At 40.9% G+C, this 254,570-nt stretch overlaps 11 protein-coding genes, 1 long non-coding RNA gene and 1 other non-coding gene across 25 annotated transcripts; 9 read left to right on the top strand and 4 right to left on the bottom strand.

Moving 5' to 3' along the window:
- Positions 1-1,838: 1,838 nt before the first annotated feature.
- LOC146645555 (deoxynucleoside triphosphate triphosphohydrolase SAMHD1-like) lies at positions 1,839-14,065 on the top strand. Its single transcript, XM_085392583.1, has 17 exons — positions 1,839-1,844; positions 1,935-2,102; positions 2,245-2,439; positions 9,340-9,500; positions 9,592-9,728; positions 9,999-10,072; positions 10,815-10,982; positions 11,081-11,181; positions 11,382-11,490; positions 11,585-11,676; positions 11,769-11,890; positions 11,995-12,134; positions 12,787-12,816; positions 12,899-13,009; positions 13,165-13,272; positions 13,351-13,464; positions 13,550-14,065. The coding sequence occupies exons 1-17, from the start codon at positions 1,839-1,841 to the stop codon at positions 13,565-13,567; spliced, it is 1,854 nt and encodes a 617-aa protein (XP_085248709.1). The 3' UTR covers positions 13,568-14,065.
- Positions 14,066-19,855: 5,790 nt separating this feature from the next.
- On the top strand, positions 19,856-32,331 carry LOC146645554 (deoxynucleoside triphosphate triphosphohydrolase SAMHD1-like). The gene is made up of 16 exons (XM_085393572.1): positions 19,856-20,214; positions 20,339-20,405; positions 21,402-21,474; positions 22,740-22,900; positions 23,369-23,484; positions 23,719-23,789; positions 24,977-25,135; positions 25,900-26,000; positions 26,114-26,222; positions 26,319-26,410; positions 26,522-26,637; positions 27,373-27,512; positions 28,706-28,801; positions 28,990-29,094; positions 29,239-29,376; positions 31,463-32,331. The coding sequence occupies exons 1-16, from the start codon at positions 20,034-20,036 to the stop codon at positions 31,604-31,606; spliced, it is 1,869 nt and encodes a 622-aa protein (XP_085249698.1). The 5' UTR covers positions 19,856-20,033; the 3' UTR covers positions 31,607-32,331.
- A 15,441-nt stretch (positions 32,332-47,772) lies between these two features.
- Positions 47,773-50,246, bottom strand: snai1b (snail family zinc finger 1b). Its single transcript, XM_085394733.1, has 3 exons — positions 49,964-50,246; positions 49,105-49,641; positions 47,773-48,780 (listed from the first exon to the last, which is right to left on the bottom strand). The coding sequence occupies exons 1-3, from the start codon at positions 50,043-50,045 to the stop codon at positions 48,599-48,601; spliced, it is 801 nt and encodes a 266-aa protein (XP_085250859.1). The 5' UTR covers positions 50,046-50,246; the 3' UTR covers positions 47,773-48,598.
- A 9,996-nt stretch (positions 50,247-60,242) lies between these two features.
- Positions 60,243-60,314, bottom strand: trnaa-ugc (transfer RNA alanine (anticodon UGC)). The gene has a single exon. It is a non-coding gene; the product is annotated as a tRNA-Ala (tRNA).
- A 5,659-nt stretch (positions 60,315-65,973) lies between these two features.
- Positions 65,974-77,652, top strand: tp53inp2b (tumor protein p53 inducible nuclear protein 2b). Of its 3 annotated transcripts, none has more exons than XM_085393525.1 (4): positions 65,974-67,328; positions 74,083-74,419; positions 75,130-75,700; positions 75,795-77,652. In XM_085393525.1, the coding sequence occupies exons 2-4, from the start codon at positions 74,296-74,298 to the stop codon at positions 76,057-76,059; spliced, it is 960 nt and encodes a 319-aa protein (XP_085249651.1). In that variant the 5' UTR covers positions 65,974-67,328; positions 74,083-74,295; the 3' UTR covers positions 76,060-77,652. The 3 variants fall into 3 exon arrangements, with proteins under 3 accessions (XP_085249651.1, XP_085249650.1, XP_085249652.1); XM_085393524.1 differs by having other exon boundaries at positions 65,980-67,328; positions 75,127-75,700; XM_085393526.1 differs by having other exon boundaries at positions 66,031-67,328; positions 75,544-75,700.
- LOC146645550 (uncharacterized) lies at positions 69,457-81,231 on the bottom strand. Of its 2 annotated transcripts, none has more exons than XR_014909023.1 (4): positions 80,360-81,231; positions 71,947-72,033; positions 71,173-71,243; positions 69,457-69,602 (listed from the first exon to the last, which is right to left on the bottom strand). It is a non-coding gene; the product is annotated as an uncharacterized LOC146645550 (long non-coding RNA). The 2 variants fall into 2 exon arrangements; XR_014909022.1 differs by lacking the exon at positions 80,360-81,231 and adding an exon at positions 72,238-72,522.
- Positions 81,232-84,486: 3,255 nt separating this feature from the next.
- ggt7 (gamma-glutamyltransferase 7) lies at positions 84,487-96,585 on the top strand. Of its 6 annotated transcripts, none has more exons than XM_085394032.1 (17): positions 84,487-84,640; positions 85,322-85,460; positions 85,618-85,911; positions 86,028-86,254; positions 86,437-86,588; positions 86,678-86,795; positions 86,906-86,973; positions 87,474-87,547; positions 87,649-87,842; positions 90,309-90,396; positions 90,816-90,943; positions 91,051-91,139; positions 91,239-91,391; positions 91,513-91,627; positions 91,723-91,860; positions 91,966-92,065; positions 94,924-96,585. In XM_085394032.1, exons 3-17 carry the CDS (start codon positions 85,695-85,697, stop codon positions 95,094-95,096), a joined length of 2,034 nt encoding a protein of 677 aa, XP_085250158.1. In that variant the 5' UTR covers positions 84,487-84,640; positions 85,322-85,460; positions 85,618-85,694; the 3' UTR covers positions 95,097-96,585. The 6 variants fall into 6 exon arrangements, with proteins under 6 accessions (XP_085250158.1, XP_085250157.1, XP_085250155.1 ...); XM_085394031.1 differs by having other exon boundaries at positions 85,322-85,548; positions 85,661-85,911; XM_085394029.1 differs by having other exon boundaries at positions 85,322-85,911.
- Positions 96,586-99,092: 2,507 nt separating this feature from the next.
- Positions 99,093-113,845, top strand: ncoa6 (nuclear receptor coactivator 6). 3 transcript variants are annotated; one of them, XM_085393036.1, is made up of 17 exons: positions 99,093-99,204; positions 102,356-102,693; positions 103,132-103,287; positions 103,433-103,555; positions 103,809-103,931; positions 104,028-104,834; positions 104,951-105,082; positions 106,196-107,492; positions 107,599-107,714; positions 107,947-108,452; positions 108,546-108,782; positions 108,916-111,943; positions 112,302-112,358; positions 112,472-112,502; positions 112,956-112,997; positions 113,246-113,379; positions 113,470-113,845. In XM_085393036.1, exons 2-17 carry the CDS (start codon positions 102,396-102,398, stop codon positions 113,514-113,516), a joined length of 7,134 nt encoding a protein of 2,377 aa, XP_085249162.1. In that variant the 5' UTR covers positions 99,093-99,204; positions 102,356-102,395; the 3' UTR covers positions 113,517-113,845. The 3 variants fall into 3 exon arrangements, with proteins under 3 accessions (XP_085249162.1, XP_085249161.1, XP_085249163.1); XM_085393035.1 differs by having other exon boundaries at positions 107,596-107,714; XM_085393037.1 differs by lacking the exon at positions 112,956-112,997 and having other exon boundaries at positions 107,596-107,714.
- A 3,553-nt stretch (positions 113,846-117,398) lies between these two features.
- top1b (DNA topoisomerase Ib) lies at positions 117,399-133,169 on the top strand. Its single transcript, XM_085393827.1, has 21 exons — positions 117,399-117,559; positions 117,872-117,896; positions 119,915-120,011; positions 120,562-120,694; positions 120,989-121,044; positions 121,926-122,030; positions 122,114-122,204; positions 122,308-122,393; positions 122,514-122,629; positions 122,716-122,837; positions 122,923-123,045; positions 123,120-123,307; positions 124,189-124,333; positions 124,472-124,615; positions 125,831-126,016; positions 126,574-126,642; positions 126,764-126,878; positions 128,573-128,700; positions 128,865-128,959; positions 129,203-129,352; positions 131,954-133,169. The coding sequence occupies exons 1-21, from the start codon at positions 117,527-117,529 to the stop codon at positions 132,054-132,056; spliced, it is 2,310 nt and encodes a 769-aa protein (XP_085249953.1). The 5' UTR covers positions 117,399-117,526; the 3' UTR covers positions 132,057-133,169.
- A 2,267-nt stretch (positions 133,170-135,436) lies between these two features.
- On the top strand, positions 135,437-166,173 carry plcg1 (phospholipase C, gamma 1). The gene is made up of 33 exons (XM_085392883.1): positions 135,437-135,707; positions 136,846-137,133; positions 145,463-145,615; positions 145,795-145,888; positions 145,987-146,034; positions 146,573-146,657; positions 146,817-146,900; positions 147,243-147,265; positions 147,354-147,423; positions 147,514-147,615; positions 149,252-149,370; positions 149,874-149,959; positions 150,410-150,530; positions 150,793-150,961; positions 151,059-151,181; positions 151,535-151,636; positions 151,810-151,997; positions 152,462-152,662; positions 152,754-152,873; positions 152,987-153,167; positions 153,319-153,396; positions 153,495-153,598; positions 153,818-153,911; positions 154,063-154,132; positions 155,317-155,480; positions 155,603-155,699; positions 155,807-156,031; positions 156,146-156,294; positions 156,924-157,038; positions 158,032-158,193; positions 161,303-161,391; positions 162,661-162,926; positions 163,035-166,173. Exons 2-33 carry the CDS (start codon positions 136,917-136,919, stop codon positions 163,069-163,071), a joined length of 3,936 nt encoding a protein of 1,311 aa, XP_085249009.1. The 5' UTR covers positions 135,437-135,707; positions 136,846-136,916; the 3' UTR covers positions 163,072-166,173.
- Positions 166,174-169,134: 2,961 nt separating this feature from the next.
- On the bottom strand, positions 169,135-182,245 carry zhx3b (zinc fingers and homeoboxes 3b). Of its 2 annotated transcripts, none has more exons than XM_085393495.1 (7): positions 181,923-182,245; positions 175,240-176,154; positions 175,015-175,122; positions 173,374-174,939; positions 172,052-172,768; positions 169,953-170,238; positions 169,135-169,477 (listed from the first exon to the last, which is right to left on the bottom strand). In XM_085393495.1, exons 2-7 carry the CDS (start codon positions 175,978-175,980, stop codon positions 169,467-169,469), a joined length of 3,429 nt encoding a protein of 1,142 aa, XP_085249621.1. In that variant the 5' UTR covers positions 175,981-176,154; positions 181,923-182,245; the 3' UTR covers positions 169,135-169,466. The 2 variants fall into 2 exon arrangements, with proteins under 2 accessions (XP_085249621.1, XP_085249622.1); XM_085393496.1 differs by lacking the exon at positions 181,923-182,245 and adding an exon at positions 176,308-176,542.
- Positions 182,246-186,925: 4,680 nt separating this feature from the next.
- Positions 186,926-193,362, top strand: rab5if (RAB5 interacting factor). Its single transcript, XM_085394525.1, has 4 exons — positions 186,926-187,232; positions 188,306-188,409; positions 188,530-188,659; positions 191,923-193,362. Exons 1-4 carry the CDS (start codon positions 187,125-187,127, stop codon positions 191,962-191,964), a joined length of 384 nt encoding a protein of 127 aa, XP_085250651.1. The 5' UTR covers positions 186,926-187,124; the 3' UTR covers positions 191,965-193,362.
- A 1,529-nt stretch (positions 193,363-194,891) lies between these two features.
- dhx35 (DEAH-box helicase 35) lies at positions 194,892-203,600 on the top strand. Of its 2 annotated transcripts, XR_014909089.1 has the most exons (22): positions 194,892-194,951; positions 195,349-195,476; positions 195,588-195,680; positions 196,021-196,098; positions 196,245-196,349; positions 196,752-196,813; positions 197,054-197,123; positions 197,253-197,312; positions 197,840-197,952; positions 198,059-198,155; positions 198,279-198,437; positions 198,677-198,887; positions 199,028-199,152; positions 199,388-199,442; positions 199,606-199,796; positions 199,908-199,985; positions 200,095-200,224; positions 200,360-200,441; positions 200,575-200,646; positions 200,799-200,910; positions 201,948-203,324; positions 203,479-203,585. XR_014909089.1 is itself a non-coding variant. In XM_085394139.1 (21 exons), exons 1-21 carry the CDS (start codon positions 194,912-194,914, stop codon positions 201,984-201,986), a joined length of 2,100 nt encoding a protein of 699 aa, XP_085250265.1. In that variant the 5' UTR covers positions 194,892-194,911; the 3' UTR covers positions 201,987-203,600. The 2 variants fall into 2 exon arrangements, 1 of the variants encoding a protein (XP_085250265.1); XM_085394139.1 differs by having other exon boundaries at positions 201,948-203,600.
- Positions 203,601-254,570: the final 50,970 nt, after the last annotated feature.

Raw genomic sequence — 254,570 nt, 5'->3', positions numbered from 1 at the left:
CGTGTCGGAGCCCTAGAGTTTCGCCTGGGGGGGGGGCCACGATCACCTCCGGTTTCACGGCGCAGCCCTGCAGGAAGGGGACTACAGATGTTTGTACTGTCATTAACTTGGTCACCTCATTGGTTTTTGTCCAGAGCTAAGGAACAAGGAGGTATTGTAGAGTAAAAACACATCTGGAGTGGGGCCAGTACAGTGTTGTTCTACTGTGGACCACCCTGGGCCAGTGCCAGATGGGGTGTTACCAGTGGAGATAGATGAAATGTTCAAACCTTTTGTCTCTGTAGGTTCTTTTTCACTTTCTGGTGATGCAGCGGAACGGGTTCCAAACTGCATAATAAGGGATCCGAGCGCAAAGCATTCTGTAGCACAGCATGGAATTGTGCCTTACTCTAAGCAGTCGTATTGTGGCTCCGATTTGTTGGTGTGGGGAATTAAGATGAGTATTTTGCACATGCCCCTTCATAGTGTTACCTTGACCTCCCCCTTTGTATCTGGCACGGTGCGGGTGGGGGTGCAAGATCAGCTGCCAATTGAAGGCATTGGCTGGGGGAAAGGTGTTTCCCGCCACTCCTGAAGTCACTGAATGCCCTACTCTGGATGTTTTGTGTCATACCTCTTCTGGAGCCTGCGACTCCACAGTTTTCCTGGCATGTGTGGTTACATGTGCTCAAGCTCGTCTCCTTGGTGATGTGGTGGACATATCTGAGACGTTCTTGGATGGCTCTGAATCACATACTAGCCCTTCCCTGGAGGTAAACGGTGAAAAATCTAGGGTTTTTAGTGTGGCATCAGATGACTTGTGTTTGGCGGTGAAGAGGGAGCAGCTCATTGAGGCTCAACAGTCTGATGATACTTTGTCTGTCTGCTGATCTGCTGCCCTGCAGCAGGTGGCTGTAACCAGTTCTGTGTCCTACCAATTTGACCGGGGGTTCTGTTGCGCAAGTGGACTCCGGTGTCTGGGTTAGAGGGTGATGTGGTCAGTCAGGTTGTTGTGCCGATGGAGTACCGACCCCAGATTTTGAGTCTTGCCCATGAGCATCATCTGTTGGGCCACTTAGTGATTAGAAAAAACATATGACAGAGTGCTCTGCTATTTTTTATTTTATTTTTTTTGGCCAGGGCTTAAATCTGATGTGGCTCATTATTGTCGGTCCTGTCATGTCTGTCAGGTGACTGGCAAGCCCTACCAGGTCATCCCTCCTGCACCATTACATCCCACCCCTATAATAGGTGAACCCTTCGAACATGTCATAGTAGACTGTGTAGGGCCCTTGCCGAAGACCAGGGCAGGTTTCCAGTATGTACTTACCATAATGTGTGCGGCCACATGATTTCCAGAGGCCATTCCCCTGCGATCACTCAGGGCGAAGGCCATTGTGAAAGCACTAGTTTTTTTCTATATTTGGGTTACCAAAACACATTCAAACCGACCAGGGGTTCAATTTCCTGTCTAGGGTTTTTGCTCAAGTTATGTCGGAACTGTCTGTTAAGTACCGGGTGTCTAGTGCTTATCACCCAGAAACTCAGGGGGCATTGGAGCGATTCCACCAGACTCTAAAGGCCATGTTGCGGATGTACTGTGTTGAGACTGGGATGTGGGCCTGCCGTTGTTGCTGTTTGCCATTCGAGAAGCCACACAAGAGTCCCTGGGTTTTAGCCCGGCAGAGTTGGTTTTTGGACACACTGTGCGTGGACCCCTGCGTCTGCTCCAGGAGAGGTGGCTTGCAGACCAGCCCAGACCCGCGCACAATGTACTTGATTATGTGAGTTCGTTTAGGAAGAGGTTGCATGCTGCGTGTGAGCTGGCACGTAACTCGCTTTCTAATGCCCAGAGTAAAATGAAGGTGAGGTATGATAGGAAAACCCTCAAGCGTACCTTTCTGCCTGGTGAGCATGTTTTGGTTTTCCTACCCATCGTGGATTCTTGTCTTCAGCCTCGCTTCAGTGGTCCTTATGAGGTTGAGCGCCAAATCAGTGACATAGATTATCTGATTAAAACCCCAGGTGGGCGGAAAAAGTCCCAGGTCTGTCACATCAACATGTTGAAGAAATATGTGGTCCATGAAAGGAGTCATAGCAACATGGGCTCCCCTGTTGTGACGGTGGGATCACCCACTTACCAACCTGAGGTGGATGGGTTGCATGAGCACCAGGGACCAAGCTCTGGGGCACGCTTGGAAAATTCTAAAATCCTGGAGGATCTTGAGGCTCATTTGTTTTACTTGTTTTATCTTGCTCCTCAAGCTGATGAATACGGTGCTATTGGGTGTCCATGGCTGTGAAGTTTACTTAGACGATATTGTAGTTTATTCACCAACATGGCCAGAGCACATGGACACGCTGCGGGAAGTTTTTGCCCGGTTTAAGGATGCCTGCCTGACAGTGAACCTTGCCAAGTGCGAGTCCAGCAATGCTGTGGTTACCTATCTGGGGGAACAGGTGGGACAGGGGCAGGTACTCCCTCTAACGGACAAGGTCCAGGCCATTTTGGATTTCCCAGTACCAACAACACAGCGTCAGCTGCCATAATGGTTATTCCTTTAACTGCCTTGTCAAGTCCGCCATGCCTCTTTTTGTGGAACTCAGACTGTCAGAAAGCGTTTGACTCAGCCAAAGCCCTGTTGTGCAGTGCCCCATTGTTAGGTGCCCCTGATTTTACTCGCACTTTCAAATTAGCAGTGGATGCCAGTGCTTATGGTGCAGATGCTGTACTTTTGCAGGAGTATCATCGGGGAATTGATTACCCAGTGCGCTACTTCTCAAAAAAGTTCAATAAGCATCAGATAAATTATAGCACAATTGAGAAGGAGACTCTAGCATTACTCTTGGCCCTCCAACATTTCCAGAATTACAAGCCTTGGTGGGGTCGTTCTCATATTGTTTGCCTACCTCCGAGCGTACACCTTGGATCATTCAGTGGAAAACGTCTGGTTTATTTTCCTGATGGTGTATTTCATGGTTATTCCTTCTAGAAACCTGATTGCTAGCCTAGCTAGATGACAAAAACCAGGTGTAGGTAATACTAGTTAACATGTTTTATTAACATTAGTTGTCACTATTTTCCACAGTAGAAAGGCTGCAGAAGATTGTCACCTTAAATCAGACAACAATTGTATAGTTATTCTACTACCTATTGTTTTTTTTTTCATACTGTGGGTGATGAAAAATCTCCTGAATCTGTTGGAATAAACAAAATCAGAATATAGTTTTCATACATACTTGAATTATATGCACTAACAGGGCCAAATTGAGTTGCTGAACAGTCCTCAGAAAACCGTATCACAAAAAATTGGCGCTTTCAAGAGTACGTTTGCTAATCTTAACGCCATGTGATTCAGCTAATAACACAAGGATTTCATCATTTGTGAAGCCACGCTGAAAATACTCAGCAATTTGTGCATTCATGACTGGCTGTAATACTGGTAGCTTAGCTGTAGCATTTGTAGCTGAGGGCTTCAGCTTCCAGGTAACAAGGAAATGGCGTCAGTCACGTAGATTACTGATCGGCAGTAACTCTTAATTTCGAGTTACTTTTCTTAAAATTTTGAGTTAATAAATTAAAATTTCGAGTTAATAAGTTGAAATTTCAAGAAAGATAGGATACCTTTTTTTTAGTGGCGGAAATGGGCTTCCACAGCTCCCGCTTCCTCGTCATCATCAACAACACACAAGCATACAAGTGTGCGTATTTAAAAATAAAGCAGGAGCAAAACAAAGTTTGGTACTCACATTTTTATCATCAATCAAACCCATCGAAATCCTCATCCTCTGTGTCTGAATTGAACAGCTGCGCTAAATCTCCATCAAACATGCCAGGTTCACTTTCTTTACTGTCAGAGTCACTTTCCTTACATACACCTCCCTCAGCCACTCTTTCATCATTTCCTCATCCATCCAGCCCTTTTCATTTGCCTTAATGATGATTCCTGCTGGAAACTTCTCTTTAGGCAAAGTCTTTCGCTTAAAAATCACCATAGGCGGCAGTTTCTGTCCATTAGCATGGCAGCCAAGCACAACAGTAAAAGAAGACTTTTCATACCCCGTTGTGCGTATCGCTACCGTGCTGGTCCCCTTCTTCTCCACAGTGTGACTCACCGGGATGTCAAAAGTGAGCGGGACCTCGTCCATGTTTGTGATGTGGCTGGGCTGGATGTGTTTGTCGCCGATGTGTTTGCTGCAGTAGGAGCGGAAGATGGCCAGCTTTTCCTTATAATCCGCTGGAAGTTGCTGCGCTACCGTAGTCCTGGTCCGGATGGAAAAATGGCACCGTTTCATAAAACAAAAGCACCAAGACGGACCTCCTTGGAAATGTTCATCTCTTCAGCTAGTGAAACTGCTTTTAGCCGAATGGTGACCGTCGAAACGCTTCTCCCGCTCGTTCTTTGCTCGATGATCCACCGCTCGAGTCTTTCCTCCAACTCGGGCCACCTCGCCTTATGTCCGCGGAAACTCAGCTGCGTTTTCTTGACCTGCCGGAGCTTGTTTTCTAGCTTCCTCCATTTGCGAACCATCAATTCATTAATCTTAAATTCTCTCGCCGCTGCTCGATTTCCATGTTCCTCCGCGTAGCTGATGGCCTTCAGTTTAAACTGTGCTTCGTAAGCGTGTCTCTTTGCCATTTTCAGGGTTGTTAAAACAACGATGTCCTGCATAACGCACATACCTGTTCTTTTATACAGGTATGTGCGATAAAGTCAACGCACACACTTCACCCTTTAGCGTTCTCATGGTGTTCTCTACTACGTCCTCATTACAACACACAGGGCGCACTGCGCTATAGGGCGCGCTGTACTTTTTGAAGAAAATCTAAGACTTTTAAGTGCGCCTTATGGTTGTGAAAATACGGTACTCACTTGTGAGTGAGTTAGTGTTAGAATTTCTGCATTTGATTTTGTTACTTTCTTAATTTTTCTTATTTTGTCTTTTGTTAAATTTTAGATTTGATACATTGTCAACCATTGTTTTAAAAAAATTAAAAAAAATTGTTCATATTTTTAAAAAGCAGAGTACCAAAAAGATGAATTTTCTTGCCATGAACAAATCATCTTCGTTTTTTTGTTTTTTTTTTTTTCAACTTTATTATGAAACAAAATCAACTTTAAACAATCGGCCATTATAAGACAAATAAGTCAAAGTCAACAGAAACAGCAACAATTCACAAAGTCTTCACATTTAGCAAGAATATGAATTTATACTGTCATGGTCCTGCGGCCATGACTCAGTGACTTTGTGTTTATGTTCTTTATTGTTATTACTTTCATTATTATTCGTGGCTGTTTTGGGATGGTTTGTGTTTGGGATTTTAGATACTGGGTTCTGGGTTTGTGCTCCCTCTATTGGTCCCTGGTGTTAGTGTTCCCCTGTCTCGTCAGGTTAATCAGGTCCAGCTGTTTCCCCCACCTGTGTGTGATTTCCCAGTGTCTCTCTGTGTACTTATAGTGTGTGTTTTCCTCTGCTCCTCGTCGCGTCGTCTGTGTTCATACCCGGTGAATTTCCCTGCGTGCTCTCCCTGCTGTTCTCCCTTCATGTTCAGGTTTGCCACTCCTTTGTGTAGTTTCTCCCAGTTTAGTTCATCCTTAGTTCTGTTTGCCATCTCCACTTTATGTTCAGTATTGTCAATAAATCACCCTTCACATCTGAAATAGTGCTGCGTTTGAGTCCTCCTTCCACTCTTCACACGGCCGCTGCCCCGAGCCGTGACATTTCTAATAATCACAGTTATTTCTAGTAACATAATTAGGAATACTTTATTGAAAATAAATAATGTTCCTACGCACAGGTTTCACAGCAGTGATGTGAAAATGTGAAGGTGTGTAATCGGGAGGAGAGAAAGTGCCACATCCATAAACAGAGAGACAGAAAAACAGGATGGGAGCAAAGGGTGGAGAAGAATCATAAAACACTAAACAAATATATCTGTATATAGAGAGAGGAACTTGCAGTACATAGCAATCAGAACTTCATGTTGCTGACAGAGACATCCTTCTTGTGCAGACTGAAGTTCAATCGCCATGGCCAAGGTAATTAAAACAGACTTTAAAATATTACATTTTAGAGTTTTAAATGGCAGTTTTAATGTCTGAAAATTGTTGGTCTTATACCTTATACCTGATTAGAAGTGCTCAGTGTAAGGATCATTATTATCTGTGTCCTTCAATAAACAGTGATGATGTTTTTATTTTATTTTATTTTTTTAAATCCATAGTCAATCTTAAATAAGATCCCTAAAAAGTTATTACTAGTCATTACTAAAAACAGGTCCTATGTCAGCACATCTATGCATACACTGAATTTTGTTCTGTGTTGAAGAAAGATTTGAATTTTTATTGATTTTTAATGCACAACAGTCCAAAGGTCTCGTAGCTTCCATCAGATTAGTGTCAGTTTCTTTTTGTGTTTAGAGGAAGGCCAATAACACTGAGGTTTATATACTCAAATGTATCCCTGGAGTTGAATTTGCTTTCCAAGCACATGTTTAAATACCTTCCAGTAAAAATGAGCCTGCACTGCACTTGCTCCATTTTCGAACCAAAATGTTTTTTGAAATATTCGTAACTTCATCCTAAAATTTTAACTACTTTGTACCTGAACTGTACCTGAACAAACATCATCAAGATGTTTGTCTACATGCTTGCAAAAAGTGAGGGGTATAAAAAGTCTTCTTTTTTTCACTGAATATCCTTTTTTTATATTGAGCTATATTTGGTTAGGGCAAACTAATCTAGTGATTACTATTCTGTCCTTGCAATGAGATCTCATTTTCAAAGCTCATTGTTTCTGCTTCAAAGCAGAAGTGAGCTCATAATTAATAAATCAGTTAAAATGTCCTTACCTCACCTACAAAAGAAGTGCACACTCAAACTTATCACTGGATTCATGAAGCATGTGCAGTGACCAGTTTTGCTCACAATAACTGCATAAGAGGAGACAAATACCCCAGTCTCAAGAAACAGAGGAGCATCATGTCATGATGCCATCACCTCAGTGCTACTGTTTTGTTTTTTTTTTTATTTCAATAAAGGTAATACATACTATTAGTGATATTGTAAAAGTGAGTGAGATTTTTTGTTTTTTTATTTCTTGATTGGCTCCATCAGTCTTGTGTTGTGGCTGCCTGTGGAGTTCTGAAAGTGAAATTCCTAGAAATATATGTGTAATGATGTCACAGCAAAAATGACAGAGCAGGTGGGGTCATATCTACCAACTATCTTCACCAGACATTAGTGTAAACTAGCTACTGATCAAGAGGCACAGTATCAGTTTGGAACTGAAAGGCATTGACAGTGAAGGTATTTTAGTGGTTGACTTTATCAGAGATGTATTTGTAGGAGCTTCCATTAAAGAACACAAAACAATTTCAGGATTACATGGTAGAATAGTTTGGAATACTGCAGCTCTTGCCTCTGGATAGGTCTACCTGATACTCCCATGTTAGTTTTCTTCCTATATCATCATAATAATAACATTGGCCCAGGATCGTGATTTTCACAGGATAACCGATGCCCTCTAGAGGACTACATATATCCCACAACATGCTAGAATGGCAATTTATAACATCTAGCCCACAAAATACAGTTTTTGTTTTAGTTGTGAGTGTGATGCTATTCCTTCAATAGTTTGTTTGAAGTCCTAAGTAGGTGAAATAAAATACGTACTTCCCCTAATTCTCCTAAGCATTGTACTAATACCATTTCATACCATAAAATAGTCACACAGTGGGCCCATCTATTCAGAGCCATTTATTGCAAAGTTGATTTAACAGTATTGCCAGAATGTTCAAGGTTCCTTTATTACATGTTGCCACCATTTGGAGGTACGAGGACTGCGAACAGGAAATAGTAACTTCCAAACCTCTTTATAGTAGGGAGGAATTGGGCTCTTACTAAGCAGTAAGAAACAGAGGGCAGTTTGTCAGTCTTTTGTTTAAATAGCCTTTTAGTCATTGTGAATAAACTTCTGTATTTGTGATTTTTGTGTCGAAGCCTCAGAAGTGATAAACAGAATATCGTCATATTTTGGTTATGAGTATCGAGTATAAACTAATTAATTACTTGTATGGTTTGTTCTTAGGGGAGGGGCTTAAGCTTTATGAGGCTGAGTTCCTGAGGGTGGAGTTCACGGTGGCTCTGTAAGAATAAAGGCTGGTCGGCCTTTGAAATTATCTGTAGTTGATTTATAAGTCTCCTTCATTTTTTTTTAACAGTTTGTTTGTACAAATTTCTTTTTGGTTGTTCATACCACCAACCTGTGCCGCCTGACTATCAGTATTTCTTCTTTTTTTTGTAAACAAATTGCACCTCGGGTGAAGAGAATCCCTGGTTCCACTGCATCTGTGACCCCCTTAATGCGCCCTCTGGATTTGTGCTCCACTTGAGTCTAAGTCCTAAAGAGCTCACACAGTCACAGAAATTTTTAATATTTTACTTTTATATCAAAACCACATTTATTCTTCTTCAGCATCCCCTAATTTATCTGCTCATGATGCTTTTAGGAAAAAAAAACATGCATTAAACCTGCACTTTCACATTACCCACAGTATTATTATTATTTAAGACATTGTTGCCTCACTGGGAGGGTGTGCTTGTTTTTAAGGCACTAATTTGTGCTACTTGATAGTAATAATTATTGAGATAAACTGAGTAGCTACATCTTGGTATAGAAATCAGTGCACTGTTAGTAGAACAGTAAAAAACTTTCCACTCCCATGTTTACATATTTGCAAATGTGTCATCAGGCTAAATGCCCCCCAAAATACTGGCACTGTGCCTCTTTAGTAAAATCCAACAGAAGTGACTGCCCCTTGTGCAAAGCACTAGTAAATGTACACCTAAACATCACATCACAGCTTTGACCAATTTTTTTTTTTTGTCTCTATGGGCTTTCTTGCATCACATATGCTTAAAGTGTTTGTTTGGTAGCATTTTGCAGTAAAATATTAAACAGAAAAAAGGTAAGTTGTAGATTATGGTTTTTAGGAAATACTTTATGTTGTTCATGTTTAATTCCTTAACATTATTTGTTTAATTCTATGACTCTTTTCCCTCTTGCTTTGGAAAATAAATGGGTGTGTGGGTGCAGTCCTGAGCAGCACACAGCATTACATGCTTTACTGTTACCTTTTGGTTTTTCAACAGCTGTTATTAATCCATCCACATGTACCTTTTTAATGGTTATGGTATATTGAGCCTGTTGGCAGTCTATGACAAATAAGAAGTGAAATATAGTAACAAATCAAATTAAGGGAGAATAAATTTAAAATAAAAAAAAAGACTCAGCACTACTACTCATCTTTAGATAGACACAGTTTATCAAAAAAATTCCTTTCTTTTTTTCACTCAGGTGTTTAATGATCCCATCCATGGCCACATCGAGTTACCTCCACTTCTTGTCAAGATCATAGACACACCCCAGTTTCAGAGACTACGAAAAATCAAGCAACTTGGGGGCGGTTATTATGTTTTTCCAGGAGCGTCACACAACCGCTTTGAGCACTCAGTTGGGTATGTCAACATGTTTGGAGTTACACATTTTTTGATAAATTGTTTGTTTTTTCAGTTTGCTTCATGGTGAACTGTGTGTTTTGTGATACAGAGTGGGGCATTTGGCAGGAGAGCTTGTAAAAGCTTTGAGGGCAAAACAGTTAGAGGAGCCGTCACTGAACTCAGAATCCCTCATCAATGACCGAGATGTCCTTTGTGTGCAGATTGCAGGCCTTTGCCATGACCTGGGTAAATCATACAGTTTTTCAGTATTACATGCATTATATTGAAGATGTGAGGTGGCTCCATCATGTAGTCCATGCACCCCTCCTTCAAACAAGTTGTTCTGTTTGAAAGTTGGAGGAGACTGTTTTTTCCTGGAAATTTACAAAAGTATTAATAACCAAATATAATCAAATAGGTTTTTATTTGATTTTTGTCAGTGCCTGACAGGAATTTATCACAAGTCACCCAATCTGAAGTTCACACATTCACCTTTTTTTCCCCCTTCAATTCAAGGTCACGGGCCCTTTTCTCATGTCTTTGATGGAATGTTCAACCCTCAAGCAGACCCAAATGGTGAAAAATGGGAGGTAAGAAAGAAAAATATTAGTTTCAGTTTGTGTGAAATGGGTCGTAGCAGTCATTCCAAAAACTGAAACATATATAAAAATACAGAAAAAAATAGAAATGGACCAGCAATTATTTTTGCTGTTTTTCTGGTCTCACTGACCACTTGAAGCACTACAAAACTTTATTTCCACACACTTTGAGCACTTTCTCTACTTTGAGAAGTACCTGGAGGAAATCCAAAGTCCATACAGAATAAATACAGGTTCACTGAGTTAGCTCCACTGTGACTGAAGACTGAAAACTTAAAACAAACTGTCTCTGTCCAAAGTTAGGAAAATTTGAGCCTCTGTAAAAGAAACTGAAGAATACTAATTTAGATGGATGTAAAAGCAAAAAACAAAAAACAAAATCATATTGGTGCAGGCAGGTGGTGAAAAGAAGAACAGTAAATCTCTCCTTTTGTTACTGCTGTCAATATTTTGCATCTATTATCATGGGGCTTTTATTTGTTTAAATAAAATTTAATTAATAAATTTGCCAAGTAACATTAGCTACAGCAGTTCCACTAAATGGTAAATTAACAATGAACATGCATTTCACAGGTTAGAATTGTGACTGTTACATTTGAAATTTGAAATGCATATAAATATTGTTTGATTACTTATTACCTGAGAAGTTAACCTGTGTTTTTGTTTGTTTGTTTTGGGGGGGGTCCACTTTGAATCTGTGATCATTAAAATGCTTGCCTTTGTGTTCTTGCAGCATGAGGATGCCTCTATATTAATGTTTGATCACCTAGTGGATGACAATAAACTGACGCCAGTGATGAATGAGTACGGATTGATAACAGAAGGTGACAATGAGAATGACCTGGTGTTTATCAAGGAGATGATTAAAGGATCTGTGAAGAACGATCCACCTCTGAATGAGGTATTCATCGTTTTTTTGTGTGAATGTTTTGAAATCAGTCAGGATTATTCCTGGAAAAAACTGTGCCTAATGTTATTATTCTGGCTTCATCTCCACAGCAGTTGTATAAAGGTCGAAACAATGAAAAATCCTTTCTCTATGAAATTGTGGCAAACAAACAAAATGGAATAGATGTGGACAAGTTTGACTACTTCGCAAGGTGAAGCTTGCTATCCAGTAAAACTGTCCTCTTTTAACTTGTATTGCTAAATTTCTCTGTATCAGTTCCTGTTGAACATCAACAATATTCAATAATGTTTGTTTTACTACACAATATGAAGAATCTCAGGAATACTTTGAACCTCTTTGTGGGGGGAATGGTTGTTTTTTGAAATCCACATCTTCTCACTCCTATTTCAGGGATTGCCACCACCTGGGCATCCAGAACAACTTTGACCATCGACGCTTTATCGTATTTGCCAGAGTGTGTAATGTGGACGGGCAGTTACACATTTGTTCTAGAGACAAGGTGCTGACCTGTTTTTTTTTTTTTAATTAATTTTGAAAAGAGCGAGCTATTTATCTCATTATCTGTGACTAAACTATAGGCATGCTTTCAACAGGAAATGGCAAATCTGTATGACATGTTCCACACAAGAAACTCTCTCCACAGAAGAGTCTACCAGCACAGAGTAAAAATGGCAGTAGAGATTATGTGAGTACCTGTAGTTCAGGTGTCAGTACTACACAACATTTAATTTGTCTACTGTCTCACCTAAAACTGACATGTTGGCCATTTTTATTCAGGATTAAAGACGCTCTCTTAAAAGCAGATCAGGATCAACACTTCCAAATTAAATGGGCAAAAGGGAAGGCGTGCTGTCTCTCCAAAGCTAAAAAGCACATGGAGGCATACACCAACCTGACAGGTAGAGGATTTGAAGTGTGGTGTTTAAAATTAACTACTCATTTAACTTTTAAAACATCTGAAGTTGTCTATACACGCATTTTATTTGTTCTGTTTGCTCTGTAGATGAAGTGATTGAACAAATACTCCACCATGGTGCTTGTGCTTGTTCAAATGAATCCACCTCTTCCTCTCTGGAGGAGGCAGCACAGATTATACAGAGGATAATGTATCGAGATTTGTACCAGCTTGTGGGTGAAATAAAGGTCTGCAGTTAGATTTTCATGTGTTTGTATTACAAGTTCACTATTGACAGCTGAAGATGTTTTCTTATCTACAATTTCTAAACCTGACATTATGAATATGCAGTCATGGCCAAAAAGTTTTGACAATGGAACAAGTTTTTCATGTGCATGGCTGCAAAAAACGTTTAGCAACAATAAATTTTTGTTGCTAATGTTGCTTGATGAAAGGGATTTCAATACATAGTCTTTAATAGTTATTCCGTAAACCTCTCTTATTAGCCCAGTTTAATCTCCATGTTTATTCCCTGTTGTTGTTAATAAAATCAACCTAATATAAAGCCTGGTGTCAGCACGTGATATGTGACTGGCTTTTCTGACATTGCCTTTACACACATGCCCTAACAGGAGCTAGACAGGTATACACTACTACTACTTTCTGAGTATTTTTTCTATGTGTGAACTAAAACACCAAGCTGTAGATTTAAATATTTTAAAGTCTTGGAAGACCTAAGAAAGTCTTGAATTTAGGAATCTAAGAAAAGTCCAGTTTCAAACAGAAAAAAAATTGAAAATTGAGAAACACATGGAAGGAGTGTAATGTAAAGGTTCTCTTACTGTTACCAATACTGAACAAATCTCTGTCTTCTCACTCCATTTTTTCTGACTTTCTCAGCTCAAGACAAAAGACCAAGAGAAAGCAGAGGTAAGAATGAGGATTCATTATAAAACAAGATTAACAAATCAATAATAAGATAAAGGCTCATGTTCTCTCTTCCTTACTTCAGGACGTGACTAAACGTTTAAAAACAGAACTGGCTAAAGTCATTCCTAAGGATGGAAAACAGGATGGAAAACAGGATGGAAAACAGGTTGAAAACGACAACTTTGAAGTTAAAGTGAGTTTTTAATTTAATTGCCTTCAATAAGTCTTTTCTTAATATCTTGGATTTTGTTAATAATCATTTGTTTCAAAAGATGTTGCGAACCTCCAATGAGCCATTATTTACATGTGAATATAAACACCAGCTTCTCTGTCACACTTCTCTTTTAGGTTGCCAAATTTGACTATGGAAAGAACAACGAAGACCCGATCCGTAACTATACATATTTCTACAGGAAGTTTAACCCTACCATTGGATTCAAGATCAAGCCAGAAGAGGTCAGAATCACAGTGCATATATAGGGCAACTTTCTGCTGCACATTTTGTCATTTTTATGTCACTGTCCTTGTTGTCAGGTATCCAATCTTCTCCCAGAATGCTTTTCTGAGAAGCATATTAGGGTTTACTGGAAGAGACGTAATGATAAGCGTCTGGAAGATGCAAAGAAGTGCTTCGAGGCTGTGAAAAAGGTATTAATATTAGAGTCCTAATTACAAATTACAGATTTATAACTTTGCCTTTTTGGTTGTACTAATGAACTTTATATAAATACAGGAGGTGGAGGAGAATTAGAGTGACGTCAAAAAAGCAACACCAGGAGACGCCCAGTGAATCTGAAGATGTTAAACATTCAGACACTAAGTTTTAGCGATACTGCAGAGATTCTGAAACAGGAATTTAAATCATAAAAGTTAAGTACTTTGTCTATTTTACAATATCTTCTTTTTGTTTTTTGTCTTTTATTTTAACTAAGTGGTTTAGTTTGGAAATTAAATATAACCAATATATTTACATAGTGAATGATTTGTAAATCTTCCACATCTCCAGTTGATATGGTTTTGTGGTTAGCAAGGCTTTTTTACTTTCTTCAATATGTATCAATGTGAAGTAAGAACCTAAAATCTAAAACAAGTCATGTATTGAATAAACTATATATCACGCAATTTTCACTATTATATTATATCATATAGCTCAGCTCTGATCAATATATGGTTAAGACAAGCATTGGGTATTCTTGTGAGTTTTGACTGTGTGAAAATTTATTCTTTATTATGTAATGGGTCTCTAAATGAAAACCTACCAAAGGTTAATTGAAACTTTTAGCTGTTTTACTGTTTAGATGTGTTTGTTGATTTCTGGTCTATTCAAAATAAAAGCTCCTTTTCTCTTTCTGTTGTATCATTTTGAAGTTACACCAAAAGAAGAAATTTTGATATAATGCTATATTTATAAAAGTGTATATTGACTTCCCATACATACAACGATGGAAAAAAGGTAAACATTTTAGTTTACCTTACTTTCCTAATTTAAAGGCCATTTATTTCCCATTTTATGGGGCATTTTCTCCTATCAATAACAGATGATAAACTGGTATTAAAAAGATCATCCAAGGCTGAGCCAAAGGAGGGAGGTTGCAGGAATTAGGCTGGGGAAGAAGCACTGATGCTATCAGGCTAGAAATGCACCTATTCTTAACAGCTACATATTCAGCTAAGTGTTTTAACATCAGTCTACAATGTGGCAGGGTGTTGGAGTGGGCACCAGGTATTTATGACAACAGCTGATTAACAACAGCTGGTGACTTGAAGGTCCACACCTTACTACTGCAAACAAGCATCTACAGGCAGAACATACAGGAAGTAAAAGGTGAGGGACAGAGTGCACAGCCAGATACTAGAAAACTGAGGTAGAGCTTTAAGACATGTCCAAGCATGTGGTTTATATTTATGATTTTTGAGAAAATAACACTAAATCAAATTACTGATGGTGAATAGGAACAAGTTCAAGGTATAATGGATGACTAAAAATCCAGCAGCAGGTTTACAGTTTACATTTATGAGAGTGAATTGTAAGCACCAAAACTGATGGTAGAATTGATTCAAATGGGGTTATCATTAGTACATTAGTATCATTAGATATAGTTATAAGAAATTAGAGAAAAAAATTATAACTATGCAAATATTTATTTTACTTGTTTTATAAACCATTCAATTAATTAATCAAAGTAAATAGAATAAAATTGCTACACTTGTATTTTAAATATTTAAAGAACAGAGCAGACTACTATACAGTGTTGTTTGATCCGTGTGCTTTACCGCATAGCGTCCATGATAATGACCGTCTCTCCTTGACAGCTCCGACGTTTTTAATCGATATGAAGTTACTGTACATAACACCGCCTTTTTTACGCGTTTACGTCACCGAGTCACTTTATGTCAAGCCTATTCAAATGGCGGCCCGCGGGCCAAATGCGGCCCAGAAGCAACCTGCGAGTGGCCCTGCCTGTTGTCCTGGCAGAAACACAGAGAAAACCAGGGGCGGAGCGTGGGGGTGGCTTACGGGGCTTAAGCCCGGGTTGTTTTGTCAGAAGCCCGGGGTATTTTGGAGTGTAATTTTTTCATAGTTAGATGCCTGGCTGACAACTGTATAAAACAAAAAGTACACACAATATTCGAAGCACATAGTGCACACTGTGGGAATTTACGACTGTGCGTGAATCCCCCCCTGATATTGGTATGATCCAAGCTCAGGCACTAAGCGACTGAGCGAGGGGGCGGGGGGAGCTGCTGCCCGTGAGTGCGCTGTTGGAGAAACAGAGCCAGCCATACTAAGGAGAGCTTAAGTTTGACCAGTTACCAAAGCAAATCATTCGTACCGTACAAATAATGTAAATATGACGGTGCATCACGAAAGATTGATATGAAACTGATCACTTGACCAATATTATTTTACTTGCTCTTCAAGTGAATCAACAAATGGCGAAATGAAAAGCCGAACAAATGCTATTTTTTAGAGAGTCTTAGCTTACGTGTGTTTATTTCATATTTTCAGTTCTTACCCTCCCCGACTAATTCGGTTTCAGTTATGTACTGAAACATAAGAATGGACATTAGAGGCTTCTTTCAAAGAAAAAACTCAGGTAAATGTTATTTTATATATTATGCTTTGTATGTTGTTCAGTATATTTCTATGCAAAACAAGAGGGATTTCAGTACACAGCAGGATATTCACATTTGTAACCAGATATTTACATACACTTTAGGGAGAAAACATAAAACATTTTTACTGCACAACATCAATTTAGAGTAAACTTTTGTTTTAGATAAATATTGAAATATCTTTTGAATTAGTTAAATGTCAGAATAAAGAGAGACAGAGCTGTCTATTTTTTATTACTTTCATTAAATTTAGGAGTACATATACACTAAGTTTATTGTTAATTAATAAGAAAACTCCAGACGATTCCATTCTGAGCTGAAGAAGCTTCTGATAGGTTAGTAGAGTCCATGTGAGTAAATTGGTGGCACAGCTGTGGATGCATATAAGGCAAAACACAAAGCCTGTTTCTGTGACATGGGAAAATCAAGAGATGTCAACCAAAACACCAGGAAAAGAACTGTGGAGCTCCATAAGTGTGGCTCAGTTTGAATACAATTTGGTGCCATTTGCAATTAAAAAACACAGACAGTTTCTCTCTTTACTCTTAAAGTTAACAAATATGTTTTTATATTTATCAATCTAAAAAAATAAACATTTAGTCTGATTTGATGTTACAATTAAAAAAGTGTTTGTGTTTTGATCTGAAGAGTTTGTAAATATCTGGTTTCAACTGTATATTTGATGATTGTCAGCACAAAGAGAGAGAGAGAGGAGAATGAGGACAGAACAGAGATGAACAAGAGCAGGTGAGACACACATGTTAGTCAAATGGTTGCTTACTAAAAGTATCACTGTATCATAGGTACTCATGTATCTCGTACCTAGTGTTTCTTTTTAGGTTTGCTATTTTTCAAATTCTATATTTATTAAGTTCTGCAGGCTTGTTTGCACAACAAGGCTAAATAATTATATAAACTTTTCTCAATCTAAATATTGTACTTTGGTAGAATTAAATAAATAAGTGTAGTGCAGGTCTATGATGATTTTTAGTGCTACTATCATCTAGTTCTGATTGTGGTTATGTCTTGGTTAAGTCCTCAGTAGTCCTGCTTTTGAACTGTTGTAGTCCTGTTTTAATTCTGGATCAGTTCTGCGTCTGGTTGAATTGGGGTTTAGTCCCCGTGTCTTGATACAGCCCCGACTTCGTTCTGTCTTGCTGCTTAATTAAAAAACTAGTTTAAGGTGTCCTGCATGTGTGATGTATATATTTCCCTATATGAAGTCATTCTTTTTTGAACAAAACTCAAAACAGAGCCTATTAATCTTTCAGTCATTTCTACACCCCCCCCCCCTCAAAAAAAAAAAAAAAATCCCACATGCATACTACCCTTTAGGGCTAAGCCCCGGGTGTTTCAAATGTCTGGCTCCTCCTCTGGAGAAAACGCAAAAAATTTATTCATTAATTAATTTAAAAAATTTTAAAAATTCCTACAGCGTAGTGTAGACTGTGAATGCAACACTCCTAGCAGCCTAGCAATATTTAACCCACAATGCACCGTGATGTAAACATATTAAACAATCATTGTAATATATGATGCGACAACAGCATGTCTTTCTCACTCCTAAAGCGCAAAATGAAACTGACAATGAAAACTGTCGGTTTAACCCTGCCTGGACTGACAAATGCTTATTCATTTTACCGAGTTTAATAATCTTACAACCGGAGTTGTACTACCATGGTGAGGGTCCTGTACAGCCCAAGAGAGAGCTGCAGCATCTTCCCTTCCTGCTTCTTGGCGAAGAAAAAAAGACCTTTCACAGATTCTGAAACGGTGAAATACTGCATGCTGGCCGTGGTGGATGCGGTGAAAAGTGATGAATAAATTAAAGTAAGTGTGACATCTGCTATTAAAAACGTACCCCTGTAGGACAGTTCAAATATTCGTAGAGTTGAAGTTCTGGCGTCAGACGAGTTTGAAATGCTGTTAGATGACCTGAAGAAAACTGATGTAATGTCTATAGCAGGAGGTCACAGACAGAACTGATAATGCACAGTTGTGCGTATATGTCCGTTTTTTGGATGGGAAATTGCTCGGCTTACTACCGTTAGAGGGACACACAGCTGGCGAAATAATGTTTGAGAAGATTTCAGCTCTTTTTGAGGAAAATGGTTTGGATATGAAGCGTGTCTGTATACTTGTGACGGATGGGACTCCATCCATGGCAGGAAAAGTGAGTGGTCAGCGAAATATTTATTTTAATTTGAAAGGGAATTATCAAAATGTTTTTTTTGTTATTATTATTATTATTTCAAATGTGCAAAAAATAGTTTAGTTATGGCCCCCTTTTTTAAATGGACCTTTTGGTGTGCATTTGTGAGAGGTCACCAGATTTACAGGGGAAAAGGAATAAAAAAATTACTTGTTTTTCAATACAGTTGTGTGGGTTTGAAATTGATCATGATCTGCTGCTTACTGGCTTCAAAAAAAATATCTGGCCCAGATAAATTCCTCGGTTTGAAAATCTGGCCCAACTAACTTCGTAGTTGAATAGCCATGCTCGCTTCATCGCAATTTGCTCCGCCCCCTACTTGTCATCCAAGTACTTGGCACGTGCATCAAGCTGTCTGCAAGTAGCGAGTTATAGACCGGAAGCAGAATGTGTTGCATATTTTTTAAATTCGTATCAAGATCTTCATTTATTTAATTATTAACCAATACTTTAGCAGTACTCTTTATAAGGGATTATTGATCTATAAAATTTAACAGGGAATTAGTGAGCGTATCAGAAAAACAGGAATAAAATTGTTGTTGTTTTTTCAGTCATCTTTAGTCATTGGATACTTTTATAATTCAACATCATAATCTTTGGTGTATAAGTGTCTGAGTTACGGGCTTCTGGTTTTGTTTTGTATTCAGAGTCTGCTGTCATAAAGACCCAGAACTTTATGGAAATACTTTTTGAGGTAAACACAGATATGTCAGGCTCAAAAGTGGCCCAAATGTGCCATTCCTATAAGTCAAACCTGACCCTGAGTGATATTCTCGATTCGGGTCAATATTAGGTCAGCTACAAGTCTGCCGTACAGTACAAGCCAGATGTCAGAGATATCAGGTGTTTTATAACATTTATCTCCGAAAGTTGATTCTGTTCATCTGGACGTAGCGTTTTGTGGGAGAAACGTTTCGTCACTCATCCAAGTGACTTCTTCAGTCTCAGCTGACTGCAGGTTTCCCCAATCTCAGTGGTTGTTGATCAATGGTCATGAGAATTTGCATAATTAAGATTAAGGAACTGACCTCCCAGCCCATTGTTCCTTCAGTGTGCTGGTTTCAGTCATTATGCAAATGTACTGTTTATAAGATTGGGGAAACCTACAGTCAGTTGAGACTGAAGAAGTCACTTGGATGAGTGATGAAACGCTACGTCCAGATGAACAGAATCAACTTTTGGAGATTTACTTACGTGGATGATTGAGCATACATCAAGACCTTCTAACATTTGGTTATAGCAGACCCAGATGGCACTTGCCATCACATATACCAAACCCAGTTCATAACTTCTGGGCCTCATGTGGAGAACACCATAGACTTTTAGCCCAAATAATAATTTAGCAGTGCCAATACTGATCAGTCAGTAATAAAAAATAGCCCAGATTAGATGGGGAATGGAAATGTGGAACGATAATAGTTTTGGGGGGATCTTTGCTTTTGCTTTTTGGTTATGCCACCCAAAAAGCAGGGCGTTAAGATGGGTTTTATGCTGCAATATCCCATTAAAATGGCATACTGAAAACATTATTTGGACACACAAATTTTGTTTTCACATGAAGAGCAATTTAAAAAAAATCACTATAGCTGAGCATAATATAATTTACCTTTAAGAGAAAACAATGAGTCATAACGTCTTGGTCGGTCAGCCATGTGAACAAAACAGTCTTATTTTGAAAGGAATCCCCGGAAGCGCTGTTAGTGTTTCGCTATGTTTTGTGGCTCCCTGGGGAAAGTCAAAACCCCGGCATTTTTCACTTCTCTCGTGTCTTCTCTGCACAGTTGTCAGATCAGCTGCAGTAGTCGACGGGAGAACGGCTATCGGCTATAATTTGTCGTGCTTTAACTTGCGCATCTAAAGCGAAAAGGTGCCAGTTTGTTAGCTCACCATGGAGAACCGAAAGCGACCATTAGCAGCGGTTTCAAGCCCAGACGATAGCTTCAAAACGCCGGAAAAGAAAGTGTCAGTGGTCCGGGTGTCGGATTCGGACTACACGCAGTGGGGAGTGGAGGAAATGTGCCGGTACCTGCGAAGAGAAGGTCTTGGAGAATGGGTGGACACATTCAAGGGTTGGTTTTCTGCTTTTGCTATCTTAAATTAGGCGCTCGAAGCTAAATGTTATTAGCGCTAATCTGCGGACTTCTGTTTTTATTGTAACATCTAAGCTAACATTGAAACTGTTGTGTTATACAGCACAAAAAATCACAGGTGTCGGGCTTCGGGATCTCAGGGATGCTGACCTGGAGAAGATTGGCGTAAAGTAAGTGCGTCCTCTGTAAAACTTGGGTTGGGCGTGTGGACTGGGGGAAGTCTGGTGTCCTGCCAAAAAGCAATTTCCGGTTTCTTTGCCAGAAAACGATTACCAATATTTAAACCACTGTAAACGACACGCTGAACTGTAAGCTGTCACATACATACGTACATAAATACATTTTGACTCAGAGAGAGCATCCCTGTCACAGGGTACAAGCTGACTTTTACATATCTTTCATGTCATTGAGATTTAAAATGTCTCTTTCAAAAGCGATCTGGCTGACAGGGCTGTATAAATTGCAAGAAATAAAACAAAGCACGTATATTAATATATTTAAAAGTACTGGGTTGGATTACCGTGTGGAACTTAAAGTAGGTACAGTAATTCAGTCATAACAAAACTTGCAAAAATGGTAATTTCAATATTTTCATATAACCCTTCGTAAATCTTCTTACTACAGCTATTTATCAATATAGTCAAAGTTATTGGACCTAAAACAAATGCATAGAAACATCAGCAATCAGTTTGTGTCACAGGTGGTTAACCCATTAAAGAGAGCAGCGCACACCTGTAGTGTCAAAGAAGGGCAATTTGGTGTGTATGTACAGCACCCATTTAAAAAAAACACCAGAGCCAGGCTCAGGGAGGAGCAGCCATTTGCTGCGGTATAACTAAGGTATGATTCAGGATCACCTGATCCAGGCAGAACTATGAGCTTTATCAAGTCTCATCTTAAAAGAAGAGACTGAGAAGAGTGTCTGTTTCCTGAACCCAAAGTGGAACTGGTTCCACAGGTGAGAACTCAAAAACTGAATTCCTAGCCTCCCGTTCTGCTTCTGTTTTCACAGCAACCTGGTGGACTAGTTTTTCAGCATCACTCTGACACAGAACGTTTCTAATTTTATCAATATTACGCAAGACATTTTATGCATCTCACCAGATATTCCTGCAACTTTTTCACTTTTATTTCTACCTCTTCTTTTTCTATTTTATTCTTCCAAGGTGTCTGGGTGACCGTCTGCGGATCCTAAACAGCCTCAGGAAGCTGTGGCAGATTGAAACTGAGCCAAGCAAGGTAACAGTTGTTTCACTGTTTTGTGCGCTTTCATCGCTGTGGAGATAAGTAACACACAATTTGGGAAACGGAAACGTGGAGCACTGCAACCCTGATTTGGATAAGCTGTTAGGAAATGTGGCATAACACCACAGTCTCTGAATGAAAGACATTCTCTGTCCTCACTGGCAGAAGGACCTACCTGATAGTTCTACTAAGAAAAATTTAGAACTTTTTAAATTAACCAAATTCCTGTCACTCTGCAGCCATATTGATAACACCTCTTTTGCCATTTTTTTCAGGCAGGAAATGTTAAGAATTAATTGCTGTATTTCAGTCATACCATAAAAGATTAAAATTGAAGATGTGTGCTGAAAACAGGGTTTCAGAAAGTCTTTTTGGTTCTGGAAATCATCTACATTTGGACTATATAAATATATCCATTGGTAATCATAAGGTTTTTTGTCTGATTGTTCACACTACAAATAAAATGTGACAGCAAACGCGCTCTAGTGTGAACCGTTCACGACCCTCAAAGCGGCCCGCATGCACAAAAGAAGACGTCACACACAACGTGTTCTGTTTACACCCAGACCAACAGTATTGTTTGACTGATGGCCCTTAATATAAAGACTTGTTTCAGACTTTACGTTTCCCAATTTTGCTTTAAGTTATAAAGTTATTTTGTTATTTACATATGGCCTAATAATCATCCTTATTGCTGTTTTAGAGGAGCGGTGCTTCAAAGGATAGTTGCAGATTTCTGTCAGAATCTGCAGATTATACAGTACAAATAAAATGTTCACGTTTCTCCAACGTTGTCTTCCCAACAGTTTCACTGACATCTACACTGGATGGCCAGGAAGCGTTCACAATGTCTTCTCCAGCGCTGATAATTGGCGTCTGTCTTGTGTCAGTGACGTAAAAGACGGATTTAATGGGACATGACAGTTCAAACAGCAGTCGCTTTCTAAAACATCAGATATGTATCAGATTCAGCACCACATACGAAAGTGACCCAGATCGGATTTGAAAATATCGGATTTGTGCTGTTCACACTGTCATACCATGATCGGATATGGGTCGCATAGGGTCAAAAAAAGTCGAATTTGATGCGCTTTCACCTGCAGTGTGAACGTAGCCAAAGAAATGTTTGCCAACATTTCCACTGAAGTGTAAACTGAGCATATTTGCACACTGCTGTGTTGAATATACTGTATGTACGGCCACATAAATGTCTTTTGTGGTGGTATACTCATACTGTCTGTTATTGTTTGTGCTTCCAGGTGTTTAACGATCCTATCCACGGGCATGTGGCGTTACACCCGCTTCTCATCAAAATCATCGACACACCTCAGTTCCAAAGATTGCGAAACATCAAGCAGCTAGGAGGGACCTACTTTGTCTTTCCCGGAGCGTCCCACAACCGATTTGAACATTCGCTTGGGTATGTTTTTAGTTCAACAGACTGTTTATTGAGAAGTGTTAAACTGATCTTGTTTTGCTGTTAACTACACATAAAGCTGTAAAATCATACCGAAGAGCATATCCTTCTCGCTAATATAATAGTATTAGAGTTTTATCACAGGTCACACAGAAAAATTAGCTCCAAGTTTATTTTACAGTGACAAACAACCTATTCAGCCCTGCCTGCCTCATGGCTAATAACAGCTTTCTGTTATACTGGCAAATATGGGTATGGCAGAAAATAAGTGGAATAACAACACACAAAGTCAACATTTCAATGACTGTGAAACATAGATGTGTCACACATTTTTAAACCTTGCCAACCTTCCAGATAAACTCATTGCTTGAAACACCTGAAATTGCTAAACTAAAAGTGAAATTTATCACATAATCAAGTTTCACTGTGTATGTTGTTTGAAATAAGCGATTTTGTTTTGTCCTGGCACAGTGTGGGTTACTTGGCTGGACGGCTTGTAAAAGCTCTAAACGAGAGGCAGCCGGAGCTCCTTATCTCTCGCAGAGACATCTTGTGCGTGCAGATCGCTGGGCTGTGCCACGACCTGGGTAAGTGGTGTTATAAACGAAACTTATTAAAACGTGTCACATGATACTGATGTAAATTAAAATGGACCAAAGGCAATTTGCTCAACCAATGCTGCGTTTACCGTGATTACTTACTGGGTCTCAGCACAAGTTAAAATAAAAGTGAAGCTGTGTTATTTTATTCTTATCATCTGTTTACCAGACCGCAGTGGAGCAAAGTTAACACAAACACATTATGTACTTTTCCCTTCCTAGGACATGGACCATTTTCCCACATGTTCGATGGTGTGTTCATCCCCAAAGCACGTCCTGGTATAACCTGGAAGGTACTGAACTCTGTGGCACAAATGTTAAATGAAAACAGCAGTTAAGGAGAACACACAAGGTCGCATACAGGGCAGTATCAGCCACACAGGGAGTCGCAGTAGTTCAGCACCACTTTATTCTGAGTAACCCAAAATAAAAATATATAATTACATATTTTTGTAGCTCCACTTTTTCTCAGTAGCAGCGTGGAGCCTCTCAATGTCCTCAGTTTCATTTTCCCTGAAACTACTCTTGCATTGTTGACATGTTGTTTTCTTGAGGTTTTAGCTGCTGCAGTGAGTCTTAATAAAACTGTTTGGCAAACAAAGAAATGAGAATCAGCACCAATGAGTCACATCTACAACCTACTTGCCAGAACTTGCATTTAAGCATGCAAGAAAAAATACTTTTTTTTTTTTTTTTCAAAAGCCATCATACTTGACCTGAAGTCCTGAAGCTAGTTATAATTTCTAAAGGAAATAATGTTTCTGTTTCTGAGTTGTTTAAAATTAGGAAGTTACTGCTTTAACAAGATGTTTTTAAAAATAAAACCACACTGGATCTGACTTTTTCCAGACAGATGATGACTACTGTCTGGAAAACAGGCAATCTTTGTTGTGGCTCTTTTGGGAAGTTACAGGAAAAGCCTCGAGTTGTCTAAGTCATCTCACTTTGGAGGATAATGAAGCTTGAGTGCTATTGTGTAAATAATTTCACTGCTACCTAAAGACATCCAGCTAATGTTAACATTTAATTGGTGATGTAGGCTTTTAAAATGCCTACCTGCTCAACTCCCTTCATTCTATCGATAGTTGAAACTGTTTTTTAAAATCAAATCATAGTTCTGAAAATTATTTCCACTTGACTTTACAGTGAAGATCAATTTGCAGCAGTTGCTGGCGATTTTTGTTTACAGAAGCTCTTTATTGGCAATTATAACAACTGCGGGTCAAGACCTAAGCACAAAGCATTATTTGATTTGAAACTTTCTCAGTTAATGGCAAAGATAGCGATTGTAGTGTTCAGACTGATAAGGAGAGCTGATAAGAACACTAAGCACACGGTCATTGTGTACGTTATGACCACAGGCATGCTGTCTGGCAAACGTGAGAGATAAGACGAGCTTTCACGGTTGTTTCCTGTCATGTTTATTCTGAAGTCAGCACTTTCAAGTCACTGATAGTTCAATCTACTGTGTATCTCCCAGCATGAGACTGCCTCTCTCTCCATGTTTGACTACCTGGTGGAGGCCAACGGGCTGAGGCCTGTGATGGAGGAGCACGGGCTGGTGCTGCCTGAGGACCTGGACTTCATTAAGGAGCAGATTGCTGGACCATTAGACAAAACAGCAGCTAAGGGCAAAAAGGTACCTATCAGTTATTCCTGAATGGAACATGTCAGTAACTTCAACGCTCCACTGTCGGATATGTGATTTCTGTATGAAGTAAACCAGGATTTAGAGCCCTGCTTTAAATCTACACTTTAGTCTGTATGTATATTTACACGCTGGTGTGTGTGTCTGCAATGCATTGTTATACCATCACAGGTGAAACTGTGTCTTTATGTTGAGACTTCTGTTAGAGTTTCTCTATATTGGGCACATCAGACTACAGTGTAGGCTGAAGGTTTAGACTAATCCAAAATCTTCAGGTTCAAAAAAACCTTGTTGAAGTTTAGTTTTTTATATTTAACCTTAACTTTTTTTTCTTAGATTCTTTAGATGAATTTACTTTGAAAATGTAATTATTGAAAGACAATTGGAAAGTCTCCTTTAGCATAAAGTGCAAGTTTATTAGGTTAACCATTAACCTGATTTGGTGCCATCACATTAATTGTGAACTTAAACAACTTTTATACTGTGTGTGTGTGTGTGTGTGTGTGTGTGTGTGTGTGTGTGTGTGTGTGTGTGTGTGTGTGTGTGTGTGTGTGTGTGTGTGTGTGTGTGTGTGTGTGTGTGTTTTTTTGTTTTCTTTCCCCTAATGTTTTCCTTTGGTTGTTTGTTGTTTTTTTTGTCTGCTTGTATATTTTTTTGCATTTGTTTTTGACACTATAAAAACCCAGCAGCTGGAAATTGAGGCAGATAACTGCCCTGTTTAATCACACTTCTGATATTATCAATCATCTCCACAGTGGCCGTATAAAGGCCGTCAAAAAGACAAGTCCTTCCTCTACGAAATCGTGGCCAACAAAAGGAATGGCATTGACGTAGATAAGTGGGACTATTTTGCAAGGTGGGGCTTATTGAGTTAGTGTTTTGTTTTAAAATGATTTCTTAGTTTGTATATTTTCTATTAGATTTAATTACCTATCTCCCTTATGTTTCTCTTTCTCCATCTTAACTCAGGGACTGTTACCACCTGGGCATCAATAACAACTTTGATTATAGCCGCTTCCTAAACTTTGCCAGGGTGTGTGAGGTAGACGGGCAGAAGCACATCTGCACTCGAGACAAGGTGCTAGATTTTGTTGCATCTGTTTGCTTACTTTAAGCAGCAGTTTGAGTTTTAAAAGATATTTGGTCACTAAAATACATCCACTCCCTTCAACAGGAAGTGGGAAATCTATATGACATGTTCCACACCAGGAACTGTCTTCACAGAAGAGCCTACCAGCACAAAGTGTGCAACATCATAGAGACTATGTGAGTAGCTGATCCCTCTAATAGTTTTGCTTTGCTTCATGCTTTATATTCTCTAACTGTACACAGCAAAATGTCCTCACATGTAAAAATCTGTTGGACATGTTTCTCCAGGATCACAGAGGCTTTTTTAAAAGCAGACCCACACCTTCAGTTTGAAGGTAAAGAAGGGAAGATGTTCACGCTCTCCACAGCCATTGATGACATGGTGGCCTACACCAAGCTGACAGGTGTGTATGAAGGGGTGTTGTTGGCTTATATTTGTAGTGCATCAGGACAAAAAACAAGGCGAGGTCAAGACTTCATCCCATCAAAAACTATCTGTATAAAAGAAAATTTAATTTCTTTTTCAGTCAAAACCTGTAACTTTCAAACTTGTGTTTCAAGTGACAGTATAGTAAAGGTGTTTATCGATATTGATAATCCAAGAAAATTCTGCTAAATTAAACATGATCAGTATTTATTACTTGTGCTTGTCATTACTTGTTAATAATCTGCAGAACTAGCTGGCTTCTTTTAAGTGTGCACCTGCAGGTTTAGTGACTACCAAGTTTTGGCAAACCCTCAGTAAATATTTTTATTCTCTCAGACAACCTTGATCTGTTTGTGCACTGTGTTAACTGCCTCTGTGATTAATGGTGAACTTGTGGAAATACCAGTTTGGTTTAAAGAACCTCGCTTTTAATATATGGAGAAAAAAAGAAACATTATGATTGGTGTTAAGGTACAATTTCTAATCAACTAATTAACTAACTAATAAACTCCAGCCACTTATGCACTAAAATACAGTTTGTGTTGTGCTTGTCAAGTAACTCAGATGAGTAGAAAAAGACTAATTTGTGTTTCTGTGATAATCGTGTGCATGAGAGATTGAACCGTAAAGCCACATTTTTATTGAAGGATCTTTTTAAATACTGACATTTTTGGTTCTTTATTTACCTGTACCCTCTTTGTTTGCCTGGTAGATAATGTGTTTGAACAAATACTCAACTCCTCCTCCCCCGAGCTTGCAGAGGCGAAACAGATCCTGCACAACATCGTCTGCCGGCGCCTCTACAAGTGTCTGGGCCAAACTACCTCAGAAACTTCCATACATGTCACCCAGGTATTTTTTTTTCTTAGAGGATTTCTTATAAAAGCAAAAGAATTAGCAACAAAGCATGCAAAAAATTAAAACAACTTTGCTCAATAAAATAATACATAACAAAATAGCTCAGAAAGGTTAAAGAATTGCCTTCAAAATTGAAAGTAAAATGCAAAAGATGGCAGGGGTGTTTGAGTAAATCAGAATCCCAGTAAAAAGGAGCAGGTTTAGCACGTTTATTGGCCCGACGAGGTTCTCCCACCTTTGTTTTCTCTCAACAAACAAATTTTATAATAGAAAAAAATATTGAAAATGACGCACTTGCTTTCAGTGTTATTTGTGATTGAGCTCCAGCCTCTACTCTACACACACGCAGAGGGATGAAAAGAGGCTGCATCCAAGTGAAGTAAAAGATGAGCTGAAGTTAGTAATTAATTAAACTCCTTGTGGTTAAAAAAGCCAAAAGACTTAATTTTAAGTTCAGACTGAGCTTAAATGTGGAGGAAGGTGATCTTTTCACTTGTTTCCATTGATAATGAGCATGTTCTGCAAAGCAACAGCACAAATGATGTAAGAAGACACTAAAACAACAACCGTGTATGCAGTTTGTAACAATCTTCCTACTTTGCAGACTAACAGCAGCCGTCTTTCTGTCTTATCACTGCAGCATGCAGGGAGAAAGCATGAACTCCTCCTAATTTAACTTCCTAATTATCTTTGCACTTTGAGATGATGATGATGGTGGTGATGAGGGGACATTATGTGTCCTGAAAGTAAAGACATAATGTTTCAGTTAATACTGAAATGAACGTAATCTGACAGCTGATAACGTGAGTTGCAGTCCGAGCTTTCCCGGTTGCTTGTTTTGTGCAATCAAGAAATAAAACAAAACAACAAAACACAGAGAGATTCTCTGTTCGCCAACGCATACAGAAAAGAAAATGATCAGTACTGAAGTTTCAGCCAAATGTTGACATTTTGCAGTTCGCTAATTAAAAAATGAAACGGAAAACTCTGCCTGTTATGTTTCTGCTGTTTTGCCAAATGGATTTGATATGAGAAATTGCTCATTCTGTGGTTCTATGTTTGTTAGTTGTTGTTTGTTTTTTTATTTACATGCTATATATAGAATTTCAGTTATTTATAATATGTAACAAAAAAAATATGATACAATGATATATCTGTTAACTCTGCAATTTCTTGTTGTTTACAAGGAGACGATCAAGAGCTTGGAAGCTGACCTGGCCCGATCCATCCCTCAGAGCGGCACCCAGGACGTCAATCTACAGCCAGAGGACTTCGTAGTTAGTGTGAGTTTTTAATTAATGTAAATATATTCATCATATAATTTGCTCATGGCCTTAAAACTGGGAGATTCTTTTTAATATGGATATGCTTTTGTTGCTTGTCATTGGATTTAGTTATATTTGGAGTCAGGGTGTTGCCTGTACTTTTGGGGCTTTAGGCTCTTCTCGATGTAATACTTTGTCTGTTTTAGGTTATTGTCATGGATTATGGGATGAAGGAGAAGAACCCCATCAACAATGTGCGTTTCTATTGCAAGAACGACATGACTAAAGCCATCCAGATACGCAAGAATCAGGTCAGAAGTAAAGCAAGATGCGAAAAATTCAATTTTTGAATATATGAGCACGTTTCCTTTGGTTTTTCATTTATTCTTCTTTTAAAAAAACAGTGTCTCTTTCCCTCTGCCTCTGTAATTTGTGGCTGCTGTTGTTCTTGTCAGGTGTCTAAACTTCTTCCAGAGCAGTTTGTTGAGCAGCTGATCAGGGTCTACTGTAAGAAGACAGATGATAAGACTTTGGAGGCTGCCAAGAAGCACTTTGTTCAGTGGTGCATGGACAGGAACTTCTCAAAGCCTCAGGTACTGTTTATCTGCTGCACTGTAAAGAATTGCAGTTGAATGCAGCGGCAGTGGTTAAAATATTGAATGGAGTCACATAATGAATAGGTCTGTGTTGTTACCTCTCTGCCACGCCTTGCAGCCTTGCAGTGGTAATGCAAGAGTCTATGTGGATTGCATGGGCTTAAGTGCTAATTGCTTTTATCCATATGTTATTATGTGTGGATAAAGGCATGTGTAACAGTTGTCCTCTCCTTGCTGCAGTCATACAGTTTATCTCCAAGTTTCAGCTGCAATTATCTGGTGCTTTAAATTCTAAAAAGAGGCCATTAGTAGCATGTTATATCTGCAGAGTGTGCAGGTAAGTTATGTTAGATTATTAGCTGATTCAGTCAAGCTATAATAGATGTTTTTAACATTTGTATCAAGTGTTTACATTCACAGAGCTTTATACGTCCCACATAACTGTTTAGCTGCAACAGTGTGCTTTTTGTTTTCTGGCTTTGGGACACTGATCCAGCTCTGCACCCTCTCCAGGAAACTTGGAGAGGCATGTTCTTTGTGGACTTGGAAAAGGCTTGGTGTATCCTCCCACAGTGTGCCCTGTGGGAGTGTATATCGGGCCCATAAGGGCACAAGACTTGTTCACTGAGGGCGTAGAACTCTGTCAGACCTTCTTTTTGTCACATATTCTGTTCATCGCTCTTATGGACAGAATTTCTTGGCTGTGCCTAGAAAGTGTGTCCATAAAACACTGGAAAGCTTTCCAGTGTGGTGGCCTCAGGATGGAAGTCAGAGAGCTGCTTCTCTACTCCTCCATGACAAAAGGAGCCAATTAAAAAATAAAATTGTACACAGAACTTTTAAAAGACTGTGTGGTTTGCTTTTAGGTTAGATATAATGCCACTTCTGTTTTTTAACATAATGAACATACAGCTCATTGGCATTCGTGTTTACGAAGTATTATGTATGAATTTGAAACCGATATGCTGTTAAATCCGGAATAAGTAGCATCACTTAACAGTCGAACTCCCTCTCGTGACTTGCATATCGTTCCTTCCACTGCAGCTGGCAGCTCCTCATACACTGTACCAATAGCAAACAAAAGCCCTTTTCATGAAGGATTATTATTTCCAGGGTTGGTCATGTGACTTAGAAATGTTTTGTCACATATTTGAGCTTGTGATTCCTGTAAAAAAACAAAAACAAAAAAAGTCTCCATGCTTTGAAAGGACCAAAACCTCAATTTGCATCCTGAATATTTTCCAAAAACCAATATATTCTAAAACAAACTCCCTAATTTTGTTATTCAATATACTCAAAATGGTGATAAAGACAATCTGAAACCTTGTGGAGGGAAAACAAAGAGCACAAATAGCTGAGATGCCATCTGTGAGTTATATGGTTGGGAATTTGTGGTGCAGTTTGTACAGAAGAAGTAACAAACATGTAAATAAGGCTAAACCTGGTGACGAAATGATGAAGAGCTTGGATTTAGCAGCTAAAAAGCCAAATATACAGACAAAAAAAATCGAGTAGAAATGTAAATACTGAGTTTACACTTGCCACGTGGCCAGAAACTGCACTATAGAGGATCTATAAAACTGCTCTGTGACTGCTAGATGATTTAGTAATCAGCTGTTTTCTAAGCAGCAGGCTGAAGTAAATAAAAGGTGCTCACAGCTGGCTCAGACCCTGAACAACCAGGCAAACATCTCCCCATATTAGAAAGGACATAGAGGGTAAACACTAATCTTTTGTTGCTGAAGAGAAAGCAACTGTTTGACAGCACTTCCACTGACTAACAGCAGAGAGACATTTTCTCTGTGCATTAAAGGAAGTGACAGATCGAGATATTTTAGTTTTACTTTACATCTAGTATCAGTACTAATCATATAGAACATGCTCTGAGGCCTTGTTACTTTAGCATTTTTGCATAATTTAAAAAGGCATAAGTTGCTTGCTGCTCCTGTCTTTTGCTTAAAGACTGTAAGTCAATGTCCTAGAAAGGAAGAATTGTCTTCCAGATCCTTCAATTCCTGCAATCACTTGTTTATTTCCACCACTTGTCTCAACATCAGTATCTTTTGTTTCTGTTCTCACGCAGGATGGAGACATAATAGCCCCAGAGCTGACTCCTCTGAAACCCAGCTGGTCGAACATCAACGAGGATAGTGAAGAGGGCGCATCCACAGAAGCAAACTGTGTCAATTTAAATGGAAAAAAGACGGCCAAAACGAAGCTTTTCTAGTGAGAGAGGGAGATTTTACATATGGAGAAAGATCAGATGAAACAGTGTGCTATATTTTTCTGTGAGGAGTGTGCTGATGAACACAGCAAGTTGTTTTATATCAAAAAGGTTTAAAATATTCAAAAAGAGAAGAAGCATAGATGTCTTTCAGAACTTCTCAGGGTTTTTTGTTTGTTTGTTTTTTGGTTCGGTTTTGTTTGTGAATATGGTTTTAATTTAGACTTCTCTGGGGGGGAAATGTCTTATCATGTCATTAGATACCAAATGATGAATCAGGTCAGTTCAAATGTTACACAGACTACATTTCAGGGCAGTATATCTTATAGCTGGGATTTAGGTATTTTATTCAGCTTCAGCTAAAGTTTGAGGCTGTTTTCAGAACTCAGGCTTTCACGCACAAAATGTTACATATGAATCTGTGATGATATTTAAAGTGAGCATTTGCTTTTACTCTTGGGGTGGTTTGGAGAGTTGGTTTGACTTTTGTTTTGTGGTGTTTTATTTATTCTCCTTATTGTATCTCAGATTGCTCACTGTCATCTTCACCTCAAAGTTCAGTGAGACATTTTATTGGTAATGTGTTTGGGACGCCTTTTAAAATGATTCTTCTCTTGCCACGATATGGGGCATCATCATCAGATTTTTGCTGTGTTTAAAAATACATGTATTTTTAAAACAATCAAAATGATGGAGATAATCCTGTCAGAATAAATACTTTCATTCAACCATGTCCTTCTGTATGAAATTTTTATTGAACAGTAGAGGGCAGCATGCTCCCAGTCATGGCAAGGCAAGGAGTTTAATAAGTAAATGGCAATTTTGTGGTGTGATGGATCCAGCTCAGTGTATGAGCATGCAAATCACATGTCAGATGGCTGGAGTGCAGCACCTGGGTTCAACTTCTCTCTCTATCCACACCCGTCTGTTTATTGACTAAAATTAAAGAAATAATAATTATATTTCCATACACATAGAAGCTTTATATTGTATTGAATTGAGTGCTGACTTGTGGATGTGGCAAAAATTTTTTGCAATACATATGTAAATGTCAGGTGTGTTGTTTTTTTTTGTTTTTTTAAAAAAACTTAGCCCAAACTGCAAAACATTTTAAGCCAAGAGTAACAAGTTAATATTTACCAATAAAAGCAGAATAAATGTTTAAGGAAGTCTAATGTTCCCATAACTAAACTAGGTTTTGTTTGCTGTCATATCTTCCTATCTCACAATAATTTAAAAAAATGTCTTTTATACATAAATTTAGTAGTCTAAAGCAGTGTAAGCATGGTAACTTAAGGAGGAACTTTATACATGTAGAACACCTTTGTGAGGAGCACGCTACAAACACTTTAGACATCATCAGTACTCCCAAGATCAGTACACACCTGTGTTTTTGTTTTTGTATTTTAAATTATACAGTAGACCAAATATGACAGAATTTTTCATTCATTTACAGAATTATAGTTTTTCAGATATTTCATTGCAAGCACAGCAAGGTCTGCAGTTTTTCAGTGTCGCTAAACAGATTTTGTTCTGAATAAAACAAACATGGTAAGACAGCTGTATCAATAGATAGCTAGATAGACCAACTTAATACTTTGCTGAATAGTGAAAAAGTGGACTTTCTCAAAATAAATGTTGTATACATCCAACAAGTTTAAACATGATTCTTGAAAATTATTGGCACATAGTTCTAAAATGTATTTACAAACGTTTTAAATGGATTTTTTGCAAAGTTTATCTGAGTCTTGTCAAAAATGTACATTTAATGTTATAGTGTGGGTTGTTTTAGGGTTTTTTTAATCCACTGAGTCGTTTTATTTCTTTCTGATAGCGGATCATATCCCGTCCATGGTCCTCCGAAGAATAATAGTAAAAATAGAAGAAGAAAAGTGCTTGACTCGTGCATTCAGTAACGGGTCACTGACTGTTTTGATTACACAGCCAATAATATTGCAGTCATATGATCTTTGTGGTGGCCTCAGGGTCGGCAGCACATCATGGGTTGTGATATTTGCGGCTTCAAGATGAACCCATTTTATCGCCGTCTTCTATAAATCACGAGATAATCTAAGATTATCCGCCTTTAAGCAGGTGACTGTTTTGACCCAAATTTAAGAATGGTTCATCGTCTGAGTTATCCAAACGTTTTTTGATGTAACAAAAGTTTTTCACTGATGTAACAAAGAATGTTCCAGGTTTATTGTTGTATTTATAATAGTCATGTTTCAGTTGTTTTCATAAGAATTCTTTTTAAAATAATGAATCTGAAAATTATTTAAAATTAAATTAAAGTAGTTGTTTTGACGTGTCATTAGTTTCTGTGAAAGATTCTCTTTAAAAAGAAGAGAAGTATTATAGCGCCATCTGGTGGGTTGTTTATGGACCCATCTGCTGTTGAGAGTAATCGAAATAGAGAAGTGAATGAATTGAGGTATTCATTATATTCTAAAACAAAGTGACTGATTTATTATTGAGGAAAAATATCTGCAAAAGAATGAATCAATCATGAAAAGTCTTTCTTTGCGTGCTGTCAAATATGAAGTTCAAAATCTTCTGTCTTTCTTTTTTATCTCTTTAGATTGACATTTTGTTCTTCATATGATAATTTTGGAATTTGATCAGTTGTTTTGTTTCTTAAATAATTTTTGTTTGCTATGGTACAGTTAGTGCCAATAATGCAGCGGTCCCCAACCTTTTTTGCACCACGGACCGGTTTATGCCCAACAATATTTTCACGGACCGGCCTTTAAGGTGTCGCGGATAAATACAACAAAATAAAACTAGTACCGGTACCGAAAAAAAGAAGATTTATTCATAACACACGTGAAAAGACCCAGGAAAACCGAGTTAACGATAAAAACGATAAAAAAAAAAAAAAATGGCGCTGAAAACCGATAAAAACCCTGAAAATCATACATTTCACACCTGAGCCTCAACTCTCGCGACCCGGTACCAAACGACTCACGGACAGGTACCGGTCCGAGGCCCGGGGGTTGGGGACCGCTGCAATAATGGATGTATTTAAACTGATAAATCTACCTTATGAGTCAGGATTAGTTTAGGTTTCAGTCAGTGTAATCTTCTGATCGATCTGTACAGATATACCTCTTTGCCTTAAGTTATAGCAGGAAGGAAACTATTAATAATACACTGTGGAGTCTATTGTTTAATCTATTGTCACTGGGGTTTGGTAAATGACTTTGTAGTGGATATTTATTAGAATTGAACTGGTTTAGGTAAATAAATATTTTGTAAGATTTTAACCAGGAAGCCCAGTCCTCCTCATGAAATAACAGCTACTAATATCAGCTGCTAAATAAGATGTTAAGCATGGAGAAAGACTTGGATTTATTAAAGAGTTCTAAAAAGGGTTTATGAAATAAGTTGTCTGACAATAACTGAGGAAAAAAAATTCTTGCAAATTTATTAAAAGTAAAAAGCAAAAATATAACATATTTATAAGCTTAGCAAACCTAATTTCAGACAGTTTCTCCCATTTGTCTTTGCACAACCTTTCGGTTCAATGCTCACTGCATCCACTTGTATTAAACTGTGTTGAACACAAGAGGGAATCATACACTCATCTTTGGCGGCTGATCAGGAAATGCTGCTGAACTTCTTTCAATATAAACAATAATCATTTGATACAAAATACACAACACTTACCAAAACTCTGTGTTTGTTTGTTTTTCACATTTTAGAAATATGGGGACTAAATGTCTCTAAATATTTGTATTTCATGTAGGAAAGAAGCACTTTTGTTCTTTGTGCCAGAAAAAAGTAAACGATTGATTTGAATTCAAAACTTTACTGATTCACTAAATATCATTTCAGTCATAGTCAGTCTGGGGTCTGACTGTGATTGACTAAAACATCATTTTTGTAATCTTTTTCTTTTTTTAACTACCTGAACAACTGGTGCAACAGTAATTGATTAAAAAACAACAACAAGGGATGAGCCCCTGTTACTCAACCAGGAAGGTTATCTCACAGGATGTATGCAGAAACACCCGCCCTGATGCACCATGGGCACTCTTCCACATCCTGTGGCACTGCGGCAGGCAAAGAGTATCTGCCACACACACTCACACTGTGCACCGGCAGGACCAAGGCCAACTGCCTGCTAGTATTTTTATAATCTTCATCCTCTCTGACCTGTTGCACCCCTCCTGGCGCCACTGGTCTCAGCCCTTCCCCTGTGATGCCTCAGCTTTACACACATGCACACACATACACACACATGCTCCTGTACACTCAGCAGTCACTCCATGTATAATTGAGAACAGCTGTTGCAAGGTGCCTCTTCCCTTGACCCTATACCCTTCCCTCACCCTGCTGCTGCTGCTGCACTTGCCTTTCTGACTTAAAGCTATTCCAAAGCCCTCCTCCCCTCCCTTTCCTTTCTCTTGCCTTACTCACCCTCCTCCTATCCCCCCCCCCCACATGCCTCCGAGTGTGTTTACTATCAGTTGTTGTGCTGATTGATAAATTGGTGTGATTTTGTTTTTGTTCTGCTCTTTTGTTTTTGTCTTCTCTCATTGATGATGCCTCTCAAGGAAAAAAATGTTGTTGTTTTTTTTAGCTGAAGTTGAATCCCGAAACAGATTTTTTAAAAATTTAAGAGAAGACATTCAATCCACACATTGTAATAGCCGTTTAGAGTCACGGCAGATGATCTCTCAAAGCAAACTTTTCTGAGGCTCATCTGCAAGGTGGATCTATAACCCTCAGCTTCTCTTTGATTTTTTACTAATTTCAGCCCAGTTTAAGTTTAAATTGGTGAAAAGGCTAGCACACAAACAGCAACACTGTACAGACATTAAATATAATCTGTAGCTTTTTTTAATAACAAGTAATTTAACTTAATTTTTAAGCACTTTTTTTTTTTTTTAAAAATTCATCTCGTGGCAGATTTAGATTATTTTTTAAGGTTTTGGCAATTCTTTGATTAAATGATAACTAAATAATTACTTTTAATTTCTGGACATTTCTGAGGACTATGCAAAACATAATCAGAAGTAACTTTTTCTTATGAAGATGTAAAGATTTTTCTTTACTTTTTGACAACTTCACATGAAACAGTCACTTTATTTACAAAGTTTTGGCAAACAAAACTCCAGTTAAAGTAATCCTTCCTGTTTGATAGATATCCACTGGATTGAGGTATGTTAGGGAGGTGAGATGTAACTGGCCCACTGGTGACGGCGAACTGCTGCACTGGGTCTGGAATGTGTGGATTTTTGGCAGAGGAATGAAAGAGGCAAGTGGAGGAAGGAGGGTGAGGAGAGGGCAGTAGGAACAGACATGTCAGACTCTCTTTTCCAGCTGGTCGTGAGGGGTCAAACTGTGCGAGGATGTGTGCATGTCATGGCCTCTCATTAGGGGGTGAGACGCTGCGGCTCCAGACCCCCATGGTAGGATTGCTGGGTGAGTCTGCGGTGATCCTGCCACTTTGATGCCCCTGACCCCCACACCCCCCGCCAGGAGGTTAATGAGCCTCAGTGAGCTCCTAAACTATGCTGTTATTGTGTGTAGCTGTGGGTGTCTGTGTTGTTAGATTTGAGCTGCAAAGACCCTCCATAGTTTGCAGTGGTTAGATCACATGACCGGGTTGCATATGTTTGGTTGTGAAGCAGGATGTTAGAATCATTTCCAAACAGCTAAAGTAGCACCTGCTCCCCGTGGCGGCGCCATCCGAAGTATCGCATTCTCGTATCGCATTCTCGTATCGCATTCTCGTATCGCATTCTCGTATCGCATTCTCGTATCGCCCATTTAGTTGTATTTGTTGTCTGTAAGCTGCTGTATGTGTCACTGCAATCAATAATCACCATCTTCTAATTTGTTTTTCATCAGCATTTTGGCCATCATTGGACTTGAACACATGGAGTATGCATGGTTAACAAGCATTAGAAATAAAAAGTATAAAAAACTCAAATCATTTTTTTCTCTTTTGTGCTGCCAGTTTAAAGTAAAAGGCTTTTTCTCATATCTTTTGACACAAACATGTTCCAAACCAGTCATATAGAAAGTGAAATCATTTCCTGATGAGAGCACAATGGTAAGTATGGCAGTGTTATCACACCTGCAGTGTGTGCACAGATCACTCTTTTTTCACCTGCAGATGGTTGAACCTTTTTCAGAGCCACAAAATGCACCTGTTTGGTTTTCAAGCTAAAATAAAACAAACCTGCAGTTTGCCGTTTGTCTTCTCCCCTGTTCACGTTGCCTCACCATTAGGCTGCTCAACAGAATGAAGTCTGCTGTTTTGTGTACTGCCTCAACATTGGTGATTACTGACCATAATTGCCGGTCTTACTTGACTATTTTCCCATTTGTGTTTTCCTCTAACCCCTTGAAAATTGACCCCGGCATTACTTCACATTGCTGAGCAGGCACTGAGACGTAAATGTGTTGTTAAGGGCGGGGCAGAGCGAGCCCCAGCCTGCAGAGGGAAGGCACGGGAGTCCAAAACAGGTGCTCATGTTCCCTTTTTCTTTTTTTTCTCTCCTTTCTTTTCATCGTTCGTTCTCTTTCCTTCTTTCTTCTCTCCACACCTGTTGAAGTGTGAAGAATCATGCTGTTTTATCCAAGCAGCTTCAGCCAAGCAAAGCTATGCCAAAAACAGTGGGAGTCTGTGGGTAATTACTTAACTAGTATGTTTTATCTCCTCTGCCTCCTCCCCCCTTGTCTTCCTACCTAATTCCCACATTTTATATCAGGTGTTACTTCTGGGCTGATGAGTTGTGTGTCTTTTAGCAGGTCATGCCAAAAAGGGGGAGGGATGGGGCAACATGTTTGTGAGAGTGCAAATGGGAAACCCCCAATAAGTAAGAAAGGTTACATGGATAAGAACGAAACAGAACGCAACCTGTTACGTTACACCTGTGCCATCTGCTCAGAGCTCAGCACTGTGCACTCTTACTGCAGTAGAAACCAAAGTGGCAGCAGAGACCTTCAGTGATTTGATTGTAATGTGACTGATGTCTCCAGAGGCAGTGGCGGGGGGGGGGGTCTCTCAGGTGGAGCACCTTATGGGGCCCACAGAAAGCCCTCTGGCTTCTGTCTGTTGTCCCACAACAGGGGATCAAGATTTACCCAGCTGTTTGGGATCTGTGGTTATGCTTGACGAATGAAAGTTGACTCTAGGTGCAAAGCCCAACTGATGAACACTACTGTCTGCTGAAAACTATATAAATGTCTTGAGATTATTGGGGGTTTTATCAGGAGCGTGTGTGAGGAGATCTGTTAAAGAAGAATAAGATAACACCACATAAATAAATGATCAGCAGCCCTCACCAAACAAAGAAGGTCCAAGAAGAGTACAAGAGATGCACGATAACTTTTTTTGTGTAACATATGTGTATGATGTACACACCTGTTCATTAGAGTGTCTGGAGATCAGCAGCTGGTTTTCGTACCTGCAAGTGTAACCTGTGGATGTGTTAGAGAAAGAGGTCAGGAAAGGTAAAGACTTTGACAAGACAAAAGATTCAGCTCAGACAGAAAAATACAAGTGAACTTTGACAGAAGGTTTAGTCTAAATGTGTCTAATTTTCACTGACAATACATCTGTCTGCAGAGTTTTCTGCAGTCTGAACCTGATATCAAAGCTTTGCCCTGAACCAAATGAACAACAAAAGAATAAAGAAAAATTAAATGGGAAGAAAAATTATTAAGGTTGTTTTTGTTTTCATTTTCTATAATCATCAAGTGACGTGTGACACACATTTTAATTAAATTGCACACCTCTGGTTCTCAGCTTAGAAAACGAGAACATCTTTATTGTCACACAAGATGACAATAAAGACCAAGGTGAGCACATTATCTACCCCGTTGACTCTCGTTGACTGTGCTACGCACATTGTTTATTGGATGACCATGGACGTTTATTTCAGCGACCTCTTATTTGATTATAAATTAGACATTTCCTGCAGACACAACCATTTTGCATTGTTTTGTTTTTTCCCTTGCAGTTTCCTTGCACATGTTCTCATTGTTTTCCTTCACGCTGGCTTGAACAGACCAGTGAAATCAGGTGGAAGCTGACGTTGTTGCTGTAAGTAAATAGCACAGTTAAATTAGAAGTTAGAAGAATTAGTGTGACAATATCACTCACTTTTAATGTCTCTATATTAATATGGCCACTCTTCAGGAAATGATTGTGATGGAAAAAGAAGGTATGTATTTATACTTGATGACTAATCGTGAATACATGAAATAAAATATTGACAGTGCTATCAGTTTTATACTTTTATTTTAAGAATGATTTCCTTAAGGATGCTTCGGCAGTACTAATGTTTAAAACCAATGAGTTCTGCAGCCTGAAGACTGCAGCTAACCAGTATGTGGGAGCTAAATAATGTGGTACCAGGACGTGTTTATTGTGCTGCATGGACTCACAGCGGAGCAAATTACATATTGTACACTGAAATAAAGCTTTACAAATAAAATCAAATTATCCAACCACAAGTCACCCAAAGTCAATCATTAAATGAAACACGAACTCACACTACTGAGGGCTAAATACAACAACTTTTTGCATATAATGAAAAGTTTCAGTTTCTATAATAATACCTGAATGTAACTGCACATTCAACTATAAGTTATAAGTTAATTTTTACAATATGGCGATTCAGATGAGACAATGTGTAATTTAAGTTTGTAGAAACCGTTTGAAATAAATATGTTTACTGTAACTCTACAACCAAATTGACATTTATGCTTTCTGCGCTGATTTTCTTCTACAGGTGAGAAAAATAACTGCACCTAGTATTTGTTTCACTGATTAAATAACTGTGTTAAATCTAACGGTGGATGTTAAAGTGGCGTCATTGCAGTGAAAACTGACTTGGTCACATCTGGAAAGGCTTTGTGTGGAGCCTCTAGTTTCAAATGCTGCATTTTGTGTGTGTTTGGGTGGCACTGGGAGGCTGTCATGTGTGAATCCTTTCAGCATTCTCCACAGGGGTGTTGTTTTCTTTGGGTTTCAAAAAAACAAGCTCTCGGGTAATGATTTCAGCGTGGGGTTTTTTTTCTTTGTGCTACCAAAAGTTCTGCCTCATTCAGTGCAACGTATCAGGTGCAAATCTTCCATTAAAGTGCTGCGGCATCCAGCAATGTGGCGTGTTCAATCGATAAACCGACGGTGCGTGTCAGATGATGTGCTGTATGTGTGTGTTCGGGCACATGTGCGTGCATGCATGCCACCCTGTGCTCCTGTCATCTGTTTGGCCCCTCTAGCTGGTAATCTGAGCATAGAGATTAGAAAGAAAAACACCACAGAAGAATGTCTTTGGTTGAGCCAACGAAGAATTTACAATGGCCTTCAGGCTGCTTTGACCTGTCCCTGCCTTTCTCTTGCTGACTCTTTCTCTCACACACACAAACACACATAAAAATAACAGAAGAAAATATCAACCTGCACCCTTTTTCAGTTTATCAATTATTAAAACATTTATTTCACCAACTTCAAATTAGGCCAAACAACACATTCGTTTGAAAAATAAAAAAATATTAGAAACATTATCTCATTTATCTGGCAGCAAACCAAATGTTAGCTCTCAGGGTAAACTCTAATTATCCTTTAAAAATATAATAATATGCACTTGTATTGAAGCTGTAATATCAATTAACAATCTGGGTAATCATTTCATTAAATTGCCTGTCTTTTCTCTTTTGATGCTGACGATTATTTACAGTTTATATGAACTTAACAGTGCTATCATTCCTTTTCCCTTCTCTATTGTTCACAGGGGCTGAAGCATCTTAAGGAATAGGTTGCAGTAATGTCACCATGTGGGTAGACATGACAACATGTAACATGTTGTAGGGCAGAAAGGGAGCTTGAGGTCGATGCGTTGGTGGAGTTCTAGTTTCAGTGGGACAGCTGCTTCAGTGCCCAGGTCAAACTGGACACCAGACCGTCTGACCTGATTCCTCTCACTCCGTCACAGCCCAGCAACCTGCCTTCCTCATAGACAAGCCACAGCCGGTGTGTGTGTGTGTGTGTGTGTGTGTGTGTGTGTGTGTGTGTGTGTGTGTGTGTGTGTGTGTGTGTGTGTGTGTAACACAGGCAAAAAGGAGGTCTTTGCCCCGACGAAGGGGACAGGTGTTAGGGACAGGAGGTGCCGTGTGGCCCGGGGGTGTGGTCAGGTGGTGACACACCTGTCCCCCCTTGCACAGGCGGGTCTAGTTACACACAAATACACGCTGACTCGCATGCAGACGACTCACATCAGCCAGACCATGTGTTCTGACATGCACCATTAGACCATCTACCCGCTGATGCCATCTGGGATTGATGACAAACCTGGTGCGCCATAGAAAGCAGTAGATATGTTACGCAAAGCTTTGCGTGGATATTTGGTTACCATGAAAAATGTGCATGACAAAGAGAGAGAGACAGCTTATAGAAAGTTTGTCTGGATGTGATAGATAATTTTTCCAAATATACTGTGGCTTAAGTTCCCCTGTGTAATGTGGCTCAGAAAATCAGTGTTGACTCTGTTGATGAACTTAGGAAGATGGCAAACCAGTGAAATGAGGAGGTTAACTCCCTACATCCAAAATGTTTAACGGCTAGTACTTGACTAACTAAGAATATCATCACAGCAGAGGCTGATTTATTCTCCTCTGAGTTCGTCTGAGAGCTAATGTAGCCTCAAGCCCTTGTGATTTTTTTTTTTTTTTTGCTTTTGCAGACTTGTCATCTTAAGCTGAAATGTACGCTGACTCAAGTTACAAAGTTGAAGCAATTTATTGGATTTCACTCAGCTTCCCCTGGAGCCATTAAATGTGTTATACAGCTTCTTTTTACATACACTATTGTCATCCTTAAAAGCTGTAAACAGACTTCAATTCCAGATTTTGGACCCTTAAGGTGCACCGTTGCTACATGTCCCTCTGTGCTTTCCATTTAAAAGAGTGTAAGTGGACACCAGTGTGTGTGGCACATGCGGCATTTCTGTAAAACCTTGGAGATGGGGAGATAGGCGTCTGGCCCTGGGGTGTGGATTTCAGGCAGGTGCATGTGCCTGCCCTGCGGCTCCTCAAGGGACAGGACAGGACGGGACAAAACGAAGAGGAGGAGGAGGAGAAGAGGGGAGGCAATCTGCAGTAACACACACAAACCCCAGATCCTCACTCAAAGGCTGTCCCCCACCCATCTTGTCCTCCCTGCCCAGAGCCCCTCCTTCCTTCGCTCCCCACCATATCCTTCATTGACTGGAATGTGCTTGGACAATAGAACTGTCCTGGTCCTTCGGCTGGTGCCCACCCACTCCACGCCGGGCCCACACAGGCCCTGACAAGAGGACAAAAGTGCACCTTGCACTTCTCAGCACTACCAGCAGCACCCTGGGGGCGAATACCTGAATACCTGAGGTAAAGAAAAGGAGACAGGCGGGCAAGAAAGAATGAAACAACATGAGGAGAGAGAGGGGAGAAGGATGAATTTTTAAAAAACAAAAACAAAATAATACTCAGCGCAAGATAATTTTCACTCTCAGCTGCCAAATGAAACACAGACTCCTGGAGAGATCCAAGCAAAACACAAGAGAGGTATTGCAGTTTTAATATCCTCCCCCTCATTAGTCATTATGTTGCTCATGCTTATATATTATATCCATTTTGATACCTGCTTTCTTGGCAATATCTCACCCAGAAAGTGTTTGATCCTGCTCTTCCTCCAGTACTCCTTTATTCCCTCATGTCACGACTTGCTGGCCCCTGCCTAGCTTGTCCTGCGTGTGGTTTGCTCACAATCAACCCTTACACTCCTTTTCTTGCATCACAGTTAGTCCTAACTGGCTCACAGCTGAAATACACACCAATGCCACTGGCAGAGCAGCAGATTGGTGATTTAACTGTTGAGCTTCGAACAACTTTTCTCACCAAATTGAAGCTTCACAGCCTCTCCTTTCATTCCCTCCTCCTGTCTCTGGGCGAAGGCGTGCTAATCAGTGAAGTGAAGTGTGCTAAGCCTCAGTCACATTACCGCTGATGAAACCGTAATCACTTTTCCACCGCACGGCAAATGTATGTGAGGTCATGATACTGAAAAAGTAAAGCAACTTTTAATAGAATACGCAGTCGCTTCACCTCTGGCAATACTTCATCAGTGCTTCTGCTCTTTGCCCAAGTAAGAACTTCATGAAGCATACTGTATGCAAAACCTCTCCTCCACCATTTCCTAAACCATGCTGCTCCCTTTGCACATGCATTACAATACCTACAGGTAGTGTGCAGTTGCAAAAGGTTAACAGATAAAATAACGTCAAATAAAGGTGCACATAAGACAACTTCAACATGAATATCTGTTGGTAGACACTGAGCATCTGCAGCCAAAACTACTCTGATCCACTGGGGCAAAGACACAGGATCTCAGGGGGTTTCCTGTGGTTGCACTGGGATGTTGGCAGCAAGCTCTTTGGGATAGAGCCTCCGTGAATCGGGAATATTCCACCATCTTGAGGGATTGTTGATCAGATTTTGATGTGGGGAGTCTGGGCTCTTTTTTTCCCCCCTCCAGCTGTTCTTGAGCACTCTTTATGTGTGGCAGGGAGTCTTGTCCTGCTGTTGACTACAGGGTTTTGCATGGCGGTCTTTAACAATGTTAACGTGGGTGGTACATGTCACGTACACGTGAATTCTGAAGATCACTGCAGATCATTGCACTGTGACGAGATGAAGAATGTCTCTCATTTCACCAGCCATGTTGTGGCTCATTAACAGACCTGTTTGAATCTAAATCTAACTTGAATCTAAGTTGAATCTAAAGGAATTTTGTCCTAACATATTGGTATGTTTTAACAATTACATAATCATCTATTTATTTTTGTTTATTCTGACGAGAGATATTTGCATCCATACTACCCCTGTATTCTCTTGCCCCATATTCCCATGTAACTAAAGATTAGTAGTTCTTTAACTGTTTATGAGCAGTAGAAACATTCATGTAGAGAGCTCTGCAGGACACAAAGTTGGAAACTTCTGTTAAGCACAAAGTATCTCATTTGTTTACGCTCTTGTTTCTTTATGGCTCATCCTCTACCCTCTGACCCTGTGGGACAGAGTGTCTGTGTTTAGGAGGAAAGCACTGGCCACATAACACTGATACACTCACACACTCACACACACACACACACACACACCACTGAAAGGGGACAGCAGGAGTGCGGAGGTGGGCAGGAAATGGCGTGTACCCCCTCCTGCAGGCCATATCCTGTCCTTGGGTAAAACTGGTTTATTTGTGCAGAGATCTGAGCTCTGCGTGCGCATGTCTCACATAGTTGAATGTGGATGTCTTCGGAGAGGTAATGAAAAACAAGAATTTAAAACAAACAGAGTTGGAACAAGAAATTATTTCTTTGGACTCGGCACAGGAATAAAAAATAAATTTAAAAAAAAGATCTGCACGTGATTTGCACATTGATTGTGTGTTTGTGGGAAACTCTCACTTGAAAACCTTCCATAGTCAGCATATCTCACACAGCATGTCATTGATCAAGTCTGCATTGCAACATGTAGCATTCCTCTGTAAATTCTACTCCCTAGTGATTTGATTAATGGCCCACAAACAGAAACAGTCATTCTTCTCCAGACACCCACCAAGCCACCCCACCCCCACGCTCCTCCACTGTCCAGTCTCCTCTCCCTCGTTCTGTTCCTCCTCCCGTTATTATCTTCTTATCCTTACTTCACCCTCCCATGCAAACCTCAAGCCATTACTTTCCCCATCCTGCATTATTTTCTGGAGTAGAGAGGTGGAGATTTGTCAGCCCTCTGAAAAAATTGAGCTTTTTTAATGGCTTTTTAAGGACAAAGGTAGACAAGAGTCCATTGGGACAGCTCCAGGAGAAGAGCGGTGGCATTGTGTAAGAGCCACTTGCAAAAAAAAAAGTTTGAAACTTTAACCCAGTGACTTAACCCTCCTGGCTTGAATCTGATCCTCTAGTGAATTGGTTTTGCAACCCCTGCCAATTCTGATTTCAGCAACATACCTTCTTCAATATGGACCACTGTAAAATCCCAGCAGAGACACATCAGCCCCTCACAGAGACTCACAAATGCTCTCATGCAGTATGTGCACAGAAACAGCCGTAGCCGCACCCAGATGCTTTATATCAGCACTTTTTGGGGCAGGCTGTGTTTGTACAAGACCGACAGGCCACTTCCCGTGTCCTAAACATTACCCGAAACCTTTCAACATATCGGGTCCCAAAAATGTTCATGCTACACATTTGAAAAAAGTTTATTTCATTGTTGATATCCTCTGCTGCTTACCATTTCTCAAATCCAGAGACCCGGCTTAATCCAGCCTTGTGATCTGTTCTTTTACACTCATGCAAAGCCCCACTTATGAGTCAGGGTGATTGTTTAGAGAAAGCCATATATTTTGTGTTTCCAGGATGATGCCATCCTAACAAAATAAAACTCATCCCGCTGCGTATTGTCAAACATCAGCTTTTGCATACACAAAACCAAAAGCAGGGTTTGCTCTTCACTGGACACCGTCCAGCTTTTAAAATCACAGAGTTATCAGTGAATACATTTTCACTGTTTCATTTGTTGGAGCAAACTAATAACACTTCAGACATTCTTTCCATGACAGTAACACATGTGGTATATTTAAATGATCGGCAATCCCCTTTTCTTCGTAATCATCTCAGCATTACATTATTTCCTGTTACTGGAAAATCTAATTATTACTTTAATTCAGGAGCAAACTGCAATGACAGTAGACAGAGCAGCCCTCTCTGTGTTAGGCTGTGGTATTGTATGTCTGTCACTAATGGCTCAGGAATGTTAAATTAGTCAGGGGCTACATGCGTGACGATGTGAACATTAAAGCACTTTGAGGAGACCAATATGATATTACACACACACCGAAAAAGAAAGGTGACAGGTCCAGTGATCTCATTGCCTCAAAGCTACAGAGTGATAGACTGCCTCCCACACACTGCAAACCAGGAAAAATGCCCCCTGAGCAAGATGTCAGAGTTAAATTTCAAAACGGCCGAAACACATAAGAAATGACAGTCTGTTTGGTGGCATTGTTTTGGATAAATTTGGTTTGGCCAAGCTTCAGTGTCCCAAGGAGAAAATGCAATATCTTTCTTTTCTATCTTTCTTTTTTCTTTTTTGCATTATTTGACATGTTTTGCATCTATCTAACACATAAAAGTGACAAGTTCAAGCTCAGTTCAGTCCCTTGTGGCGTGCTTCTCTGCTTTTCTGACTCACTGCCTGCGTAGGTGTGCAATGACTAAATGACTCTCACCTCACAATTAACAGGAGCCCAGGACAGACAAATGTTTAAAAAAAAATCCCCCTTGATCACCTCTTTATTCAGCCGGTGTGTGTTTGAATGTGTGCACACACGTGTGTAGTCTTTCGGGTGCTGTTTACATTGGACAAGCTAAGTCATGCAATCTGATCTCAAGCTTTTTGAGTGCCCCCGCAAACCCCTGTCACACACACACACATGCATCCACCTCTCAACACCGTGAGCTATTGGAGGAAACACTTTGTTACCTCACTAAGACATGCTGGCGTCAGTGTGTGTGGGTCAGGAGGGCAGTAGGGATTGGAGACACATTGCTGCCATGTGTTCACCCTGAATGTTCACATTCAGGTTGTGGAAGACTGCACTTTCACCAGAACTTCCTACCAGGTAACCCAGAGATTAACCATTCCTGCACAAGCTGCAAGTTATTTCTGCATTTGCTCATCTTGACCCCAGAGCGCTCCTTCCTCTCCCAAAGCTGGACGTGGGTCAGTGGGACTCTTCTCAGCTGATTTCACACAAATTTTCTTCTGAAAAATAAAATCACATCCTTACCATCTTCTTTGACGCCAGTTTACTTGCCTGCCTTTTTCCCCCGCACCTGCAACCGCAGTGTTCCCCGCCTCTTGGGCATGTGTCCTCCATCTGTGCATGCTGACAGCCTGGCAGGTGTGCGCAGGTGTTCCCCTCATCACTCAGCATCACACAAACCCATCACCGCTCCCCCTTAACACACATGAACCCATATACAACAACGCACAGCTCTATCTTCCCATTCAGAAACTGTCATGTCTGTCCTGATGAACTCATTTGTATTTAAATAAGAAGCCTGCTGACACACTTCTTTAAAGAACAAGAAGCAGACGAGAACGAGCTGTTATTTTAAAACAATGCTTTTATTTACAAATGACAGAAAAATTCACAACCTTTAAAAAAGGCACATTCAGTTCAATGTTTCATAAAAACTGTATGTCAACACTTATCCTAAATACAAATGTCATTTAGATTGTAAAATAGCCCTGAGCAGTTAGTCCCTGGTTCAATTCCTGGCTGACTGAACCATTTGTTGCACGTCATGAGTGTCTGTTGTATATTTCCACTATTTCCTGTGACTCTCCACTTAAAAATGACAACTTTTTTCTTTTCAAATGAGACATTTGTAAAAAGGCAAGGTGTATTTTTGGTCCTATAACACACATATATTGGAGTGCCTATTGAAAGTGTTTCTGGCTTGCAGAGAGGCACACCAGGCGGGGGGTGTCACCTGTTGTCGAGGTCACAGCTAACACATCCCTCGGCGCCCTGCCTCCACAGTGCACCATGCAGACAGCTGTCTCAACACTCACATTTGCTCAGATACACACATGTCATGTATGCATAGTATAGTGAGGAAGGACATCCCCACATACACACACACAAACACAAGCAGCTGCAACATTGCCAAAGTCCCGGACTGGCGGGCACCAATGGGCTCCCCTGGGAATTAATTGAATGTCCACCTGCTCTCAAATCACAATGGATGAGACAAAATTGTGCCACAGATAGGACCTCAATCTGATCCTCTAATTGATTAAGGCACATTTCATAAAAGTATAACTGCATTTTTTTTTTCATGTGTGTGTGTGTGTGTGCGCAGCTAATAGCATTGGCTCCCATCACAACAGGTAGCTTCAACTGAAAGGACAACAGGAGGAATGTGACTTTTACGAGGAAGGACAGCATCCGGAGGCGCTGTGTTTGTTCAGAAGAGACATGCGACTGAAGGTCCTGGAGCAGGAGCCACACTGGTACTTCTTCACCTCAGAGTGGGTCTGCATGTGGGCGCGCAGATTGGAGCGATCGGCAAAGGCCCGGCTACAGTGCTGACAAGCAAAGGGGCGCTCACCTGGTTAAAAAGAAAAGAAAGAAAGAGAGAGACAATCAGTGCCAGCCCAACATTCCCAACACATTAACAAAAGTTTACCCCCGAGTCATTGTTTTTTCAGATACTCTAGAGATAACAGAAAACAGTGGTAGGACACACTAACTTCATTAATGCAGAGTGCCTTTTAACATGCAAAGCACCTGTGAGGAAGATTAGATTATGTCCCCCCCCCCAGCATTTGCTCACACATCAGGAAACATCAATGAATATCAATGAGAACAAGGTGCAACCAGCTGTTAAGTTAACAAGCCTACAGATCTTGGAAAAATCAATTGTCTGACATACCTGTGTGTGTGCGAATGTGTCCTCTGAGGAGCCACGGTCTGGAGAAAGCCTTGCCACACGTGGTGCACACGCAGGGCAACGTGTGTGATCGAATGTGCATTTTCAGGGCACCCAGGCTGTTGTACTCCTTGGGGCAGTGTTTGCAGTGGAAGACCGGGCGTGCTGAAGCCTCTGTGGTCATAGGAGTCTCGGGAGCACAGGGGGGGAGCTGGTGGGACATCTGATGCTGGGAAAATGCAGAGAGGCTGGTGTAGCTCTTGGTGCAGTGCAAACAGTGATAGATTGGCTGAATTGTATCTGGGCTTGGTGGATCTGAAGTACGTCCGCCGTCCTCCTCTTCCTCACCGCTGCTGCAGGAGGGAGAGCTGCTGAGGTCCAAAGGGCCCATGGGTGAAGGGGGGAGAGATTCTGGGGAAATCAGGGGGTGAGGTCGAGGCAGGATGTCCACGCTGAATATTAGCGTGGCGGGTTGGCAGGTCAGTGCAGAGCTGTTCTCTGATGGAAGCTCAGCCAGTGGAAAATTTTCTGGCACAAAAGCTGGAGATGCAAAGGAAATGAGGTCAGGTTAGTTAAATGGGACAGACGATCTAATAAACCACTAAACCTGTTTTCATTCTTCGGGTTCACGTTACAGCCTATTTTAATCACAAGCTTTCTTATCATGAGTTTTTCCAGGTGACAGGGACAAGAATTAGGAATGCCCAAGCTGCTACATGACAGGTATACACCTTATCACGTCTGCCACATGACTGTTATGTGTCTGCAGGTAACTTGATGGGGAGCTCATGACTGTGATTCCCTATGTGTCTAATGCACTCGCAAATATCTTGCATACAATCACGGACAATAGCAAACTTACCTGTGTGGCTCTCCGGGTAGCTTTCCCTATTATGCTGCTTCTTGTAGGGAAAATACTTCTTGACAAGGAACGACCGAGGCATCTTGAGCTCTAGCTTCACCGATGGAATAACAATACAAAATAAAAAACGGGGGGAAAAATACAGTCCAAGGCGTTGTGCGCTCTAATCACAGCTTGAGCAAACAGCAGATTCCTGTCGGGGTGGAGAGAAAACTCTTGGAAGATTGACAAGACGACTACCAAAGTTGAATCTGTCTGGGGGATCCCAAACTTGCCTCCTCATATAGTAAGCAGAGGAGAGAAGCAGCGGAGTGGGTGGGCACGTCTCCGCCCACATACACACCCCCGTGTGTCCGGGCTGGGCGCCACCGGCTCCATTCATCACAGGTGACCAATGTGCCAAAAGCTGTTGCAGCGCCCTGATCTAATTATGCATTTCACGCCTCTAATGGCTGACTTTCAAACATCGGGCATACGCGTATTGTCATGTGAACGGCCGAGTGTTCAATTCAATGTGCCGAACTGTTTTCATACCCTACCTGAACTGAAATGTGCATATCAATGCTTTTCATTGTGAGGAAGACCCGGAGGGAGAAGTGAATATGTAAAACAGACGGAGGGGGAGAAGTTTGCCTTCAGGGCCAAAAAATTACTTTTATATTGTGTTCAGTCGAAGATCCTGATATGAGTTCAAATATGTCCACGGTAATCCTAACGGGGCGTCCTGCAGGAAAAGCACCAAAACCAAAGCATTTCCCATTTTTGCAATAATTTTGCAAAGAAATAAATCATACACCTTACCAAAAAGTCGCAGCCCTTTAAAAAAAAAAAGGGCCAGCAATAACTTGAGCGTCCTCTGTTGGTCCATACTGCAATGCAGTCAGTGGTTTGTGGTGGAAGAATATGTTTTGCACAATATATATATTCACAAATACCCGAAAAGCAGTGTTAAAAAATAAGATTTGTGGCACTGATTTGCACAAAATATTGTTATTTCTACGTACAACCCGCACAATAATGTGCAAAAATGTCAGAAGTAATCGCATAAGCAGTTTGAGAATTTCACCATTATCATTGCATTGCAAAACAAGTGACACTACATGACTTTTACAAGCAAATGAGAATAAGCTGAGGTTTTGTCCTCACTGACTACCCCTCTCATTCTCTCTCTGCGGGGGACACGTCCGTTTGAATAAAGGCGCCGCTGTTCTCCAGATTGCTCACAGCGTGATATAAGGTAAAAAATTAACAGAGCCGACAGGAGCACATGATGATGTAAACTGAGACCTATTAAATCCACTTTAGGCGCTTCTCTCGAATGAGCATCACATGATGTTTTAGACTTCACCCCAAGGTTTTCCAATCAAAAGTCATGTCTTTGTCTCCGTTGTGTTTGTGACTAAAGTGAGCATGGGTTACAGGGACCGTTGGAAAGATCAGCAGGCAAAGGTTTATTGTTGTTATTATTATTATTATATTTTTTTATTACATACCAGAAAGTTATTTTACCTTGATCACTTTAGAAAGCTGTGTTTTTCTCTAATATCCTTGCTTAGATTGGTTATAGTGGTAAATATTGTCTAGTCTTAAAGATTTATGTATATATATAAAAAAGAAATTACCTCTTTTTGTAAATATCCTTATTACTTGTACCCATTCTGTGTTTTACGTAATAATCAATCCCAAAAGAAGTGTAATTTATGGACAGATAAAATACCTTTATGGTACTGTTGTGTTCTATTTGTTGCTGTTTCTGCTGCTCTCTTGACCAGATATCGCAGTGACACTTTTTACCTGGATAAATAAAGGATAAAAGTCACCTTGCCAAAAACTGTTTTGAAGCATCCTCCTGAAATGACAGATGTATATTTAAAAGACTCTATGTCGACGGGTTATCTACAAAATGTTAAAAACCCACAATCTTTTTTTTTTCTTTTGCAAATGCCAGCAGTCACCGTGCACCCTCTAAGTGTGAATATCACGTGAATGCCATTCACTAGACAAGACCATCACAGTCTTCACTGGTCCTATTTAGCACTGCAAAAGAGAGTGTGTAAAGGGTGTATATACACCTGTCTCAAGGCGCCATTGTCATGGCAGGCCCGATAGTTCACACATCGTTAGAGCGCTCCTTGACTCCGACGCCACGTAGGCTGGAGGGTCATGAGGGCAGGTCGGCAGTAAAAACAAAAGCAAATAGCAAAGACACACGTGAAAGTGATCTGAGCGGTGCTTCTGTGCATGTTTAACCTGACTCTTAAAAGTCAGTTGAAATAATTGACATTAAAGGTATGCGCAGTGATATGATTACGTGTGTGTCTAACCCTGACACACTTTCATAAGATTTTCTCTTTTGAAGAAGTAAGAGTGAAAACAGCTGATTATACACTGCTGAATCTGCCCCTCCGTGCAGAGCAGTGTGTCTGCGGACAATTTGTGACACAACAGGGTTGGAGTGACCTCATGACACAGTGGGGACACGAAGACATGAAAAGTTTTCTGCTTGGAACAGATGTTATTCTTTTTTCTGGCCTCCAGAATAAAGCAGCCAGTGTTCTCAAAGCCTCCTCAAAAGGAAACTGTTGTGGAGGACGAGTCTTAATTCAGAATCATCTTAGACGGGCTTTACTGGTGGAGAACCACAAAACTAAAACGAGACGCTGTCTGTCTAACGTTAACTGGGTTCTTTAGAAAACTGAATAAAGATATGGATGAAACCAAAGGGTAAAAGAAAAGGTGTCACACAGTCCAGGATAAACTGTAGTACAGAGCAGGTTACAAAAACTAAACTCTGGGCGTTTATCAATAAACTCAGAGTACAAAGAACAACTTACTGTTTTTCTATGACATTATAAAGCATCATAAATTGTCTTCTGTATGAGGATAGACCGTTTTATAATGACAGGAATAGGTCATTTCATTGAATTGTACATTGCTAAACTAGTAAATATTTCATCACCAGTGTACTGTAGATAAAATGTGTTTCTTGTATGCACACATAAATGAATGCATTCATTCATTTATAAATTCTAACTTTTTTCTGGCATTGAATGGAACATTTCAAAGCAAGCCTTACCTGTGCAGCTGCATGTAAACAAAGCATATATCAAGTATTATAAACGTGAGTTGTGAAAGTGATACAATATAAAATCAGTGGGAGTCAAACTGACATTTTAAACCTCTGTAGCTGCTGACCACTGCTGACCGCCCCCATTTCATTCTCATTAGATTCTGTGTCCTTGTGTGGGGACATCACATTGTGGCTTTTCTGCACCTTTATCCCCTGTTCTTCTCAAGAAATTATTAGCAGTCTGTTCTAATGTCATACACAAACCTTTACTTCAGGATTCATTTTTTGAGCACTTAATCCTGAAATTGAAGATCCAGAGTTTTGTACAGGGTCAAAAATTATTCATTATTTATATAAGTGATATATGTCAGGTATGTGATATTTTTAAATCAGTATTTATTGCAAATCACACAAAAAAAATTTTTCTCTGGGGCTAATCTAAAGGAGCCACTGTGATCACTTCATAAATGTGCAAAATAAAAAAAAAGAAGCTTGACAGGAACAAACTGTCATTAAATCTAAAGAAAGTTAAATAAGGTCATTTGGGAATTTTAAAAGAAATTAACAAGTGCATATAGATGGGCTCGACATGGAAGAAGTTCATGAAAATAGGTTTGTTGGTGTGATAATAAATGATAAAATAAGCTGTAAATCTCATATAAAACATACAGTATTAACTAAAGCAAAACATATACTGGATCTCAAATCACTTCACATTCTCTACTGCTGACTGATATCACTGTATTCAAATTACTGTGCAGAGGGTTTCATTAGTGCTTATAAATGTTCCATATTGCAGAGAAGAAGGGTGTGTGTGTGGGGGGGGGGGGCTCCTTAATACTGGATATAAATCTTAAAGGAGCACAAATTATGTACGAAGCTTTAAACAATCTACTTACTCACAGTATGCTCAAATTGTTTTCTAGAGAATAAGTTAAATTTAAAACATTCATGTATCCGTACGACATAAAAAAGGAGTGAAGCTGTGGAACACACTGAGTGATGAACCGTCCCAGCATGACTCTATTAAAAAGCAGCACAAAAATATGTTTTTGCAAGGTACAGAGTGTGCACTATTTAAACACTATGTGTGTTTATACATGTATGTGTGTGTACATTTATGTGTATATATACATCTGTAAATATCTAAATCTCTTTTCATGTTACTGAGGTTATAAAACCTAATTCATGTAACAAATTATAAGAAAGGATTTATGATAGGACAGGGCAAAAACAGGGGGAAACTTGTGGTTATAAGTTACTAAATAGTTTCAAAGTAGAGGGAATAAATAAGATTGTCTCCTCGTACTCATTTTAAACAGTTGTAAAGTTATTTATTAAGATTTGTAAATTTACCCTGGGGGGGGGTCTGTGTTGTTGTTGTTTTATTATTTTCAACATGTTCAAAATAAAGGCACACATCCCATCTCATAATACAATAAGGATAAACATTATAAGCTCCTAAATCTTTTATTTAGCCAACTTTTACTGGAGCTGAGCATATTTATTTAGAATGTTTTGATATGTTTTTTGTTTTTGTTTTCTGAGCAAGTCACCATTTCATTATCTTGACATCACACATCAGATCAACATCCAAACACTTGCTTGGACATGTGTTTCTTTTGCTCAAGTGCAGCTTAAAACCCTTTTTTTGCATTTTAAAACCACCTTGATCACCTTTGGTCAGCCAGGTGCATTGTTACCATTCAGTCTATTCAAGCAGCAGGTAACAGCCACTCAAGCACATTAGCATTTGTTTATGCATATTGACTTCCAGGCTGAAAACAGGTCAAGTCTTCTTTGAACAACAATTGATGATAGGCAGGAATACTGTAGCCCTCCTGGTGTGCCTCTAATTTAATCTGGAAGAAAGGTGATAAGTCTTTAATTTACTAAGTGATGCATTTTCACATATTAAACTGAGCAGTTATATCTTCAACTCACAGGATGGAAAATATTTGTTCCTTGAACAAAATGCTCCATCCTTTCACCACCACAAGTTTGCTTTGTTTGTGCTTGTGCATGTGAGAATGTTGCCCTACAGTTCAGAGGTCTTTAAGCCCATCAGCAGGGAGATAAGATTATCCCAGAGGAATGCAGAGGTGGACTCCGACACATATGTTCTGTGGATTGCACATGTTTCTGTTCCAGTCTCTTTCTCCAAGACACAATCACTGGTGGTTAAACTCCGGCCCATTCAAGCACATTTTGATGTGGGGAGGCAAACCGACATATCATGCAGATTAAAGCTGGTCTACCAGGAGTTTATGCAATCGACTGGATATTGTCTGTTTTTGTAATCAGCCAAGTGAATTGCACACTCACTTACATTTACAGTGGCTCTTTCAATCATCACTAACAATTTCAAAGGCTCGGTTCAATTAGTTTTCATTTAAATGGCGCCAGTTCACAATAACAGTCTGCCACTGAAACTGTGGAGCAAAAGCGTCGTTAGATTTATAGTAAGGATAAGGTCAAGTTACATATTTAAAGACATTTTGTGCTTTACTTTAGTGGTAAATATTGTACTTTGTACTCAACTAAATGTAACTAAAAGTTGCATTACTTCAGCTACAACTATATACAAAACCTACGAGTCTTACAATAAACCATGCAACACATGCATCATGATAAATAAAGCCTGAGCTTCGGGAATTAGCTCATTTAAATGGTTAAACATCTGTAGTGAAAGGGTTACTAGACTTTATTTCATTTTTTTTATGTCACCTTTATTTATTGTGATACTGACATTGTATCCTCTGTATGCTTTAACCACGGGTTTTGTCTTAAACAGAGACAATAACTACATTTTGGTTCTAAAATCTTTTTGTGCTTTTCTACCAGACTCAGACTGTTCAAATCTCACGTGTGCCATCTCCATCCTAAACTTGCAATGTCTTTCTGAACTCCACCCCTGCCATGAAAATATGATAGGAAGATAAGCTGCTACTTTATAAAGGCAGTTTTTCTTGGATTTGATGCTTTGTGTTCCTTATATTACATTTTGACAGTGCACTATGAAACATACAGACATATACAGGATAAGAAAACAAAACATACATGCAAACAAAAAACACATCATCATAACACAATTTACACTTCATGTCAGGATAAATACTAATAACATAGGATTTGCATAACATAACTTTAAATAAACTATTAATGCTACAGCACAAAAATGACGATGTCGAACTGAAGTGGCCAAATCAGGCGGTCAGATTTGACTTTGATTTTCTCATCAGTTATAATTCATTTACTGTGTTTTATATGCTACAAATGTGGAGTTTGTTGTGCTGAATGCCAGATATCATAATGACAGTTGTTTCTTTACAATCAGCACGTAGCAGAAGTCTAAAGAGTTGAAATAATAATTTGACAAACTGTCAGTGATTACCATGAAAATACAAATTAACAGTGTTTTTATGTTAAATATGAAGAGCTAAGTTGGTCAGATGAACAAATAAAAGTGAGATTGTTTACTCTTTACTATTATATTAAACACCGATTTTCGGGAACTACTAAAATGCTGAATAATAAGTATCATCGCTATTCTTATTCTCATCAATGTGTGTATGCTGCACAAGCGTATTGCATTATGTACAGTTTTCATACACCTGTCACCACCAGATAATAACTCTGGTGATAATAGACTTCTGCTGCTGCACGGCGGTCGTCTAAACAAACATTTGACAAGACAACAGACTTGGTAATGAGAAAACACATAGATGGAAACATTTTCTTTCTTTAAATGAGGCGATGAAGGCTGATGTTTGTTTAAAACAACTTCTGGAAATTTGAAGCACAGAGTTAGTTTCTGTGCCTTTACATTTGCTTTTCTTTCCTTCAATCCTAAAACTCGGATCAATTCCCATCTCCAGATGCTGACAGAGATGGAATTTGCCCAGATGCATTCAAGCGTCTGTTTCTGTGCGTCTGTTTGCAAGCTTCTGTTCTACCCTTATCTGGATAACATGCAGACACCACAGTCCAATCACAGGCAACCTTTGATGTAATATATGCTACAAGCAAAGGTCAGTTGATGGCCAGTTTTTTTCTAGGCAAAATTAAAGCTCTTGCAAAGAGCACATAAGGAAAGTGCATGCTTTTTTTTTCTTTTTTGCTTTGTTTTTACAGCATAGTGTGATCTAATCTAAATTACTCCTTTGAAAGCCTTTTATTTTTCTTTTCATCCAAAGCTCATGTCTCACGTAAAGCTTTGTTAAATATGTTTGCAGAAAATGTGTTAATTAGAAAGAAAGAAAGAAAGAAAGAAAGAAAGAAAGAAAGAAAGAAAGAAAGAAAGAAAGAAAGAAAGAAAGAAAGAAAGAAAGAAAGAAAGAAAGAAAGAAAGAAAGTTAACAACTTTATAAAAACATATGCAAATTTGGGGGATTAAATCAATAAAAAATTCAATACAATTTTTATTTAAAACATGTAAGTGACAAGCATTGATAAGCATAAAAAACGGAACATGAAACCTGGGAAAACCTTCATATTCACATTTTAAACATCTGTTTTGATCATACGGTCTGATATCTACACGAACTCTATAAATAATACCCTACAAATAGTTTACACTGGCAATACTAACCTGTACCTTTGCAACTGTGCACACAATATATTAATCATTGTTATAAACATTAAACAGTTTTATATAACACTCATACACTCTGAATGTTTTAACATGCATAACTCAATGCACATTATATTCTGACCATTATTTTCACACGCAACATAATAATTTCGTTCCCCAGGGTAACCAGTGTGTTTCACAGTGTTTAAGACAATACATTTTTTGAGTCTTGATAAATATACCTTCCCCATACACAGCCTTCACAATCACTAATTCTCTGATATCTCTTTCCACTTTAATTTAGTGATTTTTCAGGAGAGGAATTGGCGCCCCCTACTCTTCATAAACTGAACTGATATACAGAAGGGATATTCTAGGATTAATCACAGGGGGGCGACTGTAGACCAGAAATAACACTGCTGTTCACGAATCAATTATCAGGTCAGAAACAACCAAATAATCTGGCCAATAATCTGGCTGCTCCGCATTAACCTGTTATGTGTGATTAGTAGGTGAGAAAACAGGTTGGATCATAACAGCACTTAAGCTGATGACAGGGTGAAGTACAAGAATCCTACCTGCCCAGAAACACACACCAAACACACTGTTGGTGGGTTGTTGTTTTTTTCTTTAGTGGTTATCAATGAAAATCTTTATGCAAACCGACACTTGCATGCGTTCTGTAGAAAACATGTTATGTAACACTTTGATAAATAAAACACTGACCTTTTTGATAAGACGTTTTTGATAAGATTCTGATCTCTGTAGGCAATATGGTTCCTCTACAAATCCTTTATTAACTTGTTTCGCTGATGAGCTTGTGGCTCCTGCGTTTCTGTTTTTTGTTTTTGTTGTGTGTTTTTTTAAAGGTACACTTTTTGCACGCGTCTAAACGTGCATTTCAAATGGGACAAACACGTGGTGCAGCAGGCAGCTGGGGTGTTAAAAGTGACTGACGTTTCTCCTCCTTTCCCACCTTCAGCAATATTTGCATGACACTTTGTATGCATGTATCACACTTTGGAAATGTAAAGGTTCTTGTGATACAACATTTTCAGTTCGTAATGTGCTGTATTATGTGGGTCAGGCTGGATCTAGATTATTTTCTAGGAAGCATTTTGAAAGGAATATGGGTCATTTTTAAAGTGTTGCTTCAAAATTGTAAAAAATAAGACAAATATACACCAATAGAAATCATATGTAAATATCTGTGTTTGCAGTGGGTGTAAAATAAACATAGTTTTTTGTTTGGTTGTTTTTAATGATTAAGCTACGTTAGATTAACGTACAAAGTTTTCTCTTAGGTAAGAGAACTGTAGACTCTATGCCTCTTAATAATTAAGACTTGCAAGAACTAAGAGACAAACACGACCTGATGACATACTGCGAGAAAATGCAGGTGATTAGGTGTGGCTGTTGCGCTTTTGTCTGAAAACTCAGCACAACTTACTCATGTACATGAAAATCACCATGTGTACCACACCTTTATATTTATTCATTTATAGTTAAAGGCATCTGAAAAGATGGACCTGACTGTCCAAACCGGCCCTTCAGTTTCTCAGAAAAATGTCTTGGAAGTATTTTGCATAATGATTGTTAACACACAAATGTAACAAAGAGGCTCTGGTGCTCACGTCCCTGGGTTCACCCTTTCCTCAAACTGAATAAAAACTACAAACAAGATAATAAGATTAAGTTCAAGACCCCTCAATACAAAAATGTAAAGGACATTAAGTAAAACATAAAGATGTAGACGTGCAGAACCTGATGATGGTGTGAAGAATGTAATAATCTGGATTAGCAAAACATTACTGTGTAATATAAAGATATAAATACAGGTGCATAAATTAGAGCATGTAAGCATATTTTATAAGGTTATCTAATGAATTAAAATAGCAATTAAAACTTAAGCTTATATCAAATAGCCAATATTCACGTTTAATGGCGTAGAGCACAGACTTGTCAAGTTTTTATTTGTACAAAAAATAAAGTACCCTATATTTCATTACTCCGTATGTTAAAGTTTTGCTCCTCTGCTCCATTTTTCATAAATCTCAACGTTTTAGTGACTAGATACAGTAACATTCTTTGTTAGGCTGAAGAATAAAATGTGATTCAGCGCCTCCTGGCGGTTGAAAGAAGGGCCTGCCAATCAAAAACACGCTAAAAGTGTATCGTTTAATTTTTATAACAACATTTTATTTAATTATGTTTTACTGTGGATCTTAGGTTGCTAAAGGCCGCGTGTTTTTTAATATAAATGCACAACCCCCCCCCCCCCCCCCCACACACACACACACACACACACACACACACACACACCAAAAAAAGAAAAACACACACATACACCCTCCTCTTGAAATTCTAAGTAAAGCAAACGCGATTTAATCAATGTAAGCAAAATAAACAGGCGTACATTTGATTAGCTGCTAGGCTTCTACTCAGAAAATAAATTCAGATAAAAGCTAACAGTTTATCTCAACCTGATTTAACCTGAGTGCTAGATCCAAATCAGATCACTGCTAAAATAAACGTTATCGTTCAATAATAGCTTCGTAAAAAGAGAAGGTATCGCAGTATTTGCTCGCCTTCCCCCACTCACAACACACACAAAATATAAACCCTGGTAAAACAAGTGGAGATGCCGGGGATTGAACCCGGGGCCTCATACATGCAAAGCATGCGCTCTACCACTGAGCTACATCCCCTGTTGGAAATCATGGCGCATTATTACGTATATAACAGTACGCATTCATGAACCGGAAGTTGATATTCCTTCTGTAAAATGAGTCGACGTTGAGCAGGTTATTTTTGCTCTCCTTGAGACCAGGTTATATAATTTCAGATCACAGCTTTAGCCTTTGACCCTTGCAGTATTTCTCTGGGTACAAGTACATTACTGTAAGTTACCTTTTTGAATGGATGAAGAAAAGTCCCGAGGTACTCCAGCTCAAAGGGTTTTTTTTTTTTTAGTAGTGGTTTTGTAAACACAGGAACTCAACTGACGTCAGGATGGATGAATGGGAAATGTATCTGCTTTTTTGTATCCTTGTTTTGTGCTATTTTTAGCCTGCACATCTGAGCAATCTGCTCCTCATTTTCCATGCTATCTGTAAAGCAGATAAACTGATGGTGGTGATGAGGGCTAAAACTATACTGAAAGACACAGGCACAAAGCCTGATTATAATAATTCTGAAATTAAGTGAGTTTGACACGAGTGGCTGAAAAGCAGGTCCTTCTCACCATCCTAGGTACCCTAATCCTTCAGAGAATTTAAAATAGCTCCCCTCATTAAGTTTCATAATATTCTCCAGGGGAGCACGAGCGAGGGGCTGTCGGCCCCCTCTGGAGAGCACAGTCTGTCCTCATTCATTCTGTGTTTATCTGCACACCCTTGCCAAGGACACCACTTACAGGCCCTGTTTGCTCTGCCCATGTAGGGACAGACCCGACCCATGGGATGCACGCATGGCCTGAGGGTTGAAGGAGGGCTGAAGGAAGGAGAAGAGAAAGGGTGAGAGCCTTTGTCTACACAGGGTGAGGAGGGATGGGCACCCACTGATGCTGTTATTGTGTAAATTGTGTAAATTTGGACTGGTGACAGAACGCCACCATGCTGAGTCTGTGCTGAGTAATAAGGAAAGGCTGACAACCGTTATGTGGTGAGGGTTATCTGGGGACTGTAGAGTGTTGCATGTACAGACAGGCTGTATGCAATATGAGATCCAAAAAGGAATTCTTTATCTAAGGCCACAGACCTCCAGACGTTACACTGGACAGTGTCAAAGAGGAAGACCCCAACTTTGGAGTTTCAAGTGTTTCATACAGTTAGTGTGGATTAGTTATAGTGTGGATTTTTAAAAGAATGGTTTGATATTTATGTTTTGACAATGTTCTTGTAGTCTTAACACTTGCAAAGTTAGATGACCTGTGCATGAGCTTTGGTGGTAGAGCTACCATATCCAAGTAAAACAGAGCTGATCAGTAAGTCTAGCTCTTACCAGATTTCAAAAATATACTTAAAAGCCTTAAAAATAAATACATTTATTAGCAAGTCTTCTCTTCACAATCAAATTGTGGTTTTGCATCTGGGTGTCATTACTACCCTCCACTGGCTGCATTGCAAACCTCATTGAGGCAGGATTATGCAACCTTTTTCTCCCCCATATGATCAAACTGATGTAGACAAAGTATTCATAATGCCACATATTCAACAACTCATGAAAACAGGGCTACAAGCTACTATGAAATTCACTTACTTACGACAGCTCTTCGACTGCATAGGACACGGATGAATCACACTAAACATTACAGTCACCTGCCTCGAGCTTCTTTGGCACGATGATACCACTTATAGATTTTTGTGGGTTTTCTTTTGTTTTTCTGGATAGAGATGTGCAGCCAGTTTTGTACCTCTGCCTGTGTTTGTTTTACCTAAAGGTGTTCGAGGAAGTAGGAAGTAATGAATTGTTTCAACATATAACGTACTGTTAAACCCTACAAACTGCGATGTCAGTCAGTCTGTCATTTTTATACAGATTAAAATATCTTTTGTACAGAGGCTCATAATTCCTAGAGTATAAATCCTAATGATTGGTGCTCTAGTACCTACTAAATTAGCATTATCACTTCTTTTAGTGACCTATATCAGAAAGATGACTTCCAAAGAGTGTGGCACCTCAGATTCCCCTGTGAACTGTAATAGTATTGGTAAGCTTTTTAAGCCATTAACACCTCCATCCATCCATTTGCTTCCGCTTATCCTTTTCAGGGGCGCGGGAGCCTATCCCAGCTGTCATAGGGCGAAAGGCGGGGTACACCCTGGACAGGTCGCCAGTCTGTCGCAGTGCTAACACATAGGGACAGACAACCATTCACACTCACTAACACATTCACACCTAGTGGCAATTTGGATTATCCAATTAACCTATCCCCACAAGCTGCATGTCTTTGGATGGTGGGAGGAAGCCGGAGTACCCGGAGGGAACCCACGCAAACACGGGGAGAACATGCAAACTCCACACAGAAAGACCCCAGCCTGATGGTGGAATTGAACTCAGGACCTTCTTGCTGTGCGGCAACAGTGCTAACCACCGTGCCACCGTGCTGCCGCCATTAACACCTTTTTTATACAAATATCAGAAGAAACTCGCAGATTATCCAACTAGTCCTTTAAGTTCTCCACCCCTTGTAATGTGTGTCATTTACTTTACTTCTGGTACTGTTAAGTTGTCTGACCTCCTATCTCCTGGGGCTGCTGTCTTATCATCAGCTGACAGCCAGCAGAAGCAGAAAGGCCCGAAAGAAGAGAGGGGCACCAAAAATAAAGCCTTCATAACAGGGTGAAGAAGAGGTGAATAAGGTAATGCTGGGAGTCGACTCAAAACAAAGTGACATACTTTTGAAAGTATGTCAGATCAGTCGATTTGATTTATGAGCCAAAATACAAAAAGATTTTATGCAAACCACGAAGAAAATAAATTCTCTGAAGATCAAACTGAAAATGTTGTTTAGAAGTAAAACACAAATTGTCATGGTCTGGAGTCTGCGACTCCGTGTTTATGTTTAGTTTATTAGTATTCTGTGGTTTTGGTTGCCTTGGGTGTTTGTACTCCTCTGTTTCATGGTTCATGTTCCTATGTTCTGTGTCCCCCAGTCTGTGTTACGTTGGTGGGTTATGTCATTGCGTGTATGTGTTTCCTGTTTTATTGTGAAGGTCTGCGTCTTATGTGAGTGTTTTCAGTTTGCCTCCCTAGTCTCGTCACGTTAATCACTCCCAGCTGTGTTCCCCACCTGTGTGTAATCTCCCTGTGTTCTCTGAGTGTATTTAAGTTGTGTCTTCTGTCATAGTAGTTGCTGGTTCGTCTGTGTTGTTTCCCCTCGGTCTCCCTGCATCTCTCCATGTGTATTTCCCCGGATCTCCCTGCATCTTCGTTTCTGGTTTGTGTTGTTAGTTTACCCAGTTTAGGTTTCCGGTTTCATGTTTTCCCACCATTGCTGTTTGTACCCACCCTTGTAAATAAATACCCACCTGCACCAGAGCTGCCGTCTTTTGGGTCCTTTCTTCAACTCCACACGGCTTGCCCCGGCAAACCGTGACACAAATTTCTGTTAACACTAAGTCCTAATCGTCTCTCCTGCTCCCAGCAAGTCCCATCAGTATTTGTTTTGTTCCAGTCAGGAACTCACTTTATTGTCTGATTCAAGCTTCAACAGGCAACAAGCTGGACTTCCGAGTGAGCTGAATCATTGCTGCGCCTCGGTGTTTCACCACAGTGTTATCCTTCTCTTGCTGGGAACCTGGGTTAGCTGTGTTGGCCAGGAAAAGAACAGGTTTGCTGTGAAATAGGAACATGACCATGAACGTGAACCCAAACAGGGAGGGGGAATAAGGGAGCTAGAGAGGGAAATACTGCCCTGACCTTTCGCCTATATTTTTTCCAGCTGGTAGTGCAAACTGTGGGAATCCACGAATGCAGGAAAAAGCTCTATAGCCTTAGGCAGAAAATGGAAAACCGGAGCCTCTCTTCTCTGTGAGCAAGCTGGTGTGGCTGTGCTGCTATTCATTGCAGCATATTGCTAACACCTTAAAAAGCATCTGAAGCACGTCATAGCGACTGACAAAGTGTTTTACAAGGACGTACACAGGAGCGAGCCAGTGACATGTACTGATTAGTTTGAGAACACAGACATTACACAAACACAAGCACAGATAGCTCTTCCTGAATGTTTGTGTTCACTGTGTTACTGGGGTTGAGATATCATCATCACTGCAGGGTGAATGAGTCTGTGTCTTCAAGAGTTGCCAAGCACCTGGTAACCATATAGGCCGATACCTTATCAACCTGACGTTAGAAAGCTCGTGCTGAACTCATTGTCTGTGACCAGGCAGCAATTACATACCAAATGTCTAAAGCAGAAAAAACTAGCTCTCAAAGAATGTGTGTGAAACATGAGAGGTGTGGCACATTTGTTTGTTTGCATTTGAGACATCCAGTCAAAGATGCTTCAAAATATAAGACAGCATTTCCAGCTAAATCAACTATGGAGAAATTTCAAGATCATGCTCTTGTCATTGTGTAAAAGCTTCTTAACTTAAAAACATAAGCATAGGCCTTTAATAACACGTTTATTATAATCTATTCTTAAGAAATACACCAACAGATTTACAATTAAAAACTCTCACACTCAGCTGCCGGTATGCCTGTTCGCCAGCTTTTTAGTGCAAATATCTAGTCAGCGATCACATAGCAGCAGCTCAGTGCATATCTACATTTTGGTCTAGAAGAGCTCCTGAAGTTCAAACTAAGCATCAGAAATTGAAAGCAAGTGTCAGTGTCAGCTATCTCTGGAGTTTTACAGAGAATGGCCCAAAAAAGGGAAAATATCCAGTGAGCAGCAGTTCTCTGGGTGAAAATACCTTATTGATGTTAGAGGTCAGAGGAGAATGGCGAGACTGCTTTGAGCTAGTAACTCAAATAATAACCACATATTTATCTAAGGTAAGCAGAAAAGCAGCTGCACAAAACAGCAAACCTTGAATCAGATATAGCAGCAGACTGCGTGGCCTCACCTACGTTGGCTGGTCTGAGTCTCGATTTCTGCTGTGGAAAATCAGACACTAGTCTGTTGGATTTGTTGTAAACAACATGAAAGCTTGAATCTGTCCTGTTTTTTATCAACGGTTTGGGCTGCTGCTGGTAGTTTAATTGTGTGGGGATATTTTCTTGGCACACTTTGGTTCCCTTAGCACCAGTGAAGCCTTGTTTAAATGCCATAGCCTACCTGACTATTCTTGCTAACCAGGCCTAACACTTTATGACTACAGCATACCCATCATTTTGTTAACACACCATGTCACAAAGCTCAGATGAACTCAAAGTAGTCTTTTGAACATGGCAATGAGTTTGATGTATTCAGGTGGTCTGCACAGTCGCAGAACCTCAATCAAATAGACGACTTTTGGGATGTGGTGGAACCGAAGATTGATCTTAGATGTACAGCTGACAAATCTGCAGCATGGTATCATTTTAATATGGACTGTGTGGAACCTTTAGCACCTTGTTGGATCAGTGCCATGAACTATTAAAGCAGCTCTGGGGGCAAAAGGAGCTCCAATCCAGTACTAGCAAGTTGCATCTGATAAGGTGTGAATACATACAGTTATCCACTTATTTAAAGAGGACCAGCTGCTACTGAATAATTCCCAAATTTATTGCATCCATGTTATAAAATTTAAATAAGTCATTATGTGTTTGGCTGAGTTTCAGCTAGAAGAACAGAGGTATGTTTCACCCTGAATGGTGACTGCGAAGCATGCAGGTACACACCCATGGAGACATAAACATGCGTGTTGCGAACAAGAACCATTTCTATTAATCATTATACAATATGTATTTTATAAAAAACACAACACCTAAAGAAACACACATGTATAAAACACACACAGTAATGGCAACAGTCACAATGTGGTAACACAAAGAGCAGTGGATAATCTCATTGCTTTACAAACTGCTGGGTACAAAAGTGACCACAAGGGGTATTTCAAACATCTAAAAATCCCATTGGTTACACAAAAGCTGCATTCAAAATAGCAAATATGATTGGCCGATATAGGCTGAAAAGCAAAAGTCGTCCCCACCAGTGGAATGAAAAAAAAAAAAAGGTGAAGGGGAAGAGAATGAGGTTTATTTACTATTGAAATGTAAAGTAAAACCACCAGCATCACCTGACAAGAAAAAATTAACATGATGTAAACTGCGGCTATTAAATGATTTGAATATTTGAGGTTTTAGTAAATAAGTCACCCTCAGGGAAAAACATGCAAATGAGATTGCTGTTGTCAGTGTTGTCCAGCATCCAGCATATGAGTAGAAGTAAAAACTACACCGGAAATGATACTGTTTCATATTTTAAATATCTTGTTTATAGGATTTCACCTCATATCACATTTGGGCCCCTAATATGTTAAAAATTAACTGCAAAGGCCTCACTAAAACTGGATCACACAAAGTTATTGCAAACATGTTGTGTCTGTGGTTCAAATTCCATTCAGATGGCGACATAACCGGTTTGTTGCATCAGATTCCTCTTTCTCATTCTCTTGATAGTTTAAATACTTTCATTTCTACATCCTACTTTTTCCTAGTCCTATATTAAAGACGTGTGAAAACAGACCCAGAGTCAGTTTACCTCCCCCCAGCCAAGCTTTCAAAAACCACGGATGCTGTTCGTGGAAGCTGATTAGAGTTCAGATTCCCAGTGAAGTCACCCTTTCCATCTGGGTGCAGGTTTACGGCTCATCTTGCCCAGCCCCCACCCTGTCACCAAGTAGACCGGCTTGCATCGGGTGTAATATTCTGATTGGCCGCTTTCTTTGGCGTGGGCGGGGTGATAGGCGTGGCTCTGAGTGATCTCACAATCAGCTGTTTTGTACGCTCTACATTCTGATCCGAGGATCAGCTGGAGGCAGCAATAAACAGGAAAATCTGCAGCGTAAAAACTAGAGGAAAGGAGGGGAAAGCTGCAGATGTTATGATCTGAAAACGTCCGTGTAAACATTTTTACACGAAGCCCTTCTTCTAAGAAGAAAGCCTTTTATTTTTATATAATGGTGTTCTAACTACCTCACATAAAGGCTATCTAAAGCTATGCTTTAAGAGTTGTCGTTTCTACTGTGTGTGAGATCTCGTTTACAACTTGAATAACACTGCAAGGGCAGGTAAGCTATTTCATTTTCTGTATTTTTTTATCTCTATTTCTTTTTCCAGATTAAACGCTCGGTGTGTTTTGTGTCTAACTGTGCTTATAAAGAGGCATCAGACTAACCTACATCTTTGCAATTGAACCTGCTGCTTTCCTTTTAAGGTTATTCATAAAAAAATACCCATTACATATCAGCTGTCGTGAATCATAGAGATTCTTATTATTGAATTGCATCCCTTTGTCTTGGCCTGCCTTTGAGTGTGTGTTTTTTCTTATACTATGAAATGACCTGTTAATAGGACATGAATAGATGGGGAAGCAGTATGTTATAGGCCCAAATAAACAGCCTTAGTTGGGTCGATTCGACGTCCTGCATCTGCAGAAATGACACCAGCCTGCATAGATTAATCCTATAGGACGCCAGCAGTCGTTGTTTTGCAAACTGCACCAAATGCTGGTGTGGAGTCGATGGCGGATGTTGATGTATTTGTTGCAGGTCGACCTTTTTAGGTTTTGATTTCCACTAAAAATACACCAGGCCTAACCTGAGCTGCTCTGTCAAATAACCGACTCGCTGTGTATTCAGGAGCCTCTTTTCTCCTGTCTTTCGTGCAGTGTTGCTGAGCCACAACTGTCATTGCTTTGACCCCTCAGCTGTAGCCAGAGCTTATACGGATAATTCATGTTTAACCTGGATACCCTGCGCAGAAAGTCGCGTCTTCTCTGGGCTCGTCGATGCTCTGGCATCGAGGTCGATGTTTTATTTTACATGAAGAGCCTATTCTTTGTGTTGGAAACGTAAACACCGCTGCATATTTTTTTCATAAGCGTTTCAAGTCCAGACGACAGCCGTCGACAACAGCAGCCGCTCTCACACGGATGGTTTTTCGGTACCGTGTTGCAAAATGCAGATCAAACACGAAAACCATGTCGACTGCAAACACGCGATCAGAAAATCTTGATATTTTTCCCCTGTTTGTTATTCTGACCGATTTTCTTTTTTCCTCCGGTCGCAAAATAGGCTGGAGCCTCTCCGTCAGTGGCGTGACGTCAGACGCAGCTTGTTTTTACTTCTCGGGAGCCCCGCCCACTCCTCTTATGAAATAAATAAAATAAAAAACCTCAATCAATAGAGCTGCCTATACATCCGGAACATATTAAATATATACTGTTGTGTTACTGCCACATTTTAACAAATCCACAAAACTTCTTGTTCAACATGTAAGAAGGCTTTCTTCTGCATTATTCATGCATATATATATATATATATATATATATATATATATATATATATATATATATATATATATATATATATATATATATATATATATATATGTGTATATATATATATATATATATATATATATATATATATATATATATATATATATATATATATATATATATATATATATATATATATATATATATATATATATATATATAGTTCCCTGGGCTCTCTGTCCTGGTCGTTGTGTCCTTGGGTAAGACACTTTACCCTACTTGCCTACTGGTGTTGGCCAGAGGGGCCGATGGCGCGATATAGCAGCCTCGCTTCTGTCAGTCTGCCCCAGGGCAGCTGTGGCTACAACTGTAGCTTGCCTCCTCCAGTGTGTGAATGTGAGAGTGAATGAATAGTGGCATTGTAAAGTGCTTTGGGTGCCTTGAAAAGCGCTATATAAATCCAATCCATTATTATTATTATTATTTTGACCTGTAAGGTCTCCTTATTATCTAACAGCATCAGTGATCATATAAACTATAAATGGGCTACAGTTACCCTAGAGGGCCAAATGTCACCTGCTGTCCCTGGCCAGATAAGGTATCCTAAAATAGAAAAAACAAAATGTGTTATGAAAATATTATTTACCTCACAAGAAATATTCAATCAGCTCTATTTCCTACTGTACTGTACATATGCTCAGCTACAAGCAGTGATAATAAAGAAAAAGAAAGGGAAAATGTAATGAGTGAGAGTCACTTTTATTGCTTTTAACTTTCAGATAACGCATATCTTTCTGCTTTTTTACAAAACAGTCAGCATCATGAATCTTTGTCATTGTGTTAATGGGTGGATTTGACAAGGTTTCCACAAAACATACATCATCTGGTCATTAGCTATCATTGTTTCTTTGGGCCCTTTTGGCAGTGTCAGTACCTATAAGGCCAATCAGTAGCTCTCAGTTGGCAAGCTAACAAAATGGTCAGGGAAGTGCTTCTTACGAGTCCATGTTGGGTGTTTATTGTGCGGATCTCCTCTCCACCTTATGCAAAGCAGCACTGAGGCCTGAAAAACATTGTTTATCAGAATTTACTTGTCATAGTCCCATGACTTAATGCTTTATTAGTCAAGGAATGCATTAATCTTTGTGCTGAGGTATGCACTGCACCGCATCAGCTGAAAGACAGTTCCTCAAAAACATTTCATAGTCATTGTTTAGTGACTGAATGTTTTTTTTCTCACAAGATCTAAAATACAGGTCATGCAACCCAGATCTTTTTTTAATTAAGAGATAAGAGATAAGAAAGATAAGTCTTTATTGTCATTGCACAGTCATACCTAGTACAATAGTACAACAACATTGGAAACTGTCCTGCATCGGCACTATGCACAACAAAACACAACACAAATAAGACAACACAACACAAGACAATAACTTAACTGAATAAATTTAAAAGAGAATGAGTGTATGACAGTAACTTAATTATATATATAACAAGTTAAATAGCTTTCATCATTTAAAGAAAAGGCTTATAAGGTTTAGCTTTTTTTCTTTTTGCACCAGTTACTGCTTCACTTGATTTATCTCATATCTTATCGTATCACTTCAAGCACCTGACATCAGCAATCCCACAAGCATGCTCTGTATGACTGCAATTAGGATGTGTCTTCCCTTTTTTGCTCCGTTATCATGGTGATTCTCCAAATAAGGACAGAAACCCATCATGCATCCATGCATATCTGCTCCCATGACTCTTTGCTCTATAAATCCTTGTCTTTCACCTTATTTTTACTAACCTTCTCATTTATTTAGTGAGAAAGTTCAGCTTCATACACTTTACATTATAGTCAATGAGATTTCTGGGGCAAATGAGACTGTGGTTGAATGTGATGATTACTTAAATAGGTTATGGCCTGATATCGAACCTCTCCTTTAGTAAATAAACACTAACCTTGAATTCACAAACAAAAATAACTGTGTCAGACAGTTGCAGAGCGTGTTGAACAGAGGCGGAGCCAGACATTTGAAACACCCAGGGCTTAGCCCAAAAGGATAGTATGCATGTGGGATTTTTTTTTCCCTTGGGGGGGGGGGGGGGGGGGTAGAAATGACTGAAAGATTAATTGGCTCTGTTTTGAGTTTTGTTCAAAAAAGAATGACTTCATATAGGGAAAAATATATATCACATGTGCAGAACACCTTAAACTAGTTTTTTAATTAAGCAGCAAGGCAGAACAAAATCAGGGCTGTATCAAGACACGAGGACTAAACCCCAATTCAACCAGACCCAGAACTGATCCAGAATTAAAACAGGACTACAACAGTTCAAAATCAGGACTACTTGGGACTTAACCAAGACAGAACCAGAATCAGAACTAGATGATAGTAGCACTAAAAATCATCATAGACCTGCACTACATTTATTTTTTAATTTTACCAAAGTACAATATTTAGATTGAGAAAGGTTTATATAATTATTTAGCCTTGTTGTGCAAACAAGCCTGCATAACTTAATAAATATAGAATTTGAAAAATAACAAACCTAAAAAGAAACACTAGGTATGAGATACATGAGTACCTATGATACGGTGATACTTTTGGTAAACAACCATTTGACTAACATGTGTGTCTCACCTGCTCTTGTTCATCTCTGTTCTGTCCTCATTCTCCATCTCCCTCTCTGTTCCTCTCTCTCCCTCTTTGTGCTGACAATCATCAAATATACAGATATTTACAAACTCTTCAGATAAAAACACAAACACTTTTTAATTGTAACATCAAATCAGACTAAATGTTTATTTTTTTAGATTGATAAATATAAAAAACATATTTGTTAACTTTAAGAGTAAAGAGAGAAATCGTCTGTATTTCTTAATTGCAAATGGCACCAAATTGTATTCAAAATTGAGCCACACTTATGGAGCTCCACAGTTCTTTTCCTGGTGTTTTGGTTGACATCTCTTGATTTTCCCATGTCACAGAAACAGGCTCTGTGTTTTGCCTTATATGCATCCACAGCTGTGCCACCTGTTTACTCACATGGACTCTACTAACCTATCAGAAGCTTCTTCAGCTCAGAATGGAATCGTCTGGAGTTTTCTTATTAATTAACAATAAACTTAGTGTACATGTACTCCTAAATTTGATGAAAGTGATAAAAAACAGAAAGCTCTGTCTCTCTTTATTCTGACATTTAACTAATTCAAAAGATATTTCAATATTTATCTAAAACAAAAGTTTACTCTAAATTGATGTTGTGCAGTAAAAATGTTTTATGTTTTCTCCCTAAAGTGTATGTAAATATCTGGTTACAAATGTGAATATCCTGCTGTGTACTGAAATTCCTCTTGTTTTGCATAGAAATATACTGAACAACATACAAAGCATAATATATAAAATAACATTTACCTGAGTTTTTCTTTGAAAGAACCCTCTAATGTCCATTCTTATATTTCAGTACATAACTGAAACCGATTTAGTCGGGGAGGGTAAGAACTGAAAATATGAAATAAACACACGTAAGCTAAGAATCTCTAAAAAAAAAAATAGCATTTGTTCGGCTTTTCATTTCGCCATTTGTTGATTCACTTGAAGAGCAAGTAACGTAATATTGGTCAAGTGATCAGTTTGATATCAATCTTTCGTGATGCACCGTCATATTTACATTATTTGTACGGTACGAATGATTTGCTTTGGTACCTGGTCAAACTTAAGCTCTCCTTAGTATGGCTGGCTCCGTCTCTCCAACAGCGCACTGACGGGCAGCAGCTGCCCCGCCCCCTCGCTCAGTCGCTTAGTGCCTGAGCTTGGATCATACCAATATCAGGGGGGGATTCACGCACAGTCGTAAATTCCCACAGTGTGCACTATGTGCTTCGAATATTGTGTGTACTTTTTGTTTTATACAGTTGTCAGCCAGGCATCTAACTATGAAAAAATTGCACTCCAAAATACCCCGGGCTTCTGACAAAACAACCCGGGCTTAAGCCCAGTAAGCCACCCCCACGCTCCGCCCCTGGTGTTGAACTCTGTGATCTCTTGGGTCTCTTTGCCCTATATACTCAGTTTAAATAAAACTCAACCTTCGAACATGCAGAGCGTTGTCACATAAGCTAAACTTCAGGTTAACATTACACCAGTGTGTTCACGTGTAGTTCACATCCTCGTCCTTTGGCCTCAGCACCTGCTGTCACAATGTTTCTGGTTTTCTTTGCATCTTTCACATGTGTGCACACACATTACTTGGTTTTGTAAGAGTGTGGCTCTTTGTAAATATACCTTTTTTAGTTTTGCCTACCTTTTTCTAGAGGTGGATACCAACACTGGACAGATACTTTGTTTCACTATGTTGCCTTCTTAATTGTGTTAAATAATGAATTATTTCAAAATTAATAATTTCTAAATACACGAAAAGCCGAAAGGTGTGTTTTGTTTTATTAGCTAATAATTAATCACAACCACAATAAATTACAATGAAAAGTCTTCATTCAAATTTGCACAGAAATGCAAATGAATGTTGATTCAACTCACAAACCATGACACACTGCTCTCCCCTACATAAGCTGCCTTTATAGGTTAAAAGTATCAGTATTGATACTGATATCAGTAATACTGGCCCTATATTTACTTGGTATTAGATGAATACCAAAATCTTCTTCTTCTTCTTCTTCTTCTTCTGTGCTCTGCCCATCTGCCTAGAAACTGAGAGTTGATTGGTTTTCTTGACCTAATAGGGGAGGGCAGTGTAGTTATTACACACTGGCTTGCTGATTAACTCATTAACTCCTGTTTCTTATGTAACTTCGCAGTACCTTCATAGTCCACTAGGGGGGCCCGACCCACATTTTGGAAATCACTGCACGAGATTGCTTGTAGTAACAAACCTGTAATTATTATTCGATCGTTCTCAGCTCTAAAAAATATTTCAGCATCTTTCAAGTATTTGTCCTTTTGTTTAGTTTCATCTACTATTACTGCAGTAACTGTTAAAAAAAAACGCATTCCTTACCACATTTACCTGGACAGGCAGGCAAAATTAGCAACTATCTTGGAAATATGAGGAGATGTTTAGCTGCTAAGGCCAAATATTCCCTCAGGGGTGCATGGCAACCAAAAACACAGCAGCCAGAAGTAAGATGCCAAATGAATGACAGGCACAGTGTTGATGTGCAGCCCCCAAGTGGTCAAAACATTTTTTTTCAGTTTTCTGTGACCTTTCAGAAGTGTTAAGATATAAAGTGTTTAAAGTGAGTGGTGTTGAAGTTTGTTTGTTTTTTCAAAAAAGCCCTGTTGTTTTATAAACTCATTATAAGATTCCCACCTCTTCTAATTAACACGTTAATGTTCAAAATAATAATAGTAATTTTTTTAAAAAGAGCAACACTTTTAATGCCACTAAGGTTTGAGTTCACGCTAAAAACAATGACTGCATTGCATTTTTAAATAATCCTGACCTCTTTTGTTTCTTACTCTCTTTATCTAATGTATGTTTCATCTTTTCATTGCAACTAATTATCCCCTTTTTCCTCTCTCCCTCTCCCTCAGGCCTTTGCTCCAAACCAAGTGAAACCTTATATTTGCACTACAGAAGCCTGTCCACACCTGTTTGTCAAAACAAGGTCCAGCAAGAGGCTTCAAGTTGGGGAAAAAAATAATCAAAGAACAGCGTAAAATAGCAACCGACAAGAAATTCAAAAAGGCAGCTACAGCTTTTTCTTTGTGCACCACAACAAAAGCACCAGTCGTCAACACTTGACAATGTTTCAGCGTCTTAGCAACCTGCTGTTTGGGGAGGTGGAAGAGGTGGTAGCTGAGCTGAAGGGACCCAACCCATGTGTGACTGAGGCCGACGAGGAGGGATGGATGATTGTCAATCTGCCTGGTGAGTCAGAGAGAGCATTGTGCTGGGCTTGTGTTGAAGGGATGGTTATTTTAAAAGCTACATCAAAAGTGAGGAAATAGTCAAATTATGCTTTGTGTGCTGCTGTGCATGTTTATGATACTGACTAATATATGAAGTGTAGTGATAACAACAGTGGGATGATGAGATGGGGTGAAGTATTATGATAAGGGCGTGGCTCAGCTACACTGCCGCTCATCCATATGGCTGCCATGCCAAAGGTTGTGTTGTCCGTCAAATGGCGGAAACACATAGCTACCTGTGAACATGCATCTCCTTCCACTTTGTTTATGATCTTGATCATGACAAAGACTATTTTAAAGTATGAGAATGTGCTTTAATGCCTGCTCAGAAGAAGCCAAGCAAACAACATAACATAAAAGTACCTCTCAGCAGAGTCAAGGCAGAAATTATGTCAATGACATAATCACAGCTTTAGAGGGTCAACACAACTAATGATGTGACTCTTTTATGTTTCCTTACCCCTCCTCCCCCCTCTTCCTTTCCTCCAATTTTTTTAAATACCCTTACATTCCTCACACTGGTATGTGTGTGCGTGCGTATGTGATCCCTTCTTTGACCTGCATGGCTTTTTGAAAAATCTGCCACATTTGCATAACTTGTGCAACATCTTCCCCCACCCTGACCCCCCTCTCATCTGAACCATCTCATCGCTGCCATGTGCTCAGAAGAGTCTGACTGCATGATGCAGGTTGATGATGAGTCAGGAATCCCACTGATCGCACAATCATTCCCAGAGAATAACTTGTCAAATCGTCAAGACGCACGTACAAGGACTGAATGCCCGGCCCCTGTCCCCCACCCCCCTCACAAGCGTCGTAGGACACATAAAGGCCGGCCACAAGGTGCAGTAGCATTAGTAGACCCTGTGTCCTGTCCCAGCCCCAGCCCATCAGACATGGGTGCTACTACACCCGTAACCCTGCCAAGACGGGTCAGACTGTCCACGCCCTCCTCCACGCCGTCAATGTCCCCAGGCTCTGGGAGTGAGTGTGGGGGCAGTGGGTGTAGCAGTAGGGCAGGCTCAGAGAGAGGCTGCATGGATGAGAGCTGGTTTGTCACCCCTCCCCCCTGTTTCACTGCAGAGGGAGCCACTGCAGAGGCCAGCCCGATGGAAGACTTGCTAATAGAGCACCCCAGCATGTCTGTGTACGTCTCCCCGAGCAACCTGTCCATGGTGTCCAACAGCAACCTGTCTGCAGTGGCAGAGGAAAGCATGGTTAGCCTGGGGGGCAGCGTGAGGTGAGAGCGATTGGCTAAAAATATACCTGCTCTTTATCCACTTTTTTCCCCAGCATCAGCATAACTATGTTATCTTTTCTCTCTTTTCCATCAGAGCGGCTGAACCAGCTTCGGTCCCCGCCACTCACGGCACTATGCCCACCAGGGTGAGCCGTGGAGCAGCTGCCCAGGCCGGTGCTCTGGCCAAGGTCACCCAAGTGGCCAGGGTCCAGCGTAGCAAAGCCCGAGTGGAACGCCGCCATCTGGGGCGCAACCGCATCCAACGCCAAAACCGCACCAGGGAGCAGATCCCTCGCCACACAGCCCACAGCAGAAACACCTTCCTTCACCAGCCCAGCAAGCGTAACTTCTGCCACTAAACTCCCCAGCGCACATGGGGCATTGTTTACTCTGAGGGCATTAGTAGTCACACATGAATAAACGCAGTCAACCACAGCATTTTTAATTTCCGTTGCACTTAAGATAACAGTAGTGTTTTGTTGTTTAGACATAATCTGACTTCACCTGGTAGCTCAATTCCCATTCTGGTGTTATGAAACCGAACCCTCTGAGTAGATATTGTTGACCTTTTTACTACTTATTGTCCGACGCAGTATCCAAACCACAAAAAAAGTCTTTAAAATCTTAAAAGAAGCTATTCGTAGTAATAATAATGCTTGAAAAGCACGAAAAACTTGATTTCTATAAAGTTTCTGTCCAATCTTGCCTCCCCAAGTTCATTCCTCCGCAGTGCATTTTATTTTAGAGAGATTAATTCAGCTAATACACCTCCGTTAAATGTATTTAATTATTTTGGAGACAATAAATTCAAATTGAAGTTTATTTTTCTCTGGCTGGAATAACAGTTTTCTGACTTTTCCAGTGGAAACAATGCAAGACAGATTTTGTCTTTATAACACCAAAAACAAGTCATCATGTCTTCAAAGCTTTATGTTAAAGAGATAAAAGAATTCAATCAAAATATGATTTTTTTTTAATAGTTCAGAAGAGGTGGAAGGATATACCGTGTGTGACGAGGGGGAGAGGAAATTCACTAGACATTTGTTTCTCTCCAATTTGGTGCGCTAATGAGCAAAGTACACGACAAAGCCCAGGAAACATGAAGCAACCGATTTCATCAGAGGAAACCAAATGTTGTGAGATTTTCTCTCTTCTTACTTTGTGAAGGATAACAGCAAGTTGATGATGGCGAGAGCAAAACAGATTAAAGAGTAAAGCAAAAAGACATGATGAATTGGAACATAACTGAATGAAGACTGAGGTGGTTTAACGAGAAAGGTTCACAGGAAAGTGTAACGTAACCCTCTGAGCAGCCTGAGTCCTTAAAATGTAACATCACATTTTATTGGAGAGCTTTTAGAGTACAGCTGCTGCTTTTGCATATTCAAATAGTTGTCGTTGGCACTTCTATAGTCATTAAAGGTGAGGATTATAAATGCAGTGGAAATATCCAAGGCTAGCCTTTGGGTTACAGGGTATGGCAGGTCATAGTAAGTGCAGAGCGGTATCGGTGGTAACTCATTATTTTGTTTTGTCATGTGTTTTTCTGCTTACTTTGTCTCGTAAACAGTAATTTTATTGGACTGTTTCTGTTTGCATGATTCCATCCGGAGAGAAAATCTAAACTGTTCCCTGCCAGATAAACAGAAAGTAGACATTTGGGCTTTTTAAAGTCAACACATTATAATCGTTTCTCCCCCCGCAGATCATAAAACAGCACGATTATCATTATTTGTGTCCTCTGTAAACTAAAGCAATGTGCCCAGCACACACATCAGTCATTCTTTTACACAGTGTGTGCTGTGATCTTATGTTATCCATGTGAACACCAACACAGAGAGCATTTTTACGTCTGTCCCTTTTATGGATAAAAGCACTGTCTTCACGGGACTTTTTTTTTTTTTTTTTTTTTAAAGCCTAACACAAGCATCTTCACCCCAGATTCAACACTTTCAACAAATATCATCTTCCTCATGGACACGCAGCGCATTGCTGATATCTCCTTCATGGTTCTCATATTTCATATTAGCACATGCAGCTCTAACAGTGTCCACTTAAAAATCTAGCTTACTGATATGTATTCAACAACAATAGTAAACAATGGTGCTGAAGTGTATACTGATGTTTGTAAATTATTTGAGAAATGGATGTACGTTTGCACTGTCATACATTTTGTGAGTCAAAAAGTTTTAGCGGTGTGCCGTGTGCTTGTTTTGTTTTTTCCTTTTGTGATCATTTTTTTTTTCTTCTTTTCATTTTGACCCGGACTGTGTGTGAGGTGCCCCGATCCGTTGAATCCTACGAAAAAGACACAAATATCTGTCATCTTTTTCTTCTTGTAAATATTACAGAACAATTTATAATGCTTTGCTAGATGTCATAGCCTCTCAGAACTCGTGTCCAACGGGACTGATGAGAATCCAGTCTCTGCCGCATCTCTGTGCTCGCTTTTTAAACCAGGAGGGCCACAAGTGGTGTCATTGCTCCATTTTCAGTGTCACCTTGTTGAGATGCACCATTTAAAAAAGAAAAAAAAAGATATAGGCTCAGAGTTGACGTGCCATAGGCAAACACTGCCCTCCAGAGGGCCCACTCGACACAGCACCAGCTGCTGTGTAAATGCTGTTGAGGGTCCAGTCTTATGACCGTACTGAAGTGTTAAAAGGACAGACTGAGATACATCGAGAAAATAGATGTCCTGTGTGGTTCTTGAGTCACATGCTAAACCTTTTTTTCTGTCAATAATCCTACAAATTACTTAATTTTATTAAATTACAAATGTTTCTGCTTTAAGGGTGGCTATAATGTATCCTGTCAGTCTCTCAAGTGCAGCGGGTGTATCTGAGGTGATGAGCCTGCACACATACACATCAAGATATCTCTGTTTAGGCTTTCACACTCTCTCCAAGGGGCTTTTACTATTCTCACTGTGCCTCAGAGGAAGCATCTTGTTTGAGGGGAAAACAGTAAAAACAGGTTAATGATGAGAGATCACAGGTGGATTATGGGTGCATGCCAAATCGCCGCAGATACCTCTGATGCTGCAAATTTCATTTACTTTTATTTTCTGTCCTTTATCAGCAATGAAATGTAAAAAGGAAACATGTTTAGGTATGTTGTGTGTGATTATTGCAATGTGTGGTTTTAGGAGGCAAGGTCATTCAAAACTTGCAGGGGAGGGAGTGGGCACCCACTGTGTTGAGCCTATAGCAGATGTGGGATGTGGATAGTGACAAAATGAGGCAGTAGACATATAGTTTATATATTTAAAAAAAAAAAAAGAAATGTACTATAAAAATACAATAGAACATGCTTGTATTTTCCCATATAGTTATTAGAAGAATTGTTCGACAATATAATCTTTTAAATGAAAGCGTTGAATGTCTGGGGAGTTTCACATGTTTTACGTCGTGCCCTAATATGACGGCAGCTTCAAAACACTTGGGGTTTCCCCCCCATGTTACATCTCAGTTAGTACACCCTCCCTCCCCTCCATGAAAATGAAAGATATAGACATATAAAATTTGATGTATCTGATATCTATGGTGATTGTGCCTTTCACTATTTCTGCATGGTTTTTGTGATGTACTGATTTTTTTTTTTTCCACACCCAAAGTGGACAGTTGTCCACTGACAGGCAAGACCTATGCAAAAATCAACGGATGGGTTGTCCAACATCCATTCAGAAAACACAGGTACCCGCCAAAAATACCCCCCACGACAATAACAACAATAAATGCTCAGGTTAACACCTGAATCTCGTGTCATTATTTTCATGTGGGACCGCAAAAAGAGGTGTTGGAATGCAGTCTTATATAGGAAAGCTTAAAAAGGCCGTAGTACTTATTATTATAACACTCAGTGTTATTATTTTATAGCCTAACATTTAGAATAATGCATAAGCACCTGGTTGAAAGCGCAATAATTGTGAATATTAAACTATATATGGTAAATGGCCTGCATTTGTATAGCGCTTTTACTCAGTCCCTAAGGACCCCCAAAGCGCTTTACACTACATTCAGTCATTCACCCATTCACACACTGGCAATGGCAAGCTACATTGTAGCAGCTGCCCTGGGGCGCACTGACACACTGACAGAGGCGAGGCTGCCGGACACTGGCCCTCTGACCACCACCAGTAGGCAAACATGGGGTTAATATCTTGCCCAATGCCATATTTGGCATGCAGCCAGGAGGCAGCCTTCTGATTAGTGGCTGACCTGCTCTGCCACCTGAGCTACAGCCACCCGCTATATGGCTTATGACTTGGCATTATAAATATCCAAATTGGTTGGATTATAAAATTTTATAGCTGAAGTATTTAACCAAATAATTGTACAGTGTAGGGTTAAGGTGACCAGATGTCCCTCTTTAGCATGTTTATTCCTTGTCCCCCTGTCCCACATCTGGAGACAATGTCCCACATTTTGACTTGTTCTACACTCCTTCTAAAGTCTTTCTTTTACCAGACGTGTGTGAAGGGAAGACTTTTTATGATATTCAAAACACAGAGGGTCAGTTTGTTTAATGCCTGTTTAATGATTTTGTCTTTTTTTCCCTTAAGTATATTTTTCTGTTTCATGCAGTGGCAGTGACACTCAAAAAGGTATGCTAATGTTACGGGTCCCAAGGATGAAGACCACGATGACAATATGTTACCTGTAAAAGCAGGTGAAGAGCGGAGTAAGGAAGACACGATGCGTCTCTGCTTTCCTCCAGAACGTGTCTGAGTCTGATTTATTTCACACAAATAAATGCTATAAAACACTAAACATGAGCTTTCAATATACTGTTCAGCTGGTTCCTCATTCACATCAATTACATTTACTTATTTCACAACATCAGTGAAATATACTCTTTTTAACTGGTTCAGTTTCTTAAGTTCACACTTCTTTCCATAACAACTACATTCTTTTATCATATCAATAAACACATCACATTGTCTTCTGCAGTGTCTTACTGGCTAAACAGTTATATTCAATAACAGCATTGGTAAATACATTACATTTGTTCCCTCCAGTAATTTACTGGCAAAATCACTATTTAGTGCATCATGAAACACAGCTTGTTTAATTAACCCGTGAATGCCTCTGTTAGCTACACAGAGTTGCTCAGAGTGCTTGTGTTACACTAGCTAATCTACTCAGTCACTTTCAACATAACTATTAACATTCACATCTCAGAGAACTGATTCGATTGGAGCATTACAACACGTTTGCACCGAGCATAGGAGCGCACTGACTCTGCTTCACGAGCGCTCCACCCAACGAGCGGGCTCGCGGCGCGGTCGCACGGGACACTCTTCTGGCTTTCTCCCGCGTCCACATGTAACCAACTCGGGCGGACCGCCCTAACTCTCTCATTCACGTTAACGTGGGTAACCATGGTAACAATAAACAACATTTTCGGTGCGAGCACCATTTACCGACCTGTAAAAGCAGGTGAAGAGCGGAGTAAGGAAGACACGATGCGTCTCTGCTTTCCTCCAGAACGTGTCTGAGGAAGCAGCGGAAGGTGGGCTCGACTTACTGCACCCCCAAACCCCGGAGCAAGCACCAAAGTTCCGCCCTCACTGCTTTCTAACATAAAATGAATCCCTATTACATGAATTTTCTATCCTCTTAAAGAACTGAAAATAAATACATATAGCAACGAAAAATGTCCCGTTACATGAGTGTTTTACACAAAATAACATTAATGTGGTCATTCCCTCACAGGGGTGCCACACAAATCTAGTGATAAATATGAACTGAAAGTAAGAACGTGTTAGCATAGAGAAGAGCAGCTGAAATAACACTTAATATATAAAGTGGAATTTATAAAGATTGTCGTATGAGAGCATGGACACATTGTATTTGTTTGGAGAGAGAGCAGGGGATATATTTGGCATGTGCTTGCTGTTAACAATATAAAACCATACACATTTTATCAAATTTCTATTTGCAAGCTAGACGTGAAAATTTCATTGGTGGCATTGATGATGTTTTCCTCTCTGCCCACCAAAAACACAGTGTTTGTTTTGCATTAGTTTGCTGAGACCTGGCTACCAAGTAGCAAGTACCTTTAAGTACACCTATTTGAATATAGGCAGTTCTTTAAGTGTCTTAACTGCTGATGAAAGTAGGGTTTTTTTTGTAGGCAGATGTAACTGTTTGCAAAAAGGGAACAAGCAAATAGACAGGTGTGGTTAAAGAGAGTACTGTCTGTGGACTGAAACTGGGTGAAGTCCTGTTATGCTTAGCTTTGAGTACATTAGTCCAAGCTGAGCAGGAAACTTAAAAGGCTGACGAGGATTTAAAAAATAAAATAAAATAATTATGTCACACAGCAGGGTTTTTCATTGTTTTAAACAAACCAAAATACTTTTTATTATTTGGATTTCTCAAAGCTGCCACTAGTGTTTGTCCTGATCCAGCACAGACTGCTGCTGTCTGGTAAAAATGCAAACTAATGTGCAAAATACAAGTGAACAAAAGAATCTAAATGAAGCTTAATTTGGATAGCGCCTCACGTACCTTAAAATGTTCTTGTTTCAAAACCTAACCCAATGACCCTGAATGTTCTAACAAGGACAGCGCCTGCAATGTTTTAACCTCTGAGGGGTTTGCTGCCAGTCAACATCGGGCCCATTACTCCCCCCTAGCGGCCAGGAGTACTTCCGGTTTCTTTCTCGCGGTCATTCACTGTTTATGATATGTATGGAGCGCATTTCTCTTAATGTGTGTGCCTTACTCATACATCTGTTGACTTTACAGTTCTCCGCTATTACTCAGCTCTATGATATGGCAAGTTAGAGCCTGCCCCCCAAAGCTTCCTCCAAATATTTTTAATCATTAACAACAAAAGAGGATCCAAGTTAGAATGTAGAGACATAAAGGTCACCATGATAACATTTGCAAACACTTCTTTGTTTACTTTTTCCTGTTTAAATCGTGCTAACAAGACTCTTATCAAGTTAGTTACTACTTCTCCACAGTCCAGCCCTTTAGTTGGTGCAAGAAGTTTTCAGGAACTTTAAAAATGTCTTTGAGTGCAAGAAAGTAAGATTAATCACTACAGAGGATGTATTCATTAGACACTGGGGACTGACAGTTAAAAAAGTCAAACTAATGGTTTTTGAAGTATAGGGAAACAAAAAAATGCAAAGCTCAGGGTTCACATAATGCAAATAAAACACGACATTATGCTTCGATATAGAGAACAGAAATTAAACTATGTGGTGATTTTTAATATATCATTCCTCCATTCACAGAGAATATACAGTGATTCTTGAATTTGCAAAGCATGCCCCAAGCATCTTAATCTGAACGTTAGAAGATGTACTGTATGAGATTAGATCATATATACAATACGTCAACACTTCACAGTTCAGATACATATCTCAGCAGGAAGCTGCATGAACCAGATCTTCAGACTAGAAACTACAAGGCTGAATGAGACAAGTGAACACAGATAAAATGTAACTCGAGAAAGGGGACTTCAGTTAGTGGAAAATTAGGTCAGGATGACTTTAAATGTATGTGTTTGCTGGGCACAGAGAATGTGCACTGATTGTACATGCATATGGATTCTCTGTTGTGAAGCCTGAAGCTAGGGGCGTGATGGTATAATGAGTGCTTTGCATTTGACACTGTTTTTTTCTTTTTTTTTTTAAATATCAGGTTTCAAGGCAACACTTTATAAGCAATGGTAGTCCCAGAGTAGCAGCTACACAAAATCCCATTTCATTTGTGGTCATGGGATTCATTTATCATCAGGAAATGACGCAAAAACACACAGACTTACACCACAGACTAAGAGGAATAAACTGAAGTAGCGACCTGACCTCCATAATCTCCTGGCGTGCAGCTTACATGCTTGGTGAATATAATTTATTTGGTTTTGTTTGTTTTCCTCTGCACCTTGTTTCTGAAATCTGTCAGATTTTTCAAGGTAAGTTCTTTACCCCTTTGCCTCTACCACTATTGGATTTGGTATATTCCTACTGATCTACCACAGTAAAACTTTGGTTCTTCAATCAGTCAACCAAAACTTTATTTCAAACATATAAGTAACAAATGTTCATACATGTAAAATAATAACTGAAAGCATCATATTCACATGAAAAAGAAAATGTTGACCATTTCCAGTTCAAAAGAAGCAGGAGGAAGCAAATCCTTTTTAATTCATACCCCTGTCTAGCTCATCTTCTATACTGGTTTCAGTTAATAACAGTACCACTTTTAAATATGCCCATTTAACACACTGATTCATGCTATGTTGATACATAGATCTTTACACATTGATCTATAACTATTTAACTACACTTATGCAAAAGTATTGCTTTTTAAAATAAATCATTATATGTAAATATCAATTTTGTAATGCACAGTACAAAAGTATAAACATATAACACATACCTCATCCATAAACTGCGTTATAAATGTTTTTTTTTACACAATTTCAACACTGATTCATATCCTTAGTGTCCTTGTTTTAACATATGTATTAAATATGGATTATTTTAGCCCTTAATTGGACTACTTTTCTTTTAATCAGGCTTATTGTTGTTGTTTTTAATATGAAGCATAAGATCCCCCCCCCCCCCCCCCCCCCCCAATCACAGTCAATCTAGCCCCAGACGCTTTGCTTTGAAAGAAATAAACAGAGGAATTTCCCCTTAAGAGATGGCATAAGCAGGCCACTATTGCAACTCTATCACTGAAGTAATTTCATGTCTCTTGCCTCCTATTTCACAGACGGAGGAACAAGAATAGAATAAGGCTTCATGGGAGGGACCGAAGTTTTGTGAGTAGAACAGGTTTTTGTGCACCTGCTGTGACCTGTTTGTCCAGCTCACAAACACACAGGGTGGAGGTGGACGGTGTGCTATGGTCGACCCTTGTGAAAACAGAACTGGATTAATGGTCTTCAGCTGTTCGAGGCCCCAACGCTATCTAAGTAAGTTTAATATTGGTAGGGGGACTGTCGACGAATAATTTAATAATTGTTTAATAATGTTTATTTACAGTATAATTTATTTAAATTATTAGCTTCCCTCGGTTATTAGTTCGCACTCACATGTATATTTAAAACACCCTTATCCCGAACAAGTCCAGCCGGTTATCCTGAGCTGTGGGGCTTTGGTGTGGGCTGTAACACGAAGCTAGCTTCCCAGAGCTGCGCGGTGGTGATTCAGCTTTGGCGACGGAGCTGCGTTCACCTCAGCTCACCTGCTGCTTTTAAAAATCCAAAACAACCCAGTCGGGAACGACTTTTTATTTTAGTATCACTGGTATTATTTGACTGGAGGTACCTTACAACGACGGTAAGTGACGTTAGCCGAGCTCCGAGCGCTTTGTAGCTGAATTTAAAAAAGGAGATGTGCTAGCTTGTGGCATCGCGGTGGTGGAGGCGCCGCGGAGGGAGGAAGGTCCGTGTTTAACCGGCAATAACGCTGTTATTCTGCAATAGTAATAGTTTATGTGTCTGTGTGTGTTATAGGCAAGCATGAAAATATTTAGATTAAGCCATATTTCGCGAGGGTTTAGATACATAATAAGCATGGTTATGAACATGTGCGTCTTTAAGGAAATTCATCCTCAAAAACTAGTTATTCTGCGTGGTTTCTCGTCTTTGCAGGTTGTAGAAAATGCACTATCACTGGAGCTACACATCCGCGTCTTGGCCTATTAATAACATTCCCCTAAGGAGGACAAATGAGGCTGCTGTGATCTTTTTGTAAGGGTGCCAATGTCACACTAGAGATTTACAGATCACGGTAAGAAAACTGTGATTTATTGGGACATTAAAGATAAAGCAGATGAGGTCATTCTCCAGCGCCACAGCAACACTAGCGGTCCATAAAGGTATATTTTAGTGATTTATTTGTGTTTTAGTGTGGATAATAGTAGCATGTGTGTGGCTTACTATCCCAGACAAGGAACAAGTGGGACAGTGAATATGGATATCCTGCATTAGGTCCTCAAAGATAAAGATACAGTACGTAGAAGTCATGCACAACGCTGCTCCAGAAATTGTGGCCGGATACCCGAGTGGAAGCGTGGTGGATAAAGATGCCAATCCAGAGACAACCTTGGGGAGCGCTTACTCTCCAGTGGACTACATGAGCATCACCAGCTTCCCCAGGTTGCCAGAAGATGACGTGTCTGGGGAAAATACCCTGAAATCCCGCAAGGATGATGACAACGTCCTGAGTGAGCAAGATACAGGTCAGACAGAAGTTATCAAAGAAAATCGTTTATCTCACACACAGTCATGGTTACAAGGGAGCTTTTTTTGTGATTTGCTGACTAATAGCATTTGGTATGGTGGTGCTGTGTCTCAGACCCAGATCTGTTTCTGAAGTCGGCTCGCCTCCAGCGCCTCCCCTCCTCGGCTTCAGACCTAGCTAGCCATGATGCTGTGTCGCTGCAGGAGACCAACAGAGACCCTTTTACAGAAGAATGTGCCTGCCAGCGAGATGGCTTGACAGTCATCATCACGGCCTGTCTCACCTTTGCTACAGGAGTCACTGTGGCTCTCATCATGCAGATCTACTTTGGAGATCCACAGGTAGGGTTGCATGTCATTTTTCTGTAGTCGTGTTGCAATGCTGTTGCTTCACTCAAATAAGTATGGGTTATTATAGGATTATGGGTGACTCCACATGCTTCTTAGCCTCCTTACATGCAAGCCTCTGTCATTCTGAATGTTTTTTAACTGCCTCTCTCCCTTTCTGCTTTGTCTACTGCAAGGTCTTTAACCAAGGAGCAGTGGTGACAGATGTGGCTCAGTGTACATCTCTGGGCTTTGACGTTCTTGAAAAGCAGGGCTCCAGCGTTGACGCCGCCATCACCGCTGCTCTCTGTTTGGGAATTGTGCACCCTCACACGTCTGGTATTGGAGGGTGAGTTATAGGAACAGATCAATCTCTGCTAAGCAGAACCACCATTAAGTATGAATTTGAAGACCACTTTTTGCTCTTTTGATGATCAGTGGAGGCGTTATGTTGGTGCACGACATCCGTAAGAATGAGACAAGGGTCATTGACTTCAGAGAGACAGCACCATCGGCAATCGACGAGAAGATGCTGCTGACAGACCTTCAAGATAATGTAAGGAATTACTCTGGAGGACTCTTTATTATACCTATATGGGGTTGCTCAGAGAGCCTTGTCACTCTTTTGATTATTTATGCACTGTTTACTTTGCATTGGCATTTCAGAATGGCTTGCTGGTAGGAGTTCCTGGCATGCTCAGTGGGCTGCATCAGGCACACCAGCTCTATGGCAGGTAAACAGCATATCATGCAGTCCTTTCTTCTTATGCCATAAATAGTTGTGGCTTTCTGGATTATCTGCATTCCTTTCTTCTTGGTTATTGTTTAATTCACTTTGTTTGTGACACTCCTCAATGAAACAAATCATTTTCTTTCATTGTTCTTTTAAGGCAAGAATAGCAAAAACTGATATTTTGAGCTGTTGACAATGACTGTGCTTCTCTCATTGTTCAGAACTTAAGCAGTGACTCATTGTGAATGTACACCAGCTGTGTTTAAAGAAAAGCCAGTAGCTTATTTTTGTCAGATTGTTAAGCCGCAGTTACTCTAATGCTGTGTAATTATCCTGATCCAGAGGCCTCAGCTGTTAAGAGCTAACCTGTTTGATCCGTTTAGGGAGAAAATGTGGCTTCTCAATTTGGCAAAATATACTCTTTGAAAATGAGGAGTGTCTGTATGAAACATATCATATTTGTAAAAGAAGGCAGACTTGTATGACCTTTGATTTCAACAGGATCCCCTGGAAAGATGTCGTTGCCATGGCAGCAGATGTGGCCAGAAATGGATTTAACGTTACTCATGACTTTGGTAAGTATAGGGTAATATATAGAACAAATTGCTTGGTGTGAAATCAGTGGGGGTGTTTATTTTTTTTTATCTCATCTGCCTCCCTTTTGTTCTCTCCACAGCTGAAGCTTTGGCTAATGTTAAGAGCCAAAACATGTCGGCTGCATTTCGGGATTTATTCCTACCCAAAGACCAGGTTCCCCTCACCGGACAGTTCACCAGACGCCTCGATTTAGCAGCTGTTCTCGATGCTGTCGCTGTTAAAGGGATATCAGAGTTCTATAGTGGAAATGTGGCTCAGAAAATGGCATCTGCAGTAAGGATAAACATTTTTTTCACCAAGCTACAGATGTGATTATGTAAGTGGTCATGAATCCTGCATAGTCTCAGTGGCGAGTCGTTTTCCCTCTCCTATGCTAAGTCACTGTTATACTTGCCCTCTTGTTCCCTGTACGACTCGGGGAAATAAGGCTTCAGAGAAATTCAACTTCACTGTGACTCTCGACTACCTATCTTCAGATTAAAATAAACACATTTTATAAACTAGAAGTATTGTTTCTTTTTGGAAGTACTTTCATGTCTACAAAATTAAAACATATAAGAAAAAGCTTACATAAATACAAAAATATTTAGTGCAGTATTCAATATTCATAGCAGTTCATGAGATAGCCATGACCTCTAATCTACTTCTTCCTGTTCCTGGGCAATAATTTCTATTACTTTTAGGCCCCTGAACATAATTTTTCATTAGTCTTGCCTCATATGTCCTGAAACGTGTCCATCACTGTTGGGTGTAACAGTTTTCAGTAAAGGTCTAGGTTCAGTAATAACATTACAGTTATTTGTACAGTTAGTCCAGTAATTACTTACAGGTATCGCTGCGCTAATAACTGTAAGTAATTACAAAAAATATATGCCTTTTTCTTCCTGTACACTTGCGCTGCAATCAGCTGATTTCAGTTTGTCAGAAGGGAAATGATGGAGCGGTCTCCACTCTTTGAGGAGTGGAGATGTTGAGACGACTTTTATCTTTACTGCACGTTTTTTTCTGAGAAGAGCAAAATGCAAACCACAGCATTTGCTCTTTGCAAGCATCTGGTAGGTAGTAATAGGTGTGTCCTCATTAATAATAACTAGAAAGCAATGCAACAAGTAGTGTAACAAATTACTTTCTCCGGTGAGTAACTGTGTGAGTAAAATACTGCATTACATTTCAGTAAAATAATGAACATTGTGTAAAAGAGTACTTTTTGGTGTGTGTAAATCTACACAAAATCAACATGAACTGGATTAGACATTTTAAAGAACTTGTTTAGAGCTGGGGATTAAAAACTAGTGGATTAGGTTTAACAAAAATAAGATGCAACAGTTGCTACTTCTTTTACAGCGCAGATTTCTTGGTTGCCAAGGTGATCCATCCCCACTTTGTCTGAACAATATAAGTGATGTCATGATTCAGGTCAACAAAGATGGATGATGACAGAAATTGCTTTTTTGTGATTGTTTCACATTTTGCTCTGAGACTGGACTAAAAATTACAGATCTCACAACAGAAAATCATTACACGCAATTATTGTGACAGTGACTGGTGTAGATTTAATGATATTCCAAGCAGCACTAGCTTAATAAAATAATTCATTGCAATGAAATTTGAATATGAGTTCTCTAATTAAGCATAAGTTGTTGGGGGGTTTTTTTGTTTGTTTTTTTAACATGTGGGGTAGCAGGCATCACAGCAGGTTATACCAGACCTGATATTTTCAGTCTTCAAATGTTTGTTTGTTTTTTTTACTTTTTTCTGTAAACAAAATCATAAATTACACAATCTTAAATTAATCCTGAGATTCTAAATAATAGGGCTGTGCGATATTACCAAATATAAGATATTTCTCATCCCAATAACGATATATATATATATATATATATATATATATATATATATATATATATATATATATATATATATATATATATATATATATATATATGTATAGATATATATATATATATATAGATATAGATATAGATATAAAAATAGTGCTTTTTCTGTAAATTCTGTGAATCTCTGGCAAATCGACTTATGTGAAGTGTTTTCAGCTGGGCGTCATGTACCTGGAGTCGAGTGTTTTGACCGATGCATGAAGTGATATATTTTTAGACATAAGTTGTAACAGCTACCATTTTCTTTGTGAGTATTTATTACATGGCGTGCTGCAGAGGAAAGCCTGTTCTAACGTTTGAGTCTAGGGTTTATTTTGAGCACCTGATGCCTCTTTTTTGTTTCTTATCCGTAAACTCTCTCCATTCTCTTTCATGTGATTCTTGCATAGGTGGTTGACGAGGTTTGTCGTGTTTGAGTCCGTGTTGGGATCGGTTTGTGGCATAATTTGCATAGTTTTCTGGTCCGTGTCAGACTTTTCATAACCAAACCATGTCCATGCTACAGAGGTAGCCTCTTGTTTAGGAATAATGTCCTCGATTTGTTTTGACTGATCTCTCTGTTTGGAGCTATCTGGTTCTGCCTCATCTTCACGGGCTATGCTGGTATTAACAGTGTATTTTGCGACAACATGAAACAACGATAGCGTATAATTTCAAAAGATAGATGTTTTCATTTCGTCATCCAATATATTTCTTCATATCGCACAGCCCTACTAAATAAGCATAAGAGTAAGGTAAATGAAATGTTCCTGACTCTTAAAATGTCCAGTTAGTAACAGTAACACACAGGATAAAGAATACTCGCCTCTAAATTTCAGTTTATCCTTTCATTTTTTAATAGGTGAAAGCGAGAGGCGGAGTGCTTACAGAGGATGACATTCGAAACTACAGCTCAATCATACAGAAGCCAGCAGAAATCACCTATCAGGGTAAATACCAGTTCAGCTATTTTCAAGAACACAGCACTGATCTGAAGCAGTTCTGTGAACACAGCTTGTCCTTCCAGTATTTATTTAGTAACAGCCAGTTACATTTGAAGTTGACAAGGTTAAAGGGTTAAAGCTGGGTTGGGCAACATGTTTTTGGTATCATCAGACCGAAATCCGTAACAGCCTTTCAGCATATTGTTATTTAACCAATCTGTAAATGAACTGCACCGCCTCCGGGCTTCAGGCTCTGTTTTGCAGCTAGATAAAATCCAGCCCCTGACCAGACTTTGGCCTGTTTTTTGATCAGATCAGGTGTATAGAGTGAAGAAGTCCATGGCAGAAATGAGAGTTGGTGCCCTTGGCGAACACATTTCCGATGTATATCTATTCTGTCTAATGATCTGTTGGTGTTTCTGAAGGACACCACGTGATGGCAGCCCCAGCCCCACATGCAGGCGTTGCTTTGATCACTGCACTCAACATCCTTGAAGGGTACAACATCACCAGCCAGATGCCGAGGACCACTACCTACCACTGGATTGCAGAGGTAATGCAAAACAGTTTAGCAAAATTTACAAAGCCTATTAAATGTGTGTAAAGTAAATTAATTGACAGGATTAAAAAAAATATGTTAATTATGCGTTAATCTTCCAGGCTGTGAAAATATCTCTGGGCCTGGCTAGTAAGCTGGGAGATCCCATGTATGACTCCACCGTTCCAGAGATTGTTGATAAGATGCTGAGGTAGATATCAGCTCCCACTGCCTTTTATATTTTATAAATACAGCCTAATTAAGTAAGATATTTTATTTGAACCCTGCCCTTTCTTTTGCAACCTTCAAGTAAATCCCAGGCTTCCCAACTTCGCGAGATGATCAGTGACTCTCAGGCATTCCCTGTCCAGCATTACACAACAACCTTTACCTTGGAGGATGGTGCAGCAGCGGCCCAAGTCATGGTCATGGGCCCAGACGACCTCATTGTGTCTGTAATGAGGTATGCAACCCTTTAAAAGGACTGTAGGGGATTTAAACAATCCCAAAGATGTTTAAGCGTTGATTAAAATTCATGAATAATACAAGTTAAGACTTTTTTTCCTCACTTCTGCTTGTTTTAGCTCGCTAAACAAGCCCTTTGGCAGTGGGATTGTGACTCCTTCAGGAATCCTTTTGAATAGCCAGATTCTGGACTTCTCATGGACTAATAAAACACAGAGCTCATCACCCAACCCAGTAACTACGACTTTTTTCTTTCAGTGTTAACGGATTTGTTCTTAACACATTTGCAGCATTTCTTATGGATTTTGTTTTCTTTTGGTTGGCTGTAGCATAACAACCTCCACCCTGGGAAAAGACCCATGTCCTTCTTGATGCCCACAGCAGTGAGGCCAGCCGTGGGGTTATGTGGCACATATGTGGCCGTTGGATCATCCAATGGAGAGAAGGCTCTCAGCGGCATAACACAGGTTGCTTGATTTCTGGAGGAATTTGTAACATTCATAGTTATTCTTATAAATGTGGAAATACACGTTGACAGAAGTTTACTTTGATGTTATTCTGATCCTTCGTAGGTGCTGATGAATGTTTTGTCTTCACGTAAAAACATGAGTGACAGTTTAGCATATGGAAGACTCCACCCACAGCTGCAGCCCAACACCCTCCTAGTGGACTGTGAGTTTTTCTTACTGATAACCTCTTTTATCAGGTTTGATCCAAGCATAACAGTGTTGGCTCACCATTACTGCTATGACATGCAGTATACACCATGCAGAGAGTCCTGTAGTACCCTTGCACCTCTATGGCGTTATTTTTGTTCCACTCTTCTGAGCGCACGCAAAAAAAATTTGAGCACACGTAAAAAAAAGTTTGCAGGTGCAAGTGTTGCATTTTGAGGAGAAATTTATTTTGAGTGAAGAAAAGCTGAATTTGAGTGAACAAAATTCATTGCTGCTTGCAAAAAATGTATTTCTGTGTTTGCTATTATCCACACACACACAATAGCAGCCCCTCTCGCTCAGTTTTTGCATTTGCGCTTGCTCACATTGTGTTGCTCGCGCTCTCAACATTTCTGCCTGTGCGCGCTCAATTCTTTCCGTTATATTTGTGCCACAAAACCAGCCAATCACAGACTTGGATGCAAAAAAATAAACTTATATTTTGAGAGCACTTGTGCAAATATGTGATGCCTTGATAAATCGAGCAGGTATTTGAAGTTTACACAGCACCATTCTCGCATGAAAATATCTTAAAAGTTTATTTTGTGACCCAGTAAGAGTAATATTTCAAACTCCGCCACTGCCTCGTTTGAGTTTTGGACGAAATGGATTTTGGGATATTGCATTTCGTCATTTCGAGCTGATTGGAGACCAGAACAGCCAATCAGATTTTTTGCATCCAAGTCTGTGATTGGCTGGTTTTGTGGCACAAATATAACGGTGTATACAGAAAGAGCTGAGTGCGCACGGGCAGAAATGTTGAGAGCGCGAGCAAAACATTGCGAGCAAGTGCAAATGCAAAAACTGAGCGAGAGGGGCTGCTACTGTGTGTGTGTGTGTGTGGATAATAGCAAACACTGAAATACATTTTTTGCACGCAGCAATGAATTTTGTTCGCTCTAATTCAGCTTTTCTTTGCTCAAAATAAATTTCTCCTCAAAATACAACACTTGCACCTGCAAACTTTTTTTTTACGTGCGCTCAGAATAGTGGCACAAAAATAACGCCATACACCTCTGCTTACGTTGTCTTTAGGTTGTGTTTTCTGTGTACACTATGCAAAGTAGAGGAGGAGCAGGAAAAGCAGCAGGTACTTCTGCTGTAATGGGAAGCAGATGCTGAGGTTTAGTGTTTCCATGGAACAGCGAAGTGTCTTGATTAAAAGATCAGTCTTCTGTAGTTTTAGTAGGATGTAGCATAAATGGACTGGAGTGGTACTTTGTATAGCACTTCTCTGACTGAGCACTCAAAGTGGTTTTTACTACAAGCCTAATTCTTTCAGTCACACACATTCACACAGCGCTTCCATTCTATACCTTAAAGCACTATGTCTTACATTCGCACACACCCTCATACTCAGACTGATCCATCGAGAGCAACTTGGCCGATGATCAAACCACCAACCTTCCAATCAGTGGACGACCTGAGCCACACCCACCCCCTAAATCTTAAGGTCATATGTGGAAATTCCATGAGAATTTTGTTTATGAATAATAATATAGAATCAGTAGCCAATTCATTAGTTATACATAGACTAACCGATATTGGACTACAGAAGAAAAGCATTGCCTGCTCTGATGGGTCTTGATTTGCGCTGCAGCATTTAGATTCATACTTTGGCAACATGAAGACATGGATCCAGCCTGACTTTCCTCAACAGTTCAGGCTGTTGCTGGTGGTGTAATGATGGGGATGATATTTTCTTGCCACACTTTGGGCCACTTAGTAAGAATTAAGCCTCATTTAAATGTCACAGCTTAACTGAGTATTGTTGGTAACTGTTATGACCAAAGTGTACACACCTTCTGATGGCTGCTAACTGAAGCCAGCCATTGATCTGGCTAATAATGAACCCACAGTTAACATGTCCACGTAATCTAGCAACTTGGTGCACGGGCTCTTAAAAAAGAATGAAGCTTGGCAGTTTGATATCTATTATTGCCTGGGAAAATTGTGAGGATGAATACTGTGTTACAAAAAAAAATTATCTGGTTTATACACTTTAATTCTTGTCCTCTGGCTCCATTTTTATAGCAAGAGGGACAAACTACTAACTGAAAGCTTCTAGATAGATCTAACCAATCTACAGCATTTGGCTCCAATCAGTTCACTAAAGAACAAAAGAAAAATGTGACCAGCTAATCTAGGTAGCCTGAATCTATTGGTATTAATTCAAAGGGATCCTAATGTAGAATCACGAATTATCATCTTGGTTGAATTAATAATGGATTGGATTTATATAGCACTTTTCAAGGCACCCAAAGGGCTTTACAATGCCACTATTCATTCACACACTGGTGGAGGTAGCTACGGTTGTAGCCACAGCTGCCCTGGGGCAGACTGACAGAAGCGAGGCTGCCATATTGTGCCAGCCTCCTGGCCAACACCAGTAGGTGGTAGGGTAAAGTGTCTTGCCCAAGGACACAACGACCAGGACAGAGAGCCCAGGGATCGAACCGGCGACCTTCCGGTTACAGATACGGTTCCCAACCCCCTGAGCCACGGTCGCCCATGGATCAGGGGCAATAGTCCATCTCTCACCTACCAGAGCTTATTGACTGGTATATGAGCAGCAGAGTGATGATCATTGGCTCAATCAGAGCCTCTGCTAACTTCTCACTTGTCTTAATCTTGCCCTTGAATCCATTCATAAGTCAAAAGCCAAAAAACACGTGCTTGGTTACAAACATGATATACTAGGTCCTTGTAGAATTAGAGTTTAACCTAATTGTGATCCCACAGCTACTGTGTTTATTAGCTCAACATTATGTTAGTACCGTCTTCTGTCTCACACTTTCTCTTTCTCTCTTGCAGCCAAGTTTTTAGAAGAGGATGTGGAGGGGCTGGAAGCTAAAGGTCACAAAGTTCAGAAAAGAGATATTTTGTCATTGGTGGAGGGCACACGGAGAACTAATGACCTCATCATTGGAGTGAAGGACCCCCGTAGTGCAGATGCCTCTGCCCTTACTATGTCCAATATGCCTTAGTGCATCCGTCCAATTTTACAAACATATAATGCCAAGATAGTAAGACTTACTCTGTATGATGCCTAAAGAGGGAGTAAGAAGGCTGCTGATCAGATAAAAGTAGATAGGCAAAAGATTCTGAAAGGGATCCTCTGATACTAATTTGTTTTGCTCACAAGAATACTAAACTGGTCACCATCTTGCATATCAGTCACTCTGCCACATCCTCACATAACGTCCAGTCACGGTGTACATAGTGTTGAAAATGTGTGTTCAGTACCTTTACCCTTAGTGGCATCAGTCTGCAGCCTGCATTATGCACAGCAGGGTAAAGAAATGTTAGGTGTGCTCATTAATTATTATCCAACACACTCGAGGTCGGTGATGAAAACAGTAATTTTTAAAGGTTAGAAATTATTGGGAGTAGCAGCTAGTTGAGACCTGAGTGAGCGGTTTTATATAAATTAATGAAAGAAATGATGCCACACCATTTAAACGACACATGCATGGTGCAAAGTGCATATGAGCCATCGGATTGCTTTTCATCCTTTGCACTACATTTCACCATTAAACCAGATTGCGCGTGAGATCAAGTGGAGTGGTGAAAGTGATTAAGACGTGTATTGTCACGCATGAACAAGACTGTCCTGAACTGAAACACAGAGGCTAAAGCTTTTACTTTCCTGTTCGTTATATGGTGTGTAACTGTGATTTGATGTTGTTTGGTACAGCTGCTGCAGCTTTAACTGTTGCAAACAATCAGTGGCTCTCTGGACCATTTTTAAGACTAGCATTATATGTTGTACACAAATGTGATGAGACCGTCCTATCTCAATCGATTTCCTTCATCAAGTGGATTTGATTCAGTTTAAAGGGTTTTAAATATCAGTAGAGTGAACGTATTTAAATACATAATTTAAGAAATTTGAGTTGTTGCATCATTTTGTTCTCACTTTGAACCTGTGAAGGCTTTTTTTTTTCTAGAGCTGGGTGCACTTGTTCGTAAATTTGGATTGATCAAATTCTTTAGAGATGGAATGAATGTAATGACTATTTTTATATGAACATTTGTTGTGCTGTACACATTATTTTTACTGTTGGAGCAATACATTCACTCGGCACATATTTAGGAAGGGATGTTCTGTTTACTTTTTGCCTACTTTTGTTGTTATATTAGCCAGAATATTTGAGAAGCCAGCAACTTTTGTAAAGCATTGCACTTGTACACAAAATGGGTTTGATCTTTGCGTCCAGAACGGCCAGTGCTGACTAATCAAATTGGGGTTTTCACCTTGTTTTCTCCCTCACCAGTGCAATATGACTGTTGATACTTGTTTCCTGTACTGTAGAGTGCCATGCCTTAAGGCACACATTTGCACAGTCTGATGTTGCACCTGTCTGGTTTTTTGTTTGTTTGTTTTTTTATGTTTGCATTTGTTGCTGATTTTAACAAAGATCGGCACTGTTCAGACCCAACAAATAAAAAGCTTGCACACATCCTAAACAGTAATGATTGTTTATCTGTTTTTTGAGTCTTCATACACTGAGCAAAACATTTGAGCCACCACCTATTTCCAGCAGATTTTCTTGTAATTTTTACAAATTGGTCTTGAGCAGTAGCTCTCCAGGCTTTTTGGAGACTTTTCAAAGTGTTTCTCTGGACGTTACCACTCATTTTCATTCCTATCTGTTTAACTGAGGAATCTGTTTTTGTCAGTTAAACCATTTGACACTGACCTCTCAATCATTCAAACAACAAAAACCTTAGCAAAGGATTTTTAATTGTATCTTTACATGACTATGAAAAATGCAAAATATAGAAGTTTAATTGGCATAAAATTTTCTTTTAACATTTAACTAGGTGATTCCCAAAGTGCTGAAAATTTTGGTTATCTTGGTCCTGTGTGCAATGTGTCCCTAAAAAAAATTTGAGTAAACTGGATAAGTGGAGGACAGAAGAAGTGCCAGGCTGAGAAAACTACCAGATAAAGATTACCTTTAACAAAAAGAAAAAAAGGGCAGCACGATGGCACGGTGGTTAGCACTGTTGCCGCACAGCAAGAAGGTCCTGAGTTCAATTCCACCATCAGGCCGGGGTCTTTCTGTGTGGAGTTTGCATGTTCTCCCCGTGTTTGCGTGGGTTCTCTCCGGGTACTCCGGCTTCCTCCCACCGTCCAAAGACATGCAGCTTGTGGGGATAGGTTAATTGGATAATCCAAATTGCCACTAGGTGTGAACGTGCGAGTGAATGTGAGTGTGAATGGTTGTCTGTCCCTGTGTGTTAGCCCTGCGACAGACTGGCGACCTGTCCAGGGTGTACCCCGCCTCTCGCTCTATGACAGCTGGGATAGGCTCCAGCACCCCCCGCGACCCTGAAAAGGATGAGCGGAAGTGAATGGATGGATGGGTGGAAAAAGAAAAAAAATCCCTGCAGTTAATACATCTACTGAAGCCTGATCGCAAATGATCTTAGTGGAAGGGTGTCATCAAGGAATCATTGAGAAGGGAAATGGGGAGAAAATGCTGAGGGATGTCAAATTATGCAAGACCTGAACTGAAAATCAGTGGCAAAGAGTTATATGGATGCATGAAAGCAAACATTTTCCAAGCAAAGTATAAAGAAATGAGGGGTGGGTCAAGGCTTTTGTACTGTACTGTACTGTATTTGACCAAAAACTGAAGGAATAAGGTAGACCCTGGTAGACCAGGGTTGGTTGTCACATGCTTTTCTCTTGCACAAACTGCTCTTTCAGTACTCCTTCAGTAACCATTCCTTTGTTCAATCAAAATGTGTGTCCTTCTCATTTTTGCAATTAATTGCAACAAAACGTAATTAACCATCACCAGCACTGACACTTTGTGACAACCAACCCCATAGCAGGTTTGGTTGTACCTATAGTTATTAATTGGGTTTCAATAAAAATTGTGATTAAAAAAAGAATGTGTAATGTTGTGAGGGGGTTTTCTGCCTTTCAGATAGAGCCATCAATAAGTTTGAACACCACCTAGTGTTCTGTGTATTTAAACTGTGAATTTGAAGCAGTGATAATTATTGTGACTTATTCTACATATGAGCAGTTAAAATTAGGAATTTGCAGTGTTTTGACAATGTAACCTTTATTAAAGCCACAAAAACACATGAGAACAGATTCCACATTCATGAGTGTATTCTGAAGTTTTGTATCACTGATATCATTAAAACAGCCAGAATCTTTTTAAAATCTTTTTGTGCAGGATTTTTACCACAGGTAATCTACGCAATAGTAAACAAGTCAGTGTAAACATGTCAGAAGAAGAATGAAAGTCTGGATGGATGCTCAGTTATACATGTAAGGAAAGAGATGTATTTTAAAGTTCTAAAGATCTAGCAACCCTGTAACTTACCCAGGTCAATTATGACAAATGTACACCCCTGGACTGGTACAATATTTGTGAGATTATTTTTTTCAGACAACAAATTGGTCTGGCTATTTGTGCATGACTTAACACAAACCATTCTGCCAACCAACAAACAAAAAGATTTGTCATACCTGTGAGAACCAACCCTAAGACCAGTGAGACAACCATCCCCAACTGACCTCTTGTTAAACATTTTAACTTTTCTACCACCACGGCTTGTGAAAAACTGTTTCAAAGCAAAGCTACTGCTTTGAGCTTTTTAATAAGTGTCTATTTTTAATTACTAATATTATGGGATCTTTTAATACCAAAACAAAACAAAAAATAGTCGCACCAATTAAAATTACAAGATACAAGTGCAAATGTGTGATACTGACAGAATTCCATAGTGCTTTCTAATGTGGTAGTAACAAGTAGTGACAACCCCACTACTCTATTTGACAGAAAATGCCCATTTAAAATTATTCAGCTGGTATTTTACAAAACCGAATTATAAAATAATAATATTTATTATTATTATTACAATTTTAGAATGATGTAAATTATTTTTATTTACTTCAGTTACCTTTATTACAAAAAAACGTTGTTACTTCCTCTGTTTTTATTTTGAAAATCATCGCCGGAAGTTGTAACTTGCTGTAAATTTACACTGTATTTGATTCATGTTTTGTTAGCTAATCTAGCAAGCAGATGCCGACTGCTTCAACTTATTTTCAGATGAATATATGTGGTAAGGCTTTTGCTTTTCTTACGCCTATTTTACTTATCATATGTTGTAAGCTAAACTTAGGGAATTGGAAAGCTAATGCATTGCGTTTCAATGCATTCATGCTGAATTACCTTCTGTGCTAACCAGCTAACGTAGCTAACGATCGCTAACTGGAGCCTATGGAGAAGCCAGGGGGAACAGCCTTGACGTTAATTTTGACGTCTTTCACAGTGTGGTGAAAGCCGTGTTACTTTCGGCTATTAAATGTGCTCAAGAGGCCAAGAAAATGCATAGCAGCATAGGATATGGGCAATCTGTGGTCGCCCTGCGGATTTTGATCGCTTTACGTTAGCTTATGTTTGCGCTAAGGCCTGTGCCACGGCTGGGCCGTTGATGTAAAGCAAGTTACGGTTCATGGCAGTAAATTTATGTGTTGTAACACTTTAATTGGCAGTGATGGAAATTAACCTATACTTCAAATAACTGTACCTCTTACAGAACAATCTTCTGTTATTTGACATGTCTTCGATAATAACTTCACCATCACCGGTCAAAGTGACGTCATTGTATTACAGGTGTGTTAACGTATGATTTGCAATGATGGCCATTTACATACTTGACGGGAATTTATAGGTCTGTGCTGTACTGTGCTATTGTCTTGAGCCACTACTCATTTCTGTTCAGTTTGCTTGAGAAATGGTGCAGAGATTTAGTTAAACATGTGGAAAAATACAGTATATGAGGTGAAAGCAGAGTTTGTACAATTCTAAAAAGCTTGAAAGTCAACATCTGATATGACCACGTTTATTCTTCAACACAGCCTGAACTCTTAGGCAAGCTTTCTTTTAGGCAAGTAATTTCCTTAAGTAGCCTTTAGGAATAGGTCTATGGAACAGAGCTAACAACCATGCCACCATGCTATTGTATAGTGGATCAAAATCTGACGGTGCTTTTCCTCAATGCAGCCCTAAACCAAGACAGAGTGGTCCACCGTGTTTGACAGATGGTTGTAGATACTTTTTTCTCTCCTGACTTCTCCCATACATTATCTGCCATTTGACACAGAACAGGGCTGTAGACTAGCCTTTTGCCAGGTTGCACTGGTGCGTCTAACTTTTTTTTTTTTAGGTGGATCAGCACAAAAGAACAGCTTGATAGCTTATGGACTATCCTCCATTGCAGTGCATCATGTTGTTAGCTTTACTGTATCTTATCAGGGAAACTGGTCAAGCCACTCTCTTCGAAATGTATACACTTTCCCCCTTTTACTTTCAGTAGGCTCTGGCCCGGAGTTGATCGTATGTGGCTCATTATCTCCAGACCAGTATTAGACATAACCTGAGAGGATGATGGGTCCGTGTCAGAACACTGGCTATGAATTTCGGACGGATCGGGCCTTAACTTAACGAAGAAGTTATCAAGCGTTCTTTTCATCTTTTCTCATTACCCACAGCTACATCCACTTCTATCGGGCCTAGGCTACTTACCCCTTTCTATCCACCTGCACTTTCAAATGTACACACACACACGTAGGCCTACAGGAATATCTGGACCACGGCCAATCAGAGAGGTCCTGCACCCTTGACTATCTCTGATTGGTTTAGACCACGATATGGGCATAATGTGTGTCTGTTGCTGACCACGCAGAGACTTTTTTTTATTTACTCGAATGGTTGGTCGCACTGGTGCAACCTAGCCTAACCCAATTTTTTTTTAGTCACACCATTAAGAAATTAGGTCGCATGTGCGACCAAATTGGTTGCACTCTAGAGCCCTGCAGAACTTTCAAATTTCGGTTCATCAATCTGTAAGTTCATCACTCTAATTTTTGGTCCATTTCAGGCGTAATTTGGCATACCACTGCCTTTTTTCCTCTTTTCCCTTTCCTTAAGAATGGTACTGTTTTTTTGCAATATGTAGTTCAGTTTAGCCCTGTCACTTCTGTTGTACCCCAGATTTTTAAGGACAGTTTTTTTGTTTCACCTCAAACAAAACAAGATGTCTCCTGGGAACAAATTATGTTTTTGCAACAGGCTGCTTGCAACAAAGTGCCTTAAGATACATTTTAGACAGGTTCTTTGCTGTTTGTTATGTGTAGACACAACACGGGTCATTCCTTTAGTTAGGTGCCTTTTTATGTTTGAATGATTCATAGGTCAGTGTTAATTGACTTCACAAATAAAACTACATTCTTCTGAAATGGTCATGGACAGTGAATGAAAAAGCCAAAGACCAGTGAAAATCTTTGAAAGACCTTCAGAAAGCCTGGAGAACTATTGCTGGAGACCACTTAAAAAAATAAAAGCAAGTGTAGCTCCATCCTTCTATTTTCGTCCACTTAGCAGGGTTGTTGGGGGTTCTGGAGCCTATCCCAACCTGCGATAGGGCTACAGACTGAGTACGCCTTGGATAGGTTGCCAGTCTGTCGCAGGACAGACAGAGAGACAGACAATCATTCACACTCAAATTCACACTATGGACAATTTAGAATTACCATATTACTAGTTAACCAAACCTAACTGCATGTCTTTGGACTGTAGGGGGAAGCCAGAGTACCCAGAAAGAACTCACACAGATGTGGGGAGAACATGTAAACTCCACTCAGAAACTGCTCACTGTGACAGCGGTTAGCATTTGTTACCTCACAGCAAGAAGGGCCTGAGTTTAAATCTACCATCAGGCCAGGGCCTTTTTGTGTAGTGTTTCCAAAGAAAATATAAACAAATGAGGGGTCACGCAACTCTTTTTCATAGAACTTTGTGTCCTTACCTTGTTTCCCTTTAAGATTGGTGCCTACCACCTACAGCTGAGCCATCAAGCATATATATTATACTAATATATAATACATATTTAAAAAAATTCAATTATAACTCACATTTTCAGTTATTTGTCACAAACACTGATGCTGTCCAGTTTATTTTATTTTTTCAACTGAGACATTTTGGATTATAAAATGAATTTGGGATTATTTATGTATTTAATCTTTTTTCTGAACCAGTGTAGTTAGTTTGGTTTGGGTTTCAACAGAGGTCACATATCAGTTAAAATAGTTAAAATGTAAAATAAAATAATTGGCTGTATACTGTCTATCAGGCATCATGTGGCTTAACATAAACTTTGTGTCAGGCCTACCCTATTATACTCTTAATCTATGTCTAATGTGTGATTGCAGCATAAAACAGCTCATACGCCACTCCTACTAAGAAGGGAGGATGGCACACCACCGCACCCCACCTGAGACATCCCAGAGGACGGAGTACCTAGAGGCTGATAATGAATCCGACAGGGACTCTGGTGTTGGGGATGATGCAGGAGAGGATGCTGACAGTTGCCATGAAAGCACAGTAACAGAAGAAGAGAAACTTGAGAACCACGATGGCGGGGAAGGAAAAAGTGGGGAGGGAGAAGATTTTACAGTCTTTGTTGCCTTTCAAGGAAATATGGATGATGAAGACTTCATTCAGAAACTTGAGACAATCCTCAGAGGGATACCAAACGTGCTTGATATGGGTTAGTTCTATTTCCTTTAATGCTTTTATTTTGAAAAAGTTATTTGTGTTTGACAATTTGCATTTTAAAAAGCTGCTCATTAATAGATGAACAAATGCAAACTTTCAAGTGCTACTGAAAGTTGTTTCTACTGATGTCTGCATTTATATCAGTCTTGAGCAGAATCCACTTGGATCTTTCCATGTTTCTGATTGTAATGTTGACTCTTAGGGGTCTGTTGAAACTTGACAATATAAAATGGCATTCTAATGTGATGAATCTTTAACGATCTATGGTACACTGACTTTGATTCTGTCTTGTAAAACAAGTTTTACAAGGATTGCAAATGCAGACATGTTACCATTTGTGTCCTGGTCTTTCCCCCCCAATAACCAGAAAAAAAATTCCCTTCTGTGCACTGTAATTGCAAGACCACCTCATTAATTATTGCTCCTCTAGGCCCTGAGCGGCTTCAACCACAGCATGTGGAGCCGTGGAACAGTGTGCGGGTTACCTTCAACATTCCTCGGGATGCTGCTGAGCGTCTCCGTCTGTTGGCCCAGAACAACCAGCAGCAGCTCAGAGACCTGGGGATTCTCTCTGTCCAGATAGAAGGTAACGGCACAGTCCTCACGGTTCACTGCACGTCAAAGCAGGATGCATGAGACCATTTTTGTCGATGGCACTTCAATATAAAGCATGCAAACAGGACTTTCTGTACAGATTAAGTTACTTATTGTTTCTGTCCATTGATGTTCAGGGGAAGGTGCCATCAATGTGGCTATGGGACCAAATCGAGGACAAGAAGTCAGGGTGAATGGACCAATGGGTGCACCTGGTCAGATAAGAATGGATGCTGGTTTTCCTGGTCAGCCTGGTCCAGGTATTACTTTACTCAAATTAACACACAGAGTAGCCATAGGAAGTTCTTGAAAATTTGTTTAATATTTCTTTTACTAGTTTTTTGAATAAATTACAATTTGTATTGGATACTTCGTTTTTGGTTCTTGTTATCCCTAATGTGGTCTTGTTAGTAATTGTGAATTTGTTTTGTTTTCAAAGAAGTATTTACACATTTTTGTATTATTTTTATTTTTGTATTTCATAATGAATAAATATGCTTATATTTCCTCTAGGAGGGGTTCGAATGGCTAATCCATCAATGGTTCCTCCAGGGCCTGGCATGGTAGGGCAGACTATGTTACCAAGTAGTAGTGGACAGATCCACCCTCGACTTCAGAGACCACCTTCACAAACAGGTTCAGGTTTCTTATTTCTCTACATGTTGCATTTTAGGATATGTTGCATTTTATACTGTACTGTAACAGGAAAAATTGCACCTTCCTGACTCACAGATGCGATGGATCCAATGATGTCAGTCCAACAGCAGCAACAGCTTCAGCACCAACAGGCTGGTCCCCATGGCTCAGGCCCCATGCCTCCTCAAGCTGCACATCACATGCAGGCTCTACAGGCTGGGAGACCGCTCAATCCTGCTGCACTGCAGCAGCTACAACATCAGCATCACCAGCAGCAACAGGCTCAGCTCTCCCAACTTGGACCTAGACCTCCATTCAACCAATCAGGCCAGATGGCTGCGCCCTCTGGCTGGAATCAGTTGCCTCCTGGTGTCCTCCAACCACCCACAGCCCAAGGAGGCCCTGCCTGGAGAAAGCCCCCACCCCAAGCACAGATGGTTCAACGCCCACCTTCCCTTGCTACAGTTCAGACCCCCAGTCATCCTCCGCCCCCCTACCCAGTTGGCAGCCAGCAGGCTGGGCAGGTATTCGGTGCGATGGGACAGGGACAATTACAGCAACAACAACAACAGGCTGGAATGGGTCAGTTTGCTGCTCCCCAGCCTAAAGGTCAACAGCCTGCCACTGGTGTTGCAGGGCCACCAAGACCCCCTCCACCCCTACCACCAACTACTGGACCACAGGGTAACCTCACTGCCAAATCCCCTGGTTCGTCCTCATCTCCTTTTCAGCAGGGTTCACCAGGGACACCACCTATGATGGCTCAGAGACCTACAACTCCACAGGGCTTCCCCCAGGGTATAGGTTCACCAGGAAGGGCAGCCCTCAGTCAACAGGGTAACATGCAACAGGCATTCATGGGAATGCCCCAGCATGGACAGCCTGGGGCCCAAGTTCACCCAGGTGAGATGCTTCATAATTATTTATTGTCACACTAAAAACACGTTTTTGGTTATCAGAAAAACATTACGTATTTGGTTCTAAGATGTCTAAAATATCAAAATGTTTTATATATGCAGGTATGCCAAAGCGACCCATAGGCTTTCCAACCCCAAACTTTGTTCAAGGTCAGGTGAGTGCTAGCACTCCAGGAACCCCTGTTGGAGGCCCCGGCCAGCAGCTACAGAGCAGCCAAGCAATGGCTCACACAGGTAAAATGTCTACAACACTGCACACATGTGGGATTTATGTCTTAGGTGCAACACAGTTATCTGCTTTTCTAATACATGGGCGTCTTTTATATAGTTATTTATTTTCTTTTGGCCATTAAACTGTTAAGACAATCAGAATTTTTTACATTTAATAAATATATTTGTATTGTTAGAGCGTATAGTTGCAGAGTTTGTAGTTTAGCATTATTAGATCACTGAGAAACAGCTTAAAATAGTTAATAATGTATAATAATGCAATAATGTATAATAAATAGCAATAAATTCATTATAGGCCTTAACTTTGATTTTGACAAACTTAATAGCGGTCGGCAGGCCATACAGTGCCATTTGTACTAAAATAAAAGGGTTCATTAAAAAAATGGCATCAGTAAGTAGCTTAATCTATTTTCCTTTTTGTTAAGAGTAATGTATTCTGTTTACCCTTGTTAAGACCAAGTCACAATTTGGCTTTTTTTTTTTTTATCAAGTTTTTCATTAAAATATTAGAGTAATGTATTTTAAATTATTTATGCTATGGATCCACCTGTGCCGTTTCTGATAAAGATGAGAATGTATTTGTCAGTGTCAGTGCAACATGCATAAGACTGACACATTGAATAAGAGCACGATCTTAACTCTGCAAAAAGCCAGTGCTCCATTTTGTCAAGCAGGCCTAGAGACCCATCAGCAAGCCCGTAGCAACTCAGCAACCTAGGTGGTTGGCATAAGCGATAACACATTTTCCCTAGTAATCAGTGGTTGCCGATTCGTCGCAGACCGAATCGGCAACTGGGGCTTTAAAGAAAGTGATGAGAATTCACACCAAAATTTAATCGACTCTTCCTTTGGACATGTTTCACTTCTCCAGCAATTCAGATGAAAGATATGGTAGTTTTTGTGTGAACTTCATGTCAAACAAATTAACTACACCTTTCACATAATAGTAGGTGACTTATAGTAGACTAATAGTAACTTATCTCTGGACACTTTATAATCTAATTTAACAAAGCATGGCTCTGTGTGCAGTTAGCAGAAGGCATAATAGCTGATTACCTCACATGAAATCCATTAAGTTATTGTCTTTATGTCCCTCCCCAACCCATTTTGCATTAGGAGCTCAACCATCATCCTCTACACCAAACTCAATGCAGGGACCACCCCATGCTCCACCTAATGTTATGGGTGTTCAAAGTAGCATGGCAGGTTCAGCACCTGGTACAACTGCTGGGCCTAGTATGGGCCAGCAACAGCCTGGCCTCCAGACCCAGATGATGGGCCTCCAGCATCAGGCCCAGCCTGTGTCCTCCTCCCCCAGCCAGATGGTTCAAGGCCAGGGTGCAGGTCAGACTGTCCTCTCAAGGCCCATCAATCAAGGGCAGAGAGGAGGGATGACCCCACCCAAGCAGATGATGCCTCAGCAAGGCCAGGGGGTGATGCATGGGCAGGGTCAGATGGTTGGAGGCCAAGGGCACCAGGCCATGCTCCTGCAGCAGCAGCAGCAACAACAACAGCAGCAACAAAACTCAATGATGGAACAAATGGTTGCCAACCAGATGCAAGGCAACAAGCAGGCTTTCGGGGGCAAGATGCCAGCCGGGGTTATGCCTGGGCAGATGATGCGTGGCCCTTCTCCAAATGTACCAGGTAACATGGCTCAGTTCCAGGGTCAGGTTGGCCCACAGCAGATGACTCCACAGCAACAACAACAAATGGCTCAACTTCAGCAGCAGCAAATGCAACAACACCAGCTGCAACAGCAGCTGCAACAGCAACAGCAGCACCAGCAGATGAATCAGCAACAGTCTCAGCAGGTTCCTGTTGCTGGAAATCCTAATCAAGTTATGGGCATGCATGGGCAACAGATGAGACTGCCTTCAGGGCACCCTCTCATTCAACAACAGTTGCAACAGCAGCAGTTACAACAGCAGCAGAAGCAACAACAAGCCATGATTCAACAGCAGCAGCAGCAACAACAACAACAGGCAGCTCAGCAACATCCACATGCCATGGGGGATCCAAACAGTGGGACAGGAGATTTGGGAGTACAACAAATGGTTCCTGATATGCAGGCACAGCAACAGCAAAGCATGATGGGAGGCCCCCAGCACATGCAGATGGGAAATGGGCACTTTCCAGGTCATGGCATGAATTTCAACTCACAGTTTCCAGGTCAGATGCAGATTGCAGGACCTTGTGGACAGCCAGGTGGCTTTCCTGTTAGCAAAGATGTTACACTGACTAGCCCACTGCTGGTCAATCTGCTGCAGAGTGATATTTCAGCCAGCCAATTTGGACCAGGAGGAAAACAAGGAGCAGGTGGGGGAAATCCAGCCAAACCCAAAAAGAAGAAGCCAGCACGCAAGAAGAAGCCCAAAGAGGGAGAAGGTCAACAGCAAGTAGAGGGACTTGGGTAATAATTTGTACTTGTAACAGTTTTTGCCATGGGATGCAATTTATTTTCATCACTCATTGGTTAATTGTCTAATTGTTCAACAATTTCTTTCTCTTCTTAGTAGTCTTGAAGTGGCTGCTGGCATGGAGGATGCTGAACTGCCAAATCTTGGTGGTGAACATGGTATGGGCTTAGACAACGCAGGCCAGAAACACCCTGAATTTGCTAACAGGCCTGGAGGTAAATAGCAACATACATTTCTAGTTATTTTGTGCACATTTAAGTTGCATTCAGTCCAGGGTAAATACCCTAACTTTATTTATTTGCAGTAAACTTTTTTACTGCATCTTTAAAAAAATATATATATATATATATATATATATATATATATATATATATATATATATATATATATATATATATAATATATATTTGTTTGTTTGTTTGTGAATCTTTTTATGCTTTTACTTAGGCTTTCCTGGCCAGCCTGGAGATCAAAGAGTATTGCAGCAAGTACCCATGCAATTTATGCAGCAACAACAACAACCACCATCGCAACAACAACAGCAGCAGCAGCAACAACAACCACCATCACAGCAACAACAACAGCAGATGCAGCAGCAGCAACAACAACCACCATCACAGCAACAACAACAACAGATGCAGCACATACAACAACAGCAGATGCAGCAACAACAAATGCAGCATCAGCAGCAGCAAATGCAACAGCAAATACAGCAACAGCAGCAACAGTTGCAGCAGCAGCAACAGTTACAGCAACAGCAGCAACAGTTGCAGCAGCAGCAACAGTTGCAGCAGCAGCAGCAGATGCAACACATGCAACAGATACAAGGTCTCCAGAATGCACAAGGACAGCAGGGAATGACAGGACAGCAGACTACAGGTCAAGGCCAGCCCCAAATGCACCCTCATCAGCTACAGCAGCAACCACAACAGCAACCACACCTGCAACAGCAGGTAATAAAGTTATGTACATTGGTGATAATTTTTGGTATTAGCATAACAATATGTCAGTTCATACTTAGCAGTGAGCCTCATGTTTCTTTCTAGCAACAACAGCAGATGATGATGATGCTGAAGATGCAGCAGGAGCAGGCGAAGAATCGTATGCCCATCCCTCCAGGAGGGCAGCTACCTCCCCGAGGAATGGGCAATCAAACTGAGGTGCAAAGACATCCTGTCTCACAGCAAGGCAACATGCCTGTGATGATCAGCCTTCAAGGACCTGGAGGGGTGCCACCATCACCTGACAAAGCCAGAGGAATGCCCCTGATAGTGAACCCACAGGTGAGGGCCCTGTTGGGACATACATTAACATAGTGCTGAAATTCTCATCTATTTTTTTTTTTTAGCATTTAAGTTTGGAGTGCAAAGATGTAATATGAACAATTTGCCTTTGTTTTTCCTCTCTACTTTTTAGCTTGCAGGGGCTGCACGACGAATGTCCCATTCTGATGCAGGACAGGCTCCCCAAGGAACTGGATCTGAAGAAGCCCCTTCAGGTGCCCACTCAAAGCAGGACAGACCTGGTGGCCCAGAAATGGGGGGACAACCAGGAAATGGCACTCAACAGATTGTGGGCAATCAGGCCTCCAACACTCACATGATGAAGCAAGTCCCTGGTTCAGCGCAAATGCCCCAGCATACTGGAGCTAGTCCTCAGCAGCAGTTACCCACTCAACCTCAACAAGGAGGTCCCATGCCTGGTCTTCATTTCCCCAATGTCCCCACAACCTCACAGAGTTCAAGACCTAAAACCCCCAACAGAGCCAGCCCCAGACCATACCACCATCCCCTCACCCCAACCAATCGTCCACCCAGTACTGAACCCTCAGAAATTAACCTTTCACCCGAGAGGCTAAATGCCTCTATTGCAGGGCTTTTTCCTCCCAAAATTAACATTCCTTTGCCTCCAAGGCAGCCAAACCTAAACAGGGGATTTGATCAGCAAGGTCTTAATCCAACAACTCTGAAAGCCATTGGACAGGCACCTCCTAACCTAACTTTACCAGGAAACAACAATGGCAGTGCTGGTGGAAATAACACTAACAACAATCAGCAGGCATTTTCTGCTGGTTCTGGTACTGGGATGGTAGGTGCTAAACAGGACAAACCAGCTGGAGTGCAGGGTAAGAGGGCAAGTCCCAGCAATAGTAGGAGGTCAAGCCCAGCCTCTAGTCGTAAGTCAGCCACCCCGAGTCCAGGAAGACAGAAAGGGGCAAAAATGGCTGTCACTGGCCCTCCACACCAGCAGCAGTTGGTCAGTCCTCAGGGGCAAACAATGATGCTAAGCCCTACCTCAGTACTTCCAAGTCCAGTATCTATGGCTTCACAAGTGACTGGTTCCATGGAGGCGCAGCAGACCCAGAGCAACCTTCATGGAATTCAAGGTAACCCTGCTGATGGAGTCAGGGATAGTCAGGGAATGATAACAGCAGAGCAGCGACAGATACCACAGTCTCAGTCACAGCCACAGCCTTTAAGGGAGTTATCAGCACCCAGAATGACTAGCCCTCGTCTGCCTGCACCTCAGCAGCCTAAAACTGACTTGGAACTGCAGGCTTGCACTGTTGATAGGCAGCTGACGCATTCAGCGCCTGTACAGGAGTCCGAGGTCTCACCTGCTATCAGAGCAGCCCCGACTTCCCTAAACCAGTTACTGGATAACACAGGTGTTCCAAATATGTCCCTGAGAACCGTACAGAGTAGTACTGTTAGGGATGTAATGGGAAAGGACAGTCCTAAGTCTGCTTTTGATCCAGAAAGACCACTTCACAGTAATTCCCAAAGCACAGATGTGGCAGTGTCTGTTGCTAATACTGCAGAAACCGAAGCTAAACTCAAACCTGCTGTCCCAGTCCCTACCAGCAGTCCTAACTTACTGCCTGTTTCAGTTCCTGGTTCACATCCTCCCAATAGCATGAACTCCAATACCACTCCCAGCCTTAATCAAAACCCAGTTTCCAGTCTTGGTGTCATTCCTAGTTCAAATGTAAATGCAACACCTACACACACAGTCAGTACCAACACTAATGCCACCACAAGTGTAAACCCCAGTACAATTGCTTCCAGTCAGATTAGTTCTGCGTCCACAGTTAGTAGTAGTTCGAACTCTAGCTCTGCTGTAAACCCAATTGGTTCGGCTACTAAACCAAGCCCTAGTCCTAAAACTGTGACAAGTGTACACTCAGTCATACAGATCCCTGCCTCTTCTAGCACCATTTCCCCCAACCAGATCACTGTGTTTGTGGCCTCAAACCCTATCACTTCTGCCCCTGCTTCACAGCCGCCCACATCTATGGTTTCAACTATGGTGGCTGTCCCTCACAGGAACATTAGACCTCAGGACATCCGGCAGCAGAGCTCAGCATCCCGACCTCCTCAGTTCATCACAACCACCCCTGTATTTATCAACCCAATTTTCCAGGTCCCAAGTTCATCTGTGGCTCCCAATACTACAGTGGTATCTCAGTCAGTCACCATGGTGGGGTCTATCCAAGTGTCAAATGCAAATATCCAGCTTTCTGCTGCTCCAAGCTCTACCCAGTCCTCAGGGACTAACATGACCAGCAGTCAGCCCACTAGAAATGCTGTTGGACAGCTTCAGATTGCCACTAGTATGTCATCACCGGCCCCAGCACCTCCCCTAGGTCTTCAAAGTAACCCAGCAGCTAACAAAACAGAAAGCCCCGGTGAGGCTATTTCTACTCCAAAATCTCACCCAGTTCCACAGCCATCTCCTCATCCCAACCCTTCAGCATCTCCCTTTCAGCCACCTCTGGCTTCTCCTCTTCCCTGCTCTAGTCCTGGGGCTGTTAACACCGTCCGGAAAAGCCCTGTTTCTTCATCTCCAACTGCCCAGTTAAGAAGTAAGCCTGCACAGGTTGCTGTAGCTGTTTCTGTTACAGCGGACTCCCAGCAAAGTCCTGTGGAAAGGCCTGCACAGGGGCACACAGGGGCTGTGCCACCACAGGTCTTTCATCCTCCTGCTAGTCCAGCCATTCAGATTGAAGCACAAGCCCCCCATACTACTGCTGTTTCCCAAAACACCCTTGCTATATCTGCAGTTTCATCTCCAGTCCCAGTTCCTGGTCAAGTCACTGCTCCTACTCAGATTATAAGCCAGACTCAAGCACATGCACCAGCTTCAGTCTCAACCCCAATGCAAGCTGTAACATCTCAAGCTCCTGTTGTGGCTGTAGTTGGTACTCCCACTGGTGTTTCTTCTTCAGCTGTGCTCTCCACAGTTCCTCTTGTGCAAAGTCCAGTACCGTCCATTATTCCAACCCTTGCCACACCTGGACCTGTTCGCGAGGGTTCCCAGACCACATCCTCTCCAGCTGCTAACCCAAGCGGAGTTCCAGCAGGCCAGTCTGACCCTGCAACAGCTGTGGAGCCCTCCATCCCAACAGCTGGAGCAGCTGCTGAAACCACTCAGACCACAGCAGGTAAACGTGCAGCCGTGAGCTACATTAATTTTTGAAGCTGATGAGCACCTTAATGCACTACATGTCAGTCATGTGCTTAGGTCCACTTATTGTATGTTACAAAAAACGTGTATAATGCTAGCTTATGTATGAAGTATTGTTTAATGTTTATGTCTTTTTCGATAGAAAAAGGCTGTTTCTCTGTGCAAATATTCTGGCAACTGATTCCCATAGTGGGAAGAACCCACTGCTTAGCTCCCTATATACAATTACATAGCTATATCATATGTGCCCATATGTGAACAGTTAGTGGTGTGTATTTTAATGTGTTATTTATTTAGATATGTCAATTGAACTGTTTTATTCTTTCACCTCCCAGCACCTATTCAACAAGAAGCTCCACAGTCACAGGAACCTACTGCTACCGAGAAGACCGGTTAGTGTTGTCATCCTTGTTTTTGAGCTGTTAAAATACTTCTCTCTAAAATAGAATATAAGCAATTGGAATTTAAATTGCACGTGAATAATTCCTGTTTTTGTTTTGTTCAGGTGAAGAGGCTTCGACCGGTTCTGAACAGGGGTAAGATCATGTTCTTTGTTATGGTTTGTTAATTGCTGTGTAATGTGTCACGGGCTAGGGTTTTTAAGGTGTCCCTTACTGCTGATCTTTGAAAAAGCTGGCCTAATCTTAAGATTGATGCTTTTGAAGAAGAAATGCTTAGACATTTCAAGCTTCACTGAAACTCAGGGAGTTCATTTGCTTGGCCACGGAGGGATACATGGTGAAATCAATGAGCCATATGGCCCCAGCAATGGGTACGTATGATAAGCATGCAACAATATAATTATATTAATGCATGTCAAAAGGTTGAACAATGAGCAGCCCATCACAGAACAAATTGCAGCTCTCCCACTGACCTTTATGGCCATGTTTCTTTTCCTGGGGATTGTCGTGTTGTGGTGGGGGGAAGTGAAGCCATGTTTTGTTCAGCACAGTGTATAGTTTACCGCTGTTTTTCCACTTCTATCACAGATGGGCAAAGAAAAGAAAGGCGCCCATCAACTTAGTCTCAAGGTATGTATTTTAACACGTTTGTGCTGAAAAGACACAAGCAGTGATCATGTCAGCGTAGTGGATGCTGTCGGGATGAAGATGGACAGTATCTGTGGTAGACGAGGAAAAACAGCAGAGTCCTGATTGGTATTATATCTTTCTCTGACTAGAGCAGAGTTAACTCACACCGTTGTCTGTTTGGTAACACTTTCTTGTGTTGTTCTCCTTTTCTTTTCCATTTTTTCCCCTTTTCTATCTTGTTCTCCCAGAGCTGCTGTGGAGAAGCCCAAAGGGCCAAGCAGGCGCAGCTCCCGGGCTGAGAAAGAGGTGGAGGAGGAGCCAGTAGCAGACAGCAGCCTTAGGAAGAGATCGGCCAGGCCTGCAACCAGTGCTGCTGTGAAAGGTAATTAAAAAAGACACCGTATCAATCACTATATCCAAGCTGTGCCTGCTACCATTTCCCCGACACAAATGCATGTCTTCTCTTTGACAGAAGCTGGAGCGAGCCCCACGCAGGCCAAGAGAAGGAAGTCTAAGTAGGCACGACTACAGTTGTGTTTACCTGTGAAATGTACTGTAAATGTTTTTGTTTCCCCGCTGTGAATCACTTGATAATGGTTTCTCTGAGCAGGATTATAAATTTTTACTAGAGGAAGAGACCTGTGTACAGATTGTTTTAAAAGGAATCATGCTATTGTCGTGTCCACGTGAGATTGTAGTTAGGTGTGCATACAGTTTGTGTGAATGTGCTTTTTATATGAAATGCTGGATTAATCATGTGAAGATAGATGGTGCAGCTTGTCATGACGGTATAATGTAAAACAAATAAAATTTTCTACCGCTTTTTTTCTGTGGAAATGAGTCATTTGATCTGTGTGTTGCCCTTAATTCACTCTTTAGTTGCTTTAAACAGGAATGTCAGACTTTGAGTTTAAGCGGGCCAGACCAGTAAAACTATATAGAGATTGACAGACCACGTGACTTTCGCGCATTGTTTTGTGGGTACCTGTGGCAGAAATTTAAAAAAAACACTGCATCAAGCGCTAGTATTTCCAGCATCGGTAATCATTAATTCTGCGGTTTTAATCCCTACTTGCATTTTATTCGCCCCAAAAACAGTTATGTACAAAACGACGGAGAACACGGCAGGTCCAAACAAAGACAGACTTGACGAAATGGCAAAAAAAGGACGAGGAAAAAAATCAAAGGAGTGAAATGGTCAGACCCATACGAGCATACAGAGTGGAGTAAGGACGTTAGCGTGGTGCCCAACTTTCATCACGCACCTATTTATTATTATATGGTCCTAAGTGTGAGTGCATACACTCACAATATGTTTAGTAACTTCAGATCCCTGCAACAAGCCCAGGTCCAGTTTACTTTTGTGATTTGGACTATTCCATTTAACAGCTGCTGTTTTTTTCCCCTTTATCTCCTGTACAGGCCAACGTCTTTTCAGGTTGTAGTATTACACAACATTTTCAGATCTAATATAAATAAAATGAGTGTTTCGTAATTCATTCAATTTATTGTTTTTATTTATAACTGGCATTATTGTTTCATTCTATTATAGAATCTTACAAGAAAGAGGCAAAATTGTATTCCATTATGCTTTATTAGCTGCTTCGGTAAAAAAACAAAAACAAAACTATTGCAAAACAACATACTGGAAAATCGTTATTCATCACTTGATTGCTTCAATACAACACTTGGGCACATATATGCGGGACGCTTCGTGGCTGTTTTGATATCGCTCTCTGTCTTAACCGATCAAATCCCGCTGTGGTAGCAGCTTTCCAATCGGTATGACCCCGGTTGACAGAGGGTGGATCGCATTCCAGCATTTTGTAGGCTGGTTTTCCTACAAAACACAACAAACATTAGCCCGCAAAGCCACAGTGAACAAAGCAGCATAGCGCAACAAATTCAGTTCAAATCAATATAAGACTTCTTTGTAACCTACATCAACAATTATATTAAGATAAATTACACAATCACAACTACAACAGAAGACGTACCTTTGTGGAAATGCTTGGAGCAGACTAACATGTGAGCTGGAGTGTTCTGAAACGTTATATTTGCTCTGCAATCCAGGCCATCCGTCGGCTCTTTGTTACTTCAGAAACATGGCTTAACCCTTGTGTGGTGTTCATAGTTTTGTTACTCAGCCAGTGTTCATGGGTCTGGTGGACCCGCCAGAGTTTTGGCTTTCCAAATTAACACTATCAAACAATTTTATGTTAAATTACTCAACAGATGTTTACTTCATCCCAATTACAAGCCATATGAACAGCAAACATGGTTATTTTTTTCCCTTTACCTTTGTTAGATCACATTTATGAATTAATGTGCTTCTCGTTTTTTGTTTTTTTTTTATAAAATGTTATAAAAAAATAAATCAGTTATAATCAAGTGGAGTGAGTGGAAAGACACAACACATTTACACGTGAAGCAATATGTTTCACAACTAAATGGGATCAGCTGCTCATCAATGGTGACATTAGGCCCAGGTTTGTAAAACAGGGGGAGGTGGTGCACACACTTATCCCACACTGTCCTGATGGCAGCTAGCTTGTCTCTCTGCCGTCGAGCTGGTCTGTCGTCTCGGTTAAAAACAGATAATCCTGGAAATTTTGTGGAAGTTTTCCAGAGACATTGATGCACGGAAAGGTTCGTGCCGGTTTCTGCATCCCACAGGGATTCGGTGGATTCCCCTTTGGACCTGAAAACTCCTGCAAGGATAAGAACCCCAAAGTAGGCCTTTGGGGTTCTTAGATGAATTTGGTCCATCTCCTTCCACCTCTCTCCAAAAAAACACCTTCCTTCTAGATTACTGCAATCCAGAATAATTTTCTGGATGGGATCTGGGATGAAAAGCTCAAATGAAGACTTGATGTCCTGCACATGAGTAACTGTCAGCCGTGTTGGCCCTGGCTTATCACAGTAACAGCTCTGCAGGGTGGCTCATTTCTTGGGCAAGAAGACCATTCAATTTCACCAGTTATTGACATCCATATTTCTTCACTTGCTGTCTGGTGGGCTTGTTCTGGTCCTGGAGCTGGCTGCAGATGGGGTGCTCGTCTTCGTTTTGTTACTAAATGGTGATCAACCTCGTCCTCTTCTTCAAAGTCACTGTCAGACTCTGAATTTTCAGAAATGTGAAATATTCTGAAACCTCTTTGTCAACATCATCATCCGAAGCCTCTCTCTTTTCCAAAATCAATTGGATGGCCCTCGCAGCAGATAATCTTTTGCCATCTTGATCAGTTGTGATAAAGAACCACACTGGCAAAGTCTTATTTATAGTATTATGCCCCTAATTTGCAGGTGGGACAGGGTATGAGAAAATAAAATTTGGATCCCTCAAGAAAGAGGGTAAAATGTGTGGGAATGTCAGAGCAGACGGTGTTGATAGTTGAATTTTCAACAATGTTGCAACTTTGTGCGGGAGCAGGAGGGGAAGAAAACACTATCAGCAGCACCAGAAAGGAGGAGGACAGAGTGTGGGAACACAGGACCTGCACTTTCAACACTTTTATTAGACCTGGGTCCAGTGGACCCGAACACCTTGTATGTAATGTAAATGCGTGGGGGGAGGTACAGTATGAGGTCATTGAAAATTAGTCCAGATTTATGTTCTTCACAGAAAATAAGCCAAAGCCAATGAATTTCAGGTTGAAAAAATAATTAATTGTTTAATTTTTCTTTTGAAAAAAACTGAAAACGGGTCTCACAGACCCGAACACCATACAAGGGTTAAGCAATTTCTCTTCCACGACGTAATCCGATAAAAACCGATCTCTTTACCGTCGGCTTCCCGTGGCTGTCATGCGACCGGCTATTGCAGTTAATAATACAACAAATTCTTGCCATTTTTTGTGTTTCTTTTTATCGCTGTGTGACTGTTTTCATGTGAAAGCCTGCGTGCGCTAGTACCACTTGCCACTCGTTCCCAGAATCCTTTGCGCTTTTACCCCTGAATGACGTCACATTTTCAATGTTTGTTCATAGATGTCAAACATGGGGCCCGAGGATCAAAAGACTTCAATGTGGCCACTGGACATGACATCAATTTTGGACTTAACATAACAAAGTGTGGGGTTTTTTGTTGTTGTTTTGGTTTTTCCAATATGTACTATAGAAATATGCTATAAAATAACAACAAATGTTCACACTGAGCTAACATAACTTTTTTCCGTAAGTTTACACACATATTTATCAAATTGAAGCCCAACAGGAAAAGCTGTAAAAACTTGTGAAACAGCTAAAAGTTCAAAATCTTTGGGCTCCAACACAATTTCCAGTTTTCCGATCTTTTATGTCCAGTGTCCTCACCAACCCGGTAAAAATGGTGTTATGATAGCGGTTCAGGTAAGGACCATGCACAGCCTTCTTCCAGGTTGGGTTGCGCATGCGCAGTCGGTAAACATCGGGACTCCATTCCAGGCTGTCAGTGAGGGTTCCCCGAGCCTCGCATCCTGTGCGGCTGCATCCTTTAACAGCTGTCTACTCTTAACTTTACCTGCGTAACAAACAAAAACAACTTGACCATGAGCGGAGACCACGGACGCGGAGACTCCCAGGTAGCTTTTGGCCGATAATTAGTGTCTTCTGTACAGTTTTGGATCAATTCTCTCAGCAATAACAGACATAACACAAGTATTAACCATCAGGATATGAAATGAGCGCAAATTAACGTTAGCTGTCGCTGCAAGTTAGGCTGCTCTGTTTATTTTAGGAGAAAACTTTTACATTTTTGTGCTCTCTCGGCTCTTTGTTGTGCAGAAATACGCACATTCCTAGGCTCAGCGTATATTCCTATTGAAACTTGAATAAGCGAGCTTACCGGCGTTTTTAAAATTGAAATATTAAAAACATTTTTTCACAATTTTCAGGTCAATTCCGGATCTAAAGGAAGCGGTAGGACCTCTAATGAGGATTTTCTTGTTCATTCTGACTCTTGATTTCCAGCTGGAATCTGTCTACTGTTAGTTTTTTTAAAGGACAGAAATGGCGTCCCAGAGACTAAGTCCCTTCTCCTCCACTCTCTTGCGGCTATTGTTCAAAAAGAGGGTCTGAAATGCACCCTTGCCAGTCTCGTTTTTTTAATCTGACGGGGTATTCCGAAAGGGCCTGGCGTCGTGTAAATTTTGCATGCTTTAGACTGGCGATACGTGCGTGGAATCGCAGCGAATTTTGGAGCCGAAAGTGGCCGAATTGGGGCTGAGGACTTAGTCTCTGCGCCATTTTCTTTTTCTGTATGAAGCAGGCAGGGCGCCGAGCACAGAGCCAACTGTCTGCCGTGATATGGAGGCGAGAGCTGGGAGCTTATCGCCTCTCCCTGCCCCTATCTCACCACCACCTGTGCTCTGCCTCCATCCTTCCTTAAGAGATATTTATCTGCACTGTTAACGAGGAATACTCACACCAAACTTCAAGCCCTCTCACACACTGAAAAAAGTTGCACGGCATTATTAAAAACATCCACATTTTTTTATTTTTTTGGCACAAATTATACTTAAATTACACTTAAGTTGGGAGCAGCCTTTTTTGTTTAAATGCTTTATTTGATGCAAAGCAAAGCTGTCTGAGGGAAATTAGTTTCTTATTAAAATGTGGTATATATTACAAAAGCTGATTATGTGGTTATTAAACTGCCATGACAACAGAGAGTCACAAGGTGATGATCAGACTGTTTCAGGTCTACCTTTGGGGGGATTTTACTCAGCAGGAAGCATTTTAATATTAGGAGAACATGCAGAATCATTACGGGCTAGTCGTTTGGCTGGCAGCAGGAGTGTATGAAAACAAAATTGATCTATGTGGAAAATACCCGTGGAGGAATGATGTTTTGCTGGGTGGGTATGAAACATACTTAGCCCCCCCCCCCAGTCCTCACCAGCCAAGTTCTTCTTTTGGAGATTTGTGTCTCTTATTGTCTCATTGCAATTATCTCTGCATGCATTAAGAGATTTTTGTTTTGTGTGTTTGCATGTTTGTTGACAAAGTGTTTCTCCGAGATTTGGAACCAGAAGTAAGGGAACGGACGTTTGTTGCACAGTTCGTCCTTAAGATGTCACTTCTCAGTAGATTTGTTGCAGCTTTACCAAGGCATGTACATTCAGCTGCCGCTTTATTAGGTACACTTTGTGCAGGCTGTGGCCTGCCTTCAGAGCTACTTTAATTTCTAGTGGTATAGATTCAACGACGTGCTGGAAACGTTCCTCAGAGAGTTTGGCCCATGTCGACATGATGGCATCATAGATGCTGGAGATTTGTAAGTTGCATATCCATCCAGCCATGCATCCCATAGTGTGCTCTTTTGACTTGTGATCTGGTGATTGTGGTGAGCCTGTGCAAATTTTAGCCTGTTCTTAGCTGACAGGAGTGGCACCCAGTGTGGTCTTCTGCTGCTGAGAGATGCTCTTCTGCACATTTTGGTTGTAACAATTGGTTATTTGACTTACTGTTCCTTTCCTATAGGCACTTTGGCCATTCTACTCTGATCTGTGGCATCAACAAGACGATTTCTCCCAGATAACTGCCGCTCTCTGTAAATATTTTTGGACCATTCTCTGTAAACCTAGAGATGGTTGTATGGGAAGATCCCAGTAAATCAGCAGTTTCTGAAATGTCTGGGATATCTGGCACCATCAACCACACCACATCAAAAATCACTTCACCTTTCCTCACCTTTTTGATGCTGCCTGAATACATAATAAATGCTTTCATGTGAATGGCTGATTGGATATTTGCATTAACAAGCAATTGAATAAGTGTACCTAATAAAGTGTTGGTAAGTGAATGTTGCCTTGGAGGTGACACATCCTGACAAATCATGCAAATTGCAAACAGCTAATTGTGAAAGAATCATTTAAAAAGTTTTTGTTCTGATATCTTTAAATGCTTCTCAAGTTGATTTCTCCCTTGTACTGTAGACACACACAAACATAAAGACAAGCACAAAGACAAGGAACACAGACACAAAGATCACAAAAAAGACAAGGAGCGAGAGAAATTCAAGCACAGCAACAGGTAAGATGTCTGTTTCTTTGTCTCAGTTATTTGGTGATCTGCTAAACATCATTCACACCTGCCTTTATGTTTGGCTGTTCCCTTACTCTCTTGAAATAATCGGTTTTCAGAGTTAAGTCTTTGTAATGGTATGTATTCACTTTTGCGGTGTTATGGGAACATTTTAAATGAGGAGGATCCTGACAAAATCCAAATTTCATTTTGTCAGTATCAAACACAGTAATATGAAAGACTCAATAAGTGACTGCTGATTTAACTAAAATAAATACAGCAACGTCAAATTAAGTTTCTTAATGAAATCTTTCAATCTTGGAACCATTGTGGATTTGTTATGGTTTCTTTTTGTGTGTCATAAGTAGCTGTCATTACTTTGTCCGTTATTGTTGACAGCCCGCGTCTCTGTCTTTGTGTGATTAAAAACGATAAGCGTACGTTGCCGGTGGTTGTTTTTTTTGTTTTTTTTTGTGATGGCATCTTCTGTGTCTGCACATCCAGACCTCGTCTGACCTTTTACGCTTGATCTCTGCCTTTTGTGTCTTCTGTGTTCTAGTGAGCATAAGGAGCACTCTGAGAAGAAACACAGAGACAAAGACAAAGAGCGACTGAAGCACAGCGACAGCAGCTCAGACAAACACAGACAAAAACACAAAGACAGGGACAAAGACAAGAGGAGAGAAGAGAAGGTTTGTTTATGGGTCGTCGGTATGCTTTTAAATGAAAAGCTTTATATGTGTTTGGAGTAAAGATTGTGAGTCGTTATTTTTTGTGACAAATTGTTTTTGGTCCTGTTTTTTTTAACGTTTCTAAAATCCTCCAGAGAGATTGGCCTCATTAGAAACAAACACTGACAAGCAACCAGAGCCCCTCTGGTTTTCAGTTAACTCTGACTATATGCTAAAGTTTAAAATTAGTTTTTAAAGTTGGCAAAGGTGTGGCATACGTTTTAACATGGTTTTCTATATTTTCTCATTTCTCAGATTCAATCATCTCATTTAGAGAAGCCTAAAAGGGAGAAGGAAAATGGATATGTGAGGTAAACATGATCGCTTTGTTGCAGCTACAGACTCTGCACAAGTCCTGAAGCACATTTCATTTCTTTATCTATTACTTCTAGTGGTAAAATGCTCTTGAACAACAGTTCTCCATTATATCCGAAGGTTTTTCAAAGTTTTACTTTGAACATTGGCTGATTTTTTGTTTTTGTTTTGTGTTTTTACTTATTTTCAGTCCAGTCCTTGTACCTGACCATTTTCAGAGGAATGTTTTGTTTGTTTGTTTTTTTAAGACACTTAACACTGATGTATGCATGATTCAAGCATAAAAATGGCACTTGCCAAAATTGATAAAATTATGAACACAGTAACGTGACAGATTTTGATTGAACCTGGAATATCATTTGAAAAGTGTCTGGCAAATCCTTTATTTTTCAGCTTGCTATTTATTCCAAAACACACTACTAATATAGTTGAAAGAAAAAAAATAGAAAATGCAGAAAGAAACACGGTCAGTCATGGATTAGCCAACATCCAACGAAGAGCTTTGAATGTCCTTCTAGAAGCCTGGAGAACGATTCCTGAAGATTTAAAGAAATTACAGGCTTGCCTAAGAGACTTTATAAATGTGGTCATACCAAATATTGACTTTCATTTTAGAATTGCACAAACTCTGTTTTTGACTTATAGTCTGCAGTGTCATTTGTGCCTGCACGTTTCAGTCCATCACTGCACCCATTTCCTGTTTTTCTAGCAAAATAACAAGAAATGACAGATGGCTAAAGACCTTTGCAGTTATCATGCAGTAAAAGTACTCATGAATCAGCCGTTATTTGCTTTTAAAATAATTATACTAAAGAGCAGTTATTGCTTTGTTGTCATTTACTAAAATGCTGTTCAATGCGTTTGACGTGCCAATTAGAGACAGGAGCCCTGCTGGCATTAAGAGTGAACCTGAGGAAGACAATGGCTTCTACCCCTCACCCCAACACAACAAGAGCTCCAGACAAGAGTATGATGATGAAGAGTAGGTGTCATTCAAATGAATCCAATACGCTTGTAGTTGCAGTTCAGCTTTGGTTGTTCATGTAGTGGTGTAATTTTCTACAGATATGAATACAAGCCCAAAAAAGTCAAGTTGGAACACGACAAAAAGGCCAAAAAGAGGAAACATGAGTACGACGAAGACGAGGAAGATGAGGTTTATTACATGTTAATACACTGTAATGACAAAAATATTTTCCGGGTTGGGGCATCTGCTGTGTATCTCCTTGTAGATCTATTTAATTGAATCCATTTTTTAGGGTATAAAGCACAAAAAGAAGATAAAAGACAAAAAAGGAACAGACGGGAAGAAAGTGAAAAAAGAAGAAGAAGAGAAGTGGAAATGGTGAGTTAATTATAGACACAAATTGATCTTTTCCTCAGGAAATTACAAACCACTTATTTAGATAAAGTGCAGTTTTTTCTCTCTCATCGGTTGTGTTGTGTTGTTGTTTGTCATGATTAGGTGGGAGGAGGAAAGATATACCGACGGCTCCAAATGGCGCTTCCTGGAACATAAAGGTCCAGTGTTTGCGCCTCCATACGAACCCTTGCCAGGCAAAGTTAAATTTTACTATGGTGGTGAGTCAGTTTGTATTAAAGAAAACTTATTTTTGTGTACTTATTATTATCTTTTATTAAAATAATGTAATTTCCTGTATTTGTAGGTAAGCCTATGAAGCTGAGTGCTCCTGCTGAAGAGGTTGCAACATTTTTTGCCAAAATGTTGGATCATGAGTATACCACGAAGGACATCTTTAGGAAGAACTTCTTTAAAGACTGGAGGAAGGTGAGGAAAATGGACATGGCTCTGCAGATAGTGTGAATTTCCAAGTATTTAAATGGGGCTTCACATGTCTTCTGTTTTATTTTAGGAAATGACATCAGAGGAGAAGTCTGTGATTACTGACCTGAATAAATGTGACTTCAGTGAGATGAGCGAGTACTTCAAGGCCCAGTCAGAAGCTCGGAAACAGATGTCTAAAGAGGAGAAACAGGTATTGCAGTTAGGTGCACTCTTCCAACCTCGAGAACTCTGGGATTTCTCAATATATCTTCATACATCTTGTAGAAAATCAAAGAGGAAAATGAACGGCTCCTTCAGGAGTATGGTTTCTGCATCATGGACAACCACAAGGAGAGGATCGGAAATTTCCGCATCGAGCCGCCGGGCCTTTTCCGAGGACGGGGGGACCATCCAAAGATGGGCATGCTGAAGCGGCGCATCAGACCCGAAGACATCATTATTAACTGTAGCAAGTAGGAAATCTCGCCACCTCAGCTGCCCTGATCTTTAACCGTTCCTGTTTCAGAGGCGAAGCATAGCAGAAACATAAAATCTGGACACAAGTTGTTGTTATCGTGTTTGGTTATGAGATTTACCACAAGGTGGCCCTGTAAAATCATTTTAGGTGAGGACATGTGAAAGATGATGAGACTGTTGTTGTTAAAGGGATAAAATAAGAGGATGTGTGCATGTGAAAGGATATAATAAGCAGCAACTGATGAGGCTTTGAGTATTGATGAAGTGTTTGGTCAGGAGGTCACAGGCATTTACCCCACACCGATCACCTTGTTTTACCACCTGTCTGCCTTGTTTTCTGTTAATCTGTGCTTCTGTCTTTTGATTTTGTGATTACCGTATTTATTTACAGACTGTGGAAATGATGTTGTTTTTGCTTTGGAGGCGGGATGTGTGGGAGAGTTTATGGGAAAGCTAAATTGTAGCGGTCAGTTGCCATCAAAGAAAAAACACTGGGTAAAAGATTGTACGTGCTGCCTGTCGCATATACAGTATGGCAGATGTATCACTGACACACACATGCGCTTCTGGCACCATGTCAAAGGTGGTCTTCCTGTCAGTGTAAACTGTATCTGTGCAAACAATAACACAAGCCAGGGAGGACATGTTCACCCCCGCATACTGGAAGGTGGGATTTTATGTTCTCTTTGCACTATTGTCTCATAGCTGTGGTGTTTACACTGCAGAAAAAAGATCAGTTATTTAATTTTTGGTACCTCTGAGGAACGCTTTTAAATCAGCACAAAGCTCCACCGTGGGAACAGCTCCAAACATAGATCAGTGGAAATGTGCCAGCATGTTTTGCACCTGTTTGGTAACTCTGGCTCTTTTTATGTAGGGACTCCAAGCACCCCAAACCTCCCCCAGGGACAAAATGGAAGGAGGTTCGACATGACAACAAAGTAACCTGGTTAGCATCTTGGACAGAGAACATCCAGGGCTCCATCAAGTACATCATGTTAAACCCGAGCTCCAGGATCAAGGTACCCGCGCTTTCGCCGCCTTTTCCCCCAGTAACCTTTTTTTTCTACCATTTTCCCAATGATGGGACGTACGTGTGTGTGTGTGTGTGTGTGTGTGTGTGTGTGTGTGTGTGTGTGTGTGTGTGTGTGTGTGTGCAGGGGGAGAAGGACTGGCAGAAATATGAAACTGCCCGGCGTTTAAAGAAGTGTGTGGATCGCATCCGTGCTCAGTACAGAGAGGACTGGAAGTCAAAAGAGATGAGGATCAGACAGAGAGCTGTGGCGCTGTACTTCATAGACAAGGTAAATAAGAATACAATAAAATTATGGTGACTGCACCAAGTGATAAAATAGATAAAGTAGATTATAGACAAGAACGTACAGCAGCTTTGATTTAAGTAGTAGAAGTAGAACTAGTGGAAGTAGTAGGTTGAAAAGGGAAATTGCTGTAAAGTGACGTGAACTATTGTAGATAATTCAGCTGAATTTTCACATCTCGTGCATTCCCTATGCCTCCAAGCACTACGTTCTCATTTCCGTCCATCATCCCTTTAATGTGTTGTCCTCCACAGCTGTCAGTCACTCACCAGTTCCTATTCCGAGCTGAACATATTCCAGGCCACCATAAGGCCATTGCTGACTCCTCGTCTCATCTCTCACTCCAGACATCCAGGGCCGTGGGCCCACGTGCAGAGGCAGTCCTGATGTCTGTGCTTGAGATATAAACCCCACCAAATTAGAATGAATTTCCTTCCAACTTCAATCTACTTTTCACTTTTTCAACATTGCTTCTTTGGCTAGTTCCCTATCATACGTCATATCATCTCCATCTATAAAAATCCCAGCAATTAAATCTTATCTTAGACGGCTTCCCCTCTTCTTCCTCCCTCTTTGGCTGGGGTCAGTGTCACTACTGGTAGCATGAGGCAACACCTGCACCCTACAGAGGTTTCACAGGTAGTCCAGCTCCTCCAGGATGGCACATCAATACGTGTCATTACCAGAAGGTTTGCTGACCGTAGAAAGTCCTTAACCCATCAGTAGGACCAGTATCTGCTCCTTTGTGCAAGGGGCAGGGTGAGCTGGGCTCTGTGCTCACTGCATGAAACTGTGGAGCCTGATTGGCATTTGCCATAGAAGACCAGCATCTTTGTGGTTTTTGGGATGTCTTTAAATTCAGCCCTCTGTAGGCTGAAAATGTTAATTTCCATCAAACAATGTGGTATCCTTTCATTTCTAACACATTACCCAGTCTGTGTCAGCAAATGACATTTACTGTCACACAAATCATAGGTCCTTCTTTAGTTCCACTGGTAAACTAAGTCTAAGATTTCTTAACAAGTCATGCTGTTCAGAGTCACATGGGTGACATGGAGTTTATCCCAACTGTCACTGGGCCGGGGGCGGGTTACATGCCGAACAGCTCAGCAGTTCATCACAGGGCCTACATAAATCCTGACCAAATGTTCTGCTCTGAAGTTTTGCTTATGTTTGTGATGTTTGGTGTTTTTCTCATAGCTGGCTCTGAGGGCAGGTAACGAAAAGGAGGAAGGCGAGACGGCGGACACCGTTGGCTGCTGCTCGCTGCGAGTGGAACACATCAAACTGTACCCCAAGCTGGACGACCAGGAGTACGTTGTGGAGTTTGACTTTTTAGGAAAAGACTCCATCCGCTACTACAACAAAATACCCGTGGAGAAGAGGGTAAGGAAGGAAATGAGAAGGGGAGGAGTTAATGAGGGAAGAAAGAGGTGCTGTGGCAGATATTGGTTGTGTAATGACAGATGTGGAATTTAGTGTTGATGAGATAAAAATGTTCTAATCTATGGAGGATGTTTGTACAGGCAGGTGATCAGAAAGAAATAGTTTTCCGTCAGCTCTGCCTCACAGGGTGGTCTGTTTCCTGCCATTAACAGAGTGTACAAACGACACACACACACACACACACACACACACACACACACACACACACACACACACACACACACACACACACACGCGTTTTTAATTGCAAATTCTTCAGCACGTCTGGGTCCTGTCTATTTGGCTGCATTTCCTCTGAAGTACCAGTTAAAAAGCACTCACACAAAGCACACTAACCTGCAGTCTATAAACCACCTGCACTTGTCATCATGGGCACAAATAAACCCACACCCTCTGCTGGTAACAATGTGTCAGTGCATCCATGGCCACAGTTTTAAGAGTTAAATGTAAGTGACTGATTTGAGGCTGAGTACATCTTCGTTCTTGTTTCCTGTCAGGTCTTTAAAAACCTCCAGTTGTTCCTGGAAAACAAACAGCCTGAAGACGACCTCTTTGACAGACTGAATGTGAGAAACACACAAGAATACCTGCCTTCACGTTAACTGTTTACTTTAACTACTTTGTATAATTCTGATTCACCTGCCCTCCTTAACTGTTGTTCCCTCTTCTTTTCTGTGTTTCCTGCAGACATCTATTCTAAATAAGCACCTACAGGAGCTGATGGATGGACTTACAGCCAAAGTTTTCCGTACCTATAACGCCTCCATCACCCTGCAACAGCAGCTCAAGGAGCTGACCTGTTGTGAGTGAAAATGGTTTCATGTAGTCTTATAGCAACTCATTGTCATCATTAAATAAGTTAGTGCTAGTCTCAATTTATTAGGTACTCTTTGCTACTCTCAGGTTTGGCCTTCACAACTGCCTTAATTCTTCATGATATAGATTCAACAAGGTGCTGGAAACATTCCTCAGAGATTTTGGTCCACATTCATATGACGGCATCAGTTGTTGCAGATTTGTCAGCCACACATCCATAACTCAAATCTCCCATTCTACCTCATTCCAAAGTTTCTCTATTGGTTTGAGATCTGGTGACTGTGGAGGTTGTTTGAGTACAGTGAACTTCTTGTTATGTTCAAGAAACCAGACTGAGATGATCTGAGCTTTGTGACATGGTGTTTTATCCTGACAGGAGCGGGGTTAGATGGATTCAGCAACAATACTCAGGCAGGCTCAGCTGGTATTAAGGGGCCCGAAGTCTGCCAAGAAAGCATATCCCACAACATTACACCAGCAGCAGCAGTCTGAACTATTATAAGACAGGATGAATCAGTGTTTTCATGTACATCAAATTCTGACTCTACAGAATGAACTCAAATCTCATCAGATGAGCCAATCTTCTGTTGTGCAGTTTGGGTGAGCTCGTGCAAATTGTAGACTCATGTTCGTGTTCTTTGCTGACTGATGTGGCACCGGTGTCATCTTCTGCTGCTGTAGCCCGTCTTCTTCAGTGTTAAATGTGTTGTGCTTTTAGAGGTGCTCTTCTGCATACCTTGGGTATAACAATTGGTTCTTTAACTTTTACTGTTTCCTTCCTGTCAGCTCGAAGCATTCAGATTATTCTTCTCTGATTTCTGACATGAACAAGGCATTTTTTCCTAGAGAAGTGCTGCTCACTGGATATTTTTTCTTTTTTATACAGTTCTCTGTACCATTAGAGATAGTTGTATGGGAAAATCCCAGCAAATCAGCTGTTTCTCAGATACTCAGACCAGCCTGGCACCAACCAGCACGCCAGGTTCAAAGACATTTAAATCACTTTTCTTTCTCGTTCTGACGCTCACTTTGAACTTGACCGTGTCTGCATTCCTAAATGTACTGAGCTGCTGCCATGGCTTATTAGATATTTGCAAGCAGCTGAACAAGTTTGCATAATAAAGTGACCTGGGAGTGTATGTGAAGCTGTAACTGGTGGCTTCTGTGCTGTGTTGTGACCAGTGACTGTAGAAGTGATTTTGTTTTCTACAGTCACTGTTTGTGACACCTGGACTCTGGAGTTTATATTCATGACAGTGCAGGTATTAAAGTATTGTTTCCACCATGTAAACAAAAGTACTGACTCCTGCTCCTCTCACACAGGTAACTTTAAGCCTGTACTTTTAAGCTGTATACCAGTCTACTTGTACTGTACAGACAGATGTCATTATACGCGTGTCTGTTCATTAAACCTGGGAGAGCAACAGCGCAGAGGAAAGGTGAAAAAGGAAGAAGGAATGACTAATAATAACTGTTCACATGAGCATTGTACACTTAATGCCTTTTTGGGCCTTTCCATTCAAAAATAACTACTTTATTACATTATGTGATAGAATTATAGTAACAGCAGGTTAGCAGCAATTTAGCAAATTGGCTAAACCCTTTACACAGCAAAGTTTGGGTCATTTTAAATTTAAATCATTCTAAACTTTTCCTCTTATGTTGTTTTTGGATCAACAGCTGATGACAGCATCCCAGCAAAGATCCTATCATACAACCGAGCCAACCGGGCCGTGGCCATTCTTTGCAACCACCAGAGAGCTCCGCCCAAAACATTTGAGAAGTCCATGCAAAATCTTCAGAACAAGGTAAACGTCTGTGTTACGATTGTTTCTGGTTTTGTTATTCCTCCATTAGAATTTGTTCTCAGTAAACAGGCATTTTTTTTTGTACCCATTAAAGGTAAAGCTATCCACTCTTTTGGTGGTGCAGCTTTTAGACTTCACTCTGTGTGCATTTGTTGTGATTGTAGATCGATGAGAAACAAAATCAACTATCAGCAGCCAGGAAGCAGCTGAAGGCTGCCAAAGCTGATCACAAGGCTTCCCATGATGACAAGAGCAAAAAGTAAGAAAACATTAGCACCGCTAATGAGTACAAGAGAGTTTGATCAATTACTTAATTACTTAAACATCTTTGCTCCTCAGCAACGAAGTTTAAATGGTGTCCAGGGCATTTAAAGTCTGTCGTTATAATTCCTCGTCTCTCTCTGTCTCCCCGCCTTCGTACACCCCCGTCTTTGTTTTCCTTTGCATCTTGTGTATCTGTCTTCTTCCTTCTCTCTGCCCTGTGTTTGTTTTTCTTTGTAAGGGCTGTGGAGATGAAGCGTAAAGCTGTACAGAGGATAGAGGAGCAGCTGATGAAACTCCAGGTGCAAGCCACAGACAGAGAGGAGAACAAACAAATTGCTCTGGGAACCTCCAAGCTTAATTACCTGGATCCACGCATCTCTGTGGCATGGTATTTATTGTGCACAGAAGACATTCTGTATCTGCGTTTATTAGCTGTTAATTATTATTTAATCAGAGCATCTTTTTTTTTTTTTTTTTTTTTTTGTTTTATACTATGACTTTATGAGCAACCCCCCTACTGATAAATAGGCAGGCAGCCTCTGGGTGGGTGGGTATGTGCAGTCCATACCTACCCTTGGTGACAGAAAGGCAGGAAATGCTTTTGCATTGTAGGAAAAGGAGCAGCTCAAGCAAAAAAGCTAACTGCTGCAAAAGGAAAATAAGAGGAAGAAAAGCGTGTGAGCGTGAGGAACAATGGGGTTTGTTTCTGAAAGCTAGGGAGCGTCGCAAAACAGCCCTCCTTCCTCCATGTGGGAAGGCAATGAGGTGCTGTCTGTGGGTGAATGGAGGGACTTGGCCATAGAGAGGGGGAACATGGCGGTCCGCCCTCCTTAACCGATGCCCCACAGCTATTTATGGAGAACCTCCTCCTCAAGCACAATGGATACAGGAATCCTCCGTGATTTTCTTGGTTGTAGGGCGTAAGGGATGGGGATCCTAATAAAGGGTGGTGCATGGGAACATGGTGTAAACTATGGTATTTGTGAGTAATGGTATGGTGAAGGTACACTGGCTTAACGGCTAGGAAATTAAAATTTTAGCTAGTTAATCATGGTTTCTCTCATTTTATTATATCTCAGTAACAGCTTTAGCTTTTGGATGACTTAACCAGGAAAGTCTTTATTGAGTCTTTATCTACAAATTTCAAAATTAACTGTCAACAAAATGATAAATCTGAAGCAAGGACTCAGAAGTTGAGCACAAAGATCAAAAACTTTAAACATTAAAAGCAGCAGCAGCAATTAAACAGAAACTGACTTTCACTAATGTTAACTGAGGGTCCAAATAATACACAAGACCCTTGAGACCATAACATAAACAGTACCGCGCTGCAGAAGAAGTATAAATACTTAATATACATCGTAATATTTATTAAGTAATCTTTGTCAAAGCTGTCTAATCAAAAGTGTTTCATTCTGTCTTTATTCTTCTTCTACTCCATTCTTGCCACATTTTATGCTTTTAACTTTGCCCTCAACAGTCACATAAAGCTGTGTGAAGTGTGATTGTTAGTTTGTTAGAGTATTGGATCCACATGTTAAGGTTTAACCTTCAATTATAAACCGTAATTGTTTTTTATGTAAAAACTACAAAATCAGAAGCTGTGTGTTTGTTTTTATGTATTAGAAATAATATGAGAGCATAACGATTGACTGTCAAACTGTCCACTGTGTACCTTTCACCCCAACACAGCCGGGATAGACTCCAGCCTCCCTGCGACCCTGAATTGAATAAACAGATTTAAAAAAGGATGGATAAATATGTTTTATGTCCTGCCACAGGCAGCAGGCTTGTAAAATCTTGTGTGTCAATTAAGTACCTTTGTTCCAGACGTCTCAGATCACAATGATGTGAAAAAGAAAGCTTTCAAAAACTCGACCCCAACAACCGCTTTTAGCAGCAATAACTTAAAGTAATTGTTCTCTGTAAGACTCGTTCACATTGTTGTGAAGAAACTTTGTCACACATTTCTTTACAGCTTTAGTTTTGCTTTAGTTCATTGAGGTTTGTGGGCATCTGCACAGCTCTCTTAAGGGCCTACCACATTTCATTCGGGTCGAGGTCTGGACTTTGACTGGCCTGTTGCAACACCTCGACTCTTATTTTTTGTAGATTTGCTGCTGTGCTTGGAATTGCGATTGCCCATACTTGTGCTGAGCTTTAGCTGTTGGACAGATGGCCTGACATCTCCCTCAAGAATACTTGAGTTCCCAGGTCAAAACAAGCCCAAATCATCACCCCTCCACCACCGTGCTTGACAGTTGGTATAAGGTGTTTCTACTGATAAGTTTGTGGTAGAAAAAGAAGCCTACACGAGGGCCGTGTAACCAGAGTGAATCATTTTTTTACCATCACCAGTAGTTCAGTGTTCTGTGAATGTGTGCATAAAACCTTTCTTAGAAAACAGAAACTAATTTTCTGTTTGCAGCTGATTTGCTCTCTAATATTCTTCTTAGACTTTCCTGTTCAGTGAGTCACATGGACACTTTCATGCCACATTGTTTAGATTGCCTGCAAACCAAGGACAAACGGCCCAGTCAGTCTCCAAGCCAAAGACGATGTGATGTCCTACTGATATCCAACAAACTGCTGCAAATTTACCAGTACTGTAACAAAAAATAAAATCCAGTATTAGTATTGACGTGACAGCAGACTTTCACTGCATGCTTTTTGTGGCCAAGTTATAACAATATGTAGAGAATATATGAAAAATTAAGTCAAATCTCTTAATCTTGAAATCGTTCATATTGTGTTTTATTGTTTTTGTCAAATGAAACACTCAAAAAGCAAAAGAGAGAGCGAGGGGATCTGAAACCGTAATTATACAGAAGCGTAAGAAAACTGCAGTTAACGGAAGCTCGCAAGACCTGACAGCAGCCATCAGCTGAAACAAAACCACTCTTTTATCAACCTATTTGTCGAACTGCCACTGTTGCATTTCACACAGTATTTCTTTTTTCATTCTGTCTTGTCTTTCCTCCAATCCCAGGTGCAAGAAGTTCGGTATTCCCATTGAGAAAATCTACAACAAAACCCAGAGAGAGAAGTTCGCCTGGGCGATCGACATGGCCGATAAAGACTATGAGTTTTAAACCTATTTAATGTTTTACCTTTTATACCCATGCCTTTGATATGAAAATGGTTTGCAGGAGATGTCAAAATGTTTCCACTGTGTTGCTGCTGCAGGGCAGTGAAGGAGGAAGGTAAGCCTCTGCTCGAGAGCCGATCGCAGGTGAATAATTGTGCTGTAGGATTAGCTATGTATAGGAAAATAACTCCTTAACCATTTGACCAAGCTGCCGAAGGGCATCTCTCTCTTACAAAACTACAGTATTGCGTATGTAGCTGCAGCTATCTGCCTGTGACCCAGCAGCGACGGACGCATTAGTATTATCTTTTGTGAGATAAAATGTATTGAAATTTGTAAGCCATCAGATTTATTGAGAAATAAATCTATATTGTCATAGAATAATGAATTAAACAAATGTTTGTATGGGAGACTGTGAGACGCAACACGAGAGAGAGGTGATGTGATGACTTTTCATTTGTGTAATTTTAGTGTGAAAGATGAAATGAAATGACAGACTGGTGACAGTGTGAAGATCAGAAAACCCCCAGCACTATGCTCGCACAACTATTAGCGCACAGAATGTCGTCCTTTTTTCCATCACCTCTCTGAGTTTGCTGTTTCTTTCAGGGATGTACATATACTTTTGTCTGTTTTTTGTTTTGTTTTGTTCTTTTAGTGACTGATTCAGTATTTTTTAAAATGTGTGCTGTAAGCATTATAACAGAAGGCTTTTCATTGCTCAAATGCAACTTTTGCGTGTTCGTTTCCTCAGTTTTACGATGAACTCTGTGTAATATGGATCTTGGTTACTTGAAGCAGCTGAAAGGCAGTGTATGTACTGTATGCCAGAGCTAAAAAAAAATAAAAAAATAAATACAGGATAGCTCCTCCTGACAAAAGGGGGGTGGATTTTTGCCAAATAAGATCTCAAAAGTCTGTCATTGTAACGTGCTGTTTTTGTATTGCTCTGATAAAGCAGAACGTGTCTTTGAATTCATTTGCAAATGTGAATGGATATTCTAACTTTTGTCATTAATATTTCTTGCTATATGATCTTGTACCACACAATCGCAATCCTGGTTAGTTGAATGCTTGTTTTGAGCTTTGTAGGTTTCAGAATAAAACATCAGACTTGTCTTTTTCGTCTTTTTGTTGCCAGCTTTGATTAGTTTTCAAGTGGGCATTAAAAATAAGCTCATTGTCTGATTACACATGTCTGTGTAATCATTGTCTGATTCCTGATGTGGAGGGAATCAACAGGAATCAGTCAACAACTTATGTTTTAAAATGTACAATTATAATGGAAAAAATAACTAAAAAAAAAAAAAAAGTTTATTTAAGGCTATGTTTAGGAGACACAGTAAGCTCTGTGTTCAGGAAAGGTCTGGGTCTTTAAGAGGCCGATACCATTCCGCTTCAACTGCTCGTTGTGCCGTTATTTGCAGTCAGAACAGCAGGGTCAAACCGGAAGTGCCATGATTGACTACAAATTAAGTGCATGTCTTTGTCAAAACGTTTGCCCTCAAAAAGAGTTTTGCAGATGTTGGATTTAGAACGCAAATCAGGTAACGATGCTTTACCTCGCAGCAATTAGCAGCCATATACACATATTTTAGCTGAATATTGTAATACAGGGCTACTGACTGACTTTTAGAGATGGCAAATCAGGTCAAAACAACAACCCTTAGTCCTTGGGTTTATAAAACATGGACATTAAAGGCAGCGGGAGAAATTTAATGTCACAATTCTGTTGAGCAAATACAAAAAATATCGGAGTGTTGATAATACTGTACACTGAAGAATAATTAGGGAAACAGGCGTCAGTGGTTTCTTTGAAGGACATAAATCAGTCTGATTAAGTTATCTACCTGAAATGTAAGTGACCTTAAAGTGTAGTTATTGGTTTTATTTAGTCACTTTTTCCCACTAATAAGTGTGACTATCAGAGAAACAAACTGTCTGATGTCTCTGCTTCTCCACATCTACATACAAAGAAATCCAAGGTAAACAACAAGAAGAAAGAATGTTTCAAAATGATGCAGTAAGAAAAATTACAAGCATATAATTAGATGGTATCAGTAATAAATGGCTTGGATGTAAACTTAACATACAAGTGATAAATACCTGTTTAAAACTATAGACTGTATACAAAGATGGACATAACCACTATGACATCAACCTTGGCTTTGGAATTTTGGATTTTAACTAAAAAAAATAAATTGCCCTACTGAAGTTTGTTATGAGGGCTGAAACTGTCCAAACAGACAGAAACTGTCCAAATTGTATTTTGCAAACGTTATTTTGTAAATATACTTTTTGTGTTGTGACGCTGAACATTTTACCATAAGAGTGTATGGAATCGGACTCCATTTAGGAGCCATCTTCAAGTGACAACTACTTGTGTTTTAATTTTAATTATGTTGCACCAATTCACAACATCAGCCACCTCATGTTGTTTTGTATAGGAGAGTAAAGGCCCTACAACATTAGAAACGCTCCCCAACAATCAGAGGCTCTCCCCTATGAGCCCTGTCATATCTTGAAAATATGACAGGGTCACCATTTCCTTCAAGGAACCTCAAGGAGCGGCAGTTTTTTCTGCTTCCTCATTCAACTGTGGATGTTGCTTCCTATTTAAAACCAGTATTACAACATGCTTCACCGTCACCACAGATGATAAAGCAACTGCATAAACAAAACACCAAAAGTACACACGCTCGCCAACACTCATGGTGATGCCTCTGTTTATTTGAAATAAAGCACAACTACTTTGATAATAAACATTGATAATGATAATAAACATGCATATGTTAAATGTGTGAAAGATATGTGAAGTGTTATGTATCTGTTTTTCATACAGCTGTTGTGAATAGGGCGACCAGATCGCTATAAAATAAATGCAGACTAAACACAGTTTGTGCGAAATGCTAGCTCATAAGGAGGTCGAGTTATTGTTGAGGTTTTCGCTATATTAATGTAGTCATTACTTTACAATACAAAGCACCTTGAGGTAACTGTTTTTGTGATCTGGCACTATATAAATAAAAGTGGATTGAACTGGCATTAGGATAACCTTTTTCTGACTATATTAAAAAGTTTTTGCAAAAGCCAGAAATGTGCATGAACCAGTCAAAATGTGTAACATTGTCTCAAGATGTAGGACAGTGGGGCAAGGAATAAAACAAAAAACAAAAACAAAAAACGAATAAATTAAACTCGCTGTCCCACATAAAGAGGGACATCAGGTCGCCCTAATTAAGAAACGGGCGCGTTACACGAAATTAATCTTTTTTTAAACTACATTCTCAACCTCTTTACGCGACGCGATTACTTCTTTTATTGTGAAAAGCCGCGACGGAAGCCTCGTGACAGACTCCGGGTCGCTTGACGTGCCAGAGAGGGCCTGCGCTGGCTTGATCCGAGAGCAGACAAACTTGCGTAGTCTTACCACGGGCTTCGGTGTCTGTCTGCCTCTCTCTCTCTATGGACGGCCAGAGGCGAGAAGAGGAAACGGGAATTGTTGTTGTCCGGACCGCAGCGCCTTATGAGAGCCCGGCGATGATTTAATCACGGAAAACCTGAGTGTGGGTGGGAAAAAAAAGAAGGAGAAAAGACGCGAGGAGAGAGGAGCAGCCAGCCGTTGGAGATGTGCGGTCGGGCCGAGATTGCGGCGGTAGGTAGTTCCAGCACGGCAGCCCCTCTCCGACGTGTTGTTTTCCCAGTTAATTTTTCTTCGCACGGAAAAGGAAAAGGAGGAGTAGGAATGAATAGAACAGCTACTGCTACCTCAGCCCCCTGTTTTTTTTTACGGGTCTAGCAGGGTATGTTTGTTGTTTTCGCCCAGCGAAATGCTAGCACACACCGGCCCCGTTTCCACGCCGTGAAAATAGCCAGACGGTTCTTGTTACAGCGTTAACCCCACTCTTCTGCCATTCGCCACCAGTTGTATTCCTAAAACTGTTTTCACAGGAAACTTTTTTTCCTGTAGGGAGTTACAGGCCTGTTGGTCTTTTTCTTTTTTTTAATTGAAAAAGCAGTCTAAATAACATTAAACCCCGTTTCTCCTTTCTGTTGTATTTATCTACATCAACATGATTTCTCGTTGCACGATGGGTTTCTGATGCAGCTCTCATTTATTCACACCACTCTTAATGATACATAATGCACTCTGATGGGATTGAAAGGTTGTAGCCTAATCGTTGCTCTCAGTACTTGTACCCTTAAGTTAATAAGGTCAAAGGTATGTTTTGAAATATATTCTTTGCCCACATTTTTTGTTTAGCTTGTAAGTACGGAAGATAAGATGATCTGAGAAGTTGAATGTTTGTAATCAAGACGTACAACGTAAAAAAAAAAAATAAAAAAATAAAAAAAAAATAAATATATATATATATATATATATATATATATATATATATATATATATATATATATATATATATATATATATATATATATATATTTGTGTGTGTATGACATGACATGAGTCATTTGTGGTTTCGGGGCTGAACATTAAAGAAGAGTTTTTAGAAATATAATTTTATAAATGCTCATTATAAAGCATTATTACTGCCTACGTTCATATTTGACATGTATCTCAACATATGGGTAGCAGTGTCTTACAGTGTGCATTTATTTATAAAGATTGGATGATAGAAACATTTACACTTCATGCAATATCGTTTAAAGCATGGCTCTTGACAGCATCAAACTCTTTGGTGCCTTATAATGTGCATGCAGCACTGACACACATGAAGTCCCAGAGGAATTGTTGTTTCACGGGCTTCCCCTCCCTTCTTCTCCTCCTGTAGGTATCCCTGTCTAAGCCTGTACTGAGCAGATTGTTCTGAGAGGAAACGGATAACAAACAGGGGAAGTGAACATGGCTGGGACCTCTGGCTTCTTTTCCAATGGACCTGTGCCGTGGATGGACAACGCCACAGAGATGAACAACCTGTACCGAGACCTGGAGCTGGGGACAGTACTGACACTATTTTATTCTAAGAAGTCCCAGCGGCCAGAGAGAAGGACATTTCAAGTAAAGCTGGAGACCAGGACTATTATCTGGACTCGGGGCACGGATAAAATAGAGGGCGAGAGTGAGTATTCTGTCAGTGCAAACATGCTCATACAAATATCAGCGCTCCTGATGACTGGTAAATTTGTAAGGTATATGTGCCAGAACTGGTTGGTTGGCATACAGTCAGAAATATGATGGGTGCAGCGTTTTTTTTAAGATGCTTGAATGCCTCACAAAAGACTTGCACGATGGGCCGACATGATGGTATTGTGAACAGTTGGATAGTGTTGTCAGTTAGGATGTGATGTCACATCTAAAAGCCCCAAATAATTGAATTCATACAGCAAAGACGCAGTGAAATCTCCACTGATTCCACTGATCAATAAGAGACTGGTAGTGCAGTGATATTGTAGATGTGGGATTTTTTTTTTAATTTTTATACATTACAGCTAAAAGTGCTTTAAGCGTCAAGTAACTAGTCGCTATTGGTGTAAGATATTTTAGTTGATGTCTACATTGGAACCCAAGGCAACTGATTAACCTTTAAAGATGCCAAAACCTTTGTGTTGTGAAAAATGTAAGTTGTACTGCCAGGATTAAAAATTAAAGTTACTGAGCAAATACATGAGTAGTTTAAGAGGTTGGTTGGTTTTACAAGGTTTTTACACTAAAGACAGTTTGGAGAAACTGGGATCAGTACGGTAGAAGTAAAACTGAACCGGCTGCTTTTTAAGCGCATAAATCAATCTGATAGCTAAAGTTGTATGATAGAAAGAAAACATACAACCCCGCCTGTGTGTCGTAATATCAGTGTTTAAAGTGCTTCTTTACTGAACCACAGGTTGCTTAAATGTTCAGTTGTTTGGGATTATTTTCTTGCAATATAATATATTTATTTCTCTTGGAAAAAGCAGGTATGAATATCAGAGGAAGAAGAAATTAAATCACGTGTCAGGTACAAATAGTTGTAGGGTCGACGCAGAGAAGAAATACTGCTTCCTTGCGCTCTTTTGTTCCTTTTTAATAGGAATATTCTGTATAGTACCAGGAAGCTGGCATTCAGGTTAATCTTCAACAAAGCAGCGTGTCTAACTGAGGACGCACAGGCCTTTAGTGAGTCGTAATGTCATCTGTCTCTTGGGTAGCAGGATGCCTTGTGCACAGCTGCACTCTGCTCCGGATGCAACAAAAAGAGCACACACACACACATACACAAAGGAGGGTAGGCTTAGTGGTGTTCTTTTCTTTTTTTGTTTTGATGTTTTTTTTTTTTTTTTTTTGGTAAAATCAGTATCATCTTCTTAGTGAAGGGTTTCATACGCCCATGAGCTCATAGCTGCCATTTGATACTCCTGGAGAGGTGAAATTGGCCTGAGCTGCTCATTAATGTTCAGAAATAGAATACCAGGGTTTTTACTGGAAGTGTGTAATCGTTCAGGAACGATTTGGCCCCGTGTATTTACCCCCTATCAATGGCAATGAAAGAATGATGTCCATTAACTGTGGAAACGGCAGTCTCGTATGCTTCTAAATATAAAGTGCTGAGAAGTGGACCCATTTGTTCCATCCTCTCTTAAAGTGTATTTTGTGCATTTTTTTTCACCACTCCACGTGATTTGCCTTTCAGTTTTTGCCCCGTGTTTCCAATCAGATAATTGGCTGCACTCATTTGTGGCTCGCACACTTGTATATTACTCTACAGCACACTATGATGTATGTGCGGCTTGACATAGCAGGATGTGGTCTTGCAGAATGATTGTCAGTAGACAGACGTGCCTTCTGAGCGTGTCATAAATATGCAGCTTGGATACCTGGGCTTCACAGTCTGTCTTTTTAAGTGAAAAAGTTTGCTCCAGTTCTGTTAGTCACTACATGAGTGTACAGTTTGTTTTCAAAGAGACTGCTGCAACACGTCCTGCACAGCATCCTCAGTAAAACTCAGCAGTATCATGCGAATCATTTTCTAACCCCCTCGTTTAGTGTGTGACAGATACCAGGTGACATGTACATGAATCGAAATCATGTTTGAGTCATTAGGCACCATCAACTCATTTTAATATCAGAGAGCTACGGAGATGGAAAGTGAGTTCGCTGGCAAGCTTTGATGAACTCTGAGCCGCTTCTAGAGTTTTATGAATGAATACTTTTATACTCTCAACCATTTATTTGAGTTTTGTGTCCTGGTTTGAAAAAACCCCAAAACAACTTAGTTCTTGTAACCTCATAGTCATACCCTGTTATGTTTACAAGCTCTGGTTGAAGAAACTGAAATACAATTGGCAAAAAAAGGCATAAAAGCACATTATTTAACAAAAATGAAGCCAAAATGCAGAAGCAGTGTGTGAAAGACTAATGATGCCAATCAGATGCACTTATTTGGAATAGAAGAGAGTACGTCTTTATTGTCATTGTACATGTACATCGAAACTGTGAAGGAAATATAAATAGACAATAGGACAACAGTAATAAATAACAAAGCAAGATGAAGTCACTCATTAAAAGGGCAAATTGCAAAGGACTTGGTCCGTATATATAGTCTGTATGTAAGTAGCCTGAAAGATGAGGTGCTACGTAGACAATGGCTCACATTAGTGGGGTGGTGGGCAGGTGTATGTATGGAAGACATGGTGGTGGTGGCCTTAGCTGTTTGTGAGTCTGAAATTGATCATCAGTGAGTGTGAGCATCTCTGCAAAAGCAGATGTTTCAGGAATTTACTGCTCTGGGGAATTCAGGTGTGTTAACACAGTGGCAAAGAGAAAAGACATCAGGGAAGTATATGAGGCCATTTCCAAAAAAATTAAAGTCCATCAGTCTTTAAGTGTGGATCTCCTAACAAATTCATTGCAGACCTTGCAATCCTCAGAAAACTGCAAAAAACCTAAAAGCAACATCTCGGACTGTACAGGCCTCAGTTAGCATTTTAAGTGTTAAAGTTTGTGACAGTAAAAAAAGAACAAGATGGAACAAGTATGGCTTGTTTGGAAGCCTCTTCTTAATAAAAAGAACATGACAGCACCGCTTAGGCAAAAATGCATGTGAGCAAATCACAAGACTTCCGAGGCAATGTTATTTGAACAGGTAAGACCAAACTGGAGATGTTTGGTAATAATGCAAAGCACCACCACTAGTGAAAACTAAACACAGCATGTCAGCACAAACACCCCATACCAGTTGTCAAGCATGGTGGTGGAGAGGTGATGGGTTGGGTTTGTTTTGCAGCCACAGGAGCTGGGCACCTTGCAGTCATTGAGTCAACCATGAACCATAAGTATTCTAGAGTGAAGCCATCTGTCTACAGCTAAAGCTAGGCTGAAACTGGGTCATGCAACAAAGCAGCAAATCTACAACAGAATAGTGGACAAGGCAAAGTCCAGACATCAGCCTGAGTGATATGCTGTGCATAAATGAATGCCTGCAACGCTGTAAAGAAGCGTGGGACGAAATACCTCCACAACAATATGAGAAACTCATGAAGGCATACAGAAAATAATTACTACAAGCTATTGCTGCTATAGGCAGCTCTATATGCATTTGAATCATGTGATGTAGTTAATTTCACAGTTTCTTACTGAATTGTGGTTTATTTATTTTGTTATTCATCTGAAGTTCTATTTACCTAATTGTAAGACCTGGTAAAGACTAAATAGTAATTTATTATGTCCTGATATGAAAAATCTTTAATGTCCTTCCTTTTTGCCGTGGCGTTGGGCAACATTAAATTGCTCATCTTCAAACACAGCGTCACAGGCTAGCTGCACTGTTTAGCAGGTTATATTTAATAACATACTGTAGAAATGTTTCTGTCATCCAGTTTATCTCTGGTTGAAGAAAACCACTGTGGGTAAATTTGTTGCATCTTGATAAGCCTGGTGTGGTGTTCATTAGAAGTTCTACATCCTTTCCACTTTTGCTCAGTTGAATGTTGAGAAAATCTTCTCTAAATCTGTAAGTGTATAGTTGGACATTAAGTTTTTATGTATATTATGGACAATAATGAACAGTTTATTGCAAACATTACAGAAAAGCCCCCCCAGATTTTTGGTTTAGAATATGTAAATGTGTGTGTGTGTCTCTATATATATCTATCTCACATCACAGCTCAGACACTGATAAAATTAAATATAAACATTACATATTTTATTAAACACTTCTCACATGTAGTGTGAACCACGCAAGGATAAATGGTCAGCAGTAAGCATGAAATTCAACTCGTGGGCAAAGTCTTGTAGAAATGCAAGCTGCAGTGTAATATTAATTCCAGGACAAATGCATATAAACTTGCTAAGTAATGACTGACACATCGTGAGTTTGAATATGAGACTTTTTCCCCCTTTATAAACACTACATAATGATGCCGTGCTGCAACTGCTCCTAGGTTTGGGATAAAATCGATGCTGCAGTATACCACATCCGCTTCCTCCTATGGTGTTATCAATACACTAGCAACAGAATCAATTTTTTTTATTTAACCCTGTGAGGCCTCAGTCAGTACTCTGACCCCTAAGCCTATATTATCAGAGTATGTGATTTTATTTTTTATTGTTTCATTCTTTTTAACCTTTAAAAACTGACAAGCGTCTGTCCTTTAGTTTTTCTCCAAAGCTTACAGCAACGCTAAAATGGCTATGCGAATTAAACTTCTTGCGCATCCTGCCAATCTAAATGGATTCCTTAGCTAGAGCCACAATTTCTTGACTCTTCATGTTGACATTGAGCAAATAAGAGGTTAAAATGAATGTTGTTAACCGGCTTGCGTTGAGGAAGAAGCAGCTCGGAAAGCGACGATGGCAGACTGCAAGAGAATCGGAGAGCTAACTGAGTGAATTTACAGACTATTCAAAAGTTGAAAAATTGTGATAATACTCACTGACAATACAGTGCACTGAATACATGGATAACTCGAGTTTTTTGGTCTTTTAGGGATATTTTTCACAGATATTTGTTTTGCACTCTACTGGATATCACTGAACTGTTGCATTGTAATGACACGAGTTACTTTCTACATCTACTGTTGCATTGATCTGCTCAGTCACAGAGGGGCAGTTCACATAAATGCAGAAACGGTCAAATTCATGGCATTTGAATAAGAGCTGTAATTCTAGATGAGCACAAGAAAAGAAGCCACATCTATTTTGATAGTAATTTATGTCTTTTAACAAAAATTCCTCAAATATGTTTATAGATTTTTCTACTGTAAACATTGTTGTTTGCTTAATATGACTGCTAACTCAATATCTTTGGGCTGTGGACTCTGATCGTGACAAAATTAGATATTGAAATTTGGACTCTGGGGAAACTAGGATGGGTATTTTCCACTGCTGCCCTGAGATTTTACACTGTCATTGGGGCAATAATTGGCAGATTCATCTACAATGAAAGGATTCATTGACAACCTTTTAATTTGAATGGTGCAGGAATGTGAGGCGTGTTCAGGTGTAGACAGGATTTAGAACTGTGTTGTCGTCGTTGTTGTTATGATACGTCGGTGAGCAGTTTTGACAATAATTCAAACCACATACTGTTTTAACACGCACCACGACATTGGAGGAGTTCCTTTTCAGCAGCAGTACCAATAAATGTTCTCACCTGTAGCCTGGAAATCCTTTTTTGAGAATGAAGAAGTCTTTGGGTTGTTTATGTTAAGTTACATAACCAGCGGGTGGAATTAACTTGCACACACGTGTGAAAACTGTCGTCCTTCTGATGTGCTTTTTCCATACCTCCCGCAAAGGACGTGCATACACTGTAACACCTCAGACGTGATGTCATTTCTAACTGACCCACCTTTTTTTGTGTGTGTTTGTGTTACTCGTTTGGATCTGGCCGTAGTTTATATGTAAGAACATTTTCAACAAAATACTGAGACATTAGCCCTCAGGCAGCAACGCTGTTACTTAATCAGAAACTGCTTTCAGATTGATTGTCTGTATGAAAACGTAAAGAGCAGGCTGTTGCTGGAAAACAAGCAGAACTCAACAGCAGACTCGTTCCATTTAGAGATTGTTGGAAAGGGGAACTGAACCCTTTTAGCGGCTTGTCAGATGTTTGTCAGAGGAAAAGTCTTCTGCTGAAGTTGATCCCATATGCTGTCAGTGAAGCTCACATGGATCAGCTGATGTGGAAGTGTGCAGTGAAACATTGTCACAACATAGGCCGCATAGTCACTTGGAAATTTTCAGGGTTTTTTTTCTTGCTTTAGAATGGATGGTGCATATAAACACGATTGATCTGCTTAATAGTTAAAAAGATGAATCTGGGGCTTACCTCACAGATTTATTTCTGGCTATTTAAGGTTAAAAATATAAAATATGCAGTCCAGGTAATTTGTGGATGTGCCCCATATGCAAGAAAGATCCTACAGTGTCAAGTTCATATTGCATACCCATATGTTTTTATTTATTCTATAGTCATCTTTATATTTTCTCACTTAGAATATTTAGCAAAATAATTGCTCAATGGTCCTTTGCTGACATTGTGAACATGATTATCAGTCAAAACTCTTAAGTCTGCGTGGCCGAGTGTGACGTTTTCAGTTGCCATGAAATTCTAAGCGAATTGTGAACGTATTGACTTTTGACACCACCGTGGTTCAGTTGTAAACACTGCAAGAAGGTGTGCAATTTGAACCCATGCAGAGTTGAAAAATATGGGCTACCTGGGAAAAGGACACTGTCACAGAAGCGATTCTTAATCTCAAGATTTTGAGTCGCTGGTTGAATGCAGTTCAGTAATAATCATGCTTATGTCTTTACCCATCCAATCCAATATTTTAGGCTTTATAGCAACACTAAAGCTGACAGTTACTTTTGATTTGTTTTATTTGTGATATTCTTTCTTTTAATTTTCTTAGTAAATGTATGTGAAATGTCAGAAAGTTGGGCCTTCTTCCTATATTTTATTTTTGGTTCACAGTATTTTCAGTTGTATAAAAATGGAAAAGAAGAACATCCTGACATTGTGTGTGAAACAGTAGAAGTTTGACATTTTAGATGAAAAACAGAAATGTTCTTTTTGATCGTTTGCTTTTTCACAATATCATAACATTGGCTTATTTAAAGTAAAACAACAACAACAACAACAAACAAAAAGGAAATTGGGGGAAGGGGATAAACTTTACATTGGCCAAAGTTTAAACATCAGGCTGTCATATTTTTACTGACAATACTTTTGCTTGGGTATGAAAAATGTTGGAAGACAGGGCACAGCACAGAAGGAAGTGTGGTAGTGTTTTGCAGGATACCTCCTCTCATCTCTTTTGGTAAGGTTACACCTCTGGCTATCTCTTTCTTTCCTGCATCTGTCTGAGGCAAGCTCCAAATATTTTGACACAAATGACTAAAAGTGTTGTCTAACAGATCAGCCTGTCAGAAGTGCTTCAGTCTAAACGGAAGTCTGCTGGCCCGTGTGGCGGGTTAAGTAAACGGAGATATGATATATGATTAGAGCACAGTTTGGTGAAATTCTGTGAGAAGACATTTTTATGCTTGAGAAAAGAACATGCACATGCTCACCTATACGCAAGCACAGATGTGGTGTGTAGGCGACAAAGGCACAGGATGTGTGGTTCAGGGGCAGGAAGAGGAGCAGGAGCTGAAAGAAGTGCGTGTGTGTGTGTGTGTGTGTGTGTGCTTAGTAAGAGAGTCCCTGCTGTAGGTCTTGAACTGCAGTTAATGTAACACTGATAGGAACCCGCTGTGCTACTTTGCAGCCCACACACTTGTAAAGTTTCTCAATGATTGTTTATGGAGTTGAGATAAAATTATATCTGGTCTTTTTTTTTTTTTTTTCCTCATTTGTCATGTCTACAGATAAACCGTGAAGCCGTTGTGTGAAAACGTTAGCATGATCATAGTTCCGATCATATATTGTTTAAATGTTTAAACACGCACACTTAACAGCCTGCACTTACGAGCACAGGTAGGTACATACTGTGATATATTTGTCATGTATATTTATATTTGAAATCTCAATCATTTAGACCTGACCAGTAGCTTCTAAAAAAAAACAACCCAAACAACAACAAAAAAACTGCCCTCTCCCCATTGCTTACTAATTGGTGGTTTTTGATCTATACTTGAATGTGGTTTGGGTCACCGCCTCAGCTTCATTGTTTTATGTGGTCAGAGGGGCTGCAGGTACTTGCACAATGTTTTTATTTTTTGTATGTTAGACTGTTAGGGTTAGTACTGAAGTGTTTCATGTTTCCTACATGAAATGGAATTAGAAAACAAGGAGAGCTTGGAGCTAAGTCTGCAGTTTTGTGCCAGATACTGTTATTTTGATTATTAACATATCATTGCATATAAGTTTTGCGCACCATATTCACTCCAGAATATTACCGTGTCATGTGTTGGGAACCTGCAGCTTTGTGTTTTGCTAACTATTACATATCTGTCTGTATCTACAGTTGATATTCGAGAAATCAAGGAGATCCGTTCTGGACAGAAATCTCGGGACTTTGATCGCTATGTGGAGGACTCTGCAGCACGGCTCGATCAGGCCCACTGCTTTGTTATTCTGTACGGCACAGAGTTTCGCCTTAAATCACTCAGCCTGGCAGGTATGCTCAGAGAAGGACTGCTTACACATTGACAAGAAGTAGCCTGTTACCATTGTACCTCAATAAGATCATTAGTACCATTGATAAATCAAATCTTCACATTTTGTTTGTTGCTAGGCTTCTTGTATTTTTAGCCTGTGACAGAATTGAGTTATTTAGGTCAGCTGTTTTTGCTACAGCAACATCTGATGAAGAGATGACCATGTGGGTGCAAGGGTTAACCTCGCTTGTGACTGACACATTGAAGTCTCCAACACCTCTTCAGATCGAGCGGTAAATCTGAACTCAAAGTTTGTGTAAATAGACGGCATTATCTGTTTTCTGTATGCAAGAAATCGCTTAAGTCTTTCTTTCTTTTCCTTAATTTTAAGGTGGTTACGTAAGCAGTTCTACGCAGTCGATCGCAACAGAGAAGACAGGTAACTAAACTCGGTCAAAGGATATCAGCTGCAGAGTTAATCAGATCGCCCTCACAAGAAATGGATGTTATAAGATGTAACTCAATTGTTTGCTACACCAGTTGTGTGCCCTTTCATCTAAGAGCACATAGACTTGCTGCAACTGGCTGGTAGGTGTCTTTGAGAGAGCTCAGTTGAGGTGTAGTAAGGGAACTAACCCCTCAGCCGCACACCAACAACTCTTCCTGCAGCAGGAAACAGACTGCAGAGAATGGAGAGGAGATGTACAGAGATGTTTGTCTGTTACATCCCTGACAGGCCTTTGTTACTGTGTGTGCGCCGTGTATTGTCGTTTCTGGCCAAAATTCCAAGCTGTGTAGCAGAAGTGAAGCCCAAACCACTCAACAGAACATGCAGGGTGTCTGTTTACAAGGTTTCAGCCCATCTGTAAACTCAAAATGGCATTTCTGCCTCACAATAGTATCTACAAGTAGAAGTGTTTGCACATGTTGCACATGCTTATCCGTGTTTGTTTTATTTTTCAACAAAACGTGTTTAGGATATCCTGTAAGGATCTGAAGAGCATGCTGAGCCAGGTCAACTACAGGGTGCCCAACATGAGGTTCCTCCGAGAGAAACTTCCGGTAACCTCTTGCTGCTTACTTTTCTTATCACAAACCTCCTTCCCACTCCATCTCCCCGCCAACTTCCCTTTCACGATGATGTTGTTTGAGGCTAAAGATTTATGATTTGCCGTTAACAGTCATTTCAGTTTTCTTTCTGATTCTCTGCTTCTTTTATAGGACTCGGAGATGAGGAATGGAGACGTGTCCTTCAGCCAGTTTGCGCAGCTTTATCGTAGTCTCATGTTTGATGCCCAGAAAAACGTAAGTGCAGTCTTTTTATGTATCCACAGATAGTCCCTGTGCTTTCATCCCCCTAGCACCCCATCTGATGCTCTGCCAAGGCTCACTTCATCTCCCATCTGTCCGTCCTCAAATGGCTTCAAGATCAATATGCACCAGCTAAAAACCCACCAAACCTCTCTGGTGGAAGCCATTAGGACACACAAACACACACACACACACAGATAAGAAGGCAGGCAAGCAGGGGTCAGATAAAATGGATAACCTCAGTGCCCTCCCCCACCTCACAGGATGTCTAACACTGAAAGTGCAGCGCTTTGATTAATTACTTTAAATGTTTTTTGTCTCTTTACTATCTTTTAGATGGAAATCCCATTTCTTCAAAGGTAGGCATACAAAACGCACACACATACAGTGATGTTTTCTCTTGCATCACGGTTGTTTGCTGAAATTAACCAGTACTTTTTCTATCAGGTTCATTGATAGACCAGAACAGAGGATTTCCCTGGAGGACTTCAAGAGCTTCCTCTTGGAGTCTCAAAAGGTATTCTCTCGGTTGTTGGACATTTACATACTTTATTGCCGATTTGTTTTCTTTCCATGCTCTAATGCATGTTTGTGTTTGCTGTTGCAGGAGATGTGGGCCACAGATAACAACAAAGTGCAAGAGTTTATGTTCGGCTACCTGAAAGACCCCCTGAGGGAAGTGGAGCAGCCTTATTTCCAGCAAGACGAGGTATGCGCACCTCGATGCCTCACTCTTTCTTTTCCCCCCTTTTCTCACTTGTGTTCTTGTGTTTTTTTTCTGGGTCTTCGCTCACTAACGGAAAAATGTACCATGTTTTCATAGGTTATGTTTTCCGATTTCCCCCCTGTGTTGTTAGTGTGGGAGGGAGATGCTCAGAAATTAACATGACTGGCCATGATCTTGGCCCTGAAGCACCTCCTCCTACACAGATATAAAAGGTTATTGAGTATAGTGCGGCATGACAGTTCTGCAGAAAGCGAAGGATGATTTTTGTGGTCACCGTAAATCATGAATAAAAGAGGAAAGTGGGACAAGCGAGCCTGCAGGAGGTGATGCTGTGTCTTCGTGCCAGAGGATGTTAGGTCACTGGTGCCCAGGCCTTGATTATGTGCAAAGAAAAGCCCATGAATAGTTAAAAAAAATAGATACTTTATTTTAAATATTATCACTACATGGAAATTATTATAGTTGAAGTTTAATGGGAATCTGATATGTACAAATCCTACTCTAATGTGATGTTTTTGTTTGCTGATTATGGAATCCAATGTCATTATGTGTTTAATACACAAGTTAAATCTAAGAATCTGGATTAAGCAATTATGACAATAATTATGACATTTTGAACCCCACATGTTCCCCAGATGTTCCATCTCAGTTTTTCTTAGTTTTTGTAATTTATTCATGTTGGCAGTTGTGCATGGTCAGTGATTTAACAGTGTTTTTTATTTTTTAGAAGCATTCATATTATTTTGACATGAAACATTTATCTTAGTACTTTATCTTGTACTTTTCCTACTTGTTAGCATGTGTACAAGTTGACTGCCCTGTGGTTTAGAGCAGCGGTCCCCAACCCCCGGGCCTCGGACCGGTACCGGTCCGTGAGTCGTTTGGTACCGGGCCGCGAGAGTAGAGGCTCAGGTGTGAAATGTATAGTTTTCAGGGTTTTTTGTTATCGTTTTTATCGTTAACTCGGTTTTCCTGGGTCTTTTCACGTGTGTTATGAATAAATCTTCTTTGTTTTCGGTACCGGTACTACTTTTATTTTGTTGTATTTATCCGCGACACCTTAAAGGCCGGTCCGTGAAAATATTGTCGGGCATAAACCGGTCCGTGGCGCAAAAAAGGTTGGAGACCGTTGGTTTAGAGCATTTGTGTTGTTTAAGCATTAGGAAATGTGCCAGAAAAATTTATATTTGCAAGGTGTACCTGCTTACAGGATAGATGGGATCGTGCAGTGAAATGTTTAGGTTTTGTATTTGTTTTGTTTTTTTACTTTATATCTTGGAATTTAGAATTATATTGAAACCAAGATAGACCTTTTCACCAGTAACATAAAAATAACAATAATTTTGGTGGAAACACAAACTCAACAGTTCTCACAGTCCAAAGGCTGGATCAGAACTTGGCAGTTCGCCTCTCCTTGGGGGCTCTAGTGCATGCCTGTGCATACAAACAGGTGTTGAGCCACTTCTTAAATGCCTTAAGCAACGGTGCCCTGATTCCTGAGTATTTAGGTCAGATGTTTTTAAGAATCTGATCATTATCATTTCAGTGCCACGTCGGTATATTGCTAGGGTCTGCAATTCTTCCCACTTTTCACTGCTCCTCATTCTCTCTTGTGTAGTTCCTCACATACCTGTTCTCCAAAGAGAACACCATCTGGGATTCCTCCCTGGACCAAGTGTGTCCTGAGAATATGAACAACCCCCTGTCTCACTACTGGATCTCCTCTTCGCACAACACGTAAGCATGAAGGGCATTTATGCATGTGTCTGGTTTGCCTGCTTTAATTGGGCCCTGGGAATGCTGGAGTTCTTGAAACCTCTGCCCAAAAAGAGGTCTTTTGAACTGGCTTCACACATCAGATAAAAGTGTATTATTTAACAATCTCTTTCCCGAATGAGATCAGGCGTTTATTTTGCAGGAAAATGTATTTTTCCTCCCATTGAAAAGTGTGTGAAAGTCGGCGCAAGTAATTCTGTACTAAATGTGAAACAATGCTCATTGGAGCAACGGAATGAAAGTTTCCCATGTTGCTTTGATTAGGCTTGAATTGACTGACTGAATGAGTAAGAAGTATTTATCCGGTCAACAGAGGAGAACGAGCCCTTTTGATATGACTGTATTGATTTATTTATGTAATCACCATAAAAAGTGTGTTCGTGTGTTAAGACACTCCCTGACATGTTAATCCTGTGTGGCTGTGTGTTTTGTGTACGTACTTGACAATGTGTGCTTATTTTTAGCTACCTGACAGGAGACCAGTTTTCCAGTGAATCGTCCTTGGAGGCATACGCACGCTGTCTGAGGATGGGCTGTCGCTGTATTGAATGTAGGAACACACACACACACACACACACACACACACACACACACACACACACACACACACACACACACACACACACACACACTGGAAGGTGTACGGTTTACCCACGAGTAGTAAATCACCACTGCTTGACTTTTAACCAACTAGTTAACTTTTACCCACTTTCTTATCCTTCACAGCTCGACTTTTAAGCCCAGCTAATACACCCTTAACCAGGTCCTCACATGCAAATACTTATGCAACCGTTCCCGATATTGCTTTTCAGCAAACCCTTGTCAGGCAGGTTTCTATAAATAAGACTTGTTTGTTGTAGATCTTGTTTGCCTTGAAACATACAGATCCTGCAATTGTCTCGTCACTCACACACATCTGTTGATTTTCTTTATCCTTAAAGGATAAAAGATAAAATGATGTTACATGCATGTGTCTATGTTTTTTTTTTTTTTTCTTCAGTGGACTGCTGGGATGGCCCTGAGGGAATGCCAGTCATCTACCATGGGCACACCCTTACAACCAAAATCAAGTTTTCTGATGTCTTGACCACCATCAAAGAGCACGCCTTTGTCACATCTGAGTGAGTGTGCATGACAACGCGCTATTCTTGTTTTGTTTTGTTTTCTTCTCTTTTTATGACTGTCAGTGGGGATGTGGTGATTAACAAGCTAAGAGATGGTGAAGATAAAGAGATGACGGGCACACACTAATGTAGAAACACTGTAGGCAGGCCACAGTGACATCACTGTGAGAAAATAAAAGTCACATCAGAACAAAGTTAAACAAGGGGTTTCCTTGGATTTGCCACTCCTCTGAGGTTGAATCGGTGGTCCCTTTTACAGATATCCCATCATCCTGTCCATAGAGGACCACTGTAGTATTGTGCAGCAGAGGAATATGGCCACTCACTTTAAGAAGGTGTTTGGAGACATGCTTCTAACCAAGGCAGTGGATATCGCAGCAGATGGGCTGCCCTCACCCAATCAGCTCAAGAGGAAGATCCTCATCAAGGTCAGAGCCTCTTGGAGTCATGAGAAATCTTTTGATTTTTGGGGGGTGGGGATTAGTAACCTTACTCTGTCTGTCCTTCTCCTCTTATCTGATGCAGCATAAGAAGCTCGCAGAAGGCAGTGCCTATGAGGAGGTGTCCACCACCACTCCCTACTCAGAGAATGATATCAGCAACTCCATTAAAAATGGCATCCTGTACCTGGAAGATCCCATTAACCATGTAAGCATGTTCAGTGTATAAATAGTTTCTGAATCCTGCACGAGAAAGAATTTTTGGGCAGAAATGGTCAGAAAAGAAAAACTAGCTTCTGTATCACATATGCTTTATGTGGTGTTTATCAGTAAAAACATGAAAAATCAAGTTAAGACAAATTATGTTGCAGTCTTCCTTTATCATCTCTTACACTTACAATTATAACTCAGACATGCTTTATCAGCATTTTTTCCTTGGGATATCAAGTTCTTATTCTGTATCATCTTGTGCCACTTTGCACTGTAACACATGGATCTTGTAAATATTTGATCCAGCTATTTGAACTAACAATCTGTCTCATTTCTCTCCCTTCATCCCAGGAGTGGTACCCTCATTTTTTTGTTCTGACCAGCAGTAAGATCTACTACTCAGAAGAGACCTCCAGTAACCCGGGAAACGATGATGAGGAGGAGCACAGAGAGGTTAGTAGGTCTGACCTGCTGCTGAAGTACAGAAATTATTTTTGAGCGTGAACATTTGTTCGCATTGTTCGGAATTTGATGCAATTTTAATATTTAGAGGTCTGTGGGAGGCTCTTATTTAGAGATAAAGTATGTAGATACACATAAAGTGAACACATCTTGAATCTTCCCAGGTGTCCTATGGTATGGATCAACATGTGACAGAGAAATGGTTTCATGGAAAGCTTGGTGCTGGGCGGGATGGACGGCAGATAGCCGAGAGGCTGCTGTCTGAGTACTGCCTGGAGACTGGAGCTCCTGATGGCTCCTTCCTAGTTCGGGAGAGCGAGACTTTTGTCGGAGACTACACCTTGTCTTTCTGGTAAGTACACATATTTTGTATTTAAAAAAACATCTATTGGATTTCAGGGTGGAAACGGTAATTTTAGGGGAAATCACTTTTAAGTATAGGAAACTTTAACTTGTATGTAGAAAACTAGCACGTGCCACTAAAATATAACCAAATTTAAGTGTCGCACTGGCAGATCAGTCACAGTGTGGCGTGTGATCTGTCTGATATTATGAGCTCTTTGTGAAAGGAGGGCAGGACAGATCAGTCTCTGTTATTTACCTGCAAGCTATGGGAACAATGTAGAGATGGTATCACAAGGCAGTTTGTTAAAGATGAACAAGAGTTCACGTGTTCTTAACTTGTTTATCAAACTGGAAGAAAAACTGACCTTTCATTGTATCTCTCTCTCTCTCTCTCTCTCTCTCTCTCTCTCTCTCTCTCTCTCTCTCTCTCTCTCTCTCTCTCTCTCTCCATGCCTCCCATCTCTGCAACAGGCGCTCGGGGCGGGTGCAGCACTGTCGCATCCACTCTCGTCAGGAGGCAGGCAGCCCAAAGTTCTACCTGACTGACAACCTGGTATTTGACACGCTCTTTGCTCTGATTACCCACTACCAGCAGGTGGCGCTACGCTGTAACGAATTTGAGATGAAGCTGACTGAGCCGGTACCTCAGACCAATGCTCACGAGAGCAAAGAGTGAGTACACATATGCATTTTCAAAGATTACTGAGAAAGTGCTGAATTTATTACGTGATGTGCATCATATTTTTGTTTTTGTTTGTCGCAGGTGGTACCACGCCAACCTCTCCAGGAGCCATGCAGAGAACATGTTGATGAGGGTTCCTCGCGATGGGGCTTTTCTAGTCAGGAAAAGGGCAGAGCCCAACTCCTTTGCCATTTCATTCAGGTAACTTAGTTGCCAGTTTAAATCTTAGATGATCAGCATATTGAGTGTACATGCACATAAATGCCTTGTATCATTGTTATTTAGCAGAGTTCTCTCTTTGGGTTTCTTCACAGAGCCGAGGGTAAAATAAAGCACTGTCGTGTGCAGCAGGAGGGTCAGACCGTGGTGCTGGGCACCTCAGAGTTTGACAGCCTTGTAGATCTTATTAGCTACTATGAGAAGCACCCTTTGTACCGTAAAATGAAACTACGCTATCCCATCAACGAGGACACACTGGAGAAGATAGGCACTGCTGTAAGTACCACATTATACAGTCTACAAAGGAAACGTCTGGCCAGTGAAAAATGCTGTATTGTTTCATGGCATTATGCTAGTTTCATTCTGTGGTGAAATCACCACCAGCCTAGCAAAAAGAAAAACAAACTCATAATGTATTGCCCAATAGGAGCCAGACTACGGGTCACTGTATGAGGGAAGGAATCCAGGCTTTTATGTGGAGGCTAATCAAATGCCAACATTTAAGGTAAGAGTGCAGGATGGAGAAATCGACAGTTAGCTGAGATCTGCAACATCAACACTTGGACATGTAAACATGACGTAACCTTGTGTGCTGTCTTTCAGTGCACGGTGCGAGCCATGTATGAGTATAAAGCCCAGAGAGACGATGAGCTTTCCTTCACTAAGAATGCTATCATCTCTAATGTGGAAAAACAGGAAGGGGGATGGTAAGTGAGTGGCATCAAATCCATTCAGGAAGTAGCTCTTAATTATTAATTTAGACTGCAAATACGTGCTTAGCATTAGAGAACTACGGTAAATTAGTGAATGACACATTTAAAATTCTCTTAGCTGTCCTGGGATCATTTTCTAAATATGAAAGGCTTCTAAATATTTACAAACCACATCCCTTGTCTCTTTACCCCTCCCGCCTCTTCTTCTTTCAGGTGGAAGGGTGACTGTGGAGGAAAGAAGCAGATGTGGTTTCCGGCAAACTACGTGGAGGAGATCAGTCCGTCAGCAGCCGAGCCTGATAGAACTGTGAGGATCAAACCCTTAAAACGAGATGCTTACTCAAGCACATTTTTTTGTATTTATTTAAAGAGAAATGAGTACACCTGCTCCCACCACAGTGAGGTCATTCATGTCTTCATTTACAAAGATACATATGTGCTCTGTTTTCTGTCAACAGGAGATGACAGAAAACAGTCCTCTTGGAGATATGCTGAGAGGAAGTCTTGATGTGTCTGCCTGTCAGATTAGTAAGTAGCACCTTCGCTTCCTGTAGCAAGTCACCTTGAGAGCAGTAAACCCCTACTAACTGCTTTTAAAAATAAATTTAATTGTAGGACACAGTCATCACTAGGGCTGGGCAAAATGATTATTTTCCTAATCGATGAATCTACCGATTAATTTTTCAATCCGATTCTGTTTTGATTTGATTTGATTATCGATTATTTCCGCATTATTTGACTTGTATAGCAATTTCACATTTACTAATTTATGTATCTCAATGAAAACACAAATTTCTTCATTTCAACACCTTTTAATAAAAAAATTGCAAAATAAAGTTGTAGTAGTACAATCTTATATTAGAGATAGCATTTAACAAGAAATGAAATGTGCAAAGTGCATAGCCGTCGTGCTTCCTTTTCTGTTAAAATATCCCCATACTGTAGAACTGCGTGTTCGGGTGGAATGATTTAAGTCGACTGCGGCTGCCTCACTCGTGTTGCCGCTACTCACTGCCGCCATGTCTGTTTTGAAAGTGACGACGCGTCGGCGTAATCGATTACGTCGACACGTCGCCCCGGCCCTAGTCATCACTCTCTTTATTGTTATTTTTCTCCATTATCAGCCTCTTAGTTTAATAAGTCTTCTCTGTTTTTATTATTACTGTTGCTTTTCTCTCCGATTTGCATTTGATATGTTATTGACATCCTGCAGCCTTGTCAGTACACCCCTATTAGGTCTGGCACATGCTGCCTTGCATTGTTAACCTGAGTCCGTTTGTCCATCTGGGTGGCTCGTTGGCACCATCTAGTGGTAGTATGAAAGATGAGCTAAAAATGCTCAGAAAGTAATTGCATTCATTTACAAAAACATGAATGTTTTAATTAAAAAAAAACCCAACTATATTCTAAAAGGGATTATTTGGTTTTATATAATCCTTTCATTCTTTAAAAATAACTCCTTGCTGAATGTTATCACTTATTGTCTAATACTGGATGATACAGATGGTTTACAATAATTGCTATGGATTTGTCATCTTGGGCTCTTCTCAGGTGGTTCTTCTCCACCATGTTTTCTTCCTTTGCTTATGGTCTGTTAGTCTAGTATGTCCATGATTTCAGCACCAGCCTCATTTATTTACTTTTTTAAAACCGTCATTACTTCCATTTATTGGTTCCCTTTTTCTAACTTTTTTCTTTTTTTTTCTCTTCAGATGTTCGTACCGAAGGGAAAGGCAGCAGGCCTTATGTTTTCACCCTGACACAGAATACCCCTGTGCGGATAGGCATACCGCTCGACATCGCTGCAAACACGCAAGAAGAGCTCAAGGAATGGGTGTTCAAGATCCGTGAGGTCACCTTGACCTCAGAGGCCAAGGTAAATATACAGAAATAATATGCTTCACATGAAATGCACTCACACTTTGGGTTTAAGCTGAGCAGTGATGTGCCTCACTGTTGGTACTACTATATTTATACTTGTGCCATGTCTGTGGCCAGATAGAAGAGGGGAAGATGATGGAAAGGAGGAAGAAGATTGCACTGGAATTATCTGACCTTGTCATCTACTGTAGGCCTGTGCCATTTGATGAAGAAAGTAAGAACTATGTGCACTCACTCACCTGCACACATAATAAAAAGAAAAACACCAAATGCAGATGGGGTCACATTTCTCTTTTGTCGTCGCTTTTTTTTTTTTTTTAGAGATTGGCACAGAGCGAGCCTGTTTCCGGGACATGTCATCCTTCCCTGAAACCAAGGCAGAGAAATACGTCAACAAAATCAAGGGGAAGAAGTTCCTGCAGTACAATCGGCTGCAGCTGTCCAGGATCTACCCCAGAGGCCAGAGATTAGACTCTTCTAACTATGACCCGCTCCCCATGTGGCTCTGCGGATCTCAGCTGGTAGCACTTAACTTCCAGACAGGAGGTATCTTCTCTTCCCTTCTGAGAGCAAAGCTGGAAGACAGACAGTACATTTCATTTGTTTACGTGTTTTTTACATTTTTTTCCCTTCTATTCCTTCCTCTTTCCCTCCCTGCAGACAAGCCCATGCAGATGAACCAGGCCCTGTTCATGCTGAACGGAAGAAGTGGCTACGTCCTTCAGCCGCCCATCATGAGGGACGACAACTTTGATCCCTTTGACAGACAAACACTACGGGGTGTGGAGCAAGTCAGTCTAGAGATTGAGGTACAGTAGACTGAGGACTGGATTTTTCTGCTTTCGGGTGTGATGCAGTTGTGCAGAAACGAGTCTGCCCTTCATCTCTTTGGGATAAATGAAGCGGGTGGTGGTTATGGAGACAGACAAGGTGAAACTGACAGGTGGTGTTTTGTTAACAGTGTGATTGTAGTTGCCCACTGGAGCAGCAGCAGTGATTGTAACACAGCTCGGAGAGGTAACCGAGGTACTTTACAAAACCTAGCAACCAATTGCTGCAATTTACATATAAATACATTCCCCTTTAGTTGCAGATGTAATAATATTTTTTGATTAAAGGTAACTCACTTTTCATAAATTATGAATAAACATTCATGAACTTGTTTAGAAATCAAGTCAGGAAGCTCATTGTTGTTTCTTCACTGTGAGACTCACTGACTGCTTCCAATGGTGTACTGCAAACACTGCTCATAGTCATGCTTTTAATTACACATGTTTAAAGGAGGAGTTCAACCTGTAGTTCAAACACTCAGTTAGCAATTGAGCAGAAAAACACATTATAAGATGTCACTGATGGAAAAGCATTGTGTGTTTGTGTGTAGCAACATGTTAATGTAAACAAAAATTCCAAAGACGTAATCGCTTTTTGTCCTCTGAAGGTCTTGGGCTCCCGGCATCTGCCCAAGCATGGACGTGGCATCGTTTGCCCTCTGATTGAGATCGAGGTGTGCGGAGCGGAGTACGACAGCGCCAAGCAAAAAACAGACTCTGAAGGTGAAGCTGCTCTTATTTAAACACGAGTTCCTCTGCCAGTAAAGACAGGCCCTGCCAAAACTGGGGAGGAAGAAAAAAAAAAAGCAGTTGCTGTTTACTGGATATATTTTCCTCGTGTAATTTCCTGTATGGTCTGAGGAAAAACAGGAAGTTATACAAACAACTGTGCCATGTGTGGGAATACAAAGGGAAAACATTGAAACTCGCACAGCTCTCATCAGGTCGTTATGACAGAAGAAACACTTTTTTTTTTTTTTAATGTTTTGATGGTTTAATGCATAGATTTTGTTTGCTACATACTTTGATGTGGATACTGGGAAATTTTACTGCAACCTATACTTTATTCTCTAAAATTCCCATCAGTGAGTAAGGACAGGATTTACTTTAGTACAAATTTAAGAAATGTAATCTATACTTATAACGACTTTTTTTTCAGTATATTACTAAAAAGTGGTATATCGGCATATTGTACTGTGGGCTCTAGCAGCATTTGTTCCCATTTATATTTATTTGCCTGTACTGGTTGTACACACACTTTTTAAATGTCAATCATTTTATCAGTGAAGTTCATCACCCCTTTGAATTTGGCACTTATTCAAAACTAGGTCATCAGATAACTTCTGTTACTTTAGATGGCAGATTCTGATGTAAGCCCAGCTCATATTTATCTTTTAAATATAAATGCATAAACATAAACTCAAAATTTTAACACATTTGGCATTTCCTTCTGCTGTTTTTTCCTCACTGCTCTCTGGTTCTACAGAAAGGGCAGCGAGCCAAGGAAAAATAATTTTCTGTTAATGACATACTCTCTTTTTTTTTTTTTTTGTCCTGGAAAGGGTTTTATTTCCGTGTAATGTAGAGGTGCAACCTTTATCTAGCAGCTAATTACAGAAGTCTTTATACTGCTGTTACAAGGGAAATATAATTGCACAAATGTTAGAGAATTGAGAATACACCCTTTACATTTTCAATATTTCTTTTCTTCTGTAGCTGATAATGGTCTCAATCCCACTTGGCCGAGAAAGACATTCCAGTTCACCGTGTGCAACTCTGCTTTTGCCTTTCTGCGTTTTGTGGTGTATGAGATCGACATGTTCAACGACCAAAACTTCCTGGCTCAGGCTACGTTCCCCATTCACGGGCTAAAGACAGGTACGCCTTCAACATGTCTGTAAATAGTTTTTACATGTTTTGTTGCTGACTTTAAGTATCTCGGGGTCTTGTTTGAGGTGAGGGGTGAGTAGAGCGGGGGATTGAGTGTAAAAGTGAGTTTTACCAGTCGATCTACATTTATCTGCTCACTTACAGGCATGAGCTTTGGTAGTGACCAATGCAAGCACTGGAAATTAGCTTCTTCTATACAGGGAGTGCAGAATTATTAGGCAAATGAGTATTTTGTCCACATCATCCTCTTCATGCATGTTGTCTTACTCCAAGCTGTATAGGCTCGAAAGCCTACTACCAATTAAGCATATTAGGTGATGTGCATCTCTGTAATCAGAAGGGGTGTGGTCTAATGACATCAACACCCTATATCAGGTGTGCATAATCCGGGCTCTAGACTAACTTTTTGCCATGGGCGTGCCGGCACGCCTAACTTTAAAAAGTTAGGCGTGCCGGCACAAAAGTTAGGCGCACACAAATTTTTATAATAATTGATATAATATAATGTGTTTTTCTGGATACACTGTGCTTTTTCAGCATTCAAAGATTGATGACACCGTGTCAGAGCACTGGCTATGAATTTCAGAAGGATCAGGCCTTAACAGAAAAGTTAGCAATAGTTCTTTTCCTATTACAGCTACATCCACTTCTGTCGTGCCTAGGCTGCTCACTAGGGCTGGGTATCATCACTGATTTCTATAATCCCTTCAATTCCGGTTTTCAAAGTCCCGATTCGATTCAACTTAGCCTCAGACAGTCAGAAATATTATAATTCTGATCATTTATCAGTACTGACTTCATCAGAATTGTGAACATCACAGCAGATGCCTTTGTGTGAAACTGAGAATAAAACACAGAAAAACATGAAGGAGATTTTCCTGGTCTGGCTTTTTATAGCAGATAACCTTAAATATATTCTACAATGTTCTGCATATAAAGTTTAAATTTCTTCAGTATTGAACAACAGAAAAAATAGGCTTTCTTGTCCGAGGTCACTTAAGTGAAGAAAAGAAAAAGACAGCAGCCGACAGCGCTGTAAACAACGGTAGACTGGTGGGCAATAAGCGAATGAATAAAACAGAAAACAGAGATTGGAGACGGGAAACTGTTCTTGAAGTACAGAGAGAGATAGAGAGAGAGCTAGCTGTGCATGAAGTGTGATTTTAATAGTCGTGGAAGCAAAACAGCAAAATTCATGATGACTGGCGTTTATGATAAAACACAGTTATATTTAAAAGTCGATTCAGGATTTAATTAATTGATATCGCTTTATTCAAGCTACTCACCTCCATCTATCCACCTGCACTTTCAACTGGACCACGGCCAATCAGAGAGGTCCCGCCCCTTACTATCTCTGATTGGTTTAGTCCACGATAGGGGAAGGTTGCAGATATTTTTTTTTTTTTTTTGCTACCCGAACAGTTGGTCGCACAGGTGCAACCAAATTAATTTTTTTTAGCCGCACCACTGAAAAATTTGGTCGCATTTGCGACCAAATTGGTCGCACTCTAGAGCCCTGATAATTATTAGGCAACGTCCTTTCCTTTGGCAAAATGGGTCAAAAGAAGGACTTGACAGGCTCAGAAAAGTCAAAAATAGTGAGATATCTTGCAGAGGGATGCAGCAGTCTCAAAATTGCAAAGCTTCTGAAGCGTGATCATCGAACAATCAAGCGTTTCATTCAAAATAGTCAACAGGGTCGCAAGAAGCGTGTGGAAAAACCAAGGCGCAAAATAACTGCCCATGAACTGAGAAAAGTCAAGCGTGCAGCTGCCAAGATGCCACTTGCCACCAGTTTGGCCATATTTCAGAGCTGCAACATCACTGGAGTGCCCAAAAGCACAAGGTGTGCAATACTCAGAGACATGGCCAAGGTAAGAAAGGCTGAAAGACGACCACCACTGAACAAGACACACAAGCTGAAACGTCAAGACTGGGCCAAGAAATATCTCAAGACTGATTTTTCTAAGGTTTTATGGACTGATGAAATGAGAGTGAGTCTTGATGGGCCAGATGGATGGGCCCGTGGCTGGATTGGTAAAGGGCAGAGAGCTCCAGTCCGACTCGGACGCCAGCAAGGTGGAGGTGGAGTACTGGTTTGGGCTGGTATCATCAAAGATGAGCTTGTGGGGCCTTTTCGGGTTGAGGATGGAGTCAAGCTCAACTCCCAGTCCTACTGCCAGTTTCTGGAAGACACCTTCTTCAAGCAGTGGTACAGGAAGAAGTCTGCATCCTTCAAGAAAAACATGATCTTCATGCAGGACAATGCTCCATCACGCGCGTCCAAGTACTCCACAGCGTGGCTGGCAAGAAAAACTAATGACATGGCCACCTTGTTCACCTGATCTGAACCCCATTGAGAACCTGTGGTCCATCATCAAATGTGAGATTTACAAGGAGGGAAAACAGTACACCTCTCTGAACAGTGTCTGGGAGGCTGTGGTTGCTGCTGCACACAATGTTGATGGTGAACAGATCAAAACACTGACAGAATCCATGGATGGCAGGCTTTTGAGTGTCCTTGCAAAGAAAGGTGGCTATATTGGTCGCTGATTTGTTTTTGTTTTGTTTTTGAATGTCAGAAATGTATATTTGTGAATGTGGAGATGTTATATTGGTTTCACTGGTAAAAATAAATAATTGAAATGGGTATATATTAGTTTTTTGTTAAGTTGCCTAATAATTATGCACAGTAATAGTCACCTGCACACACAGATATCCCCCTAAAATAGCTAAAACTAAAAACTACTTCCAAAAACATTCAGCTTTGATATTAATGAGATTTTTGGGTTCATTGAGAACATGGTTGTTGTTCAATAATAAAATTATTCCTCAAAAATACAACTTGCCTAATAATTCTGCACTCCCTGTAGTGTGGCAGATATCTTCCATAGAGAAGGCCGCTACTCTTTCATATTCAAAGGAGCCAGCTGAGGAGTTTCACATATCTGACTAGTTAGGGTATCTCCCCAGAAGACCTGGAGGAGGTGGTGTGTGTGTGACTGCCTCCCCAATTGGCAAAAAATGGATGGATGGATCTTTTTGCAGACCACTAATAAAAAATAAATAAATAAATCTTTTGCTTCTGTCTTTATAGGTTACCGGTCAGTACCTCTGACGAACAGCTACAACGAGGACCTGGAGTTAGCTTCTCTGTTAGTCCACATGGACATAACCAGAGGAAGGGTGAGCTCCACAATGTTTGTACTGTCAACAAACCACTCAAAAACATGCAGACACAACTTGAAGAAGGCCAAGCAGACATATTGCTGACAAATTAGTAATGAGTGCTGTGAAAGCCAGATCTTGATTTTTTTATTTTATTTATTTTCTGCTTTTTAAAAAATTTTAATTTTTTTTATGGAAGAACAAATAGTCAAATGAGCTTTACACAGATTTCGTTACCTTTGGATCGAGGTAAACGTACTCCTACCCTGTTTCATGACTTTATGTAAAGCTAGGTGAACATGTAGCTGTACAGTTACTGAACAAACATGAGAGTGCTTTTACTTTTTGCATCTAACCTAGGTTTTAATTTCCATCGTGTTTAATTTCCTGTATGTTAATAATACCACAGGACAGCCTCTTTTTTTGATTCTTACTTTAAAAGCAGGGGTGAGTGTACCTCATGTCTTAGTAGTGATAGTATACTGTACATGTTTCTGAATTACATGATTTGTATGAAAAACAATTAGCTACTAACTGGTGCAAAAATGTAAGGGCAGTGACATTAAAAGAAGAAGAAATGCATCACTATTTTAACACTTAAACCATGAGCCCCGACCCCATCACACCCTGTGTATACAAACATAACCCTTCGTTTAACTCAGCCCACCACCCCAGGCTGACTGAGCTTCGGGTGGGATCGCACAATTGAAATACGAGCAGCCACAAACAAAAAAACAAAAACAAACCACCAAATGTATAGTCACACATTAGCCGGCAGGTCTGCAATGAGATTCGTCAGATAGTGAATGGTGCAAAACACCCAAATGGGCCATAAAAGGCTTCCATGTATGAAAAAATATCTCCCTTGGGCCTCTCAGTACAGTGGACTGATGTTTCTGTGTACGAAAGGTGAACGCAATTATTTTTGTTTAAAGCTAATGCTTCATTAGCGGTCCCAGAATTTGCTATTAGTGGACATTGTTGCAGGGGACTCTACTGCTTTTATCTCGAGCATCAATATAAAGCACAGATTTGGAAAAATGAGTCCTTTTAAAAAACACTTCTGCTTGTCTGAGTTAAGTGCTTGTATGTTCTTTGTCTGTAGCTGCCTCCCTCAAATTATTTCTTAATCCCTCCCCAGCTTTTCTTCCCATTTACTTTTGCCTTTATAGTTCATCTTATGTTCTTGAATGACCTGACAAAATTATAAATGCAAGACTTTAAGCTCATCTTTGATTATACAGAGAACCACTAGTGTTTACTCCTTTGTTTTGTTTTTTATTTCAGGATGAAAACGGTGAGGTTCTCAGCCCATTCGCTGCAGTCGGGGCCTCATCAGTGTCGGCAACAGCTCAGTCAGTGCGGGAGCGTTTTGGGGAGCTGAGCTCAGTCTCCTCAACGTCCTCCAGCATGTCTCCTTTGCCTCAGTCTCCAGCCCAGGCCATGGCCTACAGAGGGAGGGAAGGCTCTTTTGAATCCCGCTACCAGTCCCCCATAGATGACTTCAGGGTGTCCCAGGAGACACTGCTGGACATGGACGCGCAAAACAGAAGGTGTGTGTGTGTGTGGTGTGTCTCTCTTTGTGGTGTTAGATGCCTGTCCAGAGTGTTTTGGACGTGTAGAAGATTACAGACATTATCCTGTCTTTGTCTTCACTTCAGGATCCCGCGGAGGACCAGAGTGGAGAACCGTGTCTAAGTCCAAGCCAATCAGGACGCATTTCTGTTGCAACCCCCCCTTCCTCCTCCCCATCCCCACCACCCAGTCGCCTCTCCCCCGTACCGATGATGTCACTGACTGCTGTGAACAGTTTCCATGGAAACGCCCACCACCGCTTTGGCCTACATTTCAGGCAGCTCTCTCTCCCTCCATTCGCCCAACCCCCCCCCCCCCCCCCCCCCCCCCCCCTCTCTCTCTCTCTCTCTCCCACACTGTCTTTCTGTCTCTGCCCCTCCCTGCCTGCTGCCCAGCCTCTCTTCACCACTTGCCAGATGAGAAGGTGAAGGGAGCATACTCGGACATTAGAGGGGCGAGGGGGGGTCACTAAGAGGAAGCTGACCGCTGTGGGCAAGAAGAAGAAACGACATTCACAGTAGAACAAAAAGCAAGACTGAAAAAGTTCCAGCTCTGGCCTGACTGTTTGTAATCTCTCGTGTTTTCAGTGTGCACAGCTGCTTAGTTTGAAGGCTAAGATGAAGAAAGGGGACAGTTATAGAAGGTATCAGTTTGAAACTGTTTCCAGTTAAGTTTCTTTGCTCTTCTCTATTTGGCGAATATGAATATATATATATATGTATATGTATATATACACATATATATTTATTCCTGCTGTGCTGTTGGCCAGAGAACAGCACCAGCTCACCTGCTCTCAAAGAGCTCCTGTCTCTATGTTTTTAATTATTACGATTATTTAAACCTTTAAACATTCATAATGTGATTTCTTTTTTTATGTACATGTGTAAAACATGAGGGCTCTCACTGCTTTAAAAAAAAATTCTCTTCTTTTGTTTTGGGGGGTTTTTTCGGGGTTTTTTTGCAGAGGAAATAGTGTGCCTCCAGCATATCTCCTACCCTAAACTTGGAGTGATATAAAATTTTTATTTTATGTTTTTTTTTTTTTTTTTCCTGTTTGTGTTTGGAGCAGTGAGAGAGCAGATCATATGTTATGCCTGCACATATACACACTTATTTCTAACCTACATTCCAGGAAAAACAAAAAGTGCACATCATTCCGTGTTTGCTGCGTTTCACACGCATTTACAAGCCAGTGTGACACATTGAGACATGTCCTGGGAATCCAACACCTCACTGTGTGATGAAGCAGGACCAGGGATAAACGTTAAGCCAAAAAAAAAAAGGTCTTATTGTGAGAAATGTGCTTTTTTTTTTTTTTTTTTTCCTTCCACTTCTTACTTGTACTACCAATGTGTTACAGGCCATATTTACAGATGTCCTGTCACTCAGAGGGACGAGTCACAGGGCTGTGGGTTACAGCCAAAACATTATCCTGTTCACTCCCCTCAGCAGTGGTTATTATTTACAGTCGCAGTCAGACTTCATATGAGGGACATGAATGTGTGCCTCAAACTACTATAAAAATAATCTAATTAGATTAATTTACAGGGAACACTGTAAATGTTTTAAATTTGTCAGTGCGCCATGATTACTGTAATTATGATGATTGTAATAGTTACCCTTTTAACTATGCAGCCCTTTGTTGCCAGGATTTATGAAGCAGTGGATACTCCTTTGAACTCAGATTTCACGTCGTAAAACTATGTCTGGCCACTTTATTCTGAGCATTTTAATTTGTTCACATTATCTCTTGGCGTAATGGCCACAGATCGGGGACAGTTCATATTAAAGAAAGTGTGTTTTGATTACAACAAATATGTATTCAAATGGTTCTAAGAAAGTGTTTTACTGTAACCAAACAGTTTTAGATATTCTTTGTTTCTTGTTTTGTTTTGTTTTTTAGTTAAAAAGGAAATCTGTATTGACCAGCAGTGGTTGAGTGAGAAGGGTTGAGTTGCCAGTGTTGGGAATAAAGTAATCGTGCCATCTGGTACCCATCACTGGGCCACAGCGACATAAAGGACCGTTCGTGTTTGTGCTGTTGTGGTATTTTTGGGCAGCTTTGTCATAGCTACATGCTGCTTCCAGAATCCAGTGAGGATTACACTGCCTAAGAGGTAATTAAATTGCCACTGCCCTTGGTTTTATTTGTAATGAAATGTGCAAACAAAACAAGAGGGAAAGAAATGGAGGCTTTGTGCAAAACACTGACTGATGGATCGAAGCGAATGCAGAATGCTACATTTCATTATTGTGAACGTTTGTCCAGCTGGTGGATCAGGACCTCCCTTGTGCATTAAGTTCAGGGAGATGTTCTTTCCTGTGATTCTGGGGTAAGAGCAAGATTGACATGAACAGGCAGAGTTAAAGCTTGAATTTTTCTTTGTTTTTTTCTGTAGCTTAGTCATGGATGACAAAGGTAATCTGCGCCTTCATTGAACCCAGAAGGAGCACTTATGGTGTTATCTTTCTAGGTTTGTACTCGAAACAGTGTTTTCTTTGCTTGTACGTGGTGACTATATGATGTAAGCTCAATATTCTTGCTCAGTGTTCAGTCACTGGGGCACACCTAAGCCATATGCTATGATTAGAGGTAAAGGCAGGGTCAGGAGTGAATACTTGAGGTCTCAAAGAAAAAGACAAATGTTGCATTTGCACCCCCATACTAATCCCAAAGCTCCTCCGTGTAACATTTATTTCTCCGATGGATAAGAGCTCACCCTCCAATGCTGCATTGCTCTCATTGCTGAACTGTCTGCTAATGTCTATGTGCCTCGATCTGTGTACACATCACATTGAAGCCACGTCTTTCACCTGCCCCGCTGGGCATAAATCACCTGCACAGCCATGGTACACCCACACAGGTGCTGTCACTTTGCTTCTCTGCACCGTGTGAGCCTCTGCAGACCACGTTTGACTGACATGCCCCCAACTGTACTGTTCACTTCTGTCGAGACAAAACGTACTCCCGCCAACCTGTAATGAGCTCTAATCTGCCAGAATAACCGAGAACACCTGTGTGGGTGCACAGAGCCCTTAACTGTAATTTGAGTTTTGCATTTTTGTTTTTCTCCAGACTTGTCTGTTTAGTTAGTGACAGCTCCATTTACAACCGCCTTTCTGTAATGTGCCTAAATATGGAGAGGAAGAGTATTCATCTTAATTTTGCCTTTCATATGAAACATATTCAAGCCTGAAAAGTAAATAAAATACTTATTACTTATACATCTTTGTTAGCCTTTCTTTTTTTAAATGTGCTAGTGTGACTCAGTGAGGTTAATTCTTTTCAGTTCCAAGACCAAAATGTAACTGCAACAGGTGTCACTAACTACACTACGCCACAGGAAATCTGTACTGTAGTTTCAATATGAGAATGTGTGAACAGCAGCCTGAAAGTGACCAAAGTGTTGCTGTGCTGAAAGTTTATTATCAATACCTTAAACCCAACGATCTGAAGGCAATTCTACTGTAAAAGAAACATAAGTACATTATTGGAAAACGGGGCAAAAGGCCACGTTGTGGTAGATACACCAGGGGGGCGACCGTGGCTCAGGGGGTTGGGAATCGCATCTGTAACCGGAAGGTCGCCGATTCGATCCCTGGGCTCTCTGTTCTGGTCGTTGTGTCCTTGGGCAAGACACTTTACCCTACTTGCCTACTGGTGTTGGCCAGAGGGGCGATATGGCAGCCTCGCTTCTGTCAGTCTGCCCCAGGGCAGCTGTGGCTACAACTGTAGCTGCCTCCACCAGTGTATGAATGTGAGAGTGAATGAATAGTGGTATTGTAAAGCGCTTTGGGTGCCTTGAAAAGCGCTATATAAATCCAATCCATTATTACTCGTATTGAGTTAGACTTGCGTTCTTGCTAAACTGGTGTAATTCTTTGTGGGAAAATTATTGGGTTGAGAGCTGGCGCCTGATTTCAGTACACTGAAGTCATTGTCATGTTCAAGAAGCTTTGTGATATGGCGCATTATCAGCCATCAGAAGCCATTGGAAGATCTGGGATAGACCGCAGCAATACTTGGGCTGTGGCACTGAACTCGGTAATAACGGACCCAAAGTGTGACAAGACTACATCCCTCACACCATTCATTACATCATCACTCCCAACCTGAACCTTTGATAAAAGGGAGGATGGAGTCATGTGCGTATTGTAGCCCCAGTTTCCTAATCTTAGCTCAGAGGATTGGCACCCAGTGTGGTCTTCTGCCGCCCAAAGATGCTCTTCCCCATACCCTCGTTGTAACAAGTGGTTACTTTTGTGGCTGTTGCCTCCCACTCAAAGCAGTCGAACCATTCTCCTCTGGCACCAAAAGGCATTTTCACCCAACTGCTGCTCTGGATATTCTTTTTCTGACCCTAGACATGGTTGTACAGAGAAAGGAAAAAAAAATCACAGTAAATCAGCAGTTTTTCATATACTCAGACTAGCCAGCGGGTGTCCACCCATATGGAAAAGATATATATAAATCTTATAAAGTTTGTATCTGTCTTGTGTGAAACTTGTATGAAAAGCATACAAGAGTGAAAACACATATAAGATCCCTTGAAAAATTATATAATGAAAGTTGTATGTTTTGGATACTTACTAAAACAATGTATGAAAGTAATGAGAAAGTGGCCACTTTCAGGAGTAAATCATGTAATCCTTATATGATTTACTCCTGAAAGTGGCCACTTTCATGAGTAATCACATATAAGTTTTTACTATTTCTTTTCCATATGGGCAACTCCAGTCCTCAAGAGCTACGGTCCTGGAGCTTTTAGATGCATCCCTACTAAGACACACCTGAATCAAATAAATGGATTGTTTATCGGGCCTTTGCCAAACGTGATGGCATGCTGAAGAGGTAATCCAACCATTTGATTCAACTGTGTTGGAGTAGGGATGCATCTAAAAGCTGCAGGACAGTAGCTCTTGAGGACTGGAGTTGGACACCCCTAAACTAGCCCATACAACACACTACTTTTAAAGTCACTTAAAGTCAGTTTGAACCCAAGCATGTCATCTTGACCATGTTTACATTGACTGATTAAAGATTTGTGTTAATGAGCAATTACAACAGTACCTAAAAAAAGTGGCTGAGTGTTTGCAACAAAGCTAGCTCGACAGGGACTTAAAATTACTTATGAGGTAAATCTTTCATCATAAGGCCTCAGTGTTCTTATTTGAGGTTTAGTCCTCTTAATTTGCCTCAGTGCTGTAAGCCATGTAGAAAACTTTACTTATGAACAGACACACTGAGCCACAGCTTTCTGACATTGCTTTTATTCTGAAATGCCATCTGTAAAAATTATACATCAAGCCTATGGAACTCTGGTAGTTCACAGTTTGTTTACAGTGTGATTTATTTCATAACAAAGTCTCATAAAAACAAATATACGTACATATCCGATAGGTAAAGAAGCACTTGATGCTACAACACAAACCGTATGTCATGTAGTCTAATATACTGTGTCACTTTTTTGTTTGTTTGTTTGTTTGTTTTAGACCCTAAAGGGTGCTTGCCCTCTTTGGATGAAACAATCCCCGATGTCGTCCCACGCTGAGCAATTTCATGTTAAATGAAAAGTATGTACAGATACGAAAAGTGTGAACAAAAACATGTTCCAAAATAACCTCGGGTTGAATGAGCGTCAGTGCTGCTTTTCACATTTGTTGCTGTGAACAGAGCAGCTAGCACATTTCTAAAATAAACTGCAAGCATGAAGTCAGAGTTTGTGATGCAGGAAAAAAAAAAGCAGCATGAAGACGGCACAATGGGAAAATAAGGTTGATTTGATTTACGATTAAGGCCTAGGCAAGCACCCTGCAGCAAAACTGCAGTTTTTCGTACCCCAAAAAAAAACAAACAATGAACAGTCTCAACGCTTCACTGAATCGTGTCTCAGCTTAGTCGATAAGAGTCCAAACCCAACCCCCACCTGATCAACATCTGCCAAGTTTGCAGTCTCAAACACACTTTTTTCTCCCTCTTCTTCTGCTTCCACACATCCACCCCTCTCTTTTTTTCCTTCCCACCCCTTCCTTTACCCCCATCACAGCAGGCAGTTGGAAAAAACATGGCAGCAAAACGCTGTCAGCCTGAACGCCTACACTGCCACCTCCACTCCTGCACCTCAGTGTCTACTTTCTCCTGAAGGGAAAATGGCGGAGGGGAGAATAGTGGAGAGTTGTAGTGGAGAGCTAGACAAAACTGGAGAAGGAGAGAAGGGAGTGGGCGGCTGGGTGGGTGGATTTTGGCGGGGGCGGGGGGGCTGCTATAGCGTCCATCTCATGTAGGCGGTTTGGGGGATGTGGGGTGTCATGCCCACCTCGAGGGGTGTAAGCGGTAAGGAGAGACAGAGAGAGGGAGAGATGGGTGGGGGGGGAGTAAGGAGGGGTGGGTGGAGGTGGCTCCAAGATCCATTTCCTTCCAGTGATCTTGTTACAAACGCATCTGCTGTCTTTTAGTCAGGCTCCCGGAACAAAGACCACCTGCGATGTCAACTCCATCCTCGCACAAAAAGGCCTCTTCAATCAGTTCCTGTTGCAATTAAAAAAAGAAGAAGAAAGAATAAAAAAAAAAAGCGGAAAAAGAAATTAAAAATCTGTCACCCTGACAACACGCTCCAGAAAACACGTCTGAATTTCCTTCATTGCTACACAGTGTGCTGGAGTTACACACGCACTGGTTTGAAACACAAACCTGCCACAGCATGCCTCATTACTCATAATTATGATGAATGTGTGTGTTTGTATATTCTATCTTAGTGCTTCTGTATCACCTGAGTGACGATCATAAACATTTAGGTGTGTTTAATTATCACCTTTTAACACCTAAACCCTGCCACGAATAAAATTAATTGTTACGGAGGCGCAAATAATATTTTCATAATGAAACACCTTCTGCTTCTGCTTTTAGAAGTTCTGCAGCTTTTCTTTAGGTGTTTAATTGCTCAAATCAGGATATTTGGTCAGACCCTGCAGGGAGAGCTTACGCTCACGCTGATGAAGATTACCTTTAGTAGCATTCACAGTCTCGTCAGCGTTTGCGTCCTCTGCTTCTGATGCGACACTGCACACCGATGCCTCCGTTTTCTCCTCCATCCCACCTCCTGCCTGCGACTCCGGAGGGGAGGATCCTGTTGTAGGTGGCTCTGCAGCCACACCCGGTGCAACCGGTCGCGTTCCTGTTGTATGAGCAGCGGCACTGGCAGCGGCAGTTTGTTGCAAAGACGCCTTAGTGGTAAACCAGTGTCGCACCAAGTCTGTTGTCAAACTGCTACTCTGAGCAAGTTCCTGCAACTGTGCATACAGAAGGGGAATCAAGAGGAAGGTTCACGGTTATTTGAGGTGCAAAGTGGACACTTAGATGACACATTTCACCTTTTCATACTCATACCTGTTTGCAACCCAGTTCTTTTAGAATTTAGACAGTTTTCCTTTAATGACATGTTATTGAAAATACCCTCAATATATTGCAATAATATTACATCTTACACTAGTCTAAAACGTCTTATTTGATTTTCAATGAACTCTAAAGTTTTAATATCATTTTTATATCATAGTTGCATATACATGTACATATTTAGTTCATATTTATTTAGGAATCAATGAAAATCTGAAGACAGATGCTGATGCTAAATGGCAACAATTATATTAAGGCCAAAAAAAAAAAAAAAAAAGGATCAAATTTGAAGATTTTTTGCAATTTGAAAATGTTCATCAAAGATCCTGATGTTCACAGGAGCCTGCAGCTCAGTTTACGTGACTCGTGAACACAAGTGTAAATTTGAACAAAAATGTTATGTTGTAATAATGAAACTCTTCAAGTAGCACTGCTTGCTTCTGTTCACACAATGCCATTTTTTTCATCTCTTTCACTTTTTTGTCAAAGCTCTTTAAAGCTACTTACAGAGATGGAGAGAGCAACACGATCAAATTTTAGCCACATGTGCAAAAATAAAAAAATAAAAAATTGGTGCACTTGTAGCTATGACTTTGTTTTAGTTCCTCCTGACACCAAGAACGAGTTCTGAGAGAGATCGAGAGGTCTCACTCCTGTCCAGACAGGACATGAAGAATGCATTAAAAAAATGAATGAATAAATACATTTTTATTGCAATTTAGAAACAGGCTGGATTAGTTGTTCACTAAAACGTACGTGGATTGAAATCGATTTGCAAATGCTACTAGGTGACACACTGACAGATTAATAGAAAGGAATGCATGTGTCAGAGTGGCTTCAGAGACATTTACATATATTTACTTATAAAATAAGATATAATCCACACACTGCTTTGTTGGTGAACTGTATCCAGAATTACATCACATGATACCGTTGTATCCTGCATTTCCTTTTCTTGGTTTGGAATAAATGCATTTTACTTCATGTAAAAGTAAAATGACCACGAAACAAATAAACAAAAGCATCAATTAGCCAACATGTTTTTTTCTTCTAAAAAGCACAAGCTCGAGCCCTCCTGAGGTATGACCCCAGTTCTACCAATCAAATTCCAACAGACCCTTGAATGCATCCAACATTTTCACTGTTTGCAACCCAAAACCTTCCTTATGACCTCACAACATCTCCAATCAAGCACATAATCCCATATCCACTTCCTGGATTATATACAGGAGTGTATAGAAAAATGAGTGGGGTTAATTTTGTTTGAAGTGTGTTGCCAGAAAAACATGTAAATTAAAATATATAAAGCAATACTTTTGCCTTCGCAGGTCAACGCTGAAAGAATTGATGGGAAAATAACACTTTAATCATGAGTAAACCACACACACCAACCAGAGGAGATGATTTGCTAAAATAGCGAATGCCCCTAACATTGATATAACAGGAAGTGAGTCAGGGTTTTTCTATCACATATGAGGTTTCAGTTATTTACACCTAAAATCCCCAAAATATCTATCTAATGCAACAGAAGCATTTTGAAAGTGGAACTCTAAAAGCCTAGTGTGACTTTCAGGAGTGACATGCCTGTATAATTAGAGGATATGCTGTCAGCTTTTATAAAAGCAATAGTACAGAGAAATCGTTTGATTCTCAGGTTCCTGTGTTTCTCAGCTACTGAGCTATAAAAAAAATGTTTGGTGCTGTTGATACCTGTGAGTCTTCCAGCCTTCCGTGGACGTCAAGGTGAGCCTGGAGGACGTGCACGTTCCCCTTCTGTAGGTCTTCCTCCAGAGCCATGTTCTGGTACGACTCCAGCCACTTCAGCTGCCCATTCTTCTGCACATAACGGCAATCTCCGAACCAGCGCACCACTTCAGGCCTGGGCAGCCCAGTGCTTGAGATGAGTTCATCGTACTGAGTGGCGCTGGGCCACTGGGTCCGAGCGTAAACTTGTTTCAGCAGATGCAGCTGGTCCGCTGTCTTCTTACCTCGGACGCCTGTGGGTTTGGGGGAGTGAGCTGGTTTGGGTGTTGGCGTGGAGGTCTGCGATGTTTTGGGGGTGGCAGATGAGGCAGGACCCAGGGAGGATGCGGCCGTACTATCCAGCCCTTCGCTCTCAGTTTTCCCATTGGCCTCTGTCACCTTCAGCATCTTCAGATTTATTTTAATAGGGTTGACTTTTGGTTCCCCTGAACTTTCATCTCTCTGCCTCTCTTCTCCATCAACCCCGATATCCTCACCCTTCTCCTCCTCTCGCATTGCCCGCTCAGCCTCCTCTTTCTTTTTCTCAGCTGCCACTCTCTTCCTCCTCTCAGCAAACCAGCCGTGGATTTCTCTTCTGGTCATCTTGGTCTCAGACCGCAGTCTATCCACTTCCTCGCCTGATGGGTCTGAGTTCTGGGAAAAGCTGCCCTCTAGGGCTTTAACCTAACATAATAAACGCAAGTTAATTATTAGTATCGTCTTTTTTTCAATGAAGACAAAGAACTGGCATGTGTGAGATATTTGATTAATGATTTTGTTATTCAAGTTAAAAATAAAACTAGCATCTGTAACAGTTCAGACAGAGTGAGATATTTAAAGACATCATCTTTGTAGTTTAAAAAACAAAACAAAACTCTGAATACCTCATTTTACAATTTTTCAAGCCTTCCAAGACCAAAAACTAATTCACTTATTCATCTTATAAGCTGTGCATGGAAAGAAAATAAAACATATCCTCTTTTAGGTTTGAACTTTACTGTTTACATTTCACTTGCACATTCAAGATTGTTGTGGTAGTAGCAGCTAATGTAGATGAAGTCTACACCCCCGGAGACACACTATTTATCTAATTTTGTGCAGCTCCATCTGGAGCCACAAAAGTAAACTCTTACAAATAGAAAGCTGATCTCCCCTGCATTTATAAACAGACTTTGATGTGGAAATCCACAGAACTGAGTAATCACGACAAAAAACAGTGAGGAAACCTGGCCACCTGCTAAGCTTATTACACTTATATTACACAGGAAGCTTGCGTAGTAAGGCCTCACCTGGTGGGGTTCTCTCTCCTTGTAGCGGATGGCTGTGAAATCAGGTGACGGTGGCCTGGGGAGTCGGCGGGAAGGTGTGGTGGGAGAGGTGGGTGTCTGTGATGATGCAGATGGGCTCAGGGGTGCAGCGCTGTGTTGGGGAGTTTTCGCACCAGAGTTGTTGCTACTTTCTGACAGATCGATGGGGTTGGCACTGCCAGCGGCGCTTGTTCCTGGCGTACTCGGACTGCTGCCCGTTCCGGGTGTGGTGGCGGGTTTAGTCTGCGGTCCTGAGCCGGCACGTGTACCTTTCAGGTTGCGAAAGTGGTAGCGCCGGTCACTAAACCACTTGCGAACTTCTCGCACTGTGAGCCCCGTCAACGCAATGAGCCGGTCCACCTCCTCCTGGTCGGGAAACTGGCACACCTGAAAACTGTCCTTTAGGGCATTGAGCTGCTCCTGAGACTTTTTGCCTTTGTAAAAGCTGGGATCCAGGAAGGGGTTGACGGGCGTCCTGGATCCCAGCGTGCTGCTCGAAGCAGATGCAGGGGATGGGGAAGAAGACTTGGAGGCAGGGGAAGAAGCCTCCTCCATCTTCATGGGTGGGGAGTCACTGGCAGAGGGGTCGACGTCATCTGCGCTTGTCTCACTATTTTTGCTGCTGCTCCCATTAGCATCTTTGCTCTTCGGTAAACTGTTGCCATTGACGGTTTTGATGTCTGTGATGTTTTTGCTTTCTGTGGTTACTTTGTTGTCACTCTGCAGCACGCTGGTGTTGTTGGCATTGCTGACATCTGTGTTCTTGGCATTTACATGCCCAGTTGCATCACCGTTGCCCTTATCGCTGGAGTCAACATTACCGCTGCTGTCTTTACCATTGACACTGCTCGCCTTAGCATTACTATGACTACTGCTTCCCAAGCTGAGGTTGATCACGCTAGTTTGACTGCTGCTAAGAGCACTGCTAGTGCCCCCTCCCCCACTCCTACTACTATTACAGCTGCTAATGATATTCGTTCCTGTGCTGCTTCCCACTGACCCCACCACCATGCTCACGCCTTTGTCTGCCACCAGGGCCGCTGCAGGTCGGGCCTGCATCATAGGCCGCGCTGCTGCCTGGGGCTTAGGTGTGACAGCTAGGGCAACAGGAGTACTGTTAACCTGGATACCGTTTGCCATGACCGGCTGTGTGACGATTACCCCTCCTTGGCCGACGAGAGACCCCTGCAGGATGTGAGGGATCCCTGTGGCCCCAAGCGATGCAGGCAGGACTGTGATGGTTTGCTGGGCTGGGCTGTGGTGACTCTGTGGCTGGTTGTGAGAGTTGGAAGGTGCCGTTTGAATTATGGTGTTGAACATCTTCCTCCTGGCCTCCTCTATCTCTTCAGGAGACCAGCTGATGCCTTGCTTCAGTCTCTGGGCTGTGAACCAGATCTTGATCTGCTCTTCTGGGAACTTTGTGACCACAGTCAGGTAGCAGAGCTCAGCTTTCGTGGGGTATGGAAATTTGCTGAAGGAGGTCTTCAGGAAGGAAGAGGAATCCATGGAGGCACTGTAGGTAGGGATGCTGCTCAAAGGAATCATTACCTGAGAGAGAAAGGTTGAATATCAGCCACTGATTTTACATTTAAAAATTCATAAGATTTGGATAGAAAGAATTACCTTTGGGAGATTTTCTGAGGAGGAAGTTGAGGAACTGGAGGAAATATTTGAGGAGGCGGTGACTGGCGCAGAATGATGAAGGTTTCTGTTTTGAACTACTGAAACCACCTGGAAAAAAAACATTCAAGAATCAGAACAAGTGACTCCAATAAAAAAATTTTTTTTTTTTTTAAAAACATGTTTCATCTAAAAAAAACCCCAGGAGAAATAAAAACTGACATTTACCTGTGTGATTGGTGTCTTTAACATGGGTAATGCTCCTGAGCCATTCACTATCTGGATTGCTGAAGGAAGTGTGACCTTAGTTGTTCCATTGTGGACAATCGTAGGAACATGGGCGACTGTTACTGAGGCAGTTTCTTTTCTCTCAGTCTCTCTAGATGCAGAGATAGTGTGTGGGTCTGAGGACGCCTCATCGGAGACTGGGTGAGACACCACAATCCGTTTAGGCTCCGATCTGCCCTTCAGCATCCGCATAATTGGGGTTTTAGTGATAGAAATCTCACTGTCCTTCCCGCTCTCTGGCCCAGCCACCAGATGTTGCTCCACCACCAGCCTCCTGTCTCTCTTTCTCAGCCGCAGAGTGGTGTTCAATGTGCTGGGGTGAACCCTGGCGTTGTGCAATGCTAGGCCCTCAAACTTGGGTGCTGAAACCCCACAGCTGACACAAAAGAAGCTGGGGTCAGCACGGAAGTCTGGGTGCCCGGAGTAGACGTGATCCAAAAATAAGTTAAGGTCATGCGTTTCGAAATTACAAGGCTTACATGTGTAACTGCCTGCACCATCTTTGACTGCATCCCCCGCCTCTGGTTTGGAAGACTCTCCAGGGTCTAAGGGGCTCTGTGTGTCACTGCCAGAAACCCTTGGCTGACGGAGAGCAGGAGAGTCCTGCTCAACCTCCTCTAAGGGGCGAATAATCTTGCTAGGTATCATACAGGGAGTGGACGACTTCCTTTTGCTGGCCATGGTGTGAAAAAAAAAATGGGGCTGGGGGTGGGAGGAGTGGTCAAATGGCTGAGAGTGAGGTGTGAAAAAGAATATGGGTTTCTCGTTGACTATAGACCAGGCATGGGGGAAGGGGGGTGGCGGGTCTTGTCCGTGGGTCCACTTGTGGTTATCACTTGAGTTTTTCGGGAAATCCTGCAAAAAGAGAGTGAAACACTGATTAGTTTGTCAATCACCAGCCAACAGTTTAGTCAAGTGGTTTGGTGAGTTACAAACACACAAAAGAGAGAAAATTTACATTTTAAGTGCAAATGAGTTGGGCGACTGAGAGCAAATGAAATATCTTACTCAGCGCAGCAAAACCCAGGTCCATCTCAGCAGAGGAAAACACATCATTGCTGACACCGTTTCCAGGTAAAATGTCAACAGCACAGGTAATAAAGGACACCTCGTGGAAAGATTGAGCTCGAGCGCTTTAAAATCCACAGATCTTGCTGCTCAAAACCTCTGATCAGAGAAACCCAGGGCTGTCTCTCTTATGAAGGCCTACACACAAGCTCACTCTGCATCTTCACTGATGGCTTGTAGAGAGAGCTCCTGTCCTACCCCCTTCTTTCCCCTCCCCCCACACAACTCGGTCTCACTTCCCCTCTTTCAGACACACCCCCAACAGAGAGGGCACATTCTGTTTATTTTTTTTTAATCCAGGGCCTCTGTAGTTTAACTGAATATCTTTATTTAAATTCCTACAGCAATATAGTGCACGTAACATCTGGGCAGTTGAGCAGTTCAGATGAACAGATGTTCTGCGGAAAAATGGCTCCATCCTAACAATGGTACACACTGTACAGACAGGAATCACACCTATATAAGAATTCAAATCTTAAAACCTTCACAACACCTCTTAGATTCTTTGTCTCCATTAAGAAAAAAAAAGCTTCGTCTTTTCCCTCTCCTTCCTTCCTTTGCACAGAGAGGTAGTGATGCAGTACTAGAGGACAGCTCTAGGGCAATTACTCTCCCAGTCACTCTGCCCTGACATGACACCTCATGCGCAGAGCAGCAAAAGCTCAACAAAGTTCAGCGGCTTAGAGAAACACAACAGGAAAATGCTTAAAATCTCACCCAGTCCAGCCCAGATACTTCACAAACACATCCAGTTTTCACATTTCAGCGCTCAAAAGCTTAAACCCTTTCGTGCATGCAAGCAGAACAACTCCATGCTCATATTAAACTTGGCTGGGGGGTGAGGGGGTGGTATACCTTCAGATGCTTAGCCTCATTGTGCACGAGGCTGTTCACTTATGACAAGGTGAGCAGCAAGCTCGATGTCTCCATTCGACAAATCCGCTAATGATGAATGTCCTCTTTCTAAAGTGCCCACAGACACATTAGCAGATCTTCGATTTGCCATAGAAAAGATCACAGTACACTAATTCAAAACCCAGTTAACTATTGCAGGACGAGGGCTCCAACTGTGACCGAGCACAGGTATGCAGAGTTGACTCTCCTGCACTCAGAAGCCTATGACAACCCAGACAGAGGCGGCAAAAGCAAGTTAAAGTTCCCATCATCTGCTGTCTGCCTTAGTACTGCTAATAGTAAAATGTTTTCTGAGCAGTCTCTGAAAACATTGCTGGACTCAAAACAAATAGTATCTTCTTTGTTTATTGTATTTTATTTTTTTGAACAGCAAGACTGCTCCCCTCTCTTTGGATCTGAATGTGAGGGGTTAACAGGCAAATTAAGTTTGCTACTGTGGAAGGAACGTGATGCCCCTTGTCCCCCACCCCGCGTGCACCAACTTGGGCTGTTGTGCACCCCTTCGACTCCCCCTGCCATTGGGTTCTGCATCAGGGGGCACCACTCTGCCAAGGCTGGCTGGTCACATGACCGACACAAAGGCTTATGGGTGGGCAGTCTCAACCATCAATCACGTGGTTCTGCTGGGTGCGGATGGCAGGCGAGAGGAGAGGGACAGCGAATGGGAAAGGACGGTGGGGGATGGGCGAGTCGGTATGGGGTGAGGAGAGTTGTTAACTATCGTTGAGGAAGCACTGAGGTGTTTCAGTGAGGAATTTTCCTACCCGATACCCCCCTCCAACTAGCCTGCCCAACCCTGCCTTCCCCCGCGCTTCAAAGCCCCCTTCTAGCTCCAAACTACAATCACAGTCCTTCCCTCTCCTCCCTCCCTGCTGCACTGCAAAAGCCCAGAACATTCAGCCAGCGGACATAACCTGGAGTCCTGCTTCAGCGCCTGCATGTGGCGTGCACACCCGGGCAGTCAGCAGGCATGTGCAAAATAATCACTAACACTAAGACACCCAGCAAAACACAATGTCAGAGCTGCTAAGTATGTAATCCTATTTCCACGACTGATCAAAAGCTGCAAACACTGACTGACAGACAGCAACTACCAACTTTACACATCACACTGTGATGGGCCTGTGAAAAATCAAAAACCACATCTGTGCGAACACAACTCCAGATAAGCCCTGGGCCTCAGCGAATGCGAAAGCAACCAGCAGAGACGCAGAGGCCTCTCTCACTCTCTTTCACACACACATACAGCCGCACACAGGTGAGCATCAAAACAGCACAAGCCCGAGCTATAATTGGCGAGTCGAAATGGGCAGCTCATGCCAGGATCAGATGAGCTCTCTGTTGACTCATGGGTGTGAGCGCATCAGCTGAAAACTTTTCATTTGAATGCCGCACATGCGTTGACTGACCATGCAGGGGACCGTGGGTTCGTGTCTGTTATATGTGTGTCAGCATTTGCATGTGTTGGTTTCCTGTGAGATTGAGAGTAAAGGGGGTGGGGGGTAGGAGTGGGGTGCGTGTGAGCTCTTGGTGAGTGTGTGTATGTGTGTGTGTGGCGTGTGGGGGAGGCTGGCTAAATGCCTCTGTGTGAGGCTTGTTTATCGAGGTAGTCAGGCTGCAATTTTTCCTGTGTGAGAGTCAGAGAGCTCTCCCAGTGACACACAAAGACATTATTTTTGACCTCACGGTTCATAACCTGTATTATTCTTAATGTCATCATTGGCTCAGCAAGGCGTGACCTCCTTTCATCCGGTGGCCTGACTCTCCTCTAGGCTGGGGATGGATCCTCTGAGCACAGACCAATAATAGCTCTCTCTCGCACGCACACCTTTGTATAGCTTCACACAAACTAAACTAGTCATCTCGTCACCTCGCTGAGAATGCAGGTGCAACACTGATGTGTGCGTGTAACAAATGTTCTCCCAGTAGGATGACGAAAAGGTGTACAGCACAGGCAGCTTTCTCCTAGTTTCCTCGCTCTTCCTCGTCTTCTTCACCCTCACTCCCCCTCCCTTTCTCCAACAGCCTCTGCACCCTCTGCTTCCCCTCCCTCCGCTTCCTCCTCTCAGAGCAAGTTTGGCCCAGGGAGACAGGTCGGCAGCGCCACTGGTGTGTTACTGTCCCCATGGCAACCACCTCCTACCCCCTCTTTCTCTCTCCTACCAGCTCATTTCTCTGAAGTACACGCATGTGGGTAAACACGCACACGTCTCCTATGCCATCCAGTCTCTGGCTCTAGTGGGGCTTGTTTGTTCCACACGCCCCTGTCAGTGGTATTTGGAGAGTCCCTGCCCTGCTCCTATTTCAGTGCCTCCCTCACGCAGTGTTCATGTCTCCCTGGTAGGTGTGGTCGCCGTCGCCAAGGCACACTACTCTCCAAAGCTGATGGCGTCTCTTCCTGTTAACTCAGTGTCTGTGAGTCTTGGTTCAGGCATCTGCCCAGGCTACTGCTCTGGGGGCTCCTGTGTTTCAGCCTACAGGGCCCTAAAGTCACGCAGGGCTCCTGTAGTCACTGTAGGCAATGCAGCCATGAGCGCATAAACAGGCCTGGCCTATCTGCCAGATGCTATCCTTTCAGGAGATGACAACCTCTCGCCCCTGTGCGTTTCCCCAAGCCCACCCTCAAAAATAAAAATAAAAATCCTACGCTGTTTTGTTCTGCCTCAAAACAAACAAACAAAAAACGACTTAAGCTGCTAACCTTCTCTCATCAATCATTTTCAGGGTCTTGTTCGCTCATACACCCCTGCTCTCGAACAACCCACCACTAGAAATGCTCACAGGTTCTCTGCAGCCCAACTTCTTTCCACTCCCTCTTCGGCTCGCACACAATGCAGGCAACAATCAGAGCGCCTCTGAGCCTCAGTGACAGCGCAGTGTCATTTTCATGTGATCCTGAGTCTCAGGTCAAGGGAGCGTGTGGCTGTGTGGGTTGTGCACGGCCGCATTGCTGTGGCCGCTGCCGGTGCATGCGTTAAAATTGGGTTGCTGAGAGGGGAGGGAGAGAAAAATGGCGGAGCACCATGCCTCTGTGCTGTCCAACCTAAAATGGCTGACATCACAAGCTGTTAACCAGCCAAGCAGAGCCAAGAGGCTGCTGCTGCTGCTGACCCAGACCTGAATGCTGTGGCTGTGCGAGTGGCTTACTCTGCTCTTCCCCAACAACGTGAAAAGGCTCTTCAGTAGCAGATGACTCCTGTTTTTGATTTTTTTTGTGTGGCCATACTTGGTAGAGATCTGTAAATAAACTGTCTTACATGGGTCTGCAGGCACAGATGTGATGGGAAGTCATTACCTACAGACTGACACCCTCCAAGAATTGTTCAGCTTTATTAAATCATCAGCACAACATTTAATACTTAACAAGGGTTGCCAGTAAAGCATTTAAAAAGTTGTCTAAAATATGCAAAGGCACCATGGATTTTAAATAAGCGACGTACTGATTAATCCTTCCACACAAAGCCACTCAACCTGTGTCAGCTACTAACCTAAATCTGAGGAAGAGAAAGGGAGGAGAAAGGAGGGAGGGAAACAGGGCCCAGGAGGTGGAGGTGGTAGTGATGATGATGGCAGAAGAGGAGGGGGGTAGAGTGTACTATTGACTGAAATCTACAGCCATCAGCACACCAGCACAAAGAAATACAGCAAGATAGTAACAACAATAACAATACTAATCATCACCTACAGCTCCCCTCACAGCTGATCCACGTGTGATCTGAGCAGCAGTGTGGAAAACCTGGCCCGTTTCTAAAAGTGTAAAAAGGTGAGCTGGATTAAGCTAAGTGTCCGTGCCTGGGACTCACGTGGACATCAGACACAAATTAGCGGTGTGGGAAATCTTTGCTCTAATCCCTGCAGTCAAACTCACTCATGACAACAGTGAAATAACAAATAAGACAAGTGGCTGCTAGAGAACAACAACAACAAACTCAGCTGGTGGAAGAAAAGAAAAAGGTGTGATTTTCATTTAAAACCAAGGTCCACACACATAGATTTTTCAAGCTAAATTAAAAAAAAAAATTTAAATAGATGGTAGATATATGATGGAAGTGACTGGGACTTTTAAAAATGACTCCCAAACTTCATTCATAGCACGGATTGACGGATTGGAAGAAATTTTGGAAATTCAGCGCATTGTTTACAGGACATATTACAGGATTTTTTCCGGGTAAGCGGGTGGGGGCTACAGTGCACCCTGACAACATCTAATTGGCGCTAATTTGGTGATTAATCGGCGATATTCCGCGAAAATAGGAGGTACAATAAGAGTCTGCGCTGCAATGTTTCGGTCTCTGAGCGCAGCAGCGTCAGATATTTCCGAAAAATGATGCGTGTTCATCTTCCGCTCAAGTTAGGCGGAGTGAGCCCCAACTTAAAGGGCTTGTCTGCATTATAGGTTTGAACACTACGACCAATTCATACCGGAGAGAGAGGAAAAAAGGTAAGCCGTGCCCCCCTCCAAGCTTTTAAAAAAACTACTCTCTCTACCACCCCCCCAGGTTGGCTGTCGCCATTTTAAGCAGGCGACATGCAGCTGGCCAGCGCCGCTGAGCCACAAGCCCGTAAAGGTAAGACAGCTCGCGCACAAGTTTAGGAAAGGTGAACACTTAAGTAAATGCGTATCAGTGAAGCACACTCACCTCGCTTTGTCGGAGCTCAGCGTATGCATCGCATGTATTAAAAAGTTTACACTGGTGCGGGTTCAGTGGAGCCAGACACGGACGGGGTCGGCTTTGGGCTTCTCTGATGGTAACTTATAGGTGTAAGGACCCCTCTGACAATCGGCCGCTGATAATAATAAACGTGACTGGAGCCGGACCGGTCCCCCCTCCCTCTCACAACAACAACGGCCCCTCTCTTATTTTTTTGCGCTTGTTTATTTCGAGTGGCTCTGTGTTACAGCAGGCAGTGAAAGGGGAGGAAAATACGACGGACGTACCGAGGGAAGAGGCAGACACGTGACGCCGACGTCACTGACGGTGGAATTGGCGTGAGAGCTCGAGCTCCGCCGAGCACAGAGTATGAAGTGACTCACGTATCCCGTACTGACTTTGACCCCCTACGCCCCCTTCCTCACCCAGCATCACCCCACCCCACCCCATCCCATCCTATCCTATCTACACAGGTGGGGGGTCCGTGTTTGAGGTTTTGAAAGGGTCACAGCACCGTTAACCGTGCACGGTAACGGTTACAACACATCACACCTGTCCCCCCTCCCCCCCTCTCCTCTCCCCTCCCCTCCCAGGTGGGCTAGCCGCTCTTAAAGAGATAGAGCCAAACGGGTGCGTGGCAAAAGGTTAATAAAGACGCACAATAAATATGAATCTGCTCTTAAAGCTCCATTCAAACATATTAAACACCCACTACAGTTAGACGTGTTTTAGTCCACGTGACCTTTTAGCTGTAATTACGCAAATCTCAGTTTACATAGCCTGCAATTTATGGATTTCACTGAGCGGGCAGTTATCTGTGCTGTGAGAGTGGCGAGCTTTGAAGCTGAGTGGACAAATATTTAAATTTGCCGGGTGACCACTCAAATGACAGTTTATTAAGTACAGGTGAGGTAAAAGCTAATTTCTTTTCGTCAGGCTGCTGTATAGTCTTCCTTTGTTCACAACAATGACTATAATAATAATGACTTTGACTTTGCCACCAGCTTTGACTTTAACAATAAAGTTTAATAATAATAACTCTTTATAGCTTTAAAAAAAAAGAGTCCAAATAAACAAAAGTATATAAATTAACAGAAAGGCTAGAAATTAAAGGCTTTGGTGAAGTGATGAGGTGCTGCAAAGCATACTGAAGGCTCTGTTCCCATAGGTTTGGAGGTTGGTGCAAGGGATTGAAAACATTTGTTATATAAAAGGACAGAGACCAGCATATCCTCTACATTGGTGTTACAATTCAACTGCAACATAAACCACATCCTCAGCTGGCCCAGCACTTGAGGCAACTTTAAAAGAATTTAGTTTTGCTGCCTGTTGCATTGTAACGGGTATTTTGTTAAACCTGAGAGCTTTCCATGCACGTTGGTGAACTCGCATCACAAATCCCTAAACTGACTAAAGTAGAAAGACAACCAAAACCCAGCAAAGTCAGAAATGCTCACAAAATGGACCACAGTGCAAAGCCAGTCGGCAAAAAGCAGCTGCATGGGAGCATCACTTTAAAGACATTCGTTTAAACTCATTTGTAGCTGATAAAGCAGATAAAACACATCATATAGTATTCTAGTGTTACTGATTTTCCATTGGGCCCTGTTTGTTATATGTATGTTCAGTAAGCTTCAAATTAAACACGATGTCACATCCCCCACATCTTTCTGAATGAGTCACTGCTCAGTGGGTCAACTTAAAAGAGTCAAAGTGAAATTCTCTTAATGGTTTTCAATAGTGCAACAAATAAACTGTAGCTAACATTAGAGACCCATTAATAATATATTGGAGTCACTAGTCAGACACATTAATCAATTATTTTGCCAAACTGCTTTATTTGCAGTGACTACATTAGTTGTTCAGCTGACATACGTATAGAGGAGATGTTTAGGAGAGAGGGCAGTGCACTTGTTGACCACATTGTTTAACACAATCTTGGAGTGTGAGAGGATGCCGGAGTGCATGAGAAGACGTGTGATGAGACAGATTTTCAAGAATAAGGGTGATGTGCAGAGCTGTAGTAACTACAGAGCTGATGAGCCACAACATGAAGAAATGGTAAAGAGTTGCTGAAGCTAGGTTAAGAAGGTGATCAGTGAGCAGCAGTATGGTTTCATTCTGAGAAAGAGCTCCACAGGTACAATGCTTGCTTTGAGAGTGCTGATGGGGAAGTACAGAGAAAGTCAGAAGGAGCTGCACCACCTTTGTGGATGTAGACAAAACATAAGATAGGGTGCTGAGAGAGGGGCTGTGGTACTGAATGAGGGAGTCAGAACTGGCTGAGAAATACGTGAGGATGGTGCAGCACACGTATGGGGACAGTGAGACACTGCTATAATGTTCACAGACAACATTGTGATCTGTAGCGAGAGTAAGGAGCAGGTGGAGGAGAGCCTGGAGAGGTGGAGGTATGCTCTGGAAAAAAGAGGAATGAAATTCAAACAAGATAGAATACTTGTGCTAATGAGATAAAGGTGGGTGTAACAGTAATGATGCAAGGATCAGAGGTAGTGAAAGTGAAGGAGTTTAAATACAACCACCCAAACTAATACACAGTGCACAGGAGAGGTGAAGAAGAGAGTGCAGGCAGGGTGGAGTGGGTGGAGACAAGACTAGGGGTGATTTGTGACAGAAGGTTTGCAGCAAGAGTGAAAGAGAAGGTTTATAGTATGTTAGTGAGACCTGCTTTGGTGTAGGTTTGAAGACAGTGGCACTGACAACAAGGCAGGAAGAAGAGATGGAGGTGGGGGTGAGAAGGGAATGGGGTTGGACATGATGAATATGTCAGAGGGACAGCTCAGGTTGAGCTGTTCGGAGACAAAGTTGGAGAAGGCTTGGACATTTCCTGATTAGAAAGAGTGGATATAGGATGCAGGATGTGGAGTTCCAGGCTCGAAGAAAAGAGTAAGACCACAAAGATGTGTGGGTGTTGCCTAAGGACGGTAGAGATAGGGTGAAATGCAGGCAAAAGGAGCAGCCAAAAGAACAAGAAGAGGAATAAACTATTTTACACTGATTAATTTATTAATCGAATAAGTCAGTTTAGGTTAAACAATCACGATTACTGTAGTTATCATGGTATACGTTGGGGTTGCTATGAGATATGACTTGAACTCAATGGGGTGAAGCTCAATCAAAACAAATGAAGCCCTCTGCTGGACAGTATAGAGAAGTACCTCTATGACTGTCAGAGCAGCCAGTGAGAGAAGTAAGCAAGCATCCATTCATCAATTTGTCAGCTAAAAAACTCATATTACATCAGTTATTACAGTTAAGTCACACGTCTGTGAAGGTTCTCAGTCATCCAGGTCATCGTAGTCAAAGGAGCTTGCAAAGAAAAGCGTCTGGACTTCTTTATGCACAGGAGAACTAAAGAAGTCCAGACGCTTTTCTTTGCAAGCTCGTTAAGTCACACATTATTTCTGTGATTTCATTTTTTAATCAAAACATATAAATCTTGCAGCTTGCTTGTGGTAAATGCTATTTTAGGAAATCTCTGCATAGGCTATATATAACTATAGATCCCAAACTTTTTATTTAATGACCATTTTTTATGATGTATTATTTATATAACAAGCTGGTGCTAGAGAAGAAAAAAATCCAGGATTTCACATGAAAAAAAAAGACCAAAAACCCCCTCTTGTAATTATTTTGATACCTTGGAGAAGTCCTGACACAGCATGCAGGGAAACACCTTTCTCTGTTTTTATACATGCTCACATCCACTGAAGCGCTTTTGATGTTTTCTCACCACAAGACATGCAGAACACTGTCCTTATTACTATCCCTTAGTTTTGCAATATACTTCAGAGCTGCCACAGTTCTTCAGCAAACAAGAAAAAGCAGCGGTCTCACAGACCAAATGAAAGGTTGGCTTATTGAGATCAACAGATCAGTTGATTAGTCATTAGGTGCCGCTCCATGAGCTAACATGTGCTATTTGTGGAAGTCTCTGATGTGGAGATCTCTGAATAATCATAGGATTAAAGAAAATAACCATGGAACCTTTTTTATGCAGCTTACATAAAAATACACCTTTTTGGTCTTCATAGCTGCATGCCAGTAATTTATATACTCTGAATTTTTTGACTTTTTGTCAACATTACAACAGTGATTTTCAAGGAGGCGTATTTGTACTCTGGGGGTACTTCTGCAGTTTCAAAGATCCATCCACCCATTTTCTTCTGCGTATCTGAAGTATCCTACACAGGGTATTCCAGCTACAATTTTCCATTCCTCCTGGTGGCTTCCAAGGCTTTCCCAGGTCAGACGAGGACTATAATCTCTCTGGGGTGATCGTGACTCAAGACTTGGCAGTTCATCTTGTAATCGGAAGGTTGCTGGTCGCCCAGCTCCGACACTTCACCTGTTGCCTACTGGTGGTGGTCAGAGGGCCCGGTGGCGCCAGTGTCCAGCAGCCTCGCCTCTGTCAGTGCGCCCCAAGGCAGCTGTGGCTACAATGGAGCTTGCCATCACCAGTGTGTGAATGACTGAATGTAGTGTAAAGCGCTTTGGGGTCCTTAGGGACTAAGTAAAGTGCTATACAAATACAGGCCATTTACCATTTAGATTTCTTTTCTGATTTACTTTGAAAATAAAAATGACTAAACCAAGTCACTAAAACCAGATCTCAAAAACCAAAGGAGATAATAAATAAATGGTTGAAAGAATCAGCCCAGAATAATAGCTTAAGTTAGTTAATACTTCTTGTGCTCCAATGTCTAATCAGTGAGACTTTTACTTGGATAAACAAAAGGTAATAATAAGATAATTACATATACAGTTCTGGATAGCTTATCAATATAGATGGCAGATTTAACTGTAATAGAAATGGAGAAGCTGACTAAATATAATAGATGCCAATATATGTGTCAGTTTCTGAGTTTCACCATCAGAGGTCGCTGTGGAATTTATAGCGATTCTGAGGAATAGCGGCGCAGAAACGTCGCACTCTCTGATTGGCCGTCGCTGGCTGGGTTCAAACGATATTACGCATGCTCAGACTCCCTTTTACGGTTAGCTTCTGAAACCTGTCAGCTCAGCGAAGCGTAGATTTTCTTAATACCTTCAAATATTTCCCAGCACTTTCTGCCTCCGGTCGGAGAAGAATAGTGAAATCTACCTGTAGGTGTCACCGAGCTTGGAGTGTAACTTTTCCACGTGTGTCGCTGAAAGAAAGCGCAAAGAATGACGAGCATTTCAAAGCGGAAAGAAGAAAGTCATCTAGTGAATGGAGGTGTAAAGCAGTCCACATGGAGCAAAGCCTTCAACAGTAACGCTGTTTGGGAAGAGAAGGTCAGTCAGTTTGTCCTTTTTTGTTATGTTAGTGCTCTTGTTGTTAGTCGCCTCAAAGTTGTGAAAGCGTGTAATGTGGCAGTCATGGAGGTATGGCTGCGAAGGATTAATCTGGGCTAGCTGTCAGATCTAAAGGGAGTAGAGTTAATCGTCTTGGTGATTTAGCCCTACTTTCAGATATTGCTCTTGTTTGTGGTTATTCATAACGAATTTCATTGCCTAATAAATATTGTAAGCCTTTCAAAGTCTGACTGATATATTGGTTGGTCGATAATATCACTGACATGCCCCTATAAGAGAATTTATTTATACCACTAAAATGTATTTATTTTAGTGGTATACTCAGTACTGGATGCAGAACATGTAGCTGAGTATGTCAACATACAGTGCTGTATAGACAAAGGTAACCCGAGTAAATACAAAATGCAGGTTTTAAAAGATGAGTTCATTTATTAAAGTGGAAAAAATAATCCCCCCCCCCCCGGCTACATACCTAATAAGAATCTTGACAGTCTGGAAAGGTTTACAAAGCCATTTATAAGGCTTCGGGATGCCAGTGGACCACAGTGAGAGCCGTTATCCACAAATGGAGAGAACCTGTGGTGGCCCAGTGGTGAGCTTTCCCAGGAGTGCCGGACACAACTATTCCAAGAGTGCTTTGTCGACTCATCCAGGTGGACACAAAAGAACCCAGAACAACATCTAAAGAGCTTCTGGCCTCGCTTGCCTCAGTTAAGCACAATGTTCATGATTCCGCAACAAAAGACTGGTCAAAAATTGCATCTATTGGAGAGCTGCTGATTAAAAAGAACACAAAGGCTTGTCTCACATCTGCCAAAAAGCATCGTGATGATCTTCATGACTTGTGGGAAAATATTCTCTGAACTGATTAGACAAAAGTTGATTTTTTTTTTCTTTTTCCCCACAAAATCTGTTACAACTGGCATAAAACTGACAGGGCATTTCTTATAAACATCATACCAACAGTCAAACATGGTGGTGGTGGTGTGATGGTCTTGGGCTGTTTTGCTGTTTTAGGACCTGTTAAATAAAATGTTTGTTTTATTCCACAGGACGAGTTCTTAGATGTGATTTATTGGCTCCGACAAATTATTGCAATTGTCCTTGGTGTGATGTGGGGTGTAGCACCACTAAAAGGGTTTCTGGGAATAGCCATGTAAGTATTGTGTACAGCTTGTCTAAACCTTACATCTTTCACTGACCCTTTACATATCCTGTTGTACCAAAGGAAACACTGAAAAGCTAACATCTTTGTGTGTTTGTGTGCGCTTTTTAGATTCTGCATTATCAATGCTGGCGTCCTGTATGTATACTTCAGCAGCTTTCAGCAGATCGATGAGGAAGAGTATGGGGGCACGTGGGAACTCACCAAAGAAGGCTTCATGACATCTTTTGCCCTGTTTCTGGTGGGTTTAGTAATGTCTTTCAAAATGTATAAACTGTTGAAGTATAACAAAACTTCTTAGACTTTCAAAATAGGCTATTTTGGTTCCTGGTGTACATGCATGTAAATTCATGTTAGATGTCACATTGGGTTAAGCAAGGGTAGCACATTTGTAGTATGTTAGCAGTTCAAGGATGGCCCATTTACCTCTAGAGAGCTGTGTCAGTGGAGGCAGTGTACAAAGTATGTGCTGCTGTTGATCCGTCAGCCAGCCACAGAAATTCATGAAATTCAAACATACAAAGAGCTGAAGTGAAACGGAGTGTTAAAAGCAATGAAAAGCATCCACTGTCTGGGCTTTTCGTGCCGTTTTTATTGATCTTTGAAATTTTTTTTTGTGTTTCTTCCATTCCCAATGAACGTAACACTAAAATGCAAAACTGTTACAAATAGGATGAAAGATTAAATCTTTAGTGCAGTGGCACTTTGGTGTCGCTGGAATTTGTTGAAATGCATTATTGTAAATAAGTGTTCATCAAGCAATTACACTAACAGTGCCTGCAGTTAATGACTTTATCTTATATGATTAATATGTAGCTTGCAAAGACGAGCAATAAATATGTATTCATTAGTGAATAGTTTGATGTTCTTTGTCATCTTGCTATAAACAGTGATATGATAAATATAATAAAAATTAGGGCTGCTCAATTAATTGAATTTTAATCACGATTACGATCTGGGCTTTCAACGATCATTAAAAATGACTGAGCCGATTATTAGCCCCTCCCTCATTTATCCGCGACACCTTAAAGGCCGGTCCGTGAAAATATTGTCGGGCATAAACCGGTCCGTGGCGCAAAAAAGGTTGGAGACCGCTGATTAAGAGGACCCGAGGGAAGCTCGGAAAGCTAAGCAGAAGATATTTGGAGAGTGACTGCCGTTGGTTGAAAAGAGAGTTTAAAAAAAACAAACTTCAGTGGTGTTGCACACTATTTTATATTATTTTTTTAAAGTCATTGTTAACCCTTTAAAGCCGGTCAGAGCAGCACGCTCCGTTTTGCGTAACTATTGTTAAATCCCTGTAGAACCTGAACCGTGTAAGCTAGCGCAATAATTTGTTTTGCATATGAAACCGGAGGAGTTGTACTTACATCTTATGCCATCAGCTTGTCCTCGGTCACGGTTTCCTTCCACATATAGCTTTGCAAAAATTGCATAAAAAGCACTTGCAGGAACAAAAACATAATATTCCAGAAACAGGCTTTGCCGATCCATCAGCTGTTCGTAACACTTCCCACAGTGAAATGATGCACCTGCTGTTTTCTTTGCAAATTTGCATCATAGGATTGTTTTTTGTTTTTCCTGCAGTATATAAAAATTGCTGTATCTCCAAAATAAAACTATGAAGACACTCAAAATAAATTTCCTGTGGTGGGAAACTATTTTTTGCAACTTTATTGTATTTAAAGTTTTGAGGGATAAACCTCTTAAACTTCTCCAAGTAGAAATATATGTAAACAAAACAAAAACGATTTTCAATTTTTTTTGTAGTTTATTGCACTTTTTTGCAATTTATGTAATTACTATGGACTTAATGCATACATATTATTAAAATATGGGCTATAACAGTTGTATTGATGTATAGCAACTTGAAATGCTCCCACAAATGGCACTACAACATGTAAAAAAATAATATAAGCTCTGGTGGACTTGGTTCTATAGTAGGTCTTAAAGGGTTATATAAATATCGTCAAATAATCGTGATCTCAATTTCAGTGAAAATAATCGTGATTATCATTTTTGCCATAATCGAGCAGCCCTAATAAAAATAATATTTTGTTATATTTATTCTAATTTAAAACATCATAAATGAACATGTGTGTTTTTATACACGAGGAAGGCGACAGGCTTTTTCCACAGGCCTGTAGGGTGGATTTTTGCTACTACACATAATTATGTTAAATTCTTTTTAGTTTATTGCTTCTCAAACACAGATGAACACACAGAAGTACTTTTTCAATTCTAGACTGCCCAGGAGAAAGGAAACCTCTGAGTGAAATGCAGTGAAACTTTAAAAGTTTACAGTTGGTTGATTTTTAGATGAGGACCAGATGTTAAACTGCTACTACCAAAAACACCGTCACCTTAAACCTCCATATTCTCTTTTTTTCCTCCCCCTTCCCCCCCCCCCCCTCCCCTGAGTTTTTATTTCATTTACAGATTTTTGTGATCCATCAAATTTCAGCTCTTTGTCTAAAGCTTTTTAATTGTTTTCTTCTTATAGTATTTGATATTAATTTTCACCCTACTCTCTGACATGTTAGTTGATCAAATAAAAACAAACAAACAAAAACCTTCCAAATGCCAAGGAAGAAAATCCAGGGAAATATGTGCTCCTTAATAGGAATGGGTTTTTTTTGTTTTTTTTTCTCTAAATGCATTGTGAGATGTAGTTAAGGTGGTTTTGTAGATGTTTTTTCTGTTTTTGAAGAGCAAAAACCCCAAACAAACAAAGAAAAAATACCACCTCATTGAACTAGGTCCTTTTTAGATTAAATATCTGGCACTGTGGCTCTGAGTACAGACACTCAGGAGTGTAGCTTGATGTTGATGGTTGTTTGAATTCTCTAAAATATTTGCCTGTCCGACATCTGACAGCAGATTCATACGTGTGTGTAGAAACCACAGTTTTGCAGGCAGGGCAATGATGTGCTATTTATAGTTTCTCATATGCCAAGCACATGACATTCTTTCAAATGGTCCAAATCAGGTGACTGCATCACAAATATAATAGTTTCAATATGGAAACAAAGATTCTCATCCAACTTCATTGTGATATTCCCCCAGATATGCAGTAAATCCAAACGTGTTTACAAATAGCAAGTTTCTGTTAAAATTCAATCCAAATTTGTGATGGTTATGTTTTAATTCTGTGTATTAAGTTTCACAGCCCAGCAGGAAGTTTGTTTTGGAAAAAAAGAGAGCATATGTGCTGAGAACCATTACCAGAAAATTTTGGTTTGTTGCCAAAGTGCTTGCTCATAGGGGGTCATGTGATTGCTGGGTTTTTCTCTGTATTATTGTAGGGTCTACCTTACAACATAAATACATGTTCTTGTGAGAGATGAATATGATACAGTGTGAAGGTACCAAAAGTTCTGTATTACATCAGTGTTTTTAAGGCTATCTGATGGTTTTCTTCAGCTCAGTTTGAAATTTGTCAGGTCTGAGGCCCACGCTTTGATTGTCAGTGTAATCACATCTTTTTCTCTCTCTCTTGATCAGGTGGTGTGGATAATCTTTTACACAGCTCTACATTTTGACTGAGGAGGAATCTGTAAGACACTAAAAACATTGAACATTTCTGCTAAAGTAAATTGTCAAGATACAAGAACTCAGTGGTATGGGATTATCAGTGCTACTACATAAAGTATGGCTTCTCAGTGTGCAGTGCATCATGGGAATTGTCTTTGGAAGATCCAGGAAGAACACCGCAATGAAAATGTTCAAATACTGTCTTTTTTTTTTTTTTGAGTTTCTATTGAAGGCATATTTGATTCATTCATTTCCTTCAACACTTGTCTGTTAAAACACTAAAGGCACAGGAAACCATTTGGTTGAATCGGTATAAATTTTTATAAACAGTAGCTTGATGAGCGACATGAACATCGATTTCGGGGTGAAGCGGAAACGAATAGCGAGCATGGCCACTGTTCTCGCGGGTTATTGCTCACGGGCTGGCCAGTCAGGTGACAGGTGCAGGACAGTAAAAACAGCGTGTCATCATTTAGTCGAGAGGGTTCAATCAGTCCACGGTTGAATGTTAAATGTCTCCTTTTATTTCAGGGACAAAAATCCACCATACCGGATGAACAGAAGTACTAGTAAAAGATTCAATCTGTGGCTTCACTGTTAATCCCCCAATCTACCTTATGTATATTTGTCTCTTTCTTTTTTTTTTTTAAGATCTTAGCTGCCTTAAAGTACAGCATATTACAGCTTACTGTTATGGTTACCAGCTACAGTATATGTATGTCTGTATTTTGAAGGCTGGAGTTATGTTTTCTTGTGAAATAGAACTCCATCCCCCCCCTCAAGTGGATATAAACCTTCAATTTCTTAGTATTTCTAAAGATCTGCTGTCAAATTTAACGAATGTGAAAATTGTAGCTGGAGTCTAACTTTTAATATTGGAATAAATGCTGGTTGTAAGAGCGTGTATTGGCTAATATCCTATCTCAGTGTCACTAGTGTCAATGTGCTGCAGGAACAGATAACTATCAAATTTATCTCTCCATACATGTTCCTCAGTGGAAAAAGTGAGGAAACTTGCATGTTGTGGTCATATGCAGTTAACAGATTTAAGTCAAACCTGATCTGTTAGAATTATTTTAATTTAATGTCTTTGATCTGGAAGCTACGTATGAGAAAGTCTTAGTTCTTGTGTTGAAATTAATTTAAACTTGTCTGTAAAATGTCTGCATTGTCCCCTTTCTTAAATCCAGCTTGTATTATGCAGATTTATTTGTATTTATGCCTTGTTTGATTAAACATTTTTCAGTATTTTATCATGAAGAACTTCAAAAAAAAAAAAGCAGTTCATGCAAAGTTAATGCAATGGTACTGTTATATTAGATATGCAGCTGGTGTTTGAAAGGTTTGTATTTTCTGATCAAAATTTTGGGAATCATTAAACATGGGCTTTATTTGGCCTCCATTTTCAAAGAGGTGGTCTCTTGTTTATTGAATCTAAATTTAAAAAGTGATTGAATGAAAACTGAAACTGTCATTGGAAGAATATTTGTGAGTGTTTACTGTGACTGTTTTGTATGTATAGTTGCGAGAGGTAATGGCCACAAATTTTTATTTACCTGCGGTGTCTGCAGGAGGTCGAACAGCAGGTAGGCAGGGTGGGAGCAGTCTTTTACAATGTTTGGGCTCTGTGTAACGGTAGCGTGTGTTTAATGTTAAAGAGGCCGCCAGTGATTTTTTTTTTTTGATTTATTAATTTTTGGGCCGGTCTGGGTGTGACCTTCTGTAGAGCTACTGAGCAGTCAGCATCTCACACTGTGAGGCACCATGTTAACACACGGTCTATTGTGGAGTGGTAAAAGGTCACCAGCAGCTTTTCCTTGATCATTCCCAGACAGTGCAAATGTTGCTATGCCACAGTGTTGATTTCAAATTCAAATTTTATTTGTCATGTACACAGTCATACACAGTACGATATGCAGTGAATTTCTTAGACAACTGCTCGTGACCTAAAAAGAAAAGGCTATGAATAAGATAGGAAATAAATATGAAAATTAAAAAGGGTAAATTTAACTAGGAAGGAATAAGATAAAATATATAAATTAAAGTTAAAAAATAAAATAACTGCACAACAAAATACACAGTACACAGTATAGAACTATATAAGAATGTATGAAGAAATATAAATATATATATACACAATAACAGCAGCTGTACAAGTATTAACTGGAAATGAAGAATATAATGACCAGTGTTGTGCAATTCACATTATTTAGTGTCTTGTGCGGTGCAAATATGCCCTTGAGGCCTTGAGTTCCCCACCCCGGACATACATTAATAAATAAAAAGACTAGAACTAACACTGAAACTAATAAAAACTAAACTAAAGCTAAAAAATTTCAAAAAGTAAACTGAACAACTGAGCTTTATATCACACGCCCTACGATGTCACAATGATACCATAAAGTTTCACAAAATCACACGCTGCATGAATTCTGTGTTAACATGCTGTCTGCATCATCAGTTCTGCTCCAATCATATGGCTAGGAAAAAACTTTAGTTTCTATTGGATCATCTCCGAACTTTACATGAGCACTTTCTTTGTTTGAGCTTTTAAAACAATATCTCAATACAATATTATATGACTTCACAATGACACAAAGTGACACTAGATTTCCAAGTTAACAATGGTGGCATCAGCATAAAAAGCACAAAGTTTTTAAACAACCCTTCCCGTTTAGGGGGTTCATCTTGTTGAACCCGTGCCATGAAGGCGGGTCAGAAGCCAAAAGGGCTCCAAATTGGTGCTACCGAGATGTACCTAATAAAATGTCCAGTGTGCGTATATATTGAAATGTAGTATTTATGACGTATGTAATTAACAGCTTGAAAAGTCAGCGTAAACTTCCCCTTGCACCTGTTTTTGAACGAGCTGACATCGTTCATAAAAACGAAGGAAACAGAGCTTGTGACGTCATCCCCCGGCTATGCAAAGGGGGGGATATGTGACGTAGAAGCCAAGATGGCGGCTCCCCTCTCCACGATGAAATTTTGGAAGCCGGGTAAGTAGGAATAAAAGAGGATAGATTAGCTTGTTGGTGGTTTGTTTGGGTTTGTATTTGTTAGCGTGAGCTGCTAACGTCGACCAGCGAGTCTCGGTGCGGCTGCAGCGGCGTTCACGGCAGCTGCGTGATTTCTGCAGCCGGCGCAGATCAGCTCGGTTTAACTGCGCGGAATCAAACTATAACCTTCCAGAGGAAAACAGACACACGCACTGTGGAGCAGGGTACAATAACACACATGATGGAGTTTGTGTGCGCCGAAACCTTTCTTTTATCGCTCTGCCATGACATGTTCATTGCACCAAATCAAATCCTCCTAAGTCCCTTTTTCCTCAGCCTGCCTGCGTTTAAATAAAATATCTTATCTTCTCCTCCTTCACCATCTGCTCTGCTTCAGGCTCTGAGGCACCGGGGATCTCAGAGGAGCGGGAGCTGAACTCAGAGACCACCGGCTCCCCCATCATCTTCAACCCCCACACCGCACTCTCCATAGAGAAGCAGCGACAGAAACTCCCCGTTTTTAAGGTTTTTAAACCGCTTTTGCACCTGCTCTAATGTTACAGGGTTATTTTGTGATCCCCTGTGCTTGTTGTTTAATTGTTCATTAAGTGCTTCTCGTTACTGCTGCCCCTCCAGCACAGAAACAACATCTTGTACTTGGTTGAGAGCTTCCAGACTGTAATCATAGTTGGTGAGACTGGATGTGGGAAGACGACACAGATACCTCAGGTTAGTGTGATTTACTCCATGCAACATTTATGGCATAAAAGATGAATGACAAAAAACCGTTTTCTTGCATTTATGATAGCAGTCAGGAAAAAAAAAGGGGGGGGGGGGGGGGGGTGGTGGGGTACCTTCAAAGTCATGCTGCAGTGACTCACACCTTTTCATGTGGATTAACTCCCACAGCGGTTTAACATGACCTTGTTTTTTGGTGCTTTTTGGAGCCTCTTTTGAAAGCAAGTGTTTGGACCACATCAGCTAGAATGTAATTTATGCACAGTCCACTTTTCATGCTTCCCTCCTTTTTTGGATCTACCTTCTCTTTTTTTCATGTGATTTTCATCAGTACCTGCTGGAGGCTGGCTGGGCAGCGGAGGGGAAGGTGATTGGAGTGACACAGCCTCGACGTGTGGCTGCTATCTCTGTAAGAACCCCACTGATCTCCTCTTATTGCGCGGCTCCTTCGCTGTTTGCCAATGTCATTCCCTTCACAGCAGTTCAGCTCACACCGAAGGTCACACACATTCCTTAAACTCTGTATTTTCGCCCCTCTTTGTTTCCTGCTGATAGGTAGCTAACCGTGTGGCAGAGGAGAGAGGGGCCCTGCTGGGCCATGAGGTGGGCTACACTATTAGATTCGATGACTGTTCTGATCCCCACGCTACGAGGATCAAGGTATTTGCTTGTCAGTTGTGTTTGTGGCCTCAGCGATAAGCGTTTTACATGTGTGGTTGTTGGAAAGCCCAGTTCTGTTTGTGTGGGGGGGAAAAAATGTTTTAGAGGTCGTATTTGAGAAAAACAACTCAGACTTATCATCGGATGTGAATTGTGAATGTTTCTCAATATTTTAAGAGGCTAATTGGGGATCAGCCTCAGCAATACTGATATTTGGGGGGAAGTCCTAACACTAATATGTCATTATTTGGGGGAAAATATCTCATAATCTAAAGATAAGAAACCTTGTTTTCAGGAAAGTGTGTGGCTGTGATCACTGGATCTTTGTAACCCATGGGCAGAAATTTCATTGAATCTCTCTGTAAATGTCCTTCAGTGCTTAACTGCACCTGTGTGCTTCAGTTTCTAACAGATGGCATGCTGGTGCGAGAGATGATGTCTGATCCACTTCTGAAAAAGTACAGGTACATGATTGCAATAGAGCCATTAAGCAGTCCCTTTTCTCTGCATGGCAAATACGTTACTAGGGAGGCCGCATGTACAAAACCAGGACACAGAGTTGTCATGATGCTGGCCTGTGATCTTCACACTGAGATATCTGCTAAAAATCCTAACTCTTACATGTAAAGTTGTTTTTGTTATAAAGTATTAATTAATGTTTACTTTTTTGCAACTAATGTTCTTCATTGTACCCTCACCCAAAGTGTGTTGATGCTAGACGAGGCGCATGAGAGGACCCTCTATACAGACATAGCGATTGGTCTGCTAAAGAAGGTAATGCCCGCTGAAACGAATCTAAATTTTACGTTAATGTCACTCATTAATTTACAGCTGTTTAAGTAGGAGAGAAAGTTGTTGCTCATTCCTCTGACTTTCATCCGTTTCTCTCCGATTTTTCGGCAGATTCAGAAGAAGCGACGAGACCTGAGGCTGATTGTGGCCTCTGCCACTCTTGATGCCAAGGTGACTGAATCATTAAGATGAGCAGATTTGCTTGATTAGACAGAAAAGATAAACAAAAGACCGACAGAGGGAAAGCTGATGTCAGGTCAGATCACGTTGTACTGACATCTGCGATACCCTGATGATAGAAAGACACAATCAGGCCACGATTGTGCTAAGCATTACCCGAGTCAGCTGAAATGTCATATCAGATGTGTTCTGTACGTTCAGTTTAAAAAGGCTTTTATCTACACGTGCCATGTTTTTCAGCTAAACGGCGCTGGAAGTTGTGAACTTTCTCAAATGTCAGAGTGAGGGCACCAACTGTTTCTTTGGTTTGGTTAAAGTGAATCACACATTAAATTCAGTTTTAAATGTTTAATGTGTTAAATCTTTGCCAAGCCTGCCAGCTGTGGAAGCAGTGTAGTTGGCTTCTTTAATGTTAATGCAATTATAATGCCTCCATTCAAACGTGAGACAAATCAACTAGTGGTTAAATGCTTTATTAATGTCCATTTTATTAATTGAAATACGAATATTATGTGAAGAAATTCCATGACTTCTTCAACCTGAATGAGTCCGGCGATCCGAGCAAAGACACCTGTGGAATTCTGACAGTAGAGGGACGCTCTTACCCGGTGGATATCTTCTACACCGTCAGGTAGGCAACACACAGAATCCAAACTGAGCAAATAGTCTGTTATTTTTGCATATTCCTTTTTGTTGTTGTTGTTGTTTTTCCTGAGGTATGTTTGGTTTGCTTTCAGTCCTGTCCCAGATTATGTGAAAGCTACGGTGGAGACTGTGCTCAAGATTCACGAGACTGAGGATGATGGAGATGTCCTGGCTTTTCTCACTGGGCAGGTTAGCAGCCATATCATTTACTGACCTAGCTTTTATTCGACATCAGTGTGAAAACAGTAAAAACCAAATCATCCCATATACCAGGTTTCTTAATGGTTTCGATTGTTTTCTTTTTCACCTTAGGAGGAGGTGGAGAAGGTGGTGTCCCTGCTGCAGGATCAGGCCAGGACTCTGTCACGGTACGGCATGAAGAAGCACCTGAGAATTTTGCCCATGTATTCTGGTCTTCCTTACGCCGATCAGATGAAGGTCTTTGAGCGGGTGCCCTCTTCTGTTCGCAAGGTAAAAATCTTGTTTTTGTGTGTTTATATGGACAATCCAAGATGCAAGTCAGGCTGGATAATCATATCAACATTTTTAGTTAATGGATGAAATAACTGCCATTTTTGGCATATATTAACAATCTTTTACTGTTATGATGAATTTCTTGTAATGATAGAAATGGTACAGACTGGTGACGTATGAGCCAGCACAAGCAAATAAACCTTTATTAACACAATATCATTTAATTTTTCTTCCAGGTTGTGGTGGCCACTAATATAGCTGAGACCTCCATCACTATAAATGGAATTGTATTTGTCATTGACTGTGCGTTTGTGAAGCTGCGAGCCTATAATCCTTGCACTGCCATTGAATCGCTGGTGGTCACGCCCATCTCCAAGGCTTCAGCCAGTCAGAGGGCGGGGAGAGCTGGACGCAACCGACCTGGGAAATGCTTTCGACTGTACACGGGTATGTGTGAACCTCCAGCCATATGATACACGCAATGAACATATTTTTATTTACATTTTTGTTCATTATAACTCCCTTTCCCTGTCTTTTCTTGTCTGCATGTCTCCCTGTCCACTTTATCGCTGCTGTTCCTTTGTCAGAGGAGGACTTTGAGAAACTGCCGGCTTCCACTGTGCCAGAGATGCAGCGCTCCAATTTGGCCCCTGTCATCCTGCAGCTCAAAGCGTTGGGCATTGACAACGTGCTGCGGTTCAGCTTTCTCTCTGTGAGTGGCTCGCTTTGAATCCACAGAGTAGCTGTGATGTGTTCAGCCACTGTGAAAGGAATCGTAGTTTATATTTTTATTAGAAAGAGAAATGTGCATAGCAACTATAAAATGAATGCAGTTTGTGTTTTTAAAGATGTCATGGCCTCCTAAGAGTGCTAATTACCACTCCATTGTGTCGTTTAGAGTAAATATTGTGCTTAAAATTGCCTTTATTTTTATTATGATTTATTAGCCTCCTCCAGCTCAGACTATGGTTCAGGCACTGGAGCTTCTCTACGCTCTGGGAGGTAAGAAACAAGGTCCTTAAAAATTATGTGAAATAGTGGAAAAGCAAAGTTTGTCCTTCAACTATAGGACTAGCTTTCAAAATCCTGCACTCACAAGCTTCTTCGAGGTAAAATGTCCTCGTGCAAAATGCAGACTCGTCGCTAATTTTGTGTCTCTTGGCAGGTTTGGATCATTACGGCCGTTTGACTGATCCCATGGGTGTGCGGATGGCAGAGTTTCCCCTCAGCCCCATGTTTGCTAAGATGCTCCTAGAGTCGGGAAACTTTGGGTGCTCCAAAGAGATTGTTACCATAGCAGCAATGATGCAGATTCAGAATATATTTGTCGTGCCACCCAATCAGAAGAAAGCTGCTGTAAGTGGAAACCGGCCCTCAGACGGAGCATGTTGTATTTTTAGCAGAAATGCTAAGTCAGCAAAATAATTATCCTATTTATTTATTTATTTTTGTTATCTCTGCCTGCAGGCCCGCGAGCACAGGAAGTTTGCAGTCGCAGAAGGAGACCACCTCACCATGCTGAATGTGTATGAAGCATTCATTAAGGTATAGTTGTGAGCGCACGTATGCACATTCCTCAGACTGTGACCACGAACTTTGCCAAAGCCTGGAGTAAAGTCAACTCTGACCTTGTGTTTTTACTTCTTTCCGGCAGCACCAGAAGAGCTCCCAGTGGTGTCAGGAGCATTTTCTCAACTACAAGGGTCTGCTGCGAGCTGTGACTGTACGAGAGCAGCTCCGGCGCCTCATGAACAAGTTTAAAGTGCCGCGAACATCCAGTGAAGGTATGCGTTTTCTTTCTGGGCTTGTACCAGCCGAGTACACACATTCAGTCCAAGACACATTCTGACTTGTTAGGCACGAAGTCTCCTGTTTTTAAGCTGTTTCACCGTAATCTTCTTGATGTGTGTCTCGCACAGGTGATCCAGATGTGATCTTGAAGTGCATTGTCTCTGGATTTTTTGCTAATGCAGCTCGCATTCACCATTCTGGTTCCTACCGGTAAGGACAAACGTCTGTCACTTTATTAGATGTCTCAGTTTTCCCACCTGAGGGGTTTTAACAGTTTTCATGTTTTGTTTTGTTTTTTACAAAAACCACTTGGTGCACTCCGTCATTCTTTTTCCTTTGCCAGGACTTTACGAGACGATCGTGAGCTTCACATCCACCCAAACTCTGTGCTGTACGGAGAGAAACCTCCAAAGTGGTCAGTGTTCATTCTTTGAGCTGCTGAAGTGTCAGTAATGATCTTAAGGCTTTGCAGAGAACTGAAATGCCTAACTGTTTCTAAAAGCATCTTTTATTTGGACATGTTTGAGAGAAACATGCTGTAAACATTTCTGTGTTGCATTCTTTCAGGGTTGTCTTCAATGAAGTGGTGCAGACATCAAAATACTACATGCGTGACGTGACTGCTGTTGAGTCGTCTTGGCTGGTTGAGTTGGCCCCTCACTTTTACAAGCAAGCCAAGGTATGTCAAACAATTAAAGCTGACCAGCTTATTATTTGTTATTAATCTCAAATATATATTGTGCAATAATTGTTGTGTTTTGTTTTTAATCTCAGTTCCAAAAGAGTTGCGATGCTGTGTAAAAATGTAAATAAAAATGATGCGCAAATCTCGCAAACCCATATTTTATTCACAAGAGAACATAGGAAGTATCAAATGTTTAAACAGTGGCTCATTTTGAATTTGTTGGCAGTAACGTGTCTCAAAAAACTGCGATGGCGTAACAAAAAGCTGGAAAAGTAAGGGGGTATTGAAAAGAAATGGCTGGTGGAATATTTTGCAAGTAATTAAGTGAACTGGGACTGGGATTGTAGAGTTTCAGAATAATGGTCTTCAACATAAAATTGCAAATAATTTGATTCATCATCATCCATAGAACAAACGATTCTGTAGAACACAACTGTTAATCTTGACGTAGCATTTTCAGTGGGAGAAACATTTAGTCTCTCATCTAAGTGACTTCTATTCAATTCAGTTCTATTCAATTTTATTTGTACAGCGCCAAATCACAACAACAGGCAGTTTATATTGTAAGATAGATCCTACAACCCAACAATCATATGACTCCCCTATGACAATCATATTACTCAACAATCCATCCAAAGTCCATCAGCTGGTCTCCTCAGCTCATAGATGGTTACATACTGTTAAAAGCAGCGGGGATGCCACGCAGTGGTAAATGTGGGCTCTTTCTAACTTTTCTCAGACATGTTGGTGCTATGACATTCAAAACAACCCTTTTTTTTTCTTAAGAAAAAAACTTTTTATTTTTATTTCTACGTTCCATCTGATTTGAAGAAAGATGTGAAAATCACTGCATTTTGTTTTTATTTACATTTTACATAGTTTAACAACTTATTTGGAATTTGGGGTTGTATGGAGACAGTCTGTGAACAAGCTCACAGCTTCTGTATTTTTTGATTTTGTTTTATTATTATTATTATTATTATTATTATTATTATTATTATTTTTTTTTTTTATTTTTTTGTGTCTTTTAGCATGGCTCGCTGGCCAGCAAGAGATCCAGGGTCCTCTAAATCTCCTCATCACTTCACCACGATAAAAGAGGAAGAATAATTTACCACTGTGCCCCTTCTCCATTTCACTGTATATAAAGATGTAATATATATATGTATATTTATTGTCCACCTGCACAACCCCATCTACACTATGTGGCCATGCTACACTGGGATTCAGCGGTATAATTTAAATGTTGATGTAAACATTTAAACTTGCTCCATTTGAGTGTGTCTCGGTTTTGGCTGTGCTGTAGTGTATATTCAGTCTATGAGAGTAAATGCTAATGAATGTGAAATGAGTCTAGGCTGAGCCTGACCCAGTGTCCATTCTGGGACGGTCATGTAGTTCATTCATATATATATGTGTGTGTGTGTATATATATAATCATAGCAGGCTCAGGTCCAGGGAAGGGCTTCGGTGCCACAGGCCTGTCCACACCTGGTCCCAGGCTGCATTTTTTTTTTAAAGTGCTATATTTTGTTTCCTGTTGCCGATGGATGATAGAACCTGGTCTGTGAGGGCGTGTCCTTTAAGAGCATGGTTTTTGTTTGTTTGTAGTTATTTTGCTTTCCCCACAAACTGGGTGCCTTTTATGTTTAAATTAGTTTACTTAACCTCAGATTTAATTTTGATGTCTTATAAATTTCTTTTCCTTCATACAGAATGTAGTGGTATATATTTCCAACACATCTACAGCATACCAAAACTCATGATTTTGTTCAGTCAACCTGAGATCCTCCAATAATGATACTGTGAAGGGATAGCATTACTTTTGGATCCTCGTTTTACACTCTTACCGCTCGACTACAGTATAGCTCAGACATAGTGGCCTTGTCACCACTTTGTGCCAGTTTATTTTGACAGTGTGTTTTGCATTTCATTTTGAAATGTAATTGTAGATGTAAGGGGGGGGAAAATTACACCCAAACATTGTAAACAAAAAGCTGTGAAACTAAAACAAATGAAGTGCCATTTGTTCCTGTGATGATGTAAAGTGCATCCAAAGCCTCAAAAGACACTGTAGCAAACATCTGACTTCTTCTTATGGTTTCATAGTTTTAACAAGTTCATTTGTTTGTTTTTGTGTCCATGAGTATTGTCTAAGCAGCTGTTTAGTAAAAGGGTTTTTACATTCCACATGTATGGATTCATGAGTTTGTCTTTTTGTTTTCCTTCAGAGGTGTTTGGCCCTGAAAGCTTCAGTGAGCTGTATAATAAAGGTTTTGATATTATACTCTGCTGGCATCAAACCAGTACAGTTACTCCTGCCACCAAATTTTACATCTACATGCCTGTTTTTTCTTCTTCTTTTTTTAGGTTATAACTGTAGATGCAAACAAAACACCAAACAGTAGGTAGGCAAACAAATTCAAATTAGATGACTACGATTAAAAGTATCTCTGCATGCTAAGTTGTGCTCTGATGTAGACCTGTACATTTAAGATCACCTCGTAGACTTGTTGCAGATGAAAATATTTGAGGTGACTTGTTCTCTCTTATTTTGTGCAGACACTGAGTATGTATGCAGCCAAAGCAGTAATCTGTAGACCCGTGTAACAGCTTACCTCTGAGATACAACCTGCCACCTGCCATCTCTTCCTCCCATCATCAAATAAAGCCTTACTGTCATACACTTAAGTGCTGAGTGTCATTTGCTGTGCTCACTTAACTCTTTAAAGCCAAGTGCATTATATTTGATATATAATTTTTTTTGAGACTTTTACATCATCAGCATATTGGGTTTTTTATTTTTTTTGTCCCTTCCCGAAAAACCAAAATAAATGTCACATTAAATTTATAAGGAATAAATTACCCCCAAAATAGCCTGATGTAGCATATATGTAAATTAATGTCTTTATATAGACTTTTAAATTTCAACAGAAGTTTCAATAAATACTATTTTCAGAAAATTTGAATTTTATAAATTATTTAATGTTTCAGGCTTTAGAAGGTTAACTGGTGTTCTTGCAGTACATGTGTCCGCCGGGGGGTGTCACCATTGCACCGCAAACAGTGCCGCCGAGGCACAATTATTCAGAAGCTCATCAGTAAGTGCAGAGGCATTTATCAGTGTCTGTATGTGTATTTGTTCCGCTTGTGGTACGTGCGTGTGCTGTAAGCGGCTGCTTTTGCTGTGACAACTTGCTTTGTGGATCATTTGGAGGTGCGGTCTGATGAGCGCCTGGGCCCTAGCTGCAGTAATCTGTGTACACAATCGGAAATGTAGACACTGCATGAGTATATTTAAGCGCATTTGGCACAGATGTAAGTTTTGTTTAACTGAGACTTTTCTGTTTGGTTTATTTATTTATTTTTTAAATGCTCTTTTTTTCTTTAAGCTTTCCTCCAACTTCTAGGAGTGTGCAGCAAATGCTCTTTGGGCCACATGTTACTAGATACTACAAAACAATCCAAACAGCATGTCGCAACCTTATTTTTTGATATATGTGTTGCATACAAAATTTTACAATACACACAAACAACAAACCAATCAAACAAAAATAACAAAACTCTTTGGAGTTCCTAGTGAGGGTGGAAAGGTCCAGGGGTTCAAATAATGTGAATTATTTGAAGAACAAACTTCTAACACCAATAATTGTATGTCTTTTGAAAGCTACTTGGAACAAGAGGGATATGGGTTTAAGGTAGCCAGGTCTCGCATACAAAGGCTAGCTGAATGGCAGGTGAGCGTTTTACAGGTGCTTCAGTGTACGGCACACACCTGACATGCAGGCTGAGCAGCAGGCGCCATCTTTACGTGCATTTCTACCAAACTCACTGCATCAATTATCTACTGAATATCTACTGAGTGCTTCCCCAGACTGTGCCCCAACACAGACAAGGTATAAAGTTAAGATGTTGTGTACAGCATGGACGCTTTATTGCTCATTGAACTATTTTGCCTTTAAGCTGTTAGCTAGTAATGTAGCTGGCTAGATTTATGGCAATGCTTACATAAAGTGATGCTTTTAGTCTGATGCTGCTGATGTTAACTGACGGATTTAAGATGAGACGATAATGTTAACTTTCAGGCGGTAGCTTGTGCCAGGGCAAACTTTATGAAGGAGTCCTAATTAAACAAACAATAACAAGAGTCCCAAAATTACAGGCCTGAGGAGTAAAAGTTTCTTTTCTTTTTTACCTTTCTGTGAGTTCGGTTGGGGTTGAAAGCCTGATTTTTTGCTTAAAGTCTTGAGGCTAACCTGTGCTGCACATTTATTATTAGTTAATGCAGGTGGTTGTGGTTTGATAACAAAATGAAGCATGCTGAGAAAGAGTTGGAGTTTACAGTAGAAATGAAAGCAAGGAAGAAAGCTTACATACTTGCTGTAGCAGCCAGTAGCCAGCCTAAATAAAGAGGGGGGGTTGGTGCAATCACAATAAGACAATATTTTAAATGAGAATTTCAAATAATGCATATGATGTCTCAGTCTCCACAGAGATGGCCAGCATTTACACTGCACATGTCTTTTTAAAGCGAATACTTTCTCAGTCTATAAATGGATCAATTTTACCTTAGTTATATAACGCCAGTGCACAACAACAGTCATTTCAAGCCACTTTACATTGTAATTCCCTAGTATAAGAGGGATTTAATATGATCAATATGATTTATTAATCATTGTTAGAAGCTGGAAGAAAGGCCAGAATTTTAGCCCTTAGTTGACCATTCGACCAAATATTTCCATAAATTACTGCAACTGTATAATTTCCATTACCTCCTGTTATTCATTTTTTAAAATTCAGATTGCTTTCATTTGTTTTTCTTGCCTCTGTTAACCCACCTGTGCTCTTTCATAGCCATTTCTGTTGTTATCTAGTGATGCCAGGTTATGTGGTCATTTGAGTGTCTTTTAAAACACTAAATGCACTGCAATGCAATGCACCTATAACATAGTTTGCTCAGTCGCATTGTCACAAAGGCACTGCTGATGCATCTTATGCATTTGGTGTGCTCTTTGTTTTAAGGATCTTCGGTGGTACGGCGCATTAAGCTATGGTGTTTCTGTCTCACTGTCAGCTGACGGGAATGATGAATTTCTCAACCTGACATCTTCGTGGAGGACAAAAACAAGTAAGAGATGAAAGGCTACATTACTACACGTGTTTTTCAGTTCCACTCAGTTGCCCATTAGTGTTGTATAACCACATACATGTTAGCTGACAGCCGGAGGTATCAGTGATTAATAGCATGCATGTGACTCGGACGAGGCAGCAGTTTTGAACAGGTTGTGCGTATGTGGTTGAGCGTTCCTCGCCATATTTCAGCACTGTCAAAAAATCATTGACATGTTCCATCCAATTCAAAGAATGTTTAACTGTTTTAAAGCGCTTGATGGGAAAGCAAGCCATGTGTGACTTGTAATTACCCCCTGTTCAAAGTTTAGACGTGTTTTGAAAGAAAACATTGTGGTTAATATTTCCCCACTTAATTGGTAATGAGTGCTTTTTTACAGCTTTTGCAAGATTTTGTTTGTCAGAGGGGTTCGCAGTGTACTAAGATTAGGTTTATGATTAGAAATGTGATGATGTTACTATTTTACCTATTTACTGTGTGGCTTGACCAAAAATTGGGAAATACATTCTTGTTTGTTATTTGAGTCTGTTAAGATTTTTCTCAGTAAATGTTCTTAAACATTAACAATTTCATGATACTTACACAGTTAAAAAGTTTAATCCGCTTAGAGGTTGATGCTCATTGTGTCACGGTCCGCTGTGACAGACCGTGTGGAGAGTGCGTGGAGGACTCAGGTGCGGACACGAGTGACACGGGAGTAAACTTTAAACAAAAGCGAGCCTTTTATTGTGGCTGGTAACGCAAGAGAAACAAACAAGAATAAGGGCAGCTCAAAAGCAATAACTAAACAGAAACATAAACTGGGAATGAACTAAGGTAAGGCTATGAATACAACAGACCGGGCATGGAAACATGGAGGGTGGGAACACAGACGACGCGACACAGACTGTATGAAACACAGAGACTAAATACACATGAGGGATGATCAGGGGAAGTGGATGCACACGGGGAACACAGGTGACACTGATAATCATAACAAGACACAGCAGGAGTGAACGTAACACTGATGGGAGATGGGCAAAGTAAAACAGGAAGTACACAGAGGTTCAAACAGGAGGAGAGAGAGCACGGGGAGAACGCAGACATAACGGGCTGGGGAAAACATAGAATAAAACACAAAGAGAGACGAGGGCTCATAAATACACAGAGGGGCACACAGGGGGTGAGAGTCACGAAGGGAAAACACATAAGGAACAACGTAACAGATCAACCCAGGAAGCATGGCCTAAATAAAGAACAAAATACAAAAATACATGAAAACTAAGAATACTGGGCCCACATGGCCCAGGACCATGACACATTGCTGTCATTACCTTGATAATAAGGCTATTTAAAAAAGGGAACGCTTCTATAGTTGGTGCATTTAAAAAGAGTGCAACATAAGATGGTAATTAGTGTACTTGTGCAGAGAGATAGGAATTTTTGCAATCATGTGCAAAATCTTGAAGAATAATCTGTTAAACTACTAGCACCTATTTTATCTGACCATATTCATTAGAAGAAATAACATGTTCTGGGATATATGTATGCGATTATCTCTCTGAATATTTTTTATAGCATCAGAGGCTTTATTTCCAAGCAGCTGTATGCATGGGCGAAAAAAAGAAGCCTTCAAGCACAGGAGGAATTTTTACATTTGGGAGGGAGGATGCAATCAGTAGCGTGGGACTTGCAGAGGCCTCCTCGGGTGACAAATTGAAAGTGTCTCGGTCTAGTTTATAGCCCTGATCAGGTCAAACGAAAAATATTGGAGGTCTGGGTGAGGAGACAGGCCCGCCTGGTGCAGATAAATGGACTGATCATTTCTTATTGAGAAACAATTCCTAAAAGGTAGTTTACTGTGTGACTGGCGAAGCGGCGAGCGGAGAGCAGAACACGCACCCACTGCTCCCTCCCTGACCCTTCCTCCACTGCCGGAATTAAATGGATAGAGAGAACGCGTGTTTCTGATGGCACTCCTCCGCCAGAGAGACACTCCATTTGTTATGAAGTAGGGGTTCTGATGAAGTGCAGGGAGCTCCTTTTTCTTTTTTCCTCCTTTTTTCCTCCTTCCTTTCTCAGGCACTACAAGGCCGGCCTTCAGTCTGCTTCACATGAAATGGATGGAAGGAGCCGATTGAATTTTACACTCCCCTGGTCATGATTAATGTGTTTGGTGAGGACTGTCTTGGCAGTGAAACGGCTTTACCACTAGCTGGTGCTCAAGCTCCTTCATGGCTGTAGTCTGATAAGTTTGCACAGTGGTACTGTAGGGGTGGGGGGAGGCTGTTAAAGCGGGGCAGTTTTGTTGAAGAAACTGGTCTTCACATAGCCAGCAACCCTTTTAACTCATCTCCCCTTGTGTTAATAGAAAATCTCTTGCCTACGCTCGCTTGTTATTACTTCACGGTCAGTTTCTCAGTGTGCTCTCTAACCCGTGTTACTTGGTAGGCCATGCTATAAATGCCAGTTTATCACTTAACCTTCTGTGAAAAGGTGGGGGGAACTAATGAAAGATGCCAGGTGATGTTAGCAGACACCTTAACAGATGCTGTAAGCTTACTTATTCAAACTTCATGCATGGATGTGAAATGGGACCACTTTTTTTTACAGTGCAACATTTGACTTTGAACATTTCTTTAGCTTGTAATGGTAACAGCCAAGGTTCAAATTAAATTGTTAATTTTATGTTATGCATATTCAATTCCAAAGCAAGTAGAGCCCTAATTTAAAGGCACAAACTTCATGACACACCCAAAGCAGTATTTCCCGAGCACACGCATCCTCTGGATGTTTTCAAGCACACCTGTTTTTTTTGGCTCAAGAAGTTGAGTATGAGGCATCGTGATAGTTCAACAAACGATAAGAAGCATCTCCTTGGAAATTGCCTGAAAAGTACAAAGCGACACAAGAACAACTCATCAGAAAGTTTTTCAGCATCATCTGGTCTGATTTATGTGGTATTTGCACATGACTGTCCACTGTGAGATAAAACACAGTGGGTAGTAGTTAATTATGGCACTGCACTTCTCAAATCAGAGGATGCAGATTTAACACTATACTCTGCATCAACAAAAGTACTGGGACAGCGGCACATTACAGGAGCTGCTCAGCCATGGAAACCCATGGCTGAGCTAGTTAGTTTTAATATTACTCTTATTATTCTTTCTGGGTCACAAAATAAACGTTTAACATATTTTCAGGCGAGAATGTAGCTGTGTAAACTTCAAATATCTGCTCAGTTTATCAAGACTACATATTTTCAAAAGCGCTCCGACGTTTTCGGAGACGTCTGTTACCCACTAGCTTGTTAGCTAGCCGGGGGCAAGGCTCACTAGAGCCCGTGAGAACACCGGACTCCCGGCAAATAGTTTTCAAACCCACCGCCATTTTTCGCTACTCAGGTTAAACATATATAAGTCACTTAGATAACTTAAAAATGTTATCGTTTGGCTTTTTTCAGTATTTTATTTGTTCCTGAGTAAATCGGTTTGGCTGAGATTAAAGTTATAGTTTTTACACAGCTGAATAAACATCAAGCAGACAGCTGATTATCAGAAGTGTGAGATGCTCCAGAATATACTCCAGTGTCCTGTTATATTTTAGATAGCAAGGAGCAGACGGCTGAGTTTATTAAACTTCACCGAAACAATCTGCAAACTTCATTAAAATTTAATAAACTATCATCTTGTCTTTATTTTTAGTTAGCACATACCTTAAACACTTAAAGCTGTAAGCTAATGATAGTTATATAAGAGCAGATGCTGCTGGTGCAATAAGCTGTACGTTTTTGTGTTCAATGGATGATCTGATTAGTCGACTAATCGCAAAAATAATCGGTGACTAGTCGACTATCAAAATAATCGTTTGTGGCACTGTTTTTTCCCAGCTAGAAGGTCCTGAATTGTAATCCATTACTTGGCCGGGGCCTTTCTATGTGGAGTTTGCATGTTTTCCCTGTGTCTTTGTGGGTTTTCTACAAGGTACTCCAACTTCCTCCCACAGTCCAAAAACATGCAGTTTGTGGGTTTAGGTTATCCTGAATTGGCCATAAGTGTGAGTGTGACCGGTTGTCTGTCTCTCTGTGTTGGCCCTGTGACAGGCTAGCGACCTGGACAGGGTCTACCCTGCCTCTTGCCCTGTGGGCAGCTGGGAGAGACTCAAGTGGCTCTGGGACCTTGAATTGGATAAGCTGAAGAAAGTGGATGGATTTATTTTGTTAGAAATCACCAAAGCACCTGCAGATTAATGTGAGATGGGGATTAGCTTCTGGTTAAAGTCCAAGACACATTTTGCACCAAAATGCCACTTTGCGCCTCCTACCTGTTTTCACCTTCGCTTCAAAGCTGTGCACGGTGTGGTTGGCATCCAACTGCTACACAGTTATTTTAAGTTCATGATGTTACCAAATTGGTGGTGTTCTGCTTGCACTGTTTATTGCATTTTAAATATCACCTTGAATAATAAAGAGATCATTCATCCTGTTTGTGTATCTAATGATTGTGTATCCAAAATCTGTGATCACATATCCAACCCTGTATTTGAGTAACATGAATTTTGTAATTTTCAAAAGTCATTATGTTTGTAAGTCCAATCAACCTCAGCTTATTTCTCTTTTGTTATAAGGAACAGTTTGTAAATGTGTAAAGTAGTAAACAACTCAGGTAATCACAAGAATGTGTTTTTACAGGACACACACTTTAAATAAACATAGTTTTACTAAGATAAGATTATTTTATTATCCTTTGAATTAGAAAATGAACCCAGAATTATAATCTGGAGACAACAAGATAGATATCTTCAAAGTATCTGGTGATAAGAGACCCATATTTAATGGCATTAATGGCAGCAAGGCTGGAAGGAGTGGACTGGATTTACAGAAGTGCCTTAGATGAGAGATCAATAAAGAGGTAACTGAGTGGATAAGCCAGACTAAGCAGGAATAGGAGCAGGTTTAATTTTGCATAAATAATGTACAGTGTGAGAAGAGAGAGGGCAATAGAGGTTGGACAGCCAGATTGTGGGTCAGTCCTCCATTTTTATGATATGTCTCCTCCAGTATTCAGGTGCAGTTTATTTCATTTTATCTTGTTTGTTCATCAGTGCTGTTCATCTGTTTCTGAATTAATTTCACCTTCTGCTGTACACACATGTAATCTGTTTATAGAGTTATAGCCAATAGAAACCCAGTAAGTGGATTTTATGTTGCCCTACTGGAACTCCCAGAGATTTCTCCTCCATCGTCCAAGCCCTGCTTCGATCATCAGGACTTCAGTGGATGATGGATGGAGCTGTCTCCCTCCAGGTTGTCTTAGCATCTGTTGCATGGTGCTCACTGTATCCTGCATGGTTAATGCTTGCATGCACACAGATAGACCTCTACCACTGTTTGTGTGTGGGCCGTTTGGTGGGTAATGATGTAAAATGAGAAACACAAACCTACCTTTCAGCACCACATAGAAATGGTTTGAAATTACTGTGATCTTACATAATGATATAATGATGTACGCTTTTACAAGCTCTCTAAAGGAGATGATCCACCCTCTTGAACCTCAGCTAACTCTTAACAAAATGGGTTTCTGTGGCTGAAATAGTCTAAAGGTGGTTAGCTGACCAGTTTCAACTAAAGGTATGGAGGTTGGGGGGAGAAGATAACTGAAGATAAAAACAATAGGAGAGTGACGAAGGAAGGGATGGCTGAATGAGGGAGAAATCAATAGGAAATCAGTGTTTGGGGAAGGCCTGTCGTTTATCAGGTGACACGGTTAAACAGCGTTAAGGCACTAAAAGTGAAAAATAAGGGCCATCCCCATGCTGGTATTGATCACAGCGGAATGGGGCGGCAGAAGGCCGAAGCCACTAATAAAATAAGACGTATCTGAGTGGGAATCAGCCAGGGATCGATGGGCTTGGTGATCAAGGCCAAAAACATCTTCACTGGGATTTAAGCTCGTTCTGCTCTCTTGTGCCCCCGTTATACACCTCAGTGTGAGCAAAGGATGATGTGATAGAAGCGGTGGGGTCACTAAGAGGCTCTTCAGACGGGGCTCACCTATTCAGTAAGAAATTGTAGTACAGAGTGGAGTGAAGGTGTCGATTATTTGAGACAACTAGACAGAAGAAGGGAGAGAACGTCTCTCTTGACCTCACCAAACGCTATGTAGAAGGTAGATGTAGCCAGCAGGATGTCGCTGGCTTTGATACCTGGTTTAACTCTATCTGATGAGACACACGTCTTTATTTTTAATGATTAATTTTAATTACCTACAAGTGTACATCAAGATCTTAAGAATGATCCGACAGGATACATTTCAACACAACCTGGACTATTCAACTTAGCCCTTTCTATGGACTGTAAATCATTTATCCCTGTTTAAACTGTTTAATTTACACAGATTTAAAAAATAGCTAACCCTAATATGTGTTTCAAAGTATCGTGAATATTAAAAAATAATTTGTCATTCTGGGATCATTGAGTAATAACAGACTTGTTTTTAATCAAACACAAAAAGAGCCAACACACAAAGCTTTATATACTTCACAAAGATTACTTTTTAGGTTTGCCTCATCAGCTCTTATTGGTGCTCTGCTGTCAATAACAATGACAATCCTGCAACATCTTTCATTCTCTTCTTGTCTTTATCTTCATCACCCTCATTTCAAAGCAGCTGTGTTGGTGTCATCATGCCAGAGGTTTTGTCTCAAAATGGGGCCATAACAAAGAGGAAAAAAAAAGAAAAAATCAGTTGTTGTGGCTGTTTAACATCTGGGTGTGAACATTTAGCAAGTGCAGCAAAGCCTGGAAAAGGAGGGTTTTTAGTATTATTACAGTTTCTTACTTTGGCACACTTTGGCATTAGAGGGGTGTTGCAAATAGAGAGAACAGCGCTATATGGAACATAGTTTCTTACTCCCTCTTTTTCATGCTCTTTGTCTTCAATTTTTGCAGACCAAGGATCATCTGGAGAGGATAGGGTAGCAAAGATGCAGTTAAGTTGAAGCCCATGGAAGCCTTTGTGTCTGTTTAGTTCTTCATAAGCAGACACTAGTGAATCCAAGTGTTCCAAATGTGAATGAGGACCACATGTTTTTATGTTCTGAACCCCGTTTGCTTTCTCTACTCAGTATAACGTCTGGCACATTAAAATGTGTAGAAACTATTGGCCAGCTGCTCTGTTCACTGCTCAAAATGAAGTCTTTTAGTATTTTCTTGTACATGCAGCTGTGGTATTCACGTTATTTATAATGCAGAAAGAAATTTCCTGTGATGGGGATAAATTCCAATAATAATTTAGAGTCACCAGGGGGTATGACAAAAGTTTTGTGAGGTTACATGAGCTGTAAAAGACTTAAGAAAGCCAAGCTGCTGAATGAACAGTGACCACTATCAGTGTTAGTGAGGAACACATTTTTCTTCTCCTCTTTCAGCTCTATGTTTAACAAATCCTACAAGTGAGAGGCAACCAGAGGAGCGCAGTGTGACAAATAGCAGCAGATCATGCAGAAAATGTGCAATGCTAAACATCGGTTACTACACATGGGAGAAAATGTGTGTTTGTGCAGTGTTTGCTGTCCAAGGAGTTCTGGTAGCAAAGTGGGGGAAAAAAAAAACAGGATCGCTCTCACAGCTGGGGACTTGGAATTGAATACATGGCTTCATTTTCACAGCTTAAAAAAAATTATGTTGAGGAGGGCAGAAAATCTTGCTGGGGTTTTGAGTTTCTTTTGATGTGTCCTGATGACGATTATGAAATCCAATAAAAACTAATTAGGAAATTAGGAGGTAGATCAATAAGGTTTGCTCTGGTGGAGCATGCTGTGTGCATGTGTACGTGTGCGCATGTGTGTGTGTATGCGTGGCGGTCATTTTTTGTCGACCCCCTTCTGCCCAGTAAGTGTGTTGCAGCTCTGACCTGGCCAAAGCAATTGTTACTGATACTCCTCTGTGGATTCAGCCTGCCCTACGCTCATATGGCTGTAATTTATATTTTGTTGACTGCCGGTTTCTTCGGCCGTGTGTAATCAGATTCTGTGAGTTCTCATTTTTGCTAATTCCACCCTTCTAATGTTACAACTAATGTACCCTGAAACCTCTTTATTGCGCTTTATTGCTCCAGCATTGCGTTACTTACTCAATTTATTTATTTAGAGTTGGTTTGACCACCCACAAAAACAAGTGACGTAGTGGTGGTGCATTGACAGGAATGTGATGGAAAGTTGTATGAGGTTTCTGTCTTGCCCTTGCCTTGACAGATGAATCGGTGTGTTCGGGTTTTGTATAGAAAACAATTTGATCTTGAATTTTACACTTTCAACACTTTGAAAAAAGTTTAACAGTCATGAAATGAATCTGTTTATAGGATAGCCTTCCAAACTAACCATCATTTGAGAAGAGTAACCAAGACCATGAATACAACTCAGTTTGAATTGTGAATGGAGTTGAGGTGTGCAGTGGCGTTGGAGCGGGGGTTTAGTTTTGGGGTATGTGGTTAGCTGTGTAGGTTCAACTCATAGGCCTGTAGGAAAATAAATGAGTTGCCAGGCCAGGGCAAGATGGTCACAGGGTGTATTGGACAGTACCAGCTCCTTTCTGCTTCCCTCTCTGACACCCCAGTCCTCTCCTTGGCCCTACTTGCCGCCCACCTTTCAGTATGGAAACAGGCCCTTATTTAGCGGCCGGACTCGTCCGTGTCCACGGCTGGCTATTTGTCCTTGTCTAATTATGGCTGCTGGCTGCTGCCCGCGTGCACATGACTAATGGAGGGGCTGGGAACGGGGAGGGGGTGAGGCTGGGTGCAGGGAGGAGGCAGTGGGGGAAGAGGAAGCAGTGGACGAGCAGACCGGCCGCTGGTGATTTGTGGATCAGGCACTCTGTCATTGCCCTGGACCCATTTGTCTTCAAGAGCAGTCGGGAAGAAGAGGGGTGGAGATGGAGGGGATGGTGAGGGTGAGGGGGCGGTGTTGGTGGTGGGGCTCCAGGGCAGAAAATGGTTTACAATGACTCCCATTTTCAAGCACTTTCATCCTTGGCCGTAGCAGTCTGCATGGTTTGCCAGGAGATGGGATGGAATGGGCGGCTGACGTGATGTAGGATATGACAGAAACCTTGACAACTCACTGCTGCTATTTCTTTTTAGGGGTTTAGCTTGATGGCCACCCTCCCTCTCCCCTGAGAGCAAGCCTTATCTGTTTTCTCCCTGTCATGTGGCGAGAGCAGAGGCTCTGTGGATTCAATCCTCTGCTGCCTGCACTCAAACTTAGAAACTAGCTGTACCACAACATGCCTGACTATGCACACACATTGCGCACACCATAGGCCTTGTCTTACATATTTTTTAAGATGATCCTGAGATGATCCAGAGAAATTAAATAGTGCTTTTTAAAATTCCTATTTGGTGGTAATTAGGTATGTTTGTAGTAAAGTAATTTTTAGGTGGATTTTGTACCAGGCTCTCATTCTCTGCTGGCTTTTTTTTTTTTTTTTTTTTTACCACATTTCCCTCCAGTTATGTGGAGGTAGCTAAAGGCACCTGCGTCCCTTTCCTCCTGGAGTCCTTATTATCCCGAGCTTAGGTTTCTTCTGCTGCTCAGACTAGAAAGAGCAGCAGCAGGGCAGGAACTACTAACTCTGTATTGATTTTATACAGTTTTTTATCTGCCCCCCTTTTGCTTTTTCTCCTGGTCTTTTTAAGTAAATAAACACAAGATTTGTCATGTTTGTCCAGGGAGAAGAGGGGGTCGATGGAGGGGATAGGGGTGGTGGAGAGGAGCCATGGATGGAGGCATTCGGGTAAGATTGTTGAAGGGTGCCTGTGGAGCCTCTCTCTGACCTCCCTTGCTCCTGTCCCTCCCCTAACGCTCCTGGGCAGCCCTGGTCCTAAATCACCGACTGTCAGTGTGTTGGCAGAACAATGGTGCAGGGTCTTCTGTTCCATCTCAGGCTCCAGCCGACTGGACACGGTTTCCTCCATCGTTAGTGTGAGTTCGTAGCCTCTCTGGTCCTTCCTGGCCCCTGAGCCCCACAGGACCCACAGGAGGAAAGGGCTTAAGCTTTGCCTGGCTGTCTGATATGTTATTGGGCCTGCAGACTGCTGGTGTGGTTCTATATGCAGATTATTGTAGTGTAGTCATGAAGTCTGATTTAGAGTGTTTTATTTATCTGCTTGTATAAGTACTTTTTGAAAACTTTTTGACTGGTCATCAGTAAGCAGTTAGAAATTGTGTCAAGGTGACTTTGGGCTCTTAGAAACCAATATAGTTTCTTTCTTCTTCTTTTTTTAACAGGCTAAAGGTTAATTTGCAGTTGCATTCTTAAACGCATGAATTGAATTATATCTGTTACTTTTAACCTTTTCCCTCAGTTGTTTTCTCAGACTTTTTGATTTGTCCTCCTCGATTTACTGTTTAAAGTCAAGAGTCTCGGGTCAATCTATCAAATCTTCTAACTGAGGGTCGATCAATATGTCAGCAGCCCAGCACACCCTCAGCAGTTATGATGATGTCCGTGGTCCTGCGCTTGGCTCGGCTGCTGTTACTGCCGCTACAGCGCGCTGAGCAGGGGATCGAACCCAGCCTGTCAGGGGGCCTGACGGAAAGCATGAATCACCATTACTGGAGCTGCTGTTTGCTTCCCCAGTGGAGAAGTGCAAACTCTGATGCACTGCAAGGAGTGTACTGTTCTTGACCACACACACTCACACACAGACAGATTGTTTGTACCAAGAATAGTATTCATATACAGGAATCTAAAGGAGAATTAAACAGGAAAACACCCCCCCTCCCACACACACACACACACACACACACACACACACACACACACACACACACACACACACACACACAAAACTAAATGTGCACACTTTATCACGCAATTAAGTGTCAGTTGGTATTTGACCCATTAGCTCCTGGAACTTGATCCAGCCTGCTCACCACCTCTGGACTTGTTATCCTGGTGTGAGCTCAGTTCAGTGGGCCTGGAAGGGTTCCGGTTACCCCTCTAATCTCATTGAAACGCTTTAGCCACGGCCAGCGGATGCCTGCATGTCCGACAAACAGCCCTCACACTAATAGCACCATGCTTTGTGTTTATGGTTTACGTGTGTATGTTCAGGCACACACATATAACAATATGGATCTGTTACTTAATAGTGAGCACAGGACGGGAGAGTATGATGTTGAAAAATTATTTGTGTGCGTGTGTATGGATACACAGCATGTTTGTGTGTAGAAATAATATTCTAGTTTACAGGATGCAATTCCCCTTAATATGCCCATCCTAATGTAATTTGGCGTCTATGGAGTGTCTGTGAGCCGGGCCGGGCTGGTGTGTATTTCTGCTGACTGCTCCTATTTTGTGTTTATATGGATGAGTGGCTCTCTGGGAGAGCATTATGCATCCTTTTCAGCATTTAAAGATTATGTGCACGTTGGCGGCAGAAGCATTATACAAACAAGGAAATATGTCTTTGATTAAAATATCTTTTATCTCTTTATTGATTAAAAGGCTTAGTTTGATAATAGAATTCTCTGCCCCTCCCCCCTGGGCTCTTCGTTTCATTTTTGTGCTCTCAGTTTTATCAGTTACCCCTCTGTGGTTGTGAAAAAAAAGATATATTTAATTTTAAGTTTTTCAACAAACCAAATCAAGTTGTCAGCCAGTCAAATTGAAAGGTCAGTTTTTGACCTCTGTTACAGGATAATTATCACTTTGTGAATTAATTGTCTGTTTTGCAAATTTATGTGTTTCATTTTATCTATGCAATTAAAAAAACAACTGTGCCACCCCAGGAGCCAGGGATGGGACCAAAAGCACTTTACTTGTTGTCAAATGCAGTGAAAAAGTATTTGCCCCCTTCCTGATTTCTTAGTTTTTGCATATTCGTTACACTTACATGTTTTAGATCATCAGTGATATTTTAATATTAGACAAAGATCAATCAAGTTGATATAAAATGCAGTTTTTAAATGCTGATTTCATTCTGAAAAGATTCATATGTGTCTTTCATTGTCCTGCTGCATAATCTAGGTGTGCTCAACTGATGGCCCGACATTCTCCTGCAGGATTTTTTGGTAGAGAGCAGAATTTATGATTCAATTAATTCTACTGGTATGATGTTCTTTTTATGAAATGTTTTGATGGTTTTATGCCACGTGTAATGGGACTTATAAAAAGTTCAGGTTTTGTCTTGTGACTCTTGTGAAGCCTGGAGAACTATTCATGAAAACTATTACAAGAGAAACAAGAAAGTGCAACCAAGTTTTGCTACTATAGTTTTGCTGAAGAATAAAGGTGGTCACACAGAATATTGACAGAGTGTGGTTCAAGACTGTTGTACAGTGCTGTAGTCATATTTCAGATATATATTTCATTCATTCTGACTCAGTAAATCCAACTTCCTAACACATTTTGTCTGCTTCCAGTTGTAGTGATACATTAATTATTTACTAATGGACTTAGTTGCTCAAATTGATTTCTTTCACTAGCATATGCACCTTGTAAGTGGAAAAAAGTTGTTAAAAAAAGCCCACTTGATTTCCTGGGAAAGGTCACACGTGGCAGCTGAGCTGACAGACACATTGACACAAACACAGGGAACATCTTGTCTACAATGGCTGTATATTCTCCAGCTCTGTTAGCGGTTGACATCAGGGTCACATCATCTGTCTGTACCTCATTAGTCAGGTCAGGAAAGGCTGAGAGCTCAGATCATGTCTTTAAGACCCAGCATGTTTACCTGTGTCCCTGTGAACACCGTACTGTCAAGTTTCTTGTCTTTGTGCCGAAGAGCGCCAGCAGAGTCAAAACGCGATTCAGTTGTGTGTGTTTGGGTGTGTGTGTGTGAGACTGTCTTGCGTGCTTGATGGGAAGAGACTGAGCTGAGGCTGAATGAGAACAGATGGAGATGTGCTCTTTAATTAACCCTGCGGAATCACAGGGCTGAAAACAGGCCTCGGTCCGTGAATAACATCCAGCACATCCAGGGTGTTGTAAGGTGCAGTGTTAGTGTATATGACTTGTGTGTGTGCGTATGGAGTCTGCTATGGAGTAGCCGGAGCATCGACCCATTCCCCCATCCCCCTTCCCTAGAGCGGGGCGTTTTATTTCTCATTAGCGGGCAGCAAACTGCTGGGGGATGAAATTTGCTAACAGGAATTAAAAGTGCATTAACACATCTGAGAGATTCATTTCTGCTAATAGTTTTATTAGTGCTCTGACCTTTCAGTTCATTAGAGGACTGCTGGAGAAGGGAGGGGTGGAGAGGGGAAGAAAAGGGTGGATAAGAGGGTCTTAGGGCTCATTGTACTTGGGTAGACCTTTGGAAGTAGATTCAATCACAAAACGACCATAATGGTGGCAAATTACTGGACTTGGAGATCTTTTTTTGATTTGTTGGCTGTAATTGCCTATTTAAAGACATTTATACTGTTGCCTTTCACGTTCCCTTTGAAAAAAGTGTGGTCCTTTGTCACCTTTCATGAGATTATGATGGTTCAAAAGTGTCCCCCCCCCCCAAGCACCAGCTCTAAGATACTGCCTGCTCAGTCTCGGTGGCCTGGTGCTCACCTCCCTCCAGTCAATTACCAGAATTTAACACAATGTTTTTCAGGTCTGTTAGCGCTTGAGTGTATCACTTATCCAGCCGGTTAATTGTTTATGAACTGTGCCCTCCCCTTCTCTGAAATGAAGTGAGGGAACCAAGAAGGGAGCAGTGTGACAAGAATGGCATTTGTCTGAGAGGAATAGGTCAGAGTAATCAACAGTGCTGTGAATATAAAGTTGACCAATCAAGTAAAACAGTCGCTAACAGCGTCCCCTCTATTTGTCATAGATAGGGCGATAATGTTTGAATTTACCTCGCCAAGGAAAGCAGCTAAGAGGAAATTAATGTTGTTTTCTTTCTGTTTTATTGGAAAGCAAGTGAGGCAAGTTACAGTGCAATTTGCTTCTCCCTGTTCTCTATAATTAGCACCTTACAGAAATGAAATAACATTGACGAGAAGGTCAATAATCCTGATCTATAGTGAAATTAATCCTGCTATCGACACAACAAGCAAACAATACAATTAAGAGCAGAGGGAGGAGAGAGTGCGGAAAAGAAGAAAGAAGGAAAGGAGCAGGTCTGAGGAATAGGATGTTTTTATCTCCTGGGTTCACTGTGCAGAAATCCTGTGAAGGTTTCTAATTAATTCATCCATTGTTAATGAAGGCAAAGCAAGGAACCAGAGATTATACACAAGGAGAGGAAGGAACACAATTAGTGATACCAGCTTAATGATTGCTTTTTTAACTTGCTGTTGTTTTTCCTCTTGTACTTAGTTGACTTGCTGGGGTGCTTTTATTGCATATTTTCAAATCAGCGTAACCTCTGCCACGTGCCACCACGATAAGGTAAAGTTCAGTGTCATGTGAAATTCACTAATGTTTTAACAGCCTATGCCATTAAAAACCACCAATTGATTATTGTTTTTAAATACTGCACAGACTTGTGGAGACGAGCTGAGCTGCATGTCTGCAGGCATTATCAAGGATCCTTGTTTAGTTATTATTGCTATAAGCTTGTTAAACAGCATGAAGCACCAAATTATATTCTCTCTGTATGTTGGTGCTTAATTGTCTCATGTTATATCCAGATGCGAAAGAAAGCTTTAATGATTTTTTCCGTTTTGTGCCCTCTGATTGCCCAACTTCCCTTCCGAACAGTCTAATATTTAATCCACCCTGGTTTCAGATTCAGAAGACTTTATTTATCCCCAAGGGGCAATTAAGAGACTGACCTTGTCGACCATACATACAATACACAAACATCACATTGGGGAGACAGGTCAGGGTAGGTAGCTGGCCGGTCAGCTGCACGAGCAGCGACCTGGAACCGAACAATGGAAAAATGCACAACATCAGGAAGGACAAGGAGAAAAGATTTTTCCGAGGCTAGCTGCATCGACAGGCACCCTCATTGACTTCCGACAGCTGACTATTTTTCCTATGATCGGGTCTGGAATATGATAGAAATCCTACGTTTGTGAGAAGGGCTTCAAGGGTTACCACTAGTAGGATTTCAAGGGGTTAAAAGACACCTTTTATAATATTGTTTAATTAGCCATGTGCCGTACTACTCATCTTCCTGTTCTCACCGATCCGTTAGCACACAGTAGACGTCTCAGATTCACAAGCAGCATTCCTCACACAGTCTGCAAAAAAACCTTACCGGGAAGCCCTTCCCTGTCAGCCCCCAGCAGATCATCCAGTGCCACTGATGGAAGGGACCTGGTGCTGTTTCCAGCTGAATAGTTTTATCTGGCGTTGGCCTGGCCTGGGGATCTGGAGAGGAGCACAGGGCAAGCATGGTGGGCTGCCCGAACGATGGTGCATCTGCGCGTCAGAGGGTGAAGAAGGATTGCCTTTCAAGAATTACGAGCCATTAAATCAGAGCCTGGAAATCTCAAGGTTCCCCAAGACTGCTGCACAAGGAATCTGGGCTCGAGAAATATTGTTTATGGTTTAAAAGGCCTGGCGATGGATTTATAAAAGAAACATTCATCATTGCAGGAAAACGGAACAAAACATTCCGGAAATAAATACTCACTCTATAGGTATACTTGTCACCCAGACAGCACAATAACAAGTGAATTGGGAAGGAGATCCTTCATTTGCTGGCAGTTGGCCCCCAAAACATGCTCTGTATGTGTGTGTCTGTGAGGGGGGGACTGTGTATGTGTGGTCACACAGTGATTGGTTTGAATGTGAGAATATCTTAATGATGAAGCATATCAGTATTTTTCATCAAGTCCCCCTTGTGCTTAATTTGCATATGAAAGACGAATACTTCACTGTTATAAATGGGTTATGTAAACCACAAAGTTTTATAAGGATTTGTACTGTGAATTTTTTATATACTCAGTGTAAAGAATCAACCTTTATTTTTTTTTAACATTTCCCACTTGAACTGTCTATTTAGGTAAGACCTCCACTAGACATAATTAATGTTATTGATTGTCTCTGGCTAATCCGTCCCTGGAAAAGAAAAATATGGCTTTAGTGAAGTAGCACTTAACAGGAAGGTGATGGGTTTTTGTGCAGTGGTGTGACCTTGAGACAGTATGAGAAATCTATGCTTTGGTCTCAGTGCTGTCTAGTGCCCTGAACAGGAGGTGCATTTAAGGTTTTCGGTAAAATTTAATTTGTAATACTTGTTTAATAACGCATCAGATGATCTAGTCCTCCCTCTTTTAGGGGTTTTCTATTTGAGCTATAGCTCATACAAAGTGTTTAAATGACCCAATAATCTACAGTCTGTGAAATACACTGGGGCTCTACAGCACAAACATCGCAAGCAACTTATATGTGAAAGGCGGGAGCAACTTCATGCATTGGGTTGATGGTTAAAATGACTAACAACAGGTTTTATCTTAGTAATCATTTAATAATTTAACTTCATGACAGGCCAAAATTAAGCAGATTTTAATTATTTAAAATTATTTATATTTTTTTAACATAAAGTATGGGTGTACTATTTGTGCCCCAAATAAACGTCTCTCAGCTTTGTAATCAATGGGAGGTCATGTGATCGATCATGACTTTAGGTATTTTCAGTACACTGGAAATTAAAGTGTGGAACATTATACGTTGTCTGTATTTACACTATGCAATATATTGAGCACCTTTGCAAACATATTTCTTTGACGCTGTATGTGAAGCTGTTCAACTTTGAGGTTATAGCTAGAAGTGTGAAGTGGACTTAATCTCCTCAAGGCCTACAAATTTTAGCTGGATTGTCTGGTTGTTAGCATTTTAAAATTTACTCTTGAATTTCAAAATTTACTCTGGAAACTTTTAAAAGTCAACAAATTAGATTAAATCAGGTTTGGAGGGATCACACTAAATTTCTGATTTAAATAATGGATTCAGAATGGATAAAACTTTTCGAAGCCTTCACTATGTTTCTTATTTGGTCAGAGGTTTTTTAGTGCATCTTATTTTCACAAATAACTGAGCAAAAATATACAGATTAAGATAATATTTTATAAAATGTTCCCAATTTCACAGACAATGTTTTTCTGATTAATTGTATGAAAGAAGAAACTTAAAAGGTCCTTAAATATGCTTGATTAAAAATTATTTAGTATTTTAAAGCTGTAAATTTTACATATTTAAAAAAAAAAACAATGCTTAAATCGCACTTGTCACTTTCTTTGCACGAGGGTTGCCATCTTCAAATCTCTGTTTCCACAAAGATAGCCCCCACCACTCTCCCAGTCATTATAAAGGTGTTGCTGTTGTGATTGGTTGGATTTACACACTTGTCCTCTGTGCAAACATGTTCAAAGATCCCCCGAGGGATAGCGTGATCTGTGTCTGGGCTTTCTTGAAGCTATTGATTGATGAATCTGTAAGATTATGTGTATTGACTGATATTGATAAAAGAGGATTTGACCAGCGCCATGCTCTTTCACATAACTTATTCTCTTGGGAATTTGTGATTGGGAGACAGTCTTTACGTATTGAAAATGAGAGCGGGGAAAGAAAACGAGCTAAAGAACAGATGGCAGTGATGAAGTGGTATTACTGGAAAAAGAAATGTGGGAGAATTCGCCATTTGATCTAGCCATGTAAGTGTGTGGTGTAATATTCCCTTACAATCACATTGGTGTGGCGATAAGTATATAAAAGCTTATGTAAATGTGAAAGCATTACGTACACATATATGTGTTTTTCTTACCCAGGAATACTATGACAGTCGGTGGGTAGACATGTATACATGTGTGCCTGAGTGTGTCTGCGTGTTGATGGATGGGCCGGCAGGGCAAGGCCGCGGATAAGAGTGCAAACAAACTGGGTAATAAATGAGAGCGACAGAGCAGCAGTGATGGGGCCCACTCCCAAGCTCCTGATGCATGCCGACCAGCACTGGCAGCCATTTGTATTAGAAAAATGAGGAAGCTGTCACAGGGATGAAGAGACAGTGTTCATCCTAAAGTGAAAAAAGGTCTCTCTCTCTTTCTCCCTGTGTTCCGTTTTCGCTTCCTTTGCCTCGTCTTGATTTCACACACACGCAAACACATTTGTACTGTGGATTTGAGCTCAGCAGGGGAGTAATCAGGGCGAGGTAGGGTGCTAATGTAGGCCATAATGAGTTGAGCTCTCAGTGACACATCACACACCACTAGCTCTGTTAACACAGTGGTGGGAAGCACAGTGGTAGAGCTGCTAGTACCACACAGACACACATGCAGACACAAATGCAGGTGTAACTGCGAGCCTGGTGACACCTGGGACAATAACTTCAGAACAAAACCAATATAAGGGAAAGAAATAAAGGAGTGGAGGATCACAGATGCGTTGTAGTGGATAATGCTGAAATAGGTGGCAGAGGTGACTAGTATGTTTCTGAAGCTGCACTATTATTTCCATAATTTGAGTACTGTAATAACTGTAACTAAGTAGTATTATAGAGCACCATTTGGACCATGCACACTATTAGAATCATGACCATACAATAGAATATAGTTACACAACTGATAAATTCAAACAAACTTTGTTGCTTTGGAAATTGGACTTGCTAAAGGTCAGTTTTAGCGCTTTAAAGCTTGCAGTGGAGCCTTCTTGGAGCATGGTAAGCTTCTCAGAGAAGAAGTGGAGTCAGGAAAACCACGTTTCAGGACAAACTCTGTGTGCGTCTATTCGTGTTTGCAGTTGGTTTGTTATTTGCGTTTGTGCTAAATCTGGGTGCACAATCCTTCACGGCTGTGACGGCCAGTGTTCTCTGTGCCACCCAGACACCATAAGTACAGCCTGAGGGCAGGCTGCATGCGCTTGCCTTATTTATTTATTTGAGTCTTCATATGTGTGTGTGTGTAAGTGTATTTCAGTGCATCCCAGCATACGGGTACAGCTGGGGGGATGAAGAATTTGGGCCTGCACCTGCATGGGGATAATTAATGTGGATGGAGTGGTACCAACATAAATCAGTGCCTCTTGCAGCCTCAACAGGACTTTTCTGTTTAGGGTCAAAATCTTCTCACGCTGCACTGGATTAATCACGCCCGCAAGCGAAGACGAGGTGGTACGGATGCAAACTGTATTTTGTGTGTGTGTTAGCGAGTCTGTCTTTTTTGTGTGTCTCTCCTCCTTCATGAAGGAGGAGAAGCTGTAGGGCTATTTTTTCCCCTCTACACCTTCATCCTCAGCATTGTAATCTCTTAGAGGACAAACAAACAGCAGAATGTCATAATTTTCACAGCTGTATAATTAGCCCCACCCTCCTCTCTACAGTGATGAATAGGTGAACCTTTTGTTTGCATTTGTCATGCAGCGGTGGCATTGTCACAGATGTGAGATGCAGAGGTGCAGGAGGTCAATGCATGCGGGGATGGGTGTGGATGCCGGCTCGTGATGAGATGTTTCTCATTCCGCTCTGCACATATATTTGGACTCTCTAGTCAAGACATCCTGGTGTTTTACAGATCAGAGCTTATCTGTGCCTCTTCCTGCTATCACTGACAGCAGCCCTGCTGTTCTAGTCCGCAGCAGATCTACATCCTACTCTGTCCACTCCTATCTCCTGGACTGATAGCCTCTGATTGATCTCATCACCTCCCTCATCTATTATTCATGCCACCTTTCATGTCCTGATGGAGGAAGGGCAAAAAGTGGAAAGGAGATACTACCTGTTTGCTGGCATGTCTGTTTCAGAGGAAGAAGCCTACACACAATTAGTTAAAAAAGTTGATTTTTCCCCCCTTTTGTCTTCACTTCTAACTCTATTCCCGAACATGTGTTCATAGATCTGCCCTACTGGACTGATCAGTATAATGGAATGGAATAGCTTTGAGATTGACGCCCCATGGGGGTACACAGAGATGGGCACTGGGACAGAGAGACGTGTACTTACGGCTGTTTGGGAAGGAAATTAATGGTGCATTTTTTGTTTTTATAATGTGATTTAATGATGCAATTCGTCTAATAAAAAGAACATTTTTTAACATTCACACGTTCATTTACGCATTCCCTCCTTCACAGAGGGGAAACCCAGTGGGCCACTACAAACATCTCACTCCTCTCACCCACTCAGAGCGCTGCAGGCCTTTATATTGCATGGTGATGGATGATTTCAGTTTGGCATTTTTCACCACCGCGCACCATCCAAATACTCCCCCCCTCCTCATTTGAGTGCATAAAGAGGCCATCCTATATTCACAAAGCCGACATCTAATGCATATTGAGTGTGTTTTGTAAAGGATCATTTGATTGTCTTGTAAATGAAGCTTTGCCTCTCAGCTGCTAATTTAGCCACATTCCATCTCATTAGAGAGGAGAAGGAGAACAAACAACAAAGGCATTCGCCGAGAAATGAACCCTTCTTTGACTTCAAGCTGCCATCGCGGCTGCTGTAGTGCCAACAGTTTGGATAATCTTGCGCTAACAGAAGAAGCAGGAGGGCTACAGTGAAACCTCAGAGTGACTGGCTCCTTCTCTACTTTTGCTCTTACTCCATTTACCCCTCCAACTTTCCACCCTGGACCTCTGTCTGTTTAGAGGATGTGCAAGTGTATCTGGTTTCCTGAAGCATTTAGCACCTTAGCCACAAAACCCGGACAGGAAGCCCACTCTATTCACAATGTATCAATTGCTCTGAACAACACTCCTCTTACCTCCACCTCCCTTCAATCTGCAGCTGGCTCAGCAGACACTTCTCACATACCTTCACGTGCAGCGACTCGAGCTCAAATTTGCAGTAGCGCAAAAGGATTTTTTTCTCTCTCCTGTAATGTTAACAACGGTGCATATACAGTAACCAAACCAAACTTCATCAGCATTAACACCTCGAGCTAAATGGACAAGTATTCCTGTGTTCACACAAACACACTCGGGGAGAATCTGACCTTGGCAGCAGTTAGTCCGGGAGTTCATCCTCCGGCCAAGCTGGCAAGTCAAATGCTTCTGGCAGCCAAGACAGTGGCCTCAGCCACTGCAAGGCTGCTGTCATCTGTTATGCAGCATGATACACAGTGGGACAGTTGCAGATAATGAGCAGAGAGGAGACAAATAAAGTTTTAAACTATAAGAAGGGTCTGATTTTTTTCTTTAAATTGTTGTATGTGTGAGTAAAAATGCAGGTGTGTGGGCAGGGCCATTTCTTGCACGCTAGCAAAAGTGTGTGCACATGATGTATACATATAGAAGTGTGCACGTGCATACGTGTGTGTGACGGAGCAGAAATAAGCGCCTGAGGTGATGCCTTTCAAAGGCACTTTAGAAATTAAAGCAGTGCCACTGTTCTGTAATGGGGCTTAAATGATCCAGAAAACACAAGATATATTGAGCATTTAATGAAACACACAGCACACTCCTTAATTATGCTCACTGCTTCACCAAATTGTCTGCCAAACCTGCGTTTATGCCTTGCATATACATACAAAAACACACAGGCGGGTTTTTTTCATGCATTTATTTGCATTTGGGGAAAAAAATTATTTGATTTTAATTGTTGTTTTCTTAAGCGTATTTCCCTTTGGATATATACATTTAAAGATATGCACAGATTCTGGTTTAGAAGAAGTTTGATAGTCAGCCCTGATTATAAAATTTGGAAGAAATTAATTTTGTAGCAAAGAAATTCACTGAATAACTTGTTTATGAGTGGCCTTTTGAAGTCATTTAGGGTGGCACACGACCTACTTTAATCTTAAAATCTACCTTCTCTATGGGTTCTGGTGTAAAGAGCAGAGAAGCAGTCACTCTGTTCCTCATTGTCTGCGAATGTCCTTTGTGGTTTGGCCATACATTAATAATGTAAAGGTAATGATCTCTAGACTAAAGGCCCTGTCCTGTCTTGTCTCCCCCTCTCTCCCTCCCTCCTCCTTCGCTCGCTCTCTCTCTCTCTGTGACCCTTCCCCCGTTTGTCTGTAGACCAGCCAGAGGAAGGACGTTGTAGCGGGCCGGCCAGAAGGGGCAGCGACTGTTAGTTGTAGAGGGTGAGTCACAGAAACGGAGGAATTCCTGTGCTGTTGGAACATCGAGGGCATGGTTTTGCCTCATTGATTACTTGAGGAAAAGTGGAAGGAAGCAAAGAATCATTCTGAGAAAACATCTCTTCTCATCCTCTCCCCTCGCCCTTTTCCTTTGCTTCTAAAGTTTGGTCTTACAGGATGATGGATGAGGAGCTTGCACTGTGGCCTCCGATGTCCTCTCGTCTTCCTCCCTCCTTATCCTCCTCCTCTTCCTCCTTCAGACACACGCTGACTTCAATGCACAGTGTTAGCCAATGATGGATGGAGAGATGGCAGTGTGGCAGTAATAGAACAGCTCTGTTGCTCATTGATTTGTTTTCATTTCCATGTCTTTATGTCTTTTGCACATCTAAATATCGATGTACATAATGAGAAAAATCAAAATTTTCTCACAGAAGGCTTCTAGAAGTTTTATTTTCTGAACAAAAATGTTTATAACACTCTGATGGATTATTATTAATATCTTCAGGGATGTTTGTTGCAAGTTTATATTTTACCTACATATGGTTAACACAGAGAGTACACAAAGTATTAACTCTGTTCTGGTTTTAAAAAATGTCAGACAATGCAGGAGTGATGGACAGAAGGCTGTTTATGCAACATTACATATTATTAATCATCTTCACATTTTCGGAATTGGGGGGGGGGGGGGGTGTGCAAAGATGAGGAGGAGGAGAGGGGATGATGAGGAGGGGGAGGACGAAGAAAGAGGAGGAAGAGGAGGGGAGTGGAGGCAAAGGAGGAGGGTTAGAAAGCCACAAATAACTACCATCAATCATCAAGCAGTCAACATTTTCACATGTTAGGATTGGCTCTCATTGGCAGCAGCCAGAGATCCGTTTGTGTGTGCGTGTGTGTTTGCTCTGTCTTGCCCAGCCTAGACTTCTCTCCCTATCTCACTGTCTTCACCTTTCCTTAAACTGACGGCACGAACAACAACAGTTGAGAAATCACCCTCGTCAGCAGGAAGCTGGCAGGTGCGTTAACTCCCCTAGTACCAAATTAGGATGTGCAAGATTGCAGAAACGCCTCGGCTCTCATATCTCCCTTTTTAATCACTAACATTTAGACGAGTCTGGATGGAAACGCACATTAGGCTTTAGCCAAGGATTTTCTTTGGATGCCGAGCCAGGTCTCAGATCGCACTCAGCCCTCCAAAATCTAAGTGGGATCTTTGCCTTCTAGCCTGAGAGAAAGATCTTAGGTCAGGCTTCAACTTGGGTGTTGTAAAACTACTCATTTATTCAAATGTTACTGCCCAAAAAGAAGTTGGGCTGTGTTAAAGTGCATGTTAAAAATCATTCCAATCTGACCTCTTAGGATTAAATACAGGGAAAATGAGTTTAAAGGTTTGTTCATTCACATATCTAAAATGATATTGTGTGGGCCAGTCACAGCTCTGCTCTTAGACAGTGGCGATCTGAGTAGTTTTTCTTTTATAATTAATTTTGTTCTTAGTTTTTAGAAAATAAATGTCTTATTATAATAATGCTTATGCTTAATCCTTATGTTGCTGCACTTTGGCTTGCAGAATTTGATGGTTGTTATGAACACCGTCATCAAAAACGCATTTTGTTGAGATTGTGGATTATGGAAAAGTGACACTAGGGGGTGCTCTAGGTTTGTCAAGCCAACTGTTGAGGCTTCACGCTGCTTACAGTTGGAGCTGTATGTTCAGAATGTTGGTGTGCATGCAGATGTGAAAGGACTGGCTGTCCAGTCCTGTCACACCACATCCTTCCACAAGACATATTTATGATTAACCCTGTGTCCCTGTGTATGTCCGCGAACGGTCAGAGGTTAAGCTTCTAAGTTACAAATTATTGTGTGAGAAAAGAGTTAATAGATGACGGCTTTTCCAGGAGTTGGTCCTCAGCTTCATATTTAGTTACCTAATACCACTGAATATGAATAAAACTTGCTGAGTGGACAAAGAGTGAGTGCTCTAATTGGGTATTTGAAAGATATACTGTTAGTCTTGTTTATGCATTTTCCGAATTGGAAGGACTCGCTAATTCTGTCCTTAATTCTGTACTTTTTGCCCTTTCTTTTTTTTTGTGCACATACACTAACGCACTAATTCACGACGTTTGAGATGTGTCTTCTCAGTTTCAGTACAGTGAAGTACTAAAACAAGTAAGTGTGTGTGTGTGTGTGTGTGTGTGTATCTCTTCAAACCTATAAACTCAGTAATTCAATCATGCGGCCTTTAGGGGAAATGCTCTATGATTAAGCTGTCCTTATAGAAGCACAACATTGCGGCCCCATTGTTTCAACGCAGTATTTCTTTTTGCGTATTTTTCCAGCTTTGTGGCATCTCGTGCACTGTCTTTCATTTGTACTGACACAGTATGAACCCTTTCATTGACCTCCAGCTCTATTGTTGTGGGACTCACTTGTCTGTGGCTGAAAAAAATATAATCCTGGCATGATTGTAAATTAGATACATATTTTTTGAAAGACATAGCTACAATATGGAAACTTATTAAAATCAGTTTCTGCAGTGTTTCGAGGTTTTGGTTAACTGCATTTGAATGTTTGCCTGTGTTTGTGGCCAGACAGTGTGGCTGAAGGATACAGCACCCTGGGCAAAATGTTTGTGTCACACTCTTTAAGTTTGCGCTGCTTCAAGAAGCACAAAAAAAAAAGAAGATTTTTAGCATGTGTTTGTCTTACATTGTTGAAGCCATTTCCCCAATACAATTTATTCCACTATAAATCATTTGTCTTGTTTGCCATGGTTTTGCTTTTGTGACGAAACACTGGAAAAAATTCCAGAACCAGAAATGAATGAAAATGTCTCATGTGTGTTTCAGATTTTGATTTGTATTGTTAATGTGTTTATTTTCTGCTTTTATGCAGATCCTTAAAAAACACTCTATACATGCAGAAGTTTTATAGTATTTAAACACAACCTCATTTTTTTTACTTGATAATTTCCTACCTCTCACTGTCAGATGAGAAATTGTTTAATCATTGAAAAAGCCATCCCAGGCCCTCCAGATGTGTGGCGACGAGAAAGCGTTAGGAACGACAGCACTGATGTTCAAGCTCCAGATGAGAGAGACAAGTAATCCTAAACATGGATGTGGAGAAAAACGGCATGCATCTGTTCATTGTCATCTTGTAGGGATGTTGACTGATGATGCACCTGATCCTCTCCTCTCCTCTTCCAGTTACTTTCAGACTCCGACAGACCTCCCCACCCCTATGCTGAAAACGGGGGAAAATCACAGAAATACACAGCCAGATTATTCACGGTACGCCATTATTGAATATGTGACTAACACACTGAGAATCGCTCTGGTAAATCAGATTAAAAAATGAATTATTTATAAGGACATGGAAAGCCGGTCCGACAGGGTGCAGAGACTGGAAGAATACACCAACAATATATCCCAAATAACATTACAACTTTGATCATGACACATACTGTAGTTATTCATTTTTATAATGTTCACAAATGTTCCCCTTTTATTCTGATATTGAAATATAGCTCATGGTAAAATTACATGGTAAAAGTGGTTTATTATTTTTGTTCGAATAATATTACCTCTGCTTTCACCGCCTCACCCACACGCGCGGTCTAAAAGACAGTTTGATATATTTTCACGGATGCTATAAAGCCAGATATCAAATCAGTTAAAACCCACTTTTGTTGCTATTTTCGTGTCACCTCTCTCTGGTGCATGAATCGTATAGTGCATCACACTATGATACACATATAGGGAAAGACTGAATCCCTTATTGATAACTCGCAAAACATCAGGCGGGTTGTTTTTCTACTTTACGGTTTCATTGTTTCGTACACTAAATCAAAGCTCTGTTGTTAAGGATGTAAATTTATAAGGTAGGATTTTTGATGATCTGACAAAATTTTAAGAAGAAACAAACAGTGTGACAAAGAGACGAAGATGAAGCTTTTTCTGTGTTAAAGTGTCAGAGCTATTTTAAGAGGAATACAGTGCAGTGTTATTTTTTTGTAACTTCCCTAATACACAGGCCAGGGTGGATGTGGTTTTTAGCACCTCGCTTCATGTGCTTTAAACAGCTCGTCTCTCTTTGGAGTTCTTTTCATTTTTAATTAATCTAAAAGCCTTCTTGTTGTTCCTCTCCAGGAGTTTGAATTTCTGTTGGAAGTGTCTGCTGGTTGTTTCAATTTCGCTCACCCCTTAAACCACCTTCTGTGGCTGAGTGAGCGCTTACACCGTCACCAGGAGAGACGCTTGACCCTTTTCCTGTCCGTGTTTTTCCCCAAACAGTTTTGGCTTCAGTGGTAGATTCGGTCGGTGTTTCCATCTCAGTCTCTCTGTTGCTCTCTTTCTGTGCTTTGACAAGCAGCCAATGTGCTGACACCGGGAAGCGTTTAAGCGTGCAGCGATGTGCCAGAGTCGTCCTTGTCTAAGTGATTACTCTTTTATCTGATCCTTAGCTCTGATGTTACGGTCAAATATTTTTCCACTCACTTAGCTCTTTTTTTCCTTTTCTCTCTCGATCCCATTTTCTTTATTCCTCCTCCTACAACTCCAAGTCGCACATACTGTATACATATACATATACACCTGGACTCCAGTGGCAGGTGTGGTGCTTGAGTCCCGCAGGCTGCCACAGGTGAATGTGGGTGAAGAAGGTTATGTCAACACCTCTAGCCCCCTTGACACCCGTCTCTCCACTCTCTTATGGGTCAAACCACACATTTGGCAGGAGGCAGGGGATTGCCAGGGAGTTTCCACTTTGAACAGAGATGAGGTATAGAAATAATTCACATCTGGAAATAACCCTCTCCTCTGTTTCCTTAAGACTTCGCCACTTCCCTTTTGCCTTTTTGACCTTTTCTAGCTAACATAGGTGTCAGTAGTTTCACATTTACTACTCCCTGAGATCATCATCTCCACATTGCGGGAATTTAAGAGTTGACATGCTAATTTTTTCCTTTTGCTTCAACCTAGCATTAAACAGTGACTGTTAATAGAATAGTGACACCATCAATGTTTGGATTTCTTGTTTAGAAGTTTTTTTATTTTATTTTTTAACCTATGCAGGTTTATCTGCCACCAGCTACCAAACCTCAGAAAAGTAGGGCTCGATTGCACAACCAAAACAGGAAGACAACAGCACTGATTTATGTTTTTACATTGCTCATGTAAAAAGACAATGAGACGGCACAATGAAACTTTACCTGAGCAAAGGAGAACACTCGTTATCAGAGGAAGGCAAAACAGGATGAAGAGGGAAGTGGATAGAAGCAAAACATAAAACAACAGAAGCTTCGGATTTAAACGAGATATTCATATCAGTAAGTAACATAACCTTCCTTTTTATTCTAATACAACATCAGTGCTTTAAAATTGGCATTAAAAAAAATCTAGTTATTTATCCTACTGTGATCACAGATTTCTTTATTTTATAAAATGTCTTAATTATTTTTGGAGCTTCCAGTTATTTTCACTAGTTGTGCTACTCTTTTCATTCACTGAACAATCTGGATGTTGTTGGTTTTGAATGGAAATGGATGCCCCCGATGGCATCGGGAGCATGCTGAAAGCCACATGGGTATAATGTTTGCAACAAAGCTCAAAGCTAATATTCATATCCATAGGTGTGTGATAAGAGTGGGAGGAAGAGGGGAAAGATGGGAAGGATGAAGGAGTAGTCGCATCAGCAGAAAGTTGTTGTTCTGTGGCCCGGAGACTCTATTTAAAGTGGGGTCTAGGGGTAGCGGGTGCTAAGGAGGGGGAAATTTGGAGATAGTCTTGGAGTGTGGAGTGGTCCGCAGCCTGGAGAAAGGTAGGTGGGATGAAGGAGAGAGTATGGGTGGTGGGAAGTTAGGAGAACCCTGGGCCGAACCCCTCTTTTGTTTTGAGTTCAGATTGAGGTTGGAGTGTTTGTGTGCATTTGGTGACGATCTACGAGGGTACCTTGCTGCGTGGGCGCGAAATGTGTGTGAGTATGCCCTCGCTTGTGTGTCTGTGTGTGTCTGAGGTATTAATCTTCTTTGTCAGTGGAGCCCAGATGCAGGGCCCTTCTAGCAGCACAAGCCCGGACTCAGCAGTCTGCACTGGGCTCTGGGAAGTAGGCATGGGGTGTAAGGCGGGGGGGATGGGGGGAAGGATGTGGATGCTGCTGGCTGTGTTACTAGAGTGGGTTGCTCTGATGAAGAGGGCAAAGGGGACAACACACAGCAGATTAGCTAATGATATTAGCCAGAGTAGACCCTCAGGTAAAACCCAGTGGTCGCAATTAGTGAAGTCTCTCCAAGGTTGCCCTGTGGCCCCTTACACACACCTATACACACACACAGACACACACACACACGAGTGATCACTTGCATTAAATACTGACGCAACTCTTGCTCCACATTAGATTATAAACCCCTATTCCCTCTATCATATTCCGTTGCACCTCCGCAATCTACCCTTTAGCCCGCTCCATCTTCTCTCCATTAACATCACTCATGAGCCCCCTTCACTGTTTGCCCACTGTGAGAACAGACGAACTAACATGTTTGCTCTGCAGGAAACGAACGCTCACAATCACTCAATGGGAGCGAAACTGGGACTGCGAGCGAGCCGACTGACTCTGTTCACGAGTATGCTGATACGCACAGTTGCTCAAACAAACGCACACATGCACTACTACTACCACACACACACACACACACACATACAGGCTAAAAAACCTCAAAGCAGGGGGTATGGAGATTGACGTAACAAGCTGATAAACCTCTTTCTCCCGTTAAGTTGCCAGGACAGCACTGAGAGGAAAGGTGTTGGTATCTGTTGGTGATGAAAGATATTAATGTACTAACAAAACAAAGTTGATTTCATCCATAGGGAATGCTGAGAACAACACATACTGATGATCATGCTTGTGATCAATCACAAACTCATTTAAAAAAATAACTCAATGGATTCAACTTACTACACCGAGAAGTAGATCAGCTTTAAGCCACTAATAAGTAAGGATTGCACGACAGCATATGCAGAGTTCATTTATGAGATCAAGCAGCTGATTAGTCAACTGATAAAACAAATCAAATCAAATTAGATAAATATTCATTACAGCTTCTCAAATGGGAGATTTTGTGGCCTTTTAAAATATTTTTCATTCTTCCACAAAAACAGTACAATTTCAGGTTGCATTAGAAGAGTGGTTCTCAAACTTTTTCCAGTTTTCCTACTCCAAGAAAAATTTCTGCCTGAAGCACCACAATTTTTAATCAATAAAAAGAGGCCAATTTAAATTTTAGTAAAAAGACCATTATGGAATTAACAGTTTCTATTTTTTTCTGTTAAAAAGCGAGACCTGCAAAAACACAGCATTAGCTTTTGGGATATCATAGTAGATATTTTCACTTTTACCCCTCAGCCGTGAAAGGCTGATGGGGTATTGTCACCGTGCCGGGTGGGCTAGCAGTGTGGACACCCAACTTTGTGAAAGTGCTAACTTGAGAACGAGACTGACTGACTTTTCACTTTCCTCTATTTATAATACTTGTATATATATATGTATTTATCTATATATATATCTATATCTATATCTATATATATATATATATATATATATATATATATATATATATATATATATATATATATATATATATATATATATATGTGTGTGTGTGTGTGTGTGTGTGTTTATTATATCATTAGTAATATTTGTGATTATTGTCCAGGTAATTTTCTATTTATTTTGTTATTTTCTGTAGCCATTGACATTCATTAAATGTACAGGGTGGGCCATTTATATGGATACACCGTAATAACATGGGAATGGTTGGTGATATTAAAGTCCTGTTTGTGGCACATTAGTATATGTGAGGGGGCAAACTCCTCAAGATGGGTGGTGACCATGGTGGCCATTTGGAAGTCGGCCATCTTGGATACAACTTTTGTTTTTTCAATAGGAAGAGGGCCATGTGACACATCAAACTTATTGGTAATGTCACAAGAAAAACAATGGTGTGCTTGGTTTCAACGTAACTTTGTTCTTTCATGAGTTATTTACAAGTTTCTCTTTCTTCACAGCCATTGACATGTCGAAGAGGTTAACACGCGAGAAGCAGTTCAAAATTGTGGTCTATTGGTCTGACACTAACCCACATTGGATGGATCCCTCCAAGACTGTTGGAACAACAAAAGTGATGGTTCGGTGTGGTATATGGGGGTACAACGATAGTGGGTCAATTCTTCATCAATGGAAACCTCAAGGCCACTGGATATTTGAAATTGCTACATGATGATGTGTTTCCCTCTTTATACACTGAAGCTGACACGTTCCCTGAGTTTTTCCAGCAAGATGGTGCACCACCACATTATGGGTGCCAGGTCCGAGCATTCCTAGATGAACAGTTTCCTGGAAAGTGGATTGGTCGTCGTGGGCCAGTTGAATGGCCCCCAAGGTCTCCCGATCTGACCCCCTTAGACTTTTATCTTTGGGGTCATCTGAAGGCAATTGTCTATGGTGTGAAGATACGAGATGTGCAGCACCTGAAACTACGGATACTGGATGCCTGTGCTGGCATTTCTCCTGCGGTGTTGCTATCAGTGTGTGAAGAGTGGGAGAAGAGGGTTGCATTGACAATCCAACACAACTGGCAGCACATTGAACACATTTTATAAGTCGTCAGAAACTTGTAAATAACTCATGAAAGAATAAAGTTACGTTGAAACCAAGCACACCATTGTTTTTCTTGTGACATTACCAATAAGTTTGATGTGTCACATGGCCCTCTTCCTATTGAAAAAACAAAAGTTGTATCCAAGATGGCCGACTTCTAAATGGCCACCATGGTCACCACCCATCTTGAGGAGTTTGCCCCCTCACATATACTAATGTGCCACAAACAGGACTTTAATATCACCAACCATTCCCATGTTATTACGGTGTATCCATATAAATGGCCCACCCTGTACATTCACTGACCACCTTATTCTGAAGGCAGAAGAGGATTTGACCTCTTTCGTCTTCAGAACTGCCTTCATTCTTTGTTACATAGATTTAAACAGATGTTTGAAAACATTTCTCAGATATTTTGATCCATACTGACATTTTAGCATCATGTAGTTTTTGGGGATTTGTTGGCTGCATGTTAATGATGTGTGCCTTGTATTTCACCACATACAACAGATGCTCTGTCAGGTTAAGTTCTGGTGACTGTGGAGATCATTTAAGTACATTGCACTCAATGTCATGTTCACTAAACCAGCTTGAGATGATTAGAGCTTTATGACTTGGAGATATCCTTGCATCCAAGTATTGTGGCAGGAATTGAGACCCAAAAGATCAGCTAATTTCTTTTCAATCCTATTTTGTCCAATTTTGGTGAGCCTCAGTTTCTTGTTTTTCGTTGACAGGAGTGGCATCAGTGTGGCCTGTGGTCTTATGGTGCTGTTACCCATCTTCTTGATGGTTTGGCATATTGTGTGTTCATAGATGCTCTTCTGCATACTTTGGTTGTAACGAGTTGTTATTTGAGCTACTTTTGCCTTCCTTATCAGATCTCTAACATCAACAAAGCATTTTTGTCCACAGAAATGATGCTCATTGGATACTTTCTCTCTTTTGGACCATTCTCTGAAAAAATCCCAGTAGATCAGTAGTGTCTAAAATACTCAGACCAGCCTGTCTGTCACCAACAACCATGAACATTCAAAGTCACTTAAATCACCGTTATCCCAATTCTGGTGCTTGGTTCGAACTTCAGGAGGTTCAAAGTCTTGACCATGTTTTTACCATGGCTGATCAGGTATTTGTCTTAATGAACAATTGAACAGGTGTATGCAATAAAATGTATTATTATTTAATACATTCATTTATTTAATGCCTTATTTATTAAGAGTCAAGTTCAGCATTATTGTAACTGAATTGTAATTACTGAATTTAGTACAGTAACAACGTCCCGTTACTGCACTACTGAAAGATTTAATGTGATTATAGTAAGATGTTACTTTGGAATATGTTACACCCCACACTGCCTGCATGCGACCGCAAAGTTCATCCCTGGTAGCCACTGTTGATTGACTAACCACTCTGATTGGCTGACTCTTGCAAACAAAAACTGTAAACAGAACGTAATAATAATAATGGATTGCATTTATATAGCGCTTTTTGAGAACCTCAAACTGTACAATATCATTATTCATTCACTCTCACACCACGTAGGTGGTGCTGCTGTGCTCACAGGCAGAGTTGTACGCAAAGGTTGATCAAACACAGGGAAAAGAGAAGAAAAAACTTTGGCCATGCTTAATATGGGCATCATACAGTATATATAATCGATAGAATAAGTAGAACCAGGGCAGGTGATAGGCAGGTGGGGCCAAGGCTCAAAAGACAAAGTCTAGGGATTCAGCTTTAATTTTCATTCTTGCTGTTTTTATTTTGTTGGATTTTTTTTCTAAGACTTTTTATTAAATGTCTTTTTCTTCCCTACCTGTCCTGACTACATTACTGCTTCTAAAACATCCTGTTTAAAACTTTCTGGTGCCATCCAACAACTTCTTCCCCTCACACAGCGTCAGAATAAATACACACAATGATGATGTCTTCATATACCTCGATGTAAAACCACAATCAGTGTGAAACCTGCCAATGCACAGCAGCACTTTAGATTTCTTTTGACTGACATGATGAGCTGCTTGTCATCTTTCTTTTCAGCTGAGCAGATCTTCTCTTGCAGTTTATCATATCTGAAATAAATCTTTCCTCAAATTGACAAACACACTGCTCTTGCGCAGTGGGAAGTGTTACTTTTCCCCCCTCTACATCTCTGTAAAGTGGTGATCACCACTCAGAATTACATACACAACCTGGCTTTCCTGTGACAAAGTGATGAATTGTAAGAGCTTAGAAAACATCTCTTTTGCCCTGACTCTTTCTGTCTCTCGCTGGCTCAGAGAAGCGTTTTTCTGTTGTCCCTTGCTGGTATTTTTCTCACAGCGTCTTAATTTTCTCTCATTTGTCTGTCTGTCTTTTTTACAGAGAAAGACAAACTGTCCTGCGAAAGGGGTAACCTTATTTTCACTTTAATAATAAGGTTAAATTACTGATCTTTACAGTGTGTACGCGTGTGTAAATGTGTGCTTTTACTGCTTCCCTTGGCTTGTCAGCTGTGTCTCTATTTTTTATATGACCTTCTTTCTTATAATGCCACTTATCTTATCCAAAAGACCATCAGGCTGGGCGATTAATTAAGGTGCTGTATCCCTCCAAGTGATGGCTTCCTCTTCCTTCTTCTCTTGCTTCTGTCCCTCCCTCACTTGCTCCGTCTGCAGGAGATTAAACCGAGACCAGCTCTACTTTTCTTTCTCCTTCTGTCCATCATAGTGAAAAATTACCTTTTAGTCTTCTCCTTAATCGCGCTGGCCGCAGAGCAATCAGACAGGAAATAATGGCTCGGCGTCTGGCTGTGCAGGCCCTCGACTACAATGCTTCAAGACTGGACTGAGGTGAGAATGGGGAAACCTCATATTAATGACTCCTTGTAAGTGTCATCTTTCTAGAAATACAGATAGTGTAAAACTATCGTGCTGTCAAACCTTGGTGGAAATACATTTATAAATGTTGGACTGCTTCTCAGAGCACTCTCTCGAGTCAATTTTCTTCTGCTTTTACCCTCCAGATCTACATCCCACCTTCCTCATTTGTCATTTATTCTCTTCTCTGAGAGCATTTGTCCAGAGTTTGTATGACTTAAAAGAGAATTGAAAATTTGGACCCGCTCTGAGCTCAAAGCTAAAAGCAATATTTATTTTTTAAAGTTTTGATCTCCGCAAAAAAACTTCAAACTACAAGCAAGATGTTTCCTTTCTCATTCGCTAAAAACTTCTTCCTTCTTCATCAGGAGCCATTTCTGCTGCCCGATCATCTCTACTTTTTCTTCTCGGCTCTTTCAGTTTGATTCAGTGTGAATTAATTGTTCCTCATATGGGAGACGGCACACGATTAGTCTCAATCCTGATAATGGCGTGTGGCTTGGCCGCGGGGAATACACTGCCAATTTGCTCACAGCGCATCTGCCAAATGATTGGTGTTTACACGCCACATCCCCCGAGGAGTGTTTGTCACAACGCCACTTCTTACATCTCAATAACGCACACACTCCCGAGGCAGATGTCATGAAAGACGCACACCAGCTCACTTGCATCTGCACTGACACAATCTCAAGCAGGTAACACGTGCTGGACTGCATTTATTGCACTGACTTTTGGGCTTATACATATTTTTTCCCCTAATTTTCTTAATTCGTACATGACACAATCCTCTCTCTCGAACAGTTTAACTCCACACCCCCACCTGCCTGCTCGCCTAAACCTTTCCTCCTTCCTTCATATCTCCTCCCTAACACAGTGCTTCTTCTCTGCTGTCCCATTAATCACCCCTCTCTAATTAACAGGCCCACTGTTCCCAGTCTTCCCACTGCTCCCACTCCACACCTGGCCCAGCCCTGCTGCCCAGCAGGCATGCAGCTCACGCCAACCCTCAAACGCATATATGCACACGGTACAAACTGGAGCGCAGCTGGCAACTGACCACCACTGAATTGGGCTTTAGTAAGCAAAATTGGTGTATAATACAATAAGAATTGAATAATGCTGCTTAACATTAAAGTTTTGTTTTAAATATTGTTGTAAAATGTAAAAGATGAGGTAAAATTCCTTTGCTGGACACTTTCTACCCGTTGCCTGCTTGTCTTTCTCGCCCATTCATTCATGATGTTATCAGTCCTATCTTCCTTATAATAACTCAGCTGTTCACCCCTTTCCTCACCTCCTCCCCTTTCATTTTTACAACAGACCTCACACACACCGTCTTTGACTCACATCCGATTTCCTCCTCCTTTCCCACCTTCTCCCTGTCCGCCCCCTGTTAGCCAGGGTGGCCCGGCATTGCAGTAATGCCATCTGCCAGCGCAGCATGCCCACAGCCACGTGTCCATGCACACTTGCCCACAGACTTACACGAACACACGCACACAAATACAAGCTTGGCAAGGACACCTTCCAGCGCAGGATACACCAGTATCCACGCTTCCGCCACCATATCACCATAGTCCCACGCATTGTGTAACACACACACACGCGCGCACACTAGCACAGCTCTGTTGAGTCACACGCTTCATCCGTCTCCCAACAGGGGGAGCCGGGGAGCATCTGCTGGAGCTAAGACGGGAGTCAGACCGGCTGCACTTACAGTAAGAGAGCAGATCATTGCAGCAGGCACATAGTGCCTAATCATAGACAAACAGAAGAGAGATGACCACATGGGTGTGTGTTCCACACCGACTACAAATGAAGTAAAATAAAGGAACGCAAACTAGCAATTACATGCAAATGCACATTTTTGAGGTAGCAGTCTATGGGAAATTTTTGCGGCCTCCTAAAACATTACATTACCGTGTGCTGCAAAAGTGCTTCAGATGTTTGGTAGCTTAAAAAAAAGGTACATAGATAGAGAAATATGAGAGCAAAAACAGTGTTGTCATACTTGGGAATGTGTGGATAGAGACAAATATGCTTTCATTTCACATGATTAAGTCTAGCTAGAAAGAAGTTTGTTATTGTTGTTTGACGAGTTTTTTTTTTTTTTTGTATTTATATGTGTGCTCACAAATATAAATGGGTGAAGATATGTCATGTCATAGCATGACAATGAAAAGCACCGTGCAAAAAGACACGTAAGGAAGTATTGCTACATGTTTCCCCTCTGATTATTTATTTAATTCAATAATTTATTTAAATCTTCTCTTGTTGACATTGAACAAGACAGAAGCAGAATTCATGGGAAACGCAGCAATTAGCAAATGAGCTCTAGGATGTGTTGCTGCTCGAGCTGCGTTTTGGTGCCGCATCGGGCTGCTGGGGGTGGCGGAATGAGTGTGTGCGCGTCTCGGGGGGGTGAGGGTGGTATAGTTTGTACTTACAGTGTGTGTGAGTGTGGTGCGCTCCCAGGTGCGAGTGGGGGTCTGTGGCAGTATATTTATTAGCGGCTGTCAGGGAGGTGACACTTTGATGAATGGTGCAGAGTAATCAGGGCTGGGCTGTGACAGGCTGCACTCACAGCCTTCTACCTGCCAAACAACCCAATCACATGCGCTCATATGCACACTTGCATGCGCTTACCCCCCAAACACACACACACACACACACACACACACACACACACACACACACACACACACACACACACACATATATATCCAAATGCATTTAATTCAGCACACAAATGTTGCTGTATATGCACGTGTTCAAACACAACCTTCCATAAATATCCCCTCGCCGCCACCAGATGAACTAAGTCATCAGCGTCCCCTCATCGGCTGCTCTTTTAACAGCTCTTGCTCAGTCCTTTCATGTGACTCTTTCGCATTACAGTCATCTCCGCTGTGACACTGCGGTTTGAAGGAGGACATTTTTCAGGAGATAATTGAAAAGGATAAATTAGGTCGAGATAGTTTGAGTGGAAAAGACAAAGAGACAGAGCAATTTGGGGGGAAAATTTGCAGAGCTTTGTTGTTTTTTAATTGCCGGTGAGAGACAAGGTAGCCTTAATTAGTCCTTGTCTATCTCCTGTTGTACTGGAGGGTCATATTTCTGTGACTTTTGGCTAATTAGTCAACTGCTGCAGACGTAACACCTACTTTCCCCCTATAGGATGAGAAATATCCTCCAGTGGTGAGTGGGAGAATTTAGGTTTGGTAAATTACCCAAGTTTTCCATTTTTGTTCAGCAGAACTGCAGTTGTCTTTTTTTTCTTCTTTCATCCGTTCAGTTCTATCTGTGTTCTTCCATCATTTAAAAAATGTCAAAACAACTGAGAAATTAAGCAACTGCTATGTGCTGTCCTTGGAAAGAAACCGCAGCAAATACAACTGAAACACTAAATGGAAATCATTACTTCTCAGCAAGTTTTTAATGCATCCAAACCAGCAAGTAATGAGAGGTTGTAATCAAATAATTTCACTGAGGTTTGGGTTTCCAAACAGTTTTCCACTGATTCTATCGACAAACCACAGTCTGGCCCTAAAGAGAGGAGACCAGAGGTGTGTGTGTGTGTGTGTGTGTGTGTGTGTGTGTGTGTGTGTGTGTGTGTGTGTGTGTGTGTGTGTGTGTGTGTGGTGGGGAGGAAAGAAGAGAAGAGAGGGAGACAGATGAGAGAATGAAAAGACAAAATGAGAAAAGACAGAGAGAAGAGAAAAAGAGATATGGGATAGGAGAATATATGAGCCAAGAAAGGAGGACTCGTGTACGTTTCCGAGTTTCTCTCTCGCTGTCTTTTAACAAGCTACGGGATGGGAGCCGCTCACACATATACTCACTTCATATGAGTCTGTATGTGCACCTTCTGTAAAACCTCAGAAAGAGGATGATCCTCACTTGATAGCACAGGAGCCGTCCACTCCTACTCCTCCCTTTTTCCTCTCTGTCCCAAAATTGCATTTTGCCACTGCCAATAGGGTGAGATCATTTTACCCCATTTCCAATGCTAGTGTAATTTTCTTGCTAGAACACTGATCAGCATATAAGCATTATTATTTAAACCCATTTATGGATTTAACAAATAGCACGAAATTATATGTTCGGCTGGACATTTTCTGTCTGTGGTTTTAGGCTGAATTGAGAGGTGATTTTGAATATTGCTAAAGAAGAAATATGACCATTTTTAAAGTTATTACAGTTTATATTAGATCATCAACTGCTTCAATGAGTGAATAAACATTTGCACAAAATTAAATGAGCTTACTAATTAATGACAGAATGAATGAATGGACTGAAAGGATTCTCCCTTTCTCTCAGTAGAGGATTCACTGCAAGGCAAGTGAGCATTGACGGAGTAACACTTATTCTCTCTGTCAACCAATGGAAATCAATTGGGTGGTAATTGCAGTATTTGACCCCTCTCCTGTCTCCACCACATCCCATCTTCTCTCTGTCCATACATCCTCCACACTCTGACCATAACGACGGGTCTGAGACAGTCAATTCATTTTATACACTGGGCATTTCCCCTACCAACTAGATTAATGCGATATATTTAATCGGGCATGATAAAATCTGTGAGGCAAAAAAAAAGACAAACAGGAAAAGGAGGATGAGGGGGAGTGTGGACAAAGTTAACAAATTCGGGGAAAGGGAGTGGTGAATTAAGACTGGGAAGAGTTTACAGAAGCTTCTTATTGCAGTCTGTGTTTTCGTGCGTGCGCTTTCCTTTATGTGTTTAGGTTAGAGATGGCTGGTCAGATGGGTAATGAGTGACCCTTCCTCCCTGGCATGGTTCTGCCGTCACACCAATATTAATCTTCCCACATCACCCCCTCTTCTGAACCGACAGTAAGCCTCTCGGGACTGTGCGCACAGACACACACACAGGCATTGATGCATAAACGAGGTGGCAATGATGAATGGAGATGTTCCTATGATCTGTTTAATAAGTGTTAGGCAGGGCACTCTCAGAGCAATGGGGAAAAAGATGGCTTATATACATATCTGCAAATGGAGCCAAAATCGACTGCATTTTACTACATTTGCAGTGATCACCAACAGAAAGCAGCGCTCATGATGCACAGGGAGTTATTATGTGGAAAGAATTTTGTATTTGTTGCGGCTGACTCAGTCCATTGAGGAAAATATATATTTGATAAATAAACAGTTTCTTTACTTGGGTAATATTTAGGTAATTTTCTTGGGTTTTTTTCTTTTTCTTCATTGTGGTCAAATAGCACCTTTTGTCACATGAAAATATGATTATTGTTGCATTTTGGACTTTGGACGACAGACAGAACAAGAGATTTAAAAACATCACCTTTTTACCATTTCACACGCCGAAACATTAATCAATATTGATGATTAGCAGTTGCATATGTATGTATTAAAGTACTGCATTACTGTGTCAACTAGCATGGATCAACCATGACAAAAATTGGCCCCACCTGTTGAATCTGTGCATGTGTTTGCATGATAGCTGCTGGGAGGGGTTGAAGGTGCCAGAGCTGTGAACATTAAGAGTCAAACTGACAGTCTGTCAGGATTACCCAGGCAGAGCTGACATCTCAAACAACCAGCAAATATCCACATACTGCAGATGTTAAATTAATCATGCCAAGCGCTGATTTCAGTCTGAGTTCATGAATGCAGTACAGTCAACACATATGTCATGTAAACACTTTTATGTCATAAAAATATTAACATTATCATTTAAATGATAACAGGTCAATTGAAAGTGACAAGATTGAATCTTCAAAAATGAGTGTTGGGTTAACTGTTGCTGTAGCTCAGTCTATTTTAAAGTGTAGCAGTCAGGCTGCTGGGTGCATGCAGATGTACTGGTTCTAGAGAACTTCAAGAGCTCCAATCTCTTTTATGTGCTCACTAATCTAATCTATTTAGTAGTTTGTTTAGTAGTTTGCATTTGCATGTCTTTATCTTCTTATCTGTTTGAGTTCCCTCCTTTTCTCTAGCTCTGAGCTTAGACTTCACCTCTCAGAAGACCCTTGGTTTTATTTTTCTCTCTCTCTGTTAAGAGCCTGGTCATGGAAGCTTGGGTTCTGTGTTGGCTGACAGCTGCTGCTGCGTGCCTTTTTTTTCCTCTCCCTCCCTCTCTTCCCCCTCTTCTTCTCTCTTTTAAACACGCGTCCTCATTTCTAAACTATCTATCATGCTGGCAGGGCCAGTGGGGCCTTTAAACTGTGGGATTGGCACTTTCTCAGCTGCTGAGCTGGAAAAGGGGGCTGCTTGCAGACTGAGACACAAGCAGTAGGCCAGCCCGCTGCAGGCGGGAGGAACAGGAGGTCTGTGCGAATGCAGGTGGACTGACGGTACACCTTCGTTCCTTGAGTTTGCGTATGTGTTGAGGTGCATGTACCTGTGAAGCTTTTGTGCTAAAAGAGCTCCTGCTGTGATCCAAAACACTCCTTATTTTAAGGCTGTTGAGTTTGAGATTTTGCTAATGCTGCTAGAAAACCCTCACTCTCAAACAAATAATAAAAAAAAAAGTTCAGTGGAGTAAAGAGTCGTTTTAGGAAATTAATTGGAAAGGAAGTTGATGGTTTTGAGATGGGACTGTGAAACAGAGTGTGCGTATTCCACGCGGGTCGTCTGCAACGAGTTGACAAACTCCGTCTCACTCGGGAGTGAGAGGTGTCTGAAAAGATGGGAACTGCTGACAACATCTGTGTGTATTTGTGCGTGTGCATTGAGATGCCACGTTTGACAAACATGAAGAAATAACAATGAGGTGCTGTCAGCAGGGCTTGTCCCTGCCAGGGGGTTGGAAGCGAGCACGACGTGTGATTTTCTCAGACTAGCAGAGAACCCGCGATGACGCCTCATACCGATGTGCACATGCGAACGGGCTCAAACGTGACACATGCATGTCTGCACACACACTTGCACACACACACTCTCCAGGGCACTGCTGTTGGATCTTTACCAGTGCTGGCACTATCCCCAGTAGGGCAGAAACAAACACACACACACACACACACACACACACACACACACACACACACACACACACACACACACACACACACACACACACTCACTTATAGTATGTCCTTATGCTAAAGGACCATGTGCCAGTTTTAACGCTTTACATGAGGTCTGTTTCTCACCCACACATCTTGCCCTTGAATTTCTCGGTATGCTTTTCCTCTTGAGATCTGACGCAACTGTTCCAGCACCACACGATATTCCCAGGGCTCTCTGCATCTTCTGGTGCCAGAACAGTCACACTATCACCTCATCATGACAAGCAGAGGTGTGAGGGGATGCAACAGTAAGTCCAGGAAGAACACATATGTCCATCCTTTCAGTCTTACTCTCACAGTCAACAGTTAGCAGTCTGTGCCTCTTGGCTCTCCCTGCTTTGTCTCACAGTCAGGCTATTTGACAGTAAAAATAAGTGACGCAGCCACTTTAAGCATGACAAATAGGTACTTAACAAGGTGATGACTGGAGAAAATATTGAATCACTTTGGAATACATGGGAAAAGTCATGAATTTATTCAATCCTATTTGCCACTGTTAGTTTGCCAGAAGTTCTGACTATTCCTTTAGAGGTCCACTCCTTTTTTATTGTTATTTTATAGTTTAGCTATAATAAGTGGAGACATATTAAACAAAACTAGGTGACATTTTGGTCTTAGGTGCTAAAACTAAAATCCAGACTTTTGAAGTTGAGTTGCACAATTTTAAGCCAAGTGTATTTTCATGCCTATGATGTTTACAGAAGAGAAGTCTATTTATTTCTCAGTGAGTAAGATTTAAAACATTATTGTCACACTGATTGCACTTACAAAGTAGTTTTTTTTTTTAAAAATTTGTTGTCTATTTCTCTTAAGCTTCATTCTGTTTGTACTTTGGGGTCTGGAAAAGACTTGCTTGCATAGACACCGACCCTTTCTGGTCCGTCAGTAGAGGGCGATCTATCCTCAGTGGTGCAACCACTGTGTGTGCCTGTGTGTGTGTGTTTGTGTCTCATCATTTAGTTCATTTACCAGCACACTGGTTGTTTCCGTGTGCTCTAATTACACTAAGGCAAACAGACTACCTCTTTCTTTGTCTGCTTCTTGCTGCTCTCTATGTATCATTCTTTCTTTCTCCAAATGATATATTTAAGAAGAATATGCGAGTGATCTGTTGGGTTATGTGATTGTTTGGGCATGATTGTGGCCTTTGTGTATATATGTTGAGCACCTCCTTCAAGTGCTTCTCCGGAAATTTACCAAGTAAACAATAACTGGAGGTTCATAAAATCACATAATGTCTGCAGCTGTATTTGAAGAACTGCAGTTCATTTAATTGACTTTTGATGTTTTTATGAGTGAATTATCCTTTTACATAAATAAAATCACATTATTTAGAGAGCTGGATAAGATGTTCTCTTTAGCTGTGATATATACAGGAGATTTCTTAGTATAAACAGTGTTTCTATTGTGTGTTTTTATCATGGAGTTGCAAGCACATGTTTTAATGACTTCACTGGGAAATAACCTTTTGGGATCATAGGATTATTTAAAAATGTAGACAGTCAAGGTGATACATTTGGCTCATTTTCAGTTTTCAGTTTCTGTATTACCCTCATTGGAGTTCTTATTAAATCAACACCTTGTTTTATTAATAATTGGCACTGGCTTAAAGGGCAGAAAGTTTTTTTTGTGTATTCTTTTTAAAATCAGGCACGCACAACTTTTCTTATCTTTTCAGTACTCTCTGTGATAAGTTTTAATATCCTATCCTATCGCATTTTTTCTTAAAGCAGATAGCTTTTTAGTCTTTATTTGGATAGGACAGTGGATTCCCTTTTGGATGGGTCAGGAAGTGCATCCAGCGTAAAACTCAAATCAAAGATGTGGCGCAACCAGCTGTGGCGACCCCTTGTGGGTAGGCAAAAATAGCTTTACTATTTGGATAGGAAGAGTCAAGTGAAAAAGACAAAAACACAATAAACGACCTCAGGATGGATTTCAGCCGAGGCCTCTGCATTATGGTTACAGCATATAAGTCAACTGCTCATCCCAGGTAGCCAACAAACCCTGTTACCGTCCCTTTTAAAGCCAGGTTGTTTTTAATCCAACTTGTAGCAACTTCACTATAGTTGAAGTGAAAGTTATTTATTGTGCATTCATCTTTTTATTTCTCTCCTCAGTTATACCGCTTGTATGTAATCTAGTGTTGCCATGTCTTTGGCCATGAAACACTTGGTGTGATGATAAAGAAAAGGTTGTGTTTGTGGGTATTCGTGCCACATGTTATGTTTATGGATATCAAGTTGCCAGAGAACTGGGTTATACTTGTTGTGCAGTCCTTTATAACAGACGAACTGTGCGTGACTTGGCATGAGTCACCCCTTCCCCATAGTTCACTAGATTTCACTCATCATGACTCTGAATCATACGTCTGTATATTCAAAGCATGTTTTTCTGCTCACTCAGACTTCAGGCATCAGTTGTTAGTCTCAAACTGTGATAACATTACCACTATTGTGATCACACCAAACCTTTATTGTGCCTTTATGGTAATGTATTAACTAGCCCCTATGAGACCCCAGGCACTGATATTATTATTATTATAATTTTGGCAAACTGACATATTTGAAAATGCATGTCTAGAGCTTGTACACTAAATCAGCACTTTGCTATATATATAAAGGCTTGCATATATTCTTGAGAATGTTGCACACGTGTGTGTGTGTGTGTGTATTTACGTAGAAAGTTCTGATGCGTCTGTGTGGGTGCGTGTTCGGCATGAGGGAGAGGTGAGATAAGAGTCTGCTGGAAGCATGTTCAGATTGCCTTCAATTAGTGCGGTTCAGGAGAGATGAGGGGAACAATGGGATATAGATTGGCACTCCACTGGACAAGAGACAGCGGAAGATGGAGAGTGTGTGAAGGTGGGAAAGTGAGGTTAATGACAGTCTACTCACAGACAGATAATCTCTCTCTCTCCCTCTCTTCTCTTTGGGTATAATCAGATTCTTTTCTCTATCTTCTCCATGTAGTCTTGGTAATTATTATAACAATTAGCTGCCTTCCCTCTGCCACTGTGAACTGTCCACTGATGCTGGGACTACAGTTTTTGCCACGTTCAGCCCTAATCTATCCTAAGAGCCTGGTATTTCTCTGCACCATCACATCCCATTGCACATGTTTAGAAATAACTGAGCATTTAACCCACTTCAAAGCACCTATGCTCACAGGCTGTGGGCAGTTAATAAGTGAGCCTTACAGATGCTGGTGGGTTTTGTGACCATAGGGCATAGCCAGGCTAACGATGTGGGCCTAAAAGGTTCAACTACTCCTTCAACATTGTGACAAACACTATATTTACAAGAAACCAGAACTGTTTACTGTGAACTGTGAAAGTTTAAGTGCCTGAATTTTACCAACTGAATAAAGTTCAGGGGTGGAAAAGACTTAAACTTCTACACTCAGTGAGTTTCAGTTTTTGTCTCACTTTAGATGCATTCATTATTTAAAAAGCACCTTTCTGTGAGATTTGTTACGTGCTTGTGAACATGTATAAAGCCCAACACCTTGCATGTATTCATGATCAAGAATTTGATGCCCTCCAAACAGCAGGAGAGAACAGGTTTCTCATTTCTGTGATATTTGAGAAGTCAGATTGAGGGCTTAAGCTTTCTTTACCGGATGGACGGCAGATCGGTTGAAAATATAGAGAATAAAATCGGATAAATGGCAGTTGCTTTGAAGATGAACCCTGTCGGGTGTTTTTTATCCTGTGGTTTTCCCCTGTTGCTACCATGATGTTGATATTTGTTGTTCTTAGTGAAACCTGAGACTTTTCATGTAGCTTTTGAAAAAATATTCAAGATAGAGAGACTAACCTAATAACCTGAAATCCTGTGTAAAAATTTATAGTTACAGCAGTAGGCCTCACATGCTTGTACTTGTTCTGTGCAAAAAATAGTTTGAGTGTGAACACACAGTGAGACAAAAATGATCATTAAAACCTCTTATACTAAGACAGAGGCCTGGTGCTGTAGGCGTGACGTGTGTACATGTCCCAGCACAGGAGCCAGCATAAATTCATGGCAGTGCACCAGTAAAGATGCTGTAGGTTTGACATGTCAACAATTTCACCTTTTAGATTTATATCCTGCAAAACTAAAAAGTGTAAATTAGGAGTCATTAAAACATTTTTAAAGAAAGATATTGGTTAAATGTTGCCGTTTATTGTTTGCCAAGTAGATGGAGGTCTTCTACTCTTTGGCTTGAAGATGCAGTAATGAACCTTTGACAGCTTTCTTGGGTATGGGACACTGTGGCGGGGCGTGATTGTGGATGCCGTGCAGGTGCCTCTGCCTTCCCTGCACGGCACCGCCGACTTAAATATTGTGCTGGGTCGTGTGGTTGGGGTTGTTGTGGTAATGTTGAGCTGGCAGAGGGAGAGCTGCGGCTCTGTGTGCATTGTTAACAGCAACCTTGCGTGCTAATAAAGAATGCTGCAAAGCATGTTGATGTCACTGGGTCTGCCGTGGTCATTCACTTATGTTGCCATTTTCTTCCATGTATCCAGTTAAGGGTTGCATGGAGGACTGGAGGCTATCCCAGCTGTTAAAAGGCCTGGACAGCTTACCAGTTTATCCCAGGGCTAATGCAGCACCTACACCCAATTTAAAATTGCCTGTTAACCTAAACCCCTGCATGTTTTTGGACTGTGAGAGAAAGCCAGAGGACCCAGAAAGAACCCACGCAAGCATAGGGAGAACATGCAAATTCCACAAAGCAGGTGGATTCAAACCCAGGACCCTCTGGCTGTGAGACTCCTGTGCTGCCACAATCACAAAACAACTTTGAGCACGTGGACCAGCTGGTTGATGCAGAACATCTGCTTAACCTCATCACTGGGTTTAAACAACCGCATCTGGTGCCTGTTGATATTATTACCTTTTGCAACGACATTGAATTCATAACTATAGGAATACATTTTACATGTAAAGACTGCCAACAGCCATACAAATTTTCTTCCTTCAAACAGGTTCTTCAGAACAAGTGCTTAAAGTGAAGGAATCAGTTTGATTCCCGAATTATAGGAGTAAGTGAAAATCTCTCTCTTCTGTGTGTTTGTGTCCAGTGCTGGAGTGTGTAACCAGGCCTGCTAAGCTGAAGCCCAGTGCTGTCAATCACACGGGGTGGTGGGGGAAGAGGGGGGCTGGTATGCAGACACTACTGGCTGTCAACAGACCATAGGAAAATGGATGCCTGAGAAAGCCATAACTATGATAAATTTACTCCTTCAATTCTCGGAGTAACCCCTCCTCTCTCCCTCTCTTTCTGTCTCTCTCACTAACACATTCCTATAGACATACATGCATTTCACATACAATGCCCCCTCCCCTCACTCCCCCAAAGCTCCATATACCACCTCTGCTAGGCCCCCACCTTTTCACCAGCAGTCTGCGAACGTGTGACTAATGTATGCGGTAAAGCTGCTCGCTACCATGCCGCTCACAAGCCCACCACCACGCCGATCGGCCCATCCATCTTTGCGTCTGCGTCTGAGGCGGCATTCAAATAAATTTGTCACTGTACGCTTATGAAATATTGATGGTGGGAGAGAAGGAGATGGAGAGGGAAAGTTTTGCTTAGGGACAGATCAAAAGGTTTGGGCCAGTGAAGGGAGGAAGAGCCCAGTGTGAACAGGAGGGTTGTGATTTTTTTAGCAAAGGCCAGATGGAGCTTAAATAAAGACACAAAGTCTCAGTGCTGCTGGGAGACGACAGCAGGGTTCATATGCTTCAAAACTTTAGGCAGTAATGAAGACACAAGCCAAAGCATTTATTGTGAATATAGACCTCAAAATGAAATGGGTAATCTGAAAGGTTCATGCAAATGACAAAGAAACATATTTATCTTTGTGGTAATGCCTTCAGTTTTTTTTACTATCCCCTGAGATTTATTTTTCTACCTCATTACAGTAGAAATACAAAGAGTTCTCAAAAGCAGGGCTGCAAGCTAAAATATGACCTTTACTTTTTTACTTTTATTAACCTGTTGATTTTCAAACTTATTCAGTACTGCAGTTTAGTCTTTGAATTCTTTCTCCAAGTACATGATCATCTACATGATCATCCTGCTAGTCTTCAGAGATTTCTGAATGACACACATTTGGGCTGAAAACGAGGATAAAGCACACAGATAGAAAAAATTGTGGCGGTGATAGTTCACACAACATTTGAGATGTGGGAAAAACCTGAATAAACATAAAAAATAGTGTAATATTTGCTGCCCTACCATTTTAGGATTTTTCTTTACTCAACGTCTCGTCTTTACTTTTTAAAATTTCATTCATCACTCGTTGCAAATACCAAGACCAATAGATCGCTAGTACCGGCCAATATAAATGAGTCTAAGTGAGTCTTTTTTTCTGACAAAACTCAAATAAATTCATGAGGAGAGCCAAACCTAGCCTCAGGGGGTCACAAGCTAGTGTAATCTAGTGCTGCTCGGATAATAAACGTTTGGTGTCAAGAAGAGGATCGGATGTAAAATCTGTGCAAAATCAAACATACAAACCCATCCATTGGAGCGACACCTTGGGAAATAAGGGAACATCCAAAATTACCTCCAGTTTGAATTTTCATGTGTTATTATGTGACACATAGAAGTAAATACAGCTGATAGGAGCACTGTGCTCGAGCCAAAATATGTGGCAAAAGAGTTTTCTTGTAAATAAAGATACTGAAGTGTTGTAAATTGGTTGAATGTATTTCCTGCCTTATTAATAGTATGGAATACATATTGCAACAATTATAAATATTGATTACCTAGAAAACAAATTGTGATAATATTTTTAACCATATCAATGAGCTCTATGCTACAGAATTAGGACTGAGGCAATCTGCCCTGCTGGGGTAGATTACCACTTTAAATAATCTTTTAATGAGGTAGATAGATGTCAGTACGACAGAAAGCTTCAAACCTCCACTAGTAACAAAAACAGACTGTTCTGTTAAACCAAAAAAAGTGCAGAAACTAAAAAAAGTGCTTTGTCAAACTCAGGACGCCGTATTCCAAAGAGGGCGGAGACTCAGGAGAACAAGCTGCATGTAACTTGTTCCAGCACAAAACAACCCGAGTTCAGATGTCCATTTTGTGTGCAGTTGTGGGTACTGGCAAGTTTGTGGGTGTTTGTGTGATACATACCAGAGCACAAAGGTCCCAAACATCTCAGATGAGCAGAGGAATGATAGGAATTCTGGTAGTGAACTAATGCACTTTCATAATGGTCATCTTTCCAAGACTTCTCCTCAGGTGTAAGTTACACAAGCGTAAAAGAGCAGCAGGGTACAGCCTGTAATGCTTCCAGTAATATGCGCGTGGAGGTAAGAGGTAAGGCTTATTGACTGATTATGTGTGGTTGTTAAGTATGATAAGCCTTCCATTGTGTGGTGTTGATAGAAAGAGGAGAAAGAGGAGTCTGTCAACAATAATGACTCATCTTTAGATACATTCCTTCTTTCTCTGGCCTCCGGGAAGCACATGATCCTTCTTACTCACTCCTACTAAAACCTACAGTATCTTTTGGACCCACCATCACTCCCTCCCTCGCCAGCCTTCTTGCTGTTTTCCATCTGTCCGTCTTTCTCTCTGTCCCTGGGCCTATCAGCATGATGAGTCACAGGACTGTCCGTGTCAGGGGCTAAATGTTTAGTCCTCTGTTTTCAGCTCTCCGAGTACAAATGCACGGCAAAGAGAGATCCAAACTGGTTAAACATGATGATGCCAGAACTTTCCACCCTCATTGCAAGCACTCTTGTGCTGTATTTGGTCAGAGATAAACACAGTGTCAACAACACAGGGGAGACATGTTGTGCTTATTCTGAATTTGATGATCCTCAAGGCCACATGAAGAGATAAGGGGAATCAAGTGACATTTAGCGGGAAATGAGGGTAGAGTTATCTGTCAAACATCTGCTCCACAATATTAAAGACAAGTTTGTGTTTGTGAGTCTTAAAAAAAACCAGATGGATGATTAAGATTCTGGTCAAATGGCTTTGTGGTTC

Source organism: Rhamphochromis longiceps, linkage group LG20 (genome assembly GCF_057381845.1).
Source record: "Rhamphochromis longiceps isolate RC_006_pf linkage group LG20, R_longiceps_female_GT1.1, whole genome shotgun sequence".
Taxonomy (NCBI): Eukaryota; Metazoa; Chordata; class Actinopteri; order Cichliformes; family Cichlidae; genus Rhamphochromis; species Rhamphochromis longiceps.
Note: the sequence above shows the minus strand (reverse complement) of the source record. Positions and strands in the feature narration are given on the sequence as shown.

Excerpts from the sequence above, each read along its gene's own strand:
- plcg1 (XM_085392883.1), top strand. The coding sequence starts at position 136,917 with ATGGCTGGGACCTCTGGCTTCTTTTCCAATGGACCTGTGCCGTGGATG. Across the intron at positions 146,901-147,242 it reads TGTTTGATGCCCAGAAAAAC|ATGGAAATCCCATTTCTTCA; the intron begins GTAAGTGCAGTC and ends ACTATCTTTTAG. Across the intron at positions 162,927-163,034 it reads ATGGACGCGCAAAACAGAAG|GATCCCGCGGAGGACCAGAG; the intron begins GTGTGTGTGTGT and ends TCTTCACTTCAG.
- rab5if (XM_085394525.1), top strand. The coding sequence starts at position 187,125 with ATGACGAGCATTTCAAAGCGGAAAGAAGAAAGTCATCTAGTGAATGGA. Across the intron at positions 187,233-188,305 it reads ACGCTGTTTGGGAAGAGAAG|GACGAGTTCTTAGATGTGAT; the intron begins GTCAGTCAGTTT and ends TTTATTCCACAG. Across the intron at positions 188,410-188,529 it reads GGGTTTCTGGGAATAGCCAT|ATTCTGCATTATCAATGCTG; the intron begins GTAAGTATTGTG and ends TGCGCTTTTTAG.
- zhx3b (XM_085393495.1), bottom strand. The coding sequence starts at position 175,980 with ATGGCCAGCAAAAGGAAGTCGTCCACTCCCTGTATGATACCTAGCAAG. Across the intron at positions 175,123-175,239 it reads TAAAGACACCAATCACACAG|GTGGTTTCAGTAGTTCAAAA; the intron begins GTAAATGTCAGT and ends TTTTTTTTCCAG. Across the intron at positions 170,239-172,051 it reads GAAGGCTGGAAGACTCACAG|TTGCAGGAACTTGCTCAGAG; the intron begins GTATCAACAGCA and ends CTGTATGCACAG.
- ggt7 (XM_085394032.1), top strand. The coding sequence starts at position 85,695 with ATGCACAACGCTGCTCCAGAAATTGTGGCCGGATACCCGAGTGGAAGC. Across the intron at positions 85,912-86,027 it reads CCTGAGTGAGCAAGATACAG|ACCCAGATCTGTTTCTGAAG; the intron begins GTCAGACAGAAG and ends GCTGTGTCTCAG. Across the intron at positions 86,974-87,473 it reads GCACACCAGCTCTATGGCAG|GATCCCCTGGAAAGATGTCG; the intron begins GTAAACAGCATA and ends TGATTTCAACAG.
- LOC146645555 (XM_085392583.1), top strand. Across the intron at positions 9,501-9,591 it reads CGCTTTGAGCACTCAGTTGG|AGTGGGGCATTTGGCAGGAG; the intron begins GTATGTCAACAT and ends TTTGTGATACAG. Across the intron at positions 11,491-11,584 it reads ACATTTGTTCTAGAGACAAG|GAAATGGCAAATCTGTATGA; the intron begins GTGCTGACCTGT and ends TGCTTTCAACAG.
- ncoa6 (XM_085393035.1), top strand. The coding sequence starts at position 102,396 with ATGGCACACCACCGCACCCCACCTGAGACATCCCAGAGGACGGAGTAC. Across the intron at positions 103,288-103,432 it reads TCTCTCTGTCCAGATAGAAG|GGGAAGGTGCCATCAATGTG; the intron begins GTAACGGCACAG and ends ATTGATGTTCAG. Across the intron at positions 103,556-103,808 it reads TCCTGGTCAGCCTGGTCCAG|GAGGGGTTCGAATGGCTAAT; the intron begins GTATTACTTTAC and ends TATTTCCTCTAG.
- snai1b (XM_085394733.1), bottom strand. The coding sequence starts at position 50,045 with ATGCCTCGGTCGTTCCTTGTCAAGAAGTATTTTCCCTACAAGAAGCAG. Across the intron at positions 49,642-49,963 it reads CTACCCGGAGAGCCACACAG|CTTTTGTGCCAGAAAATTTT; the intron begins GTAAGTTTGCTA and ends TTGCATCTCCAG. Across the intron at positions 48,781-49,104 it reads ACACATTCGCACACACACAG|GTGAGCGCCCCTTTGCTTGT; the intron begins GTATGTCAGACA and ends CTTTTTAACCAG.
- tp53inp2b (XM_085393524.1), top strand. The coding sequence starts at position 74,296 with ATGTTTCAGCGTCTTAGCAACCTGCTGTTTGGGGAGGTGGAAGAGGTG. Across the intron at positions 74,420-75,126 it reads GATGATTGTCAATCTGCCTG|AAGAGTCTGACTGCATGATG; the intron begins GTGAGTCAGAGA and ends CCATGTGCTCAG. Across the intron at positions 75,701-75,794 it reads AGCCTGGGGGGCAGCGTGAG|AGCGGCTGAACCAGCTTCGG; the intron begins GTGAGAGCGATT and ends CTTTTCCATCAG.
- top1b (XM_085393827.1), top strand. The coding sequence starts at position 117,527 with ATGAGCGGAGACCACGGACGCGGAGACTCCCAG. Across the intron at positions 117,560-117,871 it reads ACGGACGCGGAGACTCCCAG|GTCAATTCCGGATCTAAAGG; the intron begins GTAGCTTTTGGC and ends CACAATTTTCAG. Across the intron at positions 124,616-125,830 it reads CGCTGTACTTCATAGACAAG|CTGGCTCTGAGGGCAGGTAA; the intron begins GTAAATAAGAAT and ends TTTTTCTCATAG.
- dhx35 (XM_085394139.1), top strand. The coding sequence starts at position 194,912 with ATGGCGGCTCCCCTCTCCACGATGAAATTTTGGAAGCCGG. Across the intron at positions 198,156-198,278 it reads TGGCTTTTCTCACTGGGCAG|GAGGAGGTGGAGAAGGTGGT; the intron begins GTTAGCAGCCAT and ends TTTTCACCTTAG. Across the intron at positions 200,647-200,798 it reads GGAGAGAAACCTCCAAAGTG|GGTTGTCTTCAATGAAGTGG; the intron begins GTCAGTGTTCAT and ends GCATTCTTTCAG.
- LOC146645554 (XM_085393572.1), top strand. The coding sequence starts at position 20,034 with ATGGAGAACCGAAAGCGACCATTAGCAGCGGTTTCAAGCCCAGACGAT. Across the intron at positions 20,215-20,338 it reads ATGGGTGGACACATTCAAGG|CACAAAAAATCACAGGTGTC; the intron begins GTTGGTTTTCTG and ends TGTGTTATACAG. Across the intron at positions 26,001-26,113 it reads AAGTGGGACTATTTTGCAAG|GGACTGTTACCACCTGGGCA; the intron begins GTGGGGCTTATT and ends ATCTTAACTCAG.